The 258,153-nt window shown below is 49.9% G+C and overlaps 10 protein-coding genes, 1 long non-coding RNA gene and 3 pseudogenes across 24 annotated transcripts; 6 read left to right on the top strand and 8 right to left on the bottom strand.

Moving 5' to 3' along the window:
- Positions 1-4,389: 4,389 nt before the first annotated feature.
- Positions 4,390-7,589, top strand: Lsm10 (LSM10, U7 small nuclear RNA associated). 4 transcript variants are annotated; one of them, XM_037202927.1, is made up of 2 exons: positions 4,390-4,479; positions 7,072-7,589. In XM_037202927.1, exon 2 carries the CDS (start codon positions 7,096-7,098, stop codon positions 7,462-7,464), a length of 369 nt encoding a protein of 122 aa, XP_037058822.1. In that variant the 5' UTR covers positions 4,390-4,479; positions 7,072-7,095; the 3' UTR covers positions 7,465-7,589. The 4 variants fall into 4 exon arrangements, with proteins under 4 accessions (XP_037058822.1, XP_037058823.1, XP_028741276.1 ...); XM_037202928.1 differs by lacking the exon at positions 4,390-4,479 and adding an exon at positions 5,471-5,521; XM_028885443.2 differs by lacking the exon at positions 4,390-4,479 and adding an exon at positions 5,529-5,697.
- A 6,274-nt stretch (positions 7,590-13,863) lies between these two features.
- On the top strand, positions 13,864-50,872 carry Stk40 (serine/threonine kinase 40). Of its 2 annotated transcripts, XM_037202930.1 has the most exons (12): positions 13,864-14,063; positions 32,553-32,607; positions 34,453-34,572; positions 35,600-35,685; positions 36,008-36,151; positions 38,612-38,839; positions 39,523-39,575; positions 45,339-45,454; positions 46,921-47,065; positions 47,219-47,338; positions 47,706-47,790; positions 48,602-50,872. In XM_037202930.1, the coding sequence occupies exons 3-12, from the start codon at positions 34,461-34,463 to the stop codon at positions 48,818-48,820; spliced, it is 1,308 nt and encodes a 435-aa protein (XP_037058825.1). In that variant the 5' UTR covers positions 13,864-14,063; positions 32,553-32,607; positions 34,453-34,460; the 3' UTR covers positions 48,821-50,872. The 2 variants fall into 2 exon arrangements, with proteins under 2 accessions (XP_037058825.1, XP_028741275.1); XM_028885442.2 differs by lacking the exon at positions 32,553-32,607.
- Positions 50,873-60,062: 9,190 nt separating this feature from the next.
- Eva1b (eva-1 homolog B) lies at positions 60,063-61,954 on the top strand. Its single transcript, XM_028885478.2, is given in 5 exon segments — positions 60,063-60,312; positions 60,546-60,699; positions 60,933-61,091; positions 61,299-61,619; positions 61,622-61,954. Coding segments are annotated over 3 exon segments (495 nt in total). The 5' UTR covers positions 60,063-60,312; positions 60,546-60,699; positions 60,933-61,024; the 3' UTR covers positions 61,729-61,954.
- A 704-nt stretch (positions 61,955-62,658) lies between these two features.
- On the bottom strand, positions 62,659-76,737 carry Sh3d21 (SH3 domain containing 21). The gene is given in 17 exon segments (XM_028885441.2): positions 62,659-62,837; positions 62,917-62,977; positions 63,064-63,697; positions 63,700-63,919; positions 64,072-64,166; positions 64,256-64,305; positions 64,395-64,488; positions 72,822-72,864; positions 74,664-74,750; positions 74,850-74,950; positions 75,083-75,128; positions 75,216-75,271; positions 75,428-75,518; positions 75,691-75,809; positions 76,040-76,100; positions 76,193-76,350; positions 76,435-76,737. Coding segments are annotated over 17 exon segments (1,980 nt in total). The 5' UTR covers positions 76,439-76,737; the 3' UTR covers positions 62,659-62,777.
- LOC114704281 lies at positions 73,892-74,446 on the bottom strand (annotated as a pseudogene).
- Positions 76,738-77,299: 562 nt separating the features above from the next.
- On the bottom strand, positions 77,300-115,175 carry Thrap3 (thyroid hormone receptor associated protein 3). The gene is made up of 11 exons (XM_028885440.2): positions 115,071-115,175; positions 99,577-99,744; positions 92,314-93,216; positions 90,191-90,889; positions 88,511-88,683; positions 87,592-87,703; positions 85,818-85,902; positions 84,059-84,246; positions 81,250-81,445; positions 80,563-80,706; positions 77,300-78,868 (listed from the first exon to the last, which is right to left on the bottom strand). The coding sequence occupies exons 2-11, from the start codon at positions 99,711-99,713 to the stop codon at positions 78,647-78,649; spliced, it is 2,859 nt and encodes a 952-aa protein (XP_028741273.1). The 5' UTR covers positions 99,714-99,744; positions 115,071-115,175; the 3' UTR covers positions 77,300-78,646.
- Positions 115,176-115,362: 187 nt separating this feature from the next.
- LOC119087451 lies at positions 115,363-122,118 on the top strand. 2 transcript variants are annotated; one of them, XR_005090912.1, is made up of 4 exons: positions 115,363-115,629; positions 117,736-117,923; positions 120,750-120,827; positions 121,199-122,118. It is a non-coding gene; the product is annotated as an uncharacterized LOC119087451 (long non-coding RNA). The 2 variants fall into 2 exon arrangements; XR_005090911.1 differs by lacking the exons at positions 120,750-120,827; positions 121,199-122,118 and having other exon boundaries at positions 117,736-118,084.
- A 6,725-nt stretch (positions 122,119-128,843) lies between these two features.
- On the bottom strand, positions 128,844-128,957 carry LOC114704320 (annotated as a pseudogene).
- A 17,540-nt stretch (positions 128,958-146,497) lies between these two features.
- On the bottom strand, positions 146,498-170,779 carry Map7d1 (MAP7 domain containing 1). Of its 8 annotated transcripts, none has more exons than XM_028885434.2 (18): positions 170,477-170,779; positions 156,075-156,425; positions 155,868-155,936; positions 155,032-155,195; positions 154,287-154,401; positions 152,850-152,960; positions 151,513-151,635; positions 151,253-151,416; positions 151,001-151,155; positions 149,075-149,403; positions 148,644-148,821; positions 148,419-148,557; positions 148,226-148,330; positions 147,922-147,975; positions 147,696-147,738; positions 147,506-147,596; positions 147,194-147,387; positions 146,498-147,093 (listed from the first exon to the last, which is right to left on the bottom strand). In XM_028885434.2, the coding sequence occupies exons 1-18, from the start codon at positions 170,520-170,522 to the stop codon at positions 147,083-147,085; spliced, it is 2,442 nt and encodes an 813-aa protein (XP_028741267.1). In that variant the 5' UTR covers positions 170,523-170,779; the 3' UTR covers positions 146,498-147,082. The 8 variants fall into 8 exon arrangements, with proteins under 8 accessions (XP_028741267.1, XP_037058826.1, XP_028741270.1 ...); XM_037202931.1 differs by having other exon boundaries at positions 154,296-154,401; positions 170,477-170,759; XM_028885437.2 differs by lacking the exon at positions 152,850-152,960 and having other exon boundaries at positions 154,296-154,401; positions 170,477-170,774.
- Positions 170,780-177,221: 6,442 nt separating this feature from the next.
- Trappc3 (trafficking protein particle complex 3) lies at positions 177,222-190,129 on the top strand. Its single transcript, XM_028885431.2, has 5 exons — positions 177,222-177,398; positions 186,203-186,300; positions 186,551-186,650; positions 187,572-187,754; positions 189,402-190,129. The coding sequence occupies exons 1-5, from the start codon at positions 177,357-177,359 to the stop codon at positions 189,519-189,521; spliced, it is 543 nt and encodes a 180-aa protein (XP_028741264.1). The 5' UTR covers positions 177,222-177,356; the 3' UTR covers positions 189,522-190,129.
- A 10,678-nt stretch (positions 190,130-200,807) lies between these two features.
- On the bottom strand, positions 200,808-201,469 carry LOC114704315 (annotated as a pseudogene).
- Positions 201,470-204,770: 3,301 nt separating this feature from the next.
- Col8a2 (collagen type VIII alpha 2 chain) lies at positions 204,771-228,270 on the top strand. Its single transcript, XM_028885430.1, has 3 exons — positions 204,771-204,886; positions 223,541-223,737; positions 224,289-228,270. The coding sequence occupies exons 2-3, from the start codon at positions 223,557-223,559 to the stop codon at positions 226,205-226,207; spliced, it is 2,100 nt and encodes a 699-aa protein (XP_028741263.1). The 5' UTR covers positions 204,771-204,886; positions 223,541-223,556; the 3' UTR covers positions 226,208-228,270.
- A 1,173-nt stretch (positions 228,271-229,443) lies between these two features.
- On the bottom strand, positions 229,444-234,536 carry Adprs (ADP-ribosylserine hydrolase). Its single transcript, XM_028885429.1, has 6 exons — positions 234,282-234,536; positions 231,864-231,960; positions 231,390-231,597; positions 231,126-231,310; positions 230,711-230,811; positions 229,444-230,241 (listed from the first exon to the last, which is right to left on the bottom strand). Exons 1-6 carry the CDS (start codon positions 234,511-234,513, stop codon positions 229,949-229,951), a joined length of 1,116 nt encoding a protein of 371 aa, XP_028741262.1. The 5' UTR covers positions 234,514-234,536; the 3' UTR covers positions 229,444-229,948.
- Positions 234,537-234,939: 403 nt separating this feature from the next.
- On the bottom strand, positions 234,940-238,661 carry Tekt2 (tektin 2). 2 transcript variants are annotated; one of them, XM_028885477.2, is made up of 10 exons: positions 238,431-238,661; positions 237,512-237,717; positions 237,295-237,420; positions 236,929-237,134; positions 236,341-236,484; positions 236,139-236,253; positions 235,933-236,040; positions 235,593-235,736; positions 235,346-235,425; positions 234,940-235,235 (listed from the first exon to the last, which is right to left on the bottom strand). In XM_028885477.2, the coding sequence occupies exons 2-10, from the start codon at positions 237,665-237,667 to the stop codon at positions 235,022-235,024; spliced, it is 1,293 nt and encodes a 430-aa protein (XP_028741310.1). In that variant the 5' UTR covers positions 237,668-237,717; positions 238,431-238,661; the 3' UTR covers positions 234,940-235,021. The 2 variants fall into 2 exon arrangements, with proteins under 2 accessions (XP_028741310.1, XP_037058828.1); XM_037202933.1 differs by lacking the exon at positions 238,431-238,661 and adding an exon at positions 238,211-238,408.
- Between the last annotated feature and the right edge of the window lie 19,492 nt (positions 238,662-258,153).

Below are 258,153 nucleotides of genomic sequence, written 5' to 3' on the forward strand. Positions count from 1 at the left end.
TCTGTATAAAATAATGATTATAAATGTTTGTTTTAAAAAGGTGAGGTGCAAATGTGAATTTAACAAGAAGTTGTAGATTTTCAACACTGTACACAAACTCCTTTGTTACAAATAAATATTTATGCTTCTAAAAAAAAGAAAGAAAGAAAGAAATTCAAGAGTGGGTTCTGGAAAGAGGGCTCACAGCAAAGAGCATCCTGCTCCTGCTCCCACTCCCGCTCCGGCTCCTGAAGGGACCCAGGGTCTTCCTTTGTCCCCCTGGCTGGCCTAGAACTCACAGAGACTCTCCTGTTCTTCATGCAACTGTGTTTTGCAGCATGGCACAGCAGCACTAGAAAAAACAAAAGAGAAAAGAACCGACAGGCTGGGTATAGGGGCACAGACCTGTCACCCAGTACTCGTGGGCAGAAGCAGGAGGATCTGGAGTTGAAAGCCAGCCTGAATTACAGGACTCCCTGTATCAAATAAGAAGTGGCAGAGCGGGGTACTGGGGGGAGACGGCCCAGCAGGTAAGAGTACTGAATACTGGATGCTCTTCCAGAGACCCAGTTGGGTTCCCAGCACTCCCACAGCGGCTCACAGCCACCTGTTCGTCCAGTTCTAGGGGATCTGAGGCCTGTGGGGAGAATTCCCACAGAGCTGCACCTGGTCTCAATCCACCTTTTGTTCCTCTAGTTACTCTCTAAGCGAATCTTCTGAGAGTTTCTAAGGGCACAAAGACTTGGTTGAGGAACAATCCTGAAGACTCTGATATTCCTTAACTGAGAATTTGCGTTTGGCATTGTCTCCTTGGGGAAGCTTAGGTGAGAGGTGTTGGGGATTAAGGTGACTTTGCTAAAAGATGGAGGTGGGGGAGTGGGTGGGGATGGTGGCACACGCCTTTAGTCCCAGAACTCGGGAGACAGAGCCAGGAGGATCTCTGTGAGTTCGAGGCCAGCCTGGTCTACAGAGTGAGATCCAGGACAGGCACCAAAACTACACAGAGAAACCCTGTCTCGATAAACAAACAAACAAAAGACCCGTTACTAAACTACAGTGGACCAGTCCCTAGGGATGAATCCACCTACAGCTGGGAAAGGCTAAAGATTCGTTCTCGGGGTGCCCCTGTCTCTTGATTCCACAGACAGGAGTGAACCCACACCCACACTCGATATACAACAAACACCCTCTTCTGGTCACGTTCGGTACTGCACAAGCAGGGTGTACTCCATATGCTCAGGCACACACACATAAAAGCAATAATATAAAAGGGGGTGGAGGGAGGGAGGGAGGGACAGGTGGAAAGGAGAAAGGGAATAACAGAAATTGCCGTGATTACTGAAGGTACCCAGCTTAAGTAGTTTAAAAAATAGTGGTAGCAAGCCACAAAAATAAGAAAACCTACTTTTGGTAAGGTCTGGGTGAATCGGTCCCCTGGTGACTTCCACGTACCAGTAGGACATGAGAACATGCCACAGAGATTCCTGGAGAAAGGACATCTGTAGAGCGGTCTGGGCTGAGTGATGGGCATGGGACTCAGAGTGGCACAGTAGGCAACATGGATGGGTGCTGGACCCGGGGAAGCCTGGTGGAGCGTTGTCCCCAGGTCTAAAGGGAGCCTTAGCAGTTTGCTCCCGGTCCCTTTCCTGCACAGGTAACACTCTGACCTAGATTCTGATGGGAATAAGTTGTTTCCATAGATTACGTGGGGACCCCGAGGGTATCCCACGCATGCAGAGAAACATGCTGGCATGCTGGGCAGATGCTGCGGCGGGCTGGCAGGCGCCCCACTCCATGCGGGCATGGCAGAGGGGCGGCAGGTGGACATTCACAACCCAGATACTATATCCTCAAGGAAATGGTTTATTATTATAATAGAGAGATGGAGAGAAGATAGGAAAGAGGGAAAGAGGAGAGAAGAGAGAAAGAACGAGGTGGGGGTAGAGGAGTACACGCCTCATGAGAGTGGAGAGAGACAGAGACAGAGAGACAGAAAGAGAGAGGAAGGTGTGGAGTTTCTCCTTAAGAAGAGGCTTCTAAGTCAGGACACAGGGTGGCCCCAAGGGGTGGGATTTCAAGGGGGCAGGTCAGAATATTAACAGTAGTTGTCTATGGTTTTTTGGTTGGTTGGTTCTTTGTTTTTCAGGAACTCGGAAGCCACTCAAACTGGTTGAAACCACCAGTCCTTCCCTAGGCCTGTGCGAGTGTTCCGTGGGCGACCTTTGAATCTGGACCAAACTCCACACAAGAGGAAAAGTGTGGAATTGTCAGGGCAGGTATCCTGTGATGATCCGGGTAGTCTGATAGCCCCTGTGCAGAACACAACGCATTCACATCTTTCCCCCGGTTGTTTTCTCTACAGATCAAGCCATCCGGTCTAGGGAAGGCAGGTTTGGGGGTGGAGGGCTCTGTCTTATATTTGGGTGCCCCATGAATAAGCTTTTTCTTTTTCCAAAACTCATAATTTCAGTGATTGGCATAACACACAGTGAGCCAAGCAGACCTTACTTGGTAACAATATGATCAGATAGAGAAGGACCAGGGCCAGCAAGGTGCTCCCCAATATTTGGGAGGAAGAAGCCAGAGGTTCAGATCCAAGGTCCTCCGGGCCATAATGAATTCAAGGCAGCATCGGCTACAGGAGACCCAGTCTCAAAGCAAAAATCTCACTAAAAACAAATAACTCACTTTTAAAAGAAGATTTATTCATTACATGTATAGTATTCTGTCTGCATGTATGCCTGCAGACCAGAAGAGGGCGTCAGATCTCATTATAGATGGTTGTGAGCCATCATGTGATTGCTGGAAATTGAACTCAGGACCTCTGAAAGAACAGCCATTGCTCTTAACCACTGAGACATCTTTCCAGCTCAAATAATTCACTTTCCCCCCATCCCCTTACAGGGTTTCTCTGTGTAGCTTTGCACCTTCCTGGAACTCACTCTGTAGCACAAGCTGGCCTCAAACTCACAGAGATCCACCTGCCTCTGCCTCCTGAGTGCTGGGATTAAAGGTGTGCGCCACCACTGCCCGGCCATAACTCACTTTTTAAAAAGTTATTTTTCAGCCAAGAGTGGTAGCACTGTGGAGGGTCCAAAGTAGCTTGACCACATGCTTAGGGGCCCAGACACAGCTGCCATGACAGGCTTACTGGCAGGTACCACCCAGTCCCCAGAAAAAGTCATAAGCTGACCCCATCCAGAGAGGGCCAGCATCTAAGGGGAAATATCTGACATTCCAAACATTTTCAGCACACACCTATACCCCTAGACAAATGTCAGCCAATCAGGGTCCTGAACCTGAAAATCCCTCACCCCCTACCTCTACTATGAGCACCTGGGCTTGGCACTCTCCGGTAGTGATCATACCACTGCGTCGGACACACGGAGGGTCCAAGCTCCAACTTACTTGAATAAAGGCTCTTTGCTTCCCCCCCCCCCCCATACAGGGTTTCTCTGTGTAGCTTTGCGCCTTTCCTGGAACTCTCTTTGGAGACCAGGTTGGCCTTGAACTCCCAGAGATCCGCCTGGCTCTGCCTCCCAAGTGCAGGGATTAAAGGCGTGCACCACCACTGCCCGGAGCTCTTTGCTTTTACATACAGGATTCGGTGTCTGTGGTGGTGGTCTTTTGGGGGTTCCTGAGATCTGGGTATAACAGCGCATTCTTATAATCCTGGCACTTGGGAGGCAGAGGTAGGCAGATCTCTGTGAGTTTGAGGCCAGCCTGGTCTATAGAACAAGTTTCATAACAGCCAGGATTATATAAAGAGACCCAGTCTCAAACCCAGCCTCCTGAAAAATGAAAGAAGAGCATCCACTGCTTTTGCAGAGAACCTGAGTTGAGTTCCCAGTCCTCACATCCATCAAGTAATTTACAACAGGCTCACAACTATAACTCCAGGTCCAGGGGATCAGACATCCTCTTCTGGCCCCTGCAGCCAACACACACACACACACACAGACTATTTATTTATTTATTTATTTTAAAGATTTATTTATTATGTATACAGTGTTCTGCCTGATCTCATTACAGAGGGCACCAGATCTCATTACAGATGGTTGGGAGCCACCATGTGGCTGCTGGGAATTGAACTCAGGACCTCTGGAAGAACAGCCAGTGCTCTTAACCACTGAGCCATCTCTCCAGCCCCCGACTTTTTATTTTTTTGAGACAGGGTTTCTCTGTGTAACAGCCCTAGCTGTCCTGGAACTCGCTCTGTAGACCAGGCTGGCCTTGAACTCACAAAGATCCGCCTGCCTCTGCCTCCCAAGTGCTAGGATTAAAGAAGTATGCCACCCCCACCCCCACCCCACTCTCTCCCTGGCCACACAGACTTTGTAAATAAAGATGTTATTTTTAGGATCTGGAGAGTCGGCTCAGCTGTTAAGAGCACATCCTGCTCTTTAAGAGGACCTGAGTTTTAGGTTCCAGCACCCATGTCAGAAGGCTCACAGTCACCCGTGCCTGCAGTTCCAGGGAACTGACGCCTTCTGAACTGAGGTCAATCACCTCTCACACATGGCATACCTTCGCACAGACACATACAAACAGGTAAATTAAAATAAATCCGCTGGGCAGTGGTGGCGCACGTCTTTAATCCCAGCACTTAGGAGGCAGGCGGATCTCTGTGAGCTCGAGGCCAGGTTGTTGTACAGAGTGAGTTCCAGGACAGCCAGGGCTGTTTCACAGAGAAACTCTGTCTTGAAAAACCAAAAGATAAAATAAAGAGTGAGAGAGAAAGAGAGAGAGAGAGAGAGAGAGAGAGAGAGAGAGAGAGAGAGAGAGAGAGAAAATATGTAAAAATTAAAGTAAATCTTACTAGATTTTATTTTTATTTTTTATTTTATTTTATTTATTTATTTTTTTTTTTTTTTGGTTTTTCGAGACAGGGTTTCTCTGTGTAGCTTTGCGCCTTTCCTGGAACTCACTTGGTAGCCCAGGCTGGCCTCGAACTCACAGAGATCCGCCTGGCTCTGCCTCCCGAGTGCTGGGATTAAAGGCGTGCGCCACCACCGCCCGGCTAGATTTTATTTTTAATTGTTAATTAGTTACAGGCAGTTGTGAAATTTGCCAAACTTTGGCCATCTGCAATAGTATAAGCTTAAGTGCCAAAGCTTAGCAGCTAAACCATGTCTCCATAGCTCTGTGTTTTCCTTTTTGAGACAAGGGTCTATCGATGCAGCCCCTGTTGTTCTGGAACTCTCTATGTAGACCAGACAGACTGGCCTCGAACCCACAGAAATCCACCTGCCTCTGCCAAATTCCGCAGTTTTAAACAGGTGAAGAACGTTCGTTCATCTTTTTTTTCCCCTTGGGATTATTTTCTTACGAATGCTCTCTCCCACCCAGCACCATCAGCTCAGCAGGCCATTATGAGCCACAGCTCCAAGCCCCAAGCCTACAAAGGTGGGAAAGCGGAGACGGAGGAGAGGGTGGGGCGTGAGGTGCGCGGGGCCTCTTGGGACTTGTAGTCCGCGGCCTGCGAGGCGCATGCTCTGACGTGCTAGGGCTCCTGCGGTTGCCATGGCTTCTCTGAGCCGAGGTGGGTGGCACAGCTAGACGCGGGCGGGCTTTGGCGGCGTCGCGCGCGGAAAGCGGAAGGCATCACGCGGTGGGTCGAGCGGTCTACTGTGGGGACCAGGGCGCGCTGGAACCCGGACCGCCTCTTCCCCTGGAGCACTGGCTTGCGGACTCTTCTTCCCAAACCCCTTACGCGCGGTGAGGAGAGGGGCGCTCTCGGCACCCGGTTTCCGGGATGGAACTAACAAGCTTGACCGCTAGTGGCAAGCCCCCAGGCCTCCCGTCCTGGAAGTGGCGGAGCCGGAGTTAAAGTCTGGACCTGCCTGGAAGTCTCAAAGACTGTTCTTTTGGATTTTGTTTGTGCTAAGGCCGGGTGTCACTCTGTAGAGCAGACTGGTCTGGAACTCGGAGATCCGCCTGCCTCTGCCTCTGCCTCCCGAGTGCTGGGATTAAAAGCGTGCGTCTTGGCTAGGTTTGGTTTGCTTTGTCCTGAAACAGTGTCGCACTTCATAGTCCAGGTTGACGTGGAGCTCACCATGTAGTTCAGGCCGGCTTGGAACTCGGGATGCTCCTACTTCTTAAATCTGGAGAGTGATAGTATTACAAGTGTGCACCACCGTGCTTCGCTAGATTACGACGTATTAACAGGTCCCTGGCAGAAGGACAAACACAAACTACAATTTACAGCAGTGGTTCTCAAGCTCATTGGCACATTAGAATTATCTGGGGTGCTTTTAAAAACCAGTGTAAATTTAGCTGGGGTGGTGATGGTGGTGGTGCACGTCTTTAATCCCAGCATGAGGGAGGCAGAGAGAGGGCAGGTGGATCTCGGTGAGTTCAGGATGAGTTCCAGGAAAGGCTCCAAAGCTACACAGAGAAACCCTGCCTCGAAAAAAACAAAACAAAAAATAGTATAAACTTCAAATGAAAAAAAAAAAAACATTTAAATAGTTAAATAAAATAGTATAAACCGGGCATAGTGGGGCAGGCCTTTAATCCCTGCACTGGAGAGGCAGAGGCAGGCGCATCTCGTTGAGTTTCAGGCCAGCCTAGTCTACAGAGTGAGTTTCAGGAAGCCAGGACTACATAGAGAGATATCTTATCTCAAAATAATTAAAAAATAGGATACCTTGCGGGAGTGTGGTGGTACACATGTGAGGAAGAGGCTTGTGGATCTTTGTGAGTTCCAGACCAGATTGCTTTACATATCAAATTCGGGCTAGTCAGAGCTATATGAGACCTTAAAAAAAAAACCTGTTTGTGGTGGCCCACACCTTTAATCCCAGCACTTGGGAGGCAGCCTGGTTTACAGAGTGAGTTCCAGGACAGCCAGAGCTGCACAGAGAAACCCCTGCCTCTAAAACAAGCAAACAAAACAACAAAACAAATAAAAAACCCTGGGCCTCTCCTCCCCAACCAAATGAATCTAGATCTCGGGTGTGTGGGATGTGGAGGCCAGGCAAAAATTTCCACAGGGGATTCCAGTGCACAGGGAGGCCTCTGGACCACTGGTGTGGAGCTGCAGGGCATGGCAGAGGTGAGTTACATCTGTCTGTGTGCTCCTGCCCACAGTGAACAGCCAGCCAATGTGGAACAATGGCACTGAGCCACTCCGTGAAGGAGCGAACCATCTCCGAGAACAGTCTGGTCATCCTGTTGCAGGGCCTCCAGGGCAAGATCACCACCGTGGACCTTCGAGATGAGAGTTCAGCCCGAGGACGCATTGACAATGTGGATGCTTTCATGAACATCCGCCTGGCCAATGTCACCTATACCGACCGCTGGGGACATCAGGTTGAGCTGGATGACCTCTTTGTGACAGGTCGTAATGTCCGATACGTCCATATCCCGGATGACGTGGACATCACCGCCACCATCGAGCAGCAGCTGCAGATCATCCATCGTGTTCGCAACTTTGGTGGCAAGGGTCAAGGTCGGCGAGAGTTCCCCTCCAAAAAGCTGTGAAGCTGTGTCCTCACTGAACTCCCAGTACCACCTCAGGGTCCTCCAGTGTTCTGAGCCAACTCCCTGCCACCCTTCCCTACCAATGACCTGGTGTCTTGAGCAACACTTGTCACAGCTGCCTTTCATAGGGTTCCACTTTCTTTTTTTTTTTTTTTTTTTTTTTTTTTTTTTTTTTTTTTAAAGATTTATTTATTTATTATGTATACAGAGGAGGGCACCAGATCTCATTATAGATGGTTGTGAGCCACCATGTGGTTGCTGGGAATTGAACTCAGGACCTCTGGAAGAGCAGCCAGTGCTCTTAACCTCTGAGCCATCTCTCCAGCCCCAGGGTTCCACTTTCCAGACACACTCTGGGACCCAGAATTCTTTCTGTCTGTGGCCTTGGGGTAGGTGACAATCCCTCTGTTTGATCATTTCCATCTGGAATCTCCATTTATGGACTGACCACGTCTGTCAAGGAGTAATCCATTCTGCCAGTGAGGATTATTGTGTTTGGAGTGAATCACCTCTAACTCTCCACTTCTCTTGGCGTTTGTTTCTTTTCTCATAAAACCCAACTTGGATACACACAAGTCTCTGCCTGATGCTGCCTGGTGTACACTGGGCATCTTGTAGCCTCTGTGAGGTAGCAGGGTGCAGGGTCCAAGCTGGGGAGCACACCGGGTATACCTAGAATGTGGCCCAAGCAGTAGGAGTTTAGGTTGCCCAGGTAACATGAAGAAACCTACTAGGAATACTCAGTGCAGTCAGGTGCAAAGTGGTCTTTCTGTTGAGAGTCTTGGGGAAGAGGCTGTCATCTTACTGTTATTTCCTGAAGCTGAGAGTCTGGGGCATCCTGGGCTCTCTTTCAGGCTTGAGAGTTCAGCTAACAATACATCGGTCCCAGCCAGGCATAGTGGTTTACAGGTATAACCCTGGCTCTCAGGAGGCTAAGGCAGGAGGACCAGCTTGGGCTGAGACAGAAATCCTGTCTCAAGACACAAAAATGAGCCGGGTGGTAGTGGCTGCAGCACACACCTTTAAACCCAGCACTTGGGAGGCAGAGGCAGGTGGATCTCTCTGAGTTCACTGGCCTACAGAGTGAGTTCTAGGATAGCCAGGGCTACACAGAGAAACCCTGTCTTAGAAAAAACAAAACAAACAAAACAGTTCAAGAAGCAAGGAAATGGTCCAAGGAAGTAAAACAGATAGAAAAGGAACCCGTGCAAAGATCTTGAGGTAAGAAAGCTTGTGGTGAATAGCAGTTCTGTGTGTCTACAATGAGAAGGGCAGGTGGGCAGAGCAGTGAGAGATGGGTAAGTAACCTGAGGCTGTGGGCAAGGAGGGCTGGATACTCCTGGAGAGGAGGCCTTGTTGGAGATCGAACCCAGGGCCTGTGTTAAGTATAAAGTCTTACCAGCTGAATATTCCTCAGGTCCTGGTTCCAATTTCTGAGACCCTGCCCCCAGAAAAAAAAAAAAAAAGTAGAATTTGTTTTCTTAACCCATTCTACCTTCTGTTTTGCCCACCTCAGAAACTTAATTGTGTTACCAGTCCCCTTATTTTCTTAATTTGGATCCTAAGGACTTCCCTACCCTGACAGGGAGTCTCATTTGGGGTCATCTAATTAGCATGCCATCCACTGAGATTCTGGGGTTGATATCAACCGTCAAAGGTTGCTCCCTGACCAGAAGACCCCCCTTCATCAGTCACTCCTGACTCAAATGTTAGGCTTTTTTTTTTTTTTTTTTTTTTTTTTTTTTTTTTGGAGCAAGGTCTCACTATGTAGCCCTGACTGTCATGGAACTTGACATGTAGACCAGGCTGGCCTCAGACTTCAACTCTACCTGTCTCTGCCCCTTGAGTGCTGAGATCAAAGGCGTGCATCATGTATGTTTGAGTGTTCTGCCTACATGTATGTACAGGCACCATGTGTATAACTGGTGTCCTCGGAGGTCAGAAGAAGTCATTGGCTACCCTGGAACTGGAATCATGGACAGTTGTGATCCCATCGTGTAGGCACTGGCACGGAATCTGGGTCCTGTGTAAGGACAACCTTAACTGCTGAGCCTTCTCTCCAGCACGGAATTTTTTTTTCTTTGTTATGTTTTTGTTTTTCGAGACCGTTTGTGTAGCCCTGGCTGTCTTGGAACTTGCTCTGCAGACCAGGCTGGCCTCAACTCAAGAGATCTACCCTTGGAGTCTGCCTGGCTCCTTTCTTTCAAAGACAAGAGTTTCTCTTTGTAGCCCTGGCTGAACTGGCATTCACTTGGATCAGACCGACCTCTAACTCACAGCTTCTGCCTCTGAAGTGCTGGGATTAAAGATAAGATCCACTATACCCAGCACTGTTAGGTTTTTGTTTGTTTTTTGAGATAGGATCTCAAGTGTACTAGCCTGGCCTTGAACTCTTGGTCTTCCTGCTTCCACCTCCCAAGTTCTGGTATCACAGGAGTACACCACTGCAGCCAGCTTAGGTGTCAGGTTCTTCTCTGCTTTTCTCAGGTCCTGTTAGACCCAAGAAGTTCTTGGATCTTAGATCAGTTAGGTCAAATGCAGCCTACAGCTCCAGAGTTACATCTCTCTGGAGAGTCTTGTTGCCTCACAGAGGGCAGTGAGCCAGCTCCTGTCTCTGAGCAGCTCCTGAGTCCCAGCTGCTTGCTCATTCTCCCTCCCCTCGTCTGTCTATCTGTCTCTACACACACACACACACACACACACACACACACACACACACACACACCCTAGTCTCAGGTTCCCACATTCACTTGTTTCTCCATAGAAATTCTTTCCATTCCTACTTGAAGGCTGGGCTTTTGGAATTCAGAAACTAAAAATAGTCTCTGCATTCTGTTGTATCTTCTATTCCCTGAGGTAACAAATGGGGAGTGACCTAGTTGTGAACAAGAGGGACCCAGGAACACCAAGGAAAAGATGGCTGTGTGTTTCAAGATGGCATTGGGGTCTAGAATGCCATGACATTTGCTCAAGCTTTCACATCCATCCTTCCTGCAGCCAAAGTGTGTGTGTGTGTGTGGGGGGGGGGCTCAGTGATGGCAGAACCCCCAAGAACTGTGAATGCTCAAGCAGCTTTGTTCATATCCATCTCTCATTCTTAGAATATGTGGGGGAGGGGAGGGAGAGTTTGAGGGGGCTGCTGTATGTAGGGAGTAGCCCACTGAAGCTCCGAGAGCTAGATGGGCATGTAGCTTACGTGTTGGCTCACGCCCGAGACATACAGGGGACATTGATATTGCCACCTCTTGGCGTGGCTCAGCAGATGGGACTTAAACCAGTCCAGTGAGCTCTAGTCGGGCAACCCTGGCTGAAGGGCCAACAGGGATAACCAGGGCCCTTGAAGTTTTCATGAATGTTCCAGAAGGCCCTAGAGATACAGTACAGTATGTGAAGAGTGATGAAAGCAGCTTGGACTCTGCAAGGGGGTAGAATTATACCAACAGCAAGGTGGGCATGCTCACTAGCTAGCTCTGACCACCCACTTAATGGCGGTGAGATAAGGCTGTGTAAGTGCCCAGCGGGTGTGTGTGTGTGTGTGTGTGTGTGTGTGTGTGTGTGTGTGGCAAGCCTTTGGTCCTAGTGCTCAGAGGCAGAGGCAGGTGGATTTTGAGTTCAAGGCCAGCCTGGTCTGCCTATACAGTGAGTTCTAGGCCAGAGATACATAGTAAGACCCTGTCCCCAAAGTTGGGGTGGGGGCAGGAGGAAAGGTGTTATTAATGAAAAGGATAAAATGACCTTTGGAGGTAAGAACAGTTAAAAGTCTTGAAAGGTGGGAAGGCTAAGAACCATGGGCCCACTCCATTATGTCATGGCTGGAGAAATAGGCTCCGAGAGGGAGGAGACTCTTTCCCCAGCCTGTGGGCAGGTTAAATCAGTGCTGCAGAATGGTGGTCAGAAGTAGTCACGGCTGTTATGCCCTGTGTTGGGAGCTTGGTGAGCTCCACAGGGACAGAGCTGCAGTCTCACCCTGTGAATCAGCAGCCTCAGCCTCATCAGACAGATGTACAAAATGATGTGCTCAAGGTGAACAACAGAATGGGGATTTGAAATCAGGCCGGCTAGTACCAGAGTCCATAAAATTTTGTGTTTGTTTTTAACACACGGTCTCACGTAGCATAGTGTAGCAAGCTGGCCTTGACTTTACTGTGACGCCACTGGATCTGGTGGTGCGGGCCTATAATCCAGGCGGATGGGCAGATTAAGGCAGGATACAAATTCAAGGCCAGTTAGTACCATAGACTGAATGGAGGGGCCAGCGTGGAGCAACTTACTGAGACTCTGTCTCAAAAACAAAAGCACTGGAGATAAAGCTCAGTGGTGAAGTATCTATATACCATAGAAGAGGCCATAGGTTCAGTCCTAAGTACCAAAAAAGGCAAAACCAAAAAACACCAAACCTTGCCATACTCAGGGCTTGGAACCAGCCACTAAGGAGAGCTGGGGTTCTGAAGCCTGAAGAAGCTCCTGGGGCTGAGGTCTTCTCCCCTCCTCCTGCGACAGTCCAATCTGCCTGTACCTCGTCAAGAAGCCATTCTGAACTGTTATGACAGGTGTCCCTGTGTTGTGGCAGCACCATCTGCCAGGGAACTGGAGTAGACGAGCCAGCAGGAAACTGTCACCACACATGTATGTCCCAGAGATCCTGGAGTTGGTGTCCTGATGACAGTTTTTTTTTAAATCTCTGGCTGGCACATTTAGTTTCTATTCCTTATCCCCCTTCCCTCCTCTGCTTTGTTAGAAATCCTCTATTTCAAGTCGGCTGAGGGTGTACAGGGAGTGGGGAGGGACGGTGGTGTCGGCACCCAGCGTTCACCTTACTGATAATCTGGAAAAGCCAAAACCCATTCCTGTCAGTCTTCCCCTTGTCAGGGAGAAGAGCAGAGTGGACCTGGCTTCTGGATGCCTGCCTTTGGGTCACGCGCCTCACAGAGGCTCCCTGACTGAGATCAGTGGGCATTTATAGGGTGTGATGGGCTGATCTGAAATTTATTGGGTCCTCACAGAGATGGTTATCTCCGTTTGCACTTAGTTACCTAGCTTGTAAGTGATACAACAGCGATTCAAACTCTCACCTTTTTGGAATCCACCAAACTTTCTTCAAACCACAACCCAACCATTGTTGGCTGAGTGTCATAGCAAAGGTCACTCCCCTCCTAGCACAAGCTTCTGCAACTGCGAGCAGGTCTCTAAAGTGCTTCACTTTGCATAAGAAACGACCTTGGGCCAGGCGATGGTGGTACAAGCCTTTAATCCCAGCAGCACTTGGGAGGCAGAGGCAGGCGGATCTTTATGAGTTTGAGGCCAGCCTGGGCTACCGTTTGTTCCAGAAAAGGTGCAAAGCTACGGGGGGGGGGGGGGGGAGGAAACGACCTTGGGAGCTGCTCTGATTACTGTTGTTATTCAGCCTTATCCACCAAGCATTCAAAGGAACTAAGAAAGGAATATTGGCTGGGACAGCTAGACTTCCATTAAGACCAGCCTTCATGTCCCGGCAATACCTTGTGAGAGGACAAATGCACGCTTACCTCTAGCAGTGCATAGGCGTGGCTATGTGTGTCTACTCGTGGATACAGAATGATCCGGGAGAGGGGAGGAAAAAACTGAGTCGTCTAGCACCCGTTAGCTCCGAGACAAAGGAATGGGACTATGGCTGCTGGTATTGCTGCCACCGAGCCCTTCTGGCTGCTTCTACATGGCAGTGGAGGGAAGCCAGGCTTTCCGAGGGCCCCCAGTGAGTCACCAGACTGATGCAATCCCTTTAAAGGGCTCATCTGCTGGTGCAAGAAGCTGATTCATGGAGGGCGTGGTTGCTGGAGGAGGAGAAAGGGACGGAAACTGTGGCAGGAGGGAGTGAGGTAGATAACCGGTTGGGATCGATCACTGGAACTCTTCACTGTAATCTCCCTGAACAAGACTCTAGGGATGTCCAGGGTGAACTTGGCCATCCTCGGGGCTTCTAAAGAGCCTAAAGTGAAATGAATTGTGAGCGTAGCGACAGCAATTGCTGTCTTCTCTTGAACCCAACCTAAGCGCTTTATCTCCAGAAGCCGAGACACGAGGATCAAGGAAATGCCGCTTTTCTAATGAATGCAGTAGAGTTGGCGATTCTTGCAGCCACTACAGACGTCCCCAACCCCAGCAAAGCGAGACTAGGGTTAGCAAGGTTCTGCAGAGGCGAGGCTGGGCGGCGCCTCCGTTCCAGCCCCCGTAGATGTAGATTAGAGGTAAGTACCGCCCCTTGACTGTCCAGTCGTTTTACAGATTCCTACCCAGACTCCACCCAGAACCAATCGGCGATCTTATCTGGGCCTCCTGCCTGAAGGCTTCCGCCCGTCCTCAAGATGGCGCCCCAACCCCAGACTCAGGCGAGGGGGCGGGGAGTGGGGCCGCGGGACGATGCGTCACTTCCGTTGTCAGGTGGCGGCGCCGCAGCCATGGAGGGAGGCGGCGGCGGCGGCGGCTCCGGCGGCTGCGCTGGGAGGCGGCGGTGAGTGTCTCCCACGCCCCCGGCCCGGCCCCCGGCCACCGGGACGGAGTGCCGAGCAGCCCCGGCTCCGGGCTGCGGACTATGGGCGAACAGCGCTGAACCCCCGGGAAAGGTGAGTCCGGGGTCCTGGGACGCGGAGCCGGGTGGGGGCTGAATGCTGGTGGGGCGGGCCTCGGTGACCGTGGCGGGGGGACCCCGGTGACAGCCCGAAGCTGTCCAGCGCGACAAAAACGGCACTGGCCAATGTTCCCTCCGCCGCCGTCGGCGGGGGTCTGTCTTTCCCGGCGGCGGCGGCGGCGGCGGTGGGGCGGCGACCGCCGGGAGCCTGGGTCTTGGCCGCAACCCCGGGGAGTGGGCACTGCCCGCCTTGCCCAGACCCACTCAGCCTGTCGCTGAAATAGCCGGCTTTGGATGGACCCACGCTGAGTTTTCCCCTGAAGAGACCCCCCCGCCTCTCCATGCTTCTCTCCTGACCTAGCGAGTGACTTGAAAGTTAGGACGAGTCCCCAGGGAGAGCCAGCCAAGGCTTTCCTCCCGGAGCCCTCACCCGTTGGCACCGACACCATCGCTGCCGGGGAATTCTCACATCCTGGGCGGCGTTCAGGTGCGAGTCACAGCTACCTGCTTGCCAGATCCACGTTGGGCCGGTCTTCACCGTGGGAGAGCCTGCTGTGGTCAGTGTTTCACCTGCCGTCCTGGTCAGGCCCGCCCATTCCTACGCTGCTCGGCCCCACCTTTCAGCATTGGGTGGTAGGAGCTTTCGGATTCCCGGTGGCTTCTCTGTCCACCCCCACCCCCCAGGTTGTTGGCGGAAGGAAGAGATGACAGCCGCCTTCAGTGGCAGGATAGACTTTGCTCTGTTTTAAGCCACTGAAGGAAACCGGTTGGCTTTGCTGGTTTGGAGAATCATTGAAGAGGGTAGTCATGCTGGGCTGGGCGCCTTTCCCTCTTGACTGAGTAGTTTTGCATGAGATAAGGAAGAGCTAAACCGTCATCGGGTCCAGAGAGTCCTTATTTGTAAACGGTGCTGTGAGTTCCTCCTGCCCTCCTTAATGACACTGTGATGCCAGTTTATAGATTAGACCTAGATCTGCCGGAGATAGCCCTCATTCATTCATTCATTCATTCATTCATTCATTCATTCATCACATAACAAAAGGGTCTTGCCTACCGAGGTAAGTGCTGTGTAGTATTGGTAGGCTTTGGAGCCATACTCCCTAAATTCTGGAATTAAAGGTGTGGGCCACCATTCCCAATACTCGCTAAGTTCAAATTCTGGTGCAGCAGCTTTCTGCTTTTGTGACCCTGGACGCTTTGTCTCAGTGTCCTCATTTGGAAAACATCGGAAATGATAAAAGAATTGTTATGGAGAGTTAAGAAGTTAACGAACAGCACAGATAAGAGATTCTTATCTGAACTGGTTCACTGTCTAGTTAGAGGGAACTGACCTGCAAGCAGATCGTTGTAATGTGATCTACAAAAAAGCAGCAGGAACTGAATGCAGAGGGGGGCCCAGGAAGGGACGCTGCTAGCTTAGTCTGGGACCTGGAAGCATGGAGTGGAGGGGTGCTTAGGAAGAGTGGACAGTGTTGACTGGAGTTCAGGCTAGAAGGAGAGGAAGGGGGTCTTAGCCAGGAGAGAATAAAGTGGAAGATGCTGTATGGAGAGAATTACAGAGGCAGAGAGCAGAACATTAGAGTTTATTCAGAAACCTCAGCTTGCTCAGGAGAGTGGTTGGAAGCCGACATAGTACAAAGGGAAGCAAAAGAAGTTGATGAGGAAATGAAGTTCTCATTGATAATTTGAGACTTTATGCCCAGTGCAGTGAGAGGCTAGTAAAAAGCGTTTAGCCAGGGAGTAACATGACTGGATCCATGTTTTAGATAGCTTTCTCTGCTCAGGAGAGATGAAGGGCTGAAGAGGATGAAAGAGCCAGAGACCTCGTCAGAGACCACCACCCTTTCCAAGAGGAGAGTTGCTATAGGCATAATGGGTCTGCCTTGAGGAGGCACCATTTGCAACCAGTGTTAGGTGGCTAACCCTTTGCAGGGCCTGGCACACATGCCCTTTTCTGTCTGAGATTGCAGGTTGCCTAAACAGCTGGAAGGAAGGGCTTCCCTCCCAGAAGGCCAGTTGTGAGGGTGCTATGTTTTCACTCTTGTCCCTTTAATGGATAAGACAGTAGGTTGTAGAGGCTCAAACTGGTTCTAATCCCAGCCCTACTAGCCACTAGGGGCTACATCATCTCTCTATGCCCAGAATTCGCATTGTAAAAAGAAAAAGTGGGACTACTTCCCCCAGAAGGGCAGTTGGGAGGATTAAGATAGATGTTGCAGGGTTAGTATTCAGCATGCACTGGGTAGTAAATGCTTGATAAATGATAGTTTCATTGCCCGATGCTAAAGATAGATCTGGGAACGACTTGAAGCAATTCACAGGATCTAGAGCGGTGGCCCATTGAGCTGTCAGGACTGTCCTGAGGGGTTCTGAGAGCACTGAATTTTATTGTATTCTTTCTGGGAAAAAAATGGGGGGTGGTCGGCAGTATTGCATGGGTGGGTTGACTTGCTGTTTTAGAGATGGTTTCATTGATGGGGTGCATTCTGTCATTCTAGGATACATCCTGTACCATCTTGAGTGTAACTGATTGAACAGGCTTTTTATCTGGACTGACTTTCAAATTATTTGTTGTTGGTGTATGTGTGAGTGTATGTTGACTGAGTGCATGTGTCTATGGAGGTCAGAAGGTGCCAGACCTCCTGGAGCTCGAGTTACAGGTGGTTATGAGCTACCGGATATGGCTCCTGTGACCTGGACCGAGGTCCTCTGGAAGAACAGTAAGTGCTCTTAACCAGTAGGCCATTTCTCCATCCTGACTTTCTTCATACATGTGCTTTAGCCCACCCTAAGTATCTGTGGGCCTAGATAGGGCTACCGCCTCAGAGAGTTGCTTCTGCTTCTTCTTTGACAGGGTCCTTCCATAATAGCCCAGGTTGTCCTCAGACTTAGAACAGCCTTGAACTTGTCACCTTCCTTTCTCAGCCTCCTAGGTGCCAAGCCTTCCTAAACCCCAGTAAGTATGCTCTGCCCGAGTGAGCAGATAAAGCAGATCATCTCCCTCCTGCCTGTGGCAGATGTGGGGATCAGTGGGTGGGAATGTGAATTCTTGGGGCTTAGCTCTCTACAAGCCTGATGACTTCAAGGACACCCCAGCTGTCAGGAAGCACAAACAGGTAGCAAACTGGAGATGGTGTCCCCTCTAAATATGCATACCGACTGCCACCTACCCCCAGCAGGGACAGACATAGACTCTTCAGCCTTTAAGAAGTTTGCTGCCCGAGGGTTCAGAAGGACGAGAGTGCATAGGAGTGGGAATTGGGAAGAGCAGGATTGACTTGCTAGTTACTTGTCTTTGTGTGTGGGCACAGCTGGTATGATGAGGTGTGTTATAGGGATAGCAGTGCTTTTAGGGAGAGGATTTCTTGACTCTTGGGGAGACTTGGTCCAACATTCTGTGAGACTTTGGACACCATGGCTGGCACCTTCCAGGTCGGGCCAAAAATGTCCTGCCACTTTTGTATTGGGTTTGGTGCTGGCAGCATCTTGGAATAGGGGTGCATCTCATGGGCAATGGTTGTGTTTTCTCTTGAAGTAATAGGAACGAAGTCATCAAAGAGCAAAAGGCTTCGAATCACCAGAGATCCCCTGTTGAGTATCCTGGACACTGTATGGCCTCTGAAGGCAGGGCTTGTCTCTACTTTACTGAACAGCTTGGCTGGGGTCAGAAGGGATTAAGGAATCTGCCCTATGTTTAACAGCCAGTGAGAATAGAGCTGGGACTTTCCATCCATCCTTGTGTGACTCTGGAACCCATCCTACCCCTTCTCCATCCTGGCCAGGCTCTAGCCCCAGGGAGCCTAGTCCACAGAATCTTGGAGTCATAGAGCTTAGAGTCCCTCCTTTGCTTAGAGGCCCCCAATGGAACTGCCACTGCCTGGAGACAGGTTCCTCTTTTTCCTCCCTGTGGGAAGTAGGTAGGGACACTTTAAACCATGTTAGCCAGTGATCAGACCTGGCTTTAGAACCCAGCTCTGTCACATGCTAGCTAAATGACCTTGAGCAAGTCATTCAGATCCCACTGTCCTCTCCTGTAAAAGAAGCAACCATCCCTGCATTAAGATGAACCGGGTTACTGTGGTATCAAGTTTAGCTTAGTGTGATGGGAGAATTCCCACTGAGCTACACCTCAGCTGGATCCAGAGTGTTAGCACCTACCCTTAATCCACCTTTTGTTACCTTTTGTCTGTCTTGTTGCCCCTATGTCAATCTTGTCTGAGTGTTTCCCAGGGTACAAAGCCGGTGCAGAACTTGGTTGGGAAAAATCCAGTTACACTGTGATATTCCTTAATCGAGTATCTGCATTTGGTATTGTCCCTTTGCAAGCTCAGTTAAGATATTTTTGGGATATGAAAATCAACTTGCTAAAAGTGTAAATTTGGAGAGCAATAAAAATGCCCTTGGCTAAGAGAGGGGTCTCAGTCCAAGAGAGGCTGAGTCCCCCTGTAGCTGGAAAGGCTAGAGACATCCTCAAAGTGTCTTCTATGTCTTCTTCCCACAGACCCGCGTGAACCCACACCCATTCAACAACATTAGTGTTTGGCATATTGTCAGGCTCCGGGCCTAGGCTGGGGTGACCCACCACTGCCTTCATTAGTGGTCTACTGTGGCTACCAGGTGGCAAGCAGGAAGTTCCTCATAGGGCATGTTTGCAAGCTGTCTGAAGGAGCTTATACTTACCAGGAATATTGGTCGTCACCCTTCTATCCTTAGCTCCTGGGACCCCGTTGCCTACCGCTCCACACATCTGGGGTCCTTACCTGCCACCTGCCACCATGTCACAAGATGCCCAGCCTCATTGGATGCCATCACTGCACTTAACAGTTCCAATCAATTCAGCAAAATTTTCAGATTCTTAAAAATTATCATTATAGCTGAGCAGTGGTAGCACATGCGTTTCATCCCAGTACTCAGGAGGCTGAGGCAGGATGGATCTCTGAGTATCAGGACAGCCTGGTCTACAGAGTGAGTTCCAGGACAGCCAGAGCTATATAGAGAAACCCTGTCTTGAAAAAAATATCATTATAATAACTCTATAGGTAAATAATCAAATAATGCAGAAGAATATAAATGAGAAATATAAAAGTTCCCCTTCCCTCCTTGGATTCTTCTAAAATTCCCCGTGCATATTCAAAGGTGTTTTTAATTCTTTTAACCAAAGGAGGATTGTGTATACATATAGTATTGCAGTTTGGTTGGTTGGTTGGTTTCTTTGAGGCAGGGTTTCTCTGTAGCCCTGTCTGTCCTGGAAGTCACTCTGTTGACCAGGCTGGCCTTGAACTCAGAGATCTGCTTGCCTCTGCCTCTCAAGCGCTGGAATTAAAGGTGTGTGCCACCATGCCTGGCTTGCAGTCTGCTTTTTGAGGGATAATGTGTTAGAGACATTTTTCTCTGCTGGTGTGGACTTAGTCTTAAAGGCTGCATAGTATTTCACTGTCGAGCTGGAACATAGTTAAGCATTTTTTTTTTCTTGGTGGGTGGTTAGATTGCTTCCTGTCTGACTCTGTGGGTATTTTGATTTGTTTATGTGTGTAGCTTATTTCTTTTCTCTTCTACAATGCAGAGGCCCCAAAGTGAATTTATCTTTGTGAACATATCTAGAGAATAAACCCCCAGAACTACTGGAATTACTCTGCCCAAGGCATGTGAGTTTTCTTTTTGCTGGCTCTGGTTTCATACACAGCATGTGGTTTTCTGAATAGCTACTGAGTTTGGCCATGGCCTGCAGTGAAGACCCCTCAAGCAGTATATACTCAAGCAAGACTTGTGCTCACGTTAGTGTCTGAGTGGTGGTTCATGGTTTAGTCTTTTGTTGGTTCCGAGCACATGGGCCCATCCCCCTGAATACCTACCTATCTGAGGGGCACTGCAGTGACTGGGCCTGCCTGGCATCTACCTGTCTCTAACCATGCAGGCACCTGTCTCTAACCATGCAGGCGGCCACACAGGCAAGAGCATTTCATGAAACTTGAAAACCCAAATGTGTTGTTCACTATTGAAGTTAGATTTTCGTTGTTGTTGTTGGTTTAGTTTTTGTTTTGTTTTTTTGATGGGGTCTCATAAAGCCCAGGCTAGTCTAGAAATCACTTAAGTTGACCTAGAACTTGTGAGTCTCCTGCCTCGACCTCTTAACTACTGGATTACAGGCATATGCCACGATGCCTAGTTTTCTGTGGTGTCGGGAATCTAGGCAAGTGCTCTACCAAATAAGCTACATCTTCAGCCCAAAGTTGTGAAATTTAACTTAACTTTTCATAGAGGCAGATTGAAAGAGGTAGTTTATTGGCTCTGATCCAGAGTGCCGTTCTTGCAGGGTAATAGCAGTGTTTTGTTTTTTGTTTTGTTTTAAACTGTTGAAAGGTGGTGTAAGGGGGAAATTGCTGCATGCATGCTCAGCCTGGGCTTTCCTGAGTCATTCTGAAAATCTGGGCTAGACATTTACTTGGTCCCTTGTGCACGTTGGCTCTGAAAGCAGTTCTGGGGGGCATTCTTCCCGGGGTAGTGCCACCCCTCTCCTCCAGGTGAGAAGGCTGTGAGCACAGAAAGCAGTGTTCAGGTCCTACAGTGGACAGGAAGGTGACTCTCAGACTTAGCCATCCTTCTTTGATCTCTTGTTGCTTCTCTTTGCCTGATTTCCGATATTCGGGGTGACAATACTTGAACTCCATATGGGACCCTGTGGCAGGCCTGTTCTTGGGTTGAGTCAGCCACACAAAGCTGTAACTGATATTTTGAGCTGAAGGGCCTCTGAGTCACATGCTAGGACCTTCCTTGCTGTGAGCTTCTTTTCTAGCCAGTGAGCTAGAGCAGGAGAGCTGTCAGCGACTGTTCCCATATCCCTTGCACATGGCCCAAGGCCCCCTGGAGAACCAAGGCCCCTCACACATGTCTGCAAGCCAGTGTGCCTGGCTGCTTTTCTGATGGGAGATGCTGGGCCAGCAAAGCTGGAGAAAGAGCTCTTAAGACTGTCCCTTCCTCTGACACCCACACGCCCTGACAGATACTTGTTGTCACATCAGCTGCTTCCGGAGGCAGGGAGGAGGGGTCAGTTGGTGACTGGACTGGCCACAGTATCCTGGATCCCGTTCTGGTGGCTTCTAAGAGAGATTGCTGGTGAAACCTGCCCTCAGCAGCAGCCAGCCCCCCTCAGCATCCACAGAGACTAGTGCTGCACTCTTTTCCTCAGCGGAACCAACCGCATAGAGTGCCTGTTTGCCTCCTGGGCACAGCCCTATGCTTTTCTTCTAAAATTGTTCCAGGCCCACCCCGCTGGCACCTTGGTCCTCTAGTGGAGCCTGCTGGAGACTCCTGAGGGTTTGAAATGATCACACAGTCTCCTGGTGTGGGGCTAATTTGTAAAGCCTGCCTCCTGGAGGAGACAGACAGGCTTCAGAGCAAGGTGTTTAGGCCCCTTCTGGTCCCCAGCCTGCAGTGCTCAGCAGGACCAAGTTGTGCTGAGGAAAGGCTGCCTGACAGCGGCAGCGGATGTATTGGGGGAGCTGTGCAGGCCCTTTGTGAGCACCCCTCCCACTTCCCCCTGGCTGAGTCACTTCCTCTCTGGCTGCAGCAGGTAGTCTCCCACAAGCCCGGAGCAGAGCGGCTGCAGCAGAGCGGCTGCAGCGGGTGAGGCTGACTTTCTCTCCGCAGCCTTCTCACTCACTAGTCACTCCCAGGCAGTGCAGTGCAGCATGTAGAGAATGATGCTGCGTTATATTTTCCTAACAAGCTGGAGCTGTGTATATCCTCTTGCTTTTAAAAAGTGAGTGGAATCATCGCTGTTTGGGAATAGTGAGACAGCACATGCAGGATCTTTGTCATCAGGGAATCCTGGCTGAAGTCAGAGGATTACTAATTCACCTCCCCATCCCCCCAGCATCCATCTAGAGCACAAAGCAAATGGTTTCCAGTGGTTCTTTTGAGATCCTGGGAGAGAATCCTCGCCTCCTTCAGCGATATCCACCATCCAGATCCAAAGGAATAGCTCTGAAACAGTCTCATTCCAACCAGGGCAAGAGTAGAGCACAGGCCTCTGGGAGCTCCTGGCCACCAGGCCTTGGTTTCTCAGCCCTGAAAACGCAGACGTTGGCTCTGCAGGTGTAGTTTAGTGGTAGGGAACTTGCCTAGTATGCATAAGGCCCGGGTTCTATCCCCGCATTGTAACAAACAGCTAGATGGACAGTGAGAAAGTTGTAAGAACCCAAGCGGGACATGGCAGTACATGCTTGTAATCCCAGCAGAGGCAGCAGGAGGATCACAAGATTGAGGTCAGCCTGATCTGCATAGTGAGTAAAACCCTGCATTGTGGGGGGGGGGAGCCCCAAGAATGGGTCCTTAGTAAGTAGGAGGTGCCCTTCAAGTATAAGCTGAAAATTCATATGCCTGGAGAGATTCTCTACCTGGTCACCTATGCACACAGCAGGGACTCTTGTCTATCTCCTGCCAGCCCCAGGATAACATCTGATCTTTTGGACATCCTGTGAAAGATGGGTTTACTATCCCTTTTTTATAAATGAGGAAAGAGGGCGCACAAAGGGTAGTACTTAATTTGCTTAGGGTCACAAAGCAAGTGAGTGATGGGAACTAACCCTGAACCCTGGTTTACATGACCTCATATTGGTCTTGCTCTCCTAACTGGCATTTGACTAACTGGTCAGTGGCTTGAAACCCTTTTTCGTGGGCCATGAATTCCTCTTGCTTTCTTGAGTGTAGAGAGCAGATCTGTAGGGAAGTTGGCAGTCTCGGGTGTAGTGGGGTCTGTTAAAGAAGCAACAGATTTAGCATTGGAAAACCTGTAGTTCTGTCCCAACTTTTCCAGTTAGTTCTTAGACTTTAGGCGGGTTCTCAGCATCACAGTTTCTAGAAAGTGTGCACCTGTGTGTGTTGGGGAGATCAGTTAGAAATGTGTATTTGTTTTGTAAACTATAAAGCTGTAAGCAAAAATTATTTGTGATAGTTAATGTAAGAATATAGGCCTCCCACTTGGATTCTAAGAGACCTTGCATCAAGGTTTGGTCTGTCCCTTCCTCATTGCGGGGGTGGGGGTGGGGATGGGGGTTGGTTCTACACATGTATAGATTTGATTCCATGGTTGAGATGTCTCCGCTATCTAAACTACCCAGTTTGGACCTTGTCCTGCCCATGCGTTTCTGATATGAGCCTTTTTATTTATTTATTTATTTATTTATTTATTTATTTATTTATTTATTTAAGGGAAGGTCTCACTGTAGCTCAGGCTAGCTTTGAATTCACAGAGATCCTCTTGTCTCAGCCTCACTAGTACTGGGGTACTTTTCTCTCTCATTTTCTCTTTCTTTTTGTTTTTGTTTTTCTTTCCTTTTGGGGAGGAGGGCTGGTCTCTCTGTCTCTTTTTTTGGTTTTTCGAGACAGGGTTTCTCTGTATAGCTTTTGTGCCTTTCCTGGAACTCACTTTGTAGACCAGGCTGGTCTTGAACTCACAAAGATCGGCCTACCTCTGCCTCCCGAATGCTGGGATTAAAGGCGTGCGCCACCACCGCCCGGCTAGGAGGGTAGTGCTCACCGTGTGACCCAGTCCTGCCTCGGACTCTGGCCTCCTGACTGTTAACCGAGGGCTGGGATATCAGGCATGTGCCACTGCACCCAGTTTGTCGTGGGATTTTTTTTCCTGGTAGACACTGCCTAGTCTGCCCTGTTCTAGTTCCCGTCTGATCCCATGCCAATCCTGGCCTGGCAGAGGGCAGGGTTCACCTGTGAATCACTGAATCACACTTTGTGCCTTTGTATCCAGCTGTCTCTATCCCCTGCCCTAACATTGGCCTCGGTGCCTTGTAGATACATGTAGATCTCTTGGCCTTTGGCAGGCACTGGACTGGGCTCAAGCAAAAAGAGAGGAGTTGGACTTGTTCTCTGGGAGCCTACAACCTGGGATGGGGGATGAAACAAATCAGGAGTCGCGGCCCAGTGAGAGAGTGCTGAGGTGTGCTCAGGTGCTGCTCTGGGTGGTACAGAAGATTGCCCAGTCCTGGCAAATGGCTTTGAGTATTTGTTCAGGTGACAGACACTTCAGTGAGGACTGAGGACAAGCAGGCCATAGAGAAGGGCAGGGCAAGACCGTTCATGGCACACACAGCACCCATGACTCATGGGCTACATTTAGCATCATATAAGAGCAGTGAGGTGGGGGAGGTAGCCTGGGTCTGGCAGCCTCACTGGGGAGCTTGGGTTTCTTCCCAAAACCTGGGAGCCTTGGACCTCTGCAGCAGATAGTTGGGGATGCCACCTGATGAACTCTTATCTGTCCGGTCCATTACCCAGCTAGCAGAGGCAGTGCCTTCCGTGTCTTTGAAATGGTCCCTGCATGCTTTCTCATTAGCCTGAAGGAGAACAGTGGCCCACTACCCTGCCCTTGGTGCAGACATACCAAGGATGCATTGCAGAAAGGCACCACCAGGTGGTGGACCTGAAGATTGCAGAGTCCTCATTTTTCTCCTTCTTTCTTGGCCATATAAGACTAAATCTGTTCATGCCAGGCTCACTCTGCCTGGCAAGATGAGGTTTCAGGTTGTCCCACTGGGATTATGCACCCAAAGCGAGGCCTTTTAAGCTGTGGACTGAGTCTAGGAGCTCTTGCAGCAGGTTGGACTAGGTCCTGTCTCTGAGAGTACGTAAAGCAGCATTGACTCTTGTCCGTCCCTAAACACTTGTGCATCTGTTCTGTAACCCACACATGCTTTTCAAACCCAGGAGATGGAACGGGGGCTGGAGAGATGGCTCCGTGGATAAGAGCACTGGCTGCTCTTCCAGAGGACCCAAGCTTAGTTCCCAGCACCCACATCAGGGGGTTACGACTGCCTGTAACTCCAGCTCTAGGGGATCTAGTGCCCTCTTCTGAGAACATCCACACATGGTATACACTCACACACATGCATATAAGTTAAAAAAAAAAAAACATTAAGAAAGGAAATGTAAATGGCACAGTACCATTGTGGTATATTTACACACACACACACACACACACACACACACACACACACATGTGGGGTGGGGAGTGTCTTTATTCTTTGCTGGTTGCCTATGTCCTCTATGGCTTTCCTTTCCAGAATCACCCCTTACACATAAATACAAGGGGTGATTTTGGGTGTTTTTAGTTTCTTTTATCTTGCTGTTTTGTTTGAGACCAGATCTCACTGTGTAGACTTGTCTAGCCTGGAATACTGCTATCTAGATCAAACTCAGAGACCTGCCTGCTTCTGTCTCCTGAGTGCTGGGATTAAAGGTGTGCACCACTAACAAAGACTCACTTTGTAGCTCATGTTGGCCTAGAACTCACCATTTGGCCTCAGATTCACAACAGTCCATCTGCCTCGACCATCCCAGTGTTGAGATTACAGACATGAACCAGCCTACCCAGCTCAGCCTGCCCCCCACCTTCTCTTTTTTTCTTGGAGATGGGGGTCTCACAAGTCCCCAGTCTAGTTTTGAACTTGCTTGTGGCCGAGAATGACCTCAAATAGCTGATCTTGACCTGTTCATCTTCCTCCCCCCCACCTCCTGAGTTCTGTGGTTATAGTTCTACACCTCTGTGTGTAGCCTCAGCTTTTCTTTAACTGGCATTGGTGATTTTGAAGCATATAAACCCATTTTGTTGAAAGTACCTCAACTCAGGGCTGGAGAGATGGCTCAGGGGTTAAGAGCACTGGTTGTTCTTCCAGAGGTCTTGAGTTCAATTCCTAGCAACCACATGGTGGCTCACAACCATCTATAGTGGGATCTGATGCCCTCTTCTGGTGTAAAGATGTACATGCAGATAAAACACTCATATATACATAAAATAAATAAATCTTGAAAGTACCTCAACTCAAGGTTGTCACAGTTAGGTTCAGTTTTGCCAAAGAAGAGCATAAGTAAGGAATCATCTCTGCTTAATGGGCCATATAAGGAGGCCCACGTTGGTTCCCTTATCAGGGACAGCAGCTTTGGACAGCTGGAGGGAACGGCAAAGAACTTTTGACTCTCGATTGGTTTGAGAAATGTGTGTGCCTAGAACTAGCTCTCCAGGAAGTCTGGCGGTGGAAAGGTTCCCAGCCCAGCATCCATGCTTCTCCCAGACCTGCTCCAAATGGCCTTAGACCAGAGGTACTGCATCTTCCTTTCGTGTTCTTCCCTAGCCCCACTGTCCCCGAACGGGAACAGGATGGCAGAACTGCCTCAGATGGCTTCATCATTCTGGATGGCCCTTTACTGTGCCTAAGTAGAGTGGTGTGCCAGTCCCAGCCTGCAGAACACAGGTGCCTCTGCTCTCTGAGGGCCCGTGAGCAGGAGGATGTGAGTCTCTGCCGCCACTCCACAGAGCAAGTGTTCCTGTTGACCCTACACAGCTGTGCTCAGCCTTCTCCAGCAGACATGCCTGTTCTGCCCAGCTCTGCCCCAGGCCTTCAGCTCCCCAGGCTTCCTCTTCCGCCCCTTGGTGGAGCACTGCTCTCAGACTAGCTACCAACCAGTCGGGCCACAGCAGGGTACCCTCCTACTTCTGCTCTCTTTAGCTCCCAATTCAGTGACTGTCCGCTTTTCCCTGGACAGGAGAAAGTCAGTGCTACAGTGGTTGAGCTTTGTTTGTTTGGTTGTTTGTTTGTTTGGTTGGTTGGTTGGTTGGTTTTGTTTTGTCTCACTGTGTAGCCCAGGCTGGCCTAGAAATTGCTGTGTAGACCAGGCTGGCCTCACACTCACAGAGATCCACCTGCCTCTGTTTGAATTAAAAGCGTGTGCCACTACACCCACACCCAGCTGTAGTTAAGCTTCTAATAGCATAATTTATGAGATGGTTATACTATCCCAACAGGTCCTCTGCTAAACCTTTGGTGTGAGTTATCCCACTTAATTCGGAGGACAACTGTGGGAGTAAGGAAGGCATTCTCTGTAGATGTAGACAGAAAAAGACCCTTGCCCAAGAGCTCATCACCAGTGATAGTGCTGGCTTTGAATCTGCATTTGCCTTACTCCAAACTCTTTGGTTGCCAGCATATGGTGATCTCTCTGGCTCAGAGGAGTAGACAGGGCATGAGTCAGCTGGAACCCGAGTCCTTTTCGACTAAGATATGTTGTTCTAGCCACAGTGCCCTTGGAGAATCTGGAGTGGGTCTGGACACAAAGACTCCCAAGCAGTGCTTGGCAAATAGGATGTAGGCTGAGGGCAGGTTGGCTTTCTGCCCTCACTCACTTCAAGGGCCAGGTGACGTAAGTAGAGGTGTAAGGTCCCTGCCTTCAGTAGAAAATGCCAGAGGTTAAAGACTAGAGGGTCGCTGGTTCACAGCTCAGGAGCACTTAGGTTTATTTTTTTGACAGCCAGGAACTTGAGGGTGGGGATTGGACCTGCTGGCAGGGACAGCTTGCGTATGGAATTGTTGGCTGACGTGACCCTGCAGAATAGACAGAGTTGTTTGGCATAGGCTAGTGGCCCTGGCAGCTGCTGACAGACACGGCTCCCAGCTGCTGTGTTCATGGGCACACACACACACACACACACACACACACACACACACACACACACGCACGCACACACACACGCACACGTGTTCACACAGTAAGTAATTCACCGCCCAGGCCCACGGTTCCTTTCCTTGGCAGGAAGACTGCCCTGCTCTTTTCCTAATTGTGTTGGTTTGCAGGGCCACCCAACTCCTCAGAAACCCAGTAGCTGCTTCAGGAAACCTAGGCCCAAGCCAGGAGATGTCTGTAACTCTGATGTTCTGAGGCTGAAGCAAGGAAATTGCTTGAACTCAGGAGTTCAAGGCCAGCCTGGGCAACATGGAAAGATTCCCATCTCAAACAACAAAAGTTGAAGAGGTTGAGTGTGATGCTTTCTCTGCATATACAGGCCCACGGCTGCCCCTCAGGCTTACTGAAGCAGGGGAGCCCATTTGCTCTGAGTCTGTGAAGCCCACAAACTGGTGTGTGGTTGCTTCTGGGTGCGAGTGGCTGGATCCTTCACAGCCAGGCATTAGTTCCTTTTAGTTGTGTTGAACTGAGGCCAGACTGAGCTGGGGGCACAGAGACTGTTCTTAGCACAGAACCGTCTGTCTTTGTAGCCTGACTCCCTTGGAAATGTGGGGGTGTGTTCATAAAGTCTAACCACGTTATCAGTGCCCGGCCTGCCTGTCGTCTCCCCCCCCCCCGCCGCCGCCCCGCTGTACCTGCCGTGTGTGCCCACTCTCCGGCTCTGGGCATCTTTAGCCATATGATCTGCTGTACCCTGCAGCTCTGGCTGAAGGCTCACATGGCCTGGTGGCTCTAAGAGGAGATGACACTGGAGCACAGACTCCCTCCCTCTACAGACCTGCTCGTGGCTGGCCGCTTGCTTTCAGAGTTCCCGTTCTCGTTACAGCCTGCACGTGGTGGGGCTGCTGGGCTGAGTTCTTTTCCAGTGCCTTCCTCTCGGCCTCTCGGGTACCCCATAACTCCTGGTTTTACCTCACCGAGCTTTCTGTTGAGATCCTAAGGGGTGTGGCACCAACTTGCATGGATAGAACTTGGGAGCGTTGACAGATTCAAAGCTCTACAAACTTCAAAGCTGAGACTATTGAGTTCCTGGCCTGCTGGGACCCCAACCTAGGAAACCTTAAGCGAAATCTGAGGGGTGGGGTGGAGCCTCCACCCCAGGCTGAAGACAGGGCAATGCCCAAGTCCTTTTGAGACTGTAGTAGCCAATACTGCATTACCACAGGTTCAGGATCCCTCAAACAGGCCTTTTTGTGGACCACTTAGAGATACACTTGGAGGCAGGCATCCCTGTCAGGATGGCTTGAGGGCAGGGCGGAGCCTCCCGGTGCATCTGCAGTCTGGAGTAGGGGCCAGGCAAGGAGGTCTGTGTCTGAAAGCCGCCCAGTCTTCCGCTTTTCCTGGCCTGTCTCTTCACAAGCTTCCTTCGCTTCAGTCAGCTCTGGGTACCTCTTCCCCGCCAGCATCTTTCCCTCTCCCTGCCCATCTGCTCCCATCCTTCTGTCTACCAGCATCTTGGAGCTGTTCCCATGCCATTTGCTTGAGTAGAATCCTGAGTGGGGTAGGAGGGGTCAGGCTGAGCCCACTCATTGTCTGGGCCACAGCTGCTCCCAGCAAACTGGCGTCTAGACTGTGTGTAGGCGAAGACTGTGTGCAGCATCTACACAGATGTGATGTGCCTCCCTGGTGCTCTCTGGGGCACTGTGGAAGAAAGAGGAGGCCCAGCACCCAAGAGGAGGACAGGATCGGAGTGTAGTGATACCAACTACTACCAGAGGCTGCTGGCTCTGGCAAGAACCGTCACCAACTGGAGGGAAGGCATCTAACTCATTGCCAGGGTGCAGTGGTTCATATGTGTACATGAGATTCTTTTTCTAGTGGTGGTGACTCATTAAAACAAATATATTATTACCAAATTCGGGAAGTACCGTGAGCGTGAGGCCGGCTGAGAGAGAGCCATTGGCAATGGGCTGTCATGCTTGGCTTCTCTGAGGAAGTTATATGCACACTGGGGATGCCAAGGAGTTAGCCAGGCAGAGCAGGGACGCTGGCACACACTAGCATCTGGCTTCTCAGGGTGTCTCTAAAGCTGTTTCACTCCTCTCTGCTTTTGTGACTGCTTCCAGCATGAACTTCTTTGGTAGAGTTCATAGCCAAATCTGTCGGAGGCTCCCACTCCATCTGGGGACTGTGGGTGTTAGGAGAAGCCCGAATGATAGGACTTGTGACCCTCAGCATGAGGAAGCTTTCCAGGATACCAGCAAAGGCTAAAGGAACAGACAGATATTTTACTGGATAGCGGTTTAAACAGTGACGCTTCCATACACATGGAAATAAAAAGTAGAGGACAGGGGTCCGCTGAGTTCAGTCCCTGAGACTCACGTGATGGAGGGAGAAAGTATTCCCACAATGCCAAATGCATATAACCAGTAAGCGTGTAGAACAAGCTCAACCTCAGACATAAAGAATTAAGCGCCGGGCAGTGGTAGTGCACGCCTTTAGTCCCAGCACTCGGGAGGCAGAGCCAGGCAGGCGGATCTCTGTGAGTTCGAGGCCAGCCTGGGCTACCAAGTGAGTTCCAGGAAAGGCACAAAGCTACACAGAGAAACCCTGTCTTGAAAAACAAAAAAAAAAAAAAAAAAAAGATTTATGACTTGCCAGATGGTGGCACATGCCTTTAGTCCCAGTAACTGGGAGGCAGAGGCAGGTGAATCTATTCAAGGACAGCCAGGGCTACACAGAGAAACCCTGTCTCAAAAACCAAAACCAAAAAAAAAGGGGGGGGGGAGGGGTTGGGGATTTAGCTCAGTGGTAGAGCGCTTGCCTAGCAAGTACAAGGCCCTGGGTTCAGTCCTCAGCTTCAGAAAATAAAAAAAAAAAATACATTAAAAAAATAAAAAAACAGAAAAGAAATAGAATTATGACTTTAAAAGTAATAGTATCAGGGCTGGAGGGATGGCTCAGCAATTAAGAGCACTGACTGCTCTTCCAGAGGACCCGGGTTCAGTTCCCAGCACTCACATGGCGACTCACAGTTGTCTGTAACTCCAGTTCCAGGAAACATGGCACCCTCACATGGACATACATCCAGGCAAAGAACTTAAGCACATAAAATAAAAATAATTTTTTTTTTCGAGACAGGGTTTCTCTGTGAAACAGTCCTGGCTATCCTGGAACTCACTCCGTAGACCAGGCTGGCCTCAAACTCACAGAGATCCGCCTGTCCTGCCTCCTGAGTGCTGCAATTAAAGGCGTGCACCGCCGCCACCACCAAGCAAAAATACATTTTTTTAAAAAATAATAATACCCCTTCTATTACTCATGAAATGGGTCATTTGTAGGAGTAAGGAGACAGTCCTGCTGCAGATACAGAAGTATGGTTCCCCTCCCCCACATGGCTGGCTAATGGGACTGTCAGTTGTCTTAGCCTTCCTGGGAACAGCTTGCCACTGTGTATCAAACACTTTGAAAAAAAAAACAAAAAACCAAAAAACCGTTCACCCTGCCAGGCAGGATGGCTCACAGCTATAAGCTAAACACTTGGGGGCCTGAGAAAGGATCACCACAAGTTTGAAGCCAGCTTGAACTATATAGTGAACTCTTAGTCACCATGGGCTGGACACAGTGGTTTTCAACCTGTGGGTCACAACCCCTTTGGGGATTGAATGACCCTTTCACGGTGGTGGCTTAAGACCACAGGAAAACACAGATTTGACATTATAATTCATAATAAAAAATTACAGTTATAAGGTAGCAACAAAAAAATTTTTTTTTACTTTTTTTTTTTTTTTGGTGCAATGGTGTTTTTGTCTCCATGTATGTCTGTGTGAGGGTGTCAGCTCTTGGAGTTACAGTCAGTTGTTAGCGGCCATGTGGGTGCTGGGAATTGAACCCAGGTCCTCTGGAAGAGCAGTCAGTGCTCTTAAGCTCTGAGCCATCTCTCCAGCCCCCAATGAAAATTATTTTATGGTTGGGTCACCACAGCGTAATCATTAAAAAGTCACAGCATTAGGAAGATTGAGAACCATTGAGCTATGGTGAGACTCTTTAAAAAAAATTGAATGAAAATAATAAAAAATAAAGTTCTTTACCCCATTTGACCCCACAGTTCTGAAGTCTAGCCTCTTGGCATTCACCTGAGAGGGAACAGAGTGCCAAGACCAGTCCCTAGGAGCTTTGAGGTCTTCTGGGTCTGTCCACCTTTCTGAGCCCTGCCTCGGAAAGGAATAATTATTTCTTTGTCTCTTTCCTTCTGTGCTGGCCAGAACCTACATTTGCTTTGTCTAGGACTTTGGGCTCCTTTGTCCTTCTCTCCCAGCCCCCTCGCTCCCCACCAGGTGGCTGCTGGCAGTGTGGCTGACCTCCATGACAGTGTGGCTGACCTCCATGGCAGTGGTCCTTCCCTCTGCTAATTCCCTCCTTTTCCAGCTGCTGACATTTACAGCTGGTCTGCCTTGGGGTTTAAACTTTTTTTTTTTAATTATTTTTTTTTTAGGGATTTAAACTTTAAAGAAAAGAAAAAAGAGCTAAAATATACGGGCATATGTGTAAAGAGGAAAAGGAAGGAAGTGGATGTCCATAGAGTAGGAGGTAAACCGTATCTCACACGATGCCACAGGAGAAGATTGTCAGGGTGCTTTTATCATGTACAAATCTATTCTATTTTTTGCTGTGATGAAGATGGAACCCAAGGCCTGGAACACTCTAGGCAAGTGCTCTGTTTTGTTTTATTTTGAGACAGTGTTTCTGTGTAGCCCTGGCTGTCCTGGAACTCTCTATATAAACCAGGCTAGCCTTGAGCTCACAGATACCTGTCTGCCTCTGCCTTCTAAGTGCTGGGATTAAAGACATGCACCAAGCCTAGCCTTTTTTAAAAAAACAGCTTTAATGAGATATTATTAAATCTTTCACAAACTATACAATTCTACCTAAAATAGGGAGAAAGGAAACTGCAAAATGGCATCAGAGTGTGGTCCATATTTTTACAGTGATTTATATTACTTTGTGACAGTGACGACTGAGGAGACACAGAAGCCTGTCCGGAGAGCAGGCATCCAGGTGGTGAGGTGAGCGTCCTTAGTTTTCGTGCTGGCCTGTTTTTCAGTGTTGGTGCAGAGAATGCCAATTCCTTCTGTATGGAAAAAGAAATTCTAAGAGAAGTTTGGCATTCTCCCTCAGCCTGTGGGGAATGGATGGCCGCGGCCCCTAGTTCTCACACGGCTTCCTTCCCCACTCCCTGCCCGGCATCGGACTCTCAGCAGCATAGACTCTTGGGAACTTGTTGCTGATGGCCTCTGCACGTTTACCTTCATGAGACCCTCTCCTAGGACCGATTACTGCTTTCTCAGCCCACCCCTGTGAACTTCTTCCTGAGCTTTAGCCTGCACTGGTCACTCTGTGACCCCTGCCTTCCCCTTCCACCGGGGCTCTGTCTCCCCAAGGAGGTTTGACTTGGAGAACAAGAACTTAGTGTTTCTGTTATCTGCGTCATGAGGTTAATGTCTTGCAGAACCTAGTGCCCCGTATTTGCCTTGTATTGAAGCCCTAAAGGGGATGGGTTATCAGGAAAGCTACAACCCCATTGGTTGGATGGGTTATCAGGAAAGCTACAACCCCGTTGATTGGCAGGGACAGTAACCCTCCCTCATTTCTCACTATCCCCAATTCATCCTTCCTTCCTTTCTTTTTTTTTTTTTTTTTTTTTTTTTTTTAAGATAGTATCTTGGAGTTAGAGAGATGGTTCAGCAGTTGAGAGCACTGGCTGCTCTTCCAGAGGACCTGGGTTCAATTTTCAACGCCCATATGGCAGCCCACAACTGTCTTAAGTTAGTTCCAGGCATCCAGTGCCCTCTGCCGGCCTCCATAGGCCCCAGACTCGCATGTGCTGCCACAGACATCCGTGCAGGCAAAACACCCACACAAATTCTAAGTTAGTATTCATTATGCTGGGCAGTGGTGGTGCACACCTTTAATTTCAGCACTTGGGAGGCAGAGGTGGCAGATCTCTGAGTTCTAGGCCAGGCTGGTCTACAGGGTGAGTTCCAGGACAGCCAGAGCTACACAGAAACCCTGTTTTGAAAAAAAAAAAAAGTTAGTATTCATTAAAAAAAAAAAGTTTGTCTTGCATCTAATACTTTCAAGTGATCATAATGGATAGTTCATTATAAATTAAAAGTAAAGCCGGGCAGTGGTGGCGCACGCCTTTAATCCCAGCGCTCGGGAGGCAGAGGCAGGCGGATCTCTGAGAGTTCGAGGCCAGCCTGGTCTACAAAGTGAGTTCCAGGACAGGCACCAAAACTACACAGAGAAACCCTGTCTCGAAAAAGCCAAAAATAAATAAATAAATAAATAAAGTAAAAGAAATTCAAGGTCATTCTTGACTACATATCAAACTTTAGGCCAGTACTCCTCAAACTTTGTGGGCAAGAAGTACTAAGCATCATGTATAAGGGGCTGTTTCTCAGGGTCCCCCAGCCCATCACTCCTTGGAGATAACCTGGGGGGGGGTACCACAGGTCTTTGAGCTGTGAGCATTGGAGATGGGGGGCACTCTGAGAAGAGCTGCTCAGGGGCTTGGTTGCCTAGGTTGTCTTCATAGAGGTTTGTCTTCAGCACCCACACAGTCCTGTCCTCTCGGGATCCCTCTGAGCTCTTACAGCAGATGTGCCCACCCTCACTCCTCCATGGTGTTTGGCTGCTGCTGTCAAGGACATCTGCCACTGGTGTGGAGTGACTCTCAAGTAAAGGAGCTGCGGCCCTTTCGTCCTCAGGAACCTTGGGTGCTCCTCCTGGCGGGGAGAAGGTGGCGGTGGCAGCTGTGTGATGTATCTTCGGGTTAGACTGCCTGGCTGGATTCATGTAAGGGAAGTTGTTGGTTTACTCAACAGAAGGATCTTTTCTGTCTTATCCAGAACTGAGAATGAAGCGGAGAGCATCAGACAGGGGAGCTGGGGAAACGTCGGCCAAGGCCAAGGCTCTAGGGAGTGGCATTGCTGGAAATAATGCCAAGAGAGCAGGGCCGTTCGTCCTGGGTAAGTGGCTGACCCCGGGGGAGTGGGCGTGGCCAGGGCGCAAGGGCTGAGGTCACTCCATAGCAAAGGTGGTCAGTTTCTGTCACCATGCCAGCTTTAGATCAAGAGCCAGGCTCTTACCTCCCATTCCCGAGATAAGAATTCCAGAGTCTCAACAAGCTCACAAAAGCACATAGCTACATTAGAACCCTTGACCCACCATCTAAGGCACTATTTAACTTTCTTGAATGACATGATTGATTTCAGTGTTTTTAAATAGAATTTCCGTGAACTTCTTACATTTATTTAGTTTTGGGGAGGGGTGTTTTGAGACAGGATCTGTCTCTATGAGACCAAGCTGGTCTTGGACCTACAGAGCTCTGCCTGCCTCTGCCTCTACCTCCCACATGCTGGAATTAAAGGCTAGTGCCACTATGCCTGGCCCTGAACTTCTTATAGAATACTGTGGAAATCCTTTGGAATTGAATGTTTTCATCAGGCTGAGGAACAGCAGGGCATCCTGCGTGGTATCTGAGGTCCAGCCAGTCAAGGTTGTTGCTGGCTAGGGCTGCAGGTAGTGAGGGCTGGCACCAGGGGCTTGGTGGCACTTTGCTTTAGGATAGCCTTCGGGACCTACAGGCCCAGCCCAATTTCAACTTCAGATACCCAGCAAACAGCTCCTAACGGCGCCTGCTACCAGCAAATGGTCCTGTGCTGTTTGTAGGGTGTAGAGGTAAACAGTGCTGGAGATGGATCACTTCTGCCCTCACAGAATTTAACATGTTTTTTTGGGAAAAAAGACTTCAGCTGAGTGCTAGGGTTATAGGCGTGTACCACACTAGACACTGGAAAACCTTTGGGAGGAATGTGTCAGCAAAAGCCAGGTAGATATCAGGCAGGTACACACAGGTCCTCTCCGCTTTGTAAGATGGAGAACTCTCCACCAAAAGACTTGGGGGTGGGGGCACAGTAGGTATAAAGAGAACATCTGGTGAGAAGGCCTGTGGTGATGTTCTGGAAAGTAAGCTCATGGCTCTATGTGCCGTAGGGCCCCGTCTGGGCAATTCACCGGTACCGAGCATCGTGCAGTGTCTGGCGAGGAAAGACGGCACGGACGACTTCTATCAGTTGAAGGTAAGCAAGCCCAGGCCGGGACCCTCAGAACCGGCCGCCCCAGCCGCTGTCTCCTCTTTGCCTTCACCCCTGCCTCACCTGGGAGCAGAAGTAGCCCCATCTCTTCCCGACAAGCCATCCGGTTCACAGTCTCACTCGGCTCCTGATTAAAGAGCGCTGCATGAATTACAGGCTGTCAAGGACGCAGCTGCCGGCCGTGCATGCCTGCGTGCAGTCGCGGTCAGGCGCAGGCATCACACGGCAGACGTGAACCTGCTTCCCCTGTCCAGCCATTCTGGGGGAGGAAAGCATTTGCTCTTTTTCTTTTTGTGCTTCCCGAAAGATCCTCACCCTGGAGGAGAGAGGAGAGCAAGGAGTAGAGAGCCAGGAGGAAAGGCAGGGCAAGATGCTGCTGCACACCGAGTACTCACTGCTGTCCCTGCTGCACACTCAGGACGGGGTGGTCCATCACCACGGCCTCTTCCAGGTGAGTGGCTCCGCGCTCCTTGCCTTGCCTGGTGTTGTTAGAGCCACATCTGCTCTGTGTGACGCCCAGTATTCCTTCCCTGCTGGCTGCCAGGACCTGAGCAGGGGGATTTGGAATCCGGCTAGGGCCATGCTGGCTGCTCCAGTCTCCCAGTGTGATTTCAGCCTACCAGGATTTGTCACAAATGACAACTTAGAGCGGCCAGGCTTGCTTGGAGGAGCTGCTTTTCTGAGGGAAAAAAAGGAAGTCATTTAATGTCTCCATGCCATTTACAGCTGTGTTGTCTAGATTGGCAGGCTGGACTGGAAGACAGAGCAAGAGTCGGGGTCACCTGTGGTCAGCTCCCACAGTGTGACTATACCACAGGCCTTTTGCCTGCCCAGGCATTTCAGGTCTCTGAGCCCCAGACCCATGTTCTAAAGAATAGGGAGAATCATGGCTACACCTGCCTAAGGCTGGTGGTCCTGGCCACTGTGACACCTGTTCATCATCACCATTGTTCCCTGTCTGCTCCCTGACAAAAAACAAGTGGAACATGCTGATGAGGGTGAACTGTAGCTTCCCAGCCCGGGGATAACAGGAAAATCCCCACCCACGTCCACACCTGTCAAGCTCTTATCCTTAGACTTGCCGTTAGAGGCAACTCCAGAAATTGGAGCATTTTCCTTAAACAGAAATGAAGTCCATTTTTGTATCTTGATTCTGATATCTTTGTATGCAATTTTGGTATCTTCGTATGCTTGGCCTTTGTTTGTATGACAGAACAGAGGTGACCAAAAGTATCTTGAGCGGTTATCTGTGTGTTGAACACTGGGCCCAGACCCTGCAGCAAGCAAAGCCCAGCTCTGACCCTGCTTTTAGGAGAAATTGCTATTGGGTCTATTCCCCAGAGGGCTTTGGCTATCTGCTGGCAGTGAGCAGGCCTCCTCTGGCCTGCAGGACCCCAGCAGACATGTTGCACTGTCTTGGTCACACTTGGGGTCCCTTGCAGTAAGGAGAGGGAGGGGGACCGACTGTGGTCCCTGTGTCGGCAGCTGACCCTGGCTGCAGCAGGCTTTGTTTGCTTGGCTGACTTATCCTTGGCCTCAGGGAGGGAGGGAGGCAGGGATTGCCAGCTCCCCTTTATGAGTGAGGAACTAGACTCCTGAGATGCAGCTATGAGGCCAGCACTGTATCCCTTGCCCCTGGAGCCAAGAAGAGAGCTTCATGCCATATCTGAGACAGTCAGGGTTCTGTGAAGGAACAGAACCTAAGGGGAATTTATTGACTGGCTCCCAGGTTGTGGATTCAGGTAATCCAACAAAGGCTGCCTGAGGATAGGAAAGCAGAGAGTCTGGTAGTTCAGTCCACAAGGCTGGGTACTTGAGAAGTCCCAGTCTGGTGCTGAAGGCCTGGAGAGAGGGCTGGGCTTCAGTCTGGAAGCCCCAAGTTAGTTCTAATACTGGTGATGGAGTGCTGTAGTAGTGGGGTAGATGGACTTGCCAGGGAGTGAGGGTAAGCGGGCAAAAGCAGGGTCCCCCTCTTTTTTCAGTTTTTTGAGACAAAGTCTCATCACGTCTTACCGGCCTAGAGCTGGAAATGCAGACTAGACTGGCCTTGAACTCATAGAGATCTGCTTGCTTCTGCCTCCTGCGTGCTGGGATTAAAGGCGTGTGCCACTGTGCCTGGCCCTCAGTTTCCTTCTTCCTTGTCCTTTTACATGGGCCATCACTAGAGAATGCAGCACACATATTTAAGGTTGATCTTCCTTCTTCAAATAATCAGATTAAGAAGATCGCTCACAAGTGCATCACTTGGCAGTTAGTTGATTACAGATGCAGTCACGTGTGCAGTTGACAACCAGAATCAGCCGTCACACACGGAATACTGTGTAATCCCAGAAGCTTTCCAGGAGTGACCACTCTTAAACTTCTGCAGTCTTATTCCTGGAGTGGTGGCACATGACTTTAATCCCAGCAGACGGATCTCTGTGAGTTTGAGGCCAGCCTGGTCTACATATGAAGCACCAGGCCAGTCACTACTACATAGTGAGACCCTGTCTCAAAAAACTAAACAGAAACATCTGCAGTCTTAGAGGTAGATGAGAGTGACATTGTGACAGCTGGAATCTGGGAGTTGAGGGGCCAGTGTCACTGCCGCAGCACGGGCTGAGAGAGCCACTCGACTTGAAATGCCCAGTGCTGACCCTAGCCCTTGCCCTGTGATGAAGCCTTCATCTGAGAGGTCGAATTTGGGCATGCTGGGCATGTTGCTCCACCTACAGGAAGCTGAACACTACCTTCAGGCTGTGTGGGTCTCAGTCTTCTGCTCACTGGCTCCTGCCGGTTTGTTTCAGTGGTTTGAAGAGCCACCTGGGTGTGCCTCACCCAGGGCAGCAGAATTCAGCCACTTCCCTCTGGACCTCAAAAGGAGGGCTTTAACACACTCACCCCCCACCCCCTGTCTCTCCTCACCTCCCAGGACCGCACCTGTGAAGCGGTCGAGGACACAGAGTCTGGCCGGATGGTGAAGAAGATGAAGAAACGCATCTGCCTCGTCCTGGACTGCCTCTGTGCACATGACTTCAGCGACAAGACCGCCGACCTCATCAACCTACAGCACTATGTCATCAAGGAGAAGAGGCTCAGTGAACGGGAGACTGTGGTCATTTTCTATGATGTGGTGCGCGTGGTGGAAGCCCTGCACCAGGTGAGGCCAGGACCCCACGTGCCACAGTAACTGCGTCCTTCTCAGCTCCGGCTTAGCAGAAAGCGGCTTGGTTCTGACCTTCCCAGGTGTGCTTTGCAGCCGGAGTGCCCAGAGGGAAGACTCTCTGCTGCCCTGGGTGAGGCAGCCCAGCAGAGCCCATGCAGTCATCCCCAGTCAGTCAAGAAGCTAAATGAGAGCCCCCCAGCTCAGGGGTGACTAACTGTAAGAGACGGTTAGTTACACAGGCCAGCTGAGCTTTGGAAAGACTGGTGTCAGGTACCCCGAGGTGGAGGACAGAAATGCGTGAGCCTCCTCCTGGGCCCTGTGGGCCACGCCTGGAGTACTCAGTTGCAGAAGGGAAGCACTGGCTCTTTGCCCCCACCTCCAGCCTGCAGGATGGAGGAGGAGGAGGAGGAGGAGGAGGAGGAGGAGGAGGAGGAGGAGGAGGAGGAGGAGGAGGCGGAGGCTTTTCCCATAAGCTGCTGCTCTGGGGTGAGAAGTAGCGAGGAGACTGCTAGGCCACTTCTTACCCACTTGAGATGCATGCTTGATGAGGCCTAAGAGACAGCTCCTAGGGCGTTCTTGCCTTCCCAGACCCTGCTGACCCTCCATCTTCCAAAGTGGACCCCATCCCACTTGTCACTTTCTGGTGCAAACCATCCACCCATTTCATTGCTTTTCAGAAGAACATCGTGCACAGGGACCTGAAGCTTGGGAACATGGTGCTCAATAAAAGGTGAGTGTCCCTTCCTCCGAGAAGCCCTCAGGCTGGGCTCCATGCTGCAGCTCCCACTTCTCGGCAGTGTCCGCGGGAGTCTGACTCTGCACAGCCCAGCATCCAGGCAGCCCAGGACTAGCAATCCTGTCTTGCTGAAACCAGGGGTTCCGAGTCACGGAAAAGAAGAGGCACTGGCACTCCCAGTGTGGGCAGAGCTGCCTGGGTCTTGGAGGGATGTGGGAGGTGCAGCAGATTGCTCTCTTGGGCACTGGCCCCTTCAGCCATGATTAGGGCAGTGGTGTAAGGTTTCAGGACCCACGGGAGGAAGGACTACCGGGCTGCCACAGTCCTAGAAAGGCAGCCCTGGGAAGAGGGACCGCCTCACCTGCTTCCCTGGGCCTCTCCCTCCCTTTCCCTTCTGGGTCGGGCAGCAGCACATACTCATAGCACAAGTGTCGTGGTGGTGATTTGTTCCATGATGTGGTCAGTCCAGGAGGGGCCCCGCTGTCCTTGTACAGGAGCCAAAGCTCCCATGGTCACGAGGAAAGAAACTGTAGGGAGGTGGGCCGCACAGGAGGGGCAGCTGCAGCCTGATGTGCCGTCGGGTGGAACCGCACAAGGGCGAAACTACCCTCCTCTCCACCAGCTCTGGTGTTGGGACTGCAGGCTTGTTTCTGGGGTGCTGACCAGAAAACAAGGTTCATGTCACATACATACCAAGGACAGCACGGGAGCTGGCTGATTAGGAAAGATGAGCAAAGGTTTGCCAGCTTGAGAACATGAAGGGATGAGAACCTCAGTGTCACACTCTGCAGAGGGGAGGGGAGGGGAGGGGAGGAAACAGGAAATTCCAGGGCTTCTTTGACCCCATCTGGCTAAGTGAGGAGCTAGGGAAGATGAAGGGGCAGGATGTGGGGGTCGGACCTGGCTCAGAGCCCGCCCTGCGCTGCCTCTTATTTGGAGACTGCTTCTTCACTTCACTTGCTAAGTGAATTCATCCATGTGTCCCGTTACCAACGCTGAGCTTGTTTCTCGTCTGCAGAGTGGAGTGAACCCACCTTCCTGCCAAGAGCAGCTCAATACAAATAGATGTAAAATTGCCAGGTGGGGGTCGGCACCTCTAAACACACCCCAGTGTCGATTCTAAGAGAATCTGAGCGAGACAGAAGAGACTCCCACTCCTCACATGAGGCTGGGGGGCCTGCAGTTCCCGCAGGCTTGGCTGGGACTCAGGAGAGGAAGGCAGGCGTTGGAGGGCGCTAGCCACCTTGGCCTAAAGTTGTGGAGACTCTTAAGATGACTTAGCATATCAGTGTGAGGGTTTCGCCGGTTCCTAGCACTCAGAAGCCAAAGGCAGGGGCATCATAAGTTTGAGGTCAACCTGAGCTGTATAAGCAAGAAAGACCCTGTCTTTAAGAAACCATAACAAAGGAAAACTTGGGTCCTGTTTGTTCTAGGCCCTTGGTGGGACCCTGAGGAACCCATGTCCCAACCAGCTGGACTAGAGAGCCTGGGCTCTTGGTTAACAGCTGCTTGTTGGCTTGCTGGCTCTCTAAATGAGCATCCTGAGGGTTGTCATGGAAACATGCAGTGGGGCTCCTGCCTGGTAACCGCACCAGTGTGCCGTGGCCTCTTTTTTCCACTGGTGGTTTTGCCTCTGTCTCTCCCTTCTCCCAGCCCCACCCCCCTGCTGTGTGGTCTGAAGGAGCACCTCTGGAGTGCACCTCTGGGCACAGCTGTAGCCGGTCTCAAGTAACTTTTGGGTGCAGAGCACTGTACCTCTTAGGACAGACGGAGTCCATCTACCTTTCGCTTGAGTACCCAGACTCAGGAAAGGTACAAGGAGACGTAGCGTGGAAAGCCCCTCATATTCCCAGTTCCTCCTTGCCATGCCAGCCCTTTCCCACCCATCCTGCCCAGCCTCTTGTATTAGCCAGTGGAATGCAAACAGGCTGAGAGCCCCCAGGAAGGGAATGGGAAAAAGCAAGGGCTGAAATCTGAAGTCCTTGGGGTTATGTGAGGCTGACTGTGGGTTCTTTCTTCCTCCTTCCTCTTGGGTAGGCGAGTTGCATACCAGTTCCTAGAAAAGCAGAACGCTGTGGTAGCCCAGAGGCCATAGCTGAAGTGTGACTCACCCAGAGCAGCCCCTGCTGACGCACATCACCCCGCCACCCCTGCCACCCCTCGATGCCCTTACCCTCCTGTCAGAACCAGCTGAGGGGTCTGGGACTCCTGGGGAGCTGTATGCCACCCTGCCAATGTGGGTGGTTGTGGCGAGGCAGGCAAGCATTGCCAAGCCTTAGGAGGTCTCTGGGCTGACCATGGCGTTTCCTGTGGGAGAGACTCCAGGTACCTCAGTGGTGGAACAGCCTCCACAGGCAGGAAGTTGGCCGTCCTGCTGCAGGACCTAGAGGGGCAGCACCAGTGCATGTGCTCCAGGGCCGGTTGTCACCCCTGTCGGTGACAGTGGCTTTCCTAGGCTGTCCTGGGCATGCCAGCTGGCAGAGAATGAGAGGCTGTTGGCAGCTTCTTCTGGCAAGCCTGGAGCTCTGTGCCCACTGTAGACTGTCTTCTTACCCAGTCAGGTCCAGCCTGATCCTGAGAGTCAGGCTTTGCCGTTTTCCCCCTCATAGAAAAGGACATTTGAGTTGAGCAGGAGCTTCACACAGCAAGGCATGGCAGAGGCGGGATCGGGCCCACTGCCCCTGCTTGACTACCCTCCCAGCATCCCACGCCTGAGACCACAGGATGCATCTGTGGCCGCAGTGGCCGGCACAGAACCCCGGTGCTGTTGTGTGAAACCTTACAGTCAGTCCTGTGTCAGGAGCAGTGACAGAAGGCTCACTGCTGGGGCATTCCGCATCCTAGCATGCAGATGAGCCTCGCTGGGACCCTTCGTCCGCATTCTTAGGCTCTATCCTGCAGGGCATCCTGGGCTGGAGCTGGAGCCCACATCTCCCCTGGGAATGTGGAGACAGACTGGCCTTTGTTTGTGCCGAGCCCTTTGCCAGCAGAATTCCCTGAGGTAGCTGAAGGGCTCTCAGAGCCTCTTGGATGCAGCTCCTGGGGAAGTCCACTCACAGCCACATGCCCTGCTCTTGAGCCCACCCTCCCGCTGCCCTGCAGGCTCTTCTAGAAAGACGTGCACAAGGCCCCTCCTTGAGAATCTCGCCACTGTTCCCCAGCTGCCCTGCTCGGCCAGTAAGCACAAGCCAGTGCAGTTAGGGAAGAGACACCCCTCCTCACTGGTGCTCCCCTAGGTCCTCTTGACAAAGGCCACCCTCCCTTTCATCCCCAGCTGTAGTGGGGGGAGGACCACACCATGAGCTTCCTCGAAAGGTCCCAAGCCCAGAGCCTCCTGCTTGACGGTTCTCAGAGAAGAGCCTATTTTCCTAGGACACGGCAATCTGAAACTCAAGACAAGATGAGTTAGCCTGGATGGAACAGAAGGAAAAGTCCTTTGGGGGCCAGGCTCTTCCGGGGGCTCTGAGGCCTGACAGAGCTGGGCTTCAACCTACCTCCCAGCTCTCCGAAGCTGTGTGACCTTGGGCGGGTCCCTTTACTTCTAGACTTTAGTTGTACCTTCTGATGAGGAATTGAAAAGTCAGAGGCAGAGCCAGGCGAATCTCTGTGAGTTCGAGGCCAGCCTGGTCTCCAAAGCAAGTTCCAGGAAAGGCGCAAAGGTACATAGAGAAACCCTGTCTCGAAAAACCAAAAAGAAAAAGGAAAGTCTCCCTCACAGGCCGCTGTGGGAATAAATGAAAACAGTCCACCTGAGTCCTGGCAAAAGGATAGAAGTGCTGGGCCCTGAAACCAGCTCTGGATTTCCTGTGTGCCACCCTCCATCATTTCCTCTGTAACAGCAGAGTGATATCTGCTTGTCTCGGCTCCCTCCTTACGCCAAAGGCTCTCCCTTACCCACTGTATGGGAGCCACATTCCTCCCAAAGGCCCTGCTGCTCTAAGTGAGGAGCGTCAGGAAGCTACAGGCAGTCACGGTGCTAGGGTTCATAATTTTGGGGAATAGGGCTGGTGTGTACAAGCCCTGGCTTTGACCCCTAGCACTTGAGGAAACGAAACAGTCACAAAGGTTGTTGGAAACAGACAATACATTGTCTCATGGTGACTCTAAAATGTGCCCCCTAAGCCTGTGTGCATGTGGTGTGGGTACAGCCCCCAGTGACCTGCTACACTTCAGGACAGTGCCTCCTTCACAAGACAGTGTGGGTTCTGCATGCTGAGCCTCCTCCAGCCTGTGCAGCTGCACCCCAGAACTCGTGAAGAAAGGCTGCCTGCTCACAGCTGTTAGCAAAGGGAACCCCACCACGGCAGAGCTGGCCTGGCAGCCTCGCCGGCTCACAGTGCCTTCCCTTTCTGGAGCAAACTCCCTCTCTTGGAGGCCTGGAGCCAGTGGAGACCCAGATCTGCATTGCTGACCATCTGCTAGCTATTGGGCTCATGGCTAGCCTCCTCATATCAACAGCAGTGTGCATACCCTACCACAGAGCAGGAAAAGCTCCCCACCCTTCCAGTGCTGAGTCTCCCGTAGGCTTGGCCCCAGTGCGGTTTTAGAAAGATAGAGTGGTTGAGATTGGTTAATTGTACCATTGCTCTGGGCTGGCGCCCTCCATTCCCATTCTGTTAGCCCTGAAGATTGTGAGGACTGGGAAGACCTGAGATGACACACTCACCTAATTGGACGCCAGGGCTCTTTGGAGAGACCATCTTCTCTGGGGAAGATAGTTCAGTTGGTTAAGTGCTTGCCAGGCAAGTATGGAGGATTTGAGTTCAGATCCCTAGCTTAAAAGGCTGGAATGGTGGTGTGAGCCTCTAACCCCATCCCTGTTGAAGAATAAACAAGAGGATCCCTGGACTTGCTGACCAGGTAGTCCTGCCAAATTGGTGAGCTCTGGGTTCAGTAAGACCTTGTCTCAAAAAATTATGTAAAGGGGGCTGGAGAGATGGTTCACTATCTCTATCGCCCCAGATCACTGCCTTTCTGCTCCAAGGACAGCACTACGTAGTGGGTACAGCACATGAGGCGGTGGTGGTGGGCACCCCTTTAATCCCACATTGGGAGGTAGAAGCAGGCGGATCTCTGTGAGTTCAAGGCCAGCTGGTCTACAGAGTGAGATCCAGGACAGCCAGGGCTCCACAGAGAAACCCTGTCTTGGAGTGGAAGGGGGAGGTGGAATGGGGTGGGGCAAACAAATACATGCAGGCAAAACACCCATACACCTAGTATATTGAGCAATAGAGAAAGACACCAGATGCGGACATTTGGCCTTCATAACATGGACACACACAGAGCTGTCAGCCGGAGGGTATGACATAGGATCAGCTTCCACACTCCACCAGAACATGTGGAAAGTTCCCATGGGACCAGAGTCCCCATGTGAAGCCCAGGCCTGGTATTCTGTGGTATACTGGACTTCCTGCCGAGAGGATGCCTCAGACTGTCCTCTCTGCAGTGGCCACAGCACAGTGAGAGAAGGAGGGTTAAGTAAGGGTCGTGTCTGCTGGTCTTTTTCCTGTGTGTGCAAATGGGGGAGTCATATTGAAGTTGAGGGTTGCCCCCAATCTTGAATATGGTGAAAATCTCTGGGAACTGTTCCAGCTGTAAGCTGTACCCCTGAGATTCAGCCAGAGCAGAGGTTCAGGGGAGGTGGCTGCTGTCGTCTTGGAGAGAAGCCTGGATGCTTTTGTGTAGACTAAGGAGCCTGCCCCAGCAGGGTACCTCACTCTGGGGCCTCTGTGTTCACTCTCTCCCTCCCATTCTTAGGACCCATCGGATAACTATCACCAACTTCTGCCTTGGGAAACATCTTGTGAGTGAGGGGGACCTGCTGAAGGACCAGAGGGGGAGCCCTGCCTACATCAGTCCTGATGTGCTCAGTGGTATGTGTGGTCCCCACATTGTGGCAGTACACTCCTTGAACAGATGGTAGCCTGAGGGCAGGCCCTGGACTAGGTCCTGGGCTTTCCTGACCCACCCTGTCCAGATCTCCACTCTAATGGAGGAACGAGCCACGTGCCCACATGAGGTTAGAGCTACGTACGAGAGAGAGAGAGAGAGAGAGAGAGAGAGAGAGAGAGAGAGAGAGAGAGAGAGAGAGAGAGAGAGAGATGGGCATTCCAGAAGAGCATGTAAGGGCACTAAGATCTTCCCTGGGTTGTGGCATTTAAACTGCAGTGTTAAGAACTACAAGTCCAGTTGTGTGAGCATGGTACCACACATCCGGCCTCCCAGCACTCAGGAGGCAGAGGCAGGAGGATATTGAGTTCTGGGCTAGCCTGGGTCACATAACAAGACCCTGTCTCAACACTCCTGCCCCCAGATAAAGCCACATTGCTATCCTGAGGACAATTTCACAAAACCCCTTTTTACAGATAAGGACACTGAGGCTAGGGTGACCTTTTTGTTTTATACCTTCAAAAATTAGTAATAGGTTTCACTGTGACGTTTTCTTTTTTGTGGGGGAAGGTTTGAGACAGGGTTTCTCTGTGTTGTTTTGGTGCCTGTCCTGGAACTCACTCTGTAGACCAGGCTGGCCTTGAACTCACAGAGATCCACCTGGTTCTGCTTCCCGAGTGCTGGGGTTACAGGCGTGCGCCACTACCGCCCATGACATTTTCATTTTTATGCATATATATCAGTATGCTCTGTTCCTGTTTTCCTGTTTGTCTTCTCATCCCTCTCCCGTGGTCCTCTGGTTCCCTTGCTCCCTCCAGATGGTCCCTCTGGCTTTTGTGGTCCATATGTCCCATTACAGCCTCCTTCCCACTCCCCCCCCAACCCCCCACCCCACCCCCCCCGTGGTAGGGACATGCAGACCACACCACTGACGGGGAAGCCGGTGAGAGGTTGATGGAGTAAATGTGCAGGTCCAGGCTGGGAGCAGGCAGTGAGCGCAGTAACTGACATCTGTGTCCAAACTCGTCATCTAGTGTTGCTTCTCTAGTGAGAAGCAACAGAGACAGGGGGTGGGGGCAGCGGTGGGGGCGGGGGTGGGGGTGAGAGCGAAGGATGGGGGATGGGGCTGCCAGCTGTGTCTACAGACACACTGGCTGCCTGCGCTGAGCTGCTTTCCTGGCTGTGGGAGTGGTCGCTAGCTCCCAGAGTCTCCTGGGCTGATGAAGATGATACAGAGTCCGGCAGAGCAGGGCAAGGTGGGTGGGCTGCACATACCCAGGCGTCATCCTGGGAGCAGGGGACTGGCCAGCGAGCGAGCAGGAGCTCTGGCCTGCACTTGCTTGCCCTGAGGGGAAGAACGGAAGAAGGATGTGAAGCAAAGGTGGGAGTTGGAGTGAGTAGCTGCCCAGGGACGTCATTCCAACTGAGTGTTCGTGTGCCTTGTCCCCAGGCCGGCCATACCGGGGCAAGCCTAGTGACATGTGGGCCCTGGGTGTGGTTCTCTTCACCATGCTCTACGGCCAGTTCCCCTTCTACGACAGCATCCCACAGGAGCTCTTCCGCAAGATCAAGGCTGCTGAGTACACCATCCCCGAGTGAGTCCTGCCTCCTGGGAGGGTGGGGAAGGGTCAGCTGGCCCTCGGGGACTTCAGGGAAGGGTCAGCAGTCCTGCTGGGGTCCTGGGGCCCTGTGTCAAAGACCAGCCCCCGTCACCCGGCTGAGGCTTCTTCCTCTTCCTCCCTGTCCAGGGATGGGAGGGTCTCTGAGAACACAGTGTGTCTTATCCGGAAACTGCTGGTCCTTGACCCCCAGCAACGCCTGGCTGCTGCTGATGTCCTGGAGGCCCTCAGTGCCATCATCGCATCTTGGTAAGTGGGTCTGCACAAGGTCTGGGGCTCAGACGCTCTGCCGCCCTGCACAGCCGAGCAGCCCTTTTCTCTGCTCGACCACCAGCCTCAGGTTCTCCTGAAGGCAGGGCTATGAGGGTGTAGGCAGAGTGCAGGATGGGCATCTCCTGCCTGCATGACATGCCGACTGTGAGGTGGCCATTGCCTTGCTGAATTCCACCACAGCCCTTGCAGCAGGGGATGTCCACTCTTTATGGACCAGAAGATAGAGGCCCAGAGCAGTCAGCCATGTTAGGCAGGTACTGACTAGGTCCTAAGCTGGACTGACTGTAGACAAGTCAGGAGCAGTAGGGACCTGTCTAATCTGGCATGTCCCCTTTCCCTGCAGGCAGTCACTGTCCTCTCTGAGTGGGCCTTTGCAAGTGGTTCCAGACATTGATGACCAAATAAGCAACTCTGACAGCTCCCAGGAGGTGAGTGTGGAGAGGGAGGCCAGGTTCTGGCCTGCTTGTGTCCTGTCCACCTGAGGCCCCATCCTGTGTCCCGTCCACCCGAAGTCCCCAGCCTGTGTCCCGTCCACCCGAGGCCCCCAGCCTGTGTCCTCCACCCAAGGTCTCCAGCCTGAGAAGAGACAGCTAGCTGACATGGAATCAGCTACTGGAGAAAGTGCTGGGTGACGGGTGGGGACAGAGACAAGAGTGCTAGGCAGCAGCTGTGAGTGGTCTCAGGGGGCCCCCGGGAGGAAAGTTGGACCTGAGCTGTTACAGTGACCTTCCCTGGGAGCTCCCTCGCAAGCAGTGGGCAGGTAGGACCAGGAGGGGCCATGCCCGGAAGCCCTGTCCGGCTCCCTTCAGTCCACCCTAAGGCCTGTGGTCATATTTCTATCCCATTGACAAAGGAAGACTCTGAGGATCAGAGAAGTAAACCCACGTGTCCACAGTCACACAGCTTGACGGCAGGGGAGCTGTGCCTTGGCTCCAGAACCCTGCCTGCCGCCAGTCAGGACTTGCCTCCACAGCCTCGCACTGCCCGCCCAGGAGGGAGCCCAGCTTGAGGGCTGGAGTGTGGCTCTGCTCTTAACCCTCAGGGTTCAGAGACCACCTACACCCCACCCTCATACACCTGCACACCCCCACCGTGGGTGAGGATGCTCATGCCTCCCAGGAGGTAGAGATCAAGTCAGAAGACAGCTAGAGCCTCCTGCGGCCACTCACATCAGCCAGCGAGGCGAGGGAGGCCCCCCGAGTCAGGTCTTCACCTTCACCGCGGTCTCTCGGTCCCCAGGCAAAAGTGACAGAGGAGTGTTCCCAGTATGAGTTTGAGAACTACATGCGACAGCAGCTGCTGCTTGCTGAGGAGAAGAGCTCCATCCACGAGGCCCGGACGTGGGTGCCCAAGCGGCAGTTCGGCAGCATGCCGCCAGTACGACGGCTGGGCCACGACGCACAGCCCATGACCTCCCTGGACACAGCCATCCTGGCACAGCGCTATCTGCGGAAGTAGTGCCCCCGCCTAGGGCACCGCCTCGGCTAGGGCACCGCCCCGGCACGCCTCTCCTCGGCCCACCTGAGGCCCAGCCATCAGGCCTGGGCCTGGGCTCAGCAGTGCTGGACTGAGTCCCGGGCTGCAGTGGGGACAGACAGGGCAGGGATAGGGACAGCCCAGGTCAAAGCCAGGATCAACAGAGGTACCACAAAGCTACCTTTTGGGATGACTGCGTGATTGTTTGGTTTTTGTTTTTAAATCTGAGAATTCTAGATACCTGATCTGCTTTTAATCATGACATTTTAATCTACCTCTCTGTCTCTAACCACGCTGTCTCTGGACCGAGTGCTGGGAGGAAAGAAGGGAGCCTATGCTCGCCACCCAGGCCCTGGAACAGCCACAGCCTGGCCAGGCCACTGCTCCCCACAGTCCATATAAGCTGACCATGCCTCTCGATACTGGCCCCCAGTAAGCACCCCTTCCCACTGTCCATGTCCCCCGCTCCCCCCTCCCCCGGGGCCTGCCCTCGGTCTGAGCTTTGAAACGCTTTCAACCTCATCTTCCGCCCAGTTCAAATATATTTATTTTTTTACTGAACCCAAATTCTCTCCCATCTCTAGGTTCAGCCCATGGCTACTCTGCCCCCCAGCCCAGCTAGATAACGGGGCCCACATGTGTATGCAGGCTCCCTTCTCACCCCCAGGCACCTAGGGATTCTCTTGCCGGTTCTTCTCTGCTCTCAACCCACCCTGTTTCTAGACTTGGCTCTTTCTCTGTCTCAGTCGCTTCTCTGAGGTGCTGCACATGCGCATTAACCCTGCCTCCTCCATCCTTCACGTGGTACCCAGGTAACATGGACAGAGTGTGAAGGGACTTGCAGCCAACTTTGGAGGATGCTCTGGGCCTGCTGGGGACAGGCCACTTGTGCTCAGAGACCCTCCTACCCTGCCTCAGAAGTGTATCTCTCCCAGCAGACCCTGGGCAGATGCCTACCTGGGGGTAGAAGACTTGGAGGGAAATCTGTAGGGATCGGGGACCTACCTACCTGGCGTGAGAACAGCCCTGCTATCCTTTTTGAGCCGGAATTTTGAAGTGGATGCCCGTCTTGCCAGAAATGCTGTTCTCTCCAGACTGCCCCTCCCTGCACTGGACTTGGCGCACCCAGTACCAAGCAAAGCCCCAACTCTGGAGGCCTACACCCTGTGTACCCTCAGAGAGGACCATGTCCCCCTTCTGGCAGTCCTAGACCCTTCCTGCCTCTTGCTCTCCAGTGGGGGAGACCATGTTTCCTAGAGTGTGAGCTGCCCCTCACCCCCTGAAAAGCTGACTCACTGTGAGTGACCTTGGGCAAGTTCCCAAACCTCCTTGTGCCTCAGTTTCCCCATCTGGAAAAAATGGGGCCACCTCTTGCCAGCAGTAGCAGGGCTGCCCATGCCCCTCCCTCCCCATACCCCCACCCCGCCCTGGGCGCCTGTGCCTCTGTTTCGCTGGGTCTGCAGGAGCCCACCTGAGCCCAGCACTTACTCCCCTAGCACCCAGCTCTGCCTCGAGTTCAGCCACCCAGCCGCTGAGAGTCAGGGCATGGTGCTGCTGCGTTGGGGGAGGGCTCTTTTCTATATTTATTTGATAATGAAAAGTCTCCTGAGGGAGCAGGAACGCAGTCAGCCTGGGCTCCGAGCCCATGACTGCCCTCCAGTGAGGCTCTGAGGCCTGGCTAGGGCCCTCCTGGGCGGAGCCTCTGCCCAGTGTCTCAGGCCTGCATCCACAGCCCTCCTTTTCAAAGCAATACCTTCAGGTCTGCAGAGCCCATCAGATGCCTGGTTCCTTCCGAGGTCAAGCCTCGGTCTGATGGTCTTCTGGCAATGCAGAGGAGAAGAGTTTTGGCCTGCCCTCACTGGTGTCACACACTGAGAAGTCCTATTGTAAAGAAAAAAACAAAAAACAACAAAAAAAAACCACAATGGAAAAAGTCACAAAAAAGTTTGTATAAAGACGTATTTTTGTACTACATGGGGACTCTTCCTGCATGTCAGCAATAAAACTTCCTGATCTGGAGCCACCGTGGCTGCAGCAATGCCTCCTCTGTTCTTGTCCTCCATCTAGCTCGCCTTCTCTAGCCCAGCAAAGCAGGGCCTGTGTCTCTGGGGCCTCAGGGGCGCCGTCCCCTCTGGCCAGCAGGCAATCAAGCCCTGCTGCCGCAAGCTAGCCGGAGTGTCCTGCCTCCTGTCAGTGCCCAGTGGGAGCTGCCAGCTTGGTTTGGCCCAGCTTCTGCCCACTATAGGCAGAAGAGTGGCAGGGCCTTGTCATCTAGAAAGCCATGAGCCCTCTCTTTACAAAGTCCTGTGTCACAGGGAGCTGGGGTAAGGAGCTAGCCAGGGCTGGCCCTTCCCTGTACTGTCCTCACCCCCTTGGGAAGTCCCGGGGTGCCTGCCTGCCTGCCTTCCGCTCGTTGCCTAAGTTTAGACTGTAGAATGTACTTCCCAGCAAAGCCAAGAAACAGTGAGTGCTTCTTGGTGAAGGGAGAGGTAGGCTAGACCATCCCTAGCTGGGCGAGGAAGAAAAAAGGCATCCTAGCCAATGAAGCCTTTCCCAGACGGGCCTGAGTCCCGTGACTGCTCTGCCTTGCCCCTTCCCCACAGCCCACACATTCTACCCTACATGGTCCCCTGCTCTGTCTGCCCAGGTGCATTACCATGAGATGCCTTTTTTCTCAGCCTACAGCTGCCAGCTGCTGCCCTGGACCTGGTCTCCATGCACAACCTCTTGCTTTGGGTACAAATGTCTCTACACTGTCTAGGTCTCCCAACTCAGCCCTCAAAATTGCCCTGACACCCAATGGTCCCCAGAACTGCTTCGTTTGTTTTTGCTTTTTAGCAGTTAGAAAAAGCAGCCCTATTTCTTCAGATACTATGTTTTCTTTTTTAAATGTATTTTATCTCTTAAGCATATGGCTGTTTTGCCTGCATGTGTCTCTCTGTACCACTTACATGCCTGGTGCCCACAAAGGCCAGAAGAGGATATCAGATCCCTGGAATGGGAGTTACAGGTGACAGTGAGTGAGCCTTCATGTGGGTGCTCAGAATTGAACCCGGGTCCTCTGGAAGAACAGTCAGTGCTCTTAACCTCTGAGCCATCTCTCCCTTCTCTGGTTTACTGATCTGTTGGGACTGTTTATCCTTTACTAATTTTCAGGTTTGGTTTGGTTTTTGTTTTTCCAACTCTCTATAATAAGCAAGCTGAAGTTTCTCCATCCAAGAGCCCAGAGCACCTGATCCAGCTTTCTGTCCATCTGTCTGTCTTTTCTTCCTTCCCTTGCTACCCCAGTTAGGTCTGTCCTTAGAGCTGTGCTGGATGAGGCACGTGTCTGTCTCTCACACTCTGCCCTGTAATCAGACCACTTTTCAACTCCACTGTGAGTTGCAACACTCTGGTCCCCAGCCCCCTCTCTCCTCCCCCTGACAGTCCAGGTGCCACAGGGACTAGAGGGAACCATCTAAAACTTAGGTATAGCCAGGTGCGGCGGCATTGGCCTATAATCCAAGATCTCTGATCACTGCAATTTTAAAGCCAGCCTGGTCTATATGGTGAGTTCAGGCCAGTAAAATAGTGAAGCCTGGGGGTGTAGCTTGCCTAGCATACATGAAGTCCTGGGTCCAATCCTCAGAACTACATAAATTGGTCCCATCCCTGTAATGCCAGCATTGGAAGTGGAGTCAAGAGATCAAAAGTTCAAGGTCATCCCCAGAGGCCTGAAACTGTCTCAAAAGCAAAAAGTTTAACTGCTTTTGATTAAAATACATCCTATTGACATGTATAAGATGTCAAAGAAGGGGCCAGAGAGATGGCACAGCAGTTAGGAGCTCTTGATGCTCTTGCAGAGAACCTGAGTTCGGTTCCCAGCATCCACATCAGGTAGCTCATGGCTGCTTGTTACTCCAGCTCCAGAGGATGCAATCCTGTCTTTTGGCCTTTGCAAGCATTGCACACACATTTCAAACATAGATACATATACATAAATTTGTTTTTCAAAAAGTAAACCGAAGCCGAGCAGTGGTGGTACATGCCTTTAGTCCCAGCACTTGGGAGGTGGAGGCAGAGGCAGGTGGATCTCTGTGAGTTCCAGAATAGCCTGGTCTACAGAGTAAATTCCAGGACAGCCAGGGCTGTTACACAGAGAAACCCTGTCTCAAAAAACAAAAATAAATAAATAAACATAAACGAGAAAACAGGACTGAAGAGATGACTTAGCTGTTAAGTGCGCTTGTTCTTAGAGAGGACTCAGGTTTGATTCCCAGCACCCACCTGGTGACTCACAATTGTCTAATCGCCAGTTCCAGAGGGATCAGACCCTTCTTCTTCTGAACTCTTTGGGCACCAGGCAGGCTCATGGTGCACAGACATGCAGGCAAAACACAAGATAAACTAATGAGGCTCAGATATAGGGCCTGCCATAGTGACTGTGTTAGTTAGGTTTCTATTGCTCTAATAAAGACCATGACCAAGCCGGGCGGTGGTGGCGCATGCATGTCTTTAATCCCAGAACGCAGGAGGCAGAAGCAGGCGGATCTCTGCAAGTTCTAGGCCAGCCTGGGCTACAGAGTGAGTTCCAGGAAAGGCACCAAAGCTACACAGAGAAACCCTGTCTCGAAAAACAAGGCAACTTGCGGGGAAAGGGTTTATGTCATCTTTCATCTGTAATCCATCCTTAAGGGAAGTCAAGGCCTGAACCTAGAGGCAGAAAGGGAAGCAAAGCCATGGAAGAATGCTGCTTTCTGGCTCGTTCAGTTTGCTTTCTTATACTCCCCAGAGCTACCTGCCCAGGAGTGGCACCGCCCACAGTGGGCGGGGCCCCTCCACATCAATCAAGAAAGGACCCCTGGCTTGCTGCAGGTCAGTCTGATGGAGGCATTTCTCAGGTGAGGTTTCTGCTTCTCAAAGGACTCTAGCTTATGTCAACAAAAAACTAGCCAGAGCAATTGACCCCTGTCAACCTCAGACACAAATACAGCACAAACCATAACCTTCCTTTTCTTGTTTATCTCCAGGAACTCAAGTTAACCTTTTAAAAGATCATTTATTTATTATGTATACAGTATTCTGCTTGCATGCCAGAAGAGGGCACCAGATATCATTATAAACGCTTTTGAGACACCATGTGGTTGCTGGGAATTGAACTCGGGACCTCTGGAAGAACAGCCAGTGCTCTTAACCTCTGAGCCATCACTAGAGACCTCAAGTTAATTTTGTTGTTGTTTTTCAAGACAGGGTTTCTTTGTGTAGCTTTGGAGCCTGTCCTGAACTTGCTCTGTAGACCAGGCTGGCCTTGAACTCACAGTTTTTTGGGTTTTTTTTTTGTTTGTTTGTTTGTTTCTTTCTTTCTTTGGGTTGTTTTTTTTTTTGGTTTTTGTTTTGTTTTGTTTTGCTAGCCTGGTCTACAGAGCGAGCTCCAGAACAGTCAGGGCTACACAGAGAAACCTGGGAAAAAAAAAAAAAAAAAAAAAAAAAAGGAAAGAAAAAACAAACCCAGTACTGCTTGAGAGACTCCAAGAAGTTCAGCTGCCAGCACCACGTACAGCCTTGGGCTCCTCTGAACCACACACACACAGTTCAGGTGTGCTGACGCTGAGGAACCTTTCCTTCCCAGAAGATCCCGCCACAAGGATTGCCAGTTTCTTCCTAGTCACAGATCTTTTCTCAGCTCAGACGAGCAGCACCAACTGTCTCAGGAAAACAAAGGTTTCCCTTCAGTGGTTCAGTTGTTAATCACGGCTGACCAGAAACCACTCAGCACATGAACAGCCAATAAGAGGGACTGGCCTCTCAAACCTCCTCAGAAACATCAGTCTGTGCTCTTAACTGCTGAGCTACCTCTCTCCTCAACATCACAGATTTTTTGTTATTGTTTTTTTTTCTTTTTGAGACAGGCTTTCACTGTGTAGCTCTGGCTGTCCTGGAACTCTCGCTTTAGATGAGGCTGGCCTTGAACTCACAGAGATCCTCCAGCCTCCGCCTCCCGAGTGCTGGGATCAAAGGCGTGCGCCACCGCTGCCCAGCTCTAATAGGGGGGTTTTTACAGTTGGCATTTTCCACTTCTCAGATAACTCCAGCTTCTGTGGCATCAACAGAAAACTAACTAGCACAGTGAACTTGGGTGGGTGAGGCAGGAGGGTTGCCACAAATTCAAGGTTAGTGTGATCTACATATTGAACCCAGTGCCAGTCTGGGCTACATAGTGAGACACTGTCTCAAGACGCTGAGGCAGGAGGATATCAAATTCAAGGCTAAGCCTGGGCCACTAGTGAAACTCTCAAAAGTGAAAGGTGGGCTGCAGCGCTACTCAGTAGTAGAACGAGGGGCCCCGGGTTCAAGCCCCAGCACTAAAGAAAACCACAACAGAAAACAAGTGTGCATCTTTATAGTGATCACAACCGTGAAGGCTGTGGTCCCCCACACTTGATGAGAGGCGGGGGCCTAAATCCTCCCCCCCTTACCCTCACCCACTCCACTCCCCCGCGGCCTCCTGATTCTCAGCAAGCCAAGAATGTTTCTCCCCACTGGCCTGGCCCCTGGCTTCTCTATGTCCTTCTGCCACCCACCCATGTCAGTGAAGACTCGGAACGGGCCTCCTCCAAGCCTTCACTCCGTGTCCACTGCTCTCCCGGAACCCTGCCTGGTTCCCTGTTCACCGACCTCAACTAGTGACCATCTCTCTCCTAGTCAAATGTCAAGACCCATAAACGGCATCAGGAAAATTGTCCCAGTTAGGGGTTGCCATTAGCAGAGTAGAGGGCCAGGGACCCCAGGCAACCCATAGACAGGCAGATTCTACATCATGCATGCACAATGGAGAAAGGACTTTATCAGAGCCTGGAATCTAACTCCATTTCACAGATAAACTGGAGGAATTTGGGTCTACACAGTAGGGTGAGTTTTCTGGGAATTTTTTTTTTTTTTTTTTTTTTTTTACTTTTTCAGATAGGCTTTTTCTATGTTTAACAGTCCTGGCTGTCCTGGAACTCACTTTGAGACTAGGCTGACCTCAGAGATCTGCCTGCCTCTGGATCCCGAGTGCATGGATTGTAGGCCACCATGCCCGGCTAGTTCTTGGGAATCTTAACTGCTGCGTAAAGTAGAAGGAATTTGTACTTCATGTTGTTCAGAACTTTACTAATCACAACACACATCACCCCCGCAGCAATGTTCCAGCATTGGTCACACACATGACTGTCCCTCTCTTAGCAACAGACCACTATACAAATACATGCCATTTTTAAAAAATATATTTATTTATTATGCATACAGTGTTCTGCCTGCATCCCTGCAGGCCAGAAGAGGGCACCAGATTTCAATACAGATGATTATAAACCATTATGTGGTTGCTGGGAATTGAACTCTGGACCTCTGGAAGAACACCCAGTGAGTGCTCTTAACCTCTGAGCCATCTCTCCAGCCCCACATGCCATTAAAAAAAAAAAAAAAAAAATGGTATTTTTTTCATTTCGTATCCTTTGGTATTGCCTGCATGAAGGTGTTGGATCCCTTGGAACTGGAGTTACAGACAGTTGTGAGCTGCCATGTGGGTGCTGGGAATTGAACTCAGGTCCTCTAGAAGAGCAACCAGTGCTCTTAACCACTGAGCCATCTCTCCAGCCCCCATAGATGCCAATTTTATAGCATAGGACAAAATGGAAGTTGGTGCACTAGCTGAGTTTCATTTCCGGAGCATGAACAGCCCAGCAGGAAGCAGCCAGCAGGGCAGCTGAGTGTCTTCCTGTGACGGGCTCCTCTGTTGCACTGTCTCTACACAAGTTCAAAGCCGGGCTCCACTGCTTGCACCTATGTGACCCTCCAAGCAACATGACGCCTCTAAGCCTCTGTCATATGGGAGCCTCCTTACAAAGTGCATGGGGGATTCCAGGGACAGCGGGCATTTCCTGCCTATTACCATTCCCCTTCCCTGAGCAACTTTTCTCCGGGATCCCCTTCCTAGCCAGTGAACTAGGCGCTGGAGGCATGGGGACACTGAGACACTTGACAAGCTGCAGGAGACCCTGAGTGAGCCCCCTTTTCCCACCTCTCTAAGACCCTACTCTTCTAGTGGGGGACGTCTGAGGGTGAGGGTGGTGTAGCAGGAATCTTAGAGAATCTTATCAATTAAATCAAACCGATGCCAGGTATTGGGGTGAATGCTGGAAGATCAGAGAAGCAGAACAAGCCACAGCTACCTCATCTCGCCAGTTCCTCAGCTGGTCCTGTTTCCTCAGACTGGAAGATTCTGAGTCCTCATTCACAATGAATCTCAGCTGAACTGCTGCTAGAAGCCTGAAAGCTTAACTAGCCAAAATGCTTAACCAGGCCAAATGCTTCTAGTTTCTGGTCTTCACGCCTTATACATCTTTCTGTTTTTGCCATCACTCCCTGGGATTAAAGGCTCACTTCTTGGGATTAAAAAGCATGTGTCACCATGCCTGGCCGTTTCCAATGTGGCCTTGAACTCACAAAGATCCAGAGGGATTTCTACCTCTGGAATGCTAGGATTAAAGGTGTGAGTGCCACCATTTTCTAGCCTTTGTATCTAGTGGCTGTTCTGTCTCTGACCCCAGGTAAGTTTATTAGGGTGCACAATATTTCGGGGAACACAATACCACCACAGGGTGGAGCAACCAGGGCCAGCTCCATGGGCTGAAGTAGGCAGTGACTGACTCCCTGCTGGAGAAGCTAGGGCCCCCAGGCCTCTTCCAGTCTGGATCCCTCAGCCCCCTAACCTGCCAAGACCTGTCTTTCCTGTTTCCTCTCTGGGCCTTCCAAGACAACAAATCCCTGATCTCACAAGCAGATGGGAGGGTAGAGATGGGCCAGCCAGAAGCCAAGGGGCAGGCGAGGAGAAGAGTCCTGGTCAAATAGGCAGAATCCGCAGGTGGATGGGCAGGATGCGGGCTAGATGGGCAGACACGAGACATTCCAGCCACAGAGGAGAAACAAGTTGGCCGCACGCACAGAACTATGACTGCCAGAGGCAGGCAGCCGGCCACTGTGGACAGCCATCTCAGCCAAGGGCTTTCGGTACCTTCTCCAGAACTTCGAATAGCTCTCTACTTCTCAGAGTCCTCAGGGCCACCTTGTCACTTCTCGTGATTAACCACGGAAGGCAGAGCATCCCAGCAGCGTGCAGCCTTCGGCAGGGTCCAGCAACCATCTCAACATTCCTTGTTTCAGCATAGCCTGTTTCCCCAAGGCTGAGTCACATCTAACCCAGATAGGGACACGCAGATCTGCTAGGCACAGTGATGCAGACCGCTTTGCAGAAGCCTGTCTCAAACCTCACACCCTATTCATACGGACCCTCACGGAGAAGAGGTGTGTGCCCACAAACTTAGGTACAGACTGGTGTACAAGCTAAGCTGCAGCACACGCTACCACGTACGTGGTTGGCAGACCATGGTTTTCAATACATTCCCAACACTAGTCATTCTCTATGCGTCCAACTAGCCAGTCACACACATGCCTTAGAGAAGCAGGGATGAGCCCATGGTCATCCACGGGCATCACTTGCGATACTGAAATGTTGCCCCAGCCTGGGTATTGATTCTGGTCCTAACTCTACCTCTCAGCCCCATATAACCCAAAGGGTCACATCCTTGCTCATGCCTGGTTTTCCTCCAACCTCTCTCTCTGGTTTGCTGTTGAGGATTCTTCCTCCAGAGCACCCCTCAATGTCAGTGTTCAGGGCTCAGGCTCCAGAAAGACTCCCTCCTCCCTGTTCTCTTGACTAGGTGACCCACCTGTTCCCAGGATGCTACTCATATGGTCTTTCCTTGCTGGGAATGGTATTTGGGGGCTGGGGCTATCCCTGCCTCTCTAACACCCACACCCAGGTATCAAGTGGGTATCGTGAATCTGAAATCTAAAATCCAACTCTCACCCCTTACCCCCCCTCCCGGAAAAAAACAAAGAAAAACACGCTGCCCCCAAGACTTTCCTCTTCGGTTGCAGAGCCCAAGATCAAGGCTAAATCCCTCTTCACTCCACACCACCTCCACAACGGAACTCCCTTCAGGACACAGCCTGTGTTCCCCTCCATCTGGGTTAAGCCCCAATACCTGCCAGTCTGCTCCCCATCTTTTCTGCCTCCATTCCTGACCTGCTGTGGCCTAGCCCATCTTGAGCCAATTGGGAAGTCTTTCCCAAAGTGTGGAGTGGTTATGACACTCCCTCACTTAAGAGCCCGGGGGCTATCAATTCACTCACAATGACAGGCAAGCTCCTCAGCGATCTGTGAAAGCTTCTGCGTGGTCTCACACCAGTCACCCTCCTCCATGCCCTTGCACCACACATGCTAGCTGTCTGCAAGCCAGGCACCCCACTCATGCTCCTGTCCCTTGTCCCTGCCTAGACACTCTCCCCCGATTTTGTCATGGGTGCTTTCTCCTCAGGACTCAGCTCTTACCTGGGGTGTTCCTGTAAGAGCAGCCCAGGATGTTCCCCATCGCATTAATGGACTCCACCACCTCCTCAGCCGCTCACAGCCTCTAAGGGCCTCTAACCTCTTTATTCTGAATCTCCATTCTCAGGAGGGGCCAGGCATCTGGGGGGGGGGGGGGGGCGGGGCTGTTCTCATCCCACACTGAAACGCTGAAGCAGCATTAGAGGCAAAAAGGTAAGTACACATGAGCCAAGAGGCCTCTCTGTGCTCACAGAGCAGACTAAACAGTCACAAATATACCCAGGTGCGGGGCAGCTCACTCCTTTCTCCGTCTCCTCTTGCCCCCTACTTGAACCCAGGCTGGCCTGGGGGAGTCCAGGAGGGGGGTCCTGCAGCTTGGACAGGGAGGGGGTTAATGGTCCTCAGGCCTCAGGCAGCGCCTCCAGCTATGCCTGCAATTTCCTCTCCTCATTCTTTCCCTCCTCCTTCCCAAGATTCCCGCCAAGAAGGCCTCCCCCAGCACAGGGAGGGGAAGTGGGGGGGGTGGCCAGACGACTAGGCAGAGAGAAGAGGCCAGCTGCAGACCGACACCCCCCCCTCCCCCCCACTCCTGTACAAGCCTTGAGAGCCCAGGTGGAAGCACACGTGTGAGTCTGGGCAGGTCCAGCGGGCAAGGCAGCTAAGATGTCCCCGGCACTTGCAGAGGCAGGGGCCCGGCTGGGGTCTGCAGGGTGCTGGGTCTGGCTCACCGCCGAATCTCACAATCATTAACCTTGGGTGACCACAGCAGCTGGACACACTCAGCCAGGCCACTGGGAGGAGGGGCTGAGAGAGCCTCTCTTCCCAGGAGGGCCAATGAGGACGTGGGGGTGCCAGCTGACCCCCCTGGGGCTAGGAAAGGGCCGGAGGGAGGCAGGGGTTTGGACCCGCCCCATCACAGGAGGAGCCAGGGACGGGGGAGTAGTTTGGAGTCTGCGCCCTAGGGCCAGAGGGTTGTGAGTTCAAGTTCTGACTGTGTGGCAAAGTTCTTCAAGATCTTTATGACTCAGTTAACTTCAGCTGGAGATTTCATGACAACACATTTGAGGTTGGTAGGTTTAAAAGAGGAACGTCTGGGGGGAAGGAGGTACCTCCGGCGCCCAGGCCTTGGGGATGTTTAGTAACTAATGTTGTTGTTAGTACTGGCGGGGGCGGCCCCTGTGAGCGGCCTCCCCAGCGGCTTCCTGTAGGGGAGCAGGGGCCGCCCCCTCTCCCCTTCCTCCAGGCGCTCTTCCTCCCGCCTCTCCTCCCCGCCCCGCCCCGTCCCTCCTCTTTCCTCAGAGGAAACTTTCCGCCGGCTGGTCCATCGGCGTGTCCGGCCGGCCGCACCACGGTGCGAACCGAGTAAGGCGGACGGGGCGGCCCCGCCCGGGTGTATGCAGCCGCCGGGGAGACGCAACTGCCGGGGGGCAGGCAGCGGGACGGACGCTGACCGGTGAGCGAGCAGGGCCGAGGCCCCTTGGGCGGAGGGGTGCAGGAGGGAGGCGGCAGGGGAGCCCGAGGGGGCACCGCCTCGTCCTTCCGTGCGCTGGGCCTCTCCTGGGGACCCCACGAGGGGGCGGAGCGTGTGCGGCCGCTCCCCGGGATGAAGGGGCGTCTGCAGGGGAGCAAGGACTCTTTAGCAGAGCCCCGATCTGCGACCAAATGAGGGGAACTGTTCTCCCCCAGGGTGGAGCTGCCCCAGGAGTGAGCGCCCTGGGCCCTGGAGGACCTGACCTGGCTGACCTCCCAGGCCGACAGGCGAGCTGAGCCCCAGCAGCATGGATGCCCCGAGGAAGGACATGGAGCTACTCAGCAACAGCCTGGCGGCCTATGCACACATCCGAGGTGAGGGCCAGGCCTGGGAGCTCGGAGCCCGTCCACCATAACCCAGGCAGCCCTCCACTCCCAGATGCTCACCCTCAGTCCATCCCCAGATGCCTGTCCCCTGCTGCCCTTCCGTTCTGTGCCCCAAGCTTAGACCCTGGATCTCTCCCAGATGGGACGACTCCAGCTTGTCGGGCCCCTCCATGACCTTCGCTCCCTGCTTCCTAGCTAACCCTGAGAGCTTCGGCCTCTACTTCGTGCTGGGCGTCTGCTTCGGCCTGCTGCTGACCTTGTGCCTGCTAGTCATCAGCATCTCCTGTGCGCCTCGCTCGAGGCCCCGGGGCCCTGCTCTGCACCGGGACGCTCGCGGCAGCACCCTGGAGCCGGAGGATGAGGATGACGAGGATGAAGACACCATGACGCGGCTGGGACCCGATGACACACTCCCGGGCCAGGAGCTGTCTACCGAGCCCGACGGGCCGCTTAGTGTCAATGTCTTCACGTCCGCAGAAGAGCTGGAGCGCGCACAGCGGCTGGAGGAACGTGAGCGATCCTGCGGGAGATCTGGCGCACCGGGCAGCCAGATCTGCTGGGCACCGGCACGCTCGGGCCCGGAGCCTCGGCCACTGGCACACTGGGCCGCATGCACTATTATTGACACACACGACCCCACAGCATGGGTCCCTGCGTACTGGACATGGGATTGAACCCAGTGCTGCCCCAGGCCTTCAAACTGCCTCTGCCCTGATTCTCTGGTGCTATTGAGCGTGGATCGCCGCCTGCTAAGCACTCTTCACTGGGCAGGTGTGGGTGGGAAAAGAATGCCGGGGCCCACCTTCTCCTCCTGGTAATAATGAATGACCAATGAAAGCTAGTCTCAGTGACTCAGTCTCTCATTCAGCAGCCCCCCCCCCCCCGGGCTCCAGCGTTGCAGGGGAGTCCCAGGGCTTTTGCTGGTTGCACCCCCTCTGGAGATCCATCCAGTGCATGCTTGTGCTCACTTCACAGACCAGAGAACCAGACCGAGACACGCCTCTTGCCCTTGAACACAGGACAGGTATTACAGGCATTCCTCACAAATATGTTCCTTACTAGCCAGCAGCGCTTGGGAAGATGTCACCTAGTCCCCTGCCCTATGACCTGCCCTGGGATGTCACTGCAGTCACACAGGGAAGCCTAAGGCTCAGACCTTGATACTAATTCTCTTAGACTTAGTGCCTGAGCGAAGCCTGGAGTTCGCTTCTGGGCCCAATATCATTCCAAGTGAGTGGACACAGGAGTTTCTTTGGGCAGAGGCTAACCGGGAGGAGCTGGGCCCAGAGGAGGCTGACTCCACCCCTCTAGCGCACAGCTGGGTTCCTGAATCCAGGAGGGTCTGGGCCCCTCCACCCTGCATCCAGCACAGGGCCAGCGTCCGAAGGAGACTACCCCCGCCCCCAACCATCCGGTGGATAAAAATAGCCTTGCACAGGCCTTGAGAATGGTAATGGGAGCCACATGTTGGCCAGATGTGCCCAAGAGAGAGCGCCAGGAATGCGGAGGGCGGTGTGCTGACTGGCGGCCCCGCCTCACACGGACCAGGCTGGTCTAAGAGTTCAGAGTTTTTACTTCCTTGGAGTTTCTCAAAGCTTTGTGTAAGGACAGGGGTGGCCCGAGCAGGATGGACGTCCCCTCCAGGTCGGGCTGAGGTTCTGCCTGAGCCCGCCCTCATTCTGTCTGTGTCTGCGCGTGTTTGAAGGACTTCGGGGTCCTCTGCGTCGTCTGAACCTAGTCGGGAGAGGGCGTGAGGGACCGGAGCCACTCACTGGCTACTGCCCTCCCCCGCCCGGGTCCGCATTTCACCCACCTCCAGCGACTGGAGCTTCTCTCTCTCGGTCTTCAGTTCCTCCCAGACGTCACTCAAGCTTCTGTCTGTGGATACCAGGTTCAGGTGAGACACTGGACCCTTCCCTTGGTCTCCCGCCCACCCCACTCTGCATTACTGCCCACTTACTCCATCTTCAACTCCAGACGCTCCAGCGCGTTCTTTAGCGACCCCACCTCTTTCTTTAACGATGCTACATCCGTATCGTCATTCTGGGTTTTGGAAGAAGGTAGTGGGACCACAGGATGAAGTGTGGGAGCTTCTTCAGGGTCCGGAATCTGCTTGATAATATGTGGCACTTGGGGAGTGGGGACTGGCTCTTTCGGGGGCACCTGCTTTTGGGGACCCACCCCTTCGGAAGGCGGCTCTTCTTTGGGGAGTGCCTCTTTCAGGGTTGTTTCATCTTTGCCTGGTAGTCCCTCCGGAGAGGTGGCTTCCTCCACGGCAGATTCATCCTTAGCCCTGGAGTGGGCTAGGGAACTGTCACCGTGTTTGATCACACAGCAGCATCTCACTGAGGTGTCAGACCGTTGAGGGTGCTCTCCTGGCACCTGGATGTCATTTGGAGGGGCAAGAGACTCGGACCCCTGTGTGGTTTCTTCTTGAGGCAAATGCTGGCACTGAGTGTTGTCCCTAGAAGGGTCCTCTTCAAAAAGCATGTGCTCCGGGGTCAAGATCTTGACCAGTGCAGGGGTACTGTCCGCATGAAGGGCCACCTTTGGGTCAACGGTTTCATCCTTAGCTGGGGCTTCTAGGGCAGGGCCTCATCCACAGAAACGGCACGCCCTGTACCGGCAGCCTTGTCTACGGTGGTATTCTCTGCAGTGGGAATTTTGTCAGAATTCAGGGCTTTCTCTGGAACGGGGTTCTCTGGAGTGGAGACTTTGTTGGGAGCCAGGATCTTCTCTGGGCCAAGGGTCTTATTATCTGGAGTGCGGGTTTTATTTGTGGAGGAGGCCTTTCCCGGGCTTCTCTGGTCATCCTCCTGTGGTGATGGTAGGGATGAGGTCTCCGTTGGAAGCTGGATTCCTTAAAGGAGCTTTCTTGTTCCCCTTGGGATCTTTCACCCTTACACAACACACCTGTGGGAACCACCTCCTCCCAGGCGTCCTTTCTCCCATATATCCGGCCCCTCACCTGATTGAATACAGAATGCTGTTGGGAAGCCTGGGTTCTGGATCGCTTTCTCCCTGGTTGCCTGGGTCCCCCATTGAGGAAGCTGCCATTGAAGCCTATGAGAGTAAGACTTCAGAGACCCAAGCTCATCCATCCCTGCCCCTCAACACATCCCTGTCTCCCACTGTAGGAAGGGAGCCCTTACCGGTGTCGCGGGAGGGGTGTTTCTGGCTGTCCCCACTGGGTGTAGATATCCTGGAACATATCTCCATCAGTAACACAAGACCGGGTGGAAGGGGTTTCTCCTCTGTACCCCCCTCCTCCCCAGTACCCCACCTCCTTACTTGGTTTTGTTAGGTGCCGAGGCAGCTGCTGCCACCCTCTTGACAGAGGGTAAGGATGTTTTGGGCATCAGCTTTTTTGGTTCCTTAATAGGAGCTGGGAGGAGAGAGAGAGGAGTAATGTCCACCTGCCCAAGTCCTTGGTGATGTATGTCTTGTGCTGTGCACAGAAGCCTGATGGGAGACGAATTCCGTCTGACTTTGGGAGACTACCTCGGGCTTAGGGAACTATGGAACACCCCACTGTGTAGCACCCCAAAGGAACACAGCAGATAGGTATCAGGAAGGCTTTGTGGGGGAGATAGCTCTCTATCCTGCCAGGTTTTGATCTACTCTTTGAAGACCTGTCCCCTGCTTGGTGCCCATAACAAGTTCTCTCTTTGGTTCAGCCTTCGTTTCTTGTTGAACTCCCGCCCCCTCCCCCACATACCTTTTTCCCCAAGACAGAGTCTTACTTTGTAGCTCTGGCTGTCCTAGAACTCACTATGTAGACCAGGGTGGCCTCAAAATGCAGAGATCCGCCTCTGCCCCCCAAATGCCAGGACTAAAGGCGCTCCACTATACCCAGCTTTAATTTCCTCTTTCTAACCTCACTGGCTTCCACTGCTGTCTCACACCTTTATGTGACCGCACCCAGTCTTCAGGGTTTAGTCATCATCAATAAACCGATGATGCCCAAATCTCCATCTCTGTGACCACTGTGAACTCTCAGTCATGTCCAGCTGCCCTCTCACCAAGGTCATGAGCTCAAAGGATGAAGAGATTACAGAGACTAGGTCTCAACAAAACAAAACAAAACAAAAAACCAGTTCAGCACCTGCAACATGGTATTTAGAAGCAAGTTCATGTCTCCCATACCCCAGCCCAAGCCTTCCTCATTTCCAATCTCATGATAAGGCTGTGAGGAACTGGCTTTACTTTTTCTTTTCTTTTGTTTGTTTTTTGAGACAGGTTTTCTCTGTGTAGCCCTGGCTGTCCTGGATCTCACTCTGTAGATCAGGCTGGCCTCAACTCACAGAAACCCAGCCTGCCTCTGCATCCTGAATGCTGGGATTAAAGGTGTGTGTGTGTACCACACCCACTAAGAATAGATACACACCTTCTGAAACAGGGTCTTACTAGTTATTGTTACCCAGGCTGGGCTCAAGTGATCTTCCTGATACCTACAAATAGCTAGAAATATAAGTACAACCAGGACAGCCAGCAATAGTATAAATTTTTAATTTTTTGTTATTTTGTTTCTGTCTTTTGAGACAAGGTTTCTCTGTGTAGTTCTGGCTATCCTGGAACTCCAAAAAAAAAATTTTTTTTTTTTTTTTTTTTTTTTTTTTTGAGACAGGGGTTCTCTGTAACAGCCCCTGGCTGTCCTGGATCTCACTCTGTAGACCAGGCTGGCCTTGAACTCACAGAGACCCACCTGCCTCTTCCTCCTGAGTGCTGGGATTAAAGGCGTGCGCCACCACCTCTCAGCACAATTTTTAATTTTTAAGTAAACCTTCTAAATATCTCTGTGTGCTTATGTGCATACAGTGCATACAGATGTGTAGGGCAGAGGCCAGCTGAGTGAGGGGAGTCATTTCTCCTACGTGTGAGTATCCGGGACCAAACTCAAGGTCACCAGGCTTGAGACCTTCACCTGCTGAGCCACCTCCCCAGCCCTCCAGACTGCAGTCTTAAATGCAGTGATCTGGATGTCATGGTGCATGCCAGAATCCCAGCCTCCTCCAGGATGTGGAGTTAGAATGCTGGGAGTTCGAGGCCAGCCTGGGCTATGTCGTAATACCTTGACTAAAAAAAAAAAAATCTCAACAGCCAGGTGCACACCTTTAATCCCAGCACTCGGGACTCGGGAGGCAGAGGCAGGCGGATCTCTGTGAGTTTGAGACCAGCCTGGTCTACAGAGTGAGTTCCAGGACAGCCAGGGGTACACAGAGAAACCCTGTCTGGGGGGGCGGGGAGTAGACAATTGGAGCCCTGAGGCCGGAAAGTGTCACCCTGTGTTATTTCTGTGGCTGCGACAATGTCTTCTTGATAAAAGCAACATCGGGAGGAAGGGGTTTGTCCAGCTTCCAGGTTAGTTTATTACTGTGAGGAAGTCAAAGCAGGAAACGTGAGATCCGCAGACAAGAGCAGAGAGAGAGTAAACACACAGATCCTTCCCTGCTTGCTGTCTCTGCCAGCTTTCCCCTCTTGGGCAGCTCTGGACTCCCTGCCCAGGAACAGTATTACCGTCGTCCCGTGCCACCTTTCCTTGGGAAAGCCACGTGGCTGGTGGGAATTGGTGTCCTCTGGCTGCTGGCAGAAACAAAACCAAATCCTCCTGGAAATCTTTCTGAAGGCTTGCAGGGCTCCCACAGCTCACATCAAGTCATGAGCTCATAAAGGCAAAAAAGCATGCCAATAGGGCCGGCCGGCCACTGTGAGCAATGAACAGACCCAACTCATCACACATGCGGGAATCATCGGGTAACACGGCACAACCAGGTAAGAAATATTGGGGGTTAAGGCTGTATAAGCCACACAGGGATTATCAGGAAGAGCCGGCTATGAAAAGCAAACAGAAAACTTTGTAACTACAGATGACAGCAGCATTCCTGGAAAAATACACAGTGCAAGCCCATGACCTACATGTGTACAGACAGGATTTAAAGTACAAGTTAAACAGCAGAGGAAACCCAGCCAAAAGCTAGAGAGAGAATTACTAAATGAGAAGGGGGGGGGGGAGATGATTCAGACCAAGGTTCTCAGCGAGGCTATAATGTCAGGTTCAGGGGATCCGATGCCCTCTTCTGGCCTCCGTAGGTACTGCATGCATGCAGTACACAGACATACATCCAGGCAAAATACCCACACACATTAAAACAGGAAAAAAAAAAAAAGGGATGACAATAAAATGAAGATAGAAAAAATTTTACAAAATGATACTTATTTTACTTATTATTACTATTGATATCATCATCATTTTTGGTGTACTGGGGGTGGAAGCTAGGGCCTGCCTCATGCTTGCCAGACAAGGGTTCTTCTATCACACAGCTATAGCTCCAGGCTTAGCCTTTCATCTAGAACATAAAGAACTCCTGAAACTCAGTAGTAAGGAGCACAACCCAGCTGGAAAGCGCCTACGGAGCCAGTAAACATGAAAAGCTTCTCAGTGCCGGGTGGTGGTGGCACACACCTTTAATCCCAGCACTCTGGAAGCAGAGGCAGGCGGTAAGTTCAGGGGCCAGCCTGATCTACAGAGCTAGTTCCAGGACAGTCCAGGGCCACACAGAGAAACCCCATCTTCAAAACAAAACAAAACAAAACAAACAAAAGCTTCTCAGGACCATGAAGCCCCAGAGGAGGGCAAATCCAAACCACAAGCCGCCCTTCGGTCCACCAGCACGGCTCTAATGAAGACCTCAACAAGCATCGATGTGAGTATGGAGAACCGGAGCTCTTCATACACTTTCTGGGAGGAGGACTGTGAGTTCAAGGCTAGCCTGGATTAATTGGTGAGACCTTGTCTCAGAGATCCAAGGCCTGGGGGTGTAGCGCCACGTCAGAGCACTTGTCTAGCACGCACGAAGCCCCGGGTCTCCACATTGAAATAAAGGTGTGGTGGGGCTGGAGAGGTGGCGGGTGGTTAAGAGCACTGGCTGCCATTGCAGAGGCCTGGGGTTCAATACCCAACATCTACACGGAGACTCACAACCATCTGTAACTCTAGTTCCAGATGATCTAACAACCTCTTCTGGCCTCCACAGACACCAGGCACAGTGGTGCACAGCCATGCATGCATGTAGGTAAAACACCCATACACAGAAAAATAACGAAGCCTTTCTCACCCACCCCTCCAGACAGGGTTTCTCTGTGTAGCTCTGGCTGTCCTAGAACTTGCTCTGTAGACCAGGGTGGTCACAAACTTAGAGATCCACCTGCCTCTGCCTCCCACGTGCTGGAGTTAAAGGTGTGTACCACCACAGCCCAGCTTCAAAACAACTAAGTTTTTAGAGAGAAAGAAAAAAGGGTGAGGAGTAAGAAAGAGAACCCAGTCAGCAATGTGCTTGCTATGGAAGCCTGAGGACGGGCAGTATATCCCCAGCCTACATAAAAAGCTGGGGCATTGCAGTGCATGCTTGTGACCCCAGAGTCTGGGACATGGAGACAGTATCCCCGGGTTCACTAAGTCAGCCTAGTCTCATCAGCAAGCTCCAAATCCTAAAGACCTTGCCCTCAAAACCAAAGGTGGCGGGTGCTTCCCATGGTACCTTTCCCACTCTCCTGAGTTCTCACTTCTCCTTAATAAGTATTAATGAAGCTGTGCTTACTCTGCTCAAAAACGAGAAAGAAAAAAAAAAGGTAGAGTGACAGTGGGAAGATGCTAAAGTCAAGCCAGGGCCTCTGCATGCACACAAGCGGGTGAGAACATCCTCATAGCCACAGGCACGCGTGCATGCGCGCTCTCTCTCTCTCTTCTTCTCTCTCTTCTTCTCTTCTCTCTCTCTCTCTCTCTCACACACACACACACACACACACACACACACACTCTTCTACTGAGGACTATGATCAGTGGGTAAAGCACCCGACGTGCAAGTGTGAGGACCAGAGTTTGGATCCCCAGAACTTACACAACATGCATCTACATGCTTTTTTTTTTTAAGCTGAGGATCAAACCCAGGGCCTTGTGCTTGCTAGGCAAGTGCTCTACCACTGAGCTAAATCCCCAACTCTCAACATGCATCTACAATCCCAGGACTCAAGGGCTGGAAGATGGCTCAGTGGCTAAGTGTACTTACTGCTCTTTGCAGAGGAGCTGGGTTCGATTCCCAGTATCCATACCAGATGGGAACACGCATATAAACACATAAATAAAAAAGAATAAGGAGTTGGGGATTTAGTTCAGTGGTAGAGAGCTTGCTAGGCAAGCGCAAGGCCCTGGGTTTGGTCCTCAGCTCTGGCAAAAATAAATAAATAAAATAAATAAATAAAAGCTTAAAAAAAAAAAAAAAACCAGCACGCCTACATCAAGATGGAAGGTGGAGACAGGAGACTACCTAGAAGTATTTCAAACAAGACAGAGGATGAGGACGGATGCCCAAGCCTCCACACCCACGCCATGGGACACACGCACCTGCACTAACACAGAAACACTTGCATACACAGAGATAAAGTTCTACTGATCTCATTCAGAACATGGGCAAATTAGTGGGAAAATATCACATCTTTTCAAAAGATTCAGATAAACAATTTGGGAAAAATTCAATGCCAATTTTTAATAAAATCCCTAAGGATACAGGCTTGAGACACAGTTCAGTGACAGAGTGGTGGCCTAGTACCCAAGAGGTCCTGAGGTCAAACAAAGCCAACCCTAGGTAGAAATAGAATGAGACAGAGAAGACATTACTGCTGGAAGGGAAGAGAGAAGCATCCATTTGCAACCAGGCATGCTGGGATGCACCTGTAATCTTAATATTTGGGAGATGGAAGTGGGCAGATTAAGAGTTCGAGGCTCCATGAAACCCCATCTCAAAAGAAACTAAGAAAAAAATAAATAGATGGAAGCAAGCCATAAACGGAAAGCCTAGAAAGACAGATTTGGGGGGAGGGTTTGGGGAGGTAGGGTCTTGTCATGTAGTTCTAGCTGACTAGGAACTCACTGTGTAGACCAAGCTGACATCAAACTTGCAGCAATCCTCCTGTCTCGGCCTCCAAAAGTGCTTAAGATTGCAAGCGTGACAGAACCAGTTTTGAGGAGCTGAGTTTTTCTTTTAATTTTTTTTTTGAAGATTTATTTTCTTATGTGTATGAGTGTTCTGCCTGTGTGCATGTATATATGTGTGCACATGTGTACACAGTGACTGCAGAGGGTAGAAGGGGGTCAGAGTTTCTAGAACTGGAGTTATGGATGGAGTCAGGACCACCATGTGGACAACGGGAACCAAACCTGAGTCTTCCGCAAGAACAAGTGTTCTGAGCCAGGCAGCGCTGGCACACACCAGTGCTGGGGAGGCAGAGGCAGGTGTGAGTTTTAGGCCAGCCTGGTCTACAGAGCAAGATCCAGGACAGCCAGGGCGACACAGAGAAACCCTGTCTCAACCCCTTCAGATACGAAGCTGAACATTCATATCACTTTTCGGCATTTTGGCTACGACACTGAACACTCAGGGCTGGAGACAGATGCAGTGATTAAGAGCACTGGCTGTTCTTCTAGAGGACCATGTTCAGTTCCCAGCACCGACACGTGGCTCCCAACTCAAGTACAGCAAGGGATCGAATGCCCTCTTCTGGCCTCTGTGGACACTATCCATGTAGTACATAGACACACAATCGGTGTAAACCAACCAGCCAACAAAGTGTTGAGTCATGTTTTCAAATGCTAGATATGGTCATTTAAGATAATAGTTCCAACTTATAAAATTTTACCATATCAAATTGTTTCTTTCCAAAAAATTGTGTTTTATTTGAGATACTTTGGTTATGTTCATTAAATAATGGCTCTCGCCCTCTCTGTTCTCTCCTGCCCCCGCTATCTCTAGCTCCCTCTTTCTCTGCTCTCTGCATGTGCTTCTTCCCCAGGCCTGGTTTCTTTGTCCCCCATCTTCCACCTAATAAAGCTCTGGGGGAAAAAAAAAAAAAGTTCTCTAAAGAACCTCAGATCAGCTTCAGCTCCTGGGCAGCTACAGTATGGGATCTGTGCCCTCCTCCACAAACAATGCTGCTTCCACACCAATAAACCCCAAATGGTTTGAGATGGAGCCTAGAGACGGGGACCACAAAAACTTCAACCACAAGCCTCCTCCTATGACTGGGCTTCTGGATCCCTCTTTCCTCCTTATTCTTATGTTTGTACCCTGTGTCTTAAATGTTTTATTTACTAAACTTCGCCCTATACCCAAATAAAATGCTCCGCATGAGTTCTCCAAATAGTTCTCACCCTACAAACAGCTCCATTGGACCCAAAACATCTGCAAAAAGGCCTCTTAGACGCCATGGAGACATTCATCCCTTTAACCCCAGCCAGACATCCGTCCTGTTTTCCCCTGCCCCCTTTGACGCTCCGAAGCTCCCTGCTCCTACTTTAGTGCGACAGTCTCAGCAATGGGACCAGTCACTGTCACCTTGAATCAGCTCTATGCCCACTTTCTCTCACAGACCCACTCCATCTCCCTCCCCAGCTCCCCCAACTTTCCTAGAAAATCTCTCCATCCTACGCTGTAACCAAACCTTCTGCTTACAGCCCTCTAATGATTATTTTCCAAGTCTTTTCAGGAATACAGGACAACTGCCCAACCCATTGAAGCTGACGATCAAGTTTTCCTGCTGCCACATGCCCAGAGGACCCTTCTCTTCCATGGACCCCCTCTGACAAATTGTCCCTCCTCAGCAGAAAACAACTATAACATCCCTGCCCTTCTTTTATTATTCCTTTTAATTTTTTTTTTTTTTTTTTTTTTTTTTTTTTTTTTTTTTTTTTAGACAGGGTCTCACTTTGTAGCACTGGCTGTCCTGGATCTCGCTCTGTAGACCAGGCTGGCCTCAAACTCACAAGAGATCTGCCTGTCTTTGCTTCTCAAGTGCTGGGATTAAAGGCGTGTGCCACCACTGTCTGGCCAACATTTTTTATATCCTCTCAGAGTTAGGAACGATAGTTTCCTGCTGAAAAGACTACATTTCCCAGCTTCCCGTGAGGACTGCTAAAGTCATTTTCATGACTCCATGAGGGGCCACATCCCATCTTCTGGAGGCATTTTGGCTATCTGCACATGAGGTGACAAAGATGCCCTCTTGCCGTGAATAAACATGACTCTGCCTAAGACCAGACCAAGTCTCTCTCTCCCCTCTCTATGGGTACCTTTCAATAATCTAACGACAGCAAGCATCTACTCACCTATGGACTTTGATGCATAGATCTAAGGCTGTAATATAGAGCTCCGTGGTAGAGCACTTGCCTACTTTGTGCAAAGCCCTGGGTTTGATCCTTACCACCACCACACCAGGCTAAGTGACAGTCAGTGCCAAGATCCACACAGAACCATGAGCATATGGACACACACAACTGGACTCACACAGGATTCACATAGTTCTCACAAGAGCCTTGACCCTTCCTCTCCCCACGGGAGGACGTTCCTATGGTGTATTGGACCAGTGCAGAACTACAAGTCTTTATGGACAACCAGAAACTGATGGGTCGGGGCTGGAGAGATGGCTCTGAGGTTAAGAGCACCGACTATTCTTCCAAAGGACCCAGGTTCAATTCCCAGCACCCACATGGCAACTCACAACCTGTCTGTAACTCCAGTTCCAGGGGATCTGACCTTCTCACACAGACATACATGCAGGCAAAACACTAATGTTCATAAAATAAAAAATAAAATAAGAAACTGATGGGTCTCCCTAGAACAGCCCCTCTACCCCATGCTCCCCAGACACACCTGACTCCTCACTTACCTGACTCCCGAGTTATAATTTTCCGTGGGATCAGCTTTCTGATCTAGACAAAAAAGAAATATGAGAATCCAAGGACAAGTCCCAAAACTTCTAGGTCCAGCCTCACTTAGGGGTGACCCTCTAGCTGAGTTCAAGCAGTTCCATAATGTCTGTTGTTCTATTTTTTCTTTTGTTTGTGTGTGTGTATAATGTGTGCACTATTGTGTAGGCAAGAGGTTGGTATAGGGAATCTTGATCCCTCTTCTACTTAATCCCCCGCCCCACCCCCCAAACAGGGTTTCTCTGTGTAGCTCTGGCTGTCCTGGAACTCTGTAGACCAGGCTGGCCTGGAGATCTGCCTGTCTCTGTCTCCCATGCACTGGGATTAAAGATGTGTGTGACCACCACCACCCACAAAAAAAAGAGAGAAAGAAAAAAAAAAAAGATGTGTGTGACTAATTTTTTAAATATTTATTTATTACATAATTATTATATAGTATTCTGCCTGCATGTGTGCCTACATGCCAGAAGAGGGCGCCAGATGTCATTATAGATGGTTGTGAGCCACCATGTGGTTGTTGGGAATTGAACTCAGGACCTTTGGAAGAGCAGCCAGTGCTCTTAACCTCTAAGCCATCTCTCCAACCCTCTGCCTAATTCTTTAGGGTAGAGTCTCCCAATCAAATGCAGAGCTCACCAATATGGTTTGCTCTGCCTTACTACCTTCCTGAGGCTGGAAACACAGACGTGCTGCCATGCCCATTTGCTATTTCCATGGGTTCTGGGGGATCTGAAACAAACACTTAAGCCTGAGCCACATCTCTTCAGCTTATCCCTAGTTGTTTTTAGAGAGTTCTGCGTCCCTTTATCTATTGATCCAGCAAATGCCATGATCCCCGACTTTAAATCTTTTTTTTGGTTTTGAGACAGGGTTTCTCTGTGTAGTTTTGGTGCCTGTCCTGGATCTCACTCTGTAGACCAGGCTGGCCTGGAACTCACAGAGATTCGCCTGGCTCTGCCTCCCGAGTGCCGGAATTAAATCCATGTGCCACTGCCGCTGCCTGGCCTTTTTCCTATTTTTTTTTTTTTTAAACAGATCCTGCCTCAAGTTTATTTGTAAAAACAGCATGGGGTCCTGATCATCTGCAAATAGTGTGTAGGTGTGTCACACCAGTCGATCTGTCTGGCAGACAGAAACCTTTTCTATGGGGCCTTCACAGGGGCTGGGCACCTTTGGAAGCCTCTGCCTTGGTTTGAGCCTTGGGCTTTGGTTGGCAGAGCCTACGACCCTTGGCCATGTAGCTTCTAATCCGCTTCCCGAGCTTGGGGTGAGCGATAAAAGCGAGATGGCTGAGCTTGCGGCTGGGGCCCTTTGGCATCTTGGGCTTCACTGCCTTGGGCTTCACCAGGGCCTTGATGGCCTCTGCATGCGCACTCACTGCCTTTGCATTGTTGGCCTGCATCTTCTTCAGGCCTTTCTTGTTGTGCTTCTTGGCAAAGCGCATGTTCCTCAGGAACTTGGGGTCCACCCCCTTAAGAGATTCGTATCTTTGTGACCGGGGTTTCTTGATACCATTTCTGTGTCATTTTCGAGATTGGTTGTGTGTGGTGTGGTTCTTGGACTCGGCCATGTCGGAACGGTAACCCGCGGCTCCTTTTTCCTATTTTTTGAGTCAGGGTTTCTCTGTGTAGCCCTGGCTGTCCTGAACTTGCTCTGTAGACCAGGCTGGCCTCATACTCAGGGGTCCGCTTGTCTCTGCCTCCCCAATGCTGGGACTAAAGGGGTGCACCACCATACCCTGTTTCCTGATGTTTTAAAAACTAGCCTTCTCTCTGTCCTGCCAGCGTCTGGCTCATACTCACCGGGGGTGGTGGTAGTACAAAGTTGTCTGGAAACACCCCTCGTCGGCCTTGGCACTCTCCTTCCCACCAGCCCTTATCCGCTGTTGTCTGGTTGAGAAACAAGCCAGTAGGGAGATGAGCCTCATTCAAGTCCCTCTGGCCTGGGTCCCCCTCCTTACCCTTCTGTACCCCCCAATCCTCTCACACCTTTCTCAGAACTTTCACCAGGTCCCCCTTGTGCAGCGCCAACTCATCCGGGGCCTCAGGCTGGTAGTCAAACAGGACCCTGCAGGTCTCAGGGCAGGAGACTGAGGGAAGGACATTCTACTGTGGAGCCTCCCCCATCAACCAGGGGCTCCCTCCAACTACCTACCTGATTCCCCGCCCACAAGGCAGGGTGTGGCCTGGCACTGTGGGAGGGACTCTGGCGAGACACTCACCTGTCCGCAGGTAGTCTGGAGGGCTGTCATAGGTCAAGTTGCTCAGCTAGGAGAGGCAGAACAAAGGAGGACTGAGATGAGCCTGGAGCCATTTTTAGAACTCACTGGCTGTGTCCACCCTGACCCACTTTACCTTAGGAGGCCTCGGTGGATTAGGGATGATTGAAGGCATGTCTGTGTTTCCAAGGCCTGGAGAGGGACAATGAGGTTAGGGAGGTGCTAATATTTAGCTAGGTCCCCGGGAGGGAGAGGGCCAAAGGGGTCAGCAGGGTCAGGAAGGTCACTGGGAAGATCACTGAAGATTGCAGAGTCTGGTCCCAGGGTATCACAGGGTCACGGTCTCACTTGGGGGCCCACTGTCCAGCAATTCCACAAAGTTGGATGGGAAGGCTCCCAACTGCCCGTTCTTCTTCCCCAGCCACCAGCCGTCCTCAATCTGGGGAGGGGGGAAGGATGTGGGAGCATCTGGTTCTGTCCAAGAGTCACTGAAAGGATCATCTTCTCCCCAGCTGCCTCCCTTCCCATCGCCCCCACCCTCACTACAGTCTCCTCTGTTTGTGAAGAGCTCTAGCATTTCTGCAGGTCCTCTCACCGTCACATCCCCTCACCTCCTTTATCACTTCCACAATCTCCCCAGTTTGAAGCTTCAGCTCGTCTGCCTGCTCTGGATTGTAGTTGAAGTTCACTTTGCACCATCTTTGGGGGCCCCGAGAGTTGACGGATTGACCTAGGCCAGACAAGCAGGGGAGCAGCTGGAGCAGGTGGCCCTGTCCACTGGGGAAGGGGCGGGCCTCCCGAGCACGCCCTTTAGTAGCTTCAAGCCCCGCCCTTTAGCGGCCGGAGCATTGTACTTGGAGCCAATCAGGGGGCTGCCCAGTAGCTCCGCGGCCCCTCCCACAGTCGTCACGCTCCACGCGGGCAGTGATTCCCCCCCCCCCCAGCCCAAACCCGACTCACCGCGGCGGCGCGCATAGCGCGGTCTGGGCTCAGTGATGCCCCGCAGGGCCTCGGGAATCTCCTGGGAAGATCGCGTAGGGGCGGCATTCAGCGGGAGGCCCGGCGCTGGACCGGGCCCGCTCCCCGCTCGGTCTCACCCGCACCAGGCCTCACCTGCACCAGGCTCTTGGGAAAGACACCGCGGTGGCCCCGCAGCTCCCCATGCAGCCAGCCCTGGGCAGCCCCTGCGCGAACCTGCCGGACCACGTCCCCCGGCGCCAGGCTCAGCTCGTCCTGCGTCTGCGCACGGTATCTGGCCAGGACCAGGACCTCTGCGGGCGGAGGGCTGGCTTAAGAAAGGCTGGGGGAACGTCCCTGGACATTCAGAAGAGCCACCCCGAGACCAGCACACATACCCATGACTTCTGGGGACCCCTGCACAGCCTCTGAGGCTGGCGGTCGAGTATTGGGAGCTCGGAGGGCGGGCCGCGCCGCCGGGCTGTAGACTGGATGAGGCGGGGACTCAAGTCATAGGTCAGGATCCAGGTGCTAGGAGTGGGCGGCCTGGCTCAGCAGGTTGGGCCTCAGTTCAGGGTCTCAGCCCAGTGCGAGGTTAACAACTTTTCCTAAGGGCTCTTCCGCGACTACTAAATTCTACTTTGGCCAAGTCTCCCAACCTAGGCCAGTCTTTTATACATTTCCTGGCCCACCCTCTACTGGCTTGCACGTTCTTAGCTGCAGGGGAAGGTGGGTATAGGTACATACCAGGGCGGGGCTATTCCAGAGAAAGCGCTCCAGAAGTAGAAAGTGGTAGCTCTGTCTCTGAAAAGCTATGACCGGTATATTCCAAACTTCAGAACCCCACTGGTGGAGCTTTGATTCGAGGCCTGGTTGGGTTTCTGACAATTGTTAACAGATTCTCTTTTAGCGAAGGCAGGAAGAACCAAGTCTAGTCAAGCCCAGGGCTGGCAAGAGTCTGAAGGTGAGGGCCCAGGCTCACCTGTAAATAATCTCCCCGCTGGGTGAATATACAGCGGCCACGTGACTGCAACCTTGACCCCTGCCTCAACAGGAAGGAAGCCAAAGTCCTTGCTCCTTGCACTACAGGGAAGTTTGGTTCTTGGCTATTAAAAGCAGAGAATGCAGGGACTCCACTGAGAACAAGAGGCCCATCTCCCCGGGAAGAAGAGCAGACTGTAGGTTTCCTCAAACTCGTGTGGGAGGTCCCTACCACCCCAGGGCGGCTCATGCAGGCATGAGGACGACAACGAACACAGTCCATCCACATCGGTCACTTCGTTTATTGTTTTTATTTGCAGGAGGAGTTGAAACAAAAACTTAAGGGTGTTTTTCTTTTCTTCCCTAAACATGAATCATTCAGGTAAAACCAACTTAACTATAGAAATTAGCAAAGGGGAAGTAGTAACAACCCACGAGCAAAGGCTGGGGGAAGAGGAGTTGCAGTCGCATAGACCACGTGCACAGAGACCATATGCACATAGACCATATGCTGTGTTCACCTGCTCGGGACCGCCTCCCCAGAAGGCAAGCACAAGGACCCTTTTATGAGGATGTTCCCCCCCCCCAAACATCTGAAAGTGTTTCAACTCAAAACTTAAGGTTAAAACAAACAAACAAACCAAAAACACACAACCCCACAAACCACCCAGCCATAACCACCATCCTTAATCGATCATAGGAGTTTCTTTTCATTTTATAAAAAGATCAATAAAAAATATTGAAAAAATTCTTTTCTCATCTTATATTTGTAAAGATAATAGAATTCAGAAGTTTCTTAGAAAACAGACCAGAAACTGCCCTCCAGTTCCCTCCCTTTGCTGAGGACCAGCAGGACTACAAAGTGGAGGATCGCAGAGCTGCTGGTGGACAATGGGAGCCCAGCCCAGGAGAAACCAGACAAGAGCAGGGTGCAAGGGGAGGCTGGGAGCAACTCCACGTGACACACGGCTGTGCAGAAAGGGGACGCAGGGTGGTCAGAAAGGCCTTAAACTCCTCCGTGACATACAAAACCGGTTTCTACAAAGATCCAAGCAGTTTGGTCCCAAACTGAGGCAAACACTTCAATGTTTATTCACATGCTTTGTTTTCTCTTAAGAATCAAAGTTGCCCAAATTAAATCTTTCTGCTAATATCACTACATATGCCTTAAAAAGAAAGAAAAAAAAAAAGGAAAGAAAAAAATATGAAGGATTTTTAAAAATCAGGACAGGAAAAGACTGAAAACCAAGTTCATCCTCTTAGCTCCAAATGAAATGAAATTAAGAAAACTTGGTTTCTAATAGGGAAAAAACAAAACAAAAAAACCCAAATCCAAGCATCAGCATCATTCTCCCTACCCTGCCCCCACCCCACACACCAACAACAAACAAGAAACGGCAGGAGCCCACTCTATTGTGGGTCACTCAAAACATGGGCCTGATCCTAGGCTGTGGCCAGTATCCTCTGTCCATTGGGACAACACCAGGGATGTGTACTCTGCTGTCGTAGGGTTCTGTGTGGCTGGTGGGTGTGGGGTGGGTTTGCAGGATCTTCTGGAGGCTCCCTGTTCACTCCACCAGCCTCTCCCAGCGCCTTTCTCCCCGGGGAAGGGCTCCGTCGAGAGTGGCCCTACTCAGCCGTGGGCTGTAAGCTGTCCTTCTCTTCTCTGTTCTCTGTCCCGCTCTCGTCATCTTCAATCTCTCCTTCCTCCCCACTGAACTTGTCGTGGGCCCACTTGGGGCTGGTACTGGATTTCCGGAACATGAACCGACCCCGACCCCGGGGGAAGGCTCCTCGGCCACGGCCACGGCTCACCCACTTGTCACTGCCTTCACCTTCCCGGTCGTCATGCTGCGAGGAAAGAGATGTCATCAGTGCCACTGCTCCTTCTGTACCCATCCACACAGGCCAGAGCCTGTGCCCAGCCTCCTTTTCTGCCCTTCGCCCACTCTCCTACTCCAGAACTGCCAGACTCAGATCCAAGAGCCCCACAGGGTACCTAAGGACTCTAAAGCAATAGTGTGGACATTACAACCAAGTGTTAAGAGTAATAGAAAACCTTGACAAAGCATCGAGACAGAGGTGTCAGCTCACTGAAATCTCCTGTCCATCCCGCCACTATCAATATCGTGTAATTGAAACTATTGTTTAGAACACTTTCTCTGCTTTTTAAAAATAATTTACTATTTTAAATTTTATATGCATCAACCAGTGTTTTAAGCCTGCATGTATGTCTGTGTGTCAGTCAGATCCACAGGAACTGGAGTTACAAACAGCTGTGAGCTGCCATGTGGGTGCTGGGAATTGAACCCGGATCCTCTGGAAGAGCAGCCAGTGTTCGTCCGCCCCCCCCCCCTTGGTTTTTCAAGACAGGGTTTCTCCGTGTAGTCTTGGTGCCTGTCCTGGATCTCGCTCTGTAGCCCAGGCTGGCCTCGAACTCACAGAGATCCGCCTGGCCCTGCCTCCAGAGTGCTGGGATTAAAGGTGTGCGCCACCACCACCCAGCCAGTGTTCTTTACCACTGTGCCATCTCTCCAGCCCTAGAACACCATTTCTCAAAGGAAGAATCTACCAAGTCCATCACACTACCATGTGAACTGGCCATTAGACAAGGAAGAGCAGCACACAAAAGCCACACTGGGGCCCCAGTGCTCTCCACCACTCCCACCCTAGCTCCCCTCTTGTAGCGCACCCCCTCTTCACTAGTATGAAGGAGGCAGTGTCACAGGAGGACAACCTACATCTTGACAACCCCTGTTCTGACGTCTTGGGGGAAAGTGGAGTAGCTTCTGTCTCATGCTTAGACTCTACTCACTCCACAGTCTCAGCAGTCCACTACAGAAGTCATTCTAAGCCAGTCTTAGGCTCCTGGAGGTCCGTTCAGCTGACTGCCAGCTGCGCCTGTGCAAGGCTGCAGTGCCACAAGGACCACATCAGCTTGGCAATGCTCCCTCCCTCCAGTGGCAAACAGAAGCAGAGAAGGGCCTTTCCTTTCACAGCAATCCCGCACCTATTCAGGCCCTCTAGAAGCTTCAAACTGGCTTCCAACAATTAGGCACAACCCCCAGGAATTACATGGGCTTGGACACAGGCCTGCTGAATCACACCAAGGCCAACTGAGTTACTGACTAGGCAACAGCCCAGCATGGGAACGATCTACAACTCAGGTAAGAGAAAAAAACCTCAGCGGCATTCATTATGGTAACAGAACCTTCTTTCCTCCAACAGTTCTAGAGCTGTTTCCCTGTCAATCTAGTAGTAAAGGTTGACAAGAGGCTGGGAGTAAGTGAGGAGTCAAAGTTCACAGGACAAGAAAGGCAACAGTAATATTTCTTGTTTCTTCTGGAATCCAGAAACAGCTCCAAAGATAAACTGACTTGTCCCTCCAGGGAAGAGTCATCTAGCTAGCACTATGCTAACACATGCAGAGTGCTCTAAGCCTGTACACAATTTAACACCGTCAGACAGACCAATTAAAGCCTTCAAATCAGCTACTGTGTGCCAAAGGCTCTCTTGGCCCTTCCTGGTTAGTCCCAGACACATACCAAGTAATACTTCTTGCTTTTGGGTGTGTACTCTGGATCCCATTCCTCTTCCCGGTTTCTCTTTTGAAAATCATTGTTGCTGTTGTTGTTATTGTTACCAGAATAGTTTCCTCTGCCCCAACCTCTCCCTCTTGCTCGAAATTGCTGTAGAAATAAAGTAAGCAAAAGGAACAAGTCCATGTCAGCAGCAGAAAATCCCCTGCCTTCTGTTCAAACAGTTCAACTAGTTTCTACCCATTTCTTTCCTAGACAGTTCAGGGGGAAACATACACATGGCCAGAGAGAGGGCCTTCCTTCAAGCAAGATCAAGGTAATGGGGGAAAGTTCTGGGATGGGAAGCTATAAAAGGCTTAGGAGTGATTTTTTTTTTTTGGTTTTTCGAGACAGGGTTTCTCTGTGTAGCTTTGCGCCTTTCCTGGGACTCACTTGGTAGCCCAGGCTGGCCTCGAACTCACAGAGATCCGCCTGGCTCTGCCTCCCGAGTGCTGGGATTAAAGGCGTGCGCCACCACCGCCCGGCTTTAGGAGTGATTATAACAAAGAAACAAGTGAACATAGAAGCTTAGGGAGCCAAAGAATCGACAACTGGCTTGCTTAGCCTAGAGGCAAAAGAACTGATATCCTACTGATGTTCAGTCAGGACTAGAAGGAGCCGGAGGCTCAGAGAAAGAGGGAGGGAGGCCCTTACAAAGGTTCCCCGAGCTCTGCCGCCTCTTTCATTTGGACCCACGAAGTCTTTGGTCCCCAGTCTGGATTTGTCAAAACCTGTGGTGCTCTCCTCCCTCTCCTCAGCTTCCTCGGGGTACTCTTCTGCTTTGTAGGAGTGAGACGACTGGGAAGAGGAAGAAGAGGACCTAGACCGGTCTCTTGCTCTGCGGTGCTTCCTACATGGAGAAGGAGGAGGAGGAAATCAAGACTGGTCCTGGCAGCCCCACAAACTACCAAGCAACTAGGTTACCACCAACCAACCTATTCACCCCAACCCAACCAGCAGACCTGGGGCTTCCTCCTGGTTTTGTGAGTCATCTTCAGTGACATATCTGTTTCTAAGCTTGCCATTGAGTATGTAGCAAACAGAAAGAACATGAGACACCCATGGCCTCCAGTATCATCAGTGTAACACGTGACCCAACAGAGAAGGCAAGTAGGTCTGTGGGCGTCACACTGGCCGGTTCTGACACTGCAGCAAACCCCTTCCTTCTGTTAGTGTGCTCTAACTCCTGGGACTCAAAGAAATGCTGTTTTGCAGACAAGTGCAAGGGGGCGAGAGGCACTCTAAGATGAAATAAAATGTCCAAACACCTTACTAGTAAAACAAGTATTCAACGGTGACCAAAGATTTCCACATTACTCAGTTTACAGGTGATAAGAGCTGAGCCGAGTCTGGACTCAAAGCCAGTCCTAATTAGCCCACTAACTCTACACCACACCTCCTACTGAGCTGAAACAGGTTGTACTGTTAAGTCTAGAATGTGCAGCAACTCTTCCTGGAGTCGGATCTCTTCCTTTCCCTTCATCTGGGGGAAATTACAGACTAGACACATAGATTACTAAGATGACTCATCGTCTACACTACAGGTCGGTGCTGGTCCTACTAGAGGTAACAGAGGAGGTTACTAAATGACCCTGAGGTGTCCGGAGGTCTCCCTTGACTGACAGCACTTCAGGGCTGTTATCAAGAGCACTTGTTTCACTCTCCACACCCACACGACAGCTCACAACAACCTGTAACTCTAGTCCTGGGAGCCAATGCCCTCTCTTGGCCTCCTTGGGCACCAGGGGCACACATGGTACACAGACATATGAGAAAACATTCAAACACATTTAAAAAAAAAAAAAAAATCACCTTGCCCCGATCCCAGTTGTTTTGGTATCTACTTAGGAAAACTCCACATTGTTGTACTTTTCATAATCAGAAGGTGAAAATCTAACCACTCTATTACTCAGTGCTATTGCAGAAGTTTTCAGAAATAACACTCTCAAGGGGTTTCAACTCGAGCCAGGCAGTGGTGGTGCACACCTTTAATTCCAGCAATCCGCTGGGCTCTGCCTTGAGAGTACAGGGATTAAAGGCGTGCACCACCACCGCGGGCCCTGAGGTGCTTTTTACAAATGAAGAACAGAGAAATAGCTAGAGGTCTCTGTTCCTGGGAGTGCACCTGACACCTCAGTCATTTAGTAACCTCCTCTACTACCTCTGGTAGGGCTGGCACTGACCTCTAGAAACCTGCTCTCAGGAACTTTTTGAAGTTACATTGCAACTCAGGGGTGGGCATATTTCAGAAATATCAGATTTACTCAATTCTGAGGTACGTGTAGGGATTCACCCCCTTTCCACCAGTGGCAATGTAGTACACACTTATAAACCCAACACTTGGGAGATGGAAGATGATCAGGAATTCAAGATCATCCTTAGCTGCTGTAGAGTGAGTAAACCAGCCTGAGACATAGCCTGCCAGCTCAAGTTCAGAACAGCAGAAATGTTGCTTTTTCAGACAGTGAAAGCTGTAACTCGGCTCCATGTAAGGAAAGGTGACTGAATCCAAAGAACCTTCCACAATGTGTGCGCCAAGGCTGGTGCAGCTCAGCTGGAATGCACTTGCCTATCATGTACAAGGCCCAGGGTTCTCTCAAGCACCCCACCCCCCAAAAAGGGCGCAAATAAAAACGTCATGGCATTGGCATGTTATGTTGTCCTATATAATTTAACAATGCCTGCTTTGTTTAAGAAATATTTGGAACACCACTTTTGAACTGTCTGTGAAACACCAACAATCCTGTCCTATCTAGTTTCAACTGATTCTTTAACCAGTATTTTTATTCTAATGTGTTAGATGTAACAGTCTTTTATTCTAATTTTTATTCTAACAATGACTTTCTAAACTCTAAGCACACTGAGAAAATGTTCAATGAGAAATAACATGGCCAAAAGACCTGTCGAACAAACTTGCCAATTGACTCTCCACAAATCCTTGCAGGCATTCATTTCTTGCACAAAGCCTTCTTTGGACAAAGATAACCTTACTAACCTTACTTAGATATGTAATTTTTATTTTCTTTGTCTTGACAGGGTTTCTGTGTAGCCTTGGCTGTCTCTGTAGACCAGGCTAGCCTCAAACTCACAGAGATCCGCTTGCCTCTGCCTCCTGAGTGCTGGGATTAAAGGCGTGCGCCACCACTGCCCAGCTTAGAAATTCTATTTTCAAGCTAGGAATGAAGATGCTGCAGATGTTGTTTTAGTTCCTAGCCCCGGAGTTCTCTGGATGAGAAGACCTGGTGTACCCAAAAGGACAAGTATTGTGTGCTCTCACGTAATCCCAGCACTGGAGGGGCAGGGTTTGAGCAACCTGGTCTACATAGTAAGTTCTAGGCCAGCAAGGGTTTCATGTTCACACTCTGAGAAAAGGTGAAAACAAACCACCACCAACAAAGCAGTCTGGTGTGAGTAACTGAGACTTGACTCTGGAATCTAGGGAGAAAGGCAGGGCATCACGTACTTCTGTTTCTTTGATCCTTTGTGAGTTTTCTCTGTTTTCTCAGTCGATCTTTCTCTTGAGTGGCTAGAGTCTCGGGAATCCACCGACTCTCTTGATTTACCTCGCTTAAGATCTCTCTCCTTATGTTTTTTACGGCGCTCAATATCAAGGCGGAGATCAACAGGATCATCTTTGTATTTGCCTTCAGCCTGCCGAAAAAGATGTCAAAATTAAGGTTTTTGGGATCCAGACCTGCTAACTTACTCACTCTCAAATGTGGTTTCTATCAATGGAGGCACTGGGAATCTAAGAGCCTCACCCCAGCCAGTTTGTGTTTTTTAAAAAAAGAATAATCAAGGTGCTATCTTTTGAAAATGCTGTATGTGAATCTTACTTTGTTTCCTGTGTCCCAATGGAATGCCTCTGGCTAGGTGTATATGCCGAAATGGTCAAAATCAACTCTGGAAGGTGTTATTAGGCTTATAGGAAATGTTCACTTCTCCCTATCTAAAGTAGCCACCCACTACTGTGTGGAATCACCTTAAAGTATAAGAATAAGTTAATAAGAATAAGTTAAGACAAAAAAGCAACACTGGCCAGATCACCTCTGCAATGGCCTTCAATAACTCCAGCAAACTTCCTGAGGGCAAATGCCTACGATGGCTTCAGGGACATCATGTACTAGGACGTGTCTAACGGAAGTAAGTCCTTGCTAACAGGAAGCTGTCCACACTGTATCAACATATACATGAACCACAAACTTTCTGATGTAATATTTGATTTAAATAGCAAGAATGATAGGAAGGGGGTTTATTATTTTATCAATTTGTTCGGAGACCCTAAGACCTCTATAGACTCCCAAAGCCAATAAGTAAACAAATAAGACAACAAAGGACAATGCAGCCACACTCCCTCGGCCACTGGACGGCATCACTGAGGAGCTGACTGTTAGAGGCATGGAGCACAGACTTCTGCTGCTTCACTAGGGCCAGGCTGAGGGCATGTGGAGACAGGGAAAAGGGGTGGAAGATGAGAGACGGCACAAGAGTGCCTCTCAAGACTTTCAACCAAAAAGACAAATTTGTTTAGAAAATTTTAAAACAGTATTTTAAAAAAGGTTTCAGTAGAACAGCCATCTTACTTCAAATTTCAACTGTATATATGAATGATGGTCAATAAATATTAAGATCATAAAAACTCCATCTATATATTTCACAGTAAAGACTGCATAAGTCTAATCTTTTAGTAACAGTTTAATGTGCACATCATTGCAAATGTAGCCAGGCCATTTTAAAGTAACAGTAATTGACAGATGATATGGTACAATGTTAGGGAAAAACAAAAAAGCGCACCAGCTGTTGAACACAGTCTACTGAGTTAAGATATGAATATTTCACTCTGCTCTGACATGCATGTCTTTCTGAAATCATGGTTGGAAATAGTGCATGTAGACAGTTGATTTGATAATACTTACAAGCAGAAAAATATCACAAAAAGTTTCTTCTCTCATCATGGGCACTTGTTCCAAAACGCCTCTCTTTTTTTTCTCAAGCTCACCTCAATAGACTCTGGGGTCATTTACCATATTCTAACCACTTCACAAAGGTTGTTGATACATTTTAATAAAAATTAACCCTTTGTAGTTCATTTTTAGAATTATGCCCATCCTTAAAAGAAAAACACAAACTTAAGTAGAGAGTAATTTAAACAAACACATTTCTGTCAAGTTCATGCCCAACGCACTCATTAGGTTGGAATTACTATCAAAGCAACAGTTCACCTTGTAGCCAGCTTCCCGGGGACTTTTCATTTCCTCGTGAGTCAAACCATGTTTTCTGAATGTACTGGGGGAAATGTCTATCCTCCTAAAATTAAAACACAGAGATTGTGGACTAGTCTACAGAACAATATCGGTTAACATTCTAGATCCTAGGGTGGGTAATGGAGTCACAGACAATTACTTCCCATAGCTTATCTGTTATTAGTCATATCCTCCTCCTTTTAGTGTATATGCCTAGCATGCATTCTATAATTGAGCTAGACCTGTAACAGAAACATGTCTCCTCCTAAGAGAATTAAAAAAGTAGGTATTATATTCATTTATTCATGTGTGTATATATGTGTGTCTTTAATGCACAAGCTACAGCAAATGTGTGGAGGTCAGAGGACAACTTATGGAGGCAGCTCACTCCTACAATATGGGACACAGGATCAAACTCACTAAGCTTGGCAACATGCAACTTTACCCAGTGACCCACCTTGCCAGCCCAAGTTCCTTTATTTTATTTTGGGGGTAGGCAGTACTAGGGACTGAACTCAGAGCTGTGCATATACTAGGCAAGCACTCTACCACTGAACCACAGCCCCAAGCACTTTACTCTTTCCTGGTTTGTTTTATTTTGCTTTTTTTCCACTATGTAGTAGTCCTAGCTGTCCTGGAACTTGCTTTTCAGACCTGGCTATTTTCAAACTCAGACCTGCTTGCCTCTGCCTCCCAGTGCTGGGATTAAAGATGTGTACCACCATGCCTAGGCTGTGTTCTTTCCCGATAGTGTTAATAGTTAGCAAGGCAGATTCAATCTTAGATTTGCTTATAATCATGTCTACTGCCCTGAATACATGCATATGCTCTGCTAAACTTAAAGAGTAGTTTAAGTTTGAGTCCAAGCACATGGGCCCATTATTTCTCTGTAATACTAGTTCTAGATGAGAAACTGACCTAGACTGACACAGACCCTACCAGATGCTAAAACTATGACTGTTTTACAAGATTGGTCTTCCATGGTACTAAGCTGATTGAATACTCGGGAATTACAGGTTTCCAGACAAGATCTCCATGTGTCTAACACATTCCCTCAATTACAAGGGTTATTCTTTAAACCTGCTGGACCCCCCCCCCCAAGACAGGGTTTCTCTGTGTAGTTTTGGTGCCTGTCCTGAATCTCGCTCTGCAGGCCAGGGTGGCCCCTAACTCACAGAGATCTGTCTGGCTCTTCCTCCCGAGTGCTGGGATTAAGGCGTGTGCCACCACTGCCCAACTCCTGCTGGACCTTTTTTAAACCCCTTAAGATAAGTAACTTTTAAGCTTCTCCCTCAACCCTCTTTCCTAGCAAATTCTCCTAAATGAAATACATGAAATAGATAGGATTGCTTAAAGAAGTTAGTACTACAACTTTCAAAACACCCTTTCCATTCTCAAATACAATGTCCCCAGATATCCAAGAGTCCTAGATAATGTTACCCTAAATTTTGGATCAAAAGTATATTAGCAGGAGAATGTAACAAGGTTGGTTTAATATCAAATGACAAGTTTATTTTTTAATGATTTCTTTATTTTTATTTCATATGCATTTGTGTTTTGCCTACATGTCTGTCTATACGAGGGTGCTGGATCCCCTGGAGTTACAGACAGCGGTGAGCTGCTATGTGGGTGCTGGATATTGAATCCCCTGAGTCCTCTGGAAGAGCAGTCAGTGCTCCAACACCAAGCCATCTCTCCAGCCCCCAAACGACAAGTCTTTATCACAACCCCAGTGTAAGGCTGAGGACCTCACCTGTGTATCTCTGGGCTTTTCTTATTTTTAGCTGCTTCTTGTTCATTTCCTCTCTTTAGGTATTTAGTAAAGCGTTCATGCAATGTCATTCCAGAGGATCCAAAGTGATGTTCTGTTAAGATTTAAAGAAATACATGAATAAGCTATCAAGGGCAGATACAGTTAATGCCCAATGAACCTGAAGCCATAGAGATACAACTTAGTATTCAAATCCATACAATCTACTAAAGAAGGGAAGGAAAGTGGCCGGTTCAGAAACAATCTAATTAATGCTGGGTTTCTAGTTAGCTCCTTCATCTTAGGGACATGATGGAAGGACAAAGATCCTGGTGCTTACCTCCCTGTGGGGCACAGGACCAATTATTACTGACTTTAACTCTAGCCTGTAACAAGCCCAATTCAGCTTCCTAAATCATTAATAGCTCTTGGCCATTTCTCAACCTGCCCACCTCCATTTGCCCAGGGCTTGACAGAACAATTTGGGAAAGAAATTCACATCACAAAGTCTACAAGAGATTGCTACAAAGGAAAAGTAACGGAAAAGTCACTTCCCAGGGGCTGGAAAGATGGCTCAGAGATTTCTTAAAGGTTGCTATTTGCCCAGAGAACACAAGTTCACTCTCCAGAACCTTTGTCAGAAGGCCCACAACCGAATGTAACTCTAGCTCCAAGGGATCTGACACCTTCTGGTCTCCAGGGGAACCTCCTACCCCAGATACATACACAATATAAAATAAATCTTTAAAAAGACACTCCCCAGACTTCATGTAGAGGGTTTTGGTTATTATGATTACAGATTGCTAGCATCTTAAAGGATGTTCCTTTAAGATAGCCTTTAGCTTCAAAAGTACTAGAGACTTCTCATTCCCTAGTCATCCTTTTTTAAGTAGACTAATGTACAGAAATGGTTTCTACTCACCTTTAACATGATGAACAATTGTCACTATGTGCTGAGCAAACAATTCTGAGGGGCTACGCTGAGACTGAGCTGACTGTATGTGCTGGAAAATGGAACGAAATTCCTGTTCCTTTTTATTGCTATGAACTAGGTCACGACTGAGCTTTCTTTCCTGAGCCAATAAGCCACTGGGTCTGAAAGACAAATACAAGGAGATTCAGTGTAACAAGAGATACACAAAGTTACAATTCTTTTTTTCTTTTTGGGTTTTTTGAGACAGGGTTTCTCTGTGTAGCCATGGCTGTCCTGGAACTTGCTCTGTAGATCAGGCTGGCCTCAAAATCAGAGATCAGCTTGCCTCTGCCTCCCAAGTGGTTGGGACTGAAGGGGTGTGCCACCACCACCTGGATGAAAGTCACAATTTTTAACCATAGAAATATACTAATTTTCAAGATAGTTTTTTCCCTATATACTCAAGGCTGGCTGTGACGGTGTAGAATGCTGGGCACCAAAGCCAGGGCCTTGCGCAAACAAACTATGTGAATCTTCCAACACTGAACCACGGTTTCCTATTATTATTTTGGGCCAGGGAGAGGATGAACATGTGCGGCACGCACAAGTGAAAGTCAGAACACAATTTGTAGGAGTCAGTTCTTTCCTTCCAGATCACCAGGCCTGGTGATGTCTGTCGCCTTTACCCGATGAACCATCGTGCCAGCACCCCTTCCTTTTCCTGAGACAGTTCCAAAGAGTTTTAAATCTATCCACAATGCTCCTTTTCTCTACCAAAGTCCAAGTAATGTTACCATCACAGCTAAGGAAAGATGGGTCCAAAACCTCTTTCATCACTAAGAATCTTTAAGTGGGGAAGTGTTAACTTTGGTGACTATATTTTCTATTGCTGCTTGTTTTAACACATAAAACAGAGATCCTGTAAAAGATTAACGAGCTTGGCTAGGCAAGGTCATTCAATGAGGCAACCTAATGAAGCAAAGAGTGGGGCTGGAGAGATGGCTCAGTGGGTACAGGTGATCTCGGCCTCCAAGCTAGAACTTGATCCCCAGGACCAACATGGTAGAAGGAGAAAACTCCGGAAAGATGTCCTCTGACCTTCACATGCATGCTGTGGCATGTGTGGCCCCCCATATGTGCCACTGTCCCCTTCTTAAATTAAGCAGAAGTGCCAAGAGTGGAGTGCGGCTTGATGGCACTGAAGCAGAGTTCTAACTGGCTGGGCAGACTGGGCTAAGTCAAAACCAGCAGTCTAGACTCCAGCATGCTTTCCTCAAGTTAGGGGAGGAAGGGAAGAGGCTAGATCCATCAATTTGACATTCTCTGTTATTTAATGGTGGGAAAAATATCAGATTCTGGTGGCCCAAGTAAAATGGGGACATGATTCTCAAGGGTCTTCACAGGTAAAAGAAACAATGGGTGGGAGTTGGCTTGGAGGTGAAGACAGACCAAATAGCAGTTCCAAGTTCCCAGAAACAAAGCCAGCCAGCAGCGGCTGAAGACCTTCTTTACCCCAGCAATGCCTACGGGCCACAATCAATCTGTGAGCTGTCATCACTGGGTGACACACCCTCTCTACTCAGGGACAGACACGGCTATCCACACTGACAGGTGGCAGCAAGGGGACGTTTCCACTCTCAGGAAGAAGAAGGGGTAAGGAAGCCAGGATCGAAAAGGAGCGTTCCTCACCGTGCAAGGTCCTCATCAAAGGAGTCCATCCGGACATTGACCTGGGCCTCCCGAGTAATGGAAAAGGAAGACTTCCCAGAGGAAAAGTCTCCTTTGTTTCCCAGCTTGTCTCGGCTCTCAGAGGTCTTCCTTGGAGGAGGTGATGAATTTTTCTCCTGGACTGCCTTGTATGCAGTCACTCGGAAATTCTTTTCTGGCACAAAGCCCCTGTGCCCACTTTCGCTCCTCTTGGCCCCTCCACGCTCCTCCTTTCTGGATCTCTCTGTGAAAGGCTCATCCTCCAGATCCTCTGCTTTCCTCTGCTTTTCCTTCCCCGTATGCACCAGGCTCTCCCACTTGCCTGACTTCTCTTCCTCCTGGTTTTTGCTTGCACCGGCTATGATTTTAGACATAAATTTGGGCTCATCATCAAACTCGGGTTCCTTCCTTCCCTTACTTTTGTCCTTATCTTGCTCATCCATCTCCTCCTTGTGGAAGTCAGCCATCTTTTTCTCAAAGTCATCACGGAGCTTATACCTTTTGGGTGACTGGCTGCCTCGGAAGGGCTTCTCAGTGTCCGTCTTGGGAGCAAATGGATCAGATTTCATTTTTACATCAGCATCAGAGAAGCTCCCCTTCTCTTTCAGCTTCTCTTTATCAGTATTTGTTTGTTTCTGCTCCTTATCTTTCCCATTCTCTGTTTTCTGCTCTTCCAGATACCTAGTTATAAAGACACAAGGGAGACACACAAGAGGCCTCCTGAGCATCCTGCTCTACCACAGCACTTCTTCTCTTCCCGCTCTGGTTTTGACTCTCTGAGCAAACATACCTATAGATTCCAGTCTTATCAGAACTTTCTACCTGGTTTTTGTTTAATGATTACTGAAAAGAATCCTTCATGGATTTTGAACTTGGCATGTAAGAGTCAGTGGAACTGTGCCTTACAAAGACAGACAAACTAGAAGAGCAGTTATTTAGGATACTGAAAAACTTTTTTACTTACCTGTTATGTGGTCTAAGGGGAAATCAACTACAGTCTCACCCCAACTTTCACTCATTCATTTAAAATCTGCTTTCAGCAAAGTTAACAGAATGTTCAACCTTGGACTGTTTTGATTTTATATACAACTCATTTGGAAATACAAGTCTCAAAAAGAGACTTCAAATTTGCTTCAAGTCACCTAGAAGATCTACATAATGAAATATACTGTGAACACATAAAAACAAAATACTTGTTAATAGGGGAAAGAATACGGAGGTGGCAAAATCATTATTCTCCTTAATGGAAGAGAAGAGACCAGACTCAACTCTACATTCTGTCCTGGTAAGGAACAAAAGACATTGCAAAGCAACCTCTCTAACTGCAACTAAGCACAGAATTTGAATATATGCTAATTATGGGCAATGCTAAACAAACCAGTTACATGAATGAGCATGACAAAGAAGCAAGGGACCAGAGAACGGTAACAAGAGTCAGGACCGGAAGGAGGAACCTCCTGCTGTCTCTCTCTAACACATGGTCCTGGCACCTTTGCTGTAGCCTCCCACTCCATCCAGTCCACACAGGAACAATTCTTATCCAACTTACCATGCTCCCTTCCAGAGTAGCATACCCTCTTCTAAGATGAAGACTGGGAGCTTCTACAAGTGCAAACACCCACCCTGTGGTTTTTTTTTGTTTTTTTTTAAATGGTTCTCTTGGACTAAGTCTTGGGCTTTCCTATTCTGCCAGTCTCCTCAGAGTGTGGCTCTTCACTATGGCAATCCCATGCACACCAAACATGCCAGATGGTGGATCCTAGAGGTCTATAGCTCCAACAGCTAGTCATGTTGGTAAAGACATGCTTTTTGGCAGCTGACCCAAAAACCTCTACTGTTTTCTGGCTGGTAGAATCCAAGACAAGTTTTTAAATGTGCAAACATTACCACAGACTAAAGAAACTTATGCTGCAATAAAAATTCAAGAAAGCCAGAGTTAAGCTAAAGGTTTCCCTGGGTGACTCCTTTAATGTCAGCTAATAAAAAGCTGAGGAAACAGGAACTACTTTATTACCATTAATCAGAGGTCTAACTCAGGTGTTACTACAGCTGAACTGCTGCTGGCTAGTGATAACTACTTGGGGATGGGGAAATGAGATACTTGCCTTTTTGTGTATGCTGCTCCTCCTGAAGCAGCGCTCTCCTCTTTCTGAGATGAACCATATGCAGAGCCAGTGGCTGGAGGACTCTTACCCACAGGGCTCTTTTTAGATGGACTCAAAGACCCAGAGCCATGGTCAAACTGACCTTGGTGTGTTCCAGACTGATATCCAGCACCACCTGACATAGATGAGCCCATCTGGGATGTATTAGAAAGTGGAGGACTAGGTTTTGGCACAGGGCTAGGGCGCGGTGACCTTCGCCTAACCACCACAGACTGGAGAGGGCTTTTAAGAGCTGGGCTTCTCTCCCGGGGACTCAGATCTGAAACTGAGGCCCGTGATGCAGAACCAGTGCTATAGGTGGTGGCATCTGGCCATGGCTTTGAGCTCTCAGACCCTTTTATATCTTGAGAGGCACCTCCAGAAAATGTCTGCTCCTTGGCCTCATCTCCCTGGTTATCACCAGCTGCCTGAGATGGCCTGCTATCCTTGGAAGAGGACTTTTTCTCTTTTGTAGACTTGCGCTTAGACGATTCAACCCTGCTGTGGTTGGAGGATGACCGGGAGGATGAGGAGCGCCTTGACCTGTCAGAGGATGACTTATCAGAGTTCCTAGAATGGCTCCTGGACCGTGGTGAAGGGGATCTTCTCTTTGGGGACCGGGATCGGGAACGGCCCCGACGAGGGCTGTATGCTTGCCGGTAGTTCTGCCAATTGGACCGATAGTTTCCATAGCCACCTCGGTTATACTGGCCCCATGGATAAAAGCCTCTGTTTCGCCCACGGAAATAATAGGGCCTCCGGTAGCCTCTGTTGTGGCCTCGGAAATCTCGATTCTGATACACTCGGGGGTGATTCCTTTCTCTGTTATGAGCTGGAGAATATGATCTGGAACGAGACCTAGAACTGCAGAGGAAGGAAATGGAGAAAATATTTTTTTACACAACACTTTTATTTAAAAAACAATTGCCAACAAAGGTAACACTGTAATTCCTACTGTTCTGTATCATTTATTTTCAGCTTTGTTTTGAAAGCAAGAGTAGGGATTAAAGGCGTGCACAGTCACGAGCGGCCCAGGCCTGCACTCTTGCCCTTCCATCTAATCTCCAAGCAGCAGCCAGTGACCTCTGAACCCACAGGCCAGATCTTGCCACTTTGCTCACAACACAGCAGTGGCTGTGACCCTCCTCAGGAGGCCCAGTCTACTCTTCCTTCTGTAAGGTCTACACAGGCTCTGCCTCAAGCCCCATGGGATCCGCCCCCATGTCAAGGCTCCAGCAGCATCCCATGGAGGCCTTTTCTGATTTTTCTAAAACTGGACCCTCATACCCTCCCCCTGCTTTTTTGAGAGCAAGCGTTTGTCTCTTTGCTCAGAGCTGCATCACTAGACATAAAGTACATGTTCAACATCTATCAGATAAGTTAATAAAGAAATCCCCCCTCCGTCTACAAAAAAGCAAGGGTATAAACTTAAACATCCATTTCCCCCCTCAATTCTGTAAACTAAAGGTACAGGCACAGGAGATGTAGCAGGATCTCTGGCTCTCACACTCTGGTTCCAACACTCCCATCCTAGTCCCCTCTCAGTAAAGGACGAATGTGACCCAAGCTCGTAAAAACACAATTGTAACAGCTTCCCATCAAACAAAAAAGCACATCTATTAATACTGGGTGCTGTAGGCTTAAAATCAAAATTATTAAAAAAAAATTTGAAAGAATCTGCCAAAATCAGATCAGAAAAACATGAAACCCTGATTCTGTGCTAGAGACTGGAAATCATCTATTTAGGTCAAAATTCTGTGGCTGAGCTTCCTGATCTCACTGAGGCGCCACAAGAGGGCACTATCTGAACCAAGCACAAGGACCAGAGCAAGAGAGCTAGGGAAAAAGGTCCTTTTAACTCAAGGCAGCACTGTGTTCATTTTAATAGAGAACTCTGAAGGAGCCAAGATCCACTGACAGAACCATGGGTGCTCATAGGAGACCATCTAACATGTCCAAGACCACAAAGCCATGGACAACCAGAAGCACGAAAAGGGCCAGAGCCAGGGCCAGTGTATGGCTGGTTTTTTTAAAATCAACTTGACAAACACTTAAGTCAGAGGAAGGAGCCTCAATTGAGAAAATACCTCCATAAGATCAGGCCTGTACGGCATTTTTAAAATTAGTGATAAATGGGGGAAGGGGCCCAGCCCATTGTGAGTGGGGCCATCCCTGGGCTAGTGGTGCTGACCAAGCCATGCAGAGCGAGCCAGTAAGCAGCACTCCTCCGTTACTTCTGCACCTGCTCCTGCTCCTGGTCTGTTTGAGTTCCTATCCTGACTCCCTTCAATGGTGGACAGCAATATGGAAGTGTAAGCCAGATAAACCCTTTTGCTCCTCAACTTGCTTTTGATCATGGTGTTTCATCACAGCAATAGTAACCCTAAGACAACCTGAGCTCTATTTTCAGTGTGATCTGATTGATCTCAAGGACCCATGGTGGGAAGAACCAACTCCCACAAGTTGTCCTCTGATTTTCACATGTGTAACACACACAAATTTAAAAAAAAAAAAATGGTTTGTACAAATTCACTGAGTCCCTCCCCTTTGAGAGACTTGGTCTCATATAGCCCTGGCTGGTCTCCAACTCTCAAGAGAATTACCTCTCTGCCTCCCAAGTGCTAGGATTAAGGGCACTTGATAAGGTTCTTAAATACTATTTATTCTGCCAATTATGATATTAATATTACTAGGGAATACTGCAAGAATATTTTCTCAAAAATATGGAATCCCTTCAGGAACAATAGCATGATCAAAGTATATTGTATTCATGTATGAAAACAACATAATGAAATCTATTATTTTGTACTAATTAAACTAAGAGTCGAGCTAGGCATGGTCCTAGCAGCACACCTATAGTCCCAATACTTCTGAGGTGAAGGCAGGAGTATCAGGAGAAGGCAAGAATATCCCAAGGCTACATAGCAAGTCTGAAGATACTGTCTCAATAAACAACTCGGGAATGGAGGAGACTGTGGTTAAAAGCATTTGCTACTCCTCCAGAGGATCAAAATTTGGTTCCCAGCACCCATAGTATAAGTTCACAATCATCTGTAACTCCAACTCCAAAAGCTTTGACGTCTTCATCTAGCTTCTGCAAGCATAGGCACAAACCCAAAACAAAAAACCTTCAGGTAAGTATGTTAGTGTACATGTGCAATCCTAGTTACCTGGGAAGCTTAGGTAGGAGAATTGAACCTAGAGGATGGCCTGGGTGATTTAGCAAGATCCAGTTTGAAAACAAAATTGAGAAGGGACTAGGGATGTAGCTTACTGGTAGAGAACTTACCTACCACATAGGGGTAGCATTTCAGTTAAAAATGTGGTCTTTCCAGTTAATAAACTTGCCTGAGGGGCTTTTGGGTTTTTGTTTATTGTTTGTTTGTTTGTTTTGGTGCTGGTAACCAAACACAGAACCTTACACCTCTCAGTAAGCACTCTCCCATGGAGGACACTGAGCTAGGTTTGCTTATATTTTTTTTGTTTTTGAGACAGGGTCTGACTATGTAGCCTTAAATGGCTTCAAACTCAAGAGATCTGCCTGCCTCTGCCTCCCAAATGCTGGGATTAAAGCCATGTGCCAGAATGCCTGGCTACATTTGCTTTTTGCTTTTAAAATAATTCCTGAGGCTGGCCAGATAGCTCAGGAGGTAAAGGCGCCTGTCACCAAGCATTTCAACCAAGTTCAACGAAACAGGAGAGAATCAACTCCTGCAATGTGTTCTCTGACCATCCTTAAGTTCACTGTGGCATTGATTACCCATATACACACATGCAAATAAAAATAGAAAGTAGTTCGGAGCTGGAGAGACGACTTTCATGCTGGCTCACAGCTATATGTTAGTTCTAGTTTCAGGGAATCTGCCTCTCTTCTGGACTCCAAGGTCACTGTATGCACGTGGTGCACAAACACACAGACAGGCAAAACACTCACACCTTTATTCAAGGTCTTGCTTTGCAAAGTCTCTTACCCATGGCAATTCAGAGTAATGAGTATTATGTGGTAATTCCAGAAATAAACAATTCTTTAGTGGCTTCCTCCCATTATTTGTTTGTGTGTGGGTATGTGCATGCCACAGTGTATGCGTAGGAAATCAAGGACAACTTGAAAGAGTTGATTTTCTTCTACTTGTGGATCCCTCGGATCAAACGCATGTCCTTAGGATTGGCACCAAGCTCCTTTATCCTCTGAGCCACCTTGCCAGTCTAATTCTTTGGTATTTACCATGTTTTAATAGTTTTTATTGTGGTAAATTGTTATTAACATTCTACTTCATTGTGCTTTCTGTGGTTAATCTCTTTCTGTAGCTAATTTGTAAATTAAGCTTTATCATAGATGTGTATACAGGAAGAAACAGTTCTGTGTATAGGGAGGGATCAGATCTAATACCAGGCATATACTCAGTCTTGGGACAGTATTGCTGCAGATAAAGAGCCACTACTTTAACTCTATTTAGCAGGCAATGTTGTTTTCTTTCTTTCTTTCTTTTTTTTTTTTTTTGGTTTCTCGAGACAGGGTGTCTCTGTGTAGTTTTAGTGCCTGTCCTGGATCTCACTCTGTAGATCAGGCTGGCCTCAAACTCACAGAGATCCACCTGCCTCTGCCTCCCAAGTGCTGGGATTAAAGGCGTGCACCACCACCTCCCAGCAGGCAGTGTTGTGTTAAGGACTTAATAACTAAGCAAATAGTACTTTTAAGGCGAAGCTTACCTTCACTTTAATCTAAAGGTAAAAGAGAATTGGTTTCCTAGTATTGCTCATGGTCTTAGATATATCTAACATGGTCTTAGATATATCTACACCACGAAGAACAACTAGCAAAGATGCATCTAATTTCTGATTAAAGGTTGCTATTTAAGCAAAAATTAAAGTCAAGATAAAAACTTATCTTCTATATTTTTCATTCAGAACCAGTAACAATTAAGAAAAGAAAGGAGGGGGCTGGAGAGATGGCTCAGAGGTTAAGAGCACTGACTGCTCTTCCAGAGGTCCTGAGTTCAATTCCCAGCAACCACATGGTGGCTCACAACCATCTGTAATGAGATCTGGTGCCCTCTTCTGGCCTGCAGTCATACATACTGTATACATAATAAATAAATCTAAAAAAAAGAAAAGAAAGGAGAGGCAGATGCAGGCTATGAAACAGAATGGGACCCCATTCTGTTTGAAGGAGGTGATCCATCACCAGCACTAAGAGAGTGTAATTCATGTTCCCATATTTAGGCCTACTGATGCTTCTGTTACCAATTACTAGAGTAAGGGAGGACCTGTGGCCACCTGTACCCAAACCTGCAGTCACTGTAGGATGCAGAAACATGAGGCTCTACAGACTGCAATGGAAGTTATTTAAGAAGTCACCAAAAAGGATACAGTCTGTGAAATAAAGGGGAAACAATGGACTTTCTCCAACTCTGTAGAACTCAGCAGTTAGTTAATTTAAAGGCATGGTTTCTCAAACTCTCAGGATAGATATTTTCCTTGTAGGAGAGGGAAAACAAGAGAAAACAACAAAAACAAAACCATGAAACAGATAAGCCAGAAATAAAAAATTGAGCATACAGTGGCACACTTATCTGTTTCTTAAAAACAGAAGTCAGGCAGCAGTCAAGATAAAAAGCATGTTTTCTAGGGGGAAAAAAAAAAAAAATTCTTCCAGAGTTAACAGTCTCCTAGATAACAAGACGGCACTTAAATTGGCTCTAGACCTACCCAACAAATTGCCTGTTTATAACACTGTTCTTCATTTCTCAAGTCAATCTCCACGCCAAATCTGTAGGCCAGGAGACAAGACCAGCCCAGAATTCCTGCTGTTTCAGAGATGGTTGTCATGTTTCCATCTGGTCTGTGTCAGTTCAGCTTTGTTGTTTAGCTTTGGCTATCCAGTCATGCTTGACTTTGAACCAGTCATTTAGCTTCCATTTACTGGATTAAAATTTAAATGCTATCTTTCAGAACAAAATAAGCTGACAATGAAATTTAAGTCACCTAAATCAAGGCTGGGTACAAGGCAGGGCTCACAAAGAACCTCTCTGCTCCACCCCATGGCCTTGACATTAATTCATCTATTGAGGTATAAACACAAAACCAGTGGTTTCCCCTTCAGTCAACAGACTTCTCCTTTTGTCTAATTTCTGGTCTTAATTTTGAGACTGACTTTTCGCAGATTTCATTGAGATTGAACTGACTTTTGCTAGGAAAGGGAAGTTTTTACTTTAGCCAATAACACATTTAATGTTTAAGTGCTACAGAGCTACAGAAGTCATCAGAACAAAACTTTATTGATGTTATTAAAGAAGCTCTAAGGTCATAATCAAGTCAAGAAAGAGACTCTAGACACTTGTCAGGAGACTTTCTAAGAGGAAAAATGATAATGTAGTTCCTTGCTAGTTCAATTTGAAAGAAAAAAAAAAAGGAACTACACAAAATCCCCTTCAGTATTTACACTAGTATTTCCCAATACTCACATGAAGAAAATTATAAGCATTAAAAGCTTTTAAAATCAATCCTTAGAAGAAAATTTAAAACTTTTTAATCCCAGGATTCAAGGTAAGACGTAAGGATCTCAAGTTTAATGCCAGCCTGGACTACAGGATCTGTCTTAAGAGAACAAAACCACCATGCTTTCAATGAGTGAGAAACCTGCCTTAACAAACAAACCATCAAGAGAAGATGCTGGGCATCTGTTGGCAACAACTGAAATGGAGATGTTTATTGAAGGTTTGAAAACTAAATTTATTTTCCCATTTAGCAAAAGAAAACTGTTGGTGTTTTTAACACTGACTTTTAGTTTTAAGATCTGTTTTGTTAAATAAATGCAACTTGTTAGTGACCAGCACATTAAATATATACCCGTGATCTCTGGTAAATTCTAAAAGTTAACTGAGTTTAGTGGATTATGGCTTCTCCCCAATGCAATGGTATTAATACTATTAATCCTTAGTTGTCCTTTCATTGCTGATAAATAAGTTTGGTTTTAAGCCTTCAAAATCACATTAGTAAAGATAACCAAATATATGATGATTTCAAGCAAGGAATTTAGACACAAATGAAATGCTTTTTTCTAAAGTGAATAGAAGTATGCACTGTCAAAAAATAGGAACTAAGCAAATAGCCTGACAATGAAAACCCATCCTAACTGCCATGTGACAGGAGAAGCAGTAACCAAAGTCCTTCAATACCCAAAATAACACAATCATCTCAACATACAAAACCACACCCCCTTACCTCAGCCTGCGCTTCCTTGAACGAGAGACAGATCGGCTTCTGGACCGAGACTTGGAAAACGATCGAGACCGAGATCTGGATGCAGATCTTGAGCGAGAAGATCGAGACCCAGACTTGGATTTGTTTGTTTTTGACATCTTGGAAGAGAGGGTCGCTGTTCAGTAACACCTAATATAAGAGGGAAGAGGATACATTCAAACAAATACATGAGTCTGCAAATCCCAACTTCTCTAAAGGGGGTGGGGTGGGGGGTGGAAGACAGACGACGGGATGCAGACCACAACAAAATTATTCTAAAAACCAACCCTTAGCTAGGAATGTTCATGAACACCAATAATCCTAGCACTTGGGAGGAGAGGCAAAAGGATAGAGTGGTCTATGTAGTTGCAGTCAGAGCATCAAAAAACGAAAACAACCTTACTCTCTTCTACTTTGTATTTTTAGATTTGGGACCAGTGAGACGGATGAGTACTATTGCTCTAGCAGAGAACCTCAGTTCAGTTCCTACCACATTGTGGCTCACAACCATGTGTACCCTCTGTTTGTCTGTCCATGTAGTCCAGAAAAGGATGTCAAATCCCCCAGAGTTAAGAGTTACAGTAGACTATTGTGAGTTGCCCAATGAAGGTACTGGGAATTGAACTCAGGTCCCTTACCATAGCATGAGCTCTCAGTCACTGAGCCATCTCTCTAGCCCAATCTCAAAGACTAGATTTTAGAATCAAGGCCTTACCTGAGTCGGTAAGCCTTTCACCGACTCAGCTGTCTCCCAGATTCACTCATTTTCTAGTCTCCATATTTTTTTTTTGTTCTTCGAGACAGGGTTTCTTTGTATAGCCTTGGCTGTCCCGTCCTAGAACTAGCTCTGTAGACCAGGCTGGCCCCAAATAAAGAGATCTACCTGCCTCTGCCTCCCAAGTGGTAAGATTAATGATGTGTACCACCACCACCACTATATTCTTTAGGAGTCATATTGAGTAAGCAGTCTCAAGGCCAATTGTGCTAGTACACATCTTTAATCACTACACTCAGGAAGCAGAGACAGATCTCTGAATTTGATGCCAGCCTGGTCTACATAGCAAGCTCTAGGCTAGGCAGGGCTACAAACAAGACCCCTGTGTTCTCCGACCCCCTTGCCAAAAAAAGAAAAAGACAATGTGTCAATCAAAAACATAAAAAATAACTTGTCTAGTTTTTATATAGGTTCTGGGGAACCAATCTTAGGTTGCTAAACCTGCACAGCAAACACTTTTCCCAGTGAGCATCCTCCTAGCCTCCAGTACTTTTTTTGATTTATTGAACGCGCTTGAGTGCTTTGTATATGTCTATATGTGCACAAGGTGTATTCCTGATAGCCAATAGGTCAGCAAAGGGCGTCAGGTGCCTTGAAATTCAGGAGTTAGAGTTATGGATGGCTGTGAAGAGGTACCATGTGGGTTCAGGGAACCAAACTGGAATCTTTTGCAAAAACAATAGTGCTCTTCGTCCCTGAGCCATTTCTCCAACCTCTCCCTGAGACATTTAATGTCAACACAATCAAATCATATGACCTGGCATATCAGAAATAAGGAGAGAGAAGGAAACTTTCAATGGCCACTCTTAAGGCAGTGCATAAACACTGTCAAACTAGCGATATAACTGAAGACATGCCTGAGGCCATATATAGTTCAGTTGGTAAAGTGGTCGCCTAACATATACAAGGTCCTGGGTTCAATCTTCAAACCACATTAAACTTGAGTATGGTGGTGTATGCTTGTCATCCCAGTACTAAGGAGACAGGCAAAAGGTCAAACAAAGGTCACACCACATGGCCTGTTCAGGGCAAACCTAAAAAACACCAGACCCCATCTTAAAAAAATGAAGGGAGGGAATGAAAAGAAAAAGGAGGGTAACACAACACACCAGTTATGAAGTTAAAACAGCATGCCCTATTTGTGCTATTTGCCTCAGGGTAGTTGGAGTAGGAAAGCAGAGCTCAGGTGAAATTTTAAACATGTTTACTATTTTCTTCCTTTCTCCTGAGACTGTACTCTCCAGAGTAAAAGGAAGAGGGGAGAGAGAGGAAACAACATTAAGAGCAGCTGCCATACCTCTAGGGAACACTTTCAGAGACTCTGAATCCCACCTATATTCAAGAAGCAAGTTACAGACCTCTGACACTTCTGCTATTAAATGGCTCACATGTGACTCTGTACTAAAATCAGTAAACAATTTTAATTCAAAGGTCTTACAATGTATAGAAAATATCTCCACCTGCATCAAACACTTTCCTAAGGGGTAGGAGTCATTCTTCTGGTGACTTCACTGCTGAAACAACTTAAAAAGATTTGTTTTAATCCATATGTTATAAAAAAAAATTACTCAGAAACTAAGTATTGAAATACTTTTTTTGTTTGTTTTTGAGATAGGGTCTTACTACGTGGCCCTGGCTGGCCTGGAATTCACTATCTAGACCAATCTTGTCTCAAGACCTCCCTGCTCTGTCTCCTGAAGAGTGCTGGGATTAAACGCATAGCTATTTCTTAAATTTTGAACTTTATACAATTTGGTTAAGATCTGCTTTCAAATAACCAATGGATACAAATATAAATATTTAAAATATTCTAACACAGGGCCTAGTTAAAGAATGCTCAAGTTAGCTCCTATAAAGCTAAAGGCAACAGGATTCTGGGTTTGAGACCAGCCTCAGAATCTTAACTACATAGACAGAATCTCAAAGTAAAACAAAGAACTACAGGAAGAAGCGCATCCAACAGTTAACAGGGACACCATTCTCTCTGCAGAACAGGGAAGAAACCTGGAAAAGACCAGGGAAGGGCAGCAGAGGAAAGAAAGGGCACTTCTTCACTGCTTTATTTGTAGCCAACAACTTCGTAAGCCATTTCCTCAGTTCAAAAAAACTACATCCCACAAAATAACAATACCAATTATTTTATTTACTTATTTTTCATGTTATCCAGGCTGGCTCTGAATGCCTGACCCCAGACAGAAGTCCCTGCATCTGCCCAAGTAACTGAAAATACAAATATGCACACAGTGAACACCTGAGAATTCTTCTGAAGTTCCAGACCAATCTACACTACAATCCAGGCCAGGCTACACATATACACAAGATCTTGTCTCAAAAGAACTTATTTCCACACAAACCTCAATTTAAAAAAAAAGATTATTGTGCAGTGGTGGTGGCACTTTTAATCCCAGGCAGATAATGTCTATGAGTTGGAGGTTTACAGAATAAGTTAGGACAGCCAGGGCTACACCAAGAAACCCTGGGGGTGGGGGGAGGGGAGGCAGGGTATGGACGATGACCACCTGCCAGACATAGCAGTACCTGCCTATAAACCTCACCACTTGGAAAGAATGAAGAAGTCAAGTTTAAAGGCAACATGGGCTCTGCTTAGCCAAGTTCCAGGCCAGCATGGGTCACAGGAAGAAACTTTGTCTGAAACAAGTAAACAGTTAAAAAAAAAAAAAAAAAAAAAAAAAGTTAAAGCACAACAATTAAGAAATAACAAACCAACCCTGTCTCAAAAAAACAAAACAATAACAAACCTGTCACAATACTGCCATTGAACCAAGTTATTTTTTACTGTGGTTCAATCTCCAGCCAGCCTGTTCTTCCTGTTTTAGCCTTGGTATCTCTTCATATGACAAACTAGAACATCAAGTAACTGGTCTCAGAAAATCCATGCTAAACTACAAAAGTAACAAAAAAAAGAGAGGAAGGAGGCAGACCAGGTGGATCTCTGAGTTCGAGATCCAGCCTGATTGGTCTACATGGTGAGTTCCAGGACAGCCAGGGCTACACAGAGTAACCTTGTCTCGAAAAACCAAAACGGGGGTGGGGGGTGGGGGGGGGGTGGAGGTATTCAAGACTTTGGCATCTCAAATTTAAGAAGAGTAGTTGATTCCTTTCTAACAGAACTGTGATTCATTGTGGTTATTCTGGGCTCCAACTTAAGCCTCTTCTAACAGAGCTCGATATCCAAAGACCACCAGATGGCTAGTAGTCTGTGAATGGATGGGGGATGTGAACTCAAGCTCAACTATCAGTCATCCACTGATGACAGGTGTTACTCAGGCTTCTTGTTTAGCTACGGAAAAAACTGGAGACACTATATTGCTCAATGATAAGAATTCTTGGGGTTGGGGATTCAGCTCAGTAGTAGAGTTCTTGTCCAGTATCCATAGGTTCAATGCCTAGTACTACCAAAAATAAAGATAGTATAGCAAAATATGGTCTAATGCCCAGTCCTGCTGTCTCAGTATTTCAAAGATCAAGGCAGGAGTGTTGGACAAATTCGAGATCAGCCTGGGCTACAGAGAGACTATCTCAAAAAACAAAAACCACACTAAAAACTATGCTGAGAAAGGTGGTGCATGCCTTTCGACCCAACACTCAGGAAGCAGAGGCAGGCAGATCTCTGTGAGTTCAATGCCAGCTGGTCTACATGTCCGGCTCCAGGCCAGCCAAAGCTATATATATTAAGACTGTCTCCAAAACAAACAGATAAACAAAACCTAAATTAGAGGCGAAAGAGAAAGCTCATCCACTAAAAGAGAGCATACTGCTCTTGCAGAGACCTGGGTTCAATTTCCAGCACCCACACTGGACATCTCAAACTTTACAGTTCCAGGGGATCCAATGCCTCTGACCTCCAAGGACACCTGTACTCAGGTACACATACCCAGACACAGACACATCATATAAAATAAAATACACCTAAACATTCTTCTCATTCTATCAGACTCTTCCCTATGCATGCCTTGTGTTTGTAAATACAGAAAATAAAACTGACAAGTTTCCCATCCCTCTAGAAAATTGTTTTTGGAAATTTCTGGTTTGTTTTGATGAACAGTGATAAAAACACCAGAGATCTTTTTGAAACCGCATCACTTCTTTTTAAGTCTTCTTGCTGTTCAGGATCATACCAATTGGTTCATTGTGCCATAGCATACTGACACAAAAGATGTTAACCATAGCAAAACACCAGGCCCAAGGTACAGAGAAAACACTCCAGCAACACTGTGGTCCACTCACCCTCCCAATTCCAAATGAAGAAGTTCTCAAGTCTCCAGCACCCTAGAATGTGTCTTCATTAGGGGACAGAAATATTACTGAGGAATATAACTACATCTTCATAAACAGAATTTGGAGAGAGATATGCAGAAGGGAAATGTAAAACACAGGGAGAAGAATGACCACCCATAAGCCAAGAAAAGAATAAATCATTCCCTTGCGGCTCTCAGAATGAAGCAACAACCTGCCAATACCGTGATTTTGAACTGCTGGCCTACAGAACTATCAGACACTAACAACAATGCTGTTTAAATCACATTTTGTTACAATAGCCACAGCAAATCCAATAACTCTGTACTACCCACAATTTTCTGGGAGTTTGTTTATTTCTATTGGTTTTATAATTTATTTTTTTGATTGAACTTGGATCCTCTGGAAAAGCAGCCAGTGCTCTTATCACTAAGCTATCTCTCCAGCCCAATTTTCTGATTAAAAACAACAACAACAACAACAACACTTTTAAGAAAGTGTTTCCTGTTATTTCAAAATAGACATAAAGGTTAGCATTAAGGGAGGACTATGCTAAAGCTAAGTAATCCAAAATGGATAATCACTGGCTGGTAAGATGTCTTAGCAATTCAGAGCACTTCTTCCACAAGTTCCAGATTTGATTCTCAGCACCCACATGGCAGCTTACAACCATCTGTAACTCTAATTCCAGAGGATCCAATAACTTCTGGCCTTTGAGGGAAGGCAACAAGATACTTAAGTGGTGCACACAGACACATACATGTAGGCAAATACCCATACACAAAAAGAGGAGAGAAAAAGAGAAAAAAAATTTAATGGTCAATCCAAATGGATAGAGTCCCAGAAAGTCACTTTATAACATGGTCCTAACTAAACAAAAGCTTTGGCAGGAAAAAAGGGGGTGAGCGGGTAAGGGCCTTGTGAATCATTAGCTGGACTCTATGTGTCTTCACTGTACAGGAAGACCAAGAGAATTAAAGTACCCATGAAGCCAGTTGTGGTAACATGTACTTGTAAATTCTAATACTGGAAGGTTAAGGCAGGAAGATTTGGATGTCCAAGTCAGGGTCTGATACAAGTTAGACTAGAAAAAGCTGGGCTATGTGAGACCTTGTCTCAAAAACAAAACAAATTCAATTTAAATAAAAAAAATTTACCTGCACACAAAGTGTCTGGCACATAGTACATTTTTTAAAATTTATTTTGCCTGTATGTTTATGCATCAAATGCATGCCTGATGCCCTCAGATGCCATTAGATCTCCTGAAACTGGAGTTACAGATTGTTACGAGTTGCTAGTAAATTTTGGTTTTTTTGTTTTCCTGAGACAGGGTTTCTCTATGTAGCTGTAGAACCTGTCCTCGAACTCACTTTGTAGACCAGGCTGGCCTCGAATTCACAGAGATCCGCCTGCCTCTGCCTCCCAAGTGCTGGGATTAAAGATGTGTGTCACCACAGCCTGGCTTCAGTAAGTTCTTGACTACAGAGCCAACACTCCAGCTCCTGGTACACAATATATCTTAAATTATGTTTAGCCTTTGGATAGCCAGAGGGCATATTTAGAAACTTCCTCAGATTTCAGATTTTATTTTTATTGTGATTTACTTCTGTTTAAGTAAGAGGTGATTGGGTATCTTCTCATACAAAGTAACTGCTATGTTCTTTTATTGGCTAAACTGGCCAGTGCTACACTGAAGAAATACACTAGGAGAAAAAACCTGCATTATCAAGACAGGTCTTTGATGCCTGGTGGTGGTGGGTGGTGGGTGGTGGTTGGTGGTTGGTGGTTGGTGGTGGGTGGTGGCGGCGGCAGCGCACACCTCTAATCCCAGCACTCAGGAGGCAGAAGCAGGCAGATCTCTGAGTTTGAGGCCAGCCTGGTCTACAGAGTGAGTTCCTGGACAGTCAGTACTACACAGAGAAACCTCAGTCTTTGATGCTGTTGAAGGTCAGAAACTCAACAGCAAGTTGAGGGGCCATTCATTTAAAACTTTCCCCTTCCAGGCGGTGGTGGTCAAGCCTTCAATCCCAGCACTCAGGAGGCAGAGCCAGGAGGATCTCTGTGAGTTCAAGGCCAGCCTGGTCTACAGAGCAAGATCCAGGACAGGCACCAAAACTACACAGAGAAACCCTGTCTCAAAAAACCAAACAAAACCAAAAACAAAAAACTTTTTCCCTACAAAATCCCCAGTGTAAGCAACTTGTTATGTTTTCTCTTGAGAATTTACTCAATACAAAGGGTCTATTTAAGCCCATGATCATCTATGCAATTAATGTTTCATCAGTAGGGAAAGAGAATGAACAACAGAGCTGGCAGTTCAGAGATCTTTGACTCACCCCAGAGGCTCCTCTCTTGTCCCTCAGAGAAAGTGATGGCAATTTCAGTATGCATGTTAAATGAGTATGCACTACCACTGGGAATATTTTCTCATTTCTTAGAAAAACTTTGAGCTTTTCTAACTTAACTAATGGCCTATAGTGTCCTTCCAGTACTCATTATTAACTAAGCAGCCAATTGTTATAGTATCCGTTTTTTAACATTAATTCACCACCCCCCACCATGTGTGTTCATACACTTATGCATGGGTGCTACAGAGGCCAGAACAGGGTGTTGGATCCCCTAGAACCGGAGTTACAAGTAGTTTGCCCAGTGTGGGTGCTGGGAACCAAATTTGGGTTGACCGTTGGCCTCTGGAGAGCAGCAAGTGCTCTTAACCACTGAGCCATTTCTCCAGCTTTACTCATTTTCTTAAAATTATTATCAGAGTCAGACTCAGTGGTGCAAACCCGGAGTCCCAGCTATTGGGGAGGCTGAAGTGGAATATTCCAAAGACTGAACAGGTCATGGTCTCTGTAACTCAATCATTCCCCCGCTATTGATACACAGCTATTCATTTTTTCTGGGGTTTTATAACAAAGCTTATTTACTACTCTATTAGTAAAGATAATGTGGTTTGAATGAGAATGGCCACCATAGGCACAAGTTTGAATATTTGGTCCCCAGTTGGTGAACTGTTTAGGAAGGATTAGGAATATATGGCCTTGCTGAAGGAGGTGTCAGCTGAGGTGAGCTTTGAGGTTTCAGAAGCCTGGGCCATGCCCAGTGTGTTTGTGTCTCTGTTTCCTCCTGTGGATCTGGATGTGAGTTCTCGGTTACTGCTCCAGTGCCAAGTCTGCGTGCTTGCTGCCATGTTCCCCACCATGATGATCATATAATATACCCTAGCCCTCTAGAACCCCAAATTCAACTCTTCTAAGTTGCCTTTGTTGTGGTGTTTTGTCACGGCAACAGAGAAGACAGGCAGTTTCACATCTTTTTATACACTCCTGTTGTTTTTAGGTAGTCAGCTTCCCAGGTGCTGGGATTAGAGGAACACAACACATCTGACTACACATTGGTGTGGTTTAAAGATCAAGTCCTCTTCCTACAAGTTTACCACAGGGATTTAGAAGAAAAACATTGAAGTGTATTTATTCTTATTTTGGTTCTTTGAGACAGGGTCTAATCTAACTGTGTAGCTCAAGCTAGCCTTGAAAGCCTTGATCCTGCCTAATTCACCTCCCAAATGCTGGGATTAATAGATATGTGCTACCATCTCTGGTCTCAATGTATTTTGTTACGTTAATTTACTACTACGTTGTGTATTATGCTTGTAACATCTCAAGCATACTACTATCTGGTCCAATTGTATCATCTCCTATTCAATCTCTGTACTTCTGTACTCATCCTTTGTTCCTTAGGAAGCAAGTATTGTTTTTGTTGTGACCCTGAGGATGAGGGATTTGTATACGCTAGACAAGTATACTACCACTAAGCTACAGGCTTTGACCTCAGAGAACAACTTCAGAAGTCAGTTCTCTCCTTTCACCATATGTGCTGAGATCAAACTCTAGTCATCAGTCTCAATGGCAAGCATCCTTCTTTTCTTTCCTGACCCCCACAGTCTAGAAGCCAAGATATTACTACACAGTCTTACTATTTTGGGCACTGAAGATGATGCTGGCTTTCAGGCAATGTAACTTTCTGAGTGATTTTAGAAGACCCCCTCATCTCAGTGAACTACTCCATCAATTCTCTATGAACCCTACCTTCCCACTAAAATAGAGGGAAGCCAGGTATTAACCATTCAACACACACACACACACACACACACACACACACACACACACACAAGAAAAAGAAAAGAAGGAAAAAGAATTACTAAACGTAAAGTAATAGATTTCACAGATGTGTATTAATTTTAAAAATAAAATTCTTCTGGGCAGTCACTTATGGAATCACCACCACACAGCTCTGCCCACTTTTCTGAATAGCACTAACTTCCCTTTTTCTTCAAACCTTAGATAATCTTTCTACACAGACTCTCTCAGACAATCTTTCTAAACAGACTCTCTCACTCTTTCTTAGAAGCTAACTACCCCTTGTGCCATGGCTGCCTACAAATGACATTTTTTTCCCTTTTCCCCTTCACCATCCTCTTCCTTTGGGCAGCTGCCAAGACTTATAGCTTGCCTGCAGAGTTGTTTCCCTCGTATTAATAAAGAGCATGGCGTGTGGTAATACACACCTTTAATCCCAGCAGAGGCAAGTAGATCTATCAACTGGAGGCCAGTCAGAGCTAAAGTGAGACTGTCTCAAAAGAAAAAACAAAAACAAAAAAAACACCCTAATAAAATTGTCCTCAATCATCAAACAAATATACAAATTCTGCAGGACTGTTTGAAGAAATGGTTCAGAAGTTAGAGTACTTGTTGCTCTTGCAAGTTCAATTCCCAGCACCCACAAGGTGGCTTACAACCCATCTCTAACTGCAGTTCCAGAGGATCTGGTAGGACATGGTGCCTCAAGGGCACCAGGAATGCATAGGGTGCACACAAACACATACATGCAGACAAAATACTCATATACATAGAAATAAAGTTTTAGGGGGCTGGAGAGATGGCTCAGAGGTTAAGAGAACTGACTGCTCTTCCAGAGGTCCTGAGTTCAATTCCCAGCAACCACGTGGTGGCTCACAACCATCTGTAATGAGATCTGGTGCCCTCTTCTGGCCTGAAGGGATACATGCTGTATACATAATAAATAAATAAATAAATAAATAAATAAATAAATAAATAAATTAAAAAAAAAGAAATAAAGTTTTAGGGGTTGGGATTTAGCTCAGTGGTAGAAGGCTTGCCTAGCAAGTGCAAGGCCCTGGGTTCAGTCCTCAGCTCCAGAAAAATAATAATAATAATAAAATAAAGCTTCAAAAATACATATGGTTGAAGATACAGCTCCATGGTAAGTGTTTGCCTAACATACGTAAGGCTCAAACCTAAGTCCTGCAAAAAAATAAAAAATAAATTCTGGAATTTTTTCCTGGCAGCACTGGAAATTGAACCTAGAGCTCCTGCATGCTAGGTAGGGTCCCTACACCCCAGAACCCCCTCATCTTTTTTAGAGGCAGTCTTGCTATGCTACCAGGACTTACTTCAAACGTGCTATGGAGCCCAGATATCCTTGAACATGTGATCTTCCTGCCTCGGCTTAGGAAGCCACTGGAACTAGTAGAGAAGACACCACACGTGACAAACTCTGGTTAACTCTTACACCTCAGACAACTAGCCCAAACTCTTGTACTGAGCCTTTCCCTTCTGCTTGGCCTTCTGTCCTCTGAGGCAGGCTAAGCTATGCAGTTACAACATTCCAGATGCTACAAAGTAAACCAGGCAGAACAAAATGGAGGCTCTGAACTTAAGCCAGATGAAAAAGGCAAGGGCAGTGGACAGATCAATGCCTTTTTAAAGGCATTGCCGTTTAAAACTCCTGGGGCTTCAGTTCCAAAGCAAAGTATTTCCATGTTCTAGGAGTCCCTGCCCCTTCTTCCTTCCTTATCAGGCCAGCCGCAATGATGCACACCTTTAATCCCGGCACTCAGGATGCAGAGGCAAGTGAATCTCCACAAGCAGGCCAGCCTGGTGAGTTCCAGGACAGCCAGGACTATGTAGACACGCTGTCTCAAAAAGCCATAATCAGGATATATTATGCGAGGAAAAAAATATTTTCAATAAAAGGGGGGGGATTAGTAAACAAAATTTTGAAGGGAAAAAAAAAAAAGCCTAAATAAAACCCAAAGAGCCAGGTGGTGGTGGCACACTCATTTAATCTCAGCACAAGGTAAGTAAAGCCAGGCAGATCACTGTGAGTTCAAGGCCAGCCTGGTCTACACAGCGAGATCCAGGACAGGCACCAGAACTACACAGAGAAACCCGGTCTCAAAAAACCAAAAGAAAAAAGAAATAAGGCTCTGGTGAGTGCTAAGGTCCGTGGCAATCGGGAAAAGAAATATCTCAATCACAAGAGAGATGGCTGCTGTAAAACAGATCCAAAGCTTGCCAGAACTAATTTTTCAAGAGCAGTCTGAAAATTTACATATATATATATATATATATATATATATAATGTATTTATTTTTATTTCATTTGCATTGGTTTTTGCCTGCATGCACATTTGTGTGTGAGTGTCAGATCTTGGAATTACAGACAGCTGTGAGCTACCATGTGGGTGCTGGGAATTGAACCTGGGTCTTCGGGAAGAGCGTCAGTACTCTTAACTACTTAGCCATCTCTCCAACCCCATATATCCGTTTTTAAATACTGACAACTAATTCAAATTTTAACTCTGTGTGAACCAAACAAAATCAATCTGCAGACTGGATTTAGTCTTACATTTTCAACCTCCACCATAACAAGACAGATATGAATATTCCAGTGGTAGTTAAGGCAGATACACCCTACGCTACCAAACTTTTAATTTAAAAAAAAAAAAAAAGGTGTTAAAAAAAACAAAGTGTTCTTTAAGTTTTTCAAGACAGGGTTTCTGTTTAACAGCCCTGGCTGTCCTAGAACCGGCTCTGTAGACCAGGCTGGTCTCAAACTTGCAGAGATCCACCTGCCTCTCCCTCCAGAGTGCTGGGATTCAAGTCGAGCACCACCACCACCACCACCACCACCACCAGCTCATTATGACTTTTCATACATACAGAAAATAAACTCTGATCATTCCAATCCACTCTATGGTAATCTCCCTCCCCTCTTCCCTAGAGCAATGGTTCTTAAACTATTTTTTGTGGTACCAAGGACTGAACCCAGGGGCTTGCATGTAACAGGCTAGTATTCTGCCACTGAGCTCTATCCCTATTCTATTCCCACCCTCCTTTTTTTTTCAGACAGTGTCTATCTGCCTGACATGGAACTCCCCCTCTGTAGACCACTCTGGCCTCAAACTCATGGATTTAGGCCTGCTTCAGTCTCTTGAGAGTTGGGATTAAAAGCATGAGCCACCACACCCAACTTTTTCCTCTGAGATGGAGGTATCCAGGCACACCTTGAATTCAAAATCCTACTGCCTTAGCCTCTTATGAAGCTAAACTTTTTTTTTTGACATTTATATGGATGTAACAGAGCTTTTTAAAATGTGCACACTGCACAATTACAGAGCTCCTGAGCCTGTTGAACTCTGTGAATCATACAGCAATAGTGTCCTGACTAGAGAGCAGGAAGCTAATCCCCAAACTCTAAGCTTCTTTGTAAACCTCTATCCATCATTCTACATCTCCAGGATCATGTCTAGCCTACACTAGCCTGTTCATTACACCCCCTATAGTGTTTCCAAGCTCTGCAAAAGTCAGCCAACATATGCACCTCTTCCCCCAACCAAAGTCACAAGGCTTTCCTATCTTCATTTGTACTAGTGAAAAATCCCTTCACCAACCTACCAGACCTCTAACTCACCTTAAACAGTCATGCCTGTCAGCCACACTTGGCTTTCTTAGAAAGGGAAAGAAAGAGAAAGAGACAGAGACAGAGACAGAGACACAGAGAGAGAGAGAGAAGGGAGGGATGAATCCATTCCTGTTGCACACCTGTTATTCCTTCCACCTGAGTACTCTCTCTCCAATACCCCCCAAAACTGGTTCCTGACTTCCCTCAAAAAACCTCTGGTCCCAGCACTCAGGAAGAAGAGGTAGAGACAGGTGGATCTCTGCATTCAAGGCAGCCTGTTCTATACATCAAATTCCAGGCCAAAGACACACAGTGAGATCCTTTCTCAAAAACAAAACCACACACACAAAACCCCCCTCTGATCAGTTATTAGGTCTTCCTTAGTGTCTACAGGAAAGATACTCTGCTTAATACCTCCATGCCCTTTTTCTCAATTTGTAATTTACCCGCTCACATTGTCTTCTACTGTCCTCAAAACAGTTGCCTGAGCCAGGCATGTCTTTAATCCCAGCACTCAGGAGGCAGAGGCAGGCGGATCTCTGTGAGTTTGAGGCCAGCCTGGTCTACAGAGCGAGATCCAGGAAAGGCACAAAACTACACAGAGAAACCCTGTCTCTAGAAAAAAAGAATTGAAAAACAAAGAAATGGTATTTTCAATAAGTATCTTTCTCTCTCTCTTTTCTGAGACAGGTTTTCACTATGTAGTTCTAGTTGGCCTGGAACTTAAGAGATCTGCCTGCCACTTGTCTTGGAGTGCTACAACTCAGTCATGTAGTAACCCTCAAACAGTTCTTTTTACAGATATAATCAAGTCAGGGTGATGGAGCTCACCTTTGGGAGGCAGAGGAAGGCTAGCCTATTCTCCAGTCCCAGGCCAGCCAGAGATACACAGAGACCCTGTCTTAAAAGAGCAACCAAGCTGGGCATGGTGGCAAAAGCCTGTCCTGTCAAATCCGCACTGAAGTAGAGGGAGGAGGGTCAGGAGTTCAAGGCCAGTCTCAACTACTTACAGAGTTTAGAGGTCAGTCTGGACCTTGTCTCAGGCAAAAACAAAATTTGGGGGAAAAAAAGGGATCACAACTAAATGGTTGCTTTTTTTTTTTTTTTTTGGTTTTTCAAGACACGGTTTCTCTGTGTAGCTTTGCGCCTTTCCCGGAACTCGCTCTGTAGTCCAGGCTGGCCTCGAACTCACAGAGATCCACCTGCCTTTGCTTCCCGAGTGCTGGAATTAAAGGCGTGCGCCACCACGGCCCGGCTTTTTTTTTTTTTTTTTTTTTTTTCAAGACAGTGTTTCTCTGTGGAGTCCTGGCTGTCCTCGAACTCACTCTGTAGACCAGGTTGACCTCGAACTCACCGAGATCAGCCTGCCTCTGCCTCCCGAGTGCTGGGATTAAAGGCGAGCGCCACCACTGCATTCATTCTCCCCCCACCTTATGTCACTTAAGTACTAAGAGTACTAAGTTCAGTCACTTAAGTTCAGGACACACGTCTGCAAACAAAGGACTAAGCCTTTTTCCACAAGTTTCAAGGCACCACCCATCTTTAACAGAGCTATACAGAATATACACATCATGCTGTCGACCGGGACCGACTACAACAGACAGTAGTTCCACAAACAAAACTAGGAAAGATCTGAAAAACGACAGTATGCCTTTCCACTCAGGAAAACTGTACACGGGTAACAAAGACGAAGCGATCTTCAGTTAATCTCACTGAATGTTACAAAAACCCACTACCGTTGCCAGTGCTGCGTGCTGCCATTTTAGAAAAAGAAAAAATAAGTACCTGGAAGTGAAAACCGAAATTTAAAATCAAAAGCTGGTAAAGCCGACTTTATTGGCTCTCTCCTACCACGGCCTTGCCATATTCCCAGCAGTTTTTCCTTCAAGGCATTTAACACCCCCCCATCCCCCCACCCCGTTAACTCTGTACACACACTGATGGCTTCCAACTTCTGGGCCACCAGTGTTGCCGCCAACTACGGCCGCCACGCTCCACCCGTTAAGATCCAGAAGGGCAAAGAAAATAGAGAAAAGCTGCTTAAGTGTGGAACACAACTGCTTCTCATAAGCAGGACACAAGCCAATTACCACTGGAATGCAAGTCAGCCTCACTTGCAACCCACGGAAAAAAAAAGTGGGAACAATATTTTTACGACAGGAAATAAATTTGGATTACGCCTCTGGGCCAGAAGGCAGGAGGGGAGGGAAAAACAAAACAAGAAACGGAAACATTAATATTTCGTGTATTCTAGGGCCACATGCGCCCTAGAAGCCAGAATCAGGCCAATCGAGACCCGGTGGGGGAAGGGCGTTTAAGAGTTCCCGGAAAAAAACAATTCAAATAATGGGGTTCGTCCGACCAGGGGAGGGGGGAAGGTGGGTCGGTGGAAAGCGACCGTCCCGCCGAGTGCAAAGAAGTTTGCGAGCTGCTCCAGGGAGCAGACGGCCGGGGCCTGGCGAACTAGGCCGGAGCGGAGGGAAGCGATGAAGGGCGGGGAGGGGGAGGAGCCGAGCCAGCAGGCCCGCTCGGAGCAGGCCCTAGCAGAGCGCGGGGGAGCCGCCGCACGCTAGGCCTTACCCTCGCCGGGGACCAGCCGCCGCGGAGAAGAGAGAAAAAACCCAACAACACACACACCAGTCGAGATGCCCTAACTCCCATCGGCTACGTCCACTCACCTGGACCCGCCGAAGCGACTACAGCAGCAGTCTCGCAACGGCACAACCGGCCCGAACCTCACCCCCGCCCGACAGCGCGCCCCGCGTCCCCGCTCTCCGACGACGACGGCTACCGCCTCGGTCCTCTGCCTTCTGGGAAATGTAGTCCTAGAGTCACCGCTCCTGACCCACCGGACGGCCTCTCGAACTCTATTTCCCACAAAGCCAAGCGAACGTTGGGCCCGCCGCCTTGCGTCACGCGCCCGCTGATCGACGGTCACGTGGGCGGCTGCGTTGCGTCCCCTCCCCTCCCCCCCGGCCTGGGTGGCCTGAGGAAGAAGGAGGGAGGTGGACGGAAGGGGCGGGGGCGTAGCTGACGCCGCCGCCGCCGCCGCCCCCACCATTTTGGAGCGGCTTCTCGGGAGGCTGAAGGAGGCCCTGAGCCCCACCCACTCGCCCGCCTTCCTGCGTCCTCGGAACTTCTCCAGGCTGGCGGCCGCCCGGCGGCTTGGTTTCCATTCTCCGCCATGCCCTCTTCCCGCTTTGTGACCTTGAGCAAATCGTTTATATATAAAGCGAGGTTCGTAATTTGCAACTCACAAAGTTGTTGGGAGGCACTTAAGGAGCACCAGGAATCCCTTAAGCACAACGGAAAATGGAAGAAAGAGTTCATGTTTTGATAATGTGACCTCGGGGGACCCAGAAGCCGGGATGCACAGCGCTCTCCCCAGCAGGCGCCTCCCATCCCGTTTCATGACAGTGTGAGCCCAGAGGGCTTCTTGTTTTTTGTTTCAAAGGCAGGGTTTCTCTGTGTAGCCCCGGGTGGCCTGGAACTAGCCCTGTAAACCAGGCTCACCTCGAACTCAAAAGAAATCTGCCTGCTTCTGGTTCCAATGCTGGAATTAAAGGCATGTGCAACCACCGCCTGGTTTGGCCCAGAGAGGAGATCATGGGCCCAGGAAGTGTGTTAGTACCTGTTGAACCACAAATGTCTTGGAAAGTGAACCCCTGAAATGTGCGTTTCAAACAAACCTCTCAGATTATTTTTGTTTTGTTTTTCGAGACAGGGTTTCTTTGTGTAGCCTTGGTTATCCTGGAACTCACTGTAGACCAGGATGGCCTTGAACTCCGAGATCCACCTGCCTCTGCCTCCCAAGTGCTGGAATTAAAAACATGTGCCACCCCGTTTTAACTTTTATTTTTAGAATCTTCTTCTATATCCCAGTCTATCCTGGAAATCACTAAACCTGAGCAGCCTTTCCTATCTCAGCTTCCTGATTTCTGAGATCTCAGATGTTAGCCACCAAGCTCTGTTTCTCATAATCTTGCCTACCAGTTTGATCTGGGTTTTACAGCAGGCTGGTTTCCTCTGCAGTTGCTGCCCAAGCGAACACGGTACATGTAACAGTTCAAATGTTGCCTTTTCTGAAGTGCATTTACCAGCTACTCCAATCTCTGCATACTGTTGGTTTTTATAAAAGGTGGTGGATGAGCGGGTATGTACTTGCTGGTCCTTGGACTCCAGCTCTAGGGTGATCCTTTAACAGTTAGCTGAGTAGTTAATTAGAAGAGGGAATCAGGAAGAGAAAAGCTTGTGGGGTGAGACCTCATTGTTCTGGAATTGGGACAAGGCAGTGGATCCTGGTGTCCTCTGGAACTTGAGAGAGAGCAGGGCCCTGTCTGTGTGTCACTGTGCATGAGGAGGAGAAGCTGCCGCTGACCGGTCTGGAGGGAGGCACATGGGGGAGCAAGGCAAATGAAAGCTCCTACCTTAACTGGGAAATCTCTTCCCATTAGGTACCCCTGAAAAAGTGGTGGGGTCTGGTAAGGCAGTAAGGCTGTCCCCCTGCCCCGACAATAGGGAAACCAGAAGGAGAGGTGGGATCCCAAAACTCCCTCAGGACTAAGTGGCTCAGTGTCCAACAGGAAGGAAACAGATCGCCCCATGGTGCATCCTGGGTTCCCTGTGAGCCTGTGGCCAAGCCTAGGAGGTCTTTTTCTGATGTCCCCATGCCACGAGGTGCACCAGGGCAGTCAGCTGACCAGTTATCTCTCTAGGCACCAAATGTTGGTTTTAGCGCTCCTACCCTGAGAGGGAAAGTCATGGAACACAACAAAACCCACTAACAAGAGTTTTATTAAGAAAAGGAAAAAAGGAACAGGGTGAGATCAGACCTGTTGGAAAGACACGAGAAAAGGAGAGAACATGGGATCTGCCTTTTAAAGACTACACCCATGCATACATGGGCCCACATGGCTACTCAACACATGAGCATAGATCATGTGGTCACACTGTGTGCAATTTACATGACCATGCAGCGCATGAGTTATGAAGGACGTATGACCCGGAAATGACTAAGTGTCCACCGGGGCATGTGCGATCATGGGGCTTGGTGAAATTCCTATCACGTATAATTACTAAAGCATGTGTTTGTCCCCCACCAGACTGTGAACTCTTTGAGAACAGAGATGAGTTTTGATGGATTTTTGCACACACCAGGTCACAGGAGACAAAATATACACGTGTAATCTGCTTGTCATGAGAGAAATGTTGTCAAGTGCAAGTCAACACCGAAGCAGTATTTTTCCACCTAACTCACATCCTCTTCCTCCTCCTGGAGTATTTCCTTTGAGCAGCATACTATGTAATACCTCTTGAGACACTCAGTTTCAATTTAATTTCTAGTTCACAGGTTTTCCAGAAGTCGACTACATCATGCCATGACCAGGGCAAAATACTGCAGACACAATGATGAACTAAATGAGTGCCATCTGCCTCCTCTCCAGTCCAGAGACTATCCCATGGGTCCAGGTTTTACCCTTTCTTCTCAGCCAGTCAGTTCCATTGAGTCCCCTCTGCTCCTCCACTGATCAGTAAGTTCATGTGGCCTTTACATCACTCAGTCCTTTGAGCCATTTAACTCACTTCTAAATGTTTGGGAGCCATCATGCACCCTGGTTTCCTACAGGAATGTCAAACTCAGTCTGTTAATGAGCTCTCTTTCCCCCCAATAGAGCATTTTCTAATTGATGTAGTTATTTGTGTGTTTGCATTCTTTGGTTGGTTGGTGGTGGTTATTTTGTTTTTGTTTTTCAAGACAGGATTTCTCTGTGTAGCTCTGATGTTCTGAAACTCACTCTGTTGACCAGGCCAGCCTTGAATTCGGAGAACTGCCTCCCCGACTGCCAAGTTTAAGGCATGGGCCACCACACAGCTCTTATGTCTGTATTCTTTACTAGGTTCTGTGCTTCCCACAAGGGAGAGAAAAAGTTAGCACTCCTTTTATTTACATGTATTTATATATGGAGCAAATGCACCCATATCACAGCACACATTAGAGGTCAGGACAACCTGTGAGAGTCAGAGTCACTTCTCTCCGATAGACGGAGTTTTCCGTCCCGAGCGCCCACTCCCCATCCTGGTAGCTGTTTCCAAATTACCACACAGAGACTTAATATTACTTATAAATGTTTGGCTGATAGCTTAGGCTTGTTCCTAGCTAAATCTTACATTTAAATTGACCCATGTCTATTAATCTATGTATTGGCACATGGCTCATGGCTTTACCTGTCCTCTAGTATGTCTTGCTTCCTGGGGGGGCTGGCTGGCATCTCTTCTGACTCCATCCTCATCCTTCCCATCATTCTCAGTGTGGCTTTCCTGCCTAACTTCCTGCCCAGCCACTGGCCTGTCAGCTTTTTATTAACCAGTGAGAATAATACCTATTCATAATGTAGAAGAGGATTGTTCCACAGTGCTCTCCTTCCGTCACATGGTTCCAGGGACCAAACTCAGGTCATCAACTTGGCAGAAAGTGTTAGGATCCTGCCCTCACTCCTGCACATGCGCAGCTTGGGATCTTTCGTCTTAAGTCATCAGTGGGCACTGGTGACTAGTGTGCGTGACGTGGTCACAATCTGCACCTTAAAAAGCCGAACACAGACCCCTACCCTCTTTTTGTTCTCTGCTCCTGCCACCTTTCTCTCTCTCCAGGCCTGGCTCTCCTCCCTCCTATCCCCTCCCTCCTTCTAATAAAGCTCTCTGTAACTCTGGTAGTCGTGGCTGTGGCCCGTGACTTTTCCCCAAGGTAACCAGTGCCACCACCAGCTCTGTTCATCCTTTCATTGGTGCCATGGACTCGGATAGGAGATTCTGCTCACTCAGCATCCGGGGCTGAGTGTTGTTGGAAAACTATACCGAGGGCCTGCAACTGCCTGCTATGCGACGCATTTGCCCAGCTGCCACCGCTGTCACATGTGCTGCTGAGATTGGTGAGTCCCCTGCCGTTTCCCGAGACTGCAGCCTGAGCTATATTCCTTGTACCAGACCCCCGGGTGTTCCTCTGCTGCATACCACGACACATCTAATTTTGAAATATAGGATGCTGTCCGGGCCCCTGGGGGCGTCTCCTGGGGCCCCAGCCCTCACCCTTATCATGACAACAGTTCAGGTAATTTGTGATGTTAATGCCAGTTCACAGACTGCCTATTCTCAAGGATACTTGAAATAGGAGCCTGGGATCCCGTTATTTATTTTAATTTTTTATTTTTCTCACTCAATACTGCAGCCATAGGACATAGGGGCGAATACCAGTAAATCTGGCCACATAATGGCTTCAAGGGCATTATCTAATTTCTGCTAGCAAACAGGCAAACGAAAAGAGTTACCTTATCCCCAAGCTTTCTACAGAAGCTCTGAACCCTTCTCCTTCTCCATCTCTGATTATTTCTCTGCCATGTGCAACCACTACTGTCTGACTTCCGCTTTCTGCTCTCCAGAATTGGGCGGGCTTTAACTCACCTTAACTCCTCCCACTCATTCTCAAGCTGCCCTGAGAAGCACAGACAGGTCTGAAAACAGGCTAGGATCCATGCAAATACGTTTATAATAATCAGGATGTCTCTTTAGCCAGAGATCAGTTTATAGCCTGCCTCCTGGCAGGTCTTCCTTAAGCTGTCCCCAAGCCAGCAGACATCAAAAAAAAATTCAAGACGCGGAGTAAAATCCATCTCTTGTCTCCCTGACATTAGGGCTAAAACTTAAGCATCTGGAGAGAAAGACTCCTGACACCACAGGCAGAAGTTTCATCTGTGGCATTTAAAGTGTACCAGGGAAGAGATGAAAAAGCCCAAGAACAGAATTGCCAAGTGCTGGCACACGCTGTCTAACTGGTTCCCAAAAGCCTCTGGGTCCCAAAAAAAAGGCCACTCGGGCTAGTGCATGCCCTGCCAGGCTATCAGTTGAGCCTTGTTGAAAGTGCCACCTAGAGAGACAACCACTCACAGACTGCACCCAGGCCTCAAGTGGCATGGGGACAAACCTAGGCTTGGCCACAGGCTTGCTTGCAGGGAACCCAGAATGCAGCATGGAAGCGATCCATTTCTTTCCTTCTGGACACCAGAGCCACTTACTCAGTTTTGGGGTCTCACCTCTCCTCGTTTCCCTATTGTTGGGGTATGGAGGACAGCCTTACCCACCTCACCAGATTTAATTGTACTTTCAGGGTTACTTAATGGGAAAAGGTTTTCCAGCTAAGGTAGGAGCTTTCATTTCATTGCTCCTTCCATGTGCCTCCCTCCAGACCTGTCACAGTGCTTCTCCTCCTCATGCACAAGGACACAGACAGGGCCCTGATCTCTGCCTTGTCCCTAATTCCAAAGAAATAAGTTCTCATGCTCCACAAACTTTTCTCTTCCCAGTTCCCTCTTCTAATTAACTGATCAGCTAATGGCTGCTTCGGACCACCACAGAACTAGAGTCCATCCAGGGATCATCAAGTAAGAAACTGTAACAGCTAAAAGGTATTTACACCCCCAGACCAAAAAGTGTCTGGGCTCTGCAGAAACAGACTTTAATATAACCATCCATTACTGTTAAATGCTATCAACAATTGATCACCTGTCTCCTGGATGCTAAACTAGTAAAGGAAACATGTGCCTTAAACAATCTGTCTCTGATAAAGCTTAAAAACATGTTCCAATCTCTCCATCTCTCTCATTAACACTAACCAATATAAGCAGAGTACAGTGGTCACTAGTTTTCTCATGGCTCCTCCTTAACATGTTCAATTTTTTTCCCAAGATCCAAAAACCAGCTTAAACCCATCTGGACAGGTTGGATCTACTTCAGGCTTTTTCTGTCTCACCAGCATCCTGTCAGATACAAAAGCAGCCAGAGTGCCAAGCCAAGAGGGATGAGGGACGGACGGATGAGGGATGGACGGCTCCAGGGCAGCAGAACAGCCCACCGTCCCAGGACGCCTGTCTACCTCGGAAGGTCCCCTTCCCTACCCCCCTAAGAGCCAACCAACGCCCACCAAGTCAGCTGGAAGCAGTTTTTCCAGGAGAAACAACGCCTCTATTCCTATTCACTCGCTTTTTTATAAGCAAAAAGCCTGCAATGTTAGGACCCTGCCCTCACTCCTGCACATGCACAGCTCGGGGTCTTGTGTCTTATGTCATCAGCATGCACTGGCGACTACTACGTACACATGGTGTGGCTATGTATGCACAGTGTGGTCATAGTCTGCACCTTAAAAAGCCTGATGCGAACCCCCACCCTCTTTTTGTTCTCTACTCTGTCTCTGTTCCTGCTCTGCTCTGCTCCCGCCATCTTTCTCTCTCTCCAGGTCTGGCTCTCCTCCCTCCTATCCCCTTCTTCCTTCTAATAAAGCTCTCTGTAACTCTGGTAGTCGTGGCTGTGGTTCAAGACCTTTTCCCGCGGTAACCAGTGCCACCACCAGCGCCGGTCATACTCTCAGAAAGCACCTTTACCCACTAAGGCATCTCACTACCCACCCTTCTCTTCAATTTTTTAAATTATGTTTATTTTATATATTTGGGTGTTTTTGCCTCCACCGTGTATGAATGAATGTCTGAGCCCCATGGGGTTGCAGTGCCTTTGGATGTCACAAGAGAGAATGAGATTCCCTAGAACTGGGACTTACAACTTTGTTCTCTGGAATAGTAGCCAGTGGTCTCAACCACTGAGCCCTCTCACTAGCCCCACCTCTCCTTTAAAGGTGGAGTCTCAGGGTTAAGGATGTAGCTCAGTTGGTAGAGTGCCTAGGTAGCATGCACAAAGCTCTGTGTAGTACCTCATAACCTGGGCATGGTGGTACACACTCTGGAGGTAGAGTTAGAGGCAGGGAGATCAGAAGAAACTCAAGGTCATCCTCAGCTACAAAGTGAGTTTGAGAAGTTTGGGCTACAGAAGACCCTGTCTTAAAATAAAATAAAAATGGGCCTGGCGGTGGTGGCGCACGCCTTTAATCCCAGCACTCGGGAAGCAGAGGCGGATCTCTGTGAGTTCAAGGCCAGCCTGGTCTCCAAAGCGAGTTCTAGGAAAGGCGCAAAGCTACACAGAGAAACCCTGTCTCGAAAAAACCAAAAAAAATAAAAATAAAATAAAATAAAAATGAAAACAGTCTTACTATATAGTCCAGGCTGACCTGGAAGTAGAATTCACCCGACCTCCAGGTGGTGGCGGCGGTGGCACCGGCGGCGGTGGCGGTGCTCACCTTTAATTTCAAGCACTCTGGGAGGCAGAGCCAGGCAGATCTCTCTGAGTTCCAGGCCAGCCTGTTCTACAGAGAGAAACCCTGTCTCAAAAAACAAAAACAAACAAACAGACAAAAAAGGAATTCACCTGACCACCTGAGTGTTGGGATTACAAGGTTGCACCTTGTCACCCAGCTCCATTCATTTCTTAAACAAGTGTCATGGGCTAGTGTCTTGGGGTTTCTATTGCTGTGATAAAATGCCACAACCAAACTTGGGGAGGAGAGGGTTTGTTTCCACTTACAACTCCTGTTACACTCCATCAGTGAGGAAGTCAACGTCGGAACTCAAGCAGTACAGAGATGAGGAGGCAGGAGCTGAAGCACACTCATGGAGGGTGCTGCTTACTGACTCGCTCCCAGTGGCTCTCTCATCCTGCTTTCTGATAACTCCCAGACAGCTTGACCAGGGGCAGTATCACCCTCAGTGAGCTGGGCCCTCCCCCATCAGTCAGCAGTGTACCACAGGACAGTCTGCTGGGGACTTGTTCCAGTGAGGTTTCCTCTTCCCAAATGACTCCGGCTTATGTCAAGTTAACATAAAATAGGTCAGCACAGCCAGGCCTTATGTGAGATGATCAGAGAAAAAAGGGTCAACTTTTTAAAAATAAAGTTTAAAAGTAATTTTTTTAAAGAAGGACTTTCCAGCCAGGTGGTAGTGGCCAAAAAAAGGGTCAACTTTTTAAAAATAAAGTTTAAAAGTAATTTTTTTAAGAAGGACTTTCCGGCCAGGTGGTGGTGGCCCACACCTTTAAATCTTAACACTCAGGAGGCAGAGGCAGGGGGATCTGTGAGTTCAAGGCCAAGCCTGGTCTACAGAGAATCTCAGGACAGCCAGGGCTACACAGAGAAACACTGTCCCAAAAAAATAAAAAATAAAAAAAATAAAACCGAGGGGGGGGAAAAAAAGAAACTGAGGTAGGAGGGTTATAGCAGGTTTGAGGTTAGCCTAACCTACATAGTGATTTCCAGGCCAGCCGGGACTGTATAGTAAGACCTTGTCTCAAAAATAAATAAATGGCCAGGCGGTGGTGGCGCACGCCTTTAGTCCCAGCACTCAAGGCAGAGATAGGAGGATCTCTGTGAGTTCAAGGCTAGCCTGGGCTACAGAGTGAGTTCCAGGACAGGCACCAAAACTACACAGAGAAACCCTGTCTCGAAAAACCAAAATAATAATAATGATAATAATAAATAAAATAGAAATAAATGAATTCAAGAAGATCCTTCCAAACAAAAAGAACAGTACAGGGGAAAGGCCAGTGGCCTCAAGTGAGTTTGAGATCTGAATACGGCTAGGCCTAGCACCAACTCTAAGGAATGGGAACTAAAGCACACCAAAGCTGCTGATAGCTCACAGTCCCACGTGTGTTGAAATGACCCATCACATGCTGCTTCATCTACAGTGAGCTAGCTTCCAGGAAGAAAGAAATTCATCTTCTTCCCAGCAATGGGAAAGGCATAAATTGGCAACAATAAATCCATTTTGAGTTTTCCTTGGTCCCTCCCTGCTTCTATGAGTTCTTCATCCTGCTCCACCAGGTTAATGTCTCATCACAGATACACATGGTCAGTTTAAAGTTCCTTAACAACTTCATGCTGCTGTATTTCCCTGCCTCCTTTTATGGAGTGGGTATAAATGCTGTAGTATAGAAAGGAAAGGGAGATAGACTGGGGACTGTTGTTAGTTTTTGCTCTTTTGGGGGTGTACCACCCAGCCCCCAAACAAATCACACATGGAGGCTTATTCTTTATTATAAATGTCCGACCTTAGCTTGGCTTGTTTCTTGCCAGCTTTCTGTAACTTTAAATTATCCCATCTACCATTTGCCTCTGGGCTTCTCCTGTTCTCTTTCTTCTGTATATCTTACTCTTACTCTGTGGCTTGCTGAGGAGCTGGGTGGCTGGCCCCTGAAGTCCTCCTCCTTCTCTGGCTACTTCTTCCTTTCCTTCCCAAATTTCTCCTTCTGTATATTCTCTCTGCCTGCCAGCCCCACCTATTTCTCTCTCCTGCTTCGCTACTGGCTGTTCAGTTCTTTATTAGACCATCAGGTGTTTTAGACAGGCACAGTAACACAACTTTACAGAGTTAAACAAATGCAACATAAACAAAAGCAATACACTTTAAAATAATATTCCCCACCAAGGGACAGGTGGAGATACGTGATAGGAGTCAAGAAACACAGCACATAGGCTTTGGTGTCCTACCTGAGTTCCTGTTCCAGTCTTGACTACTTCAGCTGCATGACTTCAGGCAAATGAGTCTTCTCTAACCTCAGTTTAGTTTCTCTTGTATAAAATGGGACAACTGGATGGGCGGTGGTGGCGCACGCCTTTAATCCCAGCACTTGGGAGGCAGAGGCAGGAGGATCTCTCTGAGTTCAAGGCCAGCCTGGGCTACAGAGTGAGTTCCAGGACAGGCTCCAAAACTACACAGAGAAACCCTGTCTTGAAAAAAACGAAAGGAAAAAAGGAAACCGTATCTTGAAAAACAAACAAACAACTGCTCTGCAAGACCCAGGCCCCCAGCTACTCAAGTGACTTTACTGTAAAGCAGTTAAGAAGTACGGGAAGTTACGGGAGCTCAGAGGAGGCGGTCACTTGGGTAGCCTAGAGCAGGACTCCTTATTTACCTCAATGTGCTGTGCTTGGTTTCCCTCCAGGTAGGCCAGGAAGTCTTTCTTGAGGTCTAAGGGCCAGTGTCTCTCCTCTCCTCAGCTATTTTCTTGGTTCAGAGCCTGGTCTGCCAGTTGCCAGCACATGCATTCAGGGGTGATCTCTAATTTGTAATTTGCATGCTGGTCTCCTTGGTGTGGGTGTGTTTCCTCCTTCCTGTCTCGGGGTAGGGACTGAGGTTGCTGAAGGCTTAGGGGTTGCCAGGCCAAAACCAGAAGTTGCTAGGCAGCAGAAGACATCTACCAGCTAGGCACTATTGTTTGCTAAGGCCAGACTCCAAGAGACTCAGAGCTAGATTACTCCAGAGCCACAAGGGCTTCCAGATTGGTGTGTGTGTGTGTGTGTGTGTGTGTGTGTGTGTGTGTGTGTGTGTGTGTATGTGTGTGTATGAAGTTAAGTACACCCATATGAGAAAACCAACGTGAATCTGGCTGTCTTGGTCACTGTCTCTGTCCTTGAACAATAGAGGCATTGCATCATTGTCAGAGAAAGAAACGGCTCTCTCTTCAAAGGGGTTGGCTATTGTTTATTCTGGAATCAAATACAAATAACCATGGACAGGGAAAAGATTTTTTTTTTTTTTTTTTTTTTTGGTTTTTCGAGACAGGGTTTCTCTGTGTAGCTTTGCGCCTTTCCTGGAACTCACTTGGTAGCCCAGGCTGGCCTCGAACTCACAGAGATCCGCCTGCCTCTGCCTCCCGCGTGCTGGGATTAAAGGCGTGCTCCACCACCGCCCGGCCCAGGGAAAAGATTTAGATCACCCTGAATTCTATGTTCCAACGTGGTAACAGTTTGAAGTTTTTATAGTAACAGAAAAGAAAGTCACAAATCAAGAGACTTTTCAAATACATTGGTGGAAATATTATGTAGGCAGTTACAGAAAAATGGGGACATATTGGCTCTAAGCCCCCGGGAGCTATTTTCTAACACTATTAGCCTTTTAATAAGTGAAAGGAAAGACTTTGTTAGGTTAGTACATTTCTAAAGGTTTTATCTGCTAATCACGGGATATTAGGTCAGACATAGAAGTAAGCAAGGAATGGGGATTAAAGATGGCCCGAGATCGCTGGACGGTGTTGACGCAGGCCTTTAACCCAGGAGGCAGAGGCAGGCAGATCTATGAGTTCGAGGCCAGCCTGGTCTACAGAGTGAGTGCCAGGACAGCTAGGGCTACGCAGAGAAACCCTGTCTGGAAAAACCAAAAAGGAGGAGGAGGAGGAAGAGGAGGAGGAGGATGAAAGTCACTTTCTGAAGCCACCCATAGAGCAGTCAAGGGAGGATGGGGCGTTCTCGGGTGGAGCCCTTGTCTACCGTGCTTGAGGTGCTTTGTTCAGTTTCTAACGGGAAGGAGAAGGATGAGGAGAGAAGAAGGCTATGGATAGAAACTCAGATCTGACACCAAAACCTGTAAATAAATTATAAACTTATAATCATGCTGGGCAGTGGTGGTGCACGCCTTTAATCCCAGCACTCAGGAGGCAGAGGCAGTCGAATCTCTGAGTTTGAGGCCAGCCTGGTCTACAGATCGAGTTCCAGGACAGCCAGGGCTATTACATAAAGAAAAGAAACCCTGTCTCAAACAAAACAAAACAAAACAAACAACAAAAACAAAACAACAACAACAAAATAACCAACCAACCAAAAAATCAACTAATAATCTTAATTAAAATATATCAAAAGGGGGCTGGGGAGATAGCTCAGCAGTTAAGAGCATTGGCTGCTCTTCCAGAGGTCCTAGGTTCAATTTTCAGCAGCCACATGGTGCCTCACAACCATCTGTAGTGGAATCTGATGCCCTCTTCTGGAATAAAGGTGTACATGCAGATAGAGCACTTGAATCTAATACACACACACACACACACACACACACACACACACACACACACATCCAAAGATAATAACATTTGGTGCATCACTTCTTAATTAGTTTACTATTTTATTTTGTTTTGTTTTTGAGACAGTTTTACTATGCTGTGTGTTGTGGTGTGTGTGTGTGTGTGTGTGTGTGTGTGTGTGTGTGTGTGTGTGTGTGAGATAGTATGCTGTGTGTGCATGCCTGTGGAAGTCAGAAGAGGGTGTTGGATCTCCTGGAGCTGGAGTTACCAGTTACCATTCCAAGACGGGTACTGGGAACTGAACTCAGGTCCTGAGTGGAGGTCAGAGAACAGTGCGCAGGAGTCGGTTCTCTCCTTTCGCCATATGGGTCCTGGGGATCAAACTCGGGTGGTAAAGCTTCATAGCAGGCTCCTTTCCCCACAGAGCCATCCCAATGGCCCGCCTTTACTTTCCTGTCATCAATTATTGTTGTATTGACAGGGTCTCCTTGTATACCCCAGGCTGGCCTTGAACCCAGGACCTTCCTGTCTCAGGGATTATAGGGGTATACCACTGGCCTGGAATTACCAGAGCTGCTGATGTTGTTCACTTGTAGGTGGTGTGGACCCTACATAGGTCCTGAACTATGTCCACCTCTCCTAGCCCACCTGCAGTAACTTCAGCCTGAGAGTTTGACATTGGCCATGAAAACTGGAGAATTCTACAAGCCTCGTCCTTCGGGAAAGCACCCCTCCCCCACATCATCGGTATGCCCCCACCAGCAGAGCTCCCAAACCTCACTGTGACTGAGTTTCCCAGCAGCCTGCAGAGCAGAGTTTCCATCAGACAAGCTGATTCAGAATGCCTAAAGAAGACTAAAAACAAAGCCGAAGCTGACCAGGACCGTCTCATCCTCTTACCTCCAGCTCCCAGTGTTGGGAATTACAGGTTGTGTGACCACAGCCAGAAACGAGGCAGTTTCTTACATCTAATTCTGTGGACCAAACTGCATGCTTTCAAGGCATGGTGAGATACACCCCAGCACTTGAAAGGCAGAGGCAAGATGATTGCTTTAAGTTCAAGGCCAGCTTGATAAGCATAGTGAAGTCTAAGCCAGCCAGGGCTACATAGTAAGACTTTGTCTCAAAAAAAAAGCCAACAAACTAAATGTGTGCTTGTTGCTATTAGTACCTTGTACACACACACACCCCAGGGCTCATCTTTCTCCTCTCAAAGAGCATGTCCCAGTACCTCGCAGAACACACTGGTATCCTTTCTAGATGGAATGAAAATAGGCACTTGGCCCGGCAGTGGTGGTGTGTACCTGTCCTAGAACGAAAAAAATTTTTTTGGGTTTTGTTTGTTTTTAGAGACAGTCTTTCTCTGTGTAGCTCAGCCAGGAACTAGCTCTGTAGACCAGGCTGGTCTCGAACTCACAAAAATCCACCTGTCTTTGCCTCCCGAGTGCTGGGATTAAAGGCGTGTGCCGCCGCCGCCGCCGCCGCCGCCGCCGCCGCCGCCGCCGCCGCCGCCGCCGCCACCAGGCTTATTTATTTATTTTTTAAAATTTATTTATTTATTATATATACAGTGTTCTGTTTGCATGTATCTCTGCAGGCCAGAAGAGGGCACCAGATCTCATTACAGATGGTTGTGAGCCACCATGTGGGTGCTGGGAATTGAAATTAGGACCTCTGGAAGAACACCCAGTGTTCTTAACCTATGAGCCATCTCTCCAGGCCCTTTAAAAAAAAAAAAATGCTTCACGAATTTGCATGTCATCCTTTGCCAGGGGCCATGCTAATCTTCTCTAATCTTCTAATTGTTCCAATTTTAGTGTCTGTGCAGCCGAAGCGAGCACCCAACTCTTATTTAGTCTCTGACCAGCTCCTGTGGTCGTCTCTTTGGTGATGTCCCTGTTTGTCCCTCTGTTTATCTGGTCTCTGTTCCTCATTCTGCATCTTGCCATCTGTTCTGGTAGGATCCTTATGTTCTGAGTCCAGCCCAAGCCTTGCACATGCGTACTCCTCACCCAGAGGAACTGCTCCAGCTACCTCTGCAGGGGAGCTGAGCCACGAGGCAGGCCAAGGGGGTGGATGAAAAGACAGGGAACCTGGAAGGTCTCCACTCTTCCCACCCACCCCATCTTTCCCTAACCGTGAGGGCCCTCTGAGAGGCTTGGAGCTCTAGCCAGGCTCATGACCCCCAGGACCAAGGACTAAGTCTGTGTGTCCGACCCTCTGTGCCCTCCCCATTGACCCCCCTCCTGCCAAGCTCCCTAAATTTCTCCTCTAGGCTAGTCCAATAGCTGTTACAAACAGCTATTTGGGGAGGGTAGGACAGCTGTTTGGGGACTGGGTAGGTCCTCAAGCAAGTGACACCAAGCTCAGGGCTGCCACCGAGCCTAGTATCCTCTAGGGTCAAAAGACCTGAGGTCTGTGACCTCTGCTCTGGGCCTAGTTTTCAGAACCCGGAGTGCAATGTCCAGAGCCAACACGTGGTTCAAAGTATTGACTCTCAGAATTTACCACACAGCCTAGTACTGGTCCCTGTGACCAGGGCCTGCCTTCAGAGTGGCATGCTCCGGCCTCCCACTCAGATGACCTGACAGGCCCTAGTGGCTTAGGTTGCTGTGTGCCAGGCTAGTGTGGCCCAGGGCCAGGTACTCAGCAAGGCCAGGGTCCTACAGCCAATGCTGTACACTGGCTACTACTGAGTCATACCCTAGCCCCTAAGGACTTCTGAAGTACAATTTTAGTCAAATGAGAATAAAAAGTACACACTGCAGGAAGGGAAGGGCTAGTGAGGTAAACAGGAGGATGTAATGCGAATCGCTAGATGGTCTTTTTTGTTTGTTTTGTTTTTTTGAGACAGGATTTCTCTGTGTATCTTTGTGCCTTTCCTGGATCTCACTCTGTAGACCAGGCTGGCCTCGAACTCACAGAGATCTACCTGCCTCTGCCTCCCAAGTGCTGGGATTAAAGGCGTGTGCCACCATCACCCTACACTGGATGGTCTTATTAAAAAAAAAAAAAAAAAAAAAAAAACAACTTTTGAGTTCCAGGAAAAGGCGCAAAGCTACACAGAGAAACCCTGTCTCGAAAAACAAAACAAAAAAACTTGGAGCCAGGTATTGGGGTGAACGGAAAGATCAGAGAAACAGAACAAGCTACATCCAACCTTACCTCACCAACTTCTCAGCTGATCTTGTTTCCTCAAACTGGAAGCCTTTGAGTCCTCACCCAAATGGATCTCAGCTGAACTGCTGCTCAAAAGCCTAAAAGTTTAAAAAGACCTCTAGTTCCTGGTCCTCATGCCTTATCTACCTTTCTGCTTCCTGCCATCACTTCCTGGGATTAAAGGCATGTGTCTTTCCCAAGCAAGACATGAGATCTCAAGTCCTGGGATTAAAGGTGTGAGTGCCACCATGCCTGGCTTCTATGTCTATCTAGTGGCTCTGACCCCAGATAAGTTTATTGGGGTGCACAATACATCAGGAGGGGGCAGATTGAGGACTGGGAGTGGGTAGGGTTGCTTAGTAAGATATAAGATGCTAGGTCCAGTAAAGTAGGAAAATGCTTTTTTTGGCGAGGAATTTATTTATTATTTATTTTTACTTTTAAAGAAAGTAGCAAATGATTTTTGAGATGGGATCTCACTGTGTACTCTTTTCTGGACCCAGAACTTATAGTGTAGACCAGGCTGGCCTCAAACTCACAGAGGTCAGCCTGCCTGTGCCTCCCCAGTTCTAGTATTAAAGGTATGAGGCACCATTCTCAATTTAGATTTTTTTAGCTCAAGTATGCCCCAGCCCATGCTGGTGCATGCCTCTACATCCGAACTTGTGAAGCTGAGGTGGGAAAATCTAAAATTCACGGCCAGCCTGAGGCACAAGAATCCCTATTTTAAAAATAAAATAAAATAGGGGCTGGAGAGATGGCTCAGAGGTTAAGAGCACTGACTGCTCTTCCAGAGGTCCTGAGTTCAATTCCCAGCAACCACATGGTGGCTCACAACCATCCATAATGAGATCTGGTGCCCTCTTCTGGCCTGCAGTCATATATGCTGTATGCAAAATAAATAAATAAATCTTAAAATAAAATAAATTTTAAAAAAGCCCAGGCATGGTAACACACACCTTTTATCCTAGCACCCAGGTGGGAAGGAGAGGCAGGCAGATCTCTATAAGTTTGAGGCTAGCCTGGTCTACAAATTGAGCTCCAGATTAGCTAGAGACACCCAAACTGGTCTTGAATTTGAAATTGTCCTGAAGATTCTCCACAGCCTTCTGAATACCAAGATCACTTCTATGTGCCATCATGTCTGCCTGAGGCACTTGGAGTGTTATTGTTCATTTTGTTTTTGTTTTTGATACAAGGCTTCTCTGTGTAGTCCTGGCTGTCCTGGAACTCACTCTGTAGACCAGAAACTTAGAAATCTGCCTGGCTCTGCTTCCTGAGTACTGGGATTAAAGGCGTGCACCACCATGGCCTAGCAGAGCACTTATTTTAATGTGTTCAGTTCCGCAGCACCACTGGGGAACCCTTAATCCTTTCCATGTTTTTTTTTTTTTTCTTCTAGTAACTATAGGTGTGGACACGGGAAAAGTGTCTAACACTGCTCGCATTGGGGTAAGGACAACTTCAGAGGATCTGTTTTCCTTTATCATTTTCACTTTAAATTTTTTTTTTTTTAAATTTTTGAGTGTATGGATGTTTTTGCCTGCAAGTATGTCTGTACACCACATGCTTGCAATACCAGAGGAAGCCAGAAGAGGGCACTGGATCCTCTGGAACTGGAGTTAATAGATAGTCTGATTAGGTATCAGGAAAGGAACTCAGGTCCCCTAGAAGCATAGCCAGGACTCTAAACTGCTGAGCCATCTCCCTACCCTTTATTTTATTTATTATTGTGCGTGTGTGTGTACATGAGTGTGCCTGCCATGACATGTGTGTGGAGGTCAGAGGACAACTTACGGAGTCCATAGAACTCAGATTGCTGGGTTTCATGGCTCATCTTTACCAGCTGAGCCTTCTCATTGGCTTTATTTCTACTTTAAAAACATTTATTTGTGCCCAGCATGTTGGGACATACCATTAATCCCAGCACTTGTGAGGCAAAGGCAGGTGCATCTCTGTGAGGTGAGTTAGGCTAGCCTTGGAGTATGACGCTGTCTCAAAAGAATGAATTTATTTATTTACTTACTTACTTACTTACTTACTTACTTACTTACTCACTTACTATGTGTGAGAGAGTGCAGGTGCACTACACAGTTTGGGGTGGAAGTCAGTTCTCGCCCTGCATCTTGCTAAGCTAGGGCCTCTTGTGTTTCTGCTGCTGTGATGTGCTTTCCCGGCTAGCTGGCCTGAAAGCTCCTGGGAAATTGTCTCTCTGCCTCCAGTCTTGCCTTGAAATGACAAGGTTACAGATACGCACAGCTGCACTTGGCTTTTTCTGTTTGTTTTGTTTTTTGAGACAGGGTTTCTCTGTGTAGCCCTGACTGTCCTGGAACTCACCCTTATAAACCAGGCTGGCCTTGAACTCAGAGAGATCTGCCTGCCTCTGCCTCCTAACTGCTGGGGTTCAAGAAAAAAAAACCAATATTTTTATTCAAAACAAGTTGATTATAAATGCCATCTCTTTCTAAAAAAGAAAAGGGGATATGATATAGATATATAGGATATAGAGATGATAAAAGGGTAGATTAATGAACCTACTTTTAAAGAACAACTTGTTTAAAATGTTTTACATTGGTATAGATTTTAGTTTATGTTTAAAATGTTTTACATTGGTATAAATTTTAGTTTATTGATACAAACTTGAAGTTAATTTTGTTATACTGTATATATATATTTCTGTTCTTGTTTGAGGTATTATGTTTATGTAACTAATTTAAAATTGTAAATGGATAATTAAAAATAGATTAATAATTAGTCATCTATGATAATCATATTTATAGCCATGTTCGTTAAGTCTTCTAGGTATACATAGATATATTTCAGATAGATGTATAATCTTCAAACACTTCATAGACCTAGAGAATATGGCATTTAAATAACTTAGAATTCTGTTGATGTGAGACACAATTGCTCCTGGCTGCACCAATTGATCCCGAGAGAATGTTGGGCTTCTAAGACATTTCCATTTGAAAGTTTGTCTTCTTGGCACAAAATGGCCTACTGGGCAAAGAACTGCCCTTGCCTTGACGGCTGACAGTACGAATATAATGCTGTCCTTTCTGGACAAACAAAACACAAGGAAAGCGACCACTGTACTCTGCCAAGACAGGGTAAGATGGTCTTTCAGAATTCCTGCTTCTAAAAATGGTCTGTATATACTCTAGGCCTGTAGCCACTTTAAATGCACCAACAATACTAAAAAACATTAGGTGACTGTCCAGGCTTCCAGCTGTCTTGGTCTACTCTTACAAGATTCCCAAAAGTTGCTTGCATCCATCTACCATTTCTCAGGTACCATTATGTTCCTTCTCAGGTCTTTGATGTGGTTGAAGACTAGATAGTTGTAATTTCCTCAGTTATGATAAAAGATAAGTTAGATATAAAACCTTAAACTCACAAATATAAGATAGATAGGACATCTTCTTTAATATTATAACTACAATTCTTGCTCGATAATTGTTTTGTTATATGTAATTTTACTATGTTAAAGTTAAAACCTTCCTTTTTAAAAAAAGAAGAAAAGGGGAAGTGCTGTGGATATCACTCTATATAAATAAAACACTGATGGCCAGTGACCAGGCAGGAAGTATAGGCGGGACAAAGAGAGAGGAGAATTGGGGAAACAGGAAGAAGGGAAGAGAGACACTGCAGCCACTGCCAGGATAAGCAGCATGTAAAGACGCCGGTAAGCCACCAGCCACGTGGCAAGGTATAGATTTATAGAAATGGGTTAATTTAAGATATAAGAACAGTTAGCAAGAAGCCTGCCATGGCCATACAGTTTATAAGTAATATAAGCGTCTGAGTGATTATTTTATACGTGGATTGTGGGACTTCAGGGCTTAATGGAATCTGGAGAGAAGCTCTCCAGCAACACAAGGCGTGCACCACCACTGCCCAGCAGCACTGGACTTTTTATGTGGGTTCTGGGGACTGAGAAAGTTGTTCTCTGACCTCCACACAAAGGCCGTGGTGTGCTCACGTGGCTAGAGCTTCGACCTGCTGAGCCGTCTCCCTAACGTGACTTAATTCAACCTCTTACATAGGAGTAAGCATTACTTCAGATTGGGGTGGAGCCTGGGAACTTTCTTGCCACAGCTTCCTCCCTATCCTCCTGCCTCCAGTCTGGCCACCTCCAGTACACACTGGCTTCTACCTCTCCTTACCCCTGGTCAGTGTTTTACAGCAGTAGTTTTCATGCGGGAGAGAAAGCAGGCTTCCTGACTTACCGTGTTCCCTGCCTCACTCCTAGGATACATGGAAACATCTTCCCCTTCTTCACGGCGCACAGCAGGAATTCCAGCAGCCCATGTTCTACAGCCTCTTCTGGCTTCCATTGTGTTGCTCCTGTTGCCCTGTCTGTCCTTACTGCACATGGACAGAGCCTACTGCATGCCAACACTGGGCTGGGAAGGACGCTGTGGAGTGCCAGACTGGATCAGTTAGGCTGCTATGACTCACATTCTGGCAGAGGAGCCTTGCAAGGCAAACAGTGACAAGGAGGTGCTTGTGGTCCTAGGGTGATCCAGAACGCTGGGGTCAGAGGGAGCCTCCTGGAGAAGGCTGAATTAAGATTTGAACCAACCGGGCTGGAGAGATGGCTCAGAGGTTAAGAACACTGGCTGTTCTTCCAGAGATCCTGAGTTCAATTCCCAGCACCCACATGGTGGCTCACTACCATATGTAATGAGATACGTAATAAATAAATCTTAAAAAAAAAAAGAAAATTCAAAGTTAATAGAGCATTATGTAGTATATTTCTGGGGGTTTTTGGAAAAAAAAAAAAAAAGATTTGAACCAACCACCAGAGGACAGGCAGGTAGTGTCCCAGGCACACAGACAGATTGTCAAAGGCCCTGAGACTTGGAGAGGAGTCTTTGTGAGGATGTGCAGTGTGTGCATATGTGTGCAGACACATGTTGTAGCACATGTGGAGGTCAGACGACAATTTTAAGTGTCAGTTCTCACTATTCACCTTGTTTGAGACAGGGTCTCTTCATTGTTCATTCCTGCATACTCCGGAGTAACTGGCTGGCCGTGAGTTTCCAGGATCTTCCTGTCTGCCTCCAGTCTCACCATAAGAGCGATAGGATTTTAGATGGGTGCTCTATGGTGTCCAGGGTTCTGGGGGTTTGAACTCTGGTATCTGACACTTTCAGGGCAAGTACTTTACCCCCAGAGCTATCTTCCCAGTCCCTGTCCAGGGATCTTGAGTCCAGCGTGGTGGAAACACACAAGGATGAGCATAAGAGCCACAGGTAAGAAGCCTTCTGGATGCTACTCCATTGATCCAGCCTTTTCTTCTGAGGGCAGTGAGGATTCTGGGAAGGACCTAAGGAGGGGGGCATCCAGGCATCCTGTGGGTGCAGTGCAGAGGCTGGGTTGGTGGAGCCCCAGTGCTCTTTCTAGAGTAGTAGACGTGATGAGAGTCTGGAGTAAGTGAAGACACCGGAGACAGACTCAGAGCTGAGGCAGGAGTAAGGGTGACCGCCCCCCACCCCCCACCCCCCCTGGCTTCGGCAGCTGGTGGCTTGGGAAGGGACTTTCTAAGTTCATACTTGAATTAAGTCTGGATATTCAAGTTAGCCTTTAATCGCAGCACTCAGGAGGCAGAAGCAGGCCAATCTCTAAATTTAAGGCCAGCCTGGTCTACATAGTGAGTTCCGGGACAGTCGGGACTACACAGAGAAACCTTGTTTTCAGAAGGGGAGAGGAGACATTCAAATCCAGACATCCAGCAGGCAGAGATGACCTATTATATGGACTGGGTATTTTTTTGTTGGGGAGGGGGGCAGTTGAGACAGTCTCACTGTGTGACCCGAAACTCTCTTTACAGACCAAGCTGGCCTTAAAGTCACAGAGACCCAACTGCCTCTGCCTCCTGAGTGCTGGCACTAAAGGCGTGCGCCACCACACCTGCCTGGCCTGTTCTTATACAACAGGATTCTATTTGTGGGCTGGCAAAATGGCTCAGCAGATAAAAATGCTTGCTGAGTAAGCCTGGTGACCTCAGTTTGATCTTCAGAACCCATGTAAAGATGAGAAGCAAGAGTTTTCTCCATGAAGTTGTCTCTGCCCTCCATACATGTGTCTTGGCAAATGTGAATGCTCATGTGTGTGCGGCATGTATGCACACATGCTCACAGAGTAATAAATAATTTTTATTTTGTTATGTTTTGAGACAGGCTTTCTCTGTGTAGCCTTGGCTGTCCTGGAACTCACTCTGTAGACTGGGCTGGTCTTGAACTCACAAGAGATCTGCCTGGCTCTGCCTCCCGAGTTCTGGGGTTAAAGGTGTATGCCAAGCAGGGTGGTGGTGGTGATGGCGGCGGCGGCGGCGGCGGCGGCGGCGGCGCACGTCTTTAATCCCAGCACTTGGGAGGCAGAGCCAGGCAGATCTTTGTGAGTTCAACACCAGCCTGATCTACAGAGCAAGATCCAGGTCAGGCACCAAAACTACACAGAGAAACCCTGTCTTAAAAAACTAAAACTAATAATAATAAAGTAAGGGAATTCCAACATAAGCCACAATACGGTCAAAGTGTGAGCATATTATCCTAAGTGAGATTAAACAGTCATGAGATATTGTGTCAATCTACTTGTCTAAGAAGCCAGAGTTGCCAGATGGTAGGGGTGCACACACCTTTAAACCCAGCACTTGAGAGGAAGAAGCAGGTGGATCTCTGAGTTCCAGGCCAGCCTGGTCTACAGAGTGAGTTCCAGAACAGCCAGTGCTACACAGTGAAACCCTGTGTTAGAAGAAGAAGAAGAGGAGGAGGAGGAAGAGAAGGAGGAGGAGGAACCCAGAGTTACCAGGCATGATGGTTCAAGCCTGTGATCCTAGTATTTAGGCAGACTAGTGTTTAGTGGATTTAAAGTTGGAGTCTAGCCTAGACTTCATGGAGACCTTGACTTTTAAAAACAGTTCCTCAGAAACAAACAATCAGGGCTATGAAGACGGCTCAGACGGTGAAGTGTGAGGTCCTGAGCTCAGGTGCCTAGCACCCATGGAAAAGCTGGACATAATGGCAGGGCACACATCTGTAACCCCAAGTTTGAGGGCAGAGATATGAGGAACCCAGGGACTAGCCACCTAGTCTAACTGAAAGGGTATGCTCTCAGTTACTGGACAGTCTGAAAAAAAATAAGATGGAGCTGGTTTGGTGGTGCACACCTTTAATCCCAGCTCTGGGGAGGCAGAGACAGGTGGATCTATATGAGTTCGAGGCCAGCCTGGTCTACAAAGTGAGATCCAGGACAGCCAGGACAGTTACACAGAGAAACCCTGTCTTGAAAAAGCCTCCCCCGCCCCCTAAAAAAACTAAATAAAAAATAAAGATACTCCAGGTGGTAGTGCACACCTTTATTCCCAGCACTTGGGAGGCAGAGGCAGGCGGATCTCAGTGAGTTCAAGGCCAGCCTGGTCTACAAAGCGAGTTCCAGAACAGCCAGGAATCTTACAGTCTTGAAAAAAACCAAAAAAAATAAAATAAATAAAAAAAGATACTATTGCCTATCTTTTTAAACAAGTCTTATGTAGCCCAGGCTAGTCTCAAATTTGCCATGTAGCAGAGGATAATCTCAAGTGCTGAGATTATAGGCATGTATTAATTACCATGCCTAGTTTATGTGGTAGCGGGAATCAAACCTAGGGATTCCTAAGCATTCACTCTACCAGCTGAGCTACTTCCCCAGTTCCACCAACATCAAACCAGTCAGGTTTGTTTGCTTGTTGTTAGTTTATGAGACAGGGTTTCTCTGTGGACCTTTGGAGCCTGTCCTGGAACTCACTTTGTAGACCAGGCTGGTCTCGAACTCACAGAGACCCTCCTGCCTCTGCTTCCAGAGTGCTGGGATTAAAGGTATGTGCCACCATCGCCCAACTATCAGTCAGGTTTATATAGACACAAAGTAATAGATACAGTTCAATAGATATTTTCAGTTTGGGAATATAGAAAGGTTGGATAATGGTCATAGTTGCACAACAATATGAATACATTTAATGCCACCAAGTGTACTCAAAAATAATTCAAATGGCCGGGCGGTGGTGGCACACGCCTTTAGTCCCAGCACTCAGGAGGCAGAGCCAGGCGGATCTCTGTGAGTTCAAGGCCAGCCTGGGTTACCAAGTGAGCTCCAGGAAAGGCGCAAAGCTACACAGAGAAACCCTGTCTCGAAAAACCAAAAAAAATAAAAAAATAATAATAATTCAAATGAAGCTGGGCAGTGGTGGCGCACGCCTTTAACCCAAGCACTTTGGAGGCGGAGGCAAGCGGATCTCTGTGAGTTCGAGGCCAGCCTGGTCTACAAAGCGAGTTCCAGGACAGGCTCCAAAGCTACACAGAGAAACCCTGTCTCAATAAATAAATAATAAAATAAAATAAAAACAAAAAAATCTAGATGTGGTGGCATACATACACACACAGTACTCAGTCATGGGAGGCTGAAGGATCAGAGGTTAAAGGTCATTCTTGGCTATATCGTGAGTTCAAACCCAACCTGTTCTATAGGGGAACCTGTCTGAAACAAAGCACCTTATGTATTTATGTAATCCTGTTTAATAAAATAAAAAAAACAAAAATTAAATGAACTAAGTATAGTGTTTCATACCTGTAATCCCAGCACCCAGGAGGCACAAGGCAGGAGGATTGTGAGTTTGAGGCCAGCCCACTCCACAGTGTATCAAGATATTATCCTAAAAGGAGGTGAGGGATAAAAGGGTAAAACTGGTACATTTTTCTTCATTTGCAGTGCTAGAAATGGTAACCAGGACCTCATGCTGAGTAAATACTCTACAGCTAATCTACATCTCAGATAGATAGCTTACTTAATTTTTGTTCTTTTTTGAGGTCTAGCTATGTAGTCCAGGCTGGCCTTGAACTCACAATTGTGGCTCAATCTCCTGAGTGCTGGGATTACAAATGTGAACCACTGTAGCAAAGAACATAGCTAAATTTTAAAGACGTTATTTGGAAAATAGGTGTGAGTGGAACACATCTGTAAGCTCAATGCTTGGGAGGGTAGAAAGATTTCACCTCCCAGACCAAGTTCTACACACTTATATTCTGTCCTTGGGATGCAGCTCAGTTGTAGAACACACAGACACAGACACACACAAACACACACACACACACACACACATTCTCTCTCTCTCTCTCTCTCTCTCTCTCTCTCTCTCTCTCTCTCTCTCTCTCTCTCCAAATAACAACTTTTTTAAAAAAAAGTACTTATTTAAGCAGATTGTGGTGACTCATACCTTTAAGCCCAGCACTTGGGTTGGGGGAAGGCAGGCAGATGTCTGTGAGTTTGAGGCCAGCCTAGTCTACATAGCAAATTCTGGACCAGCCAGAGCTGCATACACAGTTAGACCTTGTCTCAAAAAAATCAAACCAGCCAGGTGGTGATGCATGCCTTTAATCCTAGCCCTTGGGAAAGACTGGCAGATCTCTGTGGTTTGAGACCAGCCTGGTCTACAGAGTGAGTTCCAGGACAGCCAGAGCTGTTACACAGAGAAATCTGTCTCGAAACCCTTCCCCCAAAAAGGTTTCACAGAAAATGTGTTACTATTAAGCTGTAGTAACATATAAGTAAGCTTTAAATTAATGCAAACATCACACGGGATTTTAGAATCAGAACATATTAACTCTTCCCTCCTCATGCTGTTTCTGTTTCCTCTGAAACACCAGGTGAGTTCAAAGTGCTCAAATGATTCCAAACTACGAGATTACTTTGAGAGCAAGGGTGGAAGACTGTGGGGATGCTCAGCAGGTACAGGTGTTTTCTGTACAAGGACGAGGACCTGAGTCCATCCTCAGCACCCACGCAGGACGCCGGGTGTGGCAGCGCTCACCAGTAACTCCAGCACGGAGAGGTGGGGAAGCAGAGACAAACAGACCCTCCGGCCGGCCAGGCTGACCAAAAGGCAAGTTCCCCATTCACTGCAGAGACCCACACCCAGAGGTGACGTTTGCCCTTCATACCGCACACACAAAGTGTAGACGAGCATAACAGACAGAAACACACACACACACACACACACACACACACACACACACACACCAATTTCTAGAGCCATTTATAACTCAGAACAATAAAATATTATTTTCAGGGAGATGTAGTTTTACTATTTTATTTTTTTTTTTTGAGATAATCCTATATAGCCTAGGCTGGCTTTGTAGTCAAGGATGATCTTAAATTCCTGATCCTCTTGCCTCTACCTCCTGAATGTTGGGATTACAGGCGTATACCCCACACTCATTTTATGTGGTGTTGGGGACCAAATCCAGGGCTTCATGTATACCAGGCAAACACTCTACCAAGGGAGTTACATCCCCAGCACTTAGAAAGGTATTTTAAAACTATTTTATTTTATTTTATATTTGTTTTGAGACAGGGTTTCTCTGTGTTGTTTTGGAGTCTGTCCTGGATCTCTCTCTGCAGACCAGGCTGGCCTTGAACTCACAGAGATCTGCCTGGCTCTGCCTCCCAAGTGCTGGGATTAAAGGCATGCGCCACCACTGTCCGGCTATTTTATTTTAATTTTTAAAATACAGATCTATGAGTTCAAGGTTAACCTGATATACAAAGGGAGTTCCAGGATGGCCAGGGCTATGCAGAGAAACCCTGTCTCAAAAAACAAACACAAAACAACAAAACTGACACCTTTTAACATGCTAGTTCAAGGTGATTGTCAAAAAGAAAGCAACATTTAGGGTTTTGTTTTTTTTTTTGTTTGTTTGTTTGTTTAGCCCTGGCTGTCCTGGAACTCGATTTGTAGACCAGGCTAGCCTCAAACTCAGCTCAGAGATCTGCCTGCCTCTGCCTATGGGGTATTGGGATTAAAGGCCTGTGCCATCACTGCCCAGGAATTTAGCAATTTCTATGTATGTTCTTTTTTAATTAATTATTTATTTTTATTTTATGGACATTGGTGCTTGGCCTGCATGTATGTCTGTGTGAGGGTGTTGGATCCTCCAGAACGGGAGTTATAGACAGTTGTGAGCTGCTGTGTGGGTGCTGGGAATTGAACCTGGGTCCTCTGGAAGAGCAGTCAGTACTCTTAACCACTGAGCCATCTCTCCAATCCCCTATATATGTTCTTTTTTACAAAATATTTTTATTATTTGTGTGTGTGTGTGTGCGCCCTTGATCCTCCTGCTTTTACTTTCCAGGTTCTGAGGTTGTAGTCACGTGCCACCATGCCCAGCTCGACTGTCAAGATTCCTATGTGTTAGTTCAAGGATGGCTTTGCTCCATCACAAGCCCCTATCTGCAGGTGAGGAAACAAGCTGACAAAATCTAAAAGAGCCTGGCAAGAAGCCGGATGGACGGACAGTGCCTGCCGCTGACAATTCTTCCATCTGTACAAGCTCATTTGACCACCAGGAGGCGCCAGATGCCTGTGGATGGGGAGGAGCGGGTCCCCGCAAAGGGCCTACAGTGAATGGTCTTTTGAGAGCAGTCGGGGACTGGGTGGGAGGGCACATCCAGCGAGCCTGGGGAGTCGTGGTACAGAAAGCGCGTGTAAGGGTTGGGGGAGGTGTTGTAAGAGAGCAGGGTTCAGGAACGTTGGCGGCTGGAAGCGGAGCCGAGGGCGTGCTGTGGCCTCCTGGCTCTGCCTCGTCTGGCCCTGTTGGGGGAAAAGGGCAGCTCTAGGGAAAAGCAGAGTTCTCTAAAGGGGTGGGCCCCTGCCTCCACCTCAGATCTCCTCAGAGAAGTCCAGAGCCTGGAATAGACCGGACATTCCTAAGTTTTCTGGCAAGGAAACCAGGAAATCAGATCTTGAGCCAATCTCCTTTCAGGCCCAGCCAGTTCTGTCGAATAGGCCCTTGCCCCAGGACTTCCCGGAAAAGCTCCGCTGTGCCAGGGAAGCCACCCTTAGTTTCCCGAATCTGCGGCCTCTAAGATGTACTGCGGTGTGGTTCCCTCTCCCTGGCGGTGGGTCAGATCCATTTTCTAAGCATGCACGGTGAACGGTTCTCCGTGGGACACATTTGTGTGTCTCCTTAAGTCCTCTTCCAGTTCCTTCTTCGTGAATGCCTGCGTCTGCAGTATGGAACCTGAAAAGCTTGGACTCACCGTTAGTCCCCGTTCCTTTTTCACTCCCCACGTCCAGTGAGCGTTTCCACCTCTTGGTTTTCCACCCCGCACTGGGCCAAGTGCCCAGCATCTCTTCACTAGGATCACTGTTAGTGCCTGAAGCTCCACCGTGACTTCCTCCAAAACCTTTTCCAAGTGACAGTCTTGATAACCCGGGTATGTCCCCTACCTGCTGAACCTGCCCAGCAGCTTCCTGGTGTTTCCTTTTAATAAAAAATAACTTATTATTATTATGTGTGTGTGTGTGTGTGTGTGTGTGTGTGTGTGTGAGGGAGGGAGGGAGGTCAGAGGCAGCTTTGGAATCTGTTCTTTCCTGGCACCTTTACACGGGTTCTGTGGATCTAACTCCTCAAGCTCACATAGCAAGGGCTTCACCAAGGAGTCATCATGCTGTCCCCATCCCCAGGGGTTTTACATTTGGTTCTTTGTTTGTTTGTTTGTTTATTTTTTGAGACAGGGTTTTTCTGTGTGTAGCCTTGGCTGTCCCGGAACCGGCTCTGTAGACAGGGCTGGCCTCGAACTCACAGAGATCCACCTGCTGCTGCTTCCCCAGTGCTGGGACTAAAGGCGTGTGTCACCATCACCAGCTACTTTTTGGGTTCTTTGAGACAGTCTCACTAAGTAGCCAAGGCTGGCCTCAAGTTCCTGATTCTTCTGCCTGACTGCCCAGGGATTGTGGGAATCACGGGTATGAACCATCACACAGTGCTTCCATTGTGCTTGCAATAAACACCTGACTCCTGCATGGCAGGTTCCCCGAATGGGCTGGCCCTTCCCAGCTCTGTGAGACCATGTTCCCCTCACTTTCTAGGGTCCATTTACTCTGGCCAAGCTCACCACAGGGCCTTTGCACGGTTGGCTTCCTCTATCTGGACCCATGTCTTTGCCTTAGGACTCTCCGGGATCTCAGCTCCAGCACTTCTTTCCCAGGGACGTCCTAATTCATCTCCACGACCAGGTCAGATGCCTTACTCACTTTCTAACACCACATACTTAGCTGCCTACAGGTCGTCAGAGCTGTAATTATGTTTGTAACACTGTTTAGTTATTAATAGACCTCTATTATGGTAAGGACCACATCAAGTGTTGCCCACTTAAAAACAATCTCCAGGGCAGGTGAGGTGAATGACTTGGTGGGTCACGTGCTAGGGTCCAAACTTGGGGCTGCATGGTACCAGGTGCACCATCTCCCCAGCTCTCAGTGTGACCTTGTTTATCTTCTGAGACAGGGTCTCACCGTGTAGCTCCAGTTGGCTTGGAGCTCCTGTATGCCAGGCTAGTACTGATCTCAGAGGTCCACGTGCCTGTGCCTCTGAGTGCTGGGATTAAAGGTGAGTGCACCACACTGGTCCAGTCACCTGTTCCTTCAAGGACTGACTGCGTTGATTAACCCGCCTCTTTTCATCTCTATCTCCCAGCTAGGCCTGTGTCATTTTTTTTTTTTTTTTTTTTTTTTTTTTTTTTTTTTTTTTTTTTTTGTGTGGAAACCTTGGCAACCACTTCTTGTCTCCGAGTGTATGTATAACTGACTCCAATCAATGAGGTTCCCCCTCAGAAGTCAAGAGTGTTCTAATGGATTCCAACCTCATCACATCACCACCCTATTTAACGGCTTTCAGTTCCCCAGGGCCCTGAGAATAAAACCCAAGTTCCTAAGCATAGCCTTCCCAGGCCTTGCCTGTGGGGTTCCCCTCATGCGAACTCTGTCTCAGGGATCTTGTCTAACTCAACAAATAGCCAGTGCCTGTTTTGCTGGGCAGTGGGCTCGGCTTTCATTCCAGAAGCCCAGACTCCGTCACATTTATCCGGTCTTCTGGATACGGGCACACAGCTGTTTCCCCACACAGCCTTCCCCTGGCCTTGCTAACAAGTGTCTTTCCCCTTCCCACCTCCCTGAACTTGCCCAGCCAACACTCCCCAGGTGAAGGCTACCTGGCCCGGCTTCCCAGCCTGCTCACACTCCTGGGACGCGCCATGCTGCTCCGGATCTCTCACGGTGCTGACCACATGCTTTACTCTCACATTTGTTTGTGTGGTTAATGCCCGCCTTCGCTTTCAGGAGGCTCAGGAGCTTCAGAGCTTGCTTTCTGTTTACCACGGTGTCCCTCTGGCACTTAGCGGGTGCTCCACAGACAATTTATTGACTGAACAAATGGGTAAGTGCTTTTCCCAAGAGTACTCAGAAGACACTGCCTTTCAGGGAGATGTTGGTGCCTCTGCCTCAGCTGGGGGGCTGGGAAGGGCGTGTGAAGGAACTTCAACTGTGGCCCGGAACGGCTCACCTCTCCCTGGCCTCCCAGGCCATGACATGCCTGTGACTTGCACCTTGCATCCTGTCCACCTCCCCAATCCCTTGTAGCTACTCTGAGGCATTTTCACAGTTCCAACAAGCCAGCTCCTGCAGGCACCCTCGGAGCTTCCTACATGTTGACTCTTACCCAAAACTCTCCCCTAGGGAGGCCATGCTTGCCCTGAACTTTGAAGTCTCCTTCTGCTTTCCTAAGTGCTAGGATTAAGGCCATGCCAACATGCCCAGAACTCATTCCCTTTCCTGTTTCTCAAAAGGAAAACAAATTCATGCATTTGTTTATGTTATGTGTCCCCAGATGGGTTAGACGCTGTGGGCCACACAGAAAACGCAGTTTGCATCGGCTTGGACAATATGGGAAGTACTTTGGAGACAGGCTTGCTTAAAAATGTTTTGGCTTTGAATGTATCATTGTTTATGAGTGTGCCTGCTGTAGGCGTGGGCATGTGGAGGCCGGAGGACAACTCTGCAGGGTCAATCCTCTCCTGTCAAGCTTGTACTGAAAGTACATTTGTCCAGCGCGCTACTTCACCAGCCTGAGACGGGCCTGTTTTGTGGTTGGTTAATTTAGAGGCGCACTCAAGGACTTAGATTTGGGGGTTATAAGCTCAGCAGTAGAGCACTTGCCTCACACGCATGCACGAGGCCCCAGATCCAATCCCCAGTACAAAAAACAAAACAAAACAAAAAACCAACAACGACAAAAGAGAAAAACCAAAAACAGACGTAGCCTTCAAGGGCTTCGGTTCTCCACACTGTCACTCTTGATGAGGGCTTTGTTTCCAGGTTGGTTAGTGGGTGTGCGCTAATTCCAGGCATCACAATGCCACCTCGTATCGCATAAGCAGGGTTTCTCTCCTGCTGTCACTACTGCAGCGTGGCAAATGGTCACAAAACTTCCCAATTTAAAGCATTGTCTCAGTCTTTGGAGGTGGCTAAGCTGGCTGGTTCCAGCTCTAGGTGTCCCATGAGGTGACAGTCACATTGTCAGCCAGGCTTAAAGTGGTCGGAAGGCTGGCCTGGGGCTGAAGCACCGTTTCCAAGTTTAGTCTCCTAACTGCTGTCAGGAAGCTGCAGTTTCTGGGGACACAGGTCTTTTATAAGGATCTTATTTTTACCCAGCCTTCCTCCACCGGAGTGGTCCAAGGGCAGACAGCAACCAAGCCTGAGGCCTGGACTGAGCGAAACATCAGTCTTTCTCCTGTGTTCCACTAGCTACTCAGTCCAACCCAGTTACAACACTCAGGGGACACTGGGAGGTCACCTCAAAAACTATCTGCCACACACCTGTGCCACCTGCGCACACATTAGCCAATCAATCACCCAGGGAACTCAGGAGCATCATTTTTGGCTTATCACAATCGTGATTCACGGCCCCTGAGGCAAGGAGCCACCTCTGCTGAATCGTGGTCAGTGCTGGGAAGAGCCTGGTTACCTGGAGGTTTCTAGGCAATTTAGAGATTCTGTCGGGAATGAGGAAGGGGCAACAGGGAGGGATGCCGAGCACAGCCCACGGTGTCCATGATGCTCACTGTTTGAGCAGAAATTCCACAAGCACAAAGGCTATGTCTTTTCCTACTACTGTACTTCCAGGCAGGGTGACGCCCAGTGCCTGTATAGGTTATGTACAGCAACTAATATCTGTTGGAAGAATAAAAGGATGAATTCATAACCAAACTAGAAGGCCATAGGGCAGGGAGTCCAGGGCTGCTACCACCAGTTAGGAGTGGACAGCTCCAAGCCCTAGGCTCCTGAAAGTCTCAGAACTCAGGTCACCTGTCCCTACCCTCACCCCCAGCTCCAAGGACACACAAATTTGGCAGAATTATTCTCACTTTATTTCTGGAGAACTTTGATCAGATGTAATAACACTGATTCCAGGCGAGGACAGGGGGCATCGCCCCTGAAGCAACCAGTATTTTGTGGCCCAAGGTGCCCCCTCCCCATTCCCAGACCTGGGTTCCCCCTCAGTTACAGTTAAATAGAGGAAGATCTTCCCAGGGAGCCCTGGGAGGAGGGACTGCCTCCTGTACCCGCCTCCTCCACGTAGAGGTGTCTGAGCAGAAGCTATTTACAGTATTCACATCCACTGTACCCCACCAAACCAAGGCAAATACTACAAGTGGTCCTTCCCCCAGGGGGAGGCCAGAGAGGCTATGAGTGTATGTGTGTGTAGGGAAGGTGGGTGTCTGAGTGTGTGAGCACACAAATGCACTGAGAGGCAGGGCCTGCTTCCCGCCAAAGACACGTCAGTCTGTAAGGTGCAGATTAAAAACAACAGAGGACCCATGCCTGAGGGCCCGGGCCACTTCCACTTTTGTTCTGTCTCTTTCTCTTCCAGACACCCAAGAGCTGATACAAAGGAACCTTCACAGCTGCACCCGGGTCCAAGGCAATTGCTTAAAGGACTTCTGAGGAAAAGGAGAGGGAAAACGTCAGGGCTGGGCAGTCCCAGGTAGGGATGGGTGGGATGCAGCTGGGTCCAAGGGCCAGGGTCCCTGCAGTCCCTACCTGTGACCTGTGGGGGCTGCACCACTGCTTTCTTGAGAAAGGCTTCTGCCTCTGCAAACGGGAGGAGCCCCTCTGGGGCTCGACCCAGACTCTTCTCTCCAGCAGTTCCCTTTGGGGAGAAGCCGTTCTCCTGGTGTGCTGGGAGAGACTGCAGGCCATTCACCAGGGACCCTGGCATCTCCTTGCTTGGCAGACTGTGGATGCAGGGGTTCAGAGTTAGCGCCTCCCCTCCCTGAGAAGCCCAGAGTAGTCCACAGCTCCAGCCTGCAGCTGCCTGCCTGGCTCAGAGTCCCTGGGGTTGGGAGCTGGTACCTCCACTGTGGCTCCTGAGGGGCCAGCTCCTCTTTCTGCACAGAATCCTTCTGTAACCCAGAGGGCCGAGTCTCTACAGCCTTCACAGGGTCTATCACATCAAAGAAACCGCCATGAATTAGGGGCTGTTTAAGGGTGGGGCTGGATCTCAGGGGTGCCGGGCGGAGGAAATGAGGGAGTAGGGCTTTACCTGGGCTGGCATTGTTGGCTGTGGTCTCCTTTCCATCCTGCTTCTGTTTTGAAAAGGAAGAGACATCAGGTGCAAGGGCTACGTGGACCCAGTCTACTGCTCTGCTGACCCCTCCCTCTCAGCCCAGACACAGAAAAGCCTCCCCCTTCACGCTCTACCTTGGCTCTGGAAGCTTTTCTGAAACCTCCTTTCCCCACCTCCCACCCCCCAACCCGAGAATGCTGACCTTGGCTTCAGCAGCTTCTGACTTCCGAGTCCTCTTCATTATCTCCTCCAGCCGCTGTGTGGAGGTCCCACAGTAGTTAGGCCCACCCCCAGACCTAATCCTCAACTCCTCACCAGCCGGCCCTATTCTAAAGCTGTACCTCTCAGCCCACACCAGTACTTCCTTGTTCTATCTTCTACAGATTCAAGCCCAGGCCCAGGTTTACCAGCTACTCTTTGCAGGAACTGGGTCAGACCCAGGCCCCGCCCCAGCAGGGCCCCGCCCCACCAAGGCCCCGCCCCCAGAGCCCACCAGCCCTGCATACCTTTCTCCGCTCTTGTCTCTCCTGCTCCTCCTTCTGGAAGTGCTTTTCCCGCTCCAGGCGCTGGCGCTCAGCTTCTTCCCGGGACCGAGCTTCGGCTTCCTCTTTCTGCCAAAGACCTCCATAAGCTTTGGGCTCCCTCCTGGTCAACTCACTTAGCGCCAGCCAAGATCTGCCCATCCACCCGCCTGGGCACCTGCTTCTGCAGCCGCTCCTGCTCCTCCTGCTCAGCCTGCGCCTTCTCTCGAGCCTCCTGCTCCTCCCGCCTCCGGGCCTCGGCCTCTCGTTCAGCCCGGGCCTCGGCCTCCCGTGCCAGCTGCTCCTCCCGCATTCGCCTGGAGGATGCAGAAAACTCAAGCTTGGTCTGCTCCTCTTCTTCAGGTGCTACAAGGGCCCTCAGAGTCGCTGAGGTCACACTTACTTGTCCCTTTCAGCCTGCAGCTTCCGCTCCTGTTCTTCCCGTTCCCTCTGTTCCCGAGCCTGGCGCCGCTTCTCAGCCAGGAGCCGTGTGGCTTCTTCTCGGTCTGTGGTGCCGGCCATAGGTTTGCTAGGGGTCACCGGGGGAGCAGCGGTAGGAGGGGCAGTCGGGACAGCGGTGTCTGGGGAAAGATCCAAGACCAGGAGTCAGCATACACCGGTACAGGCACCTCCATCACCCCTGTACACCCGGGGTGTCCAGGACCTCAATGACCCACTCATTCAACCCAATTGCTGCCATCACTATGTCTGAGACTTGGTCCTGTCATGGGCAGGAAGGAGATCTGTCCCTCAACACCAGTGTCTGTGGTGGTCTGATTCCCAGACACAGGAAAAGACGGCACCTCTGCCCTGCCCACCCCACTTCCTGTGCACCTGCAGGGGTCTCTGTTGAGGGCTGCTCCTTCTGAGGCTGGGCTGGGGTGGGTGAGGGCACTGGTGAGGGCGCTGGAGACGCTGGGGCCGCTGGCTCCTTCTCCTCGACGGTTCTGCTCTTGCTGTGGCTCTTGTCCTCAGGCCCCGAGGGGCTGGGGCTCTCTTTTGCCTCCTCCTTCCTCCGAACCCGCCCCTTGGGTGACGCAGTGGTGCCTCGGGGGGATGGTGGTTTTGGAGGAAGGGCATGGCCTGGTCCTGGGCTGGGGCAGGGGGAGGCAGGTCTATGCCAAGATGTAGAGGGAGAGGATGGCCGGGCCTTGGACTTAGGGCTGAGAGAGAAGAAAGACGTTAGAACCGGAGGGCAGAGCACCTGGGCGGGCACACTCCCCTCCCCAAGCAGGTCACTTCTTTGGAGAAGTATTCCCTTAAAAAAAAAAAAGATTTGTTGTTATTGTGTGGGGTGTGCATGTGTGAGCATGCACGTGGAAGTCAGAAGGCAACTTTGTGAGGTGGTTCTTTCTTTCCATGGATTCCAGGGATTTAACTCAGGTCATAATGCTTGCACAGCAAAGGCGTCTACTCCCTGGGCCATCTTACTGGCCTCCAATGTTGCCTTTTGCAGGCTGGGTGCATCCCCATCTATTCAGTCACAAAGTGTTATCATTTCCTCTTAGCACATATATCCATCTCCGTTCACAATTACAAATTCACCTGTGAGCGGTTCTGGTTAACATCGGCCTCCCCAACAGCGTCTACACTTAGTAGAGCAAAAACTAGGCCTGGCTTAGCCCAGTGTGCTCAGCACCCAGAACACCACAGGGCAAGTTGTTCACTGATCAAGTATGTGCTGAGCTGCTTATCAGGTGTTACTGTTTTAGGAGCTGGGGGAGGGGCGTCTATAATCAAAAACTGAAAGAGAAAAAGAGAGGGTGGAGGATGAAAGGGAGAAGAGAAGACCAAGAGTGAAAGTCCAGGGCAGGAAGACAGCTGGGGTTCAAGGGCACCTGAGCTAATTAAGGAGACCCTGCCTCACAAAAACCAAACAGCAGAACAAGGGCTAGAGATACGTTTAGTTGGTAGAATGCTCCCTGAGCATGCACACAGCCCTGAAATGCCAGCACTTGAGAGGCAGAAGGACCACAAATTCAAGGTCATCGTTGGCTATAGAGCTCATTAAAGGTCAGTCTAGGTTACATGACATTCTTTTTTGTTGTTGTTTGTTTTTTGAGACAGGGTTTCTCAGTTCTAGCTGTCCTGTAACTCGCTTTGTAGACCAGGCTGGCCTTGAACTCACTGAGATCCACCTGCCTCTGCCTCCCAAGTGCGGGGACTAAAGGCGTGCGCCACCACTGGCCGGTGATATATGGCATTCTTGCCCAGCAAACAACAAAAAAGGGACCGGTGAGATGGCTCAGCAGGTAAAGGTGCTTGCCACCAAGTCTGTCAGCCTGAGTTCAATCCCTGGGACCTGCATGGTTGAGAGAGAACTGATTTCCAAGAGTTGTCCTTTGGCCTATACGCGCGCACACACTGGGAAGGTATGGTGGCATAGGTCTGCTATAACCCAGCTAATTTAGAAGAATCACAGGTTTAAAGCTGGGCAACTTAGTGAAACGTCCTAAACAAACGAACAAAATACAAAATGTACTGGGTATATAGCTCAGTGATGGGGTGCCTGCCTGTCAAGCCGAAGGCTGGGGATTCTATTCCCAGTACTGAGCTCACGTAGTAAGTGTCTGGCGGCTCAAGAGTTGTAGTAGCCTCTGTCTCCAAAAAAAAAAAAAAAAAGTGTGCGGTGAGGGAAGAGCAGAGGGAAAGGGAGAAACAGGAGGGACAAGAGACACGGAAAACCTGCCCTTTAGTAACTTCAAGTATTTGGGAATGATTGACAGCCACTGTCCAGGTGAGGCGCGGAGCCCCGCCCACCTGAGCTCAGCACCGGTGGAGAGCCTGGGCCGCACGGATGCCGGCAGCGACTGGCGCTTCTTGAGGCTGCGCTCCTTGAGGCTGCGCTCGCGGGCCAGGGCGCTCTTTTCCTTCTCGTTTTCCCGTTCCTTGTCCTTCTTCTCCTTCTTCTGCACCTGGAGGCGCGGGACAGGATGGAGGAGGAGGAGAGGTCAGCGGCGCCCGCGCTCCAGTCCAGCCGCACCTGTCCCCACCCGAGCGGCGGCCACTCACCGGCGCGGCTTCCAGCCGGCGGCGGGCCAACGCGGGGCTGCCGCCGGCACTGGGCTTGCGTCGCTCCGCGCGCTCCCCGGACGGGGTGCAGCGGTGCGCGCTCCGAGGGGCGCTACAAGGCGTTAGTGGGCTGGCGGAGGCTGAGCGCGGGCACACGGGCACGGCTGCAGAGGGATGAGTGCGGTCGGGGTGTGGCCCAGGCGCCAGGCTGGCCCCTGCCCGGCCCCTTGTGGGGCGTCTCCCAGGGCCGCTGCTCCTACCCTGGTCCCGGCCGTTTCGGGGCAGTGTGACCGCGCTGCGACTCCGAGCCAGGAAGGAGAGGGTGGGCGTCATCAGACGATCCACAATGCTGCTCTCCCATGCGCTCAGCTGCAGGCTGCGATCTGGGGGAGAGAACACCAGGCAGAGCAGGTCAGGGCAGGCGGAGGCACAGGTGGAGACTAGGCACTGAACCCACGATGAGCTCAGGAATTCTCCAGAGGATTGCCGCCACCCCCACCCCACATCACGCGGGGTCACACATTTCTTCCTGAGATCTGGTCCTCCTTTTGCAGACACAGGCAACAACACACTGAGCAAGGGACTGGGAATATATCTCAGAAGTAGAGCGCTTGGCTGTCATGCAAGAAGCCCTAGGTTCAATTCCCAAAACCGGAAAAAAATAAAATCCTAGGCCAACACCCTGCATCACGTTAGGAGTGCCTCCTACCCGTCTCCCCAGGTGACAGGGCTCAAAACTGTGAGCAAAGGAAGGAGCCATAAAAGGACCTAGGGAAGACCCAACTGCCCTCTCCCAGGTCCCGCAGTAGGGCCTGCCTCTCCTGCTCTCATCATGCTGGCCTGGGGGAGGCATGCTTCCTGGGTTTGGATAGTGAGGGTCCTTGTGCTCCTCCAACCAGCCGTTAGGAGTGTGCGAGAGGCTGCTAGAGGGCCTGGCTGCCCTGGGCCACCCTGCTCTGTCCCTTCAGCTGCTGGGTTATTTTTAAGCGTCAGTCAGGTGGGGTTGGTGCAGCAGCTGATTTGGTTGCTAGGCAACAGAGCAACCAAATAAAAGCTAGAGAAACTTATAAATAACTTTAACCATGGTTCTTTCATATGTAAGCACCAGGGCAGGGTGGGAACGCAGGACTGTGCCACCTTGGTTGGTCCCAACTTCGGACCCAGCCAAGGCCAAAGCAGGTGCTCTAGAGGCAGAGATGGCAAGGTTGCATGGTCCTCCAGGGCGGAGCCAGAATACCCCCACCCTAGTATCCAGGCTAGCCTGACACATGGGGGCAAAACCACCTGTCTAAGGCTGCCAGGGCCAGCTGGCTGTGGTTAGAGAAAAAGCTGATTGCCCATTACCACCCCAGCCCTTAGCCTAATCTTCTCTTGAGGCCATTGTCCTCTGTCTCTGTTCTCTCCTACAGGACACTACTATGTCCTGGGGTCCAGGCCCAAATGCTGGCTCCCGCCAGGGACACAGAGCCCTGGGTGGGATGGAGTAGGGCCGGACCTGGAGTATGAAGACTCCAGGGATGAATATTCCTGCTGGGCTCTGGAGGGGGCTGGCTGGCTACAAGGGGCTCTGGAGGGGGAAGGCTGGGCCTTCTCTTACTTCTACTGGGGGAGTTCCAGAGCGTGGCAGAGGACTTTGAGAGCCGCTTGTTGATTATAGAGTCCACGTGTTTGGGCAGGTTTACTGCCGACACGGAGCACCTGCTCCCACCTGGAGGGGAAAAGACACGGCATTAGGGCCGGGCCAGACGGGAGCCAGGGGGGGCACTGAGGCCTTCATGCAGGATGCTCTGAGGGCAGGGTGGGAGAGGAAGGGCGGGCAGGATGGGGAAGAGGAGCCTTGACTTGGCCCTGGGAGAGGGAGGGGACAAGGGAGATGATCGGAAACAACCTTGATTCGGGGAGCCAATGGAGATGGAGCAGAGGGAAGAAATGGTGGAAAACTAGAACTACAGCCTTCCTGGGCAGCTCAAAGGAAGCCATTGCCTAGGGCGGGGGCTGCAAACCCCCCCCCACAACCACCCAACACTGGCACTTGCTGACACTGTCCAGCCAAGGCGCTATGGATACAACACCCACATCCTGGGACAAGGCAAAGATGTTCCTAAACAGAAGACCCACACAGTCCACGGTTGCACAGATCCACAGACTTCTCCAGACACAAAGACATGCAAACACGGGCGTACAGGGTGATGGATACTTAGGCATGCACGTAATGTGTGTGTAGACATGCACAGACAGAGGAACACAAGTAAGATGCACACAGGCAGAAACATAATGAAGGAACCTAGCCATGGCAGTTTGACAGCTTACCATGGGCCAGGCACTGTGCTGGGCACCACATACATGTTACCTCACCTGATCCTCCAAACATCTACCTACAACCTTGGAGGCAAGCAGTACTGTTATCCCCATGTTACACATGAAGGAAGTGAGATTTGAGAAGTTAAAGGTCACACGAGGTATCAGAGGTCTGACTTAGGAGCCCTCACCGAGGTATACAAAGCCTCAAACACAGCCTCACAGAGTGGGCTGCACAACACATCTACCAGGCGAGATACATGAAATACGGAACCTTGCATTGCATAAAGACATCCAAGCACAGTGGTACATACATGCCAGCAAGAAGTCAGACCAAAGTCCATAATGTGCCTAGGTGAAGAAAACTCAGACAAAAAACTACCTTCCAAAACAGAGGATGACAGTTTTCTGTAAGCATCCAGGGTCTGCAAGGCATTCAAGTCCTCTTTCTACATATCAACAACTAACAGTAATTGACAGGAGGAAAGCATGTTAAACAACTCCTAAGACGCACAGAGGTTTGAGGCGCAAACTGAGTGACAGAATCCATCTCTGATTTGGTAGTGGAAGTCCTTAGGAAGGGATGATTTGGTTTACAGACTATTCCAGAAGATTCAAGAAGCAAGACATACCTGCTGCCGGGATTAGCGAGCACTTTGTGTGTAAAATGTTCTTTGCCCACCTCAGCAGGCCTCAGCCCTGCCCAGCCACCCACCAGCACCTCCAGCCCACTCACTGGTCTTACGTCCGGGGGAGCTGTGGTGCAGGGCTCCTGCCCAGGACCAGCGCTGCTGCCGGATCTCAGCCCATGTCTTCTTCACTGACCGCTGGATGGCTGCTTCATAGCGCTCCTGGGGGCCAATGGGGAGAAGAGAGGTTTGGGCTCAGAGTCAGCCACCATACCTGGGAGAAAGTCCTCTCCCATCCTAAGCTCTTCCTGACTCACTGCAGGCAACCTAAGTTACTGAGTCTGCTGTGATTCAAGCCCGTGTGTGATAGACAGATCCTATCCACAGTTCTTGGAGAGCTTTTCTGGGGCTTGAGTCACTTCCTGGGATGGGTGGGACTCTCCTTGCCTGGGGTTCCTGGGCAGGGTCACGTCTCCTAGCACTGAGGATCCTGATCTTGGGTCTGTTTTCCTTTTGTGGCTGAGGCTACCAGACAGGACTAGGCTATCGTGTCTTTCATACCTCAACAATGCTCAGACTAGGCTATATCCATGTGATGGAAGTAGGTTTGTCCAGACACGTATCTGCATATATAGAACAGACCCTGGGACCTGTCCCATGTGAAGCAAAGGCATCTGCATGGGCATACGGGGACAGAGCCACAGGGGTGGATGCAGAAGGGTCTGCCTAGGCACAGAAGCACACCGGGACATGTGTGGATGTGTGTGTGGCTTCACTACTGCACAGGCGGTGGGCACACGCGCACGCGGACTGAAGGTCTGTGTCAACTCTGCAGGGTTGATGAGAATGTACCTTGTTTTTCTCAAGCTTCTGCCTCTGCCGCTCCTCCAGGGCAGCCCGGCGCTGTTCGGCTTTGAGCCGCTGCTCCTCCAGCCGGCGGCGGCGCTCCTGGAGCTGCTTCTCCCGAAGCGCCTTGGCCTTCTCCTCCTTCTCCAGCCACACTGCCTTCTTGGCCGCTGGGATAGGGATGAAGGGGCATGACCCAAGGCATTCTGCGGCAGGCCTCTGTGAGGTCTCCACTCTCAGATGCCCCGTTCATATTTCAGGGCTTCCTGAAGGTTGGTCTGGGGGAACCTGTTTGCCCCACTGACCTAACATCTCTCAGACTGGAGGACAAGTGACTCCACCAGGGTGAGACCCTCCTGATTTGGGGGCCTACTGGACAGAATTCAACGTATGACGGTACGTATTGAGTGGTGGTTCTCAACCTTCCTAATCCTGCGACCCTTTAAAACAGTTCCTCACGTTGTGGTGACCCCCAACCAGAAAATTGTTTTGTTGCTACTTCATAACTGTACTTTTACTACTGTCATGAATCATAATGTAAATATCTGATGTGCAGGATATCAGACATGCACCTGTGGAGGTCGCAACCTGCACGCTGAGAACCACTAGTATAGAGCCTGGATCTGAGGTAAGTAAGACACAGGGTCTGTCTGGGTCTGATCTCAGCTATTCACCAGCTCTTAGGCAAGTGATGTCATCTTTTCCAACCCGATTCCTCCTCAAAATGTGCTGAGGATTAAGTGAGTTCAGCACACCCACAGTATTCTAGAAGGGTCTGTATTATTTATTCACAAGAGGCTGGGGAATGTCAATGAAGATGATAATGCTACCCAAACACTCACCCAGGTACTTGGCTCGCTCTTCTCGTCGCTCTTTGGCAAGCTTGTGTCTCTCTCCTGCCTTCTTCGTATCTGAGGAGAGGGAAGAAGAGGGTCAAAAGGTCTCCTGGGGCAACTGGCTTCAGTGTTCCCTCTAGCCTCACCCCAGCTTCCTGTCCTCATCCTCCATGTGACCAACCCACAGCCCAACACTGGGCACGTCACAAATACCTTGCTTGGTGGGAGGGCTCTCCGAGGCCGGCACTGCTGTCGGGGACGGCTGGCTACTCCTTCGAGAAGGCCTGGCATCCCGGGGGCCCGTGGCTGGTGGGGTGGGTCCCCTGCTCTTGGCTTCTGAGGATGGGGATTCTTCCTGGGGTGGAGCTGGCCGAGGAGAGATCTGCCCAGTGGGAGTCTCTGGTGCCAGCGGGAGCTGCTTAGGACTGGCGGCATTCTTCATGGCAGGAGGGGTGTCTGGGGGAGTGTCAGGAACCAAGGCTGACATCGGTGGTGGTGGTGGTGGAGGGGAAGGGTCGCCTTCTGGAGAAGGTCTTGGCTCTGCGGGAATCCTGGCTATCACAGCTGAAAGACAAGTGAAAGCGAGGTAGGAGGGTCAGACTGAACACACGCACCGTCCATTCACACAGCAATCTGCCCAGGGACTTACTCGTTCATTCATGGATACTCCATCCGTGCGCCAGGCCTACTCTACTCCAGACACTAATGACATTATGGAGAGAGGCTAGCCAGGATCCCTGTCTCTAGGGAACTCACCCTCCAGTAGGGCACAGGCAAATGGCAGGAGAGAGGAAGTGCCACACACACAGCACAGCACAGCTGACATGATTAACCTGCACATGAACAAGTGCCAACTGAGGGATGAGCGGAGTTGGCAAAGCAAAGAAAGGGTCTGGCAGGGAAGGGCAGGGTGCAAAGGGGCAGCTGGAGCATGACATGTTGGGAGATTGAGAACAAAGCTGTAGCACCAAATGGTGACCACTGGCTTCTATGTCTGCCTCCCTTACCTCTCTTTCTTCCCTTTAAAAATAAATGACATGTATTCACTTATGTGTATTGGGTGTGTGTGTGTGTGTGTGTGTGTGTACGAGAAGACACATGCCACAGTGTATATGTGCAGGTCAGAGAACTTGTGGGAACCGGCTCTCTCCATTCACCATGTGGACCCTGGGGACAGAACCCGGGTCATCAGGCTCTGAGCTGGTGATTTACCCGCAGAGACACCTTGTTGGCCCTTCGTCGTGTTTCTGCTCTGCCTCGGCTCTCACTGTCCAACCCAAAGGCTGGTTGGTTCACAGAGTACGTCAGGGCGGGGCACATGGGGCCAACCAAGGGGAAGGGAAAACCATGGCACCCGTAGGCTATCTGCCCTGCCAAAGTCATCATGGGGTAGGCAGCCAGCTACAGAAACGTCTGTTTGTAACCCTTGGGTTTAGTCTTTAAAGATATGAACAGTAGAGGCTGGAGAGATGCCTCAATGGCTAAGAGCACTTGATACTATTGCAGAGGACCCGGGTTCAGTTCCCAGCACTTACATGCTGGCTCACAACCATCTGTAATGCCAGTCCCAGGGGATATGACACCCTCTTCTGGTCTCCACCGCCGCCACCAGGCATGTATGTGATGCACATACACAGACAAAATACTCATACATATAAAAATAAACAAATCTTTTTAAAAAAAGATATGAATATTGCTAAACATGGTGGTGGCACACACCTCTAATTTTAGCCCTGGGACAGCGAAGACAGGAGGACTGCTGTGAGTTCAAGGCCAGCCTGATGATGTAATGAGTTTGAAGTAAGCCTGTGCTAAATAGTGAGACCCAAACCTCTCTCCTTCGCTCCCCCCACCCCCCACAAATATTCGCCCATACATGGTGGCACACACCTGTAATTCCAGCACTTGGAAGGCTGAGGGAGAAGGACCACTATGAGTTCAAGGTCAACCTAGCTCCACAATGAATTCTAGACTAGCTTGTCTCAAAAAAAGAGAACTTGTTAAATACACATGTGTATGCACGTGTGAGCATTTCACACCAAAGGACAGGTTACAAACAGACGTCAGGCTAACGGCCCTGTTCTAATTTCACTAACTCAAGACAGGCAAGCTCCTCAAACTCCAAACTTGTGTTTTCCCACGTGTGAAATTGGTAGAGAACCTAGCACAGTGCTTCCACCTCCCTCTCTCTGTAGAGAAAATTCTTTTCATGTTGAGCCCTTATGCCATCTGCAGGGAACCTCTGGCCACTTAGGGAGTTAGTGAGGACAGAGCACTGACAGATGGGAACAGGCAGTATCATGGGTGACATTTTCACTCTTCCTGGGGACCGCTGCCATGTTAAGGCCTCTGTTCTGGGAACTCTGGCTCTCGCAGGACATGTAAACTCCCCATCCCCGGGACAAGTTGTGTGCAGGGAGCAGACACCCCAGGGAACTGTCTCTGGTTCTCTAAATACCCTCTTCTGGGAGGAAGGTCTCTAATGGTTTGGGCTCAAAGCCAGACAGTGCAAGCATGGACTGCATTTCCTGCAGACTGAGTGACCTTGGATAGTGGCAGACCTGCTCTGTGCTACAGCTGCTCTTCTGAAAGCATGGACCCCAGTTTCTCTGCAGAGTGGGTGACCTTGGATAGTTGCAGACCTGCTCTGTACTACAGCTGCTCTTCTGAAAGCATGGATACTACCTACGTCACAGCACTGTGAGATTAGATATAGCCACTGATGTTCACACACATATGAATGAAGACTGGGTCTCTAAGTAGCCCCGGCTGTCACAGAACTTGCTATGTAGACTAGGCTGGCCCCAAATTGACAAGAAACCCACCTGCCTCTGCCTCCCAAGTGCTAAGACTAAAGGCATGCACCACCACTGACATTCATATTTTTCTGAGTGCTCCCTACACATAAAGCTACATGCTCTTTACATGCTCTAGTTCTAACCCCACTGTTCATGAAGGAGCTGTTATAAAGACATCTTATACCTACAAAAGACATATAAAGACGTGTTCATAAAGACAAGAAAACAAAGCACAGACTAGGGAGAGTCCTTTTTGTTTTCTTTGAGACAAGGTCTCACCATAAGGGCTAGCCTGGCCTTGTGAGAACTGGTGTCCTCTTGCCTCCTTGTGAGTTCTGGGATTCCAAGCATGTGCCACCACACCCAGTTTTGAGATCGTGTAGCTAGTAAGTGACCCAATCTGGATTGGAACCCGGGGTCACCAGCAGAGTCTAGGCTAGTGGTTCTCAACATGTGAGTGAAGACCCCCGCAGGGGTCACACGTCAGATATTTACATTGCAATTCATAACAACAGCAAAATTACAGTTACCATGTAGCAATGGAATCTTGCTATGTTGGGGGTCACCATAGCATGAGGAACTGTATTAAAGGGTCACAGCGTTGGGAAGGTTGAGAACCATGGTCTAGGCCCTTCTCCACAGACCTCTAGCATTACTGTAAAACAGTATGGATGTTAGGCAATTATACCACCCCAGGTTTCTGTTTTCCCCTTCAGTCCTTCCTGTCCAGCTTCCTGGGCTACAGGCAAGAGCCCAAGCCGAGGCCTTGACTTCCCTCCTAACCTTCAACTCTGACAGCCCCATAACAGGTAACCCAGCTCTTCATAGCAGCCAGAACTGTGCCTAGTCACTTCCCAGCCAGGTGCAAACTCCTTAACTAACTTTCACCAGGCAACACTAGTGGTACCCACTCAGTGAAGCCTTGCTACTCACTGGGGGACACAGAGTCTTCCCCCATTCCATAGATGAGGGAAGCCAAGCTTCCTTTCATGAAAGGATTTGTTCAGGGTCATAAAAGTAGTATTTGGTGGAGCAGGATTTGAACCCAGGGCCGCCCGAGGCCAAAATTTGGGTGTGTAAGTCTCAGTATAAAGGCTGAGGGCGAGGCTCGTGTAGTGCCCTTCCTCAAGCACCTGTGTGTGCTAACAGGTGTTGCAAGGAAACTGGTAGGCGGGTGTTTGTCTACACCCAGGCAAATCACACCCACCAGGTAAGACGGTGAGTGTCTAGGTGAGTGTGTAAGTAGGGCCGACTGTGGAGATGAAGAGAACCTGGGGTGAGTGTGGACAGCCTCAGATGTGGTCAAGGCCTGGCTGTAGAGAGGACAGGCTGATCCTGTGTGGGAACGGATCTCAGCCTCCAAGTCCTCACCGAGTTGCTGGTATAGATGGTTACTGGGGACACTGTCTATGGCCTCCTCAAGCAGCACCTGTCCTGAAGAAGCCACCCACGTCCCCTCTGCCTGACCTCCTCCAGGCCAGGCCTTCACCCTGGGCCTTGACCCTGTTCTCTGCAAGGTCAGCAGGGACCTCCAGGATGTCAAGTCCGGGAGCTGGTTATTTGTCTCACGCTGACATGATCTACCAGCCACACTGACCCAGTCGGCCCTGTGATGCTTCTTGTCTGGCTCTGCTGTGGAGACGACGACACACTTCAGGTCACGCTTTCCTTCGCTTTGCCAGCTGGGACTTGTGCCGCTCTGTCAGTCGCTCCCTGACTTCCTAGCCTCTCCATGCTGCTGTGCGCCCCAGGGCCCTCAGGAGTTCACCTCTTCTCTGGCCCCACACTCTGTGGTGATGTCATCCAGACTCACAGCTTTAAAACTCATCCCTGTGCTGACAGCACCCAAATTTGTCTCTCCAGCCCGGACTTCTCCCTGGAGGACCAGTTTCGCTCCTGTAACTCCCGACCTGACACCCTAGACGCCTCACCCAGGTCACAAACTTAACCACTCCTCCCACCTCGGTTTTTCCCAGCTCTCACAGCCTCTCAGACCTTGGAGTCATTTCAGAGTGTCTAATCTGAGCCCATCTTTTGGGTTTAATTTTCATAATATACTCCAAATCCAATCACTTTTCACTACTTCCATTTCTTTTTGTTTGTTTGTTTTTCAAGACAGGGTTTCTCTGAGTAACTCTGGCTGTTCTGGAACTCGCTCTGTAGACCAGGCTGGCCTTGAACTCACAGAGATCCACCTGCCTCTGCTTCCCGAGTGCTGGATTAAAGGTGTGCGTCGCCACCGCCCGGCAACCACCTCATCATCCCCATCACCTTGCTCTTTTCTCAACACCACAGCTGGAGAGATCAAGTAACAATGAGTCATATCACGTCACTCTTTCTTGAAATCTCCGGAATCTCCCCCATCTCATGAAGGTGAGAACCCAAAGGGCCCCAAGGGTGCACAGGCTCTCCAGGACCCTCCCTCCCTCTCCACCTGTCACCTTCTTGGACATCGTCTCCCCTTTCCCCTTCTCCGGGAGTTCAGCCCCTCCAGCCACCGTCCCTCATGTCCCTCATGTCCCTCTGCCTTGGGCTGCAACGTGCAAGTCCTCTGGAGGAATAGCTTTGTCGCCAGCTTCAGCTAGGCTTGCCCCCTCACCCACCCTCTGCAGTCTCATTTCTCAGTGAGGCCTGCCTTGATCTAAAACTACAAACTGGAGTGCCAGTGAGAGGGCCCCGTGGGTCAACACACCCGCTGTGCGAGTCGCATCACCTGAGTTTCATCCCTGGATCCCACAGCATGCTGTATCAATGCACGCCTGTACACACACACACACACACACACACACACACACACACACACACACACACACTATAATTGAAGTCTCTCCCTCCTCTGTTTCTATTTTCCTTTACCCTATACAAGCATCCACCTCGTTTTTGTCTGTTTTTCAATATTTGGGGTTCGACCCCAGAGCCGCTGACCTGCTAAGCGACTACTCTACATCGAGCTGTATCCTCAGCTTCTGCACTTCTGCACTTTGAGACAGAGCCTCAGTAACTTGCCCAGCCTGACTTAGAACTCATTCTAGAGTCCAGCAGGCCTGGAAATCTTGGTCCTCCTCTCTCGGCTGGCTGAGTAGCTGGGCTGACAAACTGGTGACACCAAGCTTTTCTTCTTTTCCTTTTTGAGATTTTTTTTCATTTACATGTGTGTTTGAGCACGCATGTACACGCCACATGTGTCCATAGGCCAGAAGAGGGTATTAGGTCCTCTGGAGCTGGAGTTCCCAGCAATTGTGGGTGAGCTGACATGGGTACTGGGAACCAAACTCTGGTCCTCTAGAAGGGGAATTTTCCCCCGAGCCATCTCTCCAGCCCTTTGCTCTCTTTTTTTGTATTTGTCTATTGTTTGGTGGTAAAATCACTTATTCCGAGGCTTGAAGTTGGAGAGGGGTGGAGGCCAATGGGATCTGACATCCCTGGCAAAGCAGAACCTTCTAGAACTGGTCACCACCAACGCCTCATTTTAGATACAGAGTCCTGATTTGTTGCCTAGGCTGGCATCAACCTCTAGAGCTCCAGCCATCCTCCTGCCTTAGTCTCCTGAAAAACTGGGATGACAGGTGGGTGCAACCACATTTGGTTCACAAACCCATCTCACATACCCCCGCTGCCGCCGCCGCCGCCGCCGCCGCTAGCCTATGCTCCCAGAGGCACAACTGTCTGTCTGTCTCATTTTATCTCTAGCCCCAACAGAGATGGGGACATACATGCCCCGTAAGTACTTGGGAAATGAAGAAGCCCCACCCTGGCAGAGAGCATCGCCATTTTTACCTGGAGGACTTCATAGTCCTGCTCCGCCACACCCATTCCCACTCTGCTCTCCACTGAACACTGGAAATTTCGATGGTGTCCCACTGCTCTGAGGATGAAGAGGAGACACTGGAGCTGAGTCTCCATGTCTGGCAGGGTCTAAAGGCCCAATCGCTCTCCACCACTCGGTCTTAAATCTCTGCCTTCCCTGATCCCTGCTTGTCGTCTGAACTCTGCCTCTACCGACTTCCTTTAAGTTCCGATGACTATCCAAGCTCCTCTTGCCACAGGGCCTTTGCATGTGCTCTTTCCCTTCTTTTCTTTGCTAACTCTTCCTTCTCCTTTGCTCTACTCACCATTCTCTCAGAGAAGCATTCCCTGGCTTCTCTGATCGGCACAAAATCCATGATTACACACAGTTGCGGCTCCAGGAGCTTCTCTTTGGAGCACTGTCATAGATTGTCAAGCTTCTGTGTGTACTTCCTGCCTTCTAGACAGCCCTACAAGGGCTGGGCCACCTCTGCTTTGCTCAGGGCTGCATCAGCAGCAGCTACCACAATGCCACGTTCACACAGTCAAAATGTGCTTTGAATGACAATAAAATGTCAAACCGTGAGGCCACCCTAGCCTAAAGCAGGTGCATATGAAGGAAAAATTTTCCTCTCATAAAGAACAGATCTGCTGGGTGTGGTGATACATGCCTTCCATCTCAGCACTAAGGAGGATCTCTGTGAGTTCGAGGCCAGCCTGGTCTACACAGCATGTTCAGGACAGCCAGAGTTAAATAATAGAGAGATCTTGTCCAAAAAGAAAGAAGGAAGGAAAGAACAGAACAGAACAGTGTGGCAATGTATTTTGAAGTGCTAAACACTTGAAAGGAAGAAAAGGACCTCCATCTCAACGGAGTTTGGGCGGTGCCCTGGACAAAGGTACTCAGGTAGACTTTAACAAAAATAATAATGAGTGTTTACTCCAGTGGCTGAACAAGAAAAACGTCTCAAGAGGCAAACAGGATGCTTGGAACTACATTCGTGACCTGGCAGGCTACTGACCCCTGGAATACAAATATTCCCTCAGAATTACGCCAACCTTGACAAAATGTCATCAGGATGGCATTATCTGGAACAATGTATGGTAATCCAAATTAATTCCTTGGTTAATTATCTATACAATATGGTTGATTCTTTTCTGGTTATTCACCTCAACCAAACATGATCCTTAGGTCACTTCATTTTATCTTGCTTCTAGACTGTGCCAGCCGGGGAGGCTTCGGTCACTGCTGGTTTCTCCTGCTATTTTGCTATCTGCCAGAAGTATTTGCTAAGAACTGGATAAGCAGTAGATAATTTGTATTTAATTCTTGGCACCAAGAGCATTTGCAGGGCAAAGGTGCAGAAACTGGTTATGGGGTGGTGTCAGACATCTTGTCTTCCCAAGAGCCCTTAAAAGGCTGCCATCTGGGGTCTGGCGAGAGACGGGGGTCAAGTTCCAAGTGGGCCTGCCACATGGGCACTATCTCCCGGCAGCCCTCTCATGCTTGTTTCCCTCTTCTGCCACCCCAGCTCCTACTGGGCCAATGGTCCCTCACAGCACTGATAATTCAGCCTCACTCTGTATCTGCCTGCCATGCCCGACTCATCAGTGGAAAAACTCACTGAGAGAAGAAACTGAGCCTTAGTCCTCTCTGTAGCACCTACAGGACATGCCCAGATCACACACAATAGGACATACCCAGATCACACACATACAGGACATACCCAGATCACACACATACAGGACATGCCCAGATCACACACATACAGGACATGCCCAGATCACACACATACAGGACATGCCCAGATGACACACATACAGGACATGCCCAGATGACACACATACAGGACATGCCCAGATGACACACATACAGGACATACCCAGATGACACACATACAGGACATATCCAGATCACACACATACAGGACATGCCCAGATCACACACATACAGGACATGCCCAGATCACACATAATAGGAACCCGTGTTTGATCAATGAACACCTAAACAGGAATGGATAGATGGACAGATGGACATATGTGGAAAACCACCTATACAGTGTGTAGTCAAGCCAGGCATGATGACACACACCTGTAGTCCCAGTCCCTTTACCTACTGGGTAGGTAAAGCCAGAATAATCAAGTGTTCAAGGCCAGCCTCGGCTACATGAAACTCTGTCTTAAAAAAGAGAGTACACAGTACTCCAAGGTGCTCCCAGGCATAGATGTTTCTCTAAATTCTAAATGTCATGACTGTATCAAGACCCCGATGTCCTCTGCCAATTCCTAAGCCATGTTCTCTTATGTCACTCAATTCTCATAACTATCCTAAAGGGAAAGTCCCATATATCCCTGCCTCCTTCATAGGTAAGGTAACTGTTACTCATATTAAATGGATTGTTCATGTCAGGGGCAGGGTTTGAACCCCAGTGTTGCTTGATGACAAAATCTTATGTCACACTGTTCCAGTCAGGTACCATGTCATTATTCCCTCAGGCTCCTACCTGATCCCTAAGAAGGAAGTGATTCGGTGGCTCCCCCAGGGAGGTGCCCCCACAAAAGTGAAGGGTGCAGGTGGGGCAGACAGGCCCTGAGCTAAGAGCTCAGGAATGCAGGATAGGCAGGCTCCTGCCCAGGCTGGCCAACAGGAGGCCGGAAGTGAGGTCCCAGACCAAAGAGGGGAAGGGAGGTCCATCTCCAAGGCAGAGCGAAGCTTTGTCCAGGTGAGAGCTGAGGGGAGCAGCTGGGAAACGAAGGCATGATGCAGACAAGGGAGGCGGGACAGGAGATAAGAACCTCCTGCTCTCGCGATGGCTTCTGAGGTGTCAACATTAGACCTTCCAGACGAAGACAGGAGAGACAGACAGAGAGCAAAGATGCGTGGAGACAGACAAATATACACATAGATAGACAGAAAGATACAGACAGACAGACAGACAGAGAGCACCCAAGAGAGAAAGCAGACAACATAGACAAGAGCATGCACAGTGACGAGACAGGAGATTCCTGTGTCTCTCTCAGGAAACAGACTTGGATTCATAACTCCACATGCACAAAACACACACATCCTCTGAGACAGACACAGATGTGCCCACACAGACACGCCCACAAGCAGCCAGGTACTCCCTCTGAACTGCAGGCAAAGAAAGCCTCAGAAACCCACACGTAGCGAGCCAATCTCCCTTGCACATTTCTCTAGCCTGTTCCCTGTCGCTTCCGCCCTCCCGCTTCAGGGCATTCCTTTACCTGGGGCCAGAGGAAGTCTGGTGAATCACAGCAGCTAAGGCTCATGGCCGGCCCAGCTAAGTCTGTAACCTCATTCGTTCATTCATTCTTTGATATGATCCTAAGAGGGGGATACTGTTACCCCACTTTACAAATCAGGAAAACAGATTCTGAGAGATCAAGACACTTGCTAAAGCCACACAGCTGAGGAAGGGTAAAGGTGAGGTCTGCACAGACTCGGCTTAACTGTCTCCATGGACCCTCACTCTGCTACCAGATGGGGCTGTCTCCTCGGTCTCCTCCTGGAGAGATCCGGGTTGGGAGAGTGGGGATGGTTAGGAAGGACAAAGCCTGAGGGACACCTGGCTGGCCAGGACAGGTGTTTCTAAATGTTTCCCCAGAGCAGCGTTAGGCCTGGCCTGGAGGAACTTAGCAGTTAGAAGCAATTCGCTGGGAAAGGCCGGCCTCCCCCGAGGTAGGAGACAGGGTCCTGAAGCTGGCTGAAGCTTCCTGAGTGAGACGCTCTGAAGGCCTCCCTGGCAGGACCGGCGGCCATTGTTTCCTAGCCTCCAATCAGGAGCACCCACTTCCTGTTATTTTAGGCGGCAGGAAATGACCCCATCCCGCAGCTCAGGCTCCACCACGTCCCTCCCTCAGCCCCAACCCAGTGCCTGGAGAACGGGCTTTTAGCTAGCCTGTCATCACCACGAGTCTAATTTGCTCTGTCTCCAAGCTGATTGGATTCCCCGGGAGCAAGTGTCTGCAAGAAAAAATGGCCAGGGGTCCCCTGGACCACGATGCCCACTGAAGTAAATTTTGGAAAAGGGATGGGCCAGATCCTGTCACTGGCATGCTTGGTCAGAATTCTGTGCAAAGATTTGGTGCCTTGCCTCTGCCAGTTCCTAGCGGTGTGGCTTTAGGCAAGCAACCTCGCCTCTCTGGGTCTCATCTATAAAATGGGCAGAAAATTAGTCCCCGCTGATGGGATTGTCACGAGGAACAAATGACAGAGTAGACATGACACTCCGGCACGGTGAAGGTCATGAGCAGATGGGACGGTCTGGGGACAATAACCATCAATTTGGAGAGCCAAGGAGTCACTTCCTTCCCCACCCAGGTCCACTCTCCCCTGACATCTGGGGATGAACAGCAATACCTGTTCCCTGCCCCGAGCTCCCACTCCCCTTGGGGAAGAGCTGCAGCTGAGAGGGGATGAGGAAACACTGGAGGCCGTGCCCCGGGGTGCCAGGCAGAGCCACCACCAGCCAACAAAGCTGCATTATTCAAGCCTGCCGCCCTCCCTGGCCCAGAGGGGACCCAAGGACATGATTCCCAGCTGCTTATGACCTCCGGTCAAGCTCCTCCTCCGTCAGACTTGAGACCTGCCTGCCCCAGCAGCCCTCAAGTGCCATCAGTCTGGTCCGGAGCCCTGCTGTAAGCTTCCTACTCCTCCTTCCCTCGGTCCCACTAATGGCTAGTGGCCATCCTTGGGGGAAGAGGGCTAAGCTGGCCCGGAGCCCTCACTCCTCATTTGCACATGCGTGACTGCACATTAGAGGCTCATTAGAGGCCTCATGACTGAGCCCACCAGTCCAGTGAGAGGGACTGTCAGCAGGAGGGGTCAGCCATGCTGGCTGCCGCATGTACACCTGTGGCCTGTGGAGCCACTACCCCCAATTTCGACTCAGCCTTTCAGGTCCATCCACTCCGAATGCTTCCTCCTGCTCTGTGGGGTCTTCCACAAACAAATCCCATGCTCCGCCCCACTACGCTGGCAGGCAAACATCCCTTCAGAGAACACATCTGCTTCTCCAACTACAGCGGTAGGTACCATTCACCACCTAGGCTCTACTGGCTCCCTGCTGTCACATGGTGGGGCCAGAGGACAATGTGTGAGACCTGGCTCCTGTTTTCTCTCCTCCTGCCCCTGCCCTACATCAAGTAGAGCAGCCCACCTTCTCTTCTCCAGATACACTGCAGCTGCCTCACATCTGTCTAGAAGTCCTTTCCCTGGTATTCTCTCTCTCTCTCTCTCTCTCTCTCTCTCTCTCTCTCTCTCTCTCTCTCTGTCACACACACACACACACACACACACACACACACACACCATTCTAATGGTGCTCCATCTCTGAGCCTCAGACTTCTGACAGAATTAGAAATGATAGCAATAAAAAGCAAACCTAATCCAGGCATTGGCAGCCTTTAATCCTAGCATTCAGGAGGCAGAGGCAGGCAGATCTCTGTGAGTTCGAAGCCAGTCTGGTCTACAGAGGAAGTTCCAGGGCAGCCAAGGCTACACAGAGAAATCCTGTCTCGAAAAACCAAAACAAACCAACCAACCTAGGCTGGTAGCAGGGCCTAAGAGTGTATGTGTTCATCTCATTTAAAGAGCCTAATGCTTCTCAGGATCATTTCTGGCATTATTTTTATTTTATAGATGGGAAAACTTGAGACTCGGGTTAAGAAATGCCCCCATCATACAGTGGAGGTTATGATGTGGAGCTCAAATTGATTCTAGAGTCTACACTCTAAACTGCTTCCCGATTCCCTCCCTGCCCTCCCCCAGAGCTCATGCCTCCCTGCTGGCACCAGTTCTAATGAGTCTAACCACAATAATGGTAATCACACTTTATTGAGGGTGTCTGGTGCCTGCGTGCCAGGTTCCTTCAGGTTCATCATCTCTAACCCTCACATCAACCAAATGGGGCTCATAGCACAAACTCGATCCTCTGTTTTCCAGGGGCTCCACGCAGGAGTCAGGAAACAGCTACCTGGGATTTCCATCCCGGTCTTCTGACTCTACAGTGGGTGCCACCCTGGCCCCCAACCCCATGCTGTCTGTGGATGGTTATTGCCCAGGGTACAAGTACACAAAAGGCACCTGAAGACAGCAGGGTCATATCGCCAACGCTCTGAGACTTAGACCACTGCCCCAAACTCTCCCCGGCACACACTCTGGGCACATCATTTACTCCCAAGAAGCCACTGCTCCGGTCACTTCTAGACTCTCCCTGTGTAGGGACAAGTCACAGTCCCGACCCAGCTTCTCCTATAACTCCATCTAGACCCCTACATATAGAAGCACCTCCCCAACCCAGGCCTCTGCAGGCGGCCCTCCACCCTCACCTAGGCCCTCAGTAAAGCCAAGCCTCCCACCCTGCCCTCACCCTCAGTCTGGGCCCCCCATCCAAGTGCCCTAATTATAAACCAACCACTGCCGAGGCTGCGTCACCATTCAGGCTTTTGGGCACACCACCTCAGTGCCAAGGACTCTCAGGTGCAGAGTACCAGTAAGCAGATGGCTAGACCAGGCTGGGCCTCCCTAGGTGTCCCTCGCTCAGGCTCCGCAGAGCCAGCACCAACCCATCCACCCTTGTTGCCGGCACAGCCTTTAAACCTCCAGAAACCTACCATTCTCCTGTGTCCCCTTACACCATCCCCGGCCCCCTCCAAGCACCCACGCTGACACGGGGAGGAGCCCACCCACCCACGGCCAAGCAGCCCCACCTCATCTCGGGCGCACTCCGCACCCACAGACACTCTTTCATCCCGGGCCCACACCCCAGGGGTGCAGGGAGGTGGCAGGATTAGTCTGGGGACTCTCTGGGAGTGTGGGAGATGGGGCCACCTCCCCCACTGCGTCAAGTGGGTCAGGACTTGGGTCCTCAGTAGTCATGCTTTTCCCTCCCCTTCCAGGAAGAAAGAGTCCTCCCTCCGACACCAGGCCCAACCAGAATTCTGTCCCCACCCCCTCATCAGCTGCTCCCAGATCGAATGGGATTTGCAGAAGTCCAGGGCACTGGTGGTTGGTGGGGTGAGGGGTAGAAAGGAGAGCTTTGGTGGTCCAGGGCCTGGAAATTTGGAAGTGTGTGTGTGTGTGTGTGTGTGTGTGTGTGTGTGTGTGTGTGTGTGTGTAAGCATCCAAAAACCTCAGTCTGGGGAATGATGTGGCATGTCGGGAGTGCCATCCTTGAGCCTCCACTTCATTCTACAGTGCGACTCCGGCCCACAGAAGTGAAGTGGTGCCGGCAGGGCCAGCGGATCCACCTCTGTCACTCCTGTCCCAGATCGGACTGGGTGGGCTCTGAAGTAGGCCTGGCTTCAGAGAAGGCGGCCCACTCCCCAGCTCCCGCCCGCGCCCCAAACAATACCGCCTCCCCCTCCCCCTCGCCTTTATCCGGCGGGTTACTTGGCAGCCACCGCTAAAGACCTCCCCCTCGTCTCCCTCCCCTCCGGGTCGGCCGGCAACAGCAACAGGCCCTTTGCGCGGCAGCTGGACGGATGGGGTGGGGGCGAGGTCTGGGCCAGGGCCTGGGCGTGGGGGTACAAGGGCCTAGTTTCGGCATGCAGGGTTCCAGGCCAGAGAATCTGGGGGCCCCCCAACACACACAGTCAAGCTAAGGTCACACGTGCCCATGGAGGATGGAGAGAGGGACAGCGGCTCCAGCTCAGTTAAAAGAGGATCTTCAGAGCCTGGGGTGGATCTCGAAGGAGAGTGGGGGTGGGGAAGAGAGGATGGCCCAGGGCTGCGGCAGAAGGGTCACCCCATCGGTTCCCTAGCCGGGTCCCCGCGGATCCCGATGCCCCGTGCGTCCGGGCGCCGAGGCTGGGGGAGGAGGCAGCTGTCAGAAGATGCGTCCGTGGCCCCGAGCCGCGGCGGCCGCCGCAGCCTTTATTTTTAAACTTCTAAGTGGTCAGAGGGCGCGGCGGGGGAGGGGTCCCCGCCCAGCCGCCAACCTCATCCTTGGCCGCCCGGCGGCTGCTCGGCCTCCCTCCGGGCTCGCCCCGGCGTGGCTCCCGGCTTACCTGCGGGTGCGCCCGGCCCGGGCTCCGCACGCGGGCCGTTCTCCATGGCTGCGGCGTCACTGGAGGTTTTTGGGGGGTCTCAGCGGCAGCGGCGGCGGCGGCGGCCCGAGGCCAGGACGGGGGTCCCGCGGCGCATCCCGCCCGGCCCGCCCGGCGGGCAACGACTAGAGGCGGCCGCGCTCGGGGTGGGAGAGGTCGAGGCTGGTGGCCAGCGAAACGATGAGTTGCCGGCTACCCGGTGTCGGTCCTCCGCAATCGCGATCCTGCTCCTTTGCCCAGCGCCGGCCCAGTCCTGGTCGCGGCCCAACCCTATTGTACAGCCCGGGCTGGGCCTGGCCTCTCCGCACGTACCAAGTGCGCGGGGGGGAGACGGCCACCCCCGCCGGGATGGAGTACGGAGCCACCGCGGGCACAACTCGAGGGCTCCGACTCCGCCCTGCAGCGCAGCTCGGGAAAGCTCACTCCGCTCCTTCTGTAGCCGCCGCAGAGCGGACGCCGAGCGGGGGCACCGATGCCGGCTAGGCTGACTCCCCCTGCGGCCGCACGTTGGTACGCGCCGCGCGCCTGAAGACTATGTAGGGAGCTCTCCGGTGACTCACCCGCCGCTGGGACTGGGGGAGTGGGGAGTGGGGATGGGATCTCCCATTCCCACCCTGGATGCTGGAGGCTCCGGCATCAAGTCTAAATTCTCTCCCAAGCCCGCTTCAGACAAAATCTTCCTGGCCGGGGGGCGTTGCAAGGTCTGAAGAACGGTTTTCAAGGAGACCCCCTCAAAGAGCTACCCTTTTTCTCTTTTCTGGCGATGGCTGCGAAGGCGCCTTTCCGCTTGCACCCTAGGGTTGGTGTCTTCTCTGGGCTAATTACAGCCCTGCGAGGCTGCTTTACTCAGGTCTCTAATCTGCTGGGGCCCTCCCTGGTCCAAACTAGGTGGTCCTAGCCTCGAACCTCCCTTCCCCTCCCTTCATCAGAAGACCCTTAGCCCCCTGCATCTCCGCCAAAGGACCTCCCCATGGCATGTTGCAATAAAGAGTAGTAAGCCTCTCTTCACCCTCCCCCCCAAAATCTCCCTGCTCAACGCGCTGGAGTGGGCTCTCCTATCCCCTGGTTTATGCCAGCTGAGGTGAGGGCCTCAAGCCAAGTCAGGCCTGGCCTGGGACAGGGTGCAGGGAGCTTGCTGGGAAAGCGGATCAATAGTGGGGGTGCTGCTGCAGATAGGACCAGTCTGGAGGGAGGAAGGAGGGGCAGCGGGGCTCTGCCTATCCCGGCCCTGCTCTTTGTCCTGACCTGGAGGTCAGCTCTCGAGCTCTCTAGTTGTCCACAGATGAGGGCCAGTGAAGCACAGTCTCCCTCCCCCTCCTCCCGCTTCCCCACTCCTTCCTTATAGCAGCTCCTCCGAGGAGCACTCATTCAGAGGCTGGTGAATAAGAGGGTTCAGGTTTTAGGCAACCCGGGAGCCGTCGCCTCTAGAACTGTGCAGTAGCTGGGGCCTTGAACCCTGTGGGGGGTTGGGAGGACTGGAGGCTGAGAGTGACCTTAACAAAGGATGGTGCTAAAAGGCTGGCATCTAGAGCTAATCTGAAACAAGTGACAGCTTTCCGGAAACCCCAAAGTCAAGAAAGTAGTAGTAGTAGTGGGGTTTGGGGTGTAGCTTATTGATAGCGTCTGCCTAGCAGGCACAAAGCCCTGGGTTTGACCTCCGGCATCACATAAACCATTTATGATGGACGGCACAGGCCTGTAATCTCAGCCCTTGGGAAGTGGAGGCAGGAGGATCAGAAGTGCAGGATCTGTTTCTGGGAGATGGCCCGGTGGGCAAAAGCACTTTCAGCCAAACCTGATGATCTGAGTCGGATCCCTGGGACCCACATGGTAGAAGAGGAGAACCAATTTCTGCAAGTTGTTCTCTGTTCTCCACACTCATATGTGGAAATGAAAATTATATATATATTTGGGGACAGGATCTCACTATGTAGCCCTGGCTGGCCTGGAACTCACTATGTAGACCAGGCTGGCCTCAGACTCACAGAGATCTACCTTCCTCTCCCTCCCCTAGTGCTGGGATTAAAGGCACATGCCACCAATTTTTTAAAAGTATGGAATATGATAAAGAAAAGTTCCTTTAGAAAGTATTATAATAGCAGGCAGTGGTGGCACACACCTTTAATCCCAGCACTCCAGAGGCAGAGGCAGGCAGATTTCTGAGTTTGAGGCCAGCCTGGTCTACAGAGTGAGTTGCAGGACAGCCAGGATTATGCAGAGAATCCCTGTCTCAAAAAAAAAAAAAAAAAAAAAAAAAAGAAAAAGAAAGAAAAAGTATTATAATAAATAAAAATCCTTGGCTAGGGGGCAACTTTGAAGGGCAACTTGGGATACATGAGCCTTGCTTCATCAAAAATAAATAATAATTTTAAAAAGAGTGCCATGAGGTATTTTGGGGGGTCATTGTAAAAATTAAATAAGGCAATGCAAATGAAATATTTAACATAGGTAGAGCCTGGTATCTAGGAAGTGCTGAGTAAATACGATGGTAATGGTGATGGCTTTGATGATGACGGGAATTCAACTGTAAAAGAGGATTCGGATAACCCTCCATATTTGCTGTTAGTCATCCCATCTGCTGGAGGAGGTGACCGTATGGATGATGGAATCCATGACTTCCTTTGTGAGGTGGGAGTTCTAAAGGTCTGCATCATTCGGAGCTGGACATAAGCCCACACTGAGGGCCTGAGTAGTTTCGTTTTGTGTTTTTGTTTTTAAATATGCATTGGTATTTTGCCTACATGTGTGTCTGTGAGGGTGTTGGGTCCCCTAGAACTGAAGTTACAGACAGTTGTGAGCTGCCATGTGGGTGCTGGGAAATGAACCCAGACCCTGTGGAGAAGCAGCCAGTGCTCTTAACCACCGAGCCATCTCTCCAGCCTGAGCCCTGAAGAGTTTACACTGAGTAACTCAGGAGCAGAACCCTGCAAGGGGCCAGCCCCCTGCGGTGGTTCTTCTTCTACCTCTCAGCCCAGGTCCTGAGGCTGTCACATGGGTAAAGATGGGAGTGGTGAGAGTCCCACAGTGGAGAGTTCCAGAATAAATGAGGGGCGATGGACTTGAACTGAGGGAGGATGTAAATACCACTGACTGGCAGGTAGATCCTGGGGAGCTGTTGAAGATCAAGACACTCTAAGCTGAAGAAGGTATGAGAACTGGAAATCTGCATTTGTATCTAACCATCTAGGACTGACTTTGGGGAGTTCTCTGAACCGGGCAGCTGGGGTGCGTCGTGTTAAGACGACATCAATGGTCCTCCACCAAAGGCAGCTCTGCACACGCCCAGACACTCTCGAGGGCATTTGTCAATGTTTAATTGACTTTCGGTTGCTAACAACCGAGGGTGCTACTGCATCCAGGGAATGGAATACAAGAATATGGCTTTAAAATCCTACAACACATGGTCCGTCACTCACAACAACAACAAAAACTTAGCAGACACAGAATGTCAGGGCACCAAAGTTGAGGAGCCCTTGCCCCTCAGATCTTTGGTACTTCAGACCAGCAGGGTATCTGGGAGTTAGGCCATGGGAGGGGCAGGTTTCCTGGCCAGCCAATAGCTAGAGGGTTCTGGCAGGTCTGCTGGGCCTATAGGGACCCTGGGGGAGCAGTGCCAGTGCCCTGTGGTGCAGTTGGGGTAGGCAGGTGGAGTAGACATTTCCCTTTTCTCCCTGTAACTGACCGGATCCCAAGCCCAGCAACTGAGGATTAACAATGATTTATTTCCTTATTTGTTAAGTAAAGGCTTTCTGGGCTTGGTGGTACTCGTCTTTAATCCCAGCACTCGGGAGGCAGAGACGGGTGGATCTCTGTGAGTCTGAGGCCAGCCTGATCTACAGTGCTAACAGAAGCCCTATCTGTCTCAAAAACAAAGACTGCTATCTTTACATTGGGGGTTAGGTGTCTTGGGGTTCCACATGCCTTCTCAGAGAAGGTGTAAGCACAGGTATGTGTAACATCTTAACATTTGGGGCTGAAGCCCCAAGAGGACGATACCCTGATCAGTGTGGGGCAGAGAATTTGGTCGGCTTTGCTGCCCAGGGCAGTCCCCTCCCTCTCCACGGAAGCAGGCAAGTGTGAATGAGTCATTAGTATGTCCAGGAGGCTGGGCTGGGGCAAATCTGATTGGAGACCAGGATGATGTCCCCTTCTAGGTTGTCCGTCCTTGTAGGGAGGCTGGAGCAAAAGCGCCCTCAATCTCCTAGGACTGAGAGGACAGAGCCCAGGATGAATCCATCGAGCACCGAAGAAAATGGCTGGGAGATTTGACTCAGAGTACAAATCTCAGGACAGAGGCCTGGGACGTTGCCTCCACCCCCACAAAATAGGAAGTGGGAGGAGCCTTTTGGGGGGCAGCGGAAAGAACAGCTACCAGATTCTCACTCCCACTCCACCCCCACCTCAGCGCACAAAGAAGAGGAGCGGCTGTGTCTTAGACGTCCTCTCCAAAGGATCCTTAGCCTCCAGGGCCCACTGCTTGAGACTGGGACTGGGAAATGTCCTTGGGGTAGTGGTGACCAGCTGGCTGCCTCTCTGCCTCCAGCTCTTGAGAAGGAGGAAGGGCAGAGGTTTGGAGTCAGGAGGAACTAACATTCAGTACTACAGAGGTCAAGCTTTTGGGTGCCTTGGAGAAATCTTTCTTCAAAGCGCCTACTAGGGATGAGAAATCGGCTCTGTAGTCTTCTCCTCTTTTCTTTCTTTCTTTCTTTCTTTTTTTTTTTTTTTTTTTTTGAGACTGGGTCTCTTGTAGCCCAGGCTAGCCTTGAACACGCTGTGTAGCTGAGGATGACCTTGAGTTTCTTATGTTCCCGATGCCTTCTTTTCTAGGGAACAGGGAACAAGAGATATCTGGTTTCCTAAACATCCTGCTCCCTAGAGGTGATGGGGAGGGGTTGGAGTCAAAAATAATGAAAACGGTACTGAGAACTTGGGACCTGCTATGTAGGGAGTTTGGTTTGGTTTGGTTTGCGCTGGAGATGAAACCCAGGGCCTTGTCCATACAAAGCATGCACTCTACTCCTGAGCCGTACCCCTTTCCCAAGGGGTTTTTAGGTTTCAGTCTGAGCAGAGATGAGACCTTATAGATCAATACACAGGCCCCACCCCCACCCTTAATTCAAAACTGATGACTCTGAGGAGATGAGTCCCAAGAGGCACAAAGAGAAAGCAGGGCCAAGTGCAGGAATCACAAGCAGAGAGACGAATAATCAGAAGTCAGGGAGAGGCTCCACCTCCAGTCTGTCCAGAACCGCCCTGCCTGACAGCAGGCTGGGTGGGGTCAGGCGGCTGGCCGTGACTGTGACTCAGGTTTCTGTGGGCAGCCAAGGCAGCCTGCTGGGAGGAGCCCAGACCGACAGACAGGCTGGCCAACTGCAGTCTTCACCTCAGCTGTCCTCTCTCCTGGGAATGTAGGAGGCTCTTGTCTAGCTGTGCTGGTCTCCCAAGGCTCGAGACCCCTGTTTTCCTCTGCCCTGTTCACAGACCCTCATGTCCCCAGATCCTCACTTTGTAGCCCCTCCTGAGGTCCTGGCACAGGATGGAGAGTCAGGGATCTCTGCCTCTAGGGAGGCCCCAGAATGTCTGTGCCACAGGGAGAAGGGTATAATAATGACTGGCCCCATACCCTCAAGGAGAACCCTGGGCCCCTCCAGCCTTCTCCCAGCCTGGCTAGCTCGGTATCTGGACAGGCCAGTTGTCATGGTGAAGGCCGGTTGGTGGGGAGCATCATAGTATACAGCTGCTGCAGAGTCAGGCAAACAGGCAGAAGTGATCCCCAGCACAGTGCCTTCAGGGTTGACCACTAAGGAGAGTGGCAGGGGCCAAACCCAAAGGGTTGTCTGTGGTCAGCGAATAGGATTTTGACTGGGTGATGGGGGAGGAGGGTTTGGTCGGCGAGCACATTCCTCAACGTTTGTTGGGCTGTGTTTTGATTTGTTAGACTGTGTTTTGATAGCGCAGCTAGAAGGGAATCGCATTTACTCTGTGCCTTTTCTGTGCCCAGTATCTCTGCTAATATCGCATCAATCTTCGCAGCAACCGAGGGCACTCCAGCACCTGCCCTCAGATGGCAGGCCTGGGATTAGAACTCGGCACTGACGGCCACCACAGCTGGCATCTTTGTTTTCTGGGAACTAGGCAGTGTCCGCTGTTTCAGAGAAGGGAGGGTGAGAAAGTGACCAGCGACTTGGAATTTATTTTAAAAGACTGGATCATCAGGCCACAGGTGGTGGGATGCAGGGGCTGGCTGTGCTTGGGGTTTGCGAACAGATGGCAGTTTAGAGAGAAAGCCGTTAACTAGCCTGCTACCGAGAATGTGGTCATTCAAACTTTTTATAATGAACTTAGATCTCTGTGTGGGCCATGGCCAGTTTTCCGGGACGTCCTGGGAGCTTCTGGGGCTGAACTGCCGCAACAGAAGCAGCCAGTTCAAAACAGGGACTTTCCAAAACCAATCCGGGAGACGGAGGAATTTGCAGAGCTCTCGGAGCCAGTCGTGGGGGAGGGAAGTAAGGACACTGTGGACAATACAGGGCTATCACAAGGTGCGGGTGCCACCTAGCGGCCACAGTGGTACAGCCAGGCCGGCGGTCGCGGCACTCGGGGAGCCGCGGCGCTCGCTGAACAATGGGCGGGACTTCCGGTGGGACTGTCGGGTGCTGTAGTCTGGCTTTGGTCGGCCGAACTACAAGTCCCATGGTGCTCCGCGCCAGACTGCGCAGGCGCGGTGAGGCGGGGCCGGTCAGAGGCTGAGGGGCCGCGGCTGGGTTGAATCGGTGTCTCCAGGGGTCTGGAACCAGGGCTGCGACGAGGTGAAGCGAGGCGGCGTTGCACGGTGGGCACCATGTCGAGGCAGGCGAACCGTGGCACCGAGAGCAAGAAAATGGTAACTCTGAGCGCGTAACCCGGCGGGCCGGGCGGAATTGAAGCTTCCTGGGAAAGGGCCTGGTGCTGGCGCTCCGAGTGATTGTCAAGAGTACTGCTGTGAGCTGTGGGCTGGGGAGGTCCCGTGATGGGTCTGTCCCTAAGCGTCAGTGCTGGGGCACCTTGGAGGACCCCTGAGTTTCCTCCCCTGCTCGCTACGCCGGGGTCTCTCGAGGTCGGGTGCAACTCTGCACTAGACCAACAACAGCGACGGTAATCAATAACAGTAACAACCACTTACTGATCTCTTAATGTGTGTTTGGTACTAGGGCATCACTTACATTATGTCATTCCCACAAGGTAACCCTACTAGGTGGATAATGTGATGGCCACCCAGGAAGAGTTAGGATTTGAACTCATGCCTCTCCACCTCCAGAGGGAATGTTTCAGACTACTGAGTACAGAGTCTCTCACTGTGCTGTGGGTTTTGTGAGCTTAGATAGTGGTCTTGTCAGAAGGAAACTTTCCACCTACGACATGAAGTGGTGAGCCAGCCTGAGTACTCCGTGGTCCCTCTAATCGTTGAGAGGATAAGGGAGGATTGCTGTGGTTTCTTTCCCATCCTGGGAGTAGTGGGACAGAATATAATCCCCAAAGGCTGGGCTGGAGCTGGAGAGAAGGTAGATAGCAGTTTTCTCCAAGCTAAGAGGCTTTCCTGGCAGGTGTTTCTTTTTTTTTTTTTTTTTTAATCGTAGTCTTTTTTTTGGGGGGTGGGGGTTGGTTTTTCAAGACAGGGTTTATTTGTGTAGCCCTGGCTGTCCTAGAATTAGCTCTGGAGACCAGGCTGGCCTCAAACTCAGAGATCTGCCTGTCTCTGCCTCCCAGTTAAGAAGAATCACATGAGTAAGATTTCAATCACAAGGAGAAGCCACACCTGGTAAAAACACATTTTTCCCATGGGGCATCTAAACAAATAACAATAGACAGTTGTAATAAGTAATCTGAAGCGAACTCCTCTCCGATAACCTGGGAGGAGCATGAAAACACGTTCCAGGAACAGTGGGCACCACCACCGCTGGCTTCTTAGCTTATTTCGCCAAACTGCCCATGTCATGGCTTTGTTTTGGAATTTAAAACTCAGTATCTGGGGGTGGGGATGTAGATCAAGTCGGTAGAGTATCTGCCTCCCATGTTCAGGGCCCCGGGTTTAATTCCCAGCACCGTATAAACTAGCTTGGTCATGAATGGCTGTAATCCCCAGCACTGTGATGGTAGAGGCAGAAGGATCAGGCATTCAAGGTCATCCTCAGCCCATAATAAGATGGATGCCAGCCTGGGCTACTTGAAATCTTTTTTAACACACACAGACATACAGAGCGGTGCTGGAGAGGGGGATCACAGTGATAGAGCATCACATTGGGGATGATGGAGCTCAGTGGCAGCGTGCATATGCAGGATACTCTGAGTTCAGTCTAAGGGGACCTATGTTGGTACTCCACTCTAGACAGGATGACCAGATTCCCTTCACACCTTCACGTCTTATACCAAGAACAGCCTCCACAAATGGAAGCTCTGCTATTCCAGGCTAGTTATTAACCTTTTCTCTCTCAGAGCGCTTTCGAGAAACTGATGATAGCAGTGAATCACCTCTACACAAATATTAAATACACAAACTCAGTGGCTAGAGCTGGGTTCAATCCTAGCACTGCAAACATCAAGTGCAAAACACATCATACCTGTACATTTGTTTGCCTTTCCAGGTTTTGTGGGCCTCTAAATGTACTCTATGGATTACAAGTTAAGAATTGCTTTCGGGGGACTGAGGATGTAGCTAAGCAATGCATACACACACAGAGGAAATTAATTAATTCCTGGAAGAAGTAACAATAGTTGAAGAGAATGTTGTGCTAGAAAACAATGTCATGAACAGTGCCCTGTTGAAGAAAATGCTTGTGTTCCTTGGCATTCTCAGTTAGTCATTGGTTTTCTTAGCTATGAAATGGGGACAGTGATACTAAGGTTAGATGAGATAGTGTTAAGTTTAAGGGATGGTGTTTCTTTGGTAGATAGGAACAGAGGTATTTATTCCTTATTCTTTATATCTTGTTTTCAGTGTGTGTTTCTTTTCTTCTGGAATCAGTATTGATGTTCTTTGTTTCTTTTCTTTTTTTTTTTTTCCAAAGATTTACTTATTTATTATGTGTACAGAAGAGGTGCAGATTCATTACAGATGGTTGTGAGCCACCATGTGGTTGCTGGATTGAACTCAGAACCTCTGGAAGAGCAGTCAGTGCCCTTAACCTCTGAGCCATCTCTCCAGCCCCCGATGTTCTTTGTTTCTGTTTTATTTGTTTGAACCAGGGTCTTTCTACATAGCTCTGGCTGACCATGAACTCACTCTGTACACCAAGCTGGCCGGGGACCCACAGAGATCCACTGCCTGCCTCTGCCTCCCAAGTGCTGGGATTAAAGGCATTCACCACCACACCTATTTATTGAATATTGAACTATTTTTTAAGGGTTTTTTTTTTGAGACAAGGTTTCTCTCTGTAACAGCCTTGGTTGTCCTGAAACTCTTTTTTTTTTTTTTCCCTTTCATAGGTTTACTTATTTAATTGGGGATATCTTAGTTAGGGGTTACTATTGCTGTAATGAAACACCATGACCAAAAGCAACTTGGGGAGGAAAGGGTTTATTTCACTTACGGTTGTTTATCATCATAAGCAGTGAGGGCAGGATCTCAAGCAGAGCAGGAATCTGGAGGAGGGAGCTGAGGCAGAGGCCATGGTGGGGTGCTGCTTACTGGCTTCCTCATCAGGGGTTACTCAGTTTGCTGGCTTATAGAACCCAGGACCACCAGCCCACAATGGGCTGGGCCCTCCACATCAACCATTTTTTTTTTTTTTTTTTTTTTTGAGACAGGGTTTCTCTGTGTAGTTTTGGTGTCTGTCCTGGATCTTGCTCTATAGCCAGGCTGGCCTCGAACTCACAGAGATCTGCCTGGCTCTGCCTCCCGAGTGCTGGGATTAAAGGCCTTCACTACTGCCTCCCTGCCCCCATCAACCTTTAATCAAGAAAATGTCCTACAGTCAGATTTTTTTTTTAATTTAATGTTTTATTTGTAGATTGTGGTTACATTAAAGCTTAAAAACACTGATAGATTATTTTCAAAGGTATCACAAAGGGTTATCATATATTAAAATAAAATTAAAACATGCAAGTATATAAATATCAAAAGCCATGTCATATTCTTAAACTTTATGTTGCCATGGTGAGTCAACTGTGAAAGGATGGATGAAAAGGTCTTTGAAGGGAATAATTCCTCATCCCGTAAAAGGGTGTTGACCAGTTATCTAGTAAGTGGTCATAGCCACAAAAATCGCAGTATCTCAGTTGTGACAGGAACCAGTATTGAGCAGCAGGAAGGAGCATTTCTTGGTTATTCATGGCACAAGAGCTGCGACCCACACACTGCAGCTGACAGTCAGATCTTATAAAGACAGACACACACAGACAATACTGGGGATTGAATTCTGAGCACTGGCTTCATCATCTTTTGAAAATGCTTTACTTTAATAAGGAAGTAGTAGTGGTAGATATACTGACATTACAGGGCTATAATTAATTGAAAACGAATATAGCCAGGCATGGTGGCTCATACCTTTAATCCCAGCACTCAGGTGTCAGAGGCAGGTGGATCTCTGTGAGTTCGAGGCCAGCCTGGTCTATAAAGCAAGTTCCAGGACAGCTAGAGCTGTTACACAGAGAAAACCTGTCTTGGGAAAAAAAAAAAAGAAAAGAAAGAAAAGAAAAGAAAAAAAGAAAATGCTTAATATAAAGCTGATGGTATGTGTGTGTGTTGCCAGCATGTATGTCTGCATACCATGTGTGTGTCTGGTGCCTGGGGAGGTATTGGATCCCCTGGGACTGGAGTTATAGACAGTTGTGAGCCACCCCCCCAGCCTCCAGGTGGGAACTGAACCCAGGGCCTCTGGAAGAGCAGCCAGTGCTCTTAACCACTGAGCCATCTCTCCAGCTCTGCACCACTTCTGTTTTAGAAGTATGAAGACCTTGAGTTACACATTTATGTGCTCTTGTTCTGAACAGGCCAGGTCCATAACAGGCTGGAGGGGACTTGCATCTAGTAATAGAAGATGTGGAGAACCTGAGTGAGGCTCCCCACTCCCAGATTCCAGGCACATCTGTGTTGTGGCAGTGAGCACAGCTGTCTAGGACCCTCCCTGTCTTTTCCTACTGGTGAACTGGGGAGCTGCACGTGTAAGGAGCTTCATCACATTGTGATTTGCATATAATTTGGCAATCATGGTGGGCGGAGGCTCCTGGAGTTCATCCAAGGGCTCATTAATAATGGAAGGAAAGCGCTCCTGACTTAATGCACCCGTGCCAGCTCTCCGGACTGGTAACAGCTGGATTGCCTCCATCCATTCATGTTCAGGCCATTCTAGTGCCAAACCCTTGACTTTACTAAGAAATCATTCCTCCTTAATAGCTTCCTTTCAGTTGCCATATTTGGCAAACGGTCTCCTGGAGATGCCCTGCTCTGCCTGTTTTAGTTGAGTTCAGAGAGCCTCCTGCTCCCAAAATTGATTTCCTTTGACTCTAGTGCATCTAAGATTTGTTTTAATTGAGGGGGCTTATTAATATTGCAGTCATGGGATAGAGCGGATGCAGTGACTGCTGCCTGGGAAACACTTGGGTTTCGTCCCCCCAGGCTCCTGTTTCAGTACTTAGCTGTTTAACCTTGAGCTGATCATTCCTCTTTCTGGTCTCAGTATCTCTTCTGGGTCAGTCACTACCCATTCTGCTTTACTGAGTTTTTACAAGATCAGAAAAAGTAGCCTGTTCTGGACAGGCGTGGTGGCTGATGCTTTGGGTTCTTGCCTCAGAAGTCCTGAAGTCAGAGTGACTTCCTCCACATCCTGAAGCCTCTCTTCAGAAGGGAGTGGCAAAGTGGCGATCTTGATCGAGCCATTATGTTGTTGTTGTTGAGCCTTATTTCTGAGGGGATCCATTGGAGTAGATGTGCTGTTGATATGTTTCTCAGGGCTGGGGACGTACCTCAGTAGCAAAGTGCTTGCCTGGCGTGCCCAGCGCCCTGGTTTGCTCCTCAGCACCACAATCACAAATACATTCTTCACTTTAACTCCAATCGTGATTCTTCACTGCCAGCAGGCTTGGTGGTTTTTTTTTTTTTTTTTTTTGTTTTTTTTTTTTTTTTTTCTGGAGTCTTAGTATCTGTAGTTCCTCTCACACTTCTGTCTCTTGGTGTGTGTGTGTGTGTGTGTGTGTGTGTGTGTGTGTGTGTGTGTGTGTGGTACTGGGGACCAAACCCATAGGCATGTACTATATCATTGAGTGTATCACCAGCCTAGTATGAACTGAGGCCAACCTAGGTGGAACTCACATTGAAATCATATGTGACTTTGGTTTTTCAAATGTTTTTTGCATTTATTTATTTATCTATTTATTTATGTATGTATGTATGTATATATGTGCACACACATGTGCCATGGCACCTGTGGCAGGGGTCAGGGGACAATTTGCAGGATTTGTTCTCTCTTTCCAACATGTAGAGCTACAGCATCAAACTCAGGTCATCAGGCTTGTTGGCAAGGGTGTTTGCCCTCTGGGCCATCTTGCTGGCCCCATTTTTCTGTTTTTAATGTGCGTGCATGTGTTGTTGTGGATCAAATTCAATGCTATGGATCAAACTCAAAGTACTCTATCGACTGAACTACACTACCCAGTCCTAGTAAAAGTTCTTTCTTTCTTTCACATTTTTTTTTTCCGAGACAGTGTTTCTCTGTGTAGCTTTGTGCCTTTCCTGGATCTCGCTCTGTAGACCAGGCTGGCCTTGAACTCACAGAGTTGTTATTTGTTTGTACATGTGTATATATCTGTATATGTGCATGTGCCTGAGGTTAGGGCCATCCCCTGGAGCTGGAGTCACAGGCAGTTGTGAGCTGCCTGATATGGGTGCTGGGAATCGAACTCAAGTCCTCTGCAAGAACAATACATGCTCTTACCCACTGGGCTATCTCTTCAGCTCCCTTTTTCTTTCTTTCTTTCTTTCTTTCTTTCTTTCTTTCTTTCTTTCTTTCTTTCTTTCTTTCTTTCTTTCTTTCTTTCTTTCTTTCTTTTTTTAAAGATTTATTTATTTATTATGTATACAGAAGAGGGCACAAGATCTCATTACAGATGGTTGTGAGCCACCATGTGGTTGGTTGCTGGGAATTGAACTCAGGACCTCTGGAAGAGCAGTCAGTTCTCCTAACCTCTGAGCCATCTCTCCAGCCCCTTTTTTCTTTCTTTCTTAAGGTTTCTTTTTATTTTAAATTGTGTATGTGTGTGGTGGTAATCTAATTGTACTGAAATGTGATTTTGATTGTATGTTAATAAATAAAGTTGCCCGGGGGTCAGAGCTATTAGAGCCATAGCAAGAGTGTGGCGGTGGTGGCACACGCCTTTAATCCCATAGATATCTGTGTGTTCAGGGATATAGCCAGCATTGGAGACATATGCCTTTAAGACCTAGGGGGCTGTACATTCAGACAGTGACGAGGCAGTCACGTGTTTGGGTTTGCAACCAATGAGAAGGCAGAACAAAATACTTTAAATAGACGAACCGACAGGAAATAGATTCTCCTTCGGGAAGCTGGGACACCGCAGGCGGAAGGGTGAGATTTTAACTCTGAGCTCTGACCTCTCAGCTTTCTCTTTTGCATTATTTCTGTGTTTCTTATTTAATAAGACGGTTGGTTACATCTATATATATATGTGTGTCTGACGTTGGTGGGTACGTGCATTTGAGTGTCGGTGCCCAAGGAGGCAGAAGTCTTGGATTCTCCTGGACCTGGAGTTGTAGATGTTTGTGTGCCTTCTGTGGGTGCTTGGGACTGAACTCAAGATCTCTGCAAAAGCAGTACATGCTCTTAACTACCGAATTATCTCTCCAGCAAGAGTCTCTATCTTAAAAAACTTGTGTGATTTTTAGCATGGTAGGTCTGTCACAATCTGCCCCACTTCTGGAACCAGTTTCTGTTCCAGTTTGCCTTCTACTGACGTGATAAAAACTATGAATAAAAGCAGCTTGGGGAGGACGTGGTGTATTTGGCTTGCCTGATCCAGTCACAGTCCAACACTGAGGACGTCAGGGTGGGAACATGTAGGCAGGAACTAAAGCACAGATCAAAGAGGAGAGCTATTTACTGGCTTGTTCTTTTTGTACAACCCAGGGTCACCAGGTTGGTGGCACCACTGAGGGTAGGGCCTGCCTGCCACATCAGGCATCAATCAAGGGGCTGGAGAGGAGGCTCAGTGGTGAGTGCTTGTTGCTCTTGCAGAGGACCTGGGGTTCAATTCTCAGCTGCCCGGCTATCTTTTTAAACTTTTAAATTTTTGTTTTCTTTTTTTTTTTTGGTTTTTTTTTTTTTTTTTTTTTTTTTTTTTTTCGAGACAGGGTTCCTCTGTGTAGCTTTGCGCCTTTCCTGGAACTCACTTGGTAGCCCAGGCTGGCCTCGAACTCACAGAGATCCGCCTGCCTCTGCCTCCCGAGTGCTGGGATTAAAGGCATGCGCCACCACCGCCCGGCTATTTTTCTTTTTGAGACCAGTTTTTCTGCATATCCCTGGCTGTCTTCTAACTCACTCTGTAGACCAGGCTGGCCTTGAAACTCACAGAGATCTGCCTGTCTATGTCTCCCGAGTGCTGGGATTAAAGGCGTGTATCACCACTACTCAACTATAATTTTATTTTTAAAGATCATTTATTATTATCTTGTGTACATGTGTGTGCCTGCGTGAGTCTATGTGCACCATGTGCATGCAGGTGCCTGCTGAGGCTAGAGGGTGTTGGACCCCCTGGAAATGAAGTTCTAGGCGGTTGTGGGCCACTGGATGTGGGCCCTAGGAACCAAACCTAGATGCTCTGGAAAAGCAGTAGGAACCCTAAACTGAGGAACTCCCCCCTCCAATATTGTATTCTTTTTAGATTTATGCACTTTTTAGAAATATTTTAGCATTGTGTCAAAAGGATCATTTATCTGGGCCCGCCCCGCCCCCATGTTGGTGACTTTGAGGAGAGGTTATCTTCAGGGTAATGGGCTCTCTAGGACTCCCTTCTCTGCCAGCCCAGTCCCATGAGTTGCCAGCTCTTCCCATGGGCATCAGAGAACCCAAGCCTTGGGAGTACAGCTTAACCCCATGCCAGAACCCTCTAAGGCAATGGTTCTCAACCTCCTGATGCTGCGACCCTTTCATACAGTTCTTCATGTTGTAGGGACCCCCGACTATAAAAAATTATCTTCATTGCTACTTCGTAACTGTAATTTTGCTACTGCTATGAATCATAATGTAAATACCTGTTTTTTCTGATGGTGTTAGACCACCCCTGTGAAAAGGGTTGTTTGACCCCGAAGGGGTCATGACCCACAGGTTGAGAACACTTGCTCTAAGGTGTGGGGAAGCTGTTGGTCACATCTGCCAACACACAGAGGCTGGTATGAAAGTGTCTGCCTTTGCTCCATCTTTCACAGACTCCAGTGAGTGGCTGTTCCTCCCACGCTAGGTTCAGGTGACCCACGCTGTGGTAGACTGGGTTGGTGGGTTAGAAGATGTGTCTCTGTAGCCAGTGTGTAGTGGGTGTGGATGCCCTCCTGTCATGCTGGCCGCTCCACAGGGGTGCTGTCCTCCAGACATAGGCATCCAGGTGGCCTTCCCTTGGAATCCTGGTGGTTGCAGCCAGGCTGACCCAGCTGAACCCCCACTTCGTGCTGCTGGGTCCTGATGGCCTTCTGATCTCTTTCAGAGTTCTGAGCTGTTCACCCTGACCTATGGAGCCCTTGTCACCCAGCTGTGCAAGGACTATGAAAATGATGAAGATGTGAATAAGCAGCTGGACAGAATGTGAGTGAGCGCCTCCCTCACTAGACGCAGCAGCAGGCGCGCAGCACACCGAGTGTGGCTGTTCTGTGAGAGGCCAGCATTTGGGTCCAGTTTCCACTGAGCTCATTCGTGAGGGTGTTTGGGTTATCCCCATCTTCTCTCTTAGCCGACAACAGTCCTATGTTTAGATATACGACATTTTGTTTACATAGAAGACATTATATAAGATGCTGTGACCCCTTAATGGTCTGTTCTCTGATTTCCTTCCAAGGGGCTATAACATCGGAGTCCGACTAATTGAAGATTTTTTGGCACGCTCAAATGTTGGAAGATGTCATGACTTTCGGGAAACTGCAGATGTCATTGCTAAGGTCGTTTACCTGGGCCGCCTGGCCGCTGAAGCTAGCCATTGGGAGGCTACCTACCACTCTCACTGTCTCCCTTAATCTCCCAAAAGACTGATTGGGCAGCTCTTTGGACCAAAGAAGCCTTGTTGGTGGTTTGGAAATAACAGATTAGGAAAGAATCAAGAGTGGTTGAGGTCTTTCTTGGGCATTCTAGCCTCGCTGTAGCTGACTATAGTGGTGTATGCCTGTGATCCCAGCACGTGGAGGCAGACACAGCAGAGTCACAACAAGTTTGTGGCTGGTCTGGTCTGAATTCTAGATCAGCCATTGGCTCTATAGCAAGATCCTACCTACAAACAGATGAAGCCAGCAGGTTTGTCTGTCTCCCTGAAATTTAAGCCCGATTCCTCCACTTTGAAAGTGTAGCACAGTATCGAGGGATTTGAGAATATGCATTTGGGGCCAGATGTGACTCAGGCCTGTAATTCCAGCCCTGAGAACACAAAGGTAGGATGATTGCTACAAATTCAAGGCCAATGTAGGCTGTGTAGTCAGCTCCAGGCCAGCCTGAGCTACACTGTAGGACCCTGTCTCCAGAAAGAAGAAATAAAGCAAAAATAATTCCTCATTCAGATTTCAGTTGAAAGCAGCTGCCCTTCCAGTGAGACAGGCAGGCAGATAGTGAGTTAGTGTGTAATTGTGTGACGCCTGGAGGGATGGAGTCCTGCAGATAGTGAGTTAGTGTGTAATTGGAGAGATGGAGTCCGGCAGATAGTGAATTAGTGTGTAATTGAGAGACGGAGTCCAGCATGGCTCCTCTCTCTTCCCCAGGTCTCTGAAGATTTGGAGGTCACCGTGTTGTCCTAAGTGACCCTTTGCTGACACATTCCCAGTTGTAGAGTTCTGTCATTCTTCGCCAAAGTGCTATTGTGTGTTCCCTGACAGGTGGCATTCAAGATGTACTTGGGCATCACTCCGAGTATCACAAATTGGAGCCCAGCTGGCGATGAATTCTCCCTCATCCTGGAAAATAACCCGTTGGTGGACTTCGTGGAGCTTCCGGATAACCACTCATCCCTAATTTATTCCAACCTCCTGTGTGGGGTGCTGCGGGGAGCCCTGGAGATGGTGAGTGCAGCTCTGGGGGGTGTGTGGGGTGCTGCGGGGAGCCCTGGAGATGGTGAGTGCAGCTCTGGGGGTGTGTGGGGTGCTGCGGGGAGCCCTGGAGATGGTGAGTGCAGCTCTCTCGGGGGTGTGGGGTGCTGCGGGGAGCCCTGGAGATGGTGAGTGCAGCTCTCGGGGGTGTGGGTGCTGCGGGGAGCCCTGGAGATGGTGAGTGCAGCTCTCTCGGGGGTGTGGGGTGCTGCGGGGAGCCCTGGAGATGGTGAGTGCAGCTCTCTCGGGGGGGGGGTGCTGCGGGGAGCCCTGGAGATGGTGAGTGCAGCTCTGGGGGGGGTGTGGGGTGCTGCGGGGAGCCCTGGAGATGGTGAGTGCAGCTCTGGGGGGTGTGTGGGGTGCTGCGGGGAGCCCTGGAGATGGTGAGTGCAGCTCTCTCGGGGGGGTGTGGGGTGCTGCGGGGAGCCCTGGAGATGGTGAGTGCAGCTCTCTCGGGGGGGGGGGGGGCTGTTTGGTAAGTGCTTATCTGAATGGGAGAGAAAAGGCTTCCCCAGCCCCTTGCTGTCCGAGGGGTTAGGGCTGCTGGTACAGGATCCACGGCAGACACGAGAGTACTGTCAGCAGTGGGTTCCCAGACGGCTTTCGGGGCCTCGGGCTGAGTGGACTGAGGCCTTCTCCTCCTTTCTTTTCTTTTCTTCCTTCCTTCCTTCCTTCCTTCCTTCCTTCCTTCCTTTCCTCTCTCTCTCTCTCTCTCTATCTTTCATTTTTTTTGAGACAGCCTCACTCCAGCCCTAATTAGCTTGGGAATCAAATTGCTCAATATGTAGACCAGGCTATCTTCGAATTTGCCCCCAGCCTCTTCCTGTGAAGTGCTGGGCTTACAGATCAACGACACTACATCCAGTGTGAGGCCACTGTCTTCAGTGTTAGAATACTGGAGCTGGCAACCCTGTCCCTGTGGAAATTAGTCCCTTTAAATAAATGTTAGGAGCCGGTTGGTGTGGCACATGTCTTTAATCCCAACACTTGGGAAGTGGAGGCAGGCGGATGGATCTCTGTGATTTCCAGGCCAGCCTGGTCTACAGAGCGAGTTCCAGGACAGCCAGAGCTACATAGAGAAACCCTGTCTTGAAAAACATAAACAAGGGACTGGAGAGATGGCTCAGAGGTTAAGAGCACTGACTGTTCTTCCAAAGGTCCTGAGTTCAATTCCCAGCAACCACATGGTGGCTCACTACCATCTGTAATGAGATCTGGCGCCCTCTTCTGTATACATAATAAATAAATCTTAAAAAAAAAAAAAGAAAAAGAAAAACATAAACAAACAAACAAACAAATAAATAGTTTGGGCCAGATAGTGTTGGTGCATGCCTTTAATCCCAGCACTCAGGAGGAAGAAGCAGGAGGATCTCTGTGAGTTCAAGGCTAGCCTGATCTACAGAGCTAGTTCCAGGACAGCCAGGACTACACCGAGAAACCCTGTCTCAAAAAACCAAAAACAAAAGTTTGGAAGTTTCATACATTTATATAATTTATATATATAGTGAATTTTAGTCATCTTCACATGCACACATCCCAGTCCATGGGCATTTCTGGTCTAGCCTCACCCTGAGGGGTTCACCAGAGGCTGTGATTAGACACCCCCTTTCCGCTCCTCAGGTCCAGATGGCTGTGGAGGCCAAGTTTGTCCAGGACACTCTGAAGGGCGATGGTGTAACAGAGATCAGGATGAGGTTCATCAGGAGGATTGAAGACAATCTCCCGGCCGGAGAAGAGTGAGCAGCTCTAGGACTCTGGGGCAGCCAGGAGCAGCGCCTGCTGGGGGAGAATGGTGGGGCGCTCCCCTGCCCCCGGAACTCAGAGACTTTCGAGCCGATGTTCTATATTCTTCTGACCTTACCTCCATTCTTCACGCTAATAAAGAGCAGACTGGTAGTCTGCTTCCCTACAAGTGTGCACTTCAGAAAGGGGATTCTCTGCTCCGTTTCTCTTCAGAGGGGCAGGAAGTACTTGCCCTTGGCTAGACTAAAAGAGTTCAAACCATTTTACATTCGTGTGACTTTTCCAAAGCAAACCCCACTTTGACCCCCTTAAGAGACAAGCCTGACACATCTGCTCCCGAACCTTCTCGAAGCCCTTGGCTGTGGGGAGTCTTGGGTTGTGGAGGGAGGAGAGCGCTGGGAAGGGGTGGGTGAGAGTTGTTGGCTGTAGTGACATACTGTAGTCTTGCCAGGCCACGGAAGCCAGCCATGCCGGAAGCCCCGGCCTCTGGGAAGCCACCCAGGTCCAATCCTCCCTGCTGTTTGGAGGCACCATCTCCTCTTTTTACGGAGGGTCCATCCTTTTTTCTTACGAATTCTTCAATAAAGACACATTCTTGAGTGGAATCCCAGTCCTGTCGTGTTTTCCTTCTGCTCAGCATGTGAAGTCTGAGTAGAAAAGAGCAGAGCGTGTGAGCCCTGGTGCCGGGTCCTGCTCACAGCAGCAGATGCTGGATCTGCCCTGGGTGTTTCGTTGGTAATTCTGTTTTTATGGAGAGGCTGAGGTCAGGCTGCCTGAGGTCACAGAGCTGTCAAGTGGAGGGACACCCGGCTTTGAAGCGAGGACGGACAAAGCCCCTGTTCTTGATTTGTTCTGAAGCCCGGTTAGCACTCAGTCACTCAGGGTGCACTCAGGTTACACTCAGGGTTCACACTCAGGGTTAGCACTCAGGGTTAGCACTCAGGGTTAGCACTCAGGGTTCACACTCAGGGTTCACACTCAGGGTCCGCACTCAGGGTTCACACTCAGGGTTCACACTCAGGGTTAGCACTCAGGGTTCACACTCAGGGTTAGCACTCAGGTTCACTCAGGTAGCACTCAGGGTTCAGCACTCAGGGTCCGCACTCAGGTTCACACTCAGGGTTCAGCACTCAGGGTTCGCACTCAGGGTTCACACTCAGGGTTAGCACTCAGGGCACTCAGGTTCACACTCAGGTTAGCACTCAGGTCGCACTCAGGGTTCACACTCAGGGTTAGCACTCAGGGTCCGCACTCAGGGTTCACACTCAGGGTTAGCACGTCGCACTCAGGGTTCACACTCAGGGTTAGCACTCAGGGTCGCACTCAGGGTTCACACTCAGGGTTCACACTCAGGTTAGCACTCAGGGTTCACACTCAGGGTTGCACTCAGGTTCACACTCAGGGTTCACACTCAGGTACACTCAGGGTTAGCACTCAGGTTCACTCAGGGTTCAGCACTCAGGGTTCAGCACTCAGGGTTCACACTCAGGGTTCAGCACTCAGGGTTCACACTCAGGGTTTCACACTCAGGGTTACACTCAGGCACTCAGGGTTCACACTCAGGGTTCAGCACTCAGGTTCACACTCAGGGTTCACACTCAGGGTTCACACTCAGGGTTAGCACTCAGGGTTCACACTCAGGGTTAGCACTCAGGGTTCACACTCAGGGTTCAGCACTCAGGGTTCACACTCAGGGTTAGCACTCAGGGTTCACACTCAGGGTTCACACTCAGGGTTAGCACTCAGGGTTCACACTCAGGGTTCACACTCAGGGTTAGCACTCGGTTCACACTCAGGGTTAGCACTCAGGGTTCACACTCAGGGTTCACACTCAGGGTTAGCACTCAGGGTTCACACTCAGGGTTCACACTCAGGGTTAGCACTCAGGGTTCACACTCAGGGTTAGCACTCAGGGTTCAGCACTCAGGGTTCACACTCAGGGTTAGCACTCAGGGTTCACACTCAGGGTTCAGCACTCAGGGTTAGCACTCAGTCACACTCAGGGTTAGCACTCAGGGTTCACACTCAGGTTCACACTCAGGGTTAGCACTCAGGGTTCACACTCAGGGTTTAGCACTCAGGTTCACACTCAGGGTTCACACTCAGGGTTCGCACTCAGGGTTCACACTCAGGGTTAGCACTCAGGGTTCACACTCAGGGTTAGCACTCAGGGTTCACACTCAGGGTTCACACTCAGGGTTAGCACTCAGGGTTCACACTCAGGGTGTCAGCACTCAGGGTTCACATCAGGGCACTCGGGTTCACACTCAGGTTACACTCAGGTTCACACTCAGGGTTAGCACTCATTCACTCAGGTTCACTCAGGGTTAGCACTCAGGGTTCACACTCAGGGTTCACACTCAGGGTTCGCACTCAGGGTTAGCACTCAGGGTTCACACTCAGGGTTCACACTCAGGGTTCACACTTGTGGCTTGGGATAGCTTTACTTTGAGACCTATTTCACTAGAGCTAGATGGGTATTTAAAATTACAACGTGTGTGTGTGTGTGTGTGTGTGTGTGTGGACTCATATGCTGTGCCTGTGTGTGTGTGTGTGTGTGTGTGTGTGTGTGTGTGTGGACTCACATGCTGTGGCCTGCTGTAGAGATCAGAGAACAACTTTGGAGAGTTGGTTTCTACCATCCCCTGGGTTCTGGGGATCAGATGATTCTCAGGTGTGGCAGGGGGTGCCTTTATCCCCTGAGCCATCTTGTTGGCCCCAGATAGGGTTGTTTTTTTTTTTTTTTTTTTTAATGTTTTAAACTTGATTTCTGTGTATAGGTGTTTTGTCTGCATGTGACTCTGGGAAAACATCCAGTGGTCTTAACCACGAAGCCATCTCTCCAGACCCCAGGTTTCTTTTAAAGGGAGGAGGCAGAGATTGTCTCAGGCCAGTTCCTTGGGACAGCCTAGGGCCTTGAACTTGGGAAGTTACTGGAAAACCGGACTCAAGGCTTTCCCCATTAATAGGCCTGAGGAGAGCCAGTTACAGGTGCATCATGCGAGAAGCACGGATTGATTCCTCAGGACAGGATGAGGGTTCTGAGGCCTCAGCAAGGAGGTGCTTTGCACAAGACTTGCTTCACAGCTGGGCTGGGCCACTGGGGAGTGAGGTCCTGTTTATTCCCCAAGTAGAGGGAGGGTTAACCTCTAGGATCCTGGGGCCTCTTACCTTCTTCCCACAGATACCGCCTGGGCACTTGTTTGGTAACTGGAATGCTAGGACTCAGCATGCATAATGTCGGTCCTGTTGTACCAGATTTGAATGAATGAATGAAAGGGATGAGGAGGTGAGTGTTGGGACTCACAGGAGCAGCTCAGTGTGGTATGTGTGCACCCTGTCCAAAAATGAACCGCCCTGCCCCTTTCCCCGACTGCGGGCATTCTTCCCCTCCATGTGCCCTATTCTGCTTCCCAGCAGCCGTTTCGGTATGAGGTTTTGGAAATTTCCTTTCCCAGAAATAACTTAAACATCATGGGGGTCGCAAGCTGTGGAAACAAGGCATCTCTTAGTGGTTTTTCCCACCCACGGCCCCACAATTGAGTGATGTGCCCACCAGGGGTACTAGAGGAAAGGGGGCTTGCCCTAACGGTCTAACTTCCTACACCCCGCCCCACACCTTGTGTTCACCCCTGTGGTCAGTGGGATGTAGTTTGGGCACCCGTCAGCCGTCCCCCCCTCCCCCCATACCATCCACTTTCCTTCAGCCAGATGAGTAGAGGAGGGTTCTTTTGGGGGGGGCGGGGGGAGCTGACTAGTCGGGAGCGGTTCTGGAGAGCCTAACTTGAGACTGAGTTCTGGGGCTAAAGGACAGCCTTTAGGTCAGGCTGGTTGGGCAGAGCTCTGGACAAGTCGCACTTTGCAGGCTTTAGCCACCAGAGGTCTCCAGATCACCACCTTACAGTCCAGAGAAATGACTGGACTCTAGGTGTTTTGTTTTTTTTTTCTTTCTTTCTTTTTTTCTTTTTTCTTTTCTAGAAGACACACCTGATGGACTAAATCTTAGAGGCTTGCCAGAGCTTGGAGTATCCTCCTCTAGATAGCCCCAGGAGACCCGAGAACAAAGCTCACGTGGCCCCTAGGCTAATCTCCTGCTAAACTCCAGGCACTGGAAGAATCTATTGGCCGAGGCTGTCTGGCCGCACAGGCTCCGAAGTCAGGCTGGCCTCCTGAATTGTACAAGCTAGCTCTGAGCCCTCCCCTAACCAGTCCCCCTTGTTTCCTGAGTGGAGTCCAGGGCCCCAGCCCGGGACCCTGATGTAACAGTCCTCTTCCTGCCCCAGACCCCACCTCAGGGAAGGCTCCATATTTAAGCTACACCTCCTGGGAGGTTGCCTTCCCTTCCATTTTAGGCTGGGCATCCCGGTCCAAGAAGTGACGGCAGCAGAGACCTTAGGAGCTGAAATCGCATTAAGTAAAATTAAAATAGTCTCCTAACAAGTAGTTCATTGTGGCTGGTGGGAGGTGGGGGTGTAAGGAAAGCATCCTCCTCCGTCCTCCTGGAGCTTAAGTGCTACCATGTGCTGTTCCTTGGAAGCCCGTGCTGGTGGGAGGGGAGGGTGGCGGCAGGCGGAGACACGCTTTTGCGGCTGTTACCGCTCCTGAGCCTTTGATGTAGGGCCAGGCCTGACCCCAGGACAGCCGCTGGCCAACGCTAGGGGAGCGGTGGGGTGCAGCACATTCCTGGGGGCAATTTACACTCTGGCAGGAGTAGAGGAAAGTTTCTACTGTGGGGAAGGGAGGGGGTACTGCAGTAAAGGTTGGGGGGAACGTGTTGGAAAGAGTCAGGGAGGGAGCCTACGCACAGGGGACGGGGCAGCAGCGCCCTCTTGCTTGTACCTGGATCCCTTACCTGGCTTGGGTGCAGGCCTCCTCCAGGAAGCTTCTGATGGGATTCAAAGCACCTTCTTACCACACGGGCTAGCCCAGGTTAGCCCAGGGGGTGCAGGGAAGCAGCTGTTCTTTTCTGATGGTTCTGACCAGGACTGTCAGCTGAACCAGCCTCTTCAAATGAGCTGGACCAGAGGGCGGGGCTGAGGAGAGAGAGAACATGTGAGCACATGTGAGCACATGTGAGCACGGACAAACATGGTCTATAGCAATTGCTAACATTTAGAGCAGAATGCTGTATGCCAGTGCTGGATAAGCAGGTCCCTCTAAACGTCACAACAACCTAGTCACTATGCCATGTTGCAAAATAAGAAACCGAGGTGCACAGTTAATACATGGTAGATGCAGGATTTGAACATTTCACTGTCTAGTGCATGTCTCATATGTGTTTGTGTTTCCTTGTGCCGGTTTGTGTGTAACCCTTTTAAATGTTTAATTTGTGTGTTACTGTGGCAGGGTTTCATGTAGCTCAGGTTTGCCTCAGGCCTCAGACTCACCGTGTTGCAGAGGATGATCCTGAACTCCTGATCTTTCTGCCTCCACCTCCCAAGTGCTGGGACTATAAGCATGTGCCACCACACCCAGTTTGAATATTGCACCAGAACTGAATGTGCACGCTGTTAATCCCAGGACTCAGGAGGCAGAGTCAGGCAGATCTCTGAGTTCAAGACCAGCCTGGTCTACAGAGCAAGTTCCAGGATAGCCAGGACAACACAGAGAAACTCTGTCTCAAAATCAAAAAAATAAATAAACAAACAAAAAGACTGAAAAAAATGTAGACTCAGGCCTGCAAAATGGCTCAGTGTGCATAGACATGTGCCACCAAGCCTGAGAACCTGAGTTTGACCCCTGGAACGCACTTGCTAGGAGAGAATCAATTCCTGCAAGTTGTTCTCTGACCTTCACACATGCACCGTGACACACAGGAGTGTGCACACGCATGCATGTGTACACACACAATAAAGAAATGCAAAGACCAGAGGTCTGAAGAGATGGCTCAGCAGTTAAGAGCACTGGCTGCTCTTCCAGAGGACCCAGGTTCAATTCCCAGCACCCACATGGCAGCTCACACCTGTCTGTAACTCCAGTTCTAAGGAGCTCTTTTCTGGCTTCCACAGGTACCAAATATGCATACAGTGCACAGATTTACATGTAAGCAAAACACCCATACACATAAAAAAAAATTTTAGCATAGCAGTAGTGACACACACCTTTAATCCCAGAACTTGGGAGTCAAGGCTACACAGAGAAACCCTGTCTCAAATAAAACAAACAAACACACATCAGGAGTTAAGAGAGGTGGCTCTGGTTAAGAGCACTTGTTGCTCTTCTAGAGGACCAGAGTTCCTTTTCCCATCACCCATATTGGGTGGCTTACAATCGCCTGTAACTCTAGCTCCAGGGGATCCAACTCCTGGCCTCCAAGGGCACCTGCACACATGTAGCATTCATTCACAGACATACACACATATACAAATAAATGAAAATAAGGGGTGGTGGTGGCTGGAGAGATGGCTCAGTGGTTAAGAGCACTGACTGCTCTTCCAGAGGTCCTGAGTTCAATTCCCAGCAACCACATGGTGGCTCACAACCATCTAGAATGTGATCTGGTGCCCTCTTCTGACCTGCAGTCATACATGCTGTATACTAAATAAATAAATCTTTAAAAAAATTAAAAAAAGAAAAATTAAACAAACAAAAATTGAACCGGGTGGTGGTGGCATTAATCCTTTACTCCTGGCACTTTAATCACGCCTTTAATCCCAGCACTAGGGATTAAATTCATTAGAGGCTAGCCTGGTACAAAGCAAGTTCCAGGACAGCCAGGGCTACACAGAGGAAACCCTGTCTCAAACAAAACAAACAAACAAACAAAAACAAAAAAAAATGAGGCTTGAGAAAAAATTAAAAATAGATCTTAAAACAAACAGCTGGGCGGTGGTAATGTATGCCTTTGAGCCTAGTGTTGGGGGGCAGAGGCAGGTGGATCTCTGTGATTTGAGGCCAGCCTGATGGAAAGAGTGAGTTCCAGGACAGCCAGGGCTACACAGAGAAATCCTCTCTCAAAAAACACAACAAATATGAAAACCAACCAACCAACCAATGTAGACTTGATGCCAATGGGTGTCCTGGCTTCTGTGTGTAATCCCAGTACCTGGGATGTGAAGGCAGGGAATCAGGAATTCAAGGTCATTTTGGCTAACTAGTAAGTTTGAAGCCAGCCTGGGTTATAGGAGACTCTGCCACAAACAAACAAACAAACAAACAAACAGACACAATAATGTGAAATAATCTTTTTGTACCACTGTGAAGATGTGTCTTTGCCAAAGCACCTTCTGATTGGTTTAATAAAAAGCTGAATGGCCAATAGCTAAGCAGGAGGTACAGGTGGGACTTCCAGGCACAGGGAGGACTCTGGGAAGAAGAGAGGCAGAGAGCCAGCCAGACATGGAGAGGAAACAGGAGGTGCAAGATGGAAGAGAGGTAAAGCCACATGGTAGAACATAGATTAATAAAGACATGTGTTAATTTAAGTTATAAGACTGAGTGGGACAAGCCTAAGATAAGGCTGAGCTTTCATAATTAATAAGTCCCTGTATCATTATTTGGGGGCTGGCTGGTGGGACAGAGAAAGACTCATTACACAATAACAAAAATATAGACCTGTGGGACTGGAGAGATGGCTCAGAGGTTGACTACTTACTGCTTGCATAAGACCTGGGTTTAATACTTAGCATCCACATCGTGCCTCACAACTGCCTATAATCCATTTCCAGGGGATCCAGTGCTTTTTTCTTACCTCTTTGGGTGCCTGCAGGCATGTGGCTCATGTACATGCACTCAGGCACACACAGAGAAGGAATAAGTGTTTTTTTTTTTTTTTTTTTTTTTTTTTTTTGAGTAGCTCTATGGTAGGGGCTGGAGACATGCAGCTGGTCTACACTCCATCCTATTTGCCAGGAACTTCTGCCCATGAGGAAGCAACTGAGAGCAACGTCAGAGGAAAGCTTGAAAAGGAGCGACAAGCAGGGGCGTGGTGGCCCACACCTTTAATCCCAGCACTCGGGAGGCAGAGGCAGGCGGGTCTCTGTGAATTCGAGGCCAGCCTAGTCTACAGAGTGAGTTTCAGGACTACCCAGAGAAACCCTGTCTCAAAAAAACAAGACCAAAACAAAAACAAACAAACAAACAAAAAACCAAACAACAACAAAAAGAAAAAAAAAGAAAGTATAAGCAAGTTCTAGTTTTGCCATTTGTAGCCACTGGACATCTGTTGTGAACGCTGAGTCTCTGTGTTTTTAGGGAAAGTGGGAATGCAAACAGCTACCTTGCTGTTTGGAAGGTAAAACTAAAGGACGTTTGTGGACTTGTGGCATGTACAGAGTATTCCCTAGTTGGCAGTTATAATTACTGTGGTGTTACGGGGAACTGTCTTGCACAGCCACTGTGTGGATACGTGAGTGTGGGGGGTTGTGGGAGGTTAGTCTTGGGAGGATGCCATATCTATGTTGCTCATCACTGTAGCCCCGAGCACCCAGCCTAGCGTTTCAGCGCAAAGTATGTGCTCAGCAATTGTTCATTGACTGGATGCTGACCGTATTCAAGGCTGTGGAAAAGGCTCTCAGAGAGAGGAGCATGTGGGTAGGTCCCATGGGACCGGGTACGTAATTCAGGGGACTCAGGGCAAGATGGAAATGTGGAGCCAGGGAGATGCCTCAGTGGGTAAAGTCCACACATTTGCATGGAGAGCCCACATAAATCCAGATGCAGAGGTGCAGGCCTGAGAGTCCTGTGTAGACAGAGGGCAACCAGCCGGAGACCTTGGCTCAAGATGGAAGGCAAGGACTGACCCCAGAGCTTATCCTTGGACTTCCCTTTCCACACCATGGCATATGCACTCCTGAGACACATAAACACACTGGGGGGGGGGGGGAGAGGGACAGAGGGAAGGAGAGGGAGAGAGATTGGACACTTGGTTCAGAAATTGCTTTATTCAAGATGGCTGGCAGGGCTGCATACCCTTGTGACTAGGGAGCCCTGGGGGAACCCACCTAAAGTCATCTCTAACCTCCACCTGTCTGTAGAACATCCTGTGGCCCTTCCCCTGGAGCGTGAAGAGAGGAAGGCTGCCCAGTGTGGGCAGGTCAGGAGAGAGCAGAAGACTGACCCAGTGGCCATTCTCCCGCCCCAGGAAGCCCCCACCCCCAGAGTCAGGCCCATGCCTGAGAGCCTCTCTCTGCTTTCTATCCCCCTAGAACTCACCCCTCACCATCACCCATGCCACCGGGTGGTCTGGGCACATGTGGTCACATTTAGATGTTGATTGAAGCAAAATTGTTATGAGATTAGAATAGTTAAGGTAACTTTAATTTTCATTGCATTACTGGGATTTTTGAAGCTGGAGCTAGCAGATCCCCTGGGGTGGAAGCTGGGAGAATGGTGGAAGCTATACAAGGGTGTGTGTGTGTGTGTGTGTGTGTGTGTGTGTGTGTGTGTCTCCATTTTCCCCAGCTGTGGAGAAACAGGCCCCTTGGCAACCAAAATGGCCGAAAGCAGTGTGCTAGAGAACTTCCTCGGAATCTGGGAAGCAGGCGTCCCAGTCCTTTAGCAGATGTGGGAGTCTGGGGTGGGCCCTGGTGGAACAGGAATTTACCAGCACCACACCCCCTCCCCAGACTATTTGCTTGCCCCGGGCCACACATCTGTGCAAACATCCCTCCCCTCAGTTTGCCAGACGGAAGGGTGGCAAAGGGAAAGTCTCACCCAGGTCCTCTCCAGGCTCCGACTGGAATGGCTGGAGACCGGGTTTTTACATTTGGTAAAACAGAACAAATTTAGAAGGAACGGGGAACCGGGGTCACGGAGATGAGGATTACTAACACGAATTGTTATTAAATGTTGGTGATAATGATTCGTGACATTTATTGCAATTCAGTGCCTGATTATTTTTGAGCCATTACTACGCACCAGACTTTTATTAAATCCTTTATTATTCTCTCTGTCTCTCTCGAACAGTATTCATTTCTCACAGTTCTGAAGGTTGGAAGTCTGAGATCTGAGTGCCAATATGGTCAAGTTCTTGGTGGAGCCTTCCAGGCTTCCACTTACAGATTAACTTCTTGTATCCTCAGGTCACGGGCACAGTTTCTCCTCTTTTCAAAGAGACCCTCTAGCACAGCGCTCAAGGGGAAGTCCCCTGGGGAGCCAGCTCACTCCCTTCTCATCTGCACGACCACGAGTGAGCTGGTTAGCCCCTCTGAGCCTCAGTTTTTCCATCTGCCAAGTGGAGACATTAATGCCACTGACCTCATATGTTGTTGTTAAGGATTAAATGAGTTAATACAGGCGAAGTGCTCTCGGAGCATCACGGTCATTAGGGCCTGTCCCCATAGTGTCCTTTATAGAGGAGAAATCTGAGGCTTTGAGAAATGAGGTCACTTGCCCACAATTACAGAGAGGAGGAACCGGACTACAAACTAAGTCTGCTTGACCCCTCATCCTGCTCCCTGAACTGGGAGGCCTATCGGGTACTGCCTGGGGCTACATAGGAAGGTTATATGCCTGGTCTGATTCAGTTTAACCCAATCATCCCATTTGATACCTCTGCTCAGGCCTAGAATAGTCTTTGAATCCTCAATGGCCAACCTACATTCTTTAAGAAAAAAAAAAACTTTAAAAATTATTTGTGTGTGCATGTATGTCTATGTGTGTATGCATGTATATGTATGTCTGTATGTGTATGTATGTGTATGTCTGTATGTGTATGTATGTGTATGTGTATGTATGTGTATGTCTGTATAAGTATGTGTGTATGTCTATCTGTGTGTGTATGTCTGTATGTGTGTCTCTGTGTGTATGTCTGTATATGTGTGTGTGTTTGTGTGTATGTTTCTCTGTGTGTGTGTGTGTGTGTGTGTGTGTCTGTCTGTCTGTGTGGAGGACAGTCAGAAGCACTGGTTTTCTTGTTTTAAGGCAGACTCTCTTGTTTCTGCCATACCCTGTACTCCTAGTTAGCTGGCCCAGGCGCTTCCAGGTGACTCGCCTGTCCCTGCCTGCCACCGCACAGTGCTGGGATTACAGATGCATGCCACCACAATTGGCCTTTTTTTTTTTTTTTTCTTTAAAAGTCAAATAATTTATTAGCACGTAGAAAATTGCTTTCCGGTTACCGTTGGGAAGGAGCAGAGGCCGTGCTTGTGACCTGGCTGTGTCTTCCCAGGGTGCACTTCTGAATCGCAGCCCAGTATGGTCCCCCCTTCTCACAGCTGCAGAATATGGCGTTGGGTCAGACAGGCACCATTGCCCTTCCGTCTTAAACACTGAGGCCCGAGTAATTCCGTGGTTGCCACTTTAGTGAAACTCAACACGCAGGTGGTACGCTCTCAGAGCTACCTAAAAGGTCCCCCTTCCCCCAGGAGCAGTGCCTAAGGCCCCTTTGTCCCCACACCCCTGGTCAGTGGAGGAGGAAGGGCGGGCATGAGGCACAAATCGCCCAATGAAGACTTTTATTCGCCCCCACTGGAGTCCGCTGGTCTCGAGGACCTCTGTGAACTCGCTGACTTTCTCCTCCACGTTCTTCGCTGCCCGTGTCCGCAGCCTCAAGAGCGGCTTCTTCCGATTCGGATCGCGGCCTTTTCCTTCCCTTTCTCCTCCAGCGTGGCTGCCACTGCCTAGTACTTCCACCTGACCTCCTGCGGGTACGCAAACTTTCTGGTAGGCGGCGGCCGCACAACCTTGAGGGTGACGGGGGACCCCGTCTGCTTTTCCTTGTCCTAAGGCAGAGGGATCCCATCCAACACCTTGAGGTCTTCCAGAGCAGCCTGGCCCCGCCTGGTCTTGTGGGGCAGCGTGCCTCGCACAATGTGCCAAAAAAATTCGGCTCAGGCCTCAGAAGGGGTAGGGGCCTCAGAGGGATGGGTGTTCATCCGATTCCGGAGAAAGGCCGGGTACTTTTACCTGTTTCTGTAGAAATGTCCAGGGATGTGGATGCCCTCACAGTGCCCAGCCTCCGCCTTCCCGCCCCGTAGTACCTGCTTGGCCACAGCGGCAGCCATGAGGCCTCTGCGCCTCTGCCGTCCTGGACAGCTGGGTGGGAAAGTTTTGTTTTTGTTTTTTTTCCTTAAACACCGGTGCCAGGAATCAATCGTGGGCTGTCAATCTTGCATGGGAAAGCTTTTACTCACTGACCCATCTTGCCAGCCCCAACTTCTGATTCTTGTAGCTAAGGAAATTGAAATTCAGACAGGGCAGCTGGGAGGTGGTGGCGCATGCCTTTAATCCCAGTACTCGGGAGGCAGAGGCAGGTGAATGTCTGTGAGTTAGAGGGCAGCCTGGTCTACAGAGTGAGTTCCAGGACAGCCAGGGCTACACAGAGAAACCCTGTCTCGAAAAACCAAAATTAAAAAAATTCCAACAGGGTGTAGAGCAGGTTGCCAGAAGCAGGGCTGACCCACAGATGCCCAGATACCACCAGAGGGAGACAAAGGTGGAACCCTCCAGCTGGGTAGCCTGGTCAGGACTTTGGCCTAGCCTAGCCCAGGAGTGAGCCTTGGGACAGTTCACAGCCTCTGGCTCACCCAGGACATTTATATCTAGGCTTTCGGTTCCAATAAACAAAAGTCAAATAAATGGCTGGTGACAGATCCAGAGATGGCAAGGCTGTCTCAGCCTCTGGGCAGCAAACTTGGGTCCTGGACAGCTGGAGCCCAAAAAGAGTAAGGTGCTCTTTAAGGTTAGTGAGCTCTCAGGATACAGGCCCTGGCCGGGGGTCAAGGCCCCCACGTGGCATTCCCGCGCTGGTTGCAGAGCTCTGGGCAGGGCAGGAGAAAGGACCTACTCCGAACGGTGTGTGGCACTGTGAGCCAGGCCTGAGGGGGGTTTATCGGGGAGACTCAGGGTTGGCATCCAGTGTGTTGTGGGGGTGGGGTGTGGCAATCTGGGTTTGTAGTTGATAGAGGGTGTGTGCCTATGAAGCCCCAGGGGAGCCTCCTTCCCAGCAGCTTGTCCCTAATCTGTCCATATCATTTGCACAACTGAGTAATCTGCATGGATTAATAAATGTGGGGTTGGGGATTTAGCTCAGTGGTAGAGCGCTTGCCTAGCAAGTGCAAGGCCCTGGGTTTGGTCCTCAGCTCCGGAAAAAAAAAAAAAAAAAGACAAAATAATAAATGTGAATCTCACAGCAGTCCATGAGAGCCTTTTTGACTGAGAAAACTGAGTCTTTCGACATGAAGTGACTGGTCCCATGGTACATAGCCATGTGGTGGCACTTGGATTTGAACCCAGACAGGCTGACTCCTGTCTGGTATCATTTTCAGTCCCTACTGTTCAGCTCCCATTCTCTCTCTGGGTGCTCAGCCCCATCTAAACCTCAGCTAGGGCTTGGTGTCACCCCAGCTCTCCATTCCTGCCAGTATCCTCTTAGGGGCCGTCACCCAAGGCTCCAGCTTGACTTCCCCTGGGCTGGCTCAGGCCAGGAAGCAAGACCCAAAGACCTCCCTGGTAGCCCCCTAATTTGAAGGGTGGGATAGAGCAGGCCCAGGCTTGGGAGTGGGTGGGGGTGAGAGGCCCTGCTGAATAGTGGCGGGGCTGCTGTGTACCTTGGCAGGGGGACAGCGAAGTGGGAGGCCCTTGGAGGGCGGGCAGGAGGGGGGAGGGGTGACTGACAGCCCTGGGCTCTCTCTGTTCCTTTTGTCGTCCTGTGGATCCCTCAGCTCCTTCCAGCTCAGAAGAGACCCACGGACCCTCGCCCACACTTCTCCCCACCTCGCTTCCGTTCGTTCATCTAAAATCCTCCACTGCATTCCTTGCCTCCACCTCCTCCTCTGGGTGCCTCTTCAGCCTCAGCAGCCTGGCTCCCAACCCTGTCTCGGACTCTACTTCTGTGAGAGGGACCTGGCCCTGTGGGTCTCTTTGGCCTTCTAGAAAACACTGGCTTTACAACAGCTGTTCTCTGGCTCTTGGTTTCCACCTCGGTCCCATCTCTTAGTGCTTTTCAGACCCCCTCTTCTGTCTGTCTGACCTTACTTGGTGGGTGGATGCAGTTGACTCGTACTGGGTCCTGGTGGGGTTGTTCCCCCAACTTGTCCGCGTCCCATGGCAACAAGTGCCTGAAGTCGACAAAGGACCCCTCAATACTAGCCCAGGGGTCCCCTCCCCCTTTGGATCCTCAGAGTCCCACGGACTCCCACCATCCTCCTTTTCCTGGGACCCACCATTCCCAGGACACTAACCGGAAACCCCAGACACTTTTTATTTGAGACAGATGTGTTAGGGTGACTATTGCTGTGATGAAACACCATGACCAAGGCAACCTGGGGAGGAAAGGATTTAATTCAACTTATACTTCCAGGTGACAGTCCATCATGAGGGAAGTCAGGGCAGGAACTCAAGCAGGGCAGGAACCTGGAGGCACCATGGAGGAGTGCTGCTTACTGGCTTGCTCCCCATGGCTTGCTCAGCCTGCTTTCTTACAGAACCCAGGACCACCAGCCCAGGGATGGCCACACCCATGATGGTCTGAGCCCTCCCCCTCAATCACTAATTAAGAAAGTGCCTTACAGTTGGATCTTATGGAGGCATTTTCAATTGTGATTCCCTCCTTTCACATAACTCTAGCTTGTGTCTAGTCTAGTCAGCACACAGGGTCTCTCTATGTAGTCCTGGCTTTCACAGAACTCGATATGTAGACCAGGCTGGCCGCGAACTCACAGCTGAGTGCTGGGATTAAAGGCACGTGCCCTTTTTTTTTTCTCTTTTTAGACACCTTCCCCAACACCCAAATTCTTTTCCACTGCCTCAGCTCCTCTCAGAGTTGACCCTCCCTCCCATTCCATGCCTTGCTCATTGGGCTATCCCAGGACTCCCCGTGACCCTCTCTGTTATCTGTGCAGCAGCCAGCAGGCTCTTTCAAAGCACAAATCCAGAGCTTTCCATGGCTCCCCGTTTCCCTGAAGGTGACATCTAATAACCAACTTCAGCAAGGCCCTTGCCTGCCTTCTGGGGCTACTCCCGCCCGCCTCCCCAAAGCCAACCGGCCCATCATGAACTCCTGTCGTTCCCTTTAGCCTTCCTGGCTCAGCCTAGGTCACCGTGTTGGGAAAGTCTTGTGTGGATTCCTTAAGAACGGTGCCCCCCAGACCACTCCATGCACCCCACCCTCTTTGCAGCGCGGGTGTTCCCTCGACGACAGGCAGCCGTCTAGGGCAGGGGTCTGCGGAGCTGCCGAGGCTGCGGGCCGGCTGCGCTGCGGGCGGGGCGTGCGCCCTTGGCTGGGGCTGTGGAAAGAGCAGGGCGGAGGCCCCGCCCCACCGCGCCCCTCCCGCCGCCCGCCCACTCGGCCGGGGCGCGGGGCAGCGGGCAGAGCGACGCGGAGCTCCAGCTGCTCGGACCCCGACGACGCCCCGGCCCCGAGCCTGCGCCATCCGGCTGGCTCTCGAGCGCCAGAGCGCCTCCCGGAGGCCGCCCTGCAGGTAAAGGCGGGCAGCGTGGTTGGGGTTCGGGTTGGGGGGCTCCGAGGGCCAGATGAGGTCAGGTGTCCAGCCCCGACGGGGCGGGCGCGGTGCCTCAGGTCCCAGGGTGGGGACAGGACCTGGAGGCGACTTGCGCTGGTTGCCCCGAGGATTAGGGGGAGCCCACCCGTTCCCTGGACGTAACGAAGATGGAGCCCCCTGTTTCCTCCTTTTCCAAAACTGGACAGTGGCTCGGGGTGTATCACTTCACATGTAAAACGGGAAGAGCCTTCGCGATGAGGTAGAGAGCGGGAGGTGAGGGGACCCAGCTTCCACCTTACCCTCTCTCCCCATCTTTCTGCCGTTTCTGCTTCCCCATCGACCTCCAAATTACTTGGGTTTTCTGTCTCTACCCCAAGTTCTTTCTATTTTGAGTAACCTGGCAGCCTCTACCCGACACCGGAGACTGAGGTTCTGAGGAATGTCCCTGCCAGAGGCTCTGCACCCCCACTCCCATTGAGACTTGTAAGGATTGAGGGGGTTGTGCCTGGCCAAGAATGGCTGGGGTCCCAGGTCCTTGGAACAGCTTTCTGGTGTCTCCTCCACCACACGGGTCCCAGGAGGCTCCCAGATAGAGAACAGCTATTCAGCCGGAAGGCTTCTGGAATTGCACCTAGAAGGACAGACAGACCCCGCTGAATTTGCTTGGGGTGTGTGTGCACTTGTGTGTGTGTGTGAGTGTATCTGCTAGAGACACCTTGTATGGAAGAACAGGCTAGGTACCCCAAACAGAAAAGCCTCTGAACTTGCAGGGTGCTCGGCCAGCCCGGACGGCTTCCTTTCTACGGCACCTGTCTGCCATAGCAAAGCAACTTCCCAGAGCTGTGGGGGGCCGTGGGGCAGGGATGCTGGAGGCTGTTCAGATGGGGTCTCTCAGCAGAGATAGCTAAGAGAGCAGATCCTCACTATCCTGAGTGAAGAGACCCACCCCCTTTGTGGGGGCCACAGAGAGACGGAGCAGTCTTGGTGGGAACAAAGATTCAGGGCTAGGCTCTCCTTGGACGGTTGAACCCAGACAGACTTGGACAGAGAATCGCCTAAAATGATAAGCCCAAACCAATCGCATGCCGCCACGCTCTCTCCCACTGAGACTCACACAACACTCACACACTGAATAAAAGACTCATTAGACACACGAGGCCACACTCTTACCACAAATGCTAAAACAATGACACTCACGTGCGCGCACACACGACTTCACACTCTACATGCTCACTAGGGTCTCTCTGGTTTCATTTTATCTACTCCAGTGAACATGAGTGTTTCCACTCCGGCCTGGAGGCAGGGAAAGAATGGGCAGGGAATGTGTCTCTTAGCAAGAGGGAGGGGGGGAGATACCGAACACACACACACACACACACACACACACACACACACACACACACACACGACTGTCAGCCCAAGCCCCCAAACCCCACTGCTTCCCTGCTCTGGGCCCCAGCCAGCCCAAAGGATGTGAGCCCAACTTCCCTGCCCTGCTCGCCCTCAGCTTACTCCAGAACCCCAGGGACAGGCATGCGTTCTTCCTAGGGAAGGGGGGACTCAGATGAGCCGATCCTAAGCACTTACAAAGTTGGGTGGGTGAACTAGAGGCACAGTCATCTCTCGTTCGGGGTGCAGCTATGGTCTCTGGGTGCCCACTGAGGTACACAAGGAAGTGAGGTACTATGCAAGCCAAAATGCCAGGCTACGAGTATGGGGAGAGAGGGTCAGAGGTGACTGTCCGCTTTCAAAGACAGAGTTTGTCAGTTGGGCCACACAGTAGGTAGTCGAGGGACCATACTATTTTGAAGTCAGGTTTATTGTTTGTTTTTTGTTTTCCGAGACAGGGTTTATCCGTGTAACAGCCCTGGCTGTCCCAGAACTCACTCTGTAGACCAGGCTGGCCTCGAACCCAAAGAGATCCGCCTGCCTCTGCCTCCCGAGAGCTGAGATCAAAGGTGTGTGCCACCACCACCCAGCTGAAGCCAGGTTTCTAAGGCTATTGTCCAGACACCAGGTGTGAGCTGCCTAGTGATGCAAGCTGGGAGGGACCGGCTGTGCCGTGCCAAGGATGGAGGGGACGTCTTCGTCTTCCAGGCAGGGAGATCTTGGAGGAGGGCCAGACAGTGTGAGGAGAAAGGTGATGGTAGCCAAGGTGGGTGGTTGCCATGACGATGAGAGGAAGGGGTTCATGAAGATGCACTCGTCTAATTACGGAGTCAGGAGGGGACAGCCTGGGACCCTTGCACTGCAGCACTGTGGCCTGTCCCCACGGGAGACATGATGGGATTGGCTTCCAGTCTTATCAACTATGAGTGACTGGGGACTGGAGCTAAGAGTGGCCATGAGTCGGGGGACACTGAGTGTGTAAGAAGCCTGGGTGTGTCTACAAGGCCACTAAGTGCACACATGTGCACAGACACGAGCCAGGGAAGCCATGCTCTCTGAAAGAGAAGTCTCCATCTCCCTGTTCCTTGGTCATTTCCAGAGTGGGAAGAGTATAGACGGCACCTATGCAGTTGAAGAGTTGACCGGGACACTGCGTGCCTCTGTGCCTCAGTTTCCCTATTGACAAAACCCCTTTCTGGGATCATATTTTTTAGGTGAGGGAGGGATGGTCCCAGGTTACTTTTGCCATACAGGTAGCACCCAGAACTTTCTGACCCACCTCTCTGGTTGAATCTAGGAGCATAGGAGTACTGATCCCGTATCATGCAGATACAAAACTTTGGACATTTGGAATGGGACACTAACTATTCTCATGCAGATGGATGGATGTGCCTGTTTTTGGAGAGTAGAAAGGCCTGTAGGGGACAGGGAGCTGGTAAACAACTCCTGGGGAGAGCCAGGCCAGCATTACTGGCCATCTCCGGGTTGGGAATAGAGACTCAGGACAGATCATCTGAGGTCACACAGCAGCCAGAGACAGAAGTAAGAGCAGAGGCCAGGACCCTGGACTTAGGCCCTTCTCCACAAAGACTGTCTTCTCTTGCAGGCCTAGCAGGGACCTGGGGTGGGAGGGACCTCATCAGACTACCTGACACTCTAATTTTTTTCTTTCTTAAAAAAAAAAATGTATTTATTGGAGCTGGAGAGATGGCTCTGTGGTTAAGAGCACTGACTGCTCTTCCAGAGGACCTGGGTTCAATTCCCAGCACCCACATGGCAGCTCACAACTGTCTGTAACTCCAGTTCCAGGGGATCTGACACCCATGCCAAAACACCAGTGCACATAAAATGAAAATAAAATTTAAAATGTATTTATTATGTGGATGTTTTGCCAGAATGTATGTCTGTGTACCACACATATGCAGTGCCCTTAGAAGCCAGAGTGGATGTCGGATCCCAGGCAGCTAGTGCTTTTAACCACTGAGCCATCTCTCCAGCCCAGACACCCTGTAATTTTAACTCCCCTTTCTGTTTCTTAGAGAGTGCAATGGTTAAGCGTTTGTTGGGAATCGATTATTCATTAGACCCCCTGTTTATTTCTGATCCTGTAGCAATAGCACAAGGCAGGGACCGATGGTTTATCTCAGGAGGAGGGTAAGCGTGGCCCTGCTAGGTCAGTGGCCAGCCTGTTTGCTGAGTGCGGGGCTGGAATCCTACCCAGGTCTGCGGTGACACCCATCTCCAGGCCTTCGCATTGACCCAGGTTTCTTCACTTTGGGGAAGGGATTGGAGAACTGATAGGCTCCGCATCTTCAGCGTGCTAGGCATCTCTCCAACACAAGATTTGTTTCCCCCCAGAGAGGAAGCAACAGGTACCAGAAAGTCAAGCCCATGGGGGGAGTTTGGAAGGAAGGGTATCTGAGACCTCTTAGTGGTCCCTGGCAGGGACACCTGGCAGTGAGGGGGACACCAGTTTCTTCAAGTGAGGGCTCTGAGCTCAGGGTCTTGGCCTCACCTGACAGTCCTAACTGGCTGCTATAAGACCTCAGTAGCCATTCTTTTGAGATGCTGGCCTGGCTTTCCCTGGAAACTGTGGGGGTGGGAAGCCTTTCTCCTCTGCAAGCTCCCACCCAGGAGCCCACAGTCTTCTCTCTGTTTTTTTTTTTTTTTTTTTTTTTTCTGGGTTCCATTATGTAGCTCGGGCTGGCCTGGATCTCTCTGTGTAGCCTAGGCTGACCATAAACTCACCATCTACTGCCCCGGCCTCTTGAGAGATAGAATTACAGGCGTGAGCCACCACGCCTGGCTGAGGCCGGCTTTCTGGCACCCACCCCTTCCAGCATCCCGTCCTTAAGACCAGGAAATTCTCCCTTCTGTCTAGCCTCCTTCTCTCCCACTGTGCTGGCTGCCGCAAAGCTTGCGTGGGCCCTCCAGGCCGCACTCCTGACAGGCGACCACGGGCTTATTAGTCCGCGGCAAACATTCTTCTCATAGTTCCTGGAGCACAGCAAATCTGCTGCTTAGCCAGGAATGCAGAGGTCCCTCCTGCCGTGGCTGCAGGGACTGGGGAGGGGGTGGGAGTGCTGGGGGTTAGCCAAGCTGGAGATGTGCTGAGGGGATGTGGCAGGCACCCCCCCCCCCCAGGAACGCTATGCCTCGGCTGGAGGAGTAAGATGGGAAAGCTGTCTTCGGCATCTTTGGACTTACCCAGCTTGGCTCCAAGCTCTGGGACCATCCTGGGCTGGCTTGCTGATGAACTTGGGCAAATGACCCCCTGTGCCTCAGTTTCTCGTCTGTAAAGTGGGGTTTAGAATACTGCCCGTGTCTGCTGGGAGGTGTCATGGTGTGATATTTTAGATAACTATAGTAGACATGTATTGAGTTTCTGTGTGACAATTTACACTAAGTCCAGTATACAAAAATAGGTTTTTGTGGCTTTTGTTTTGTTTTGTTTTGTTTTGCTTGTTTGTTTATTTGGTTTTGGTTTTTCGAGACAGGGTTTCTCTGTGTAGCCTTGGCTGTCCTGGAACTCGCTCTGTAGACCAGGCTGGCCTCAAAGTCACAGAGATCCACCTGCCTTTGCCTATTGCTGGGATCAAAGGTGTGCACCACCGCCAGGCTGAAAAGTAGTGTGTTTGATCCTCACACAAGTTCTAGGAAGCAGAGACTGTATACCTATCACTGATGGAGGAGTCATCAGTGGCATGGTGGCCTTGGCTGGTGAGGTCCTGAGGTCCATTCAGGCGGCTGGCGAGATGGCTTAGCAGGTAAACGTTTTTGGTGGATACACAAGTCCCACATGGTGGAAGGAAAAAACTGACTCCCAAAAGTTGTCCTCTGACCTCCACACTGACCCCATGGCACATACAACCTTTTCCCCTTAATAAATAAATGAACATTTTTAAAAAATGAGGTATATAGTGTAGTGGTGTGGGCTGACACAGGAAGATTATTGTGAGCTTTTGGCCAGCTTGAGCTTCAAAGCAAGACCCTGCCTCCAAACAAACTAAGAAATCATTAAAAAAAAAAAAAAAAAAAAAAAAAAAAAAAAAAAAAAAAAAAAAAAAAAGCCAGCTTCTCAGTACCTGGTATGCAGAAGAGTAAGGTTAGGGGTTCAGGGTCATCCTTGGCTATAACTGAGTTGGAAGTCAGCTGAGATAAGGAGATTCTGCCTCAAACCAAACCAAACCAAACCACATTCGTGCAGCTCTTGAGTTTTAAAAACGAGACTGTTGGGTCAGGGGAGGTGGCTCGGTGGTGAAGAGCACTTGTTTCTCTTGCAGAGGACCAGGGTTCAATTCCCAGCACCAACATGGTGGCTCACAGTCACCCATCACTCCAGTTCCAGGGCCAAACTCCCTCCACTGGCCTCTGTGGGCACCAGACGTGTGTAGATGGTGAACATATGTATCTGCAGGCAAAACGTACATATAGAAATAAATAAATCTAAACCAAGACATTTTAAATTGAGACTGTATCAAGTACCTACTCACAGTAGGGTATAGAAATGGACCCTCCTCTGGTGAGCACCGCCTCTGTAAGGAGCTGAGTGGTGTGCCGCCCCCCACACCCTCAGGGCCTTTGTTTGGAAAGCTGTAGTGAGAACCCAGCCTGATGCCAGGCTAGCCTGCTTGGGGACTCCACAGCTCTCAGACCGTCCCTCCCATATCTGGTGTGGGATTTAGCTGTGCAAAGGGGAGATGTCACCAGGGGAGGGGTGGAAGAGGAGGATTAGGGCATTGAGAACAGAGCCCCATTGAAGAAATCTCTCAGACAGGGCCGTGGTGTACCGTTCACCCAGCTTCCTACTTTGCAGTATCTTGGGAGGGGCCTGCTGAGGCCCTCAGTGGAGGCTGCCCACTGTATGCCCAACGTTGCCTGTCTAGAGTAGTAGTTCCTAAGTTGAGGTGCCAGCATGGGTAGGGTAGAGTGGATTTGGCAAGTAGGACCCTAATCTGTAGGAAGCCCATGTATAGGAGCTGTGGCCACCTAAGGCCTGGCCACATCTGCCTTCTTGACCTTAGAGAGTGGATGTGGCCCCTCTGGGCCTCCATGCTCCTCCCCAGCTCCTCCAGCTTTGCGGGGCTGGGGGAGGTGTTGGTAAAGTGATTCAGAGGGAGGAAGCTAAGAGGAGGTGAGGTGGCCCAGTGGGTAGAGGTGCTTTCCCCCAAGCCAGGCTACCTGCGTTTGATCTCAGGACCCATCTGATGGGAGGAGAGAGTCAGCTTGTGAAAATTAGGTCTGATCACCAGAGGTGGTGGCACACACTTTTGATCCTAGTACCCTGGAGGCAGAGGATCTCTGAGTTTGAGGCCAGCCTGGTCTGCAGAATGAGTTCTGGGACAGCCAGGAACTTGAAAAAGACCAGAGACAGAGAGAGAGAGAGAAAGAGAGGAAAAGAAAATTATCTCTGACCTGCACATTTGTGAGTTGTGACATGCATGGCCTTCCCCACAATAATAAAAAATGTAATAAAAATGTTTTTTTAAAGTTATTCCTGGGACCCGGCCAGTGCTGTTCTGTGTATAGTATGGATTTAAGGTCTATTATTTATTTTGTGGTGTTGGGGACTGAGACCAGGACCTTGTTCATTTTAGGGGTTCTTGGGATTTAGAGACTGTTATTAGGCGAGCCTGGGTAGAGGAAGGGGGAGCCAGCTTTGGGCTGGACCCAGGTCTCTGGCCCTGGATACTCAAGGCTTTACTCAGCTGAACCCAGGCAACCCTCTCAAGTGAAGTCATCTGTCCAGACCGTGGTTCGAAGCCTGGGCCAGCAAGATGGCTTAGCAGGTACAAAGGGCAGCAATAGAAGCCGGGTGACCTGAGTTTGATCCCCAGAACCCATGGTGGAAGAGGAGAATCAATTCCTCAGAGGTTGTCCTTTGACCTCAAGCACAGATTTAAAGGGGAGTGGTGCTGGCTCAGACCCAGACATGGTAAAGAGCACGTGGCCTTGAACTCCATATGTAGGCTATGTAGCTGAAGATGACCTTGACTTTTCTGATCCTCTGGCCTCTGCCTTTTGAGTCCTATGATTACAGGTGTGTGCTACCACTTTGAGTTTATGTGTGTTGGGGATTGAATTCGGGGCTTTGAGCATGCTAGGCCCTCTATCAACTGAACTGCGTGCCCAGCACTAGTTTGTAGATGTGTACATATGGGTGTAGTGCCTTATGCTTAGCCAGTGAGCACTATTCTGTCTCCCTAATTTTTTTTTTTTTTAAAATCCACCCTCTTTTGTCCCTTGTGTATGTTTGGGGCTTTGCCACACACCACACCTTCAGTCCTGTTCTTTTGACCTGTCTGGCCCGTCCTCACCCCTAGCCAGCTCAGTTCATGTGGGTAGCCAAAACTCAGATCCAGCCTAGATCAACCCCAGTGGGGAGGGCGGGCGGGCGGTGCGGGCGGGTAGTTTGTATTGAGTGGTATAGACTGCCCACCCAGGTCCCAGCAGCCAGGTTCCAGCAGCTAGGCCCCGGCAGCCAGGCCAGGAGCTCAGAAAGTGGCCTCCGCTGGGGTTCTGGTGTTTACTGTAGTCAGGGTGTTCAGGGCTCAGCAAGGTGGAGAGACGGCCAGGAGCCGCAGGCTTTGCCATCAGCTGTTTGTGCAGCCACAGAGAAGGCCAGGCTGTCAGAGTTTCCATGGGATCGGGCAGAGGCGAGCAAGCAGCTGGGGGAGAGAGTGACGAAGCCTCGCTCTTCCTGCCAGGTGGGCTGGCTGGGTGTCCCCTCTTTGTCCGCCGAGGAGTCATGTCTGCGTCTGGACAAAAGCCCCAGCTCCTCTATATACCTGCCCTAGGGATTTTTACAAATATTTTGAGACAAGGTCTCCTGTAGCCCAAGCTGGCCTTGAACTCACTGTGTGGATGGGGATGACCTGAATTCCTGATTCTCCTGCTCCACCTTGCAAGTGTTGGGATGACAGGCACGTACCACCATGTCAGAGTTACGAAGTCCTGGGGATCAAACCAAGTCCCTGGTGTGTGTTAGGCAAGCACTCTACCAATTACATTACATCCTGAGTCCTAAACTAGGGCTTTTGACAGAACCTGGTACCACGTTTAGTGGAGGCACAACTGGGGTGCTCTGTCATCCAGAGCTCTGGCCACGCCCACCTCCCCACTCCACTACCTACAATGGCTCCCTATTGATTTCTAGTGAATGCAAGTGTGACTTTGAAAGCTCACCTCCCTGGTTCCCCATTCTCAGTTCCTGCTGGTCTCTGACTCCAAAGACTTCTAGATCTCCCCTGTATCTCCCTAGCAGCTACCTACAGCCTGAAACTCCTCCATTCACCTCATCGGCTGCTCAGATTTCTGTTTATCTTTCAGAATTCAGCTTGAATGTCCCTTCCTCCATGAAGCCTTAAGGGAGCTGACTGTGAGGTGGAGGGACAGTGGTCTGTGTTTTGAAGACGTGCGTGCGTGCGTGCGTGCGTGCGTGTGTGTGTGTGTGTGTGTGTGTGTGTGTGTGTGTGTGTATGTGTGTGTTGGGGGGGTTATTTATTTGAGACAGGTTCTTACTATGTAGATCAGGCTGGCCTCGAACTCACAGAGATCCACCTGAATCCTGAGACTAAGGACGGGCCAATCATGTGATTGATTGGTTGATTGATGCTCCCCGCTCCTCCAGGGCAGAGGTGGAGACATCAGTGTGATCGTCTCTAGCTGGACCACCTCCATCTTAGGGGTCACGCCCCAGCCAGTCCTAATGTAGAGACGGGACTTGGCCAGGACAGCTGGGCACACAGAAAGGGTTTCCTCAGTGCCTCATAGCGGGACTGTCACTAAGTGCATGGAGTGAAAGAGAAGCCGGGTGTGGCGCTGCCTGAGAGCAGGGCCCTGAGGCACCAGGCTGAGGAGGGGCCCACTCCAGCAAGGCTCCTAGTCCGGTGCCGTGGCTAGCTGGGGGAGCATGAGGACCGGCAGGAGGTTTCCCTGGCTCTCTCCAGGCAGGCTCACACTGCTCCGGTCATTCATCCCCAGGCGCTGCGGCCCGCTAGGACCTTGGTGTGGCCCCTCCCACCTAAAAAAAAAAAAGGTAAGCTAGATCTGGGCGGGGTTTCCTGACACCCCTGGTTGGAAGAGAAGGTGTGTGTGTCGCCCGTCAACTCACTGGCTCCCGCTGCTGCAGACCCCCCCACCCCCTCCCAGGCCCAGGCTGCTTCTCCTGCAGGTGACCTCAGCTCCCAGGGCTGTAAAACCCCGGCCCAAGTCGGAAGCAGCTTTTTCTCATTTGTGAACTATCTCGCTCGGGCTCCTTGGCACGGCCGGCCGTGTTTGCTTGGCCTGCCTGAGTGCAGTGGCCTGGCCGCACTCCCGCCCGCTCCCTCCCTGCCCAACCCGGCCTCTCCGGTTGCCGCCGCCGCCGCCGCCACCACGCAGGGAAGCCGCGAGGCCCAGGAATCTTGGCCGGCTGGAGCGACAGCGGCCTGAGGGTGGCGCTCCGGAAAAGGCTGCAAATGGGAACCAGAAGGCGAGGAGCTGGAGGCTGAGGCGGTCCGGCCTGCCTGCCGGGGCTGAGGCTGACTGGGTGGCTGCCTCTGGAGACCCTCCCGTCTGTTTGGGTCAGAGACCTCTGCTGGAAGCCACCCGCTGAGGCCATAGCCCCTGATGGAAGGAGCCAGCTTTCTTGGCTACCTTCCCGAGGGTGCGGTGGCCGGTGGCCTTGGGGTCATCTGTCTCAGCCGGGACATTCTGACCTCCCTGGCTGGAGGCTTGGTGGCCAGGAGATGATCCTCCGGGGGATGCAGATGTCTGGACTCAAGTGGGCAGAGGCCAGCGGCCTGGCGTTAAATGTAATCACCTGTAAGGAGGGAGAGCATCTTGGCTAGCCTTCTGTGGCCTGGGCCTGAGGAACCAGGGAGAAGGTGGCCAGGTCAGAGCCAGCCCTGGAGCCCCAGCTGCAAGGCTCTCTTGAGTTCTTGTTGGGTGAGGCTGAAGGGATGGCCGAGGTGGGCCCTGAGAGCAGGAGGCTGGGAAAGCTGCTTGGAGGAGGAGGCACTCGGAGAGACTTAATGAGAAGTTTGCTTGGGAGAGAAAGAAAGAAAGGGGTTCTAGGCAGAGAGGGTCATGTAGGCAACCCTGGGAAGGTGTGTATGAAGTTGAGGGCACCCAGGGCTGTACGCTTGTCTTATCCCCAAGGTGGGAAGCATGGCTGTCAGCTCTACCCACAAGTCAGGCTTCATCTGCAGTTAGCGCTTCTCTCCTAGAGCCCCCAGATGGCTGCCCCTCCTTCCTGAGAGTGCACAGCCTTCTCTGCTGGGACATGTGCTCTGCCCTCAGCTGCCCCCCCCCTCGCCAGCATCTGCCCCCACCGTCTAGAGACCCTGCCTCCCCCTCAAGTCTCCTCCTGTGCTCTTCCCTAAACTGTGGTCCCTGTGTGCCAGGTGTGGGACACTGGGACCCTTGAGTGGAACTGCAGCCTGCTGGGACTGATGTCGTGAGCAGAGGAGTACCGCTGAGCTGATACCCACCGGGTGATGAGGCCCCAGGCTGCTCTCAAGCTTTAGGGCAGCCCTTGTCCACACATTTAAATTAGGGGGCCAAGTCAGAGCGATGTAGACACTCAGACATCCCCCAACCACCCCCTTCTAGCCAGACCTCATCCTTGGAGGCAGACACAGAGCTGAGGTCAAGCATGAGCAGGTATGGCCGGTCTTCACTGGCCTTGCTGAAGGCCTTGTCAACTGACCAGCATGGCACAATTTGCAGAGCTGGACCTCCGTCCAGGACAACTCAGTTTGTCACAGGGGTGTGGGAGAGGATGGAGGGAGTCACAGGTAGAGATGCGGTAGGCAGGGGAGATGGGGACAGAGGCCTGAGTGGAAGGACAGGTAGACGGTCAGACATGAAGGTGACCACAGACACGGAAGAGGATTGAAATGGTCCTCAGTGCTCCCGCCCTGGGTCTTAGACCTGGAGTATGTTCCCGCAGCGGGACCTCAGGGGTCGTTCAGTACATCGATGGCTCCTCCACCCACTCTGTGCCTCTTCCTCCAGAAGCCACACGAACGGCAGAACAACAGAGATTTATCCTGCTAGAGAGCCAGGAGACAATCCAGAGCAAGTGAGAGCCATGGGCAGAGCCGCCGTGGGGACAGGTGGCCCACAGACAGGACCCATCGGCATAGCCTAGGAGCTTGGCAAGATGCCTATGTCGGGTCTACGGCAGTCACATCCATCCTGATGACCTGGTACAGGCTGTGGCTTGAGAAGGGTTGTTGAATCGTAAGGGAAATGTGGAGGGCGGCAGGTACCGTGAGAGTGCAGGCAGAATTGAGAACCCTGTGGCTGCTCCCGTAGGCTCTGGCAAAGCCTGCCCCCCCCCACTCTCACTCTTACACCCACACATTTTTTTTTTTTTTTTTTTTTGAGACAGGGTCTCATATAGCTCAGCCTAGTCTCTTGAATTCATGGGTGACCTTGAACTTCTGAGTCCCCTGTCTCCACCTCCCAAGTGCTGGAATTAAAGGCGTGTGCCGCCACCACCCGGCTGGGCTGTGTTTTGGAGCAGAAGGTCTCTGTCCCCAGCAGAGGCTGTGGGGAAGGAGAAGTGAAAGGGACCGAGTGGGGAAAAGTCCACGTGACTGGACCTGTGGCTTGAAGGGAGAGGAATAGGGGTGTCATCACCCATGCTTGCCCAGGGTGGCTGCTCCACAGGAGCCTGCAGGAAAGGGCCGAGTGGAGGGCAGTCTCTCCCAACCCTGCCAAGGCACTGGTGGGGTGTAGTCTGCATTACCATATAAGGAAGGGAGGACCAGCGATGATGTTCGGATTTTTATCCTGGGCACCAGGGGTTGGGGGAAAGGAAGCAGTGGGCAGAAGTGGCAGCAGCGTGGGAGGGCAGGGCTAAAGAACCGCGGGAGGTGGAAGCTGAAGCCAGGTGTGCCAGGGCCCAGTGACGGAACCGGAGCCGTGGATGGGAGGAGCGAGATCTGGAACCAGGAGGACCGTGCAGAGGCCACGAGCCTGGCCAGCTCGGGGAAAGCCTGGCTCTGCAGGCAGACGGAGGAAGAGGGGCTTGTTAGGGGAGGGGCGAAGAGACCCTGCCTCGGGTGGGGCAGGGATATGTCCGGACTCTGGACATGTGGGGCAAGAGGCTGGAAGCCACAGGATTGGTGTCCACCCTGCGCCCCCCGGGGCCGGGTCTGGCCTTGAGAAGGAGACCACCTTTCTTTGGGACTCGGGGAAGGGGGAGGGCTTAGAGTTTGAAGTGGAGGCTGAGGGCCTGAGGTTGGGGTCATGTCCTCTGCTCACCCGGGGATCCTTAGTTCAGTTGCCCTCAGAGGTCTCTACAGATAAGCCTGCCAGGGCAAGGTCTAGAAGGGCGGGAAACAGACATTCAGACTTCATTCCTCAAGACCTTAGGCTTTGGATGGAGGCAAGATGTCACTTTGCAGCGGGAGGGTATGTGGCTAGACTGAGGGAAGGACTTCCTGGCCATGAAGGACAAGCCAAGGCAGGACACCTGGAGGGTCTGGCGGCTCCTGGGGTCTCAGTGGGTCTTTTTTTTTTTTGCTGAGGACACTGAGCTTCAGAGCGGTTAAGTCACTTGCCCAGAATCACTCAGCTCTAAGTAGCTGCGCTGGCAGACCAGGGGCGGCCTGGCTCTAGGAGGGGCTGGGAAATGCGCTCACCTGACAGGTGAGGGAAGACGGGTGGTGGGGTGGGTGGAGGGTGGTTGCGGGGAGACCAGGGAGGGAGGAAGAGGCTGGGGGAATGGGGACCAGGCACCGGCCCCGGGGCTCTGCAGAACGTCTCCACCACAGGAAGCGGCTCGCAGCGCTCATACCTGCGGTTTGGCGGACCGGCCGCCGCCGCGCCTCCCCGCCGCTGCTCCGAGCTGCCGTCTGGGGTGCTGGGGCCTAGATGCTGCTCTGCTCGGGTCGGGTTCCATCCGCCCCCACCCCGGGGCGGGTCACACCAGCCTCACCCTGCGCCCTCCCCACCCCCCGGGGGGGCGCCTCTGCACCTCGGATGAAACAGCTCCGCTGGGGGTGGGGTGGGGACACACCTGGGACCGGACCCTGGGGAGGGGTTCGGGGCAGGGGAGCGGGTCGACCAGCGCCTCCTCCCGCCTGGGTCTGGAAGCCCCGGGGCGCCCGCTCCCAGCCCGTCTCCTCCCTCCGCCTCCCTGGGAGGAGGCCAGGCTGCCCCAAAACGCTGACTTGGACGAAATGGTGTTTTACGGCGATTTGTTGAAAAGGGGGGAAATCCCCGTTAAGGACTTGCAGCTGTCCAAACACCGCGTCGGCCCCGCCGCCGCCGCCAGGGCTCAATCCCCTGAATCAGCGTCTCCTGAACGTGTCCCACCTCCGAGGCTCTGCGCCCCCCGGCCAGCCCTAGCCACGGTCTGTCCACACCTCCAGAGAGGTCACCAGAGAGGGCGGCCGCTTGCCCAAGGTCACCCAGCCAGCCGTGGGCAGAGACGGCGGGAGCCTCGGGACTCTCCACCCGATCTTTGACACACCCCCCTACCTTGGCCAACCATCCCTTCTGGGAGAACAAGTAACAGATGAGTTGTCCCCTTGGCCCCCACTCTTCTGGAGCGAGACATGTCCGTGCAGAGACGCTCTTCAGGTTGTCACTGGGGAAAGGTTGGAGCGAGTTGCTGCTGCGTTTTTGGTGATGATTGATCGATGATGGGGATGTCCTCGCCTCAAACTTGCCAAGTAGTCAGGGATGACCTAGACGTTTCTGTGCCCCTCCTGCCCCTGCCTCCCGTTTTCTGAGATTACAGGTGTGTGCCGCTGCGTCTGGCATTGTGCATTCTTTAAGTCTGACGGTGAAGGGAGTTGTCACACAGTGCGGAGCCTCGCTGGGGGACAGCGGGGGCCCCGTGAGGACAGGGGGAGCAGGAGCGCTAGACCAGGACGGAAGAGCTGAACCTGGCTCCACAGACAGAGGCCGAGGTTGGGTGAGGCTGCCAGTGGTGGGCTGGGCGTCTCCAGCGTGCCAGAACAAGTGAGTTACCCAGGAGAAGCACCAAGCAGGCAGAGTAAGCAGAGGCCGCAGAGTCGGGGTGGGGGTGGGCTGGCACACAGGCCCACACAGTGCCACCTCCAGGTCATTGCCTCGTTCTTCAGCCCCTGAACAGGCTCAGCCCTGTGCCCAGCCTGGACGAGAGACTCCGCTTGCCACTGGCTCCTTGGCTGGTTGGCCTGGCTTTCTGAGTGCTCCCTGGCTTCCGCGGCAGGAAACCCTAGTGGTTAAAGCTTTGCTTTGTCACAAGTCTCTGCCCTTGCCCTCTTGTCTCCCAACCTGTGCAAGCATCACTGTGCTTCTCTGGGCCTGTTTCCTCATCTGCAGACAGGCCCGACGGCACCTACCTCGTGGACAGGGCCACAAAAAATTAAATCATTTTTCTGAGCAAAAACTTTTAGGCCCATGCCTCCTCCATCACTGTCCTGACTCTCCGAATACACACCTGGTATCAGACCTGTCCTGATCTCATGGAGGAGTCTCTCTCTCTCTCTCTCTCTCTCTCTCTCTCTCTCTCTCTCTCTCTCTCTCTCTCACACACACACACACACACACACACACACACACACACCAGTGTTGGTTAGGTGCTATGGGAGTGAAAGACACTTCCTGTAGGAACCCATACTAAGCAGAACTCAAAGTTGGATGGCTCTGGGTGCTGGAGGCCCTGCTCTGGGTGCTGGAGGCCCTGCTCCTGGGTGCTGGAGGCCCTGCTCTGGGTGCTGGAGGCCCTGCTCCTGGCTAGCACTAGAGTGTTTCCTTTGGTACCATGCCTGCCTGGTACCTTCCTGACTCTGTCCTCCATTACCACTTCCCATGTGTGGGAAACAGATTCTGGCCTTTCTAGAGCTAGGTCTCTTCTGGGTGTCTTATGATAGTGTCATGACCTTGGCCCTGACCTAAAGTAAGCTCCCCTGCCCAAGTTTAGGGTCTGCTTGTAGCTTTGTTAATGAATATCTTCAACTCATTTCCTCTTCTCTGGACCACAGGAGCATCCTCACAGGCTGTGGCGAGGGCATTTTCTGGTCTGATTCACCATCAGCAACTAAGAAGATGCTGTACATCGCAGGCTGGCTTGAGTCGTGGTATTAGTCACAGCCAATGAGGCAGGGTGGCCTGTGCTCAGGGAAGGTTCCTGATGCAGCCTCAGCCCCTGAGCAAGACGTTTATTGTCTAAGTAGCTTCTCTCCCCTCTCCCTTCCTCCATCCTTCCTTCTCTCCTCCCTGCTAAGGCCTCCCACACACCAGGGAAGCCCCCTAACACCAAGCTGCAAGGTAGCCTCTAGGATTCTCTTTCCACACCTGTAGCACAAGGGTTACCTTCACATGAGCTCACTGGGCTCCCTGAGAAGGTCAGGCTGAGGCTCAGGGAGAGTAAGGGGTCATTTGAGGTAACAGAGCTGGTAAGTGGTGGAGCTGGGATTTGAACCCAGGAGCTGGGCAGTGGCTCCATGGACCTTTCCTGCAGTCCTCTATCCATTCCTGCCAAGCTCTGGGTGATATTTTTTTAAGCAGAGAGGGATGACGAATGCATGCGTGCAGAAGCCAGAGGAGGCATGGCCATGGATGGCTTTAATTTTTTTTTCAAGACAGGGTTTCTCTGTGTAGCCCTGGCTGTCCAGGAACTTGCTCTGTAGACCAGGCTAGCCTCAAACTCAGAGATCTGCCTGTCTCTGCTTCCTAAGTGTTGGGATTAAAGACATGTGCCATTGTCCTGCTAATTTTTTTGTTTGTGTTTTTGTTTTTTGAGACAGGGTTTCTCTGTGTAACAGTCCTAGCTGTCCTGGAACTCACTTTGTAGACCAGGTTGGCCTTGAACTCACAGAGATCCACCTGCCTCTGCCTCCCGAGTGCTGGATTAGACTGTGCCACCATGCCCAGCCTGCTAACTTTTTTTTTTAAGTTTAAACATTTAAAAAAATTTTTTTTTATGATTTCATGTATATGTGTGTTTTGCCTACATGTGTATGTCTGTGCACCATGTGTATGCAGTACCCACAAAGGCCAGAAGAGGGCATTGGATTCCTGGGACTGGAGTTACAGCGGTTGTGAGCCACAGTGTAGGTGCTGGGAACCCAACCTGGGTCCTGTGGAAGAACATCCAGTGCTCTTAGCTGGGTCACAGGCCCCTGCAGTTACCTTATTTATCTTCTGTTCCAAGGGAGTGTCTTTGGGGAGAGTGTCCTTATATTCTTTCCCATTGCTGTTTCTGCTGGTAGCGGTTTTGTGACAATGACTTCTCTTAAGGACATATTCTTCAAAAAGAGCACTTCTATAGGCTGGAAATGTGGCTCAGTTGGTAAAGGTCATGCTTAGGATGCACCAAGCCCTAGGTTCAATCCCTGGCACCTTATATAAATGAGTGTGGTGGTTTACATCTGTAATTCCAACACTCAGGAGGCAGAGATAGAAGAATCAGGAATTCTAAGTTATCCTAGGCTATCTACCAAGTTGATACCAGCTTGGATTACATAAGAACTTGTAAGAAGGATGGGGAGGAAGACGAGGAGGAGGAGGAGGAGGAGAAGGAGGAGGCTGGGCAGTGGTGGCGCATGCCTTTAATCCCAGCACTCAGGAGGCAGAGGTAGGTGGATCTCTGAGTTTGAGGCCAGCCTGGTCTACATAGTAAGTTCTGTGACAGTCAGAGCTACACAGAGAAACAAAGAAAACTCCTGTCCCCCTGCATGGGGTTACAGAGGGTTGTAAGCCTACATGTGGGTGTTCGGAATCAAACCCGGGTTGTCTGGAAGAGCAGTTAGTACTCTTAACTACTCAGCTATCTCCCCATTATCTATGCCCAGTTTTAAAAAGCATTTTTAGGGCTGGCAAGATGGCCCAGCAGGTCAGGGCACTTGCTGCCAAGCCTGATGACTTGAGTTTGGTCCCTGGAATCTACATGGTGGACAGAGGAACTGATTCACACAAGTTGTCCTCTGACATTCATGCCATGGCATGTGTGTTCCTCCTTCAAATAAATAAATAAATAAATAAATAAAGTGTAATTAAAAAGGCGTTTTAAAAAAGTAGAGCATAGGGGGTGGGAATGGGAGAGAGGAGGGAGGGGAAACTGCAGCTGGGATATAAAATCAATAAATTAAATAGAAAACCCAACACACACACACACACACACACACACACACACACACACACACAGTAGTGCATTGTATGGAGAGCATGCGCTTTGTGCTAGCTTCCAGGTCAGGTGATGAAGGGCTTGACTTCACTTGGGGCTATTCTGTATAGTGTAATGCCACGAACATTTGCATACGCTACATATTACCCCCCTTTTTAAAAAAAGATCTATTTATTTATTTATTATGTATACAGTGTTCTGTCTGCACATATCCCTGCAGGCCAGAAGAGGGCACCAGATCTCATTACAGATGGTTGTGAGCCACCATGTGGTTGCTGGGAATTGAACTCAGGACCCTTGGAAGAACAAGCAGTGCTCTTAACCTCTGAGCCATCTCTCCAGCCCCCATATTACCCCATTTTATTTGCCCAAACCCCTCTGTGGCGAGTAGAGTAGAAGAATCTGCTGGCAGAACCCAGAACCCGGGCCTTGTTCTTTGAGCCCAGCTAAGTGCTATGGATAGTATAGGTTGGGACGCAAAGGGGTGTGTGAGCTGGCAGGAGGCATTTTGAAGGACGGGGCCTTGAAGGATAAACAGAAGGTAAAACTGACATCACTGGCGGAATCAGCAGATTCCAGGGCCCAGAACTACGAGGCTGCCAGGGGCCTGGGAGCTGTCCTGTAAGGAGTCCTGGCTGACAGAGTAAAGGTTGGTGGGAGAGGAATGGATGTCAAGGCTGAAGATAAGGCCTTGCTCCTGGGCAGTCCGGAGTCCAGAAGGATGTCAATATGATGGGGAATCATGGGGACCTAAGTCAGTCCCAGACCTGCCTCCCCTATATCATCTAGAAACCGGGGATGACAGCGTCACCAATATGCTGGTGTTGAGACGACTGGATTTACATCTCTGAAGAGCCCCAGTGGTACCTGGCAGAAAGCTGGCCTGCACATGCAGGGTTTACTTCAGCAAGGGGTGTGCCGAGGTCATGCTGGTTCTCCAGAAGGTTCTATCTGGTTGCGAGGCTAGCTTGGGGAAGACGGTCAGAGGTCAGACAGACTGGGGAGAGGTTTAGCGGTCAGTGTTTACAGATCCCTGCCTTAGAGACTTGCTTTTCAATAACCGCCGATTTTCGAGCTGAGCCTGTGGTCCTGGTGGCTGGTTTGGTGACGCCTTCTTCTTCTCCCTACAGCACATCCCCAGACGCCATGCAGGGGGCTCTGACGCCCCTGCCTTCTCTGCTGTTATTGCTGTTGGGGTGTGGGCCGAGAGCGTCCTCTGGTGGCGGAGCTGGGGCCGCAGCCGGCTATGCCCCGGTAAAGTACGTGCAGCCCATGCAGAAAGGACCAGTGGGACCGCCTTTCCGAGAGGGCAAGGGCCAGTACTTGGGTGAGAGCCTCCCTACTCAACAGTACCCAAGACAGATCCCCAGCTCCCTAAGCCCCTCCAGGCCTTCCAGACCACAGCTTCTCAGGGTCTAGCAGGAATCCCGACTCTATTTTTCCTATCTGTGGCTGGGCCAGGACTTCCCAGCCGCACTGGGCCAGAAGCTGGCTGTAGTTGCAGGCGGTCTTCCTATGGGGGTGCAGGAAGGTAGATAGATAACGAAGCCGCTTGATTGGTCTGTAAAGCGGGCTCCTAGTGCCCCCTGGTGGCCATCCCACCATCAGGTCCTGCAGTCATAATTGTTCTAAGTTCATTGGGCAGGGGCGGACTGGTTAGTTGGGTACAGGGAGTCCTGGAGGAAGACACCTTCAGCCATCCCCAGGACAGCAACTGGACCACTCTGGACTCCCTCCATTACGGAGAGGCAGCTCTGGGAGTGGTCTCTATGAGCGATGCAAAGCCTTGTTTCTCCCCACACTGCCATGGAGGACCGGGTAGATGAGGTTCCCATCTTCCATTATCCAGGTCCCTGACTGTCACCTTCTCTTTTTCAGAAATGCCTCTGCCGCTGCTGCCAATGGACTTGAAAGGAGAGCCAGGACCCCCCGGGAAGCCGGGACCTCGGGGTCCCCCTGGGCCTCCTGGTTTCCCGGGAAAGCCCGGCACAGGAAAACCGGGGCTTCATGGCCAGCCGGGCCCTGCTGGCCCCCCTGGCTTCTCCCGGATGGGCAAGGCTGGTCCCCCAGGGCTCCCAGGCAAGGTTGGACCACCAGGACAGCCAGGGCTGCGGGGAGAGCCAGGGATACGAGGGGACCAGGGCCTCAGGGGGCCTCCAGGACCTCCTGGTCTTCCTGGTCCTTCAGGAATTACTGTCCCCGGAAAACCAGGTGCCCAGGGTGTGCCAGGGCCTCCAGGATTTAGGGGGGAACCAGGACCCCAGGGAGAGCCTGGACCCAGAGGAGATCGGGGCCTCAAGGGGGATAACGGAGTGGGCGAACCAGGGCTTCCTGGGGCCCCTGGGCAAGCAGGTGCCCCTGGGCCCCCTGGGTTGCCTGGTCCAGCTGGCTTGGGCAGACCAGGTTTGGATGGGGTCCCAGGAGCCCCAGGAGACAAAGGTGACTCTGGGCCCCCTGGGGTCCCAGGCTCTAGGGGAGAACCAGGAGTTGTTGGTCCAAAAGGCCCCCCTGGGGTAGATGGTGTGGGGGTGCCAGGGGCAGCAGGGGTGCCAGGGCCCCAGGGCCCAGCAGGGGCTAAAGGGGAGCCAGGGCTCCGGGGGCCCCCTGGACTAATAGGCCCTATTGGCTATGGGATGCCAGGAAAACCAGGACCTAAGGGAGACAGGGGCCCAGCTGGGGCCCCAGGGCTCTTGGGGGACAGAGGTGAACCAGGAGAGGATGGGGAGCCAGGAGAGCAGGGTCCACAGGGCCTTGGGGGTCCACCTGGCCTCCCTGGATCTGCAGGGCTTCCTGGTAGACGTGGGCCCCCTGGGCCCAAGGGAGAGGTGGGACCTGGAGGCCCCCCAGGAGTGCCTGGTATTCGGGGTGACCAAGGGCCGAATGGTCTGGCAGGGAAGCCTGGACTCCCTGGTGAGAGGGGACTTCCTGGGGCTCACGGACCCCCTGGACCAACTGGGCCCAAGGGTGAGCCAGGTTTTACAGGTCGCCCCGGAGGGCCAGGGGTCGCAGGAGCCCTGGGACAGAAAGGTGACTTGGGACTTCCTGGGCAGCCTGGCTTAAGGGGCCCTTCTGGAATCCCAGGACTCCAGGGTCCAGCTGGCCCAATAGGGCCCCAGGGTCTGCCAGGCCTGAAGGGTGAACCGGGCCTTCCCGGGCCCCCGGGAGAGGGGAAAGTGGGAGAACCCGGCTCTGCTGGGCCCACAGGACCCCCTGGAGTCCCCGGCTCCCCAGGACTCACAGGTCCTCCTGGGCCCCCTGGACCTCCCGGCCCCCCTGGTGCCCCTGGGGCCTTTGACGAGACCGGCATTGCAGGCTTGCACCTGCCCAATGGTGGGGTGGAGGGGGCCGTGCTGGGCAAGGGAGGGAAGCCACAGTTCGGCCTGGGGGAGCTGTCGGCACACGCCACCCCCGCCTTCACCGCGGTGCTGACCTCTCCCTTCCCTGCCTCCGGCATGCCAGTCAGGTTTGACCGAACTCTCTACAACGGGCACAGCGGCTACAACCCAGCTACCGGCATCTTCACCTGCCCCGTGGGGGGCGTCTACTACTTTGCTTACCACGTGCATGTCAAGGGCACCAATGTGTGGGTAGCCCTGTACAAGAACAATGTGCCAGCCACCTACACCTACGATGAGTACAAGAAGGGCTATTTGGACCAGGCGTCTGGAGGGGCTGTGCTCCAGCTGCGGCCCAATGACCAGGTGTGGGTGCAGATGCCCTCAGACCAGGCCAACGGTCTCTACTCCACGGAGTACATCCACTCTTCCTTCTCAGGATTCCTGCTCTGTCCCACATAACCCGTGGGGGGGCCCTGCTGCCCTGGCCTCCTCCTCTTAGTGATAGAGAGACCTTTCCAGTTACAGAGATCTCCACTTGAAGGGAACAACCAAAAGCTGAACAGAGGCGGCGGTGGCCTTGGCCGAGGAGACTGACCTGTTTTCCCCGTGTGTAGGCCGAAGCTGTTTTGGAAGAGGTTGGCCTCATTTCCTCTCCCCCAGGTGCACTATGGGGGTTGCACCCTGTTCTGGATCTGCCTGGCCTGCAGGCAGTACCCCAGAGCACTCGGCCTGGCCCCCTCGTGAGTCTGGAAGTGGCTGGGAGAGATGGTTTTCCTGTTGGCCTTAGATGGTATGGAATGGGCCAGGGGCGATTCCTGTCTTTGCTGGGCCCCTTCCAGCTCCCCAGGAACTTCAGCATGTGCCATTAGGTTCCCTGGGGTTTTTGTTTCCTTTGTGGGGAAAGGAAGAAGGGAAGGGAGACCATGGAGGCAGTCAGTGTGGATAGACACCCCCGAAACGATGCTGTGGTCTCAGACCAGTCCTGGTGGGGACAGTTGTGTGGCCTTTGCTACTGGCCCCTGAGAGACTCCAGAAGCGGCCGTCTGTGGCGATCTGAGAGGGGACAGAGGCATGGATCTGAGGCAGTCTGGTAGCTCCTCTATTCCCCTGGCTGTCCCCATTGGCTCTGGCTCTCCAGCATAGAGTGGACAACCCTGGGCTGAGACGGAACTCTGTGTAGTGTCTCTACAGATTACAGAGCCAACCAGGACTGATGATCGGCAAACGTGAATGCCCCTCCCTCTCTCCTCTCCCCTCTCCCCTGCTGGGGGTGGGCTAAGTTTCTCATTATCAGACTGTTAGGGGACCCTTGCCAACCCCAAGCTAAGTGTCTCTGGGCCCTCTGCACACAGGTACACAAGCTTGTGGGTGAGACTTCTCTTTCCCCTTAATAAGAACCACGCTGTGGATATTTAGTGTCTACTGGAGGGGCTCATCTGTGGGCACTTCCTCTCTCTCCGCCCTCTGCTTCCAATTTCCTGTTCTAAGCAGGGTAGGGCCCAGGAGGCTGAGGCTCTGAAGGAAAGGATGCCAGCAGACCCCACTGGAATGAGCTGGCTCTGGAGGCTTCCACCACCCTCCCTAATCAGAATGCTCCTGCGAGAAAACAGGCGGGCTCAGCTTCCCAGCCCCCTGGGCCCCAATTCGGGCTGGGATCAGTGCTGGGGGCAGGGATGGTGGATACTGTTGCCCATGTAAGGATGGCTGCTTTCTCTGTGGTCCATGACCTTGCTTCGTTCTCACCTAGTCAGCCCAGCCCACGTCCCTGTACCAAGTGTGAATCTGGGACATGCAGCAGGCAACCCGCCTCGTGCTCCAGTCTGGGTCCATTCAACCGCCCGTGCTGATGGGCTGAGTGAGGATGAAGGCCCAGCTTCCTCCCCTGCAAAGCAGCCTAGTTAACTGCTTACCTCGGCTCCCAAAGGGGGAGCCTGCCTGTGACAGCAAGAAAAAGCTCTGCCCAGGGCTCAGTGTTCCTTTCTGCTACCCGCAAGAGAACCGGCTAGTGTTCCAGAGCATCCCTGCTGCTGGGCCTTTCATTCAACCTCCTCCTTCCCTGGGTCAAAGCCACTAATTGATGTTAGGGATGAGTTCTGATGGGCAGCAATTAATCAGCTCTCAGAGGGAGCCCTGGGAACTGAGTAGAAAACCAGGGAGCCCCAAAAGCTGTGTCAATCAGAGCTGACAGACTCCCACCCCAAAGCCTTTAGGGAAGGATCGGCAATTCTGAAATGTTTGTGGATTGGAGCTGTAGATGTCACTGACCAGCTTTGACAAAACTATGACAACTATACCTTGTGCATTTTTTTATTCTGGCTTTTTTTTTTTTTTTAAGATTAAGGTTTTTTTCCTTTGTGATTTTATTTCTAACCTGGTGTAGGAAGTTTCTATTTATCATGTGCCCCGTGTCAGGTTCAGGGAAAATGCATTGGAGAATCAGGAAAATGGGATTTCTTTTTGAAAAGAAAACTCCAGTATTGACTGTATTGACCACCCCCAATAAAACCTGTTGTAGTAACATTGCTGTGACATTAGTCTCCTTACAGGGACGTTTCACGGGCGTCCAGGTGCTCCTCTGGCCTCTTGAGGAGTGCACTTACCTTACAGTTTCCCACTCAGGCTCCTGCGGCCCTTCAGAATCACTCCGTTCCCTTGTTGCCTCAGCACCACCGGGCAAACTTGGAGGCATTCTATGAAACCAGAGAAGGGCAGTGGCTGGAGACTGATTGAACCTCACTGGAACATTCCTGCAAGCTCTCAGGAGCAGTGGAGCGTGACAATTGGCTCAGGATCCCAAGGGCCGTGTTACAACATCTGATACAAATTATGAATGAAACTGTGAATCTCTGGTCCCGAGGATGGGGCTCAATGCTGAGGACAGGGTGGGGGTGGCTGACCTGCGCAGAAAGCACCTGCTCATTGCTTGCTGTGCACAGTGGCAGCCTGCTTGTGTCCGTGGTTCAGGGGATCTGGGGCAGCAGACCTGATGAAAGCCATGCCCTGTTACCTGCCTACGCGGATAGAACCTCACCTTGGCTGGAAGCCAACCGCCTGATGTTCCTGAAACCTTGGGCCAATCACTGAGCTAGCTGCACATGCTTGCCCCTTCACTGAACCTGGAAGGATGCTCGGAAATCATACTCATGGTTTGTGGGAAGATGTCTTTTCAACTGTCCTTTTTTTTTTTTTTTTTTTCCGAGATAGGGTCTTACTATACTGGCTGTCCTAGAACTCACTACATAGACCAGGCTGACCTTGAACTCACAGAGATCCACCTGCCTCTGCCTCCCAAGTGCTGGGATTAAAGGCGTGCGCCACCACTGCCTGGCTTATTGTATTATTATGTTTTTTCAAGACAGAGAAACCCTGACTGTTCTGGAATTCACTCTGTAGTCCAGGCTGGCCTCGAACTCAGAGATTTACCTGCCTCTGCCTCCCAAGTGCTGGGATTAAAGGCCTCTACTCCCACCTTCAAATGTCCTTTCTAACAGATGCTGGACAATCCTTCCTTGAAAGCCGAGGCCTTCACCCTGAGATACAGGAGGCCTACAACACAGTCCACAGGGATACCTGGGGTGACATCCTACTACCGTCAAAGGTGGTACTCTGTACCACTCTACAGGGTCCCTGTTCCAGGCAGTGAGTCACTACTTAAGAGAATCCTCTAGTGGAAACAGAAATGGGATATGCTGGAATTAAAAAAAAAAAAACCAACCATTTATTGCTGTGACTTCCACCAGAAGCTGTCAAGGAGCCCCATTGCAGAGAGGCGCCAGGCCAGGTTGGCAATGGATGGGCTGGATGCAGATGCCAGTCTCAAGAGCCACACAACCTGTTGGCACTGTCCAGTCCAACAAGCAGCTGCCTGTCACACTGGTTAGAACCCAACAGGGAGGTACGATATGCCCACAGGTCATTTCCACCTTCTAAAGTCCCATGTCTCAGATGGAAAAGAATGCCACACAAATACTCCTCCAAAATAAAACTGTCCTGACCCCTCAGCTTTCTGAGGACCCTGGGGTGTCCTGCAGTTCCACGAAGGTACCAGTTCCTCACTGTTCCACAGACCATCCTAAGACTCCAGCCCCAAGGGTGCCCTCAGCCTGCCCTTCACGGCAGGAGAGCCAGCTTAAGGGGACTCTGGTTGCAATCTGAGTTGTCCTTGGTCCCGATGCTGAGAAGGCCGCTGGAGCTGGGCCTTCACAGATTCTCTTGGAAGATTCGGTGCAGGTTCTGGGCCAGGATGTCTGTCTCCTCGTAGCCTTCACAGCTCTGCTGCCAGCTCTCTGGCACCTGCTCCATCCCATAGTAAGCTCCGGCGATGGCCCCAGCCATGGTGGCTATGGTGTCTGTGTCTCCACCAAGTGAGATGGAGTAGATCAGAGTCCTCTGGAGGCTGTTGAAGGTGGAGGGGATCTCAGGATCGGGCTCCATGCAGCGTAGGAAGCAGTAGATGGCGGTGGGCACGGACTCAAAGGCAGCAATGCCATTCCCTGTGGGGAAGCCGGAGCAGAGGGATGTGACCTACCTCCCTGCTACAGGCTTCCTGCCATCTGCCAAGAGCCAGCACGCCCAGCTTTGTGCAGGGCCATGCCTGGGATCTCAGGCTCACAGCCAGACGATGGGGGACCCACCATGCCTACTGGTGGCCAGGCGAGGCTCCATTTAGCCCTGTTCTTGGCTTTGATCCCTGCACTCTCCCAGGGCTGTTGAGAGGCGGGTCACTGTGAAGTGCTCTTCACAGAGCCCAGGGCACAGGCACCAGGTAAATTAACATCCGTGATCACACCGATCACACTGGCGGACAGACTGGCCAACCAGCTGCCGCTTCTGGGGATAATGATCCTTAAGGCTGGGGCACCATGCTCACAGCCCCGCCAGAGGCACTACAGAAGGGCTCTAGCTGTTTGAGCAGCCCTCTCTGAGGGCAGTCGGGGCACACAGTAGTCAGGGTCCACCCACCTAGCTCAGACACCACTTCGTCTCGGCTCACCACGTTCTGGTCCAGCAGCTCTCCAACCTTCTTCAGCCTGCTGGAGTATGGATGCTCCTCCATACCCAACCTGGGTTTGGGAAGCGATTCAGAGGTCAGAGTGAGCAGGCAGAGACATAGGCAGGGGAAGAGACTCAAGAGGAATTGGGGACATCAGGTCCCATCCAGGTGCACATCCCTTAACAGTGCTGGGAGAGGGCCAGAGACGTTTTGTTCTCTGGGACACTGAGGGCCATGAATCCAGAGGCTAAGGGGCCTGTTCCGACCACTCCGTCGGGTCCCAGTGGAGACAGGAAGACCTGGCTTTTCAGCAACGCCAGACACCCTACCCCTGCCCTACACACACTGTGACCTGCCTCAGTCTTCGCTCCAGCCCATACTCACTCCTTGGCATCCAGGACCGACTGGGCATCACCTTCCAGCTCCTCCATGTGGCCCAGAAGCTGCTCCAGGAAGTGCTCACTGGAAGACACACCCTGCAGAGCGAGGTGCACAGCCAGGGCCTGCAGGATGGCACCGTTGTAGCCCAGGGAGGAGGCATGGGTCAGCTGGGCCGAGAGCCGGGCAAACTATGGAGAGGAGGAGCCATGTCACACGTCTCTAGAGATCAGCTGGGGAAGGGGTGTCTGTGGCCAGCCTGCCCAGTACCTTCTGTACATCTTGGACACTGCTGTAGGCCAGAGGGATGCCTGCCACCCGCATGGCACCGCCGTTGCCATAGGAGCCCTTTCCATTGAACTGGGCCCGGGCAGGCTCATAGACGTCACGGCACTTGGGGCTCAGGAGCTTCTTGAAGACCGTGATGACTCCGGCCCCATACCCTCGGTCAGGGTCCTTCTTGTACTCTTGGGCAAACCTGGTGAAGAGAAGAAGGCGGAGTGAGAGCTCCAGAGGTGCCTCTCGTGGTTAGAAGAAAAGGCCGGGCTGGGTTGAACGGGGAGGCGCCAGGTGCCTGGGACGCCTGTACCAACAGTGCTGTCATTTTTAGCTCGGGGCGCTGGTGTCAGACTTGGGAAAGGGTCCTGCTGAGGGAAGGGGGCCGAGTATGCACAGACACTGTTCCTCTCTTGAGGGAGACTGCACCGCTGCCTGCCTGGCCTCGTGCCAGGATAACACCCTCACCTGTGAGCCATGTCCACCTCGTCGAAGGCCGCCTTGGCCAGCAGGGACTGCACGAGGGCCCTGGCCATGGCAGTATCATCTGTGTAGTACAATGTTTCTGCAGGGGAGAGGGTGGTGGGGTTAGAGGAGCCCCCCTCTGGGAGAATGCCCACTTAGTTCTCCTGGTGGCCCCACAGCTGATCTCTACCACGACCCCGCTGTGACCCCTTACCCCTTCCTCCCGCAAGCTAGGCATTCTTCAGACTTCAGCCTTGGGATCTGCAGCAACTGTCTGCTCCACAGTCACGCCACCCGCTGCTTTCTGAAGGGGGACCTTCCAGTCCCTCCTCCCTTCTCTATTTGTCATCTCAATACGGCCTGCCTGGGCTACACCGCTCCCCACCTCCAGGGCGGGCTTTAAGCACTGCCACAAATTCTTCGGTGAGATGTTACCTTCTTCCTTTCATTCTCCCGATCACAACAGCTGTCCGCTGCCTTCAGGAAGAGGTCTCAGTTCATGGGCTTGGCATCCAAACCCTCCCAGCGTGGTCCTCTCCCTCCTTGCCATCGTCCATCTCACGGATTCCCTTGCACAAGCCCAGGACCAATCCGTGCACTTGGGTCAAGTCCTTCCAGCTGGGCTGTTCCCCATCTCCACACACCTCATCTCCTTTCCCCCTAGCTGCAGGGATTCTGGAACCCCCCCTCCTTATAAAAAATGTTTATTTGTATGGGTGTTTTTGCCTTCACGTATGTCTGTGCACCACATGTGTGCCTGGTGCCCGGGAAGGCCACAAGAGGGTGTCAGAGCCCCTGAGCCTGGACTTACAGATGGTGGTTGTGAGCCACCATGTGGGTGCTGGGAATCGAACCTGGGCCCTCTGGAAGAGCAGCCAGTGCTCTTAACTGCGGAGCCATCTCAGCAGCCCCTTTGTTTTGTGTTTGAGACAGGGTCTCGCTGTGTAGTTCTGCCTGGCCTAGAACTGCATAGATGTATAGGCTGGCTTCAAACTGGCTGTGATCTGCCTGCCTCTTCCTCGTCAGTACTGGGATGGATCGCAGGAGTATGACGCCATACTCAGTTATGTTCTGGTACTTCTAACATGCCATACACAAAGAGGCTACTAACCTGCTAGGGACCTGACTTGGCCTCCCTTGAGAGAAGACAGTTACCGAGAATAGACTCTCCTAATGGGTGCCTTCCTGATCCCTCAAATAGCTGTCTACTCCATTTTCCTTCTTCTCTGGTGGCCCCTACATCCTAGCTTCATAGCGGTAACTGAATTCCCAGTCCACTGAGGTGAGGCGTTGCTCTTTGCCCTGTCTATCCTCAATCACACCCCTGTGGGTGAGGGGAACAGCGTCTGTTCTCCCTGAGGGAGCCACCTTCTTCAGTCCCAGCCCGTGACTGACCTCCTGCCTAATCAGACAGTAACTATCAGCCATTCATCTCTTAGGACCACTTCCTTATTTAGGGGCCAGGCCGCAGACTCAAGGTGCAACTTTTGTAGGGACTGTAGCAAAAGGAGAGCGTCTACTGCAGGGCGACTGGGGTCCCGTGCGGGGTAAAGGGCTGTCAAGGGTCCATCCCCAAAAGGCAATCTCAGGGCAGAGAGGAACGAAGCAGGCCTTTAGGAGATGGGCTGAGCTCCTGGACTTTGCACCGCCCAAGGCCAGAACTTCCTCGGGACTCCTCAGTTATGCCAGCTCTTTTCACTCAGTCCTTCCTAAGCCTCGTTTTCTGAAGCCACAGGGTCCCAGCTACCGCTCAACCTAAAGCATGCCCCTTACCAAACCATAAGGAAACAAAAATAGTTGTCTCTGTCTCATCTCTGCTTCCTTTAACGTCCGCTTCCCCATGGTCTCCTCAACCCACTCGACATGGCTCTCCGGGTCAAGAGGACCCCGACTTTTTTGGTAGCACACTGGTGCCCTCCATCTTGAAATCCTTCCCTCGGTCCTGTTACACTCTTCCTGCCTCTCGGAGCAGATCTGTCCTTCCCCCACCTCTAAACAGCTCTTCCTTCAAGGTGTCCTCGGGGGACCTGACGATGGCCCCCTTTTACATGCTCTCCAAGAAGAACCGAGTCCTCTGCTGACATCCGGACCCCGACCCGGAGGACAAGCTGCCTACGCAAGCCAAGGGAAGGGACATATCTCCGCGGGCTGGGGGGGAAAGTGCCCGCCGACGCCCACATCGGGCCTGCAGCTTGAGAAAGCGGGCCACGACGGAACCGGACGAGTGGGCTCCGGCTCCCGCCACGGCTGTAGGCGAGGCCTGCGCTCTGACCGGGGTGGGGGAGACACGGCTGGGGGAGCTGGGGGAAACCGATCGGGCCACAGGGGCCTTGACACTCGGGGCTTGGCCGCCGCAGGACCCTCGGCCTCGGCAGCCTCGCCTCCCCGCGCCCCGGTGCGGGCCCCCGGCGCCCCGCCCACCTGTCCGCGCGCTGCCCGGCGTGCCCGGGTCCGGCTCCAGGCTCTGGACGTGACGCAGGACTGACGTCAGGCTGACGGTATCGTGGGCCTCGTAGACGGCGCCCACGCAGTCTCCCAGCAGCGCGCCCGCCAGGCAGCCTCGGAAGCGCGAGAGAGAGCGGGCCGCACCAGCCCCGCCGCCGCCGCCCGCCGCCGCCGCCGTCGTCATCGCTGCCGCCGCCGCCGCCGCCATCCGCGCGCGGGCTAGTCGCCACTTCCGGCGCCGATGCTGCCGCCTCCGCGGTCATCCCTTCTTCCCGCCACCATCCCCACAGCGCCCCCTTGTGGCCCGGAGTCTCAGCATGGCGTTCCCACCCTACCGCGCCACCCAGCGGCTCTGCGCCGCAGCGCTCCGCGGTTCCCGCACGCTCCGCTCTGGCGCCCCCTACCATCCCGTTTGTAAATGGCGCCACGAGTCGGGCCGACAGCCCCCTAAAGTGTCGGGGGTGGGGTGGGGTGAGGTGGGGGGCCTTTTCAAAAGAACCTGAACGAGAAGGTTGCCTACTCCAATGTTGTCGCTTTGGACTCTTGACCCCCACGAAGCCTAGGCCACTCTGTCCCCCAAGCGGAGCGTCTCACTCTGCCAGCCACCCTGGTGGGTAGCAGAGAAGAGCCTGGCCTGAGAACTCCATCTTTATTTAAAGTTCACTGCCCTCTCCTCACTTCCCACCCAACCTTCCCTCCTCCCTCAGCCACCAAGGCTAGGTTAGCTCCAGCTGGCAGGTTTTGAACGGACTCAGTGTACGGTTTGTCGTGCGCTTGAAGGTGTCCACCTGGGGCACGAATTTCTCAGCCGGCACCTTCAGCTTGCGCCGGGTGTCCATACACTTGGTGTCCAACAGCATGGAGTTGGCCTTGCACGCAATGTCAGCCTGCAGCCGGGCCAGGTGCTTGCACAAGGCGTCCAGAGCGTCCCTGTAGAGGAGGCATCGAGAGCTCACAGCCCTGCATGAGGCTTCGAGGGCCAGATCATTTCCCAGAGGGACCAGTAGGCAGTAAGGTCCCATGGTTGGCTCTAAACCTACTGTGTCTGGGCCAGCTTCTGCTTCAAGATAGCGATGGTTGCCTCCAACTGGTGCACTTCGTCTTTGAGGCCACCCTGTGTCTGGAGGCAGAGGGGCAGGATTGGGACTTGCGGTCCAGCCACACTGCCCTTCAGCTGGCCTCGGGGCTGCCCAGGGCCAGAACGCTGGCTCCACCGGGAACCTGTGCAGGGAGAAAACTGAGGACTCCTTAGTAGGGAAGGGCGGTCCCCGCTGGGGGTCCTCGTACCTGGTCCTCGCAGAGCTCCACATTGGGCCGGTAGGTTCTGGACTCCAGCCGGGTATGTGCAAGCTTCAAGTTCATTATCTTCCTGCGCAGGTCGTCTTCCAGGTGCCGAATGTCTTCCTGCAGCTCGGCTATCTCCTCCAAGGTCTGTGGCAGACATATTGTTCTCCACCAGCAAGACACACACACACACACACACACGCACGCACGCACACACGCACGCACGCACGCACGCACGCACGCACGCACGCGCACACTCGGGGCCCCAACTCCGAGCTTCAGAGCAGGCAGGGCACCTGTGCCTTGCCTCACAGCAGGGCGGGAGGGCCAGGGAGAGACTCACATTTTTCTCCTGCCACTTGAGCTCGCTGTACACACCCTCCATCTCCCGAAGCCGCTTCCGGAAGGCAAATTCTGTTGTGACCCTCTGAGCTTCAAGTTCATTGTTGGTCTGCATGGAAAGCGCGCCAAGAGGCGGGTGGAGTCAGGGGAAAGGCTAGGACGTGGTCAGGGTGGAAGGAAGGGTAAGGGTGAGTTGGGCTCAGTCACCTGAGCAATAGTTAGGGCAATGGCTTCCCTCAACTCTATGGCTGCCTTCATTTCTGCGTCGGCTCGGTCCTTGTTGAACCTACTGAACTCATCCCACTGCTGGAGAGTGGTGGAGCTGTGGGGGCAAGGAAAACAGCGGGGTTACGGGGTGTGGGCCTCCAAGGGGCGGAGGAGGAAGGGCCGGCTGAAATTCTCTTCTTACTCTTTGGGGACGCGTGTGGGGTTAACCTTCAGAGAGATGTTTGGAGACGTGAGGTTGAGAGAGAGGCAGCCCCTGTCGATGTCCAGCGTCTCCATTTTGTCTCGGTGGTCAGAGTTGAGCTGCTGCCGGATTTCCTGCAGGAGACTGGGGAAGAAGACTGCATTGGAGCCAGCCCCCCCTAACCCTGGGGAGGGGGTTCTGGGATGCAACCCTGACAGGACTGTGAGGATACTGAGGGGCTGTGGTGGTGTGTGTGTGTGTGGCAATGCAGGTGCCGCTGAATCCAAGACACAGAGCGGCACAACCTCACGAGTGTCCCACAGACACAAGGCACGGGTATGTGGCTTCGCATGCCTGCGCGCACACTTACAATAAGGTGCTGAGGGCAGTGTGGGTGCTTTCAAGCACGAAACAATGGCTACCTAGAACGGGATCCTAACAAGGAGTAGGCAGTGGAAAGCTGCTGGAAACCAGCCGGTGGTTTCCGACCGAAGGCCGGGAGGGACACAAAGCATCATCCAACTGATTGTCCGTCCCCCCCCATGCCTCGAATGCATGTGAGTGTGCTCAGGCCCCTCCCCGCCTCACCAGAGCTGCTGGAAGGCCTGGTCGATCCTCTGCTGCAGGGTCTTCTTGGTGGCCTCAATGACCTCCACCTCTTTAAGCAGCTCTTCCTCGACAGGGTCCTTCACGACATCAATGTCTCGCCGGCTCTCCCGCAGGGTCAGGCACTCGATGGCCACGTCCAGGGGCAGGTTCTTGGCCTGCAGGTTTTGTTCTGCAGACTCTTTCATCTAGAAAGGGCGGGCACAGGGATGGGTGGGCTGATGCACTGCGAGACCGGTCCTATCCCGACCTCGGCAGAGGGGAGTGTGGCTTCCGAGATCCCAGTGGGGTGGAAGGAGTAGTAGGCCTTTGCATCAGAACCTGCTGGTACCCGGCCCAGCTCCCTGCCTGTGTCAAGGTGTCGATCTCGGCATCTAAATCTGTCAGACACTTGTCGAGCATCTCCTTCCACCGGTTGACAGTACAGATCCTCTCTGCCAGGCGAACCTTCGTGTCGTGTTCATCCCATACCGTCTGGAAGAGACGGAACCAAATGAAATGGGTGTCCGTGGCTGAGGGACCTCCCATGGCCCACGGGGCTCAATGACCAGCCCCACCCCCAAACCTGGTTGTTGGTCTCATTGCGAAGGATCCGGGCCTCCTGGCGGATCTGGTGGGAAGCATCCCGCTGCCTCTCCGCATTGGTGGACAACAGGTAGCTGTTGGTGCGCCAGTCGGAGAGCTGGTAGTGCTGGCTGGGCTTGGCGCTGAGTGTAGCCATGGCTAAGGAGCCAAGGGTCTGAAACCCTTAGGCCTGTTCCAGACCACCACCTGCAGAAGAAAAGCAAAGTGCCTTTCTGGACCCAGATCCCGTCCTCCTGGCTCCAAGCCCTTTCCTGCAGCTCAGAGTCTGCTGAGGAGCGTTCCAATTCAGCCCCCGGCTCAACTTCCTGTGAGGTATTAGCAATCAGCTATATTTCCTCAGTGGTCCATCTTCGGGCACAAAGCACAAAGCCCTGGAGCCTGCAGATCCAGGGGCGTGGAAAGGAAAGAAGAGAGCCCGTGTGTGTGTGTGTGTGTGTGTGTGGTGTGTGTGTGTGTGTGTGTGTGTGTGTGTGTGTGTGTGTGTGTGTTTAGGAGGCACCAAATGCCTAGTAAAGGGATGGCAGGAAACATACCCCTTAATCCTGTTTCCACCCCTACTTCCAACAATCACTCTTTCCCAGGCTCTGGGCCACACCCACGGGGGATGAGGGAGAAGAAGCATTGTTGCTTTTCCAGGGTGGTATGACTGGCCCGGCGAACCCAGACTGGAACCAGTTACCTGGGTAGGGAGGGCGCTGGGTCCCTTGCCCCGCCCTGGTACAGAGGAGGAACAGGCTGGCCGCCGGGTGGGAGGAGCTGGGGTCAGAGTCTAGGTCCCAGCAGGACCCTTCCCCCGCACAGGCTCCGCCTTTGGGGTTTCAATCAATACCCCGGCCAGAGGTCTGGGTTAGAAGGGGGGGTGGGGTCACAGGATGCTCCCGCCGCCCCAATCCCCTCACCTCCTCTTCCTGCTCGCCCTCGGTGCGGTAGTCTGGGAACGCCTCTTGTTTGCGTCTCTGGTTGCCTAGCAACCGCCCCCTCCTCGCGGCGTCACCTGGGCCCCGCGCTATCACCTGAGCTCCAGCTGCGGATCTAAGAACTGGACATTTTAGTTTTGATCAACGGTTTACACTGACGAGATTTTAAAAGTATGGATAGTGCGTAGGTACAGAAAAGGCCTAGCGCCCAGGCTCGCTTTGCTTCTGGGTCTCTTTCCAGAAATGGGTGGGGGTGTAACAAAAAATACACCTTGGGCTTACATACATCTAATACATATTCCTTTGACCTTGTTTTGCTCAACGATTTTACCAGTGTTTGGAGTCATACAAACAAAAATGGTGTTCCTTTTTTGGAGAGAGCACAACTTTGGAAAAGAGAACCGGTTGGTATTTTAGTGGGTGGTGGTGGGGGGGCTGGATGCTCAGTAGGTAGAGCGCTTGCATAGTTTGATGAACCAGCAAAAACTGGACGTGGTGATGCACATGGACGTGGTGATGCACAGCCATCACCCAGCACCACAGAGGCAGGACCGGCAGGCAGAACCTGTCATTCCTACAAGGGTAATGATAGGTAAAGGTGTCTGGACTTGGTGGGCCAGTGGAGGGTGGGGCTGCCATCTAAGAAGTGAGAGGTGCTTGTTTTTAGGGGATTCATCCTGCAAATTTGTTCTGAAGCCTGGGAAAGACTGGTGTTGGAGCAGAATTTCTTTTTTTTTTCTTCCGAGACAGGGTTTCTCTGTGTAGCTTTGCGCCTTTCATGGAACTCACTGTGTAGACCAAGCTGGCCTCGAACTCACAGAGATCCACCTGCCTCTGCCTCCTGAATGCTGAGATTAAAGGTGTGCGCCACCACAGCCCAGCAGAATTTTTTTTAATAGACCCCTGACACACACACACACACACACACACACACACACACACACACACACACAATGTAACCCCAGCTGGCCTTAACTCAAAATCCTTCCTCAGCCTCCCAAGCGCTGAAATTACCTCTGGCTACTTTGTACATTCTAACATATGGCTCATACATGGGACATGAACAGGAGTTCATGATGGAGCTCTTTTTTAAAGATTAGAAAAGACAGACAAGCCGGGCAGTGGTGTTGCATGCCTTTAGCAGGCAGATCTCTTGAGTTTGAGACCAGCCTGGTCTACAAAGTGAGTTCCAGGGACAGCCAGGGCTACACAGTGAAATCCTGTCTTGAAAAACCAAAACCAAAACCAAACCAAAACAAAAAAACACAGACAAATTAATTGCTGGAAGAAATGGTCAATTTTTAAATTAATTGATTAATTAATCTGGGGGCATTAGGGACTGAGCCTAGAACTTCATAAATTTAGAGCTTATGTTCCACTACCGAGCTATATCCCCAGCCTTAACTTTTGGCTTGCTTTTTTGGGGAAACATTTTATGACAGAAATAAATAATAAACACATACAGTAGAGCTGGAGTGGCCCTGCTCCCGGGGTTTCTACATACCAGTGTTTCCAGAATTCAGTCAACTGATGTGTTAGCCAGGAAGAAAGGAGTGATGGGGTGAGCGATAGGCTGGAAATGTGTCCCAGCGGCCAAGTATTGCCTTTGCAGGTACACATATCACGTATGTATGTATGTATGTATGTATGTATGTATGTATGTATGTATGTAGTGATGTTATGTCCTGTCATTTTGTGTTAGAAATGCCAGGCACCTGACACCCTGTCACTGGGATGGTTTACCACTTTCAGTGAGCTCGGCTCCTGTGTGGTGTGTGATTTCTAACTTTGGCGAGTTCCTGGCACACATGCATGCCCCTTCACCGGCCAGCCATTTAGTTGCTATGGTGGACTCTAACGAAAGCCCTGAGGTCTTTTGAGCTCTGCTAGTTCCAAAAGTCTTCCACTTTTCTGCTGGAAGGAAGTTCACACCCGATGGCATTTATCACCTGAAAGAAAGGGATATCAGAGCTGAGCAAATGGCTGAGTGGGTAGCCAGGAGAAACAAATACCGGCGTTGGCATACAAATGATCATGGTCTCTTTAAGTTGGCTTTATTTGGGGATCTCTGGTAGGTTTGTGTACTGAAAAGGGATAGGAAATTTATTTTTAGAAAAATTGTTTTTTTTTTCCTTTTTCTTTCTTTCTTTCTTTCTTTTTTTTTTTTTTTTTTTTGAGACAGGGTTTCTCTGTGTAGCCCTGGCTGTCCTGGAAATCATTCTATAGACCAGGCTCGAACTCACAGAGATCCTCCTGCCTCTGCCTTTCCGAGTGCTAGGATTAAAGGTGTACACCATCACTGCTTGACAATTTTTAGTTAAACTTTGTGTGTAGGTTTTGTTTATCTTGGAGATAAGGTGTTCTGTGGAGATACATTGCTTGTAATCTAAGAAATAAAAGTTTCCTGAAGATCAGAGGACGGAGCTAGCCACAGAGTTAGCCATAGAGGTCAGGCAGTGGTGGCACACACCTTTAATCCTAGCACTCAGGAGGCAGAGGCAGAGATCCATCTGGATTTCTGTGAGTTCAAGGCCACACTGGGGCTACATGAGATTAATCCAGTCTAAAAGAGAAACAGCCAGGCAGTGGTGGCACACATCTTTAATTCCAGCACCTGGGATCACATACCTTTAATCCTAGCACTAGGAAGGTTGAGACAGGAAGTGATATGGCTGGGCAGAGAAAGAAATACAAGGTGGGAGGAGACAGGAATTCGTTCTCCTGTAGAGGCTCTGTCAGGCTGAGGAGTTGGTGAGGTAAGAGGTGGTAGCTATGGCTTGCTCTGCTTCTCTTATCTTTCAGATAACCCTGATATCTGGCTCCAGGTTTTTATTGTAAGACCATTTAGGGTTCGTTGCAACAGTGTGCCTACACAGCATGTATTACTGTGATCTCAGGCCGGACTCCTGGAACCTTGTGGCCATCAGTGAAAGACAAGACACATCGCATAGTGTGTCTCACTCAGTATGTTTCCCAGTTCCATTCCTTTATCTGCAAACTTCCTTTTTCTTATAGCTGAATAAAGTTCCATGTGTAAGGTACCATATTTTCATTATCTATCCAGTTGATGGATACCTAGGCTGTTTCCACATCTCAGCTACTGGGAATAAAGCAGTGATGAACATGGATGGATTCGTATATGAACCAGGCTACAGGGTCCTTTAGGTATATACCCAGCAGAGGCACAGCTGAGTCATACGGTAGATCTCTTTTTAGTTTTCTGAGGAACTGTCACACTAATTTTCATAGTGGCTACACCAGTTTACACTCTCACTAACAGTGTATGAGAGTTCCTTGTTTCCCACATCCTTACTGGAATGTGCTATCTTTTGTTTTCTTAATCTTAGCCATTCTGGCTGGGGCTGGGTAAGATCTCAAAGCAATTTTAATTTGCATTTTTCTAATGGCCAAGGACAGCGAACATGTGTTAAAATATTTCTTAGTCATTGGTATTTCTTCTTTTAGAACTGTTTAGTACCATAGCCCACTTAATAAAAGAGATTTGATTTTTAATTGTGTGTATCTATGTGTAGCTGTGAGTGCAGATGCCCTCAGAGGCCAGAGAGAGTGCTGGATCCTGTCTTAGAGTGACAGAGAGACCATGACCAAGTCAACTTCTAGAGGGTTAGTGTTGGAATTCCTGGCCACGCCCCCAGCTACATGACCGCAGTTCCGTAGCCAAGCAAGGGGCCTTACTCTTACGTAATCCGTGCACTGCGTGATCATGTAGTGTGCACGCAGTGTGAGCACGCTATCTATGCTCATGTGTGGCGTATGTGCATGTGCAGGGGAATCCATAAGAAGTGGGTCACAGACCCCTCACCCCATGTGTACCACGAGCCTGGTCACATTCTTTCCTGTCCCTCCCTTCTAATAAAACTCTTATACTGGGTTTTGTCGTACCTCATGGCTTAATAAATAACACTGCACCTCCGCATTAAAACCAACAGTTAGTCCATTATCATCGTCTGGGAATGTGGTGGCATGCATGGCATTGTGCTGGAGAAGTAGCTGAGAGCTACATATCGATCTGCAGGCGGGAGGGAGGGAGGGAGACAAGGGAGACTGGGCCTGGAAGTCCACCCCCCAGTGACACACCTCCTCTAACAAGGCCACACCTCCTAATCCTTCCCAAAGTGTCCTACCAAGTGGAGACTCAGCACTCAAATGGATGAGATGGGAGCCAGCCATTCTCATTCAAGCCACCGCAGGACCCCTGGAGTCGGGTTACAGACAGTTGTAAGTGCCTGATATGGATGCTGGGAACTGAACTCTGGTCTTCTGCAAGAGCAATATGTGTTCTTTTTTTTTTCTTCTTCAGTACATATTCTTAACTTCTGAAATATCTCTCTGGTCCCCATAGTGCATTTTTTAAATTGGGTTGTTTTCTTAATGTTTTAGCTTTTTGAGTTCTTTGTATATCTTAGACACTAATCTCCTTTCAGATGTATAGCTCCAAACATTTCCCCCCATTTTGTAGGCTGTCTTTTCAGTTGATTAATTTTTTTAATTTCTTGAAGTCCCATGGAGGTGGAGTTTTCCTATGCCATGGCCACTTTTCAAATAACCTACACATGGAGACTCAATTATAAATGTGTGGTCAATAGCTCAGGCTTGTTACTAGCTAACTCTTACACTTCAGTTAATATATATATATATATATATATATATATATATATATATATATATATATATATATATTTGGTTTTTCGAGACAGGGTTTCTCTGTGTAGCTTTGCGCCTTTCCTGGAACTCACTTGGTAGCCCAGGCTGGCCTCGAACTCACAGAGATCCACCTGCCTCTGCCTCCCTAGTGCTGAGATTAAATTAACCCATATTTTTAATCTATGCTTTGCCCCGTGGCTTGGTACCTTTTCTCAGGACAGCGTGTTCATCTTGACTCTCTCACTCCATCCTTTATCCTCAGTTTGATTGTCTTGCCTAAGTTTATCCTGCCTTGCTATAGGCCAACCAGCTTCTTTATTCACCAGTGAGAGTCATACATATTCACAGTGTACAGAAGGATTATTCCACGACAGTCCCACTTTTTGTCTGTCCATTACCTGGGTGACTGGGGTCCTTTTCAGAAAGTCCTTACCTTAGCTTATATCAGAAGTGTATTCCTTACTTTTTGTTCTATAAGTCTAGGTTTCCAGGTCAGTTATTTAAAGGAGGCCTGGGCCTCCCTATGTGGCCTGGGCTGGTCTGCCACAGGTTCCCCACCCAGATGACTACAGACATGCACTGCTGAGCCCAGCTTTGTTCACTGGTGGATGAAGTTAATTTCCTTAAAGCATCTGCAATGCATGTAAGTACCACAGCCAAGAGAAACTGTCAAATGATCAAAATGGTGAAACATGGAAACTGAAAAACGACTCTGACTCTCCTCCCTATGGTGATATTTTATTTGTACTAAAATGTGATTTGTATGTTAATAAAGTTGCCCGGGGGTCAGAGCTACTAGCAAGCCATAGCAAGAGCGTGGCGGTGGTGGTGCACGCCTTTAATCCCAGCACTTGGTAGGCAGAGCTAGGTAGATCTCTGTGTGTTCAAGGATACATCCAACATTGGAGACACACGCCTTTAATCTCAATACCAACCATCGAAGACCTAGAGGTCTGTACAGACAGGCAGTGACTAGGAGGTCATGTGGCTGGGTTTACAACCAATGAGAAGGCAGAACAGAAACTCTATAAAAAAGACAGACTGTAGATGTAACCAACTGTCTTATTAAATAAGAAACACAGAACCAATGTAAAAGAGAAAGCCGAGAGGTCAGAGCTCAGAGCTAAAATCTTACCCTTCCTCCTGTGTGCTCCTAGCTTCCCGAAAGAGAGCTATTTCCTGTGTGTATGTCTTTTCATAGTCTTTTGTTCTGCCTTCTCATTGGTTGTAAACCCAAACACGTGACTGCCTCGTCACTGTCTGTATGTACAGCCCCCCAAGTCTTAAAGGCATATGTCTCCAATGCTGGCTGTATCCCTGAACACACAGAGATCTACCTAGCTCTTCTACCAAGTGCTGGGATTAAAGGCATGTGCCACCACCGCCACACTCTTGCTATGGCTCTAATAGCTCTGACCCCTGGGCAACTTTATTTATTAACATACAATCAAAATCACATTTCAGTATAATTAGAATACCACCACAACAGACACACAGGAAGTAGGTCTCTTTCGGAGGGGTAGGACAACAGCGACAGTGAAGGGTAAGGTTTTTAGCTCTTAGCTACTGCTCTGACCTCTTGGCTTTCATCTCTGTATTGGCTGTGTGTTTCTTATTTAATAAGATAGTTACATCTACACCTCCCCAAGAGCCCCCAGCCCCACCCCCGATATTACTCCAGTGTCATTCAGTATCGTCCTTGTTTCTGAGACTCACTGAAGACTCTAAAAGCAGTTGAGCTCTATTGGTGATTTGTTCTGTCCATTCCAAAACTTGGTTTTGCTTTTTTGTTGTTTGTTTGTTTGTTTGTTTGTTTTAGACAGTGTCTATGTAGTTCATGCTAATCCAAACTCATGATTCTCCTGCCTCAGGCCTCAGCCTCGTGAGTGCTGGGATTACAGGTGTGGTCAGCTCAGCACCTTGGTTTTCTTTTTGATTGAGCTGGAGTCTCACTGTTTTGCCCAGGACAGTGTAAACACACAGGCTCAAGCTATCCTCTTGCCCCAGGTTCCTGAATGCTGAGACTACAATGCCTGTCTGAAGGGGCAAGTATTCCATATTTATATCAACACCTTCAAAGTAATAAGCAAGCTTGCCCAAGGAGCACATATTCAGAGATTACTACATTGAGTCACTATAATTCCCTAAGTCCACGCAAGGAAATGCCTCGTAGTGCCCGGGCGGTGGAGACAGCCCTTTTTACCCCAGTACTGAGTTTCCTGATGGCAGCTGTAAGAGAAGTTGCTAGATCTCATTTGTCATAAAACAAAATCTGAATTTTTATATTCTTTTTTATTTTTGACTTTCTGAGACAGCGTCTCATTATGCAGACCAGGTAGGCCTCAAGCTCACACCTGCCTCTACCTCCCAAGGGTGGGTGTAAAGGCGAGTGCCACCATGTTTGGCCAAGAGCTGGTTTCTAAAAATCTTTGTTTTTGGTTTTTTGAGACAGGGTTTCTCTGTCTAGCTTTAGAGCCTGTCCTGGAACTGGCTTATGTAGACCAGGCTGGCCTCGAACTCCCAGAGATCCTCTGTCTCCTGAGTACTGGGATTAAAGGTGTGCGCCACCACCACCTGGCCTGAAATCGTAGTCTGATGTTCTCTTGCATAGATTTGTGCTGGGAATCCACTCCTGGGCTGGTGAGGATTTTCACAAGTTCTTTCCTTCTCATTCTGTTATTTATTTATTTTGTGTTGTTGGTGATAGAACCCAGGGTTTTCAGCATGCTAAAACATGCTAAAAAACACCTAGCCTTGTTTTTTAATTTCTTCTCCCTCCTGATGATGTTTCTAAGCCTGTTTTCTTACTTCCATAATTCCATTCCACCCAATGTCTTTAATTTTTAAAATTGATTTATTTATGTTTATTTTGTGTGCATTGGTGTTTTGCTGGCATGTGTGTCTCTGTGAGGGTGTCAGATCTCCTGGAGCTGGAGTTACAGACAGTTGTGTGCCGCCATATGGGTGCTGGGAATTGAACCCAGGACTTCTGGAAGAGCAGCCAGTGCTCTTAACTGATGAGCCATCTCCAGCCCCAACTTCTTAACATTTACGTGTGTGTGCGCGCGCATGTGTACCACAGCACAGATATGGAGGTCAGAGGACAACCATTGGGAATCGGTTCTCTCCTTCCATCATGCGGCGTCAGGCCTGGCGGCAAGTGCCTTTATCTGCTGGGCCGTCTCGTCAGCGCTCTACCCAGTGTCTTTTAGTTAAGAAGATAAAAATGAAGGGCTGGGGAGATGGCTCAGTGGTTAAGAGCACTGACTGCTCTTCCAGAGGACCTGGGTTCAATCCTCACCACCCACATGGCAGCTCACAACTGTCTGTAACTCCAGTTCCAGGGTTTCTGACACCTTCATACAGACGCACATACAGGCAAAAGACCAATGAACATAAAATAAAAATAAATTATATATTTTAAAAAAAAGTGGTGCACACTTTTAATCCCAGTACTGGGAGATAGAGGCAGGCAGATCTATGTGAGTTTGGGTCTAGCCTGGTCTACAGAGTGAGTTTCAGGGCAACCACAGCTACACAGAGAAACCTTGTCTCAAAAAAACAAAAAACAAGGAGAAAAATGAGTGTGTGTGCAGGAGAGACCGCTTTAAAACTTAAGCTCTATCCACATGCTCAGCATTTTGAAACACTTCCCGGATATGAACTCTTATAATGGCTCAAGTGCTCGATCATATTCTTTCATATTAGAGTAAATTATGTATTTACTTATTTTGTTTATAGACAAGTTCTTGCCTAGGAAGTCCAGGCCTTGAACTTGGGGTGATCATCTTGCCTCTGCCTCCCAAGTGCTGGGATTACAGGTATGCAATTCTATAACAGGTCGAATTAAACAGACATTTAAAATTACATTTATTTAGTAGTGTGTGTGTGTGTGTGTCCATCCACGCGAACATCATGGTGGGTATATGAGATCAGATGACTACTTTTAGGAGTCTGTCTTCCTTCATTATGTGGATCCCAGGGGTCAACTCATCAGGCTTGGCAGCAAGGATCTTATTTGCTGAGCTATCTTACTGGTCCTTTTTTAAAAAAGATTTATTTATTATGTATACAGTGTTCTGTTTGCATGTATCCCTGCAGGCCATAAGAGGGAGCCAGATCTCATTACAGATGGTTGTGAGCCACCATATGAGTGCTGGAATTGAACTCAGGACCTCTGGAAGAACAGCCAGTGTTCTTAATCTCTGAACCATCTCTCCAGCCCCTCTTTTTTCTTTTTGGATTTATTTATTTATTAATTATGTATAAGTGCTCTGCCTTCAAGTATATCTGCATGCCAGAAGAGGGCACTAGATCTCATTATATAGATGGTTGTGAGCTACCATGTGGTTGCTGAGAATTGAATTCAGGACTGCTGGAAGAGCAGCCTTTACCACTGAGCCATCTCTCCAGCCCGGTCCTTACTTTTTTTTTAATTAAAAAGGTTTTGAAGTACTCGGGAACTTGCTCAGAGTGAAGAGTTGAACCCAGGACTTCATGACTGTAAAACCTAATTCCCTCTGCTCTAGCAGATGGCTTCCCCTCACCTAACTGTGAAGTTATAATAACAACGACAACAGAAGGTTAGAACAGTTTTCTTAAAGTTATTTTTTTAATTGCAGGTATCAGTGGAAGTTACACTTTAAACTGAGGATAAGCAACAATAAAACCATTAACTTTTTAAACCAAGGAGTAAAAACAGACACAAAATAGAACAGAATGGCAGAGAAATGAGGGGTTCGGTCCCAGGACATTTGGGTGACAGTTTGGGTCAGGAAGCATCACGAGCACTTCTTTAACATAAGTGTTACATATGACCAAACTGTTTACAACTAGCTTCTTCCAGCCCCAATTCACACATAAGGGGAAATACATTTTGGAAATAATTTTTAGGGTAAGATGGTTTAGTTCAAAGTAGAAAATTTAATACCAAATTAGAAATAGCAAAGACAAGCACTTTTGATTAAAAACTTTATTTGCTTTCTGCTTATCATAGTCACCCATCATCTTTAAGGAGTTACCATGATAAATAAATCAGAGCTGATCCCCCATACACAGTGATAGAGTCCAGCATTTGGTGAATCTAACGACCGTGATCACACACACATCACTCCCGACAGAGTTCCAATCCCTTTGCACAATATGGCAGCCAAGTTCATCAGTCTGTATCTTTTCTGGTCCCATAGAGACTTACAGCTCAGACCCACCCCACTGTCTCAACTGATGTGAGTGTGTGGCCAGACGTGTAAAAAGGCGGCAGGTAGACAAACATTATGAAGTGCTGTGGTCTTTAAATACTACACTAAACTCTCTTATGAAAACCAAAGGAAGAATATGAGGTGAGCTCAGGCATACGGCAGCTACTTTGGGGAGGGATGACGAGGAAGGAGGTCAGAGCCCCATCCTGGGCTTTGCTCTGGTGTCAGTAGAAATATTTGGCAAGAGCAGGGAGTATGAGAAGAGGGTGGGAGAGATTACTCTGAATTTATGTAACATTCCCGTTTCAAAACATTCTGTTATTGACCCCGAAACAGAAGTTCACATCTGCAATACAAATAGGCACGCATGGTCTAGGTGATTCAAAGGTCCAATTTAAAAGGCTATCCACATGGAGGACATTTTGCAGGTGGCTCCACCCTGCCCACACGTCTTATAATGTACATTTTACTCCCCAGAAAGGTCCCTTGAGGAAGAACGTTGGTTTAAAAGCAGCAGCAATTGTCTAAAGCAGGAGCAGTTAGTAACTAACTGCTAAGGGAATCCAGAGAGAGGGAGGGTTGCCATGGAATGAATGGCCATGCTGCCATCTTAGTCTTCCCAACGTGAAAGAGACAACACGTTATTTTGTCTATGTACACTTAATCCAGAGTGTTGTGAGGTTTTTATAATACACACACACACACACACACACACACACACACACACACACACACACACACACCACTGCTTTCCACAGCCTACAAATGCACCCACAAATTAGTTCACACAAATGATATCTACTTACAAGATACAGCAATACTTTTATGGGTCCACGACTAAGAGAGCCATCAAAGTCACACGTTACAGTGAGACCCGCTGAACAGTGCTCTGATGCATCAGTGTCAGCCACCGCACTGCACCCTACAGGCATTTTTATTCCTTTGTTTTGAGACAAGGTCTTGCTACATAGCCCTGGCTGGCCTGGAATCTGGGATGATCTTCCTGCCTCTGCCTTCCAAGTGCTGGGAGTACAGGTGTGACTCACCACACCCAGCTTTTTTATTTGTAAGTATAAAGCTCCCCAATGTCTCACCTTGTAGTTCTAATTGTTCTATTAAACTAACCACAGGTACCAGCTTTCTTATCGAGAAGTTGGAAAGGCCCAAATGCTTGCAAGAACGGGGAGGTCAGTAACAGTAGAGATAAGAAAAAACATTGAGTTCATCCATACCCTGTATATTTAACATACGTCCACTTTTCTTTAAAAACAAAAACAAAAGCAACCAATTCGTCTGTTGCAGAAAGGAGTGTTTATACCTGTGGCGATAAGCCCTTTGTGGTCTCCTAGAAACAGGAGCTCCATCTCACAAGGAAACGGGTTTCCTGTTGAAATGTGTTGAAATGTAACGTCCTGTCAGCACTCACAGGTACCCGGGTCATACATACACTATCACTCCAGCCAGTCTCTCTCTGACTTCTGGGAAAGGGACTCACCAAGTAACCTTGACTTACCTCAGACTTGTGATCTGCCTGCCGCTGCCTCCTGCACAGTGGGACCAGAGTGTACCACCGTGTCTGGCTTATGTTTTAACTTTTACAGCTTTTTAAAGTAAAGCAAAGTTCAGTTCTGTAAAGTGACTAGTGAAATCGGCACACTTTCCTTCTGAGAACCCTACCCACTTCTCCAAGGGAAGGGTGCCGAACAGCGGCCGAGAGCACAGGGTAAGCCCCACGGAACAGCAGCGGAGGTGGATGCGAAGCCCAGGCGCCTGGAGACAGGTCAGGTTAAAACCCGAGGGCCCGACGGACGGCTTCATCGGGAACTAAAAATGCAACTGTAACCGCTTTAGCACCACCGAAAGGGATTCGGTTTTTAAACACGTTTTTGCTAGGGGTTGTGACAAAGAAAAAATGTGCCCCCGCACTGGACGTCTGGAAGCGAAGAAACGAGACACACTGGAACACCACATGCGATGCCGTCATGCTTCTCATAGTTTCATAAAACGCTCTGCCATACATAATGAAGACCCTTGCACAGAGACCGACCGGAAAGAACCTTCAGAACCTTCTCTACACTCTGAACTTCTGAATAGCTTTTCCTTTGTGGAAGTCAAACATTACTCACAAACAGACTGATTCTCAAGAAAACTTAGGTGAGGTAGGTGAGGGCAGGTACAGTCACTACAGGGAGACAGCGAGGAAGAAAACGGCTCAGGCAGAGCTAGTGTGAGCCACACCCAAGTCTCTGGCTCCTGTCCTACAGCCCTCCCCACTCTCAAAGGCACACACAATCTCTCGACAGTCCTCTTTTAGTTGTGACCATTTAAAGGCCACATTTAAAAATACCTTATGTCTTCCTTATAACTCAGGCCTGACTACAGATGGGTAGAATTTTTTAATTTTTATTTTATTTTATTTTTTGGTTTTTCATCACATGGTTTCTCTGTGTAGCTTTGGAGCCTGTCTTGAAACTCACTCTGTAGCCCAGGCTGGCCTCGAACTCACAGAGATCCATCTGCCTGCCTCTGCCTCCCGGGTGCTGGGATTAAAGGCTTTTTTATTTTTTTAGAGAAAGGGTCTTATATTGCCCAGGCTGACCAGAAACTCAAATGTATGACCCATGCCTGTTGTGTGTGTGTGTGTGTGTGTGTGTATGTATGTAATTTATGTTGTCTGACTTAGGTGTGTATGTGCCCACCGAGGCCAGGCAGGGGCATCAGATCCCTTGGAGCTGGAGTTTCAGGAATTGGCAAGCTGTCAGTGTGGGTTCTGGGCATCAGTCCTGGTTCTGACAGAACAGGAAGTGTTCTTAAGAGTTGAGCCTCTCTCTCTAGTTCCTAAAAAAATTATTTTCTGTATAGAATTGTCTGCATACCAAGAGGTCAAATGTGATAAATATATCTATATAACAACTTCAGTGAAATAAATAAATACATAAGTTGAGGAATGGGTTGTTGAAGTATTAATCCATTCAACCTATTAAAATATATGTATCAAAATAAGTCAGGACTTTTTTTCTTGGTCTGGAGCTTGTGATATCGCCCAGGCTGATTTCAAACTCCGAGATCCCCCTGGCCAGTGTGCAGGGATTAAGGTGTGTGTCGCCACGCCGGCTAACACAGTCTTTTGATCAAACAGGAACTTCTGGCAACTGGTCCTGCTTCCCAGACTTTCTAAAGACTATTATTTACTCACAGCAGAGTCCTGTGAACTGCCTGTGGACCTTCTTGTTTCCTGTTTAAAGAGGAGAAAAAGTTGTGTCCGGGGCTAAGAAGGCACTGGGAAACTTTGAATCTCTATTCTAGAGGGTTCCACCCGTTCCTGCTTGCTGTTTTAGTGGTTGGGTTTTGGAGGGGGCAGGGCAGGGGCAGACTTGTGCTTGTGATGTGTGTGCTTTACCCCCGAAGTAGACTGCTAGCCCTCTGCATTCCCAGTTTCTGAGTGTGGAAAGAACACAGGAGGGCTCGCAAGGTCCTCATCAACAATGAGATCCTTCCCTGACTGAAATGGGAGGTAGTCACAATTAGCCATCATCAGAGAGCATGTCCATTGCTACAAAAACCAAAGCTTCCTATTGCTCTCTGGGACCAAACTGGATGCATTAGGCAGGTGAAACCATCCACGCCAAGATCCTTCCTTCCTTCCTTCCTTCCCATCCATCAGTGTTTTCCTCAAATCCTTACAGAAAAGTCTGGAAAGACCCAGCTTGGTGTTTTCTAAGGAGAGAGCCACCAAAGCAATGCCAGGCATCTATTTGAGGATAAACACTTCATGTGATCCCTCACTATAATGCAGAGGTGACTTCTAAGACTTGAACTTGCTAAGAACAGGTGCAGCTCTGGGTTTGAGACAAGCAGCTAATACAGGTGTCCGTTATGAACCCTTCCTTCACATGTGTGCCAAACAGTAACAACTGCTCCATTATCTGTCATTTTGAGAACTTGGAAAATACTAATTATACAGTTTCTAGCATCCCAGCAAAAAAAACACTCCCCCCCCCTCCGTTTCCACCCACTACTGCCTCTCACAGCCTCACTGCTCAGTGTCTTCATACATGTCTCCTGGCTTCACAGGACCTTTTAACAAGGGTGGAGTCACATACAAACACATTTGAGCCAATCCTCTCTGCGCTGAAGATTATCAATGGCTAACTCCAGGGAGTTTTGTTTCTCCAAACAAAAGTCACGAAGATGAAAGCTTTAGGCATGAAACAGAGTAACTTTCCGCTCTAGTCTCTGAAGCAGCTGGTTATGAGCATCCCAGGATGGCCTCCAACTTAGCACGCACTCAAAGATAACCTCCTGAGTGCTGGGATTACGGGAGTGTACAGCCAAGCCCAGTTTGTGAGGCGCTGGGGATTGAACCCAGGGCTTCAGGCATGCTAGGCAAGCACTCTTCTGCATGAGCCACATCCCCAGCTTGCAAACTGCAAACAAAATTACAGCCTTGCACAGAGATGGCTACTGACCCACTTGCCTGTCTTTTTTATTTTTTTAACTGTTCCTGAAGGTTCCTTTGTGAGATGATCTACACCTCACTGCGTGGATACTTCTGAAGAGGTGGGATGTGCAAACAAGCCATCCAGCATTTCACTGATAACGCAGCACTGAGGCCAGATATCTGGGTATGTGGAGCCCGCCACGGAAGTTCGGGCACCCAAGAGCTTTCCGAAGGAACAAAGAAAGCTGGCTTCCAGACAGCCTTAAACACATTAGTCTACAAGAATGGTGTGTATGCCCGTCTACCTAGAACAGCGCTGACATTCAGGACAACTCAAGTTACCAACAGTGACCAGCCTCCCAAGGGGACCTGTCTATACTTGCAGAAGAGACAACAAAAGCCGACCCCTCGAAACAGTCTCTACGGATAGTTAATAAGCCCCATGACCAGGGCACTGAGTCAATGATACTGAATCTGGGGTGAAGGAAGAAGTTCAGAAGGTACATTATACAGCAAAATATGTAACTGGAAAAAATGCAGAAAGAGATGATTTAGCGAACGTCTACATGAAATCACATGCTGATTCGTTTTACAGTGTACGTGTGTACATATTAGAAAAAATATTTTCCCATTTCCAAGTACTTAAAACTTTCCCATTTTTCTCCTGCTCAGGGGGAAGAACAGAATACAGAGAGAGAAGTAAAAATTCATTCAGCCTCAATAATTTGATATTTAAAAATTCAAGAAGGGATAGGAGTTGTCTTTCCATTTCTCACAGGAAAAAAAATTCCTTACCAAGCAAATTCAGAGTGTAAAAATATAATGGAAATATTTTACCTTCTTAAGTGAATACATCTTTCTCATATACTTATATTTAAAGGAATTAATGTGTCAATATGATATTGATCCACTAAAAACTACAGTGATTATATTCACTTGAAATTAATATTCTTTTTTTCTTTTTAAAGATTTTATTTATTTATTTTGGTTTTTTCGAGACAGGGTTTCTCTGTGTAGCTTTGTGCCTTTCCTGGAACTCGCTTTGGAGACCAGGCTGGCCTCGAACTCACAGAGATCCGCCTGCCTCTGCCTCCCGAGTGCTGGGATTAAAGGCGTGGGCCACCACGGCCGGGCAAAGATTTATTTATTATGTGTACAGTGTTCTGCCTGCATGGCAGAAGAGGGCACCAGATCTTATTACAGATGGTTGTGAGCCACCATGTGGTTGCTGGGAATTGAATTCAGGACCTCTGGAAGAACAGCCAGTGCTCTTAACCACTGAGCCATCTCTCCAACCCGAAATTAGTATTCTAAAATTATGCCTTTCACTGCTTTCCAATTAGTTCATGTTACTACTCAGTCAAAACTTTGTTGTTGATTTTTGTATTTTTGGAGACCAGGTCTCACTATGTAGCTCTGGCTGGCCTGGAATTTACAGAGATCTGTCTGTCTCTGCCTCTTGAGTATTGCAATTAAAGCCACACACCACCAGTCCTGGCCTACTTAGGTAGATTTTAATTAGCTGAGCTACTCTATTATTCTATCCCTGCACTTTCCAACACCTACACTCTTTTTCTTCACTGGTACTCAGTGTTGAGTTAACTTTAAACTATTCTAGGCAAGTTCAGGGTAGCAAATCTTCCAAATAATTATGGGAAGGAAAAATCTCATTTCAAAGTCAATTATCAATGATTTGTATATCTTTTTCTATTTGTCTTCCTGACTATAAAAATGAATCACAATCGAGAGCAATGTACCTCAAGCTAAAAAAGTAAATCAAACATCATTTCTTCAACAACTTCCCCCAAAGTGCAATCAGGTGAAATGAGTCCAGTTTGTTCGTGTTACTTTTCTCCAAATGAACCTAACTTACAGAGAAGCCCCTCCTCTCTCCATGCAGAAAGCCACCTAAGAACTGTCCTGAATGCCTGTTATATAAAATATTAAATATTCTAAATTAGAAAATAGCATTAATGGTTTATTGGTAAAAATCCAAACTCCATAGAATTAGTAGTTTGGTTTATATATTAACACACCATCTTAATTTCTGCTAATATTACAAAGGAAGAGAAAAGCTAGAAATATCTATAAAAATAAAATCCTTAAATCCAACATCTAGGGCAAAATACAAAAGTTGCACACAAATTGCCAATAAATATAAATATCACAATAGAAAAATTAATCTTAAAAAATAAACTAAGAGTTGCTATTAAGACATTATAAACATGAGAAAGTTTAATGCACAAACAGACAGAGTACACGCCAGACAATCAGTGTAATTTTACGATCATTACATAATGCAGTAATACCAAGTTGCTGAGGTGTGCTGTTTTCTGTTAGTCTGGCTTTCTTCTGGAGGACGCTCACTAATTCACCAGCAGGAACTGGTGAAGCTGACCAGCTTTGATGTTCACTGCTCCTTGGTATAAGGACAAGCTGCTCTCTGACAGAGATGGGTCTCACTTCACTTAGTCCCCACCACAGCCCAGATCTGCAGTTTTTCTTCCCCTAGTGCTAGGGAGGAACCCAGGGCTGTCTCTATGCTGGGCACACACCCTACCCATCAGTCACATACCCTCGACTGTAGTCTGTTGCTAAACACGTGACCTTGCCCTCTTCCTCTCATTTTTTCAGTCCTCCCACCCAGGAAAAACTGGAATCATTTAAAACAGTCACTGGTGTCTAAAACACCAAAATTTCCCTAAAGGCTGAGCTATAATCATTTTGCTTTCTCTCTTAAACTGATGTCAGTGACGTAGCTCTTCCTTTATAAGTATTCTTCCTTAATGAGGAGTCATTAGAAAAGGTTAGTCAGGAGGTGACTATCCTGAAAAAGGAAAAGTAGCTCATAATATGTAGTTCCTGGCATGGTACCTTTGCCTTGGGGCACTTACTACTATATCTGTTATCTTATATACATTATAGATTACTTCAAACATAGCTGAGAAATAAAAACTATATGTTCAAATTACAGAATCAATTTGGTGAGCATTAACTTAGACACATTACTACATAAAAGCCCCTTGGTCCTCTAGACCAAGTTCAGGACAACAAATAGCATTATTTATATGAAACTGTCATAATCTTGGTATTCTAAATTATCTTAAAATTTTAGCTTTATGCTATTTAAAAAATAAAAATCTACAGCACCATCTTCAGAAAAGGCACTTTCTAAGAACCACCCTGATTTAAAAATCAAATTCAGTGTCTACCCTGAAAAGATTCTTTACTGAGACCCTAATGTAGAACAATAGCAGATTCTGGTGACCTTAGACACTGATTCAAAGAGGAAGTGAGCTGGCTGGCCACTCTGAGAAGATCCTAATTTCGTCACACTGTTTGTTATTACCTGTGACTTCAACAGGGTCTCCTACTGATAATCCAACCCTCCATACCGAAGCTTACCATCCTTTCATTCAAGTTAAAGTCATTAACTTCCAGGCTTTAAGAACACAAAATTCTTAAAATTTAACTGATAATATAAAACTCTAGGGCACTCTTTTTGATGCATGAGGTAAATTTCAACTGACCATGGATAATCAGCTGAATCCTTGCCCATTTAAAAATTGCTGACTTACAGGGAAAAGTATAAACTTAAATGTAACATTTTTAGAAACTAGGGAAAAAAAGTAAAAACATTTTTTCCTTTTGTGATATATTTTATTTGTATATAGATTACCTTCTTCACTCTGGGACTCAGCTTGTGTTTAATTAATCACAGCATCATATCATTCATTGCCAAGATTTTTTAGAGACAATTCTCTTTCTGATTTCTTTGTCTTGTTCTTTTCTTTTGGGTTTGGCAGAGTTGGGGACAGAGTATTGCTCTGTAGCCTAGGCTGGCCTTAAACTCTATGTAGCCCAGGTTGGTCTTGAACTCAAGATCCTCTGGCCTTAGTCTCTGGAGTATGAGGATCACAGGCATGTGCTAAGCCCAACTGTCGTCTTCCTGATTTATATACTGACTTAAAAATAAAAAAAAAAATTAAATTACATTTGTGTGTGTGTGTGTTGTGTGTGTGTGTGTGTGTGTGTGTGTGTGTGTGTGTGTGTGTGTGCGCGCGCGCGCGTGCGCACATGCTTGAGCCCACATGAGTCATGTCATGGCATGCGTATGGAGGTCAGAGGACAATTTATGGGAGTTGGTTCTCTCTTTCCACTATTTGGGTCCCAAGAATTGAACTCAGGTTTTCACTCTGGGTGGTGAGTGCCTTTCCCTTCTAGACTATCTCCTGCCCTCTGTACTGACTTTTACATACTAATTATTTATGGCTTAGTTTTTGACTCTTTTTTAAAAAATAATTTATTTATTCTTATTTCATTGGTGTTTTGCCTGCATGTATTCTGTGTGAGGGGCAGGTGTTAGATCTCCCGGAACTGGAGTCACATACAGTTGTGAACCAGAATTGAACCCTGGTTCTCTGGAAGAGCAGCCTGTGCTCTTAACTGCTGAGCCATCTCTCCAGCCCCCAGTTTTTGACTCTTACAGAACCACAGAGATGCTTATGTGGAGAAGAAACAGGAAAACAAAGACCCTCTAAATCAGAGTATAGCATCACTCAGGACGACCTCACTTGATGTAAAGCTCTCTGACTATTTTTAATTAAAGCTTCAAAAATATCTACAAATTCCCAAGATGGATGAGGAGGACTAACACTTCACATGGATAAAACAGCTGAGTCAAGAAAGTTGGACAAGTGAACTGTCTGTCTGACAAAGTCACTTAACTCCTAAGAGGTTCATAAACTACAGGGAACTGGTAAGAGTAGCCTTTCTCTGCAACAGGAGGGTACCTACAGGGATAAGGGAAATGAACTTTTTGCTCTTGTTTGGAGACATGGTCTCATGTAGCTAAGGCTGGCCTTGAACTCCTGATGCTCCTGAGGGCTAGGATTATAGGTGTACCTTATAACCGGCTCAATTGAACATATAACTGTTTAATGACACCCAGTGGAAATGATACAGAGATATCAGTTAAACTTCTTGGCAAAACATTACCATCGAGGTTTGAAACAGAAAGGGAACAAACTACTAGTGTCCAAGTGGCTAGCTCCTTGAATTTCATAAAAATTAAGCATTTGAAAAGCCCCACCACATGCTTGGGACAGATGTCTCTCTGGGCTTTACGTCTATTGCTGGCCTCCAAGTGCTTCCCCTGGTCCTGGCTGAGATCTGGGAGCCATTTCAACTCAACAGCAGCTGGTTTCTTATTTCCCAAGACACACCTCAAGTCTGCTATCCTAAGACCCACAGAACAACATGCAAGTCAGTACTAAGCTGTGGGGATCCCTGAGAGCCTGGCTTGGAAAACTAGTATGGGTCTTTAGAAGGCAAGGAGTCTCTCTGCTAGAACAGAGATGAATCTTTATCAAGTGCCTTCCGAAACACACAGAACATTCCT

Source organism: Peromyscus leucopus, chromosome 2, assembly GCF_004664715.2.
Source record: "Peromyscus leucopus breed LL Stock chromosome 2, UCI_PerLeu_2.1, whole genome shotgun sequence".
Taxonomy (NCBI): Eukaryota; Metazoa; Chordata; class Mammalia; order Rodentia; family Cricetidae; genus Peromyscus; species Peromyscus leucopus.

Bases quoted from the DNA above. Each gene is read 5' to 3' on its own strand.
- Tekt2 (XM_028885477.2), bottom strand. From the start codon at position 237,667: ATGGCTACACTCAGCGCCAAGCCCAGCCAGCACTACCAGCTCTCCGAC. The intron at 236,254-236,340 runs GTAAGAAGAGAA...TTGCCCCCACAG, and splicing joins CCCACACGCGTCCCCAAAGA to CTCCACCACTCTCCAGCAGT. The intron at 235,426-235,592 runs GTACGAGGACCC...CTCTGCCTCCAG, and splicing joins TGGAGCTCTGCGAGGACCAG to ACACAGGGTGGCCTCAAAGA.
- Map7d1 (XM_028885432.2), bottom strand. From the start codon at position 170,522: ATGGAGAACGGCCCGCGTGCGGAGCCCGGGCCGGGCGCACCCGCAG. The intron at 151,636-152,849 runs GTAAGAGAAGGC...TCTCTCCCCCAG, and splicing joins CTGGAACTCCCCCAGTAGAA to ATCGCAGCCTGCAGCTGAGC. The intron at 148,331-148,418 runs GTGCCCAGGCGG...GGTCTTTGGCAG, and splicing joins AGGAGCGGCTGCAGAAGCAG to AAAGAGGAAGCCGAAGCTCG.
- Trappc3 (XM_028885431.2), top strand. From the start codon at position 177,357: ATGTCGAGGCAGGCGAACCGTGGCACCGAGAGCAAGAAAATG. The intron at 186,301-186,550 runs GTGAGTGAGCGC...TTTCCTTCCAAG, and splicing joins AATAAGCAGCTGGACAGAAT to GGGCTATAACATCGGAGTCC. The intron at 186,651-187,571 runs GTCGTTTACCTG...GTTCCCTGACAG, and splicing joins CTGCAGATGTCATTGCTAAG to GTGGCATTCAAGATGTACTT.
- Col8a2 (XM_028885430.1), top strand. From the start codon at position 223,557: ATGCAGGGGGCTCTGACGCCCCTGCCTTCTCTGCTGTTATTGCTGTTG. The intron at 223,738-224,288 runs GTGAGAGCCTCC...TCTCTTTTTCAG, and splicing joins GGGCAAGGGCCAGTACTTGG to AAATGCCTCTGCCGCTGCTG.
- Stk40 (XM_037202930.1), top strand. From the start codon at position 34,461: ATGAAGCGGAGAGCATCAGACAGGGGAGCTGGGGAAACGTCGGCCAAG. The intron at 36,152-38,611 runs GTGAGTGGCTCC...CTCACCTCCCAG, and splicing joins ATCACCACGGCCTCTTCCAG to GACCGCACCTGTGAAGCGGT. The intron at 45,455-46,920 runs GTATGTGTGGTC...CCTTGTCCCCAG, and splicing joins CAGTCCTGATGTGCTCAGTG to GCCGGCCATACCGGGGCAAG.
- Lsm10 (XM_037202927.1), top strand. From the start codon at position 7,096: ATGGCACTGAGCCACTCCGTGAAGGAGCGAACCATCTCCGAGAACAGT.
- Adprs (XM_028885429.1), bottom strand. From the start codon at position 234,513: ATGGCGGCGGCGGCGGCGGCAGCGATGACGACGGCGGCGGCGGCGGGC. The intron at 231,961-234,281 runs GTGGGCGGGGCG...TCTCCCCTGCAG, and splicing joins GCCGGGCAGCGCGCGGACAG to AAACATTGTACTACACAGAT. The intron at 230,812-231,125 runs GTGAGTATGGGC...TCCCAAACCCAG, and splicing joins TCGGTCCTGGATGCCAAGGA to GTTGGGTATGGAGGAGCATC.
- Thrap3 (XM_028885440.2), bottom strand. From the start codon at position 99,713: ATGTCAAAAACAAACAAATCCAAGTCTGGGTCTCGATCTTCTCGCTCA. The intron at 88,684-90,190 runs GTGAGGAACGCT...TTTGTCTTTCAG, and splicing joins TTTGATGAGGACCTTGCACG to ACCCAGTGGCTTATTGGCTC. The intron at 85,903-87,591 runs GTGAGGTCCTCA...TTTTAATTTTAG, and splicing joins AAAAGCCCAGAGATACACAG to GAGGATAGACATTTCCCCCA.